Genomic DNA, 288,358 nt, shown 5'->3' with positions numbered 1-288,358 from the left:
TAACAATACTCCAGTTATATCACGGCGTGTCAGCTTAATGTGGGAGGAAAGCCCGAAGTGATGCAGGTCTCAGACGTTTACCACTTTGGTGAAACCCACGAGCACGGGTATGGTGCTGACAAACCTAGAAACATAATCGGGGCGTACCGGGATTCGAACCAACAATCATAGGTTTCTGGCGTGCCCAAGGGACACAACTCTGCACAGTGAATCGCGGCGCCTTAGACGACTGGGTCACCACCCGTGCCCCCGGCAAAACTGATGTCTGATGCTATTCCATAGTTTGAACTGTACCATAGGTTACCGCGTTTTTTTCCCAATTGACTTGCCTTTGCACGTGTTTGTGACGGGTACCACAGGTGGGATGGACATCAATACACCTGATATCACTATATGATTGTGCTTCACAAAGACATGCTTAATATACAGTTGGAATCTGACAGTGGACTCTGCTTTTGGCAGAGATGTCATACTATTATAGACATGATTTTTATCGCCTTTCTTTAGTGAAAGGTGAAAATATGACGTCAATACGCAGAAAAAAATCCAAATATAAAAACAATCGATTGGAATTGATTTTTTTAAGACACAAGCGTATTCTATTTTATAAAAAAAAACATCCTGAGAGGTATTTGATGTTGCCGACACTGAACTGTAGTTTCTAAAGAAAACATATAGTTTCCGACATTCTTCTTGATTGTACGCGTAGCAATACATCTGATCCAATCGTACCTTCATCGCTTATCTATAGGAAACATTTACGTTCTTCAGCCAGAATCCGGAGAACTTTGGTTTGCAGGTAGAATTTACCCTTCGGTTCAGCACCCGATCAGTTCATATTACCATAGTTTATCTGTCATGCTATGTTTTTCTTTGATGCACATAATAGCTCTGAGTGTTACAATCCCATGTCGACACAACAGTTATTGCCTTGGGAATAGCAGACTCAAAACTGATAAAGATTCGCATCATGATTGTAACGACCCGAGGGCCAGTATGACGTGCCAGTCTGTACTGTAACACACGGTGCTTCACTGTATTATCATGCAGTATGAGTGGTATTCATGTTTGATTAAATATTTCAACAAATAAGTATTACATTACCAAACATATTGATTGGGCAAGCTGTAGACAAAGAACTCATTGACTGCTCATGAATAAGTTACATTAAAGAAAGGTTTACTGGATGCTGTGTATAGGTCGTATCAAATGTTCAATAATATTGTTGTAATCCGATGTCGTTGTTCGTGTCATGTGATATTGCGGTGTTCAACTTTGTGATGTGACCCCGAGATTCCGGGGAAGGATTGGTTACCACAGTCGGTCCTATTCCATATGTACCATGTCGCATGTGAAAAAATAAGGCGGGACCAGAAGGAGCAGTGATTGATCGATGTCATGATTCTAGTCGCCTCTTGTGACGACCATAGGTTGGTGGGAGCTGATTTTCACCCGGAATCCGCACAGATGGGGTTGTAAGGCTCAGTGACTGATTCCGCGTTATTGTGCCCCAGTGGTTGGGTGTCATTGTGCCCGAATGGTTGGGTGTCATTGTGCCAAAGTCGCTTGGTGTCATTGTGCCCATGGCTAGGTGTCATTGTGCCCCAGTGGCTGGGTGTCATTGTGCCGAAGTGACTGGGTGTCATTGTGCCCCAGTGGCTGGGTGACATTGTGCCCCACTGGCTTGGTGTCATTGTGCCCCAGTGGCTCGGTGTCATTATGCCCAAATGGCTGAGTGTCATTGTGCATTGTGCCCCAATGGGTGTGTGTCATTGTGTCCCAATGGGTGGGTGTCATTGTGCCCAAGTGCCTGGTGTCATTGTGCCCCAGTAGCTGGGTGTCATTGTACCCCAGTGCCTGGTGTTATTGTGCCCCAGTGGCTTGGTGTCATTGTGCCCAAGTGGCTGGGTGTCATTGTGTATTGTGCCCCAATGGGTGTGTGTCATTGCGCCCAGTGGCTAGGTGTCATTATGCCCAAGTGGCTGGTGTCATTGTGCATTGTGCCCCAATGGGTGTGTGTCATTGTGCCCCAGTGGCTAGGTGTCATTATGCCCCAGTGGCTAGGTGTCATTCTGCCCCAGTGGCTGGTGTCATTGTGCATTGTGCCCCAATGGGTGTGTGTCATTGCGCCCCAGTGGCTAGGTGTCATTATGCCCCAGTGGCTGGTGTCATTGTGCATTGTGCCCCAATGGGTGTGTGTCATTGTGCCCCAGTGGCTAGGTGTCATTATGCCCCAGTGGCTAGGTGTCATTATGCCCCAGTGGCTGGTGTCATTGTGTCTAAGTCGCTTGGCGTCATTATGCATTGTGCCCCAATGGTGTGTGTGTGTTTGCCCCAGTGGCTGGGTGTCATTGTGCATTGTGCCCCAATGGTGTGTCATTGTGCCCGAGTGGCTTGTTGTCATTGTGCATTGTGCCCCAATGGTGTGCGTGTTTTTGCCCCAGTGGCTGGGTGTCATTGTGCATTGTGCCCAAGTGGCTGGGTGTCATTGTGCCCGAGTGGCTTGGTGTCATTGTGCATTGTGCCCCAATGGTGTGTGTCATTGTGCCCCAGTGGCTGGGTGTCATTGTGCCGCGGTAAGGTATAGTTTACAACACACGGACCTGGTGTGCAATCGCTGAATGGTCCGACATGATGAAAATATAAGTGGACGTATTTGAAAGCAAGTGGTTTAGGAAGCGAATCGCGTTGCTGTTTTCGTGGTATTATAAAGCATGTACTCGTATATCATGGTCAAGGGCGAATCCAGCATTTTTAAAAGGGAGGGGTCCAGGGTCCAAATATCAAAATCCTCCCCCCCCCCCCCCCCCCCCCCCCCCCCAGTTATCTGATTTTAAAATTCTCCCTGAACGTCTCTCTAACATCAAGTCTCAGGAATCAGTCGCTGAAGATAATTCTTCTCTGACACACACCAAGGATCTGTCGCTAAACAAAGGTTTACGACAACACTTTGAACAGACCGTAGCTCTGTGTAGCGACAGGTCAAAATGAAAATCGTTTTTTATATATGAAGCAGCACAGAGTTACATCACAAGAAAACGTAGCTGTATAAAAACATATATTGACCCATGTATACTACGAGGGAATGACATATTATCCATGATGTTAGTAAATATGTCATTATTAATTCCACGGGGTTTCCATGTCGCCGTGAAAGAAGACTAACTCGTTGCCCTACGGGACGGATTTCGCGGGTTCGAATCCCCCTGGTTTTCGTGAAGAGGGTCAATGTAAGTTAAAGGGAAAAATAGAAGTTCCGTCGTGGTCAACTGGTGTTCAGTTACTTCAAAGCACGATCAAAGAGAAATGCGCCATAGTTTTAATAACAACAACATCACTAGCAAGCGGCCTGTTATGTGCTATTGTCTCCAAATTGCATGAATCGTTGTGAGTGAGTGAGTGAGTGAGTTGGGTTTAACGCCGCCTCTAACAGTACTCCAGTTATATCGCGGCGTGTCAGCTTAATGTGGGAGGAAAGCTCGAAGTGATGCAGGTCTCAGACGTTTACCACTTCGGTGAAACCCACAAGCACGGGTATGGTGCTGACAAACCTAGAAACATAATCGAGGCGAACCGGGATTCGAACCAACAATCATAGGTTTCTGGCGTGTGCAGGGACGCAACTCTGTACAGCGAATCGCGGCGCCTTAGACGACTGGGCCACCCGTGCCCCCCATGAATCGTTGTGTATTTTATCAATTATTATTTCAGATTTGATGAAGAACAGACCATACTACGAAAGCCTTATGTGGCCATTTTGGTACCATAATTGGATATTTGTTTTACATTTCTCGTTATTTCAATTATTTTCACGAAATTTCGAGTTTTTTCTCGTTACTTTGATTATTTTCTCGTTATTTCAAGTTTATTTAAGAAACTCGAAATTTAGATTTTTTTCTCGTTATTTCAATTATTTTCTCGAAATTTAGATTTCTATGTCTTTCCCGTTATTTCGAGTTTATTCTCGTTGCTTCGATTATTTTCTCGTTACTTTGATTATTTTCTCGTTACTTTGATTATTTTCTCGTTATTTCAATTATTTTCTCGAAATTTAGATTTTCGTTTTTTCTCTCGTTACTTCGGGAATTGAAATTGTTTCTTGACGTAACGAGAAAATAATTGAAATAACGAGAAATTTCGATCTGATAAAATAAATATAATTATGGAACCCTAATGGCATCATTAGGCTTTCGTGCCATACAGCTGTGGTAGTGTTGAGTACAGCGTAATACAATATCCCGCCACGCACTCACAACTGAGAAAAATTAGGTCAGTCGACCACGCAAAGCTGTGTTTTTACTGCGAACCCCAAGTAGTATTTCCCAGGAAACGCCCTGAATCCTCAAAAACACAAACACTTGATGGAGAATAGTGTGATAACTGTTCAATAGCACGACTGTGTATTACCGAGGTCGTCTCTATCGTCTGTCTGTTTACCTAATAATTCATGTTGGGGGATAAAGCGAATTTACTTAATATTACATCAAATAACAGACTGAGTATAACTGCATTTAAATGATGTCAACTTCAACGCTTAGCCAACCTTCCTTGTTTTATTCATTTCTAAATTTGTCCTCCTCTCATTAAATAAAGCGACAAAACCCTTTCCATATCCAATAGAAATAGTCGATTGTACGATTCCGACTCTGTCATGAGCATGTGTTTAGGAATCACTATCAAATAGTGATGATACCAGGAGTTCTCGAGGTGTGCTTATCCTGCCCAACCGGTGGCACTCATCACAAACACATGCAAAGTCAAGTCAATTGTCCACCTGAAAACATATGGTACAGGTCAAAATAGGGAATTGCATTGGACATCATTTTTGTCACTGATACGTCAAATTTGGAATAGGCCTCCACATGTCTACCATAAAATATTTTGAAAGCTTTCTGAGGCCTTGACTGTTGTAACCTTGATAAAACAACTTCTGTGTAAGAGTCATATGACGCTCTTAGAAATCTTGGTAGAAAGAGCAAGCTCGATTGTATCTCAAAAGTTGTGAAATGTAAACACCAAAGGCTGGAGCTGCTGAAATATTGCTCAACATAAAGGGAAAGTTGATTATTGGAAAGCTGAAGTCATCCCCCTTGTCATACAGTCTTGTGGAGAGGGTTTGTCAACATTGCCTTATTATTTCCAAGGTATTGTGTTCCCTAAGTAACTTAGAAAAAACGTCTTTAAACAAACAATGATATCCCCATCCTTCGTTACATTGATAACTGCTACAGTGATGCAGTCTTCACATAGGCAGTGACATCCTCATTACTATATTCTGTGATTAACTGAAACTAAACACTTTAGTTAGTCTACAAAAGTATTGGCAATATCACTTGGGGAGGGTACACCTGGATGTCTACAGTAGTACTATTTCAGTCGCTATGCGTTCTCAGGGGGCACGGGTGACCCAGTCGTCTAAGGCGCCGCGATTCGCTGTGCAGAGATGCGTCCCTTGGGCACGCCAGAAACCTATGATTGTGGGTTCGAATCCCGGTTCGCCCCGATTATATTTCTAGGTTTGTCAGCACCATGCCCGTGCTCGTGGGTTTCACCGAAGTGGTAAACGTCTGAGACCTGCATCACTTCGGGCTTTCCTCCCACATTAAGCTGACACGCCGTGATATAACTGGAATGCTGTTAAAAGCGACGTTAAACCCAACTCACTCACTCACTCATGCGTTCTCCATCGTGCTTCATTAAGATTCACCAAAAGCAAGAGCTGATTATATTAGGCAGGAATTAAAACATGATTTCTCTGTAATTACCATTAAACGTTTTATAATGACCTATCATATGTGATGTATAATAAGTACGCACATGTATTTCAGTAGATGTGTAGACCTGCACCTATCCAATGCAGCAAGACCCGTGAAGATTCCGGGATAGAATAGGTCTTCAGCAACCCATGCTTGCGTAAAAGGTGACTATGCTTGTCGTAAAAGTCGACTAACGGGATCGGGTGGTCAGGCTCGCTGACTTGGTTGATACATGTCATCGATCCCAATTGCGTTGATCGATGCTCATGATGTCACTGACTGGATTGTCAGGTCCAGACTCGATTATGTCCAGACCGCCGTCATATAGCTGGAATGTTGCTGAGTGCGGCGTTAAACAACAAACAAGCAACCAACTAGTCTGTCTTACAGACCCTGATACAAATATATATCAAATACAGCCCATGCAAGTCTATAATGTTTGGCAAGTCTAGATCACTGCAGTATCAGTATCTGAAAATGAAGAGAGTCACTGGGCTCCTTTTTATTATATTTTTATTAAGATAACTGAACAACTGTTTTTTTATGTACGATATGTTCATTTCAGAGACTAGATTTTAGTCTAGCAACCAACCAATGCATCAATATCGTATGTGTATTAGTTCCGTCCTTCTCGCAACCATGTTTGTTGGTGTGGGGCTGTTTCCGCTGTCCAAGTTACAACTAACAATGCACGCTAGATTCTTCACGACCATGATCGTCTACTATAGAACAAAGAAGTGACTGAGTGAATATGAATTCGTGTTAATTACAGCGGAAATACCTTTGAGGTATTGCTACTGATGTGTATGTCACATGAAATGACCGAGGATGCAATATATTTGGAACAATACTCACATTTTATGAACTGTAACGGTGAGTGAGTGAGTCTATTTTTATGCCGCTTTTAACAAGATTCGCTTCGGGGGACACCAAGGAGAGGCTTCTCGCATGGTTAGAATAAGTGAGTCACGAAGCCATATCTTCAAGCGGATGGGCGAACGTTTTAACAATTTGGCTACCAAACGGGCACCTGTGAAGATCCGGGACAGAATAGGCCTTCAGCAACTCATGCTTGCCGTAAAAGGCGACTATGCTTGTCGTAAGAGGCGACTAACAGGATCGGATGATCAGGCTCGCTGACTTGGTTGATTCATGTCATCGGTACCAATTGCGTGATCGATGCTCATGATGTGAATCACTGGATTCTCTGGTCCAGACTCGACGCGTAGACCTACAACTATCTAATGCATCAAGACCCGTGAAGATTCCGGGGTAGAATAGGTCATCGGTACCAATTGCGTGATCGATGCTCATGATGTCAATCACTGGTTTCTCTTGTCCAGACTCGACGCGTAGACCTACACCTATCTAATGCATCAAGACCCGTGAAGATTCCGGGGTAGAATAGGTCATCGGTACCAATTGCGTGATCGATGCTCATGATGTCAATCACTGGTTTCTCTTGTCCAGACTCGACGCGTAGACCTACACCTATCTAATGCATCAAGACCCGTGAAGATTCCGGGGTAGAATAGGTCATCGGTACCAATTGCGTGATCGATGCTCATGATGTCAATCACTGGTTTCTCTGCTCCAGACTCGACGCGTAGACCTACACCTATCTAATGCATCAAGACCCGTGAAGATTCCGGAACTCGACATCTAACTCTTCCGATCTTGTAGCTAACTTTGTTGATTCCAATCTTTGTCATGAAAACTCCCCCCATGTTGTACGGTTGCATTGGCAGACGACCATGGAATACAAAACCTGGAAAGAAGGAGTGAGTGAATATTGCTCAATGCCACAGTCAGCAATATGCCAGTCATGTCACGGCGGTCAGTAAATACTCCGACCTAAATAAGGAACAGAGCAGTTGGGTGCACATGCAATTGTGCCAAGTCACTGAGACTGACCACCCGATGTCCTTTAGCCGACCCCTGCAACAAGGCATAGAGACTTGGGACCTTTACTTCCCAGGACAACTCGTGAAGATCCTTGTTAGAATAGGTCTTCAGCAACCCATGCTTGTCGTAAGAGGGGCGGTCGGGTAGCCTAGTGGTTAAAGCGTTCGCTCGTCACGCCGAAGACCCGGGTTCGATTCCCGACATGGGTACAATATGTGAACCGCATTTCTGGTGCCCCCGCCGTGATATTGCTGGAATATTGCTGGGGCGGTCGGGTAGCCTAGTGGTTAAAGTGTTCGCTCATCACGCCGAAGACCCGGGTTCGATTCCAGACATGGGTAGAATGTGTGAAGCCCATTTCTTGTGTCCCCCGCCGTGATATTGCTGGAATATTGCTAAAAGCGGCGTAAAACCATACTCACTCACTCACTCACTGGAATATTGCTAAAAGCGGCGTAAAAACACTCACTCAATTGTCGTAAGAGGCGTCTAACGGGATCGGGGGTAAGGCTCGCTGACTTGGTTTGATGCATGTCCTCGTATCTCAATTGCGTGGATCGATGCTCATGATGTCAATGACTGGATTGTCTGGTCCAGATTCGATTATTTACAGACCGCCGTCATATAACTGGATTATTGCAGAGTGTGGCGTTAAACAACAAACAAACAAACAAACTTCCCAGGAATACCCACGCGATTACGCTTAATAATAGCACATCCATAAACACGATCAAAATATTTGGATATTATTTCCAGTTCAACTTGCAATCAGTTTCAGTCTTCAGTCAACAATTCCGTGCCTAATAAAAGAAAATATTGTCTTAACAGTAGTTTGTTTTAGTAATGTATATATAATAATAATAATATTATCCTTAATATAATTATCAAATTTATTGTTTATCATATTTATTGTCTCAACGGTTTTATGAATCAAGTGATGATATATAAAATTTGAAACCGTCCGTGGTCTCGTCGCAGAAAGCGATCGTAGCGCTACGACTACCGTAGGTCTATGTTAAAGGAATGAACTTAATAACTCATCACTCTAATTTCACTTTTTTTGAACGAAGCATGTTAGAAAGTACCTAGTTGTCCCGAATTTGGATATTTTCAAAGCGAAGTGAACTTAGAGAGGCGGCCATATTTTGATTGAAAATAGGTCCACGGTGCACTTTAGCTTAATTTCAGTCGTAAATTATACGTTGCTAGTATATGTGTATGAATTACACATAACTAACGAGGAGAGAGCGTCACGGATGCATTTATGTTTGTTTGCAAGCCTCTTGTAACTGACCTTCGCGATGACCTTGGATTGACGTCCGCTCTTAGTTGTAGTAGTATGCGACTATCTACAAGAGCCGCAACTCAAACGTTTTCCGGTTTGATATCTTCTTTCATTTCCGCCGTCCTTTATCATTTGATCGATATTAATATCAATATCTTCCTGGTTTAAAAATAAGTTCATGATGTACTTACGTAACGAGTGAATGGCCATTCCGACTGGCTATGTATGCTACGTCCTGGGTAGCAGTGGTCAGTGTCATGCAATTGTAATAAAATACATAACTCAATCACATTTAATTGAACATACCCTTGGAACATAAACGCGCAGAGACGCGTTAACTTTAACTGTCAGACAACACAATCACCCATATAACTTTAAGCGTAAGCTATGTTGAGTTATATGTCTTAATAATGGATAAGGGGGCATGGGTGGCCCAGTCGTCTAAGGCGCCGCGATTCGCTGTGCAGAGATGCGTCCCCTGGGCACGCCAGAAACCTATGATTGTGGGTTCGAATCCCGGTTCGCCCCAATTATGTTTCTAGTTTTGTCAGCACCATACCCGTGCTCGTGGGTTTCACCGAAGTGGTAAACGTCTGAGCCCTGCATCACTTCGAGCTTTCCTCCCACATTAAGCTGACACGCCGTGATATAACTGGAATACTGTTAAAAGCGACGTTAAACCCGACTCACTCACTCACTCAATGGATAAGTAAGTAAGTCTGGTTTAACGTCGTTTTGAGCAGTATTTCCGTTTGATCAAGGCGTCTGGGCGTGGCATGAGAAGAAAGCCTAACGTGATTCATGACTTGCCGTGTACCAAGCTGATCAAACCCACGAGAGGGGCGGTCGGGTAGCCTAGTGGTTAAAGCGTTCGCTCGTCACGCCGAAGACCCTGGTTCGATTCCCGACATGGGTACAATGTGTGAAGCCCATTTCTGGTGTCCCCCGCCGTGATATTGCTGGAATATTGCTAAAAGCGGCGTAAAACCATATTCACTCACTCACTCAAACCCACGAGCACGGGGTGGCGCTGGCAAACCTGGAAACATCATCGTGGCTAATGTGGGTTGTGAGTCAAATATCACATGGTTCTGACAGTTCTAAGGGACGAAACTCTGCAAAGCGTATTGGAGCGACGCAGACGACTGGGTCACAAGTGCCTCTTGTGTCGTACTTTGAACTGAGTGAGTGAGTATGGTTTTACGCCGCTTTTAGCAATATTCCAGCAATATCACGGCGGGGGACAGCAGAAATGGGCTTCACACATTGTACCCATGTCGGGAATCGATCCCGGGTCGTCGGCGTCACGGGCGAACGCTTTAACCGTCAGGCTACCCGACCGCCCCCCGTACTTTGTAAGTCTAAAACACTTGTTGTGTGTTGTGTCAGGCGAGCCCGTGTTGTGTTACGTTGTTGTGTTCAAGTTGGGTGTGAGCTCGTGGGAAATATTTCGTAAAGGACACGGCGTAATTTCAGAATGTTCATGTCCGGGTTATCAGCATCCACGTGTGTAATCGCCTGTCGCCACACCAGTAACAGGACCGGTTGTTGATGCAGAAACAAAGACTTTCATCCTTGTAGTAGACATGCTGTACCGGTTGTGCCCATCCGATATAACGACTATCTCATTTCCCTCAGAATGCCACTATTCTCAGTGTGACAATCAGTATGTTTTTATAACATTTTGTGGTTTTATCTAAAACTCGCAACATTCATGTAAACGAATGGAGAGTCATCCTATCAACTGCACCCTGGTTGTGTGTTCAGATGTGTGGTATCAAACGTCGATGTGAGTGAGTTAGTGAGTTTGGTTTTACGCCGCTTTTAACAGTATTCCAGTTATATCACGGCGTGTCAGCTTAATGTGGGTGGAAGGCCCGAAGTGATGCAGGTCTCAGACGTTTACCACTTCGGTGAAACCCACGAGCACAGGTAGTGCTGACAAACCTAGAAACATAATCGTGGCGAACCGGGATTCGAACCCACAATCATAGGTTTCTGGTGTGCCCAAGCGACGCAACTCTGCACAGCGAATCGCGGCGCCTTAGACGACTGGGCCACCCGTGCCCCCCGTTGAAATGAATATGTCGTCCACGCAAAACATGGTCACTATGGTACACATATGCAGGCAATGCTAGGAGGTTACAGTGGTGCATACATGCAGGCGATGATAGGATGTAACACGGTTAGGGACGTACTCTGCATTTTGTTATTTGTAATTAGAGAGCGTTGTATGTTTATGTGTAGTGACTGTCAGTGGCAGTTATGTGTACATTCGTCACCCCTCGGCCCTTTCCGTAACCTGAAAGAAGACTATTCGGCTTGTCCCGGAATAACACGAGTTGGTCACGAATGTTATGTGTAGTGATTGTCAGTGGCAGTAAATAACTGAAACGCACATAAACTATCGAGCGCTGAAGGGCCCAATCCGCACCGGAATTACTTCCCTTGTTATTTGTTGACAAACATGACATACTTGATCGTTCGAGCAGTTTCGTGATGTGACAGTTTCTAGAATGCAAGAATGCATGAATATAGGTCGTAAACTTTGTCCACACAAGATCTTTCTTCAGGTGTAATGAAAACTTTAAAGAATACGTACATTTATGTATGTAAGGGCGATAAAGTTTACGACCTACCGTATTTCCTCTATTTCCTTGGGCACGGGCTTCTATTTATTTCGGACAAGCCTTTGACCCGGCGTCAATTAGAGGACCGGCGTCTATTTGAGGCCCGGCTTCTATTAATACCCCCTTTTCACTATGACCACGAATGTCCCGGATCGTTAAGGGATCATTTATTGTATCAATTAATCGACCCGGCGTCTACTAGAGGCACGGCTTCTATTTTTTGCTCTGAACAATTGACCCGGCTTCTATAAAAGGGCCGGCGTCTATTAGAGGGCCGGCGTCTATTCGAGTCCCTGCGTCTAATAGAGGAAATACGGTAACTTACGTCTTATCTCGCAATCCTAAAACACTGAATTATTGCCAGCTTCGAACACTATTCAAGAAGAAGCACGGCGCACGTGCTACTTTCAAGACATTTGACAGTGACTTACTTCTGGACATTCGTGAGTGCACTAACATTCAATAAGGCTTGTGACTTACTGCTTCCGACCCGTGAAGATCCGGGGTAGAATAGGTCTTCAGCAACCCATGCTTGCCGAAAAGGCGACTGTGTTTGTCGTAAGAGGCGACTAACGGGATCGGTTGGTCAAGCTGGCAGACTTGGTTGATGCATGTCATCGTATCCCAATTGCGTGGATCGATGTTTCTTATTTTGTCAGTAACTGGATTGTCTGGTCCAGGCTCTATTATTTACAGACCACCGTCATATAGCTGGAATAAACAACAAACAAATAAATACTATGACAGTCGTTGAGCTACGGTCGCTTTGTGAAACGGGGCGCGGCTCTGTGCTGTTTGAGAAGTGCATAACGTTATGTGATAGACCAGGCGTAATTACACAAACGTCTGGGGGGCCCAGTCGTCTAAGGCGCCGCGATTCACTGTGCAGAGTTGCGTCCCTTGGGCACGTCAGCAACCTATGATTGTGGGTTCGAATCCCGGTTCGCCCCGATTATGTTTCTAGGTTTGTCAGCACCATGCCCGTGCTCGTGGGTTTCACCGAAGTGGTAAACGTGAGACCTGCATCACTTCGGGCTTTCCTCCCACATTAAGCTGACACGCCGCGATATAACTGGAATACTGTTAAAAGCGGCGTAAAACCCAACTCACTCACTCACTCACTACACACGCGTCTGATTACCGGTCATGACAATAGGAGTTTGTTATGGGAGCGAACTACATGTTATCAGTGACTAACTTGTGGTATGTGATCTGATCTGAATTGTGCAACGGCTTATGATTAGATATGCGAACACGTTGTGACAAGCAGATAACAGCGCCATTACACAGTGATCAACAACACATAAACCAGGTCAAGCGCCCTTAACAAATGTCGCTTAATCTACAATAACCGGATCTACACGAGAAAAAGTTACAATTCTCAAAAAGTGTCCACGTCTATTGGAGGTCTTTCTTTGCTCTATTTCAGCGCTTTGTCGCAGATACAAACTGACCAACACTGAAAGAGCACGCGGCAGTTGTGCAGAATATAGACAGTGCTGTTTTAATGATTTACTTCTACAATATTAATCACTCCAATGCGAGTTTGTGGCATGTAATTGTTAAATATTAAGAAATAATGGTGAGATCTCTGTAGTGACACCTGAGATTTGTTTTACGACTCATTTCAGATTACACCAATGGAAAGTGAGTGAGTGAGTTAAGATTTATAGTCACGTCGGCAGTATTTCAGCCATATCGTGACTAAATCAAATTGTACAGGAATAATATATGAATTATAAAATCTGTCGACAAAGGACAGTAAAATCACTGGACTATCACAGATATAGATTTAAAAATAGCATGTTACCATAAAAAAATGTGCCTATTCTCAACAATACATTATAAAATTGAGCTAGAGATCACCAGCAACCAAAGTTAGGTCACCATACCAGGGGCCATGGGGACTTACGGTACATCTGCTGCCTGCATGGTACCCCAGCAGGATTTACACCATCCCTCTGACTACTGGTGATTGCTAGACATTTGAAGCCAAAGTATTTAAAAAACAACAACTATTCTACGATTAAAACCTAGGAAAATGAAACATACTTTGAAGGGAGTGGGACTTATGCACTCTCTCTGGGGGACAATTAATTTACGATACTTCAACCCCCTTTGAAGGTACAGCCACTAACAATCACAGTTATAGAATCATTCTACCAAATTAAAATCACATGCTTTTTACAATACATATAATCAAAAATTATCTATTAACTCAATTTCTTTTAAAAATCCAAGAATTAAATGAGAATTTACATTAAAAAGATCTTTCATAGATGAAACCTGGAAATAATTATCCCTTGTGATGGTGAAATCAATACAGTCACGCAGGACATGCCGGGGACCAATGGAAAGAATGAACATTTTCACACAGTTAACTAAAACATAACTGCCTAAATGTGATTTTAAAACAGAACAATGAAAATAGAAGCATATTTATGGATTAAAATACCATGTTTTACAACAGTATGTGTAACGAAAGGCCAAAGTGCAGTTTTTTTCAAATAAGCAGAACTCGACATTGACGTGTTTGTACTCATATGTCCTTCTCACTTCCTAACATTGTGATTGATGGGCATGCATATCATTGAGGGGGGATTGTTTTTTTACCAAACGGATGGAGGCTGAGATATTTTTAACTCAAATACGAGCTGTGTTTTTTAACTGAGCATGTGCATAATTCACTCACTGCTCATCGTGCTTGTTAAAGTGGCTTGGCTAACTTGATATAAACAGGTTATGATTAAAATGTATATTGCTGAGTAAACAAAATGAAACGCGCAGATGTTTTAAGGTAACACACAACGCCAACGTCAGAGGAAAACCAATCCCGAGGATCCTCAAACACAGACACCGCTGCGCGCAAAAGGCAAATAGCGGTGAAAATTGTATGAATGGATCACTTAACATCAGTGATGAGACCGGGTGTTCATGAAAAGTGCCAATATGAAGCACATTTTCCTGTGAGCTAACACCGGCCGCGCAACAAATCTCCTTGAACTTTTCTGCTTTAAAATAGAACGGGATGATCCCTTCCTGTTTAACATACATACTACAGGGATGCTGCAAGGATGTAGATAGCTTCAGAACTTCCGCCTCCGCTTCAGTTACCAACTTTGAGGATGGACTATATTAAATATAGACAGCTGATTAAACCCTGTGTTGAATCCGACATGACAGGTACACGCTACTTCACCCTTGTCGTAACACTTGACAATAACGGGGATCGGGTATTCAGGTGGTGATGCTAGCAAATGTTAACTTGCCGGGCTTACCTTCTATTATTTAAAGACCGACGTGAATTTGAAACACAACAAACAGGTGAGGTGAAATGGGGTTAAACGTCGCGCCCAAGATATAAAGCGACGTGCATGCACGTGTGTGTGTGCTTCTACTGGTCCGGACTGATGCCGATTTATGGTGTTAGCCCATTGAGATGCCATGCCGCAGTTTAACATGAATACCCCACTCAGACACAGAATACTGACTCCGAGCCGATCAGTCTTTTGGTACGACGCAGCCGTGAATCCAACCCCGGACCTTCCGCTCTCCGGTCGGACGCTCTTCCACTAGACCACGGAGGCGGTCGAAACACAACCAACAAAGACAGTGAATATGGCAAAATAATTTCCACATCACAAAACTATGATTCCTGTACAGTGGCACATAAAAATCAGTGCAGAAAGAACATCTTAAAAAGTGAAGACAATAACACCACATACGAATCATTATAAGAACGTACGTTTGCAGAAACGTCCAGGTCAATGTTTGCTTGCTTGTTTGTTGTTTAACGCCGCACTCAGCAATATTCCAGCTATATGAAGGCTGTCTGTAAATAATCGAGAGTCTTGTCCAGGTCATTGAGGTAACGTGTGTGACGTTAACATTCGCTGCAAGGTCCAGGTCATTGAGGTAACGTGTGTGACGTTAACATTCCCCGCAATGCCCAGGTCAATGAGGTAACGTGTGTGACGTTAACATTCCCCGCAATGTCCAAGTCAATGAGGTAACGTGTGTGACGTTTACATTCGCTGCAAGGTCCAGGTCAATGAGGTAACGTGTGTGACGTTAACATTCGCTGCAAGGTCCAGGTCAATGAGGTAAAGTGTGTGACGTTAACATTCCCCGCAATGTCCAGGTCAATGAGGTAACGTGTGTGACGTTAACATTCCCCGCAATGTCCAGTTCAATGAGAAAACGTGTGTGACGTTAACATTCCGCGCAATGTCCAGGTCAATGAGGTAACGTGTGTGACGTTAACATTCCGCGCAATGTCCAGGTCAATGAGGTAACGTGTATGGCGTTAACATTCACCGCAATGTCCAGGTCAATGAGGTAACATGTGTGACGTTAACATTCACCGCAATGTCCAGGTCAATGAGAAAACGTGTGTGACGTTAACATTCCGCGCAATGTCCAGGTCAATGAGGTAACGTGTATGGCGTTAACATTCACCGCAATGTCCAGGTCAATGAGGTAACGTGTGTGACGTTAACATTCGCTGCAATGTCCAAGTCAATGAGGTAACGTGTGTGACGTTAACATTCACCGCAATGTCCAGGTCAATGAGAAAACGTGTTTGACGTTAACATTCCCCGCAATGTCCAGGTCAATGAGGTAACGTGTATGGCGTTAACATTCACCGCAATGTCCAGGTCAATGAGGTAACGTGTATGACGTTAACATTCGCTGCAATGTCCAAGTCAATGAGGTAACTTGTGTGACGTTAACATTCACCGCAATGTCCAGGTCAATGAGGTAACGTGTATGGCGTTAACATTCACCGCAATGTCCAGGTCAATGAGAAAACGTGTATGGCGTTAACATGCCCCGCAATGTCCAGGTCAATGAGGTAACGTGTGTGACGTTAACATTCCCCGCAATGTCCAGGTCAATGAGGTAACGTGTGTGACGTTAACATTCCCCGCAATGTCCAGGTCAATGAGGAAACGTGTATGACGTTAACATTCCCCGCAATGTCCAGGTCAATGAGGTAACGTGTGTGACGTTAACATTCCCCGCAATGTCCAGGTCAATGAGGTAACGTGTATGACGTTAACATTCCCCGCAATGTCCAGGTCAATGAGGTAACGTGTGTGACGTTAACATTCCCCGCAATGTCCAGGTCAATGAGGTAACGTGTGTGACGTTAACATTCCCCGCAATGTCCAGGTCAATGAGGTAACGTTTGTGACGTTAACATTTCCCGCAATGTCCAGGTCAATGAGGTAACGTGTATGACGTTAACATTCCGCGCAATGTCCAGGTCAATGAGAAAACGTGTGTGACGTTAACATTCACCGCAATGTCCATGTTAATGAGGTAACGTGTGTGACGTTAACATTCCGCGCAATGTCCAGGTCAATGAGAAAACGTATATGGCGTTAACATTCCGCGCAATGTCCAGGTCAATGAGGTAACGTGTATGGCGTTAACATTCACCGCAATGTCCAGGTCAATGAGAAAACGTGTATGGCGTTAACATTCACCGCAATGTCCAGGTCAATGAGAAAACGTGTGTGACGTTAACATTCACCGCAGTGTCCAGGTCAACGAGGTCCGTAACCGCCACTGCTTTGTTCATGTTGTCTGGTTTAAAGGTCGTAGAACACTTACATATTATCCATTAAATCATCTAACATGATGTCCTAAAAGAGAAATGCTTTGGGAAACACTTTAGTCAATCGAGTAAATTGTTTCCTCTGGCAAGTTAGTCAAATAGGCAGGGGTCTTCATGACCATTGTGAACGTGACTTGATCTCGTACATGCAGAGTGTTTCTTGGACTGGTGATTTTTGGCTGTTTGAGATGTGCACGTTGGGAGCGAGCGTTATTTGTCTTGAAAGAAAAAACGTGGACCCAGCATGGCGCGCAACCGTCACAACTGTTGACGTCAGTGGATTGTATCGGTAGTGCTCTCCAGTGAAAATCCCATGGACAATATGCAGTGGCGTTCTGGCGGTCATAGTGTTCCCGCCCTATATCACTACAGACCCACCCCCAAAATCTGCCATGTTGCTTTACGTCACACCAAGACGCCTCCAGATACAGCCACGTCTATCCACAAAGCCAGAGTGAATCTGCCCTCATCTGAAAACATTACACGAAACCATTGACGATTCATCTAATTTCTACGCTCTAAACACCATTGGACCGCCTCCGTGGTCTTGTGGTAGAGCGTCCGCCCGGAGAGCGGAAGGTCCAGGGTTCGATCCCGGGCCGCGTCATACAAAAAGACGTTAAAAGATTGTACTTGTTGTTACCCTGTCTGGCGCTCGGCATTAAGGGGCTAAAACAAGGACAGGTCGGCTCGGAGTCAGTATACTGTGTCTGAGTGGGGTATTTATGTTAAACTGCGGCATGGTATCTCAGTGAGCTAGCACTATAAATCGGCATCAGTCCGGACTAGTACAAGCAGCCACACACACACATACACGTGCATGCACGTCGCTATATAAGTGCAATAATCTTGGACGCGACGTTAAACCCAATTTCACCTCACCTCACCTAAACACCATTGACGTCTGGCTAGAATGGGTCGATTAGTCGTGGTACAACACGTTGTCGCGGGGCATGCAGCTGCATGCAGACGATGACTAACTGTATGGTCAATAACGTGAATTCCGGTAGCATGGCTCAAATGATCAACGATTTGACTGGATTTTTGGGGTTCGATTTCTGAAACCCTAGTTTCTGACTTGTTTCCTTGAGCCCTGTGCAGGGACGATTATTAACATTTTGTGTCAGCAGAAACCTGTTCTATAGTCTGCAAATCACAGACTGAGACACATTGAACATGTCGGGTATCTCTCGCTGATCTCAGCAATATTTAGGGTCGGTGGGGTAGCCTACTTGTTAAAGTGTTCGCTCTTCGAATCGATGACCCGGGTTCGATTCCCTACATGGTTCAATACGTGAAGTCCATTTCTGGTGTCCCCTGCCGTGATATTGCTGTAAAATTGGTAAATGCGGTGTGAAATCATACTCACTTACTCTTCAAGTCTGAAGCATGACGGGAACTCTTAGGCGTTCATCATGTTGGAAGCTACACATTCCCAGTTTGATCACAAATACTGTATTGAAGCAAGAGTAGACAGCTTATGTGTTGCTGTGGATTTTGAAACTCACCATTACTCATGGCTCACAGCGATTTGACGACCTTCCTCTGAAGTGTCCAAAACAGGAATGACCATCTATCCACGTGCATTGAGGGACTGCATGGTCCACGTGCACGGAGGGACTGCATGGTCCACGTGAACGGAGGAACTGCATGTTCCACGTGCATGGCGGGACTGCATGGTCCACGTGCACGGAGGGACTGCATGGTCCACGTGAACGGAGGAACTGCATGGTCCACGTGAACGGAGGGACTGCATGGTCCACGTGCACGGAGGGACTGCATGGTCCACGTGAACGGAGGGACACCATGGTCCACGTGCATGGAGGGGCTGCATGGTCCACGTGCAATGTTTCGGGTGTCTTGGGACGTAAGATTTTGGTTCCAAAACCGTCTCTCTGGCAGTCATTTGTCACAGCGGATGTTTCTTCTGACGACCGACAATAACACTTATATGATCCCCTTCCTTTTGGATAGTATATCAGAGACATATAAGTGTCGCATACTAAAAGCAGAACAGTGTATCGATGTGTATTAACGACATATAAGAGCCCGATAGTAAAAGCAGAGCCGTTTGTAGCTGTATATTAACGACATATAAGGGCCGCATTCTAAAAGCAGAACAGTGTATCGATGTGTATTAACGACATATAAGAGCCCGATAGTAAAAGCAGAGCCGTTTGTAGCTGTATATTAACGACATATAAGGGCCGGATAGTAAAAGCAGAACAGTGTATCGATGTGTATTAACGACATATAAGAGCCCGATAGTAAAAGCAGAGCCGTTTGTAGATGTGTATTAACGACATAAAAGTGCCGCATACTAAAAGCAGAACTGTGTATCGATGTGTATTAGCGGCATATGAGAGCCCGATAGTAAAAGCAGAGCCGTTTGTAGCTGTGTATTAACGGCATATAAGGGCCGGATAATAAAAGCAGAGCAGTTTGTAGTAAGGTATTAACGACAGTGGATAGAGCAGTAAAATCCACGGATTAAAGGAAATCCGGATTAACGAGCCATGGCCATGGTGTTTTGCTCCTTTGTGTATTAATTTATACCTGGCCCACAGTACTCGCACACCAAAATATGATTGAGATGCTCATATGGTTGAACACACATGAATGTACACACACGGATGCACACACATATGCGCATACTCATATATGCACACACATGGATGCACATATACGGATGCACACACACATGGATGCACATATACGGATGCACACACATGGATGCACATACATATATGCACCCACATGGATGCACCCACATATACATGTTTGCACACATATATGCACACACATGCATGCACACATGTGGATGCACACGCGATGACATGCATCAACCTGTTCAGTGAGTCTAAACACCTAATACCTTTAGTCGCCATTTACGACAAGCATGGGTTATCTGAAGGCCACTCCTAACCCGGATGTTCACGACGGGAGGCCGCGAATGGGTCTGATCGACACAATGTACCTATGTTTGAGCCGGATTTTCGACGAGTCAACGCTTTAATCACCAGCTATACAGACAGTTTATACAACAACCACAAACTATTCAAGTCTTGTCACGCATCTGAGAAAAGCTTCATTCTCACAAAGCAAGGACAGTGTTTGACTTCTTGTGAGTAAGTGAGTTGGGGTTAACACCGCTTTTCACAGTATTCCATTTATATCACGGCGTGTCAGCTTAATGTGGGAGGAAAGCCCTAAGCTATGCAGGTCTCAGACGTTTACCACTTCGGTGAAACCCACGAGCACGGGTATGGTGCTGACAAACCTTGAAATCGGGGTGAACCGTGATTCGAACCCACAATCATAGGTTCCTGGCGTGTCCAGGGGACGCAACTCTGCACAGCGAATCGCGGCGCCTTAGACGACTGGGCCACCCGTGCCCCCCTTTGACTTCTAGCATGAACATTACAACGACATTGACCTTTAGTCTACATATGATATCGGTAGTATCCGTCTCGAGACCGCCTGCTGGTATCACTGTGTATTTATATATATACTACTCAAAAGAAGTTAAGGATCACCTGATTCTTTCATATTACAATAGTTAATCTCTCATGCCATGACAGATTAACATTACCAATATGAAAGAATCGGGTGATCCTTAACTTCTTTTGAGTAGTATATGTCGTTTCCGTTACATTTGGACTCAGTTCCTGAAAGGGTGATAAGGATTTCGGGTTCTTTTGCAGCCCCAGCAAGTGTTATTCATATTCTGCTAATCATCAGTCTCCATTTGTCTGTCTGCAAGTTCAGTCCACTCTATATACACATATACAATGCAGCATTGAAGCAACATGGGTTTAAATTCGCGTCAGCGTTTGTAGCTTTGCTCATGCGCCTTTCCTCATACACTGTAAACTGAAGTGAGTGAGTGAGTGAGTATGGTTTTACGCCGCTTTTAGCAATATTCCAGCAATATCACGGCGGGGGACACCAGAAATGGGCTTCACACATTGTACCCATGTCGGGAATCGAACCCGGGTCTTCTGCGTGACGAGCGAACGCTTTAACCACTAGGCTACCCGACCGCCCCCTGTAAACTAAACACTCCACATGTTGGGTTTTTACTTGACTGTTGGCCATTTCATATATCAGAGTAACATGATCACATCTAGTTATGTGACAGGAGCGCCCTTCTCGTTACATTCAGGAAGTAATGTTCGAGTTCTATGTTTAGAGGCGGATACGAGTCCGTCTTGAAAACTTACAAGAAACGGGACTGTCCTTTGTATGTACGTGGGCTTTTAACCACTGACATATGATACTTGCGAACTCTAATAATGAACTATTAATTGAAACACAGATGTACAGGAGATTTGTCATTACAAATACTTTTCAGCGTGAGGTGAGGTGAAATTGGGTTTAACGTCGCGTCTAAGATTATTGCACTTATATAGCGACGTGCATGCACGTGTGTGTGTGTGTGGCTGCTTGTACTAGTCCGGACTGATGCCGATTCATAGTGCTAGCCCACTGAGATACCACGCCGCAGTTTAACATGAATACCCCACTCAGACACAGTATACTGACTCCGAGCCGACAGTCCTTGTTTTAGCCCCTTAATGCCGAGCGCCAGACAGGGTAACAACAAGTACCATCTTTTAACGTCTTTTGGTATGACGCAGCCGGGGATAGAACCCCGGACCTTCCGCTCTCAGGGCGGACGCTCTACCACTAGACCACGGAGGCGGTCACTTTTCAACGTATACATAAAGAATGGTTGATATATTTCCACAGAATGTTTGTCTTCTTCACATATGTCTTGCTTTGCTCTGATTTTCCATGTTTACATTCACAATCCCCGAGACAACTTCTTCACCTTAACGGTGCATTTCGTCAAAACCTGTACAAACCTCTCTCGACTGGCTTGTTCACCAGTAACTTGTAGGCGATACGGTACTCGCGGTGTTATGTTGTTTGTTTGTTTGTTGTTAAACGCCGCACTCAGCAATATTCCAGCTATACGACAGCGGTCTGTAAATAATCAAGTCTGGACCAGACAATCCAGTGATTGACAACATAAGCATCGATCAAAGCATTTGGGACACGATGACGTGCATCAACCAAGTCAACGAGCCTGACCACCCGATCCCGTTAGTCGCCTCTTTCGGCAAGCATAGTCGCCTTTTATGGCAAGCGTGGATTGCTGAAGACCTATCCTGCTCCGGATCTTCACGGGTCTGAATAAAAGTAAACAATCGTCATGTTTCAACGTGATGCCAAGTGCCTGGAAAGTGGCGAATATTTGGTAAATCTTCGATGAATAAGCTTTTAGAAGATTTAACTAAATCTATGTTCCTGAAAAGTATGTACACGGGAGACATTTGCTGTAAAACATAGATATGATGACTTGTACAGTTGTACTAACTTATCAAATTTAATCCTTGGCTCGGTGTTTGGAAATAAGTGCAATCAAGTATTTGTTGTGTTTTCTAAAACCTTTGCATCACCCAATAATATATTTTTAAACAGGTTTACTGGCATTAAAAGCAACGCGACCTAAAGTACAAAACTTTTTACATCATAATTTGAGTTACCACATGAAGATATACAGACTAAAAATTAACAAAATTACTTATTAAGCGGAACCGTTCTTAAAGATGTGTTAAGAAATTGGTAAATGGCAAAAATACATTCATATCTGACGAAGTACATAGGCTTTTAAGTGAATGACTGCATATTTGTGTTATTTGTAATATAGTCGCCATAGCAAATTATTGTCAGAATATAGGATTAAAATGAAATTCCTTTTTTATAACCATGACGAATCATCTTGAAACAACGCGTTAAATCTTGTGTTTTATGCACGCTCCATTCTGACAGATTGTTCCGAAAATCTAGTCAGGCATTGGTTACCTCCCCTTAACGGCTTGTTCACCAGTCACATGTTCGCGAGATAGGAAATGACCTATATTTTATATATCTACGATGAATAAGCTTTTAGAAAAATAAATAAGTAAATTTATATTTCTGAAAAGTACACAGGAGCAAGAAGCGTAAAAAATACAGTCAGTTTTGCTCTAATTTCGCACATTTATCTCAATATGACCGTTCAGTTATTTCTGTTTACATTTCCTTCCATGTCGTTCGATAACAGAGATAATATGCAACAACTTTACTTACTTGTGTTTTATTATTTTGATGAAAAACAACCGGAGATACGTTTTGGTACTGATCCGAGGTCCACTGACAGGCGGTCACAGATTTTGTGTGTTTTGTTTGTTTGTTTGTTGTTTTACGCCGCACTCAGCAATAATCCAGCTACATGACGGCGGTCTGTAAATAATCCAGAGTCTTGTCTAAGTCAACGAGGATAGGTGTATGGCGTTAACAAAAATTCTTATTGTTGGAAGGTGTTTAATAATAGTTTTTGTTAGATTTTTTGTTGTTATACGCCGCACAGAGCAATATACCAACTATATGACGGTAGTTTGTAAATAGTCGAGTCTGGACCAGACAGTCCAGTGATTGATATCATGAGCATCGATCCACGCAATTGGGATCCGATGACATGCATCAACCAAGTCAGCGAGCCTGACCACCCGATCCCGTTAGTCGCCTCTTACGACAAGCATAGTCGCCTTTACCTAAAATACGGCAAGCATGGGTTGGTGAAGACCTATTCCAACCCGGATCTTCACGGGTCGCAGTCACAGGTACACATAAGGACAAGAATCATTTTCTGTTAGTCTGACAGGTTATAACAAGTTACGGGTGGATTACTTCGTGTTAATATCCGACCAAACAAATACTTATTATTATGTCTACAACTGGTTGTAAATTAACTACACGTCTAGTTATCCATATCAATCAAGCGATGTCACATCGAAGTACCTTATTGTCAGAACAATACGACCAGTGTACATCACGTCCATAGTAATACAAATGTAACCATGGGCATATGAAAATACACCGATTTGAAGTGATCCTCTCTCATCTTGTAACTGGTTCGCTTGACTGGGCACTTCTCTCGCGTACCCGTTACGCCCTCTACTAATACTTTGCGCCAGTGCGGTTATAACATGCTATGAAACAGTAAACGTTCCCTTAAGTTGTACCGATTTGAAGTGATCATCTCTCATCTTGTAACTGGCTCGCTTGACTGGGCACTTCTCTCGCGTACCCGTTACGCCCTCTACTAATACTTTGCGCCAGTGCGGTTATAACATGCTATGAAACAGTAAACGTTCCTATTAGTCTTAACTATAACGACCCTGATCTCAGTCAAGTATAATATGTGTTCCCGGAAACCCAAGCAAGAGTGATTAAGCGTCAAAGCCATATCTAAAACATTCAACGTGTGTCTCAACGATACCGCAATACTCGTAGTATGAACATCTTGAACCATATACCGTACTCGACGTTATAAGCGCCCCTCTAATAAGCGTCCACGGCAATATTTACTAATATATTGGCTAGTGAACAATCCCAAGTAGCACCCCATCCGATTGATCAATGTACACTAGACTTATGTATTCGGATATATACGCACACGAGTGTTATAACACCCTTCATTATGGGCAATTAAATTCTAGAAAAATATATCTGTCGTATATAAACATTATCTTTAAACTCTGGGTTTTTATCACCCAAATAATATTCTAATAAGAGCCCCCTATTTCTAATTTTGAGAGCACCCTGTGCGCTTATTCCGTCGGATACGGTACTCCATCCGCACAAATACAATGAGACCATTTCCAGAGGATGTCTCTGATTTCTTTGAATGCATTCGTTTATGCATATATCTGTTATATTCTTCTACGTTCAGGTGTGTATTACAGACATTATCTGCAATCTGCACTTATTTTATAGGACGTATCTATCCTCACTGCCAGTCCTGACACTGTCCTCCTCCTTGTCCTGCACACTGTCTACCAAGAGCCGACAGAGAAGAGAGATCCTTGACAGTCCTGACACTGTCCGCCGCCTTGTCCTGCACACTGTCAACCAGGAACCGACAGAGGAGAGAGATCTTGACGGTCCTGACACTGTCCTCCGCCTTGTCATGCACACTGTGTCTACCAGGAGCCGACATAGGAGAGGGGTCCTTGACGGTCCTGACACTGTCCTCCGCCTTGTCCTGCAAACTGTCTTTACCAGGAATCGACAGAGAAGAGGGATCCTTGACAGTCCTGACACTGTCCTCCGCCTTGTCCTGCACACTGTCTACTTAGGAGCCAACAGAGGAGAGAGATCCTTGACAGTCCTGACACTGTCCTCCGCCTTGTCCTGCACACTGTCTACTTAGGAGCCGACAGAGGAGAGAGATCCTTGACAGTCCTGACACTGTCCTCCGCCTTGTCCTGCACACTGTCTACTTAGGAGCCGACAGAGGAGAGAGATCCTTGACGGTCCTGACACTGTCCTCCGCCTTGTCCTACACACTGTGTCTACCAGGAGCCGACAGAGAAGAGAGATCTTGACGGTCCTGACACTGTCCTCCGCCTTGTCATGCACACTGTGTCTACCAGGAGCCGACATAGGAGAGGGGTCCTTGACGGTCCTGACACTGTCCTCCGCCTTGTCCTGCAAACTGTCTTTACCAGGAATCGACAGAGAAGAGGGATCCTTGACAGTCCTGACACTGTCCTCCGCCTTGTCCTGCACACTGTCTACTTAGGAGCCAACAGAGGAGAGAGATCCTTGACAGTCCTGACACTGTCCTCCGCCTTGTCCTGCACACTGTCTACTTAGGAGCCGACAGAGGAGAGAGATCCTTGACAGTCCTGACACTGTCCTCCGCCTTGTCCTGCACACTGTCTACTTAGGAGCCGACAGAGGAGAGAGATCCTTGACGGTCCTGACACTGTCCTCCGCCTTGTCCTACACACTGTGTCTACCAGGAGCCGACAGAGAAGAGAGATCCTTGACGGTCCTGACACTGTCCTCCGCCTTGTCCTGCACACTGTCTACCAGGAGCCGACATAGGAGAGAGATCCTTGACGGCCTTGACACTGTCCTCCGCCTTGTCCTGCACACTGTCTACCAGGAGCCGACAGAGAAGAGAGATCCTTGACGGTCCTGACACTGTCCTCCGCCTTGTCCTACACACTGTCTACTTAGGAGCCGACATAGGAGAGAGATCCTTGACGGTCCTGACACTGTCCTCCGCCTTGTCCTACACACTGTCTACCAGGAGCCGACATAGGAGAGAGATCCTTGACGGTCCTGACACTGTCCTCCGCCTTGTCCTACACACTGTCTACCAGGAGCCGACATAGGAGAGAGATCCTTGACACTCCTGACACTGTCCTCCGCCTTGTCCTACACAGTGTCTGCCAGGAGCCGACATAGGAGAGAGATCCTTGACAGTCCTAACACTGTCCTCCGCCTTGTCCTACACACTGTCTGCCAGGAGCCGACATAGGAGAGAGATCCCTGACAGTCCTGACACTGTCTTCGCACCTTTACCGACACCCTGTCTTCCATGACCTCGTTCCATGTCACGAAGATGACCGTTACTCCCACACTGTAACTCCCATACTTTAACATGGGTTTACGATAGTAGATCACTTTGTGGAACGGGACCCGAGAAAATAAGAGGGGAGAGGGTCCTTGACGGACGTGACACTGTTCTCCACTTTATCGCATGCACTGTCTATTAGGATCTAACAAACGTAGCAGGAACAGCGGTAGCCCTACGTACCTGACCGCTGTGAGTTCACGTTGCGAGATTTAATGTGTGTCACAGTTACCGGGAGAGAACTCGTGCAGACTTCCTTGCATCAAACTATGTCTATTTTCGTGTTTTGTGATGTACGAGATATTCATCTGTCTGTATTTGCTAAGTAATTGCTTTTCTCTTAACACTAACGGGGTTGAAGAGCAACATCAATAGGTAATAAAATGTGCTCAGTTATCCTTTTCTGTACTATTGAGTCGTAAGGAACATGTATGGATCCCATGTTGGAAGATGTAGCGACATGACAATATCAAGAGATTTTGTATCCATGTGCTGACAATTTTCATCAAGAATTGAAGCAATGGTTTGTCATGTCTTGGCAAGGGATTTTGGACGACAGTAACCCATGCTATCACTTTTTACGCGTGTTAACATAAAAGGTCAGAGTGATCTCCAGCCATACTGCATACCATATTATCTGTAACCTGATGTAATAAACACGAACAGGCTTGGAAAGAACAAGTTATGAGCTGGAGAGTCGTTATGTGACATTTAATGTTATCTGCATTTTATCTCCATGTATATGTATCCTCAGAGCATATCTGTCTTTACACCTAGCTGCTTGGAAATGGAGAGATTAAAACAACAAAAAACAGTTCAAAGTCTCGAAGAGTCCATTGTACGATTCCAACTGTTTAATGAGCATGTGCTTATGTCAAATTGTGACGACCTGAGATTTGCAAAGGCAAGTCAATTGTTCACCGGAACGAAACATAGAAGTCAAAATTGGGAATTGCATGAGACACCATATTTGTCGTTGATGCATTAAATTTGGAAATGTCCACACATGTCTACCATTAAGGTTTTGAAAGGTTTTCTGAGGTTTCACGGCTTGACCCTGATCATACAACTTAGAGCAAGAGTAGCATGGCGCTCTTTGAAATCTTCGTTGAAAGAGCATGGTCGTGCTGCTAACGTTGTGAAATGTAACACCAAGGTCTGGAGATGCTGGATTAATGATCGACATAATGTTGACTATTGTAAAGTTCAAGTTATCCCTCTTTAAATATATACACAAAGAAAAACGTAAAGCACACCCCTATTTCTGAACCATGACAAATGGCAAAAAATCATGGCATGGGATGACTGACCACAGGAGCTGGGCGATACCAATGTCATCGGATAGAACAAACATTTGACAACAAATAAAGAAGATATTGGTGAGTTGTGATTGATATTTATTGACTAAAACATCATGGTAACACAAGTACTGTTTTTGACCTTAAAATACCTATTAAAAAAGTATGGAGCTGCAGGATTAAGTAAACGAGTTCCGTTTGATATTTTATGTGAAAATGTTCTTTAAAGTCTCTACTTGACATGAGACGTGAAACAGATCAGTAGCGGGTATACCCACCACGTGCCTGGATGACGCATTCCACCCTACGTCTCATGCCTCCAGTCAGACGTCATGTGTCAACAACAACCACTCCTGTTGCAATGCTGCTTCCAATTGGCGTAAATCTTGTACAAGAGGATCTCGTGCCTGTATGCAACGCCCCAGAATATCTCAAACATGTTCAAGGGGGTTCAAATCTGCAATATTGCATTGGCCCTCATGTAATCCACGACTGCATGCGAACGATGAGGCCTGGCATTGTCATCCATGTACTGAGGTCGAGTAGCAAGAGGGTGGTTGTCAAAATGAGGAACGACGACTGGCCTCAAAACTTCCCGGATGTACTGAGCCCATGTTAAGTTGCCCCTTATCGTGAACAAATCCAACTGCAATCATGAGAGATACACCCCCAAACCATTACCGAGCCCCCGCCGTATGTAACAGTCGGTTTAATGTTCCTGGGGGTGTAGGCCGTGTTCCGGTGCCTCTAAACTCTCGTTCATCCATCAATGACGTGGAGCAGAAAGCGACTTTCGTCTGACCATTGGATCCGTCTCCAAGTTCTCGGATTCCAGTTCTGTCGCGCAATACACCATGCTAAACGAGCAGCTTTGTGGTGATCTCTCAACAAGGGACGCTTTATGACTCGTCTAGCCCTCAGTCCTGCTGCTTTCAGCCGGTTCCTGACGGATCTGGTGCTGAAACGGCGACATGATACCCCAAAATCCGACCAATGGCATCACAAGACATTCATGCGTAATGCATGCCGATTATTTGCCATCTTGTGGCGTTTGATAATCGCCTTCGTGCCATGGCCACACCTAACTGTTTAAAACCGAGCTTAAGAAAGCAATTTTAACGTCTGGATATACTGCTTTTAGAGATACTCGAGGGTAGCATGCTGCACGGGCATACCATGCATATCACGTGAGCTTTTGTCACGCATGACTGATTACATCATCTCGAGAAAACATAATTCTTCCCGTAATTTTATCTTTCATGACTGTTACAAATATTGGGACTAAACAATAATGAAATATATTAGGGTGTGCTTAACTTTTTTCTTTGTGTATACAGTTTTGTAGTTTAGTCGCTCAAGATCGCTATTCATAGATCTAAATATAAAACATATGAGGCGGTTTCCCTTGTATCTTTTATTTCTAGTTCATGCAGATAAATCAGTGGAAGAGACCTGGCTATTTGAACTTAGCTAATCGATATCAGATCATCGATATACCTGAAGCTTAAATTGAACTTAATAGCAGAAATTTCGATTCATGTGCATCAAGAAACAGACCCACAAGAAGGTTGGTTGGTTGGTTTGTTGGTAAACGCCGCACTCAGCAATATTACAGCTATATGGCGGCGGTCTGTAAATAATCGAGTCTGGACCAGACAATCCAGTGATTAATATCATGAGAATCGATCCACGCAATTGGGATCAATGACATGCATCAACCAAGTCAGCGAGCCTGACCACCCGATCCCGTTAGTCGCCTTTTACGACAAGCATAGTCACCTTTTACGGCAAGCATGGGTTGCTGAAGACCTATTCTACCCCGGAATCTTCACGGGTCCCCATAAGGAGGGGAGCACAATTAGTGCCTATGGGGATGCCAACTTCTTGTCTCAATGTCTTACCCCCAAAGTTTACATAGATGTTATCAATGAGTGTGTATGGTATTGCGCCACTTTTAGTAATATTCAAGCAACATCACGGCGGAAGACACCGGAAATGGGTTTTACACACTGGACCCATGTGGGAAATAGAACCCGGGCTTTCGGCGTGACGACCATACGCTTCAACCACAAGGCTACCCCACCGCCTTCATTGTCAACGACAAAAGACAAGCATTTCACATCGGTGAGCTTCAGATGCCATTTCATTCATGATCTTTGGTAATAAAGATGTAACTGTATCTTTAGTCTCAACGTAATATAATACTCCCATAATATTGAGCGTCAAGTGCTTCATCAAATCGGCACAGGTTAGGTTTCTCAAGGGAAGGCTCACTGAACGAGCTCTGCATCGAGTTTATATGCGGTGTCTTGAGAGGGTCAGCAACCCTTCGGGGTCCTTCGCTTTAAAGAGGTCGGCTGGCCTGAAAAGTGAAACAGAAGGCTTTCTGTTTGCTGTTCAGGACCAGTCGCTTCCCACTTGAAACCGTCACTATGTGATTATACATCAAAATGTAAATTTAATTAGACTGTCCAACATATTATCAGTGGATGCCCAGCTTTGGTACAAACACAGTACTATATATCTAAAGCGACATGTTGGAGTGGCTCGCTCAATTTATTACCGTCTTCGCCATGCTTGTGGTTTTGACACAGAGGTCCATTCATGGTACGACCCGGAATATGTAGAGGGCGTCATGGAAAATGATAAATACAAAATTCTTTGGAATAGGCCCGTGTACAGCCTCAGGCGTAACCATGTCAACAAACATCATCTTGTACTTTTTGATAAATCCAATGAAATCATTAAATTATATATTATTGAATTTTCTGTCCCTTTTGACACCAATGTGATTGACAAGATTCAGGACAAATATGGCAAGTATGCAGACCTCGCTTTCAAAATGTCACACTTGTTTTTTGACCGAGGACAGGGCAAATGCCTTTGTGTAAGTTAAAGCGCAGCGGAAATGGCATCATTTTAAATTCTTTGTACTCAACAATGTTCAGAGGTGGAAAGCATTATCTGAATACCCTATTGCAAGGACATTGCTGTCTGTTGTTATTAACACGGAAGTGACACTGGGAACTGTAGATGAAGATGTTATAGTGCAGTTATGAAATATGTAAGGTCAATGAGGAATCTGATCTTTCATACAAGTCGATCTATGTTGCCAGTTATATGATCACGACTATGTGAAGTAACCGTTATTTCTATTTTAAGCTCAATATGCAGTAACATGAATACCTTGGATTAACATTATGTAGACGTGTTCCATTTTGGATGTGATTCTTTAAAGCCAGTACTTACCTGTACTGGTGACAACAGCGTTCCCTCTGTTTGATAAAGAATATCTTACAGGATAGTTTCAAAGGAAATGTGTGTGACTCTGATACAATCTTTCCCTCTCTGCATGGTCAAATTTGGATTTGATGTGTCTGACTATGCATGAAGCACCATATTACCAGAGGCTCACCATGACACTTGTGTAGCACGCTCTTGCATGAATGAAAAGTTGAATGAATGAAAATAATTAAATCTCTTTTAATTTCCGAATGAAATCACAAAAAACATTAATTGTCTCGCATTTTATTGAGAAAATAGTTCCAAATTGTTATTTCAAATATGTTAATTTTTAATACGACACGATAGATGGGGGCGGGCGGTGCACATGTTTTGTAGTCACATATTATACATTACTATAACACATTAGGCAATGAATTTCGAAATGCAGTTGCAAAGTCAGGCCTCAAATGGTAAAATATGCCCCAGTTTAAGGAAATTATTGGTTTAAAATGACTGCGATGCAAGATGCCACTAAGATAAGACAAGCCAAGGGAAAATAAAGATTCATATTTCAAAAGCAAACGTTTAACTCGGGTTTACCTTACACAACTATAATCCTGTAAACACCATCTTGCTGAAAAAACTTTGACAGAATTCACAATATGCTAACTTTCCAGGTTATCCAATGAGACCTTACTCAAAACTACTCACTTACAAAATATTTTGCAAATATAAATCATGATATTAGATATTTCAACAGGTGCTGTCAAGCTTTCATTTACTCTTCTCTTAAAGCACAATCACCGTATGTGTAATATGCGCAACTGTAAAATGAAAATGCAACATAAATAAAAAGTTGGCAAAAATGATCCAGACATCATTAAGTTTAAAAAGCCTATCAACCAGCATCATTAATAATAAACGCATCAAAATTGTTAACGGAGTTAAGCGATGAAAGTCTTGTGTACGATATGTGTAGACATATACAGTTATCAAGATGACAACAATACACAAATTAGTATATGTCATTCATCATCAACGAAACAATATGCAACAGGACATAGCAGTAGACAGCCTTATATAACAATAACATATCAAATACTATAAAAACATAAGCAGCAACGTAAATACAAAATTAAGGTCAGAGAAATTACAAAATTCAAATGAATCATGGTAAGAAAGAAGCGGACAGAAAAGTGAGTAGACGAAAACATATACACGAAAAGAGAACACGGCATGATAAAAAACTTTGAGAAACATAAGGCAAATGCTTGATAATAATAATATATTATACATAGATACAGTTATGAATCATGCAAACTGCGTGCAATGGTGAAAGAAAATAGCTTGTTTTTGATGTTGCCTGGTAACAATTACAGCATCAAGTTGGCAATATGAGGTTACATTTTGATCAACGGTTATATTTAACAGTCAACCCCACGAAATATAATGGGACATTGTTAAAACAAGGTAATAACATTTGAACATATACCTATTATGTATATAACTATATGCGTCAAAACCCTTTCCATAATCATAAGACTAATAATAGTGCTAGCCCACCGAGATACCATGCAGTTTAACCTAAATACCTCACTCTGACACAGTATACTGACTTCGAGCCGACCAGTCCTTGTTGAATTCCCTTAATGCCGAATGCCAGGCAGTGTAACAACAAGTACCGTCTTTTAATGTCTTATGGTATGACGCGACGGGGGATCGAACATCTAACCTTCAGCTCTCTGAGCTTACGTGCTATCCACTAGACCACGAAAACGGTTTAACAATCTAGGAAAGCTGTTCGCTTCAAAACAATTGCGAACACAACTATAAAAGTAATTATCTATGCATGTAAGTGTTTGATGAATGTTGACCATGTATATTATCTCACAGTCAGCAATCATCCAGCTTTGGCAAGGCAGCGTGAGGATATTTGAGTTTTCACCAGGCAAATCAGTGCCTAAAACTTCCAAAATGAATCGGGATCAAGCTCACCAAAGTGAAATTATCGTTAAGACAAGTCGTTAAGAAGACAATGGTATCAGAACACAGCTCCAAAATCGCATGCATGGATAGGGATCCTCGGATTTATTTCAGCCTGGCTTTGGTTGTGCCTTGTGCAAATGAATCATTTAACTTCAAGTCATACTTTGTTTTGTGCTGATGTTGCTATCTTTGCAATTTTACTTTAGGCATGACATGTTTCATAAAGTCAAAGGTTTCATATTCTGCACAGGTATCATATCAATGTACATGAGGTTATGGTTGGTGCGGGCGTTCCACCTGCATTAACCCTGGGTGTTCAGATGCACCGAACGGTTCTTCATAGACGTGGTCTGGTGTGAGGCTGAGGTCTTCGTATATGCCCGTCGATGTCGTGGTGTTCTGGTAAATTTGGGGTGTTGAGTCCACGTCCTCGCCTTCCTCTTGTCTGCCAAGATTGACGCATTCAAGATCATCCGCAGTGGTCTCCCCTTGTCTGACTCTACGCCTCCTACAATCAAATATGAGCAAACGGTCTAATACAACATGGGTCTTGTCTTGAAGGACTGTGACCACCTAGGTCCTGATTTACGTGACAACATACAACGAAGGCATATCTTAGCATCGCTACATTGCACGGTCTCTACGTCGACATACACGTCCAGGTGTCTGATTATGTAAACCAACCATATCAGAATACAATTTTCTTCAAATTTCTTAGAATGGCAGTGAACAAGTAAATTAAAAGCAACAAAGCCTTTACATATTCATATTCCACACACAAGAAGATCTGTTTGAAAGTCTCACCCGAATGTCATGTTATATAATATCAAATCTTTCAACACAAGTTGATAAAACCCCGAGGCTTCCCCACGTTTCTACGAAGACACGAGGTTAAGAAGCAATGTATCACCCAAAACAGTTTGTAAATAGCGTGAGTGTCTTGAGCTTACAGAGTTCAGTGAGCATGTGATTTGATTGTGGCGTCAAGGTACCCGATGAACTCTCAATGGTCTGCAAAGCATTCTTATGCCATTTCATTGTAGCATATTTGCTAGGATTTTTCCTTGGGCATAAAGTCAGATCTCCTCTGAGCAATATGACCCGTGGAAGACATGTTTTGATGATTAAAGTCCCTTTGTATTGTGAAATGGCTAAAAGGGTCCAATATGTTGGCACTTGGTGTGTAATGTTTCACATGTCGTTACATTATATTGCTGTTTTCTGTACAGGTGTAGACGTAAGTGTTAATACGTGGCCGTTTGTTTACGACGTGGTTGCACTTTGATCCTGTATGTGTGATGGCGGTTGCGCATGGTATCAACAATTCTCAAAACAGATAAAGTTCAATAAACCCACCAATCTAACCTTTTCTAGACAAACATTTAGTCTATGAAAACTTATATTACACAATATCCTTCTTGACTCTATAAAATATAAAAATTCCCAATGCTGATTTCATATAGAATATTCATATGGAATAGAGCTAGCTAGATCTGACTAGACTTGCTTTTGTATGCGTTTCTAGATTATTTTTTTTCATAAAATAAATATATTCCACAGTCATGGTGCAGGACTAAATATTTTCATGAACAATTACCTAAACAAATAGGATTTTTTAAACATTTTTTGTGTGTTCTTTAACGACGCCTTCGGCAATATTCCAGCTATATATGACGGTGCTCTGTAAATAATCGAGTCTGGACCAGAAAATCCAGTGATTGACATCATGATCATCGATCTATGCAATTAGGATACGATGACATGAATCAACCAAGTCAGCGAGCCTGACTACCCGATCCCGTTAGTCGCCTTTAACGACAAGCATGGTCGCCTTTAACGACAAGCATGGGTTGCTGAAGACTTATTCTAACCCGGATCTTCACGGGTAACATATATGAACATTATTTGATCAATGATCTTGATGCATGTTGGAATACATATTCATCTATCCGATATCTACGATAAACGCCTAAGTGTTGTAAACAAATCAAAACGTCAGCACCAGAGAATAATCATTCATGGTTATGTGTTGAGGCAGATTCCATTTGGCCTAAGAGGGCAAAATACTGATGAAAAATATTTGAATAGATCACTTAAAATCAGTCATGACACCAGGTGTTCGACATTTATGTTGATGTGTTCAGATTATACCAATGCTAAAACGCCTGTTATGTAAACAAGACTCAATCATGTATTGTCATCAGGGGATGATATATCCCCCGATCTGGTGCAATTCGGTAAAGGAGGAGGGCACGGATGGCCCAGTCGTCTAAGGCACCGCGATTCGCTGTAACACGTCCCATTTTAATTCTGGAAACCCAAAAGTCCAGAAACTCTACGCTCTTTGCCCAGTCTCGGTTAAAGGTATTTACAAAGTTAAACATGCCGTTTTCATGGGAACATACCGAGGAAGAAAAAATGAAAAAAAAATTGTTTAAAAACTCAATATTTAGACTATGTCGCCCATGGGCCTGCCCATGGGCGAAGTCTGGCCCATGGGTAGGCCCATGGGCAGGCCCATGGGCGAGAATATGTTCCTTTACTTAAAACTCATGTTTTTGTTTCGCAAATACATTTAATGTATTCATTCAAGTATCATGACACAAAATTTAACTCATTTTAACTTAATTCAACGATGTTATAGCGATATTGAAATATTTCGCCCATGGGCGAGAAAAAGGTTTGGCCCATGGGCGAGAATATGTTCCTGTACTTAAAACTCATGATTTTGTTTCGCAAATACATTAAATGTATTCATTGAAGTATCATGACACAAAATGTAATGAAAAAATGAAAAGTAAAATGTTCCAAAACTCAATATTTAGACTATGTCGCCCATGGGCCTGCCCATGGGCGAAGTCTGGCCCATGGGTAGGCCCATGGGCGAGAATATGTTCCTTTACTCAAAACTCATGTTTTTGTTTCGCAAATACATTAAATGTATTTATTTAAGTATCATGACACAAAATTTAACTCATTTTAACTTAATTCAACGATTTTATAGCGATATTGAAATATTTCGCCCATGGGCGAGAAAAGGGTTTGGCCCATGGGCGAGAATATTTTCCTTTACTTAAAACTTATGTTTTTGTTTCGCAAATACATGCAGGTGTTCTTACTATTTTCATGGCACATAATGTAACCCAATTTTACTCAATTCAGCTATTTTACAGATTTATTGAAATATTTCGCCCATGGGCGAGAAAAGGTTTTGCCTTCGAAATCCTTGATTATTATATCATGCCAGAGTTCTGAAATTCAGTGACAATGTTGCTGAACAGTAGAATCTGATGGACGTATTGTGCAGAACCTGTTTGACACTATGGGTTCCAGGACCACTAACACTCTGAGCTGAAAAAGTTTGGTTCAACCGCACCCAACATCTTTAATGAACCCGGCCTTATCTCTCAAAACGTTTTGGCAGTTTATCATACGAATTCATGTGCGTGTACAACATTAAATTTTAGTTAGTTTCTATTTCATTTCCCATTTTATGACCCGTTGATACATCACACTGTGCAATTACGTGACAGGTACGCGTGCGCGTATTTTAAAGGAAAGAAACTATTCGTCTTTTATTGCAAAACGTTTGGCTGAATATCTTACATTCTAACGAAATCTCGAAATAATTATTTAATTACAAGCAGTGTCGAACTGACCAGTAGGAATTATGTTTCAATGCGATTGAGGAAAACGTGAGTGAATATTGTGACACTAAAGCAACTTTTAACTGCATTGTCACTTTTGGTATGAAAATGGTAATAGTTAAGAAAAACGTAACAGCCTTCTTATGATAATTCTCATATTCTCATTAGAACGTTGTGTCTAATTACAGTGTCGGCCTTATTTACAGGTGATTCTACAATACTTGTTGTCGGTCAATTACAATCTGCCACACCACGCGTGAATAAACAGTTATGCAGGTGTTGCTGTGGGCAAATACCTAGCCTGTACATGTATATTTTTGTGGATACATATATTACATATTTTCGTTGATATGTGGATATATTAAGCACCAAGACACAAAAAGTTTATGAAAGATGAATTTGTGCCTTGATATATATATTCAACGCGAACGAATCTTGTATTTTCTCCGCGATCCTGATGTGTATCATCGTTTAATTGGTCATTCATTAAAAGTATGTTGTGAGGCGATATCAAAGGAGACGCTCAATATACACAGTGTCGTCCGTTTCGCGTGAACTACCACCCTACCCTTGCAGTAAGAGTTATGTAATCGGTTCACAAATATATTTGGTGCGATGTCAGTGTGGAAGGAGTTTGAATTACGTCCGCCAGTGGCCACAGAGAGTATAGTACCAATCAACAAGGCCAATGCCGTACTAATAACCTAGTGACTCACGTAACAACGGCTGTCAATATGTCTGCTACATCTACCATACCATCATCCCTGTCACAACTGGCGTATTAACGGCTTATTCAAAATATTAATTGTAGAAATGTCGTTACCAGACTAACGTACGTCGTATTCAGTCCTCAACTGGATGTTACATTCCTTATATCAGTCAACAGCCCTGTTTGTGAAAATATTTACTAGACATAAGATTTAAAGACTAATAAAATCAATTGTAAGACCGCATAGACCATAAAACCGAATAAAATATGTCTTGGTATCATCTCTTGTGTATTAGATGATGGCAATGACCGGAAATGTTATAACGTTAGATTAAGAAGGAGAAACATTAAAGTGTTTTACAATACTTGGAAACATGAGCAATAAGATGTAGCAACATAAACATGCATGGAATAGGGAAAAAGGATGAAAACAAATTGAAAAGGATTTTAATACAAAATTATCGAACTAAATAACTTGCCTGAACAGAAGGGGTACCCAAACTTGTTTGACAGTTATTCGTGTGTTGTAGACTGTCGAATGGGACTCATGTGTGTACGTAGGGTACGCATATCTATTGCAAGTTTTAGTACTCATACACTTTCTCTTTTTGTGTTTTGTTTGTTTGTTAGTTGTATAACGCCACACTTAGCAATATTCCAGCTGTATGACGGCGATCTGTAAATAATCGAGTCTGGACCAGACAATCCAGTGATTGACATCATGTGCATCGATCCACGCAATTGGGATACGATGACATGCATCAACCAAGTCAGCGAGCCTGACCACCCGATCCCGGTAGTCGCTTCTTACGACAAGCGCTGTCGCCCTTTTACGCCAAGAATGGTTTGTTGAAGATCTTCACGGGTCTATTGAATGCAGGGATTTGTGTAAAGTCATTCAGACAGCATACAATGCCAACTAAAAAATTATACTCAGTGTCTCCGCAAAGTAATATAGTACGGTACTTAGAGTACATGTAAGATTATACTCAGATTAGGGAGATGTTTAATCCATATAACGTGTTATTATTCTACCTAACAATGTATTTAATGAAATGAATGCAAAACAAACTCAACGGCTAAAAGGTTTCATTGAAAAAAATACCCCTAGTCTTGACTAATAAAACAACTGCAACCCGACACAGATTAAACGCAACTTACAAACACAATCATAATCTGGTTAGTCTGTATCACTCAACGAGACCGCTTACTCTGCCCACAGTATGACAGTATTGGGCAGTTCAGTAATTAGGAGCCAAAACCAGGCAGGTACGCTGGTCACACTTGACTGGTCTGACTGATGATTAGGTCGTCTGACAATTGGGAGTGAACCATAGCAAGAAGTATCTGCGAAACTATTTGCTCCTTTTATGGGACCGATTAGTTTTAAGACCATGGGCCTCGGCACAAGCGTGGTGTTGGAAGACAAGTTATACATGTTCATCCGATATGGTGACGGTTTTTCGCTATTCATATTCTAAATACATTCATAATACCACAATATTTTAGTACTCCTTGAAACTTTACAATCACTTCAATATGTACAATAGATTGAACGAGAACACTTGATATATTGCAGATTATTAAATCATTGTCTCTATTATCAGCCGCTACGTTTGTATCGTTTGCATTGTACAAAGAAATATTTTATCTGTCCTTTTGCAGATTTAGCCTCAGAATGTGCTCATTCGGATTAGGGACGAAAATAATTGCTTATCATGAGTATATATGATACAGTTAAAAGTTACTTGTACACTGTAGACGTATTCACTTTAAAGTCGCATACGACCTTCGCGAGCGAGTTGAATGATCCAGGTTAATTGGAACGAAGTCTAGAAAGGGTTATAAAGTTTTGTATTTGGTAATGTGTAGGTTTGTTAAATATAATTTTTTTCATTCCTTTTATTTCAATATGTAAAAACATAACTATGCGCTTAAAAACAGAGCTGACTTGATGGGAGATAGCCACCTCAGATTGTCTGTTGGACACGGTTTAACCTTACTGTGTCCTCACCCTGGTTGTTGTTACCGTTGTTATAAGGGATTAAGAGCTACGGCTCATTGCATTTTTGGTTACAGTCTGTATCACTAAAGTGGACATGTGCAGGTGAACTCTGTTCAATTAGTATATGAAATGCCCCAAAATGTGAACTCCAGACAATAATAACCTGAGGGTAAATCCACGTGCGTCTGCCTTTCCCCTCGTTCACCTTCGAAATCCTTGATTATTATATCATGCCAGAGTTCTGAAATTCAGTGACAATGTTGTTGAACAGTAGAATCTGATGGACGTTTTGTGCAGAACCTGTTTGACACTATGGGTTCCAGGACCACTAACACTCTGAGCTGAAAAAGTTTGGTCCTAACCGCACCCAACATCTACAAGTTTGTAAGCTTGTAGACATCATTAAGAAGTAATGAACAGTCCCATGCTCAGACCTTTCTCAAAATTCAGACCGGTGGCAGGCTGCCAACAAAGAGAAGAAAATATCGCAACCCCGACACGAGTGTGCTCAGTCAAACAATGAACTTACGACCGGCAGAAAACAACTCCAGTTGAGTATGCCGATGCTGTATCTCAGCCGTGTTGGCCTGAAAATTTAAACATGCTAATTAAATCCAAAATCGTATAATTATTTTTAATAGAAACCGTATCTTAATTTGTTCTTGCACTGCATCATATCGTGTATTTTATCTGTATATGTGTAATGTGTATATGTATAAATGACTACACTTATACCGCATATTCTGCAACAGACTATAACTAATCACCTTATTATTGTCTCTCCATTTACCATGGCTGACTGCACTAATACCCTTTTAACAGTGGACACCGATATCAGTATACATGTAGGCTTTTTGTTCAAAAAGGAATATGCAGGAAATTATATGTAACAATTAACTGTGTACTAATTACATGTTTGAATGTTATCAGTTTTATGTTCTGAGATACAGTGATGTAAGCATCTTCTAAAATCTTCTAAAAATATAATAAAACTCTCTGCCGTAATTTTTGGTGGAAATCATTCGATCAAGTAAAAATGACTGCGTGACAATACGAATCAACTATTTATACCCGATAAAAGAAACTGCCGTATTTTAGGAACAGTGCTATAACAAGACATTTGAAATTTCTAACAAGCAGATACATTAGAGACAGTGACTAGACTACAGGTACGCAATCCGTATCAATCAAAGGTGTAAAAAACTGAAAATCATATCTGTCGGAGACCTACCAAATTACCAAGTTTTATCATTACTATATTTATAACAATGCAAATACTTTAGTGATACATTTTTTAGAGGATAGGGCATACACACAAGTATATTGCTTCCGTGTGTGAATGCAGGTTGTACTTGGTATCTCAGTTCTCAGTTTCATACCGGTTGTATAACTGAATTTGTATATGGAACCATGCGTACAGCATGACAATTACTTGCTATTCGTCAGTTTACAACACACATAACACGGTCAAACAATTTTAGGCAACTTTAGTACAATAATGTTTTATTAAAATCTATTTCAATTTGTTTTCACCATTTTCCCTATTGACAGTCGTTGTTACGTTCGTCACTAGGTAATTAGTACGGATTGACCTTGTTTACTGTTTCTATACTTTGAGGATTTCAGTGGCAAGTGGCGGACGTAATTCAAACTCCTTCCGCACTGACACCGCATCAAATATATTTGTGTACCGATTACATAACTCTAATGGACAGGGTGGGGTGGTAGTTCACCGGACGACACTGTGTATATTGGGCGGCTCCTTTGATATCTCCTCCAATCATACGTTTATTGAATGACCAATTAAACGATGATACATTTCAGGATCGCGGAGAAAATACAAGATTCGTTCGCGTTGAATAAACGATGATACACATCTCGATGAATATATCAAGGCACTAATTCATCTTTCATAAACATTTTTTTGTCTTTGTGCTTAATATATCCAAATATCAACGAACATTTGTAAAACATGTATCCTAAAAAAAATAAACATTTTCAGGCTAGGTATTTGCCCACAGCAACACCTGCATAACTGTTTATTCACGCGTGGTGTGGTAGATCGTAATTGACCGAGAGCAGGTATTGTAGAATCATCTGTAAATAAGGCCGACACTGTAATTAGATACAACGTACTAATGAGAATTATCATAAGAAGGCTGTTGTTTTTTCTGAACTGTTACCATTTTCATACCAAAAGTGACAATGCAGTTAAAAGTTGCTTTAGTGTCACAATATTCACTCACGTTTTCCTCAATCGCATTGAAACATAATTCCCACTGGTCAGTTCGAAACCGCATGTAATTAAATAATTATTTCGAGATTTCGTTATAATTTAAGATATTCAGCCAAACGTTATGCAATAAAAGACGAATAGTTTTTTTCATTAAAATACGCGCACACGTACCTGTATATTGCATACCTAGTGTCACGTAATTGCCCAGTGTGATGTATCAACGGGACATAAAATGGGAAATGAAATAGAAACTAACTAAAATTTAATGTTGTGGAAAATAACTCCAATGAATTGGAGTACACGCACATGAATTCGTATGATAAACTGTCAAAACGTTTTGAGAGGTAAGGCCGGGTTCATTAAAGATCGCTACAATATGTAAAACAGGTGAAATTTGTAGAACTAAAGGAAACATCCAACCAAATGCCCTTTTTAAATAGTAATGTAATGATATAATATAAAGTATATTTCACATGATACAATATACTTTGCAAACAGTTAGTTGATGCTTGAAAGGGACTGACGAAAACATGGGCGAAATATTTTAATAACGCCGTAAAATAGTTGAATTAAGTAAAAAATAGTTACATTTTGTGTCACGATACTTGAATAAATACATTGAACGTATTTGCGAAACAAAAACATGAGTTTTGAGTAAAGGAACATGTTCTCGCCCATGGGCCTGCCCATGGGCCAAACCTTTTTCTCGCCCATGGGCGAAATATTTCAATATCGCTATAAAATAGTTGAATTAAGTTAAAATGAGTTAAATTTTGTGTCATGATACTTCAATAAATACATTTAATGTATTTGCGAAACAAAATCATGAGTTTTAAGTAAAGGAACATATTCTCGCCCATGGGCCAAACCTTTTTCTCGCCCATGGGCGAAATATTTCAATATCGCTATAAAATCGTTGAATTAAGTTAAAATGAGTTAAATTTTGTGTCATGATACTTGAATGAATACATTAAATGTATTTGCGAAACAAAAACATGAGTTTTAAGTAAAGGAACATATTCTCGCCCATGGGCCTGCCCATGGGCCTACCCATGGGCCAGACTTCGCCCATGGGCAGGCCCATGGGCGACATAGTCTAAATATTGAGTTTTTAAACAATTTTCTTTTCATTTTTTCTTCCTCGGTATGTTCCCATGAAAACGGCATGTTTAATTTTGTAAATACCTTTAACCGAGACTGGGCAAAGACCGTAGAGTTTCTGGTCTTTTGGGTTTCCAGAATTAAAATGGGACGTGTTCTGTGCAGAGTTGGGCACGCCAAAAACCTATGAATGTGGGTTCGAATCCCGGTTCGCCCTGACTATGTTTCTAGGTTTTGTCAGCACCATACATATATACCCGTGCTAGTGGGTTTCACCGAAGTGGTAAACGACCTGCATCACTTCGGGCTTTCCTCCCACATTAAGCTGACACGCCGCGATATAACGGGAATACTGTTAAAGGCGGCGTTAAACCCAACTCACTCACTCACTCACTCGGAAAAGGAGCTTGGCTACTTATACACCATTTTTTAGTTCATTGCTGTTTGATACCTTCAGTTCAGTTCAGTATTTTTCAATTTCCCAAATAATCAAAAGGCACCAGTTAACTATAGACTGATCTGTGGAGCAAGTTTCATCAAGAAATATTCAATGGTTTTGGAGTTCTTCACCGGAAACGAGCACATCATTTTCAGTAAAGTCACGAAAACAACAAGAAATGCACAATAAAATACAATCCCCAAATCATCAAAAGGCATCAGTTTATCACTAAACTGATCTGTATAGAAAGTTTCATCGAGAAATATTCAACGGTTTGGAAGTTCCGCTCCGGAAACGAAAAACAGATACGGAGAGACAAACATGCTGATCGTTTTATCCCCCCGTTGTTCAAAACACGAGGGACAACAAATGCTGACTCTTCTTAAAGATCAATGTCCGTCAAACCTAAGTTTGCAGTGACGATGACAACTGAGATTTATTTCATGTTTTGTTTCATATTTTGTAAAACATATCCATATGTAATTTGAAAGATCACATTTGCGTTTTGGGTTTTCTATTTCAGAAGCCAAATAAACATATAAAATATTATAAGCATTTAGTTTTAAATTAATTTTTGTTAATTGGTGAATGAGTGAAATCAATACTTTGATAACATCACTACTTGATGGTACCCACAAGGATAGTCAATATATCATATTACCTGAGGATGTACATTGTTACAGCAACATTTCCTGCGATGATGATGATTATTATTGCCACACAGGATCCCACCACAGGAATTATAAGTTTGGAGTCAGTATTTCTGATACCTGAAAAAGAGTGACATATAGTCAAACAACATTGATTCAGAAACAGTTCCCAGTTTCCATAAAATATAGTCATTTTAATAGTTTTACAAATGATTATTATTCATGTTTTAGGCAAGAAAAGGTTCAATTATTAGAAATGGCAAACATTGGAGCGGAAAATGGGAATAGTTGTGACAAACATTTTTTTAGGTGGAATTAAGAACTTCCAAGTATCAAAGCTATTCTGTCCACATATCTATCACCGAAGTGCCCAACTAACATGGAAGCGATACATGCTATTTAGTCGGCTTTTATAACCATGAAATAATCTAATACAAGAGCTGGGGGTAGCCTAGTGGTTAAAGAGTTCGCCCGTCACACCGAAGACACGGGTTCGATCCCCCACATGGGTACAATGTGTGAAGCCCATTTTTGGTGTCCCCCCTGCCGTGATATTGCTGGAATATTGCTAAAAGCGGCGTAAAACAATACTCACTCACTCACTCAAATACTCACTCACTCACTCACTCATGAGCCATCATCAATAACAATAACTGAATGTCGGCAGGTGCTGCACTTGTTGCTGTACAACCTTCTGTTTAAGCAGAACGTGTTGCTTGTATTTTAGCACTCGGGACACTGGGAATACGAGTAGTAATGCCACTGACATTTCTACTTATTGCAAACAGGACAATCACTAAAGGCGCCAGAATGTGTACATGTAAGTTAAGGCGACTATGCTTGTCGAAAGAGGCGACTAACGGGATCGGGTAGTCAGGCTCGCTGCCTTGGTTGATGCATGTCATCGGTCCCAACTGCGTGGATCGATGCCCATGATGTCAATCACTGGATTCTCTGATTATGACTCGATTATTTACAGACCGCCGTCTTATAGCTGTAATATTGCAGAATGCGGCGTTAAACAACAAACAAACAACAACATGTAAGTTAACCACCTGTCAAGTGTTTTTTACATCCCGGACACAGGACCCGTGAGTGGAGATGCAGTTCTCATCTCCCCCTTCACACGAACCACACGGACCACTTTTAATGATCTATGAAATTACGATTTCATTGTTTATTAGGTAATCTTTTGTAACATGTTAGACAGGATTACTCGTACCAGCTGGACAAACGGCCCCTTGTTATTTCTATTCTTATAGTTTTCATGTGCAATAATGATTAGGGCTTCACGGTCCTGCCCTGGACAATCAGAGTACACACAACTGGTGACAAAAGCTGACTCACCTCCACAACGCCTACCTCTCCAGTTGAACTCACAAGCAAGGTGACAGGAGCCGTTGTTGGGACTGCAGTTCATGCATGGACACGAATGTGACTTTTCAGTTCCATAAACTAATGCTGGATGTTATAGTGTAGTAGTGCCGTTATGTAAACTGACAGCCCCTCGCTGTTCTGCCTGCCTGACTACAGGATATCACAGCATGTAGTGCCGTTATGTAAACTGACAGCCCCTCGCTGTTCTGCCTGCCTGACTACAGGGTATCACAGCATGTAGTGCCGTTATGTAAACTCACATTGCTGACAGTCACTCCCTGTTCTGCCTGCCTGACTACAGGGTATCACAACATGTAGTGCCGTTATGTAAACTCACATTGCTGACATCCCCTCCCTGTTCTGCCTACCTGACTACAGGGTATCACAACATGTAGTGCCGTTATGTAAACTCACATTGCTTACATCCCCTCCCTGTTCTGCCTGCCTGACTACAGGGTATCACAACATGTAGTGCCGTTATGTAAACTCACATTGCTTACATCCCCTCCCTGTTCTGCCTGCCTGACTACAGGGTATCACAACATGTAGTGCCGTTATGTAAACTCACATCGCTGACAGCCCCTCCCTGTTCTGCCTCCCTGACTACAGGGTATCACAACATGTAGTGCCGTTATGTAAACTCACATTGCTGACATCCCTCCCTCTTCTGCCTGTCTGACTACAGGGTATCACAACATGTAGTGCCGTTATGTAAACTCACATTGCTGACATCCCTCCCTCTTCTGCCTGTCTGACTACAGGGTATCACAACATGTAGTGCCGTTATGTAAACTCACATTGCTGACAGTCCCTCCCTGTTCTGCCTGCCTGACTACAGGGTATCACAGCATGTAGTGCCGTTATGTAAACTCACATTGGTGACATCCCCTCCCTGTTCTGCCTGCCTGACTACAGGGTATCACAACATGTAGTGCCGTTATGTAAACTCACATTGCTGACAGTCACTCCCTGTTCTGCCTGCCTGACTACAGGGTATCACAACATGTAGTGCCGTTATGTAAACTCACATTGCTGACAGCCCCTCCCTGTTCTGCCTGCCTGACTACAGGGTATCACAACATGTAGTGCCGTTATGTAAACTCACATTGCTGACATCCCCTCCCTGTTCTGCCTGTCTGACTACAGGGTATCACAACATGTAGTGCCGTTATGTAAACTCACATTGCTGACAGTCCCTCCCTGTTCTGCCTGCCTGACTACAGGGTATCACAACATGTAGTGCCGTTATGTAAACTCACATTGCTGACATCCCTCCCTCTTCTGCCTGTCTGACTACAGGGTATCACAACATGTAGTGCCGTTATGTAAACTCACATTGCTGACATCCCCTCCCTGTTCTGCCTGTCTGACTACAGGGTATCACAACATGTAGTGCCGTTATGTAAACTCACATTGCTGACATCCCCTCCCTGTTCTGCCTGTCTGACTACAGGGTATCACAACATGTAGTGCCGTTATGTAAACTCACATCGCTGACAGCCCCTACCTGTTCTGCCTGCCTCACAGCCGCTCCTGCACTCCCCCGTGGTCTTGTCACAGATCTCCGTCACATTCAGGCAGAGACAGGACTGGGTACAGTTGACTCCGAAGTGACCATCTCTGCACTCTGGAATAACGTAATGTATTGTTACGTTTTAGCATTCTTAGGTCAACTTTATGCTTTATACATATATGACTCCCAAATGAGTTCGAAACAACCGGTAATCCAGTTCGACAGATCCAAGTATAAATGATGATAAATATTTTAGAAATTCGCTGGGATCGGAAGGTGAGCTATTGAGGCAAACGAGAATTCGGCACATCCTAGTTGGACACAACGAAGTTCGACTTATTTGAATAGTTTTAGGTGTGGCTAATTTGAGTGGCGGTGGAGACTGTTGTGAGTGTGTTTGCGTTTATCAGTAGCATCAAAGGAATGGGCTGCTGATAACAAAATATCAAGTGCTGTCAGATTTGAACAGCGGTTGACAGAAGCGAGTGGAACTTTCCAGATGGTTTTGTACGGGGAATTGGGATTTATCCAGACCTCCTTGCGTGAACATGACAGGCTTTATCGTTCGAGAAGTTTCTGCATGGGACAGTATTTGGAGGCTGGTCGTACATATACAAGAGCAGCGAGAAGCGATTCGAGGCCTTTTCGACCTGACATTTTTCAATATGCTTGACAAGTACGATTTTGATACCTATTCGCTTCTTACATATAAACCACAGGTTCTCTGCTTCTCACTGTTCTGAAAAATTTCACGGTTTCGGGAAGCTTCTTCAGATAAATAAATTCAATTATCATTATAGATTTGTAGTTGCAAATGCAAATTGTTTTTTTTTATCTAACATTGACAAAAAATAAGTGTGTGTCCTAAAATATTTGTCACCTTGTCATATATAAAGACAATAGTTATTTTCTTGTAATGAGCTACATGGCCAAGGAGGCAAGTCAAAGTTTCACACAAACCTTTACACAATGTTCCACTCAAGGAGTCCTGCCAGACGTGTTTTGTCGGTGGTATAAATGCCATTGTACGATTCCGACAATACCATGAGCGCGTGGTTATTAATCACTACCAAATACTGATACAAATTGGTGTAAAGGTGTAAAGGTGTATGATACAAAAAAGGTAAACGTATCCTGACCAAAACTACAAAACCAAACTACAAAACGTTGTGGGTTCCTGTGCATTTGACAATAAGTATTCAGCTAGTCACTCGTGCTGCCGTGTACTTCCACCGTCACATCTCTGCTCTGTCCACCCTCCCTGACTACAGGTCAATTAACTACGTCGAATCTCTGCTCTGTCCACCTCCCTGACTACAGGTCACTCACCTACGTCACATGTCTGCCTTGTCTACCCTCCCTGGCTACAGGTCACTCACCTACGTCACATCTCTGCCCCATCCACTCTCCCTGGCTACAGGTCAATTACCTACGTCACATCTCTTCCCCGTCCACTCTCCCTGGCTACAGGTCACTCACCTACGTCACATCTCTGCCCCGTCTACCCTCCCTGGCTACGGGTTACTTACCTACGTCACATCTCTGCCCCGTCTACCCTCCCTGGCTACAGGTTACTTACCTACGTCACATCTCTGCCCCGTCCACCCTCCCTGACTACAGGTCAATTACCTACGTCGAATCTCAGCCCCGTCCACTCTCCCTGGCTACAGGTCACTCACCTACGTCACATCTCTGCCTCGTCCACTCTCCCTGACTACAGGTCACTCACCTATGTCACATCTCTGCCTTCTCCACCCGCCCTGACTTCAGGTCACTCACCTATCTCACATCTCTGCCTTGTCCACCCGCCCTGACTACAGGTTACTAACCTACGTCACATCTCTGCCCCGTCCACTCTCCCTGACTACAGGTCACTTACCTACGTCACATCTCTGCCCCGTCCACTCTCCCTGACTACAGGTTACTCACCTACGTCACATCTCAGCCCCGTCCACCCTCCCTGACTACAGGTTACTAACCTACGTCACATCTCTGCCCCGTCCACTCTCCCTGACTACAGGTTACTTACCTACGTCACATCGCTGCCCCGTCCACCCTCCCTGGCTACAGATCACTCACCTACGTCACATCTCTGCCCCGTCTACCCTCCCTGGCTACGGGTTACTTACCTACGTCACATCTCAGCCCCGTCTACCCTCCCTGGCTACAGGTTACTTACCTACGTCACATCTCTGCCCCGTCCACCCTCCCTGACTACAGGTCAATTACCTACGTCGAATCTCTGCTCTGTCCACCTCCCTGACTATAGGTCACTCACCTACGTCACATCTCAGCCCCGTCCACTCTCCCTGGCTACAGGTTACTTACCTACGTCACATCGCTGCCCCGTCCACCCTCCCTGGCTACAGATCACTCACCTACGTCACATCTCTGCCCCGTCTACCCTCCCTGGCTACAGGTTACTTACCTACGTCACATCTCTGCCCCGTCCACCCTCCCTGACTACAGGTCAATTACCTACGTCGAATCTCTGCTCTGTCCACCTCCCTGACTATAGGTCACTCACCTACGTCACATATCAGCCCCGTCCACTCTACCTGGCTACAGGTCACTCACCTACGTCACATCTCTGCCTCGTCCACTCTCCCTGACTACAGGTCACTCACCTATGTCACATCTCTGCCTTCTCCACCCGCCCTGACTTCAGGTCACTCACCTATCTCACATCTCTGCCTTGTCCACCCGCCCTGACTACAGGTTACTAACCTACGTCACATCTCTGCCCCGTCCACTCTCCCTGACTACAGGTCACTCACCTATGTCACATCGCTGCCCCGTCCACCCTCCCTGACTACAGGTTACTAACCTACGTCACATCTCTGCCCCGTCCACTCTCCCTGACTACAGGTCACTTACCTACGTTACATCGCTGCCCCGTCCACCCTCCCTGACTACAGGTTACTAACCTACGTCACATCTCTGCCCCGTCCACTCTCCCTGACTACAAGTTACTTACCTACGTCACATCGCTCCCCTGTCCACCCTCCCTGACTACAGGTTACTAACCTACGTCACATCGCTGCCCCGTCCACTCTCCCTGACTACAGGTCACTTACCTACGTCACATCTCTGCCCCGTCCACCCTCCCTGACTACAGGTCACTTACCTACGTCACATCGCTGCCCCGTCCACTCTCCCTGACTACAGGTCACTTACCTACGTCACATCTCTACCTCGTCCACCCTCCCTGACTGACTACAGGTCACTCACCTACGTCACATCTCTGCCCCGTCCACCCTCCCTGACTGACTACAGGTCACTCACCTAGGTCACATCTCTGCCCCGTCCACCCTCCCTGACTGACTACAGGTCACTCACCTACGTCACATGTCTGCCTTGTCTACCCTCCCTGGCTACAGGTCACTCACCTACGTCACATCTCTGCCCCGTCCACTCTCCCTGGCTACAGGTCAATTACCTACGTCACATCTCTTCCCCGTCCACTCTCCCTGGCTACAGGTCACTCACCTACGTCACATCTCTGCCCCGTCTACCCTCCCTGGCTACGGGTTACTTACCTACGTCACATCTCTGCCCCGTCTACCCTCCCTGGCTACAGGTTACTTACCTACGTCACATCTCTGCCCCGTCCACCCTCCCTGACTACAGGTCAATTACCTACGTCGAATCTCTGCTCTGTCCACCTCCCTGACTATAGGTCACTCACCTATGTCACATCTCAGCCCCGTCCACTCTCCCTGGCTACAGGTCACTCACCTACGTCACATCTCTGCCTCGTCCACTCTCCCTGACTACAGGTCACTCACCTATGTCACATCTCTGCCTTCTCCACCCGCCCTGACTTCAGGTCACTCACCTATCTCACATCTCTGCCTTGTCCACCCGCCCTGACTACAGGTTACTAACCTACGTCACATCTCTGCCCCGTCCACTCTCCCTGACTACAGGTCACTTACCTACGTCACATCTCTGGCCCGTCCACTCTCCCTGACTACAGGTCACTCACCTATGTCACATCGCTGCCCCGTCCACCCTCCCTGACTACAGGTTACTAACCTACGTCACATCTCTGCCCCGTCCACTCTCCCTGACTACAGGTCACTTACCTACGTCACATCGCTGCCCCGTCCACCCTCCCTGACTACAGGTTACTAACCTACGTCACATCTCTGCCCCGTCCACTCTCCCTGACTACAGGTTACTTACCTACGTCACATCGCTCCCCTGTCCACCCTCCCTGACTACAGGTTACTAACCTACGTCACATCGCTGCCCCGTCCACTCTCCCTGACTACAGGTCACTTACCTACGTCACATCTCTGCCCCGTCCACCCTCCCTGACTACAGGTCACTTACCTACGTCACATCGCTGCCCCGTCCACTCTCCCTGACTACAGGTCACTTACCTACGTCACATCTCTACCTCGTCCACCCTCCCTGACTGACTACAGGTCACTCACCTACGTCACATCTCTGCCCCGTCCACCCTCCCTGACTGACTACAGGTCACTCACCTACGTCACATCTCTGCCCCGTCCACCCTCCCTGACTGACTACAGGTCACTCACCTACGTCACATGTCTGCCCCGTCCACCCTCCCTGACTACAGGGCACATACATACGTCACATCTCTACCTCGTCCACCCTCCCTGGCTACAGGTCACTCACCTTCGTCACATGTCTGCCCCATCCACCCATCACTGCAACCCTCCTGATCACATGTTCCGGTAACAGGGCTGCACTTCCCTGCACACTGACCACAAGTCTCAGAACACCCGTCACCATATCTGTCTCCGTCACATTCTGTCAACAACAGTGAAGCTGTTGAGGGACTCAAAAATGAAAAAGGTAACACTCATCTTAGTTGTAACTAACATACAATATCCTGCCATTCAACTTTCACCCTGTAGTAGAATGCTTATTTGGGTTGGAATACAAAATTTAATTCGATTCGACAAAAACAAACAGTTCCATGTACAAAGTACTGATACAGCATTGGAAGGTCACATTACAGGCCACACAACGGTACACGGGTCACAGTGGACTGTAAGCACAATAAGGTACAGAAACATGTGTAAAAATAATTAAAATGCAAAATGTACCTTGATTTGTTTGAAGCAAGTGGGTGTAATGTGAAAGTCAAACAACCTGGTTACCTTGGTCACATGTCATCCCTTGCCATCCTGGTTCACATCCATCCGGGCAGTCGCCTGACGTTTTGCTGCAGATGGCGTTACTACGACACCGTCCACATCTATAGCTGCACTGAGCCCCATAGAAACGGTCCTTACACTCTGCGTGGTAAACACAGTTCGTTTACATTGTTACACAGTACGCACAGACGAAAAAGACTATATCTCCAAAATTGAGCAAATAGTCTTTTTTCTAAGGCGACGCGTTGTATTCTATTAGGGTCACGTTTTTGTTCAGAAATTCTTTCAGGGTTGGTTCTAAAAAAACTAAAACTAAATCATTAACCTATATTTTTTTTAATGGTTCGAATTTGTTTTACTGCCTGTCACATGAGTGTCACAGTTGGAATTCCTGTAAGACATTTATTCAGTTTGTCAGAATATGTATTGTTTGCTCTGGTTTGTAGTTGTGTACTAATTTATTTTGTTCGTATTCGTATAGACACAAGGATGGATCGGACATGAATGAAGTCTTACACATTTTAAGTGATTTTGTTTCATTTTCCATGCGGCAATTTGTGCAGTGAACTGTTAATTAGTAAACCGAAAATATAGAATGTGCATCCATGGTATCGGACTCTTAAACGTAATTTTGTTTTGTTTGTTGTTTAACGCCGCTCTGGGTAGTATTCAAGCTATGATGTCTGGACCAGACAATGTAATTTCACTGTATAACATTCACCCTAGAGTAAGCTCGGAACTTTTGATGACCAATTTGTGGCACCATTGACAAATACAATTGCAAATCAAAGAGGTAGACAGAACGTTGCTTTTATTTCTTACGAGTGAGTGAATGAGTATGGTTTTACGCCGCTTTTAGCAATATTCCAGCAATATCACGGCGGGGGACACCAGAAATGGGCTTCACACATTGTACCCATGTCGGGAATCGAACCCTGGTCTTCGGCGTGACGAGCAAACGCTTTAACCACTAGGCTACCCGACCGCCCCTATTTCTTACGAGGGGGCAGAGATGGCCCACAGCTGGCGACGCAATTCACTGTGCAGAGTTCGTCCCTTTCGCACGCCAGAAACCTATGATTGTGGGATCTAGGCTTTTCAGCACTATACCCGTGCTCATGGGTGTCACCAAAGTGGTAAACCTGCATAAGTCCAGACTTTCCTCCCACATTAAGCTGACACGCTGTGAAACAACCGAATACTGTACAAAGCGGCGTTAACCCAACTCACTCACTCATATCGTGCGAGATGTAGTAGGTAAAATACCTGTGTTTTGTTCTTGTGGACACATTTCAGAACATGTGGTAATTTGGTCATGCGTGTCGTCCAATGTGATTCCCAGCAATCTTTTATCGTGGAATGCATAGTATGTTACACTTAGTGGCAGTACATTGTATATATTGTGTATTGTACAACACTAGGTGTCACTAATGATTAGGGCTTCACGGTCCTGTCCTGGGCAATCAGAGTACACACATCTTGTGACAGTAAAAGGCGACTATGCTTGTCGTAAGAGGCGACTAACGGGATCGGGTGGTCAGGCTCGCTGACTTGGTCGATGCATGTCATCGATCCCAACTGCGTGGATCGATGCTCATGATATCAATCACTGGATTGTCTGCTCCAGATCCGATATTTTACAGACCGCCGTCATATAGCTGGAATATTGCTGAATACGGCGTAAAACAACAAACCAACCAACCATCTTGTGACAAAAGTTGACTCACCTCCACAACGCCTTCCTCTCCAGTTGCCCTCACAACCAAGGTGACAGGAGCCGTTGTAGGGACTGCAGTTCTTGTGACCACCTGCACACTGACCACACCGCCCTTCACACCTCAGGCCGTAACTGCCGGACTCGCATACTTGAAACAAAACATATCTATCTGAATACAACAAGGGAAATGGTGAACACCGAAATGGACGTGGATCTAAGATGCCTTCCTGCACACTGACCACACCGCCCTTCACACTTCAGGCCGTAACTGCCGGTCTCGCATACTTGAAACAAAACAGATCTATCTGTATACAGTACGGAAATTTGTAAACACTAACATGGACACGAATATATCACTACGGTTCCATAAACTTATGCTGGATGCTATAGCTATTTCTTTTCAAAGTTCGAGGATATCAAGTACATTTTATGCATTTAAAATAATGACCAATATGGCAAACGAGGCCTGTACATTTGCACTGACATTCAGATGTAGATGCATTTGGGCAATGTTTGTCGGCAATTATCGCACAACATCCTTCAGTGATATCAATATGTAGTGCCGTTATGTAAACTCACATTGCTGACAGCCCCTCCCTCTTCTGCCTGCCTGTCAACGGGATATCACAACATGTAGTGCCGTTATGTAAACTCACATTGCTGACATCCCCTCCCTGTTCTGCCTACCTGACTACAGGATATCACAACATGTAGTGCCGTTATGTAAACTCACATTGGTGACATCCCCTCCCTGTTCTGCCTGCCTGACTACAGGGCATCATGACATGTAGTGCCGTTATGAAAACTCACGTTGCTGACATCCCCTCCCTGTTCTGCCTGCCTGACTACAGGATATCACAACATGTAGTGCCGTTATGTAAACTGACATTGCTGACATCCCCTCCCTGTTCTGTCTGCCTGACTACAGGATATCACAACATGTAGTGCCGTTGTGTAAACTCACATTGCTGACATCCCCTCCCTGTTCTGCCTGTCTGACTACAGGATATCACAACATGAAGTGCCGTTATGTAAACTCACATTGCTGACAGTCCCTCCCTGTTCTACCTGCCTGACTACAGGGTATCACAACATGTAGTGCCGTTATGTAAACTCACGTTGCTAACATCCCCTCCCTGTTCTGCCTACCTGACTACAGGATATCACAACCTGTATTGCTGTTATGTAAACTGACATTGCTGACATCCCCTCCCTGTTCTGCCTGCCTGACTACAGGGTATCACAATTTGTAGTGCCGTTATGTAAACTCACATTGCTGACATCCCCTCCCTGTTCTGCCTGCCTGACTACAGGATATCACAACATGTAGTGCCGTTATGTAAACTCACATTGTTGACATCCCCTCCCTGTTCTGCCTGCCTGACTACAGGGTATCACAACATGTAGTGCCGTTATGTAAACTCACGTTGCTGACATCCCCTCCCTGTTCTGCCTGCCTGACTACAGGATATCACAACATGTAGTGCCGTTATGTAAACTCACATTGCTGATAGTCTCTCCCTGTTCTTCCTGCCTGACTACAGGGTATCACAACATGTAGTGCCGTTATGTAAACTCACATTGCTGACATCCCCTCCCTGTTCTGCCTCCCTGACTACAGGGTATCACAACATGTAGTGCCGTTATGTAAACTCACATTGCTGACATCCCCTCCCTGTTCTGCCTGCCTGACTACAGGGTATCACGACATGTAGTGCCGTTATGTAAACTCACATCGCTGACAGCCCCTCCCTGTTCTGCCTGCCTCACATCCGCTCCTGCACTCCCCCGTGGTCTTGTCACAGATCTCCGTCACATTCAGGCAGCGACAGGACTGGGTACAGTTGACTCCGAAGTGACCATCTTTGCACTCTGGAATAACGTAATGTATCGTTACGTTTTATGCATATCATTACCATTTCAACATGAAATATTAAAAATCGTTCAGCAATAAAATAAATAATATCTTGTGAAGGTCGACAAAACACCAGATTATTATGTTGTGAACAAGACATTCAACTGTGTTGATATAAAGGTACAGTATGTTTAGTTTCTAAGTGTTCTAGTTTAACCAGCTGACTTTGTCTTCAACGCACATCATACCTAAATGTAGTACTCATACAGTGGAGGGTGGTAAAAATATAGTTTTGACATTTGACATTTTTTTCATACCAAATATATTTCAGACACAAACGTTTTGATTAAAGTCAACACCTCATGTATATTTATTCTGAAACATGTTGTTCCGTTATCTCCTGATAAAATATATCCGTTTCCCAGGCGACTTGGCGCTGTCTAAGAAGGCTTGCACAAGCGATTTACATCAGTTGAAACACTAAGTATATAGATTTGTAAACTTGATTTTTCTAGCAAATGACTTGCATTAAAAGTGAAGCTAACCTTTAATTTGCATACCATCCAAAAATATGGCAGCGCCTGAATTCTCGTATACTTACGTTTACAGAGTGGGGGAATAAATCCTGGATCACACTTGGCACACTCTCCTCCTATCTTGTCACATGGCACTCCACCCCGACATCTCCCACACCTGGATGTACAGTTGAAGCCGTAGGTCCCGTCCTGACACGCTGTGAAATTACACCCTATGTTACCGACTATTACAGGTGTAAAGGTAGGTGTTAATCAACGGGTAGCCATGTTACATCAGCATCACCGTGGATGGAGGACCGACTATTACAGGTGTAAAGGTAGGTGTTAATCAACGTGTAGTCATGTTACATCAGCATCACCGTGGATGGAGGACCGACTATTACAGGTGTAAAGGTAGGTGTTCATCAACGGGTAGCATCACTGTGGATGGACGGCCGACTATTACAGGTGTAAAGGTAGGTGTTCATCAACGGGTAGCCATGTTACATCAGCATCACCGTGGATGGAGGACCAACTATTACAGCCCTTTTACTGTTCCTTTAGTAATAGATCTTTGACATTATCGTTTGGAGTTGACGAGAAATATGAAAATTATTTGTGCAAATTTTGATCAGTTTCTCAATGAAATACAATGCGATTTTTTTTTTTATATCACCACTTACAATACCAATACAATACAACTAATCCTGACTTATGTTACACACGTGAATGTTCTCTACAAATAGATACCGAAGATGTATTTAGTACAACAACTAGATTCAGCAGTATGCAAGGTGTTACAACAATACTCGGCAGTCGATATTAGGAATACATTTGACCAGATCAGAAGGATACATACTTTTATTTCATGTGTTGAAACTGGCGAAACCAATGTTTCACTTTTCCACTTGAATCAGATTTCATAAGCACCGAGTATTTGTTCCTGAATTTTAGTGCACACCTTAGATTTGGTATTGTTTGACTGACTAAAGTAAGTTTGTGCAACGACCTTTGAATTGTAGATTCCGATAAATTAAAACATACTTGACTTGAGTGAAAATAATCAATTATCAACAATATATACATATGTTACTGTCAGACGCATCCAATCTGAATAAGGGGTGATAGGTTGTCGACCTTGTGTATTGAACCAGTAGGTATATCAGGAATGAACCAAGCCTTTCATTAAGATTGAGAGATTACAACAACCGTTGACTGTTTATTGTGATAATCTAACAAATCTATAATGATTTATGATGATATCATTAAAGCAGGATGATGAAAATTAAATGCATCACACGCTTGTTAATTTGGAAATAAACATACTGAGCTTCCAATGTAGCGCTATGTTATCTGTAGGTTTGACGATTGTCGATTTGAATTAAGGAAACATTATAGATGTAGATCTTCAATTGGTTTTATTACATTAACATAATTTACTCACTTGTATGTAAGGCATTGGACATGTAACACAGTTAAGCACACATGTTGTGGATATCAGTAAAGGAAACAAGTCTTACCGCATTTCAATATTATGACGTCACACCGCTCATTGTGACCCAATATATATAAAGTCACAGTCAGACAAAAAGAGTCGTCTTTTTTAAAACTCTCTACTATTCTTAAAACACTAACCATGCACTCATGGTTTACTTCCATCGTATTTTCTGCTCATTCCGTATTGCCACACATGCTTTGAAGCTTGTAGTGACTGCAACCTACACATCATAAGCATAATTATGATAAATGGGTTTGACATCTGGAGGTGATCACCCCGACTGCTCTACTCACGTGTTTGACAGTCCAGTCCTGTCCATCCATCTTCACACCCAGAGTCACACTGACCTGTCTTCTTGTCACACGCTTCAGAAGGATCCTTACATTTACACTCTCTGTCACATCGGCCACCAAACCAGTAGTCACTGCACTCTGGAACAACAACAGTCAACCATACACGAAAGTACGTGAGGCCTTGTATTGGGTTTGTTCCAAATATGGCAAACTAACCCAACTACAAAAGTGTTGCGGATTCTTGTGCATTTGACAATAATTATTCAGCTATTCACTCGTGCTGCCATCTACTTCGCATATCGTGTGATCGTTCCTGTTATTTGTAACCAAAAGTGTTCACACTGAAATCAGAGAATGATTACATGTTTGAGCAACATTGTTTCTTGCACCTTGTCTCTTACAAGCATTTGTGTTTTCTTTAATGAGGCGAGTGGCCAAGCAGCCCAACCAGTCTTGATACAAACCTTTACACAATGTTCCACTCCAGTTGTCCTGGCAGACATGTGTACAGCGCCCATCTACTTTGTTACAGTTCTGATCCCCTCCATCACAATGTCCACACGTCTCCATGCATCCCTGGCCATAGCGTCCCGGGGAACAAGCTGTAACGACATTGTAGGGCCTTGGCATCACAATGAAATGGTTTTGGGTCACTGTATTCCAATGTTACTGGAGAAGTAAATCGCCTAAAATGTGCGCCATGGTAAAATTGACATCCCTTCCCGAAGATGTCCTATTGGGGACATGTTAGGGGACTTAGTGGGCCCGTCCATAGTCCATATCCCATATCGTCGGAGGTAATATGTGACGACCTGTGCACGATGTAGTCTGGCATTGTCATCTTGCAGTTAACAATTTCTGCAGATAATTATTACGAACGGAACAACGACAGGATGCACAATTCCGTCAACATATAACTTGTCAGTCAAATGTTCATTGGCGATAGCCAAATCAGTTCGCCTGTCTTGTGTGACACCGCCTCACACCATGACACTACCTCCCCCATACTGATCATTGTAAAAAAATGTTGCACTGGCATACCGTTCGCCGCTACGTCGCAATGAATCGGAGGCAGAACCTTCATTCGTCTGTTAACATGTTGTTTCGCCATTGGCGCACAACCTGTCCTTGGTGTGACCTAGCCGATGGTAAGCTGGTTGGATGACACTCCACAGGACGCCTTGCTTTCAGGTGGGATGCATAGGGTTACAACTCGGGTCATCTAATTGTCAGAGCGTCACTATGCCTGGGTTGTCTAACCATGAATAGTTCTCCATGCCTCAGTGTAATCCGTGTTGTCACAGACCCATATAATCTGTTTGGGAGGGACTATCAATGGACATAGGGGTGTTTGGGTAGGGACAACTTGAGATGAAGATTGATAAAGCGGTGTATTTATTCAAATTTCTGGTAACGGAATCAGATTAATTGAATGTTGTTTTTTTAATTAAATAATGTAAATAAAATAACATAGTTTGACAATATAGAGATTAATAGCAGATTTTAGGAAAGAAATGTCGTTATCTAGAGCTCATTTTAACTGAAATACTGCAAACCACAGGTCGTTAGATCGGTAGGGGGGGGGGGTTGTGTGTGTTAGTGTGTGGGGGGGGGGGGGGGGGGGTCCCGCCCGGGATTCGAACCCACACTGTCCGAGTGAGGCACCTAATCCCCCCAAATGAACGTGAACCTGTACTTAACTCAAAAAGTGTTATCCCAAATGTAACATTTGTTACATTTGACCACTTTCTAAATTGCATTGTGCATTCATAGCTTTCGGTCATAGGAGCCGTGCCAAGTTAGACTTGTCAGAGGGATACACAAGTACGTGATCTAGACTACCATTTGTCGGACTTTCATTTTTGTGGAAGCCTCGGTAGCTCAGTGGGTTAGATCGCTGACTTTGTGTGCTGGCGATTAGGTGCCTCACTCTGGCAAGTGTGGGCTCGAACCCCGGACGGGAGTCAACTTAAAAAAAAATACGAGAATCTGTACTTTACTAAGAACGTGTTATCCCAATGTAACATTTGTTACATTTCCCCACTTTTTAAATGACATTGTGTATTCATACCTCAGACATGTTCATACACTAACATCTGAAACTACAGCCAGCCCAGAAGCGTTCGTCGAAAAAACAAATACATTTTTGGAAATAATTGAAAAACCCCTGATAATTCCAACTTCAAATCTATCTCACCTTCCATCTATCTGCATTTCGAGTTCCGTGCCCGGCCATATGTTTGATATGCCATGTTTTTTAATACTGTTGTCAGGTGAGTGATTGTTAGGGTGAGATATACTACTCAAAGTTTGCTGAGGGTGAAGTTTTGATGACATAAAAAAATACCCCAAAAATAAAGATTGAAATATCGCGGGACACAATGATTGGGTTACCTCCATAGGACCTCAATTTCTTGATGAACAACCAGAGACAGGCAGTCATGGTGCACGTGGTGCTTGAAAACCAAACCTGATTTATATGTATTGTGACGACAACATTTGCTACTGAGGATTGCAAAAACTGAAAGCACTTATGCTCCCTCAGCATCAACGAAGTCGTTTGAAGACCGAAGAAGTAGGCATAGGCACGCTTGAAACGTGCACAGCAGGGCATGGAATCGATATCAGACGTTTGAATCAGATACCCAGCAACATGCAGGTGGTCGACAGTGATTCCCCACACAGCGGGAAGACGGGTTTTCCTGCAGCAATACGCTATCATCACACTCAGGAACGACCTGCGGAACGCCAGTGGCGGTAACGTTTCTACCAAGACAGTAGTATATCATACATTTACATACCGCACTTATGCAGGTACTAGTATCTGTTGAAATACAGTTTATTTATACCACGACCAGTGGATGTGCATGCATTCCAGTTATCATTGGAGTATAAAACACAAGCTGCCTACGAATGCTAGAGGGTCTTTATATAGACCTCACATATCGGGTACCCATTCCCTGTTGGTCGAACAGAGGCACATTTGAACTAAATCACATACAAGGGGTGACACCACAAGTTTGACTGTTGTGTTTCGGGTGTATGAACGTATTCGTGTGTCCACCATCTGGCCATCTACAATGGGATGAGTGGGTTTTTTTAGTGCACAGGGTGAATGAACTGTACCCTAGGAGTAGCGGAGTAGTGACCAAAGACCTGAGGCTGAATAGCAGCCCGGTAACTAGCGGTATACGATATCAGCACCAGGTTCTTGCTAGCCTGGCACTTTTGACCGCTTGCCCTCTTCGCTCCAGTACCTTATCGTCCCCGTGAAGCTGCAGTCTGACCCGACAACACAGGCAGGCACGTGTGGATTGGGCTGAAGATCACGTCAATTGAATCAGTGATCCATTCATATAATGTTAATATAATATCATATAATGTAAGTTTGCTTGTGTCTTAACGACTGTTATGGACGTTTGTAGATGAAATATTCAGAAACTCTAATTTTGTAAAACCAAAGATTCGTTCGAGGGATTTGATATAAGATCTTTCCATAATTTGTCACATCCATCTAAATATGTAGATTTTCAAAACGTGCTCTCCATAGGAGGTTTTCGAGAATTATTGTGGCTTGTGTCTACCTACACGGATATCCTCGTTTACTTTCTGATATCCAATCAAGCCGTTTTTCTATTGAAAATTGTTAAAAGTGTTGAATAATGGTAATATGTAACCCTTTTAGGAAACAAATAGACATAACTTCCTCCAGTGCAAGACTGGTATATAGTTTCATTCATTGGACTCTGACCCGATGTGTACTTACGTTCCTGACAGTCCGCCCCAGTGTGCCCGTCAGCACAGCCACTCTCACAGTGTCCAGTGTCTTTGTCACACACCTCAGATGTGTTCTTACACAAACACCAGGAACTACAGCCAGGCCCGAAACTCCCGTCAGCACACTCTGCAAAGACGTAAAAACATATTAGTATTTTGTTGTCACTGAATAGTAAACATTTTCAGTATTATCACATTACAATGATTACCGAAGAAGTAAACTTCAACTTCCACACACATGGGTCATCATTATAAAATATTTATTTCGCATGTGTTTTTTCATATAAATCATTCATGTTCTTTGCTTACCATATATTTCCACTTCACAGAGATTGAGAATGTATTTCGAGTCGGCCAGTGTTGGCAGCTGAACAGTGACACGTTGTCCACGTGTAGGGGTGTCACAGCTGATGCTGACAGGGGAGCGGGGAAGGTGGGACTGGTCCTGTTGATAGCAGGGATGATCGTCTACGCGTACCAAGAAACCTGTCATTCGTTCTAGAAACAAACAATTAAAAATGTACATCAATGCTTCAACACGAGAATATAACGTGGTAATCGGCTGGTTGAATCGACAATCAACTGTTTCATGTGGACATACATCAACATAACATCAATTAGATCACTGATGGTAAATGAACATCTCAGAAAATGTGATGACACCAGCTAGTCGCGGAAAGGGAAGGAATGTCCTGACCTACCAGTTGCACCCGTCACACACAATTTGCTTAAAATGTAAGTATTTGCAGCATGACGCCGTACAGATGTAAGACCTGGGAAGGTGGGACTGGTTCGGTTGAAAGCAGAGATGACCAAAGCCGTACAAAGAAACCTCTCCTTCGTTCTGGAAAGGCTAGGTGAAAAAGGTCATATTATTCCGTTCAAGATTATTCAACTCATAAACCGACGTGCATGCGTGTGTGTGTGTATGTGGTGTGTGTGGTGTGTGTGGTGTGTATCACAATGGAAGCGAATGTTTACAGAAAAGTACTTTCTTCTCAGTCATTGTCATTAAACATTCTTAAATACAAATTATTTGTACAATCATAGGTTATTAATTGCACTGAGATTTCCTTAGAAATAGAGAATTCCTTAGTAAGCAGAATTTGAAAAGTCAGAGGTGTTAAATCACAACAACCTCTTCCGAATAAAACAATCGACTTGACGGCCCTATCACCGCGGTGAAATAGGTCATATTATTCCATTCAAGATTATTCAACTCATAAACCGACGTGCATGCGTGTGTGTGTGTATGTGGTGTGTGTGGTGTGTGTACGCCTGTAGCAGTCCGGATTATGCCGGTTTCATGTAGCCTTCTGAGATACCATGCAGCAGTTTAACATGATACACTCAGACACAGTATATCTGACTCCGCCCAGTCCTTGTTATATCAGCTTAATACCGAGCGCCAGGCAGGGTAACAAGTACCAACATTTAACGTCTTTTGGTATGACGCTGTCAGGGTCGAACCCCGGATCTACCGTTCCCCGGGAGACGCTCTATCCACTATGCCACGGAGGAAACAAAGCATTATGTGCATCAAGACGTCAACACGAGGGTATAATATGACATTTTATCCCCAGACAGTTTGTGGACAAGTATGCTACTAAGATCAACGGTCTTGAAGGGCGGAATGGATTCTGATTGCATGGATATTGCTTGTCTACATTCATTTTCAACTGATAATAGAGTTTTTAATTATCCATGAAATCCATTTATGGACTAACTGGCCATATGATACTTCACAATGAAGCTGAAACTTGACATCTTTCCGCTAATGAGGACACCAGGAATTTTTAATCTTGTTCGATTCTTATTTCAATTGTCAGCTATTTCAGTAATACATTTTACCTCCATTTGAGCTGTAGCAGAATATATACAGCAGTGTTTTGAGCATCGATCCACCCAATTGGGATATCAACCGAGTCAGCGAGCCTGACCACCCGATCCCGTTAGTCGCCTCTTACGACAAGCACGGGTCCCATATAATACTGCTAATATATTCTACCCACATCCCTCCCCTCAACAGAATTATGTGTGGATTTAAAAAATTCTAACCTTGAGGGAGGCACGGTCGCCGCGATTCGCTGTGCGTAGGTTCGATTCCTGGTTCTCCCCGATCATGTTTCCAGGTTTGTCAGCACCACTCCCGTGCTCGTGGGTTTCATCAAAGTGGCAAACGTCTAAGACGTATATGACTTCGGGATTTCCTCCCACATTAAGCTGACACGCCTTGACATAACTCGAATACTACTCAAAGCGGCGTTTAACTCCACTCATTCACCCACTCACTCACTCACTCACTTTATCATCATCATTATCTTCAACTGTAACTACCTTGTTTGTGGTTTCCTGGTTACTGTATAATGTGTTAAGTATACTTGCGTCTATTTGAGAAGAATATTGTCAGATTGGTGATGAGGTGTGTCTCTCCCAGGTCCACTGTCCACCAGGCGGATGTCCAGCCTGTCGCGGTGTGTATGCAGGTCCCTGACCAGTAGCTGCTGCTGGTCACACCGTCCACAGCCAGGGAGGAAGTCTTGTTCCCACACACGTCTTTCCTGGCGGCTGTACTCGCCCACTGACAGTCATTGATAGTGCTGCTTTGTTGTGTTGGTTTGTTCAGAGCTATGTTCCCTGGTAATAAACATATTATGTGTGTTTTAGTGATTTCATGGGGATTCGTTTCTCAGTAAAGCATTATTCTACCAAGAATTTGGAAATTACTTGAATTCTGATGGGCCAGGTAGATGTATTACATCACAACAACAACCGCAGTCGATTTGACAGTAGTATCACATTGGAAGCGAAAAGTACAGAAAAGTACTTTCTTCACAGTCATTGTCATTAAACATTCTTAAATACAAATTATTTGTACAATCATAGGTTATTAATTGCACTGAGATTTCCTTAAAAATAGAGAATTCCTTAGTAAGCAGAATTTGAAAAGTCAGAGGTGTTAAATCACAACAACCTCTTCCGATTAAAACAATCGACATGACGGCCCTATCACCGCGGGGGGCTATCATTGATATCATATATATATATATATATACATGGAAATATATCAAGTAGTATCGCCCTTTAATACGATGTTTATGTATTATGTAGATTGCCTTTCCCAGTTCATCCACGGGGACCAGTCTCCCCCCCCCCCCCCCCCCCATCATCACATCAACACACACACACGCCTCGGTCAGTTCTGCCCCTCAGTTAAGCTACAACCTAGGCTAGTCCTGTCTCCTCCTGGGCCAGGTCTTATACACTGTGGTGATACCTCCCTAGGTCTTCGACCATGCATATGTAGCGACATTGGCAAAGAACTGTTAGGAGCCTGGTTTCTCCAGGAAAAACATATTTCATACATTTCTCATATTTTCGGAAACTTCATATTCATCTTCAATCATTTTTAGATATTGTTCCACAATACTGAAAAAGGTTTCTATACTTATTTATGGAAAATGCTTGTGTTTATGTTAATTGGTGACTGACAACTGTCAAGTGTCTTTGGTACCCATGATATTCATGAAGTTTTTCGTGTATTCATTCTCTGTACTTTTCAATAATGATTCAATTGACATGGAAATGGAAATATGACGTAATTCAAGTGGAGGAGGGGCTTACTTAATGTGCAGTGTGATGAAGGAATACTGAGGCCAATTAATTCCTCCGTTTAGGTAATGAAATAATCATATTCTCAACAAGTCAAATGCAATTGAAGAATACCAGTCTTTATGCTGAGTTTCCTCCTTGTAACTGACTGAATTTCAGGTCGCTATTTTTCAAAATAGATCTATGGAAAATGCAACTGTTGTCATGAAAAGTGTTTCCTTCCAGCTCATGTCATTGCAATTGAAATATGATTTAACACTTACAATAATTCAACATTTACACATGCATCATTGTTCTGCGCATACTGGTGTAATCTGTAAATGTTGAATCGCTCTGCAACTTTAAATTTGTTTACATCAAATTTGAATTAACAATGTAATAATTATTTATTTATTCTTTTGCCATTTTCTTTCCTAATTCATGACATGATAATCCGCATTTTGTATTTTATTTGTTATAGGTTTATGAAAAGTCACTGGGACATATGGACAATTGAAATATAGCCTCATGGGTAATTAATTCAAAAAGTACATTCATTTCTGTTCTTTTTTAAACAATTATTTAAAACATGTCACATTTGGTCTGGTTGGTCTTAAAATTCTCGATATTTTGTTAGTTGTCCAGCTGTATGTTTATGTAACCCCTTAAATGCGACGTTTGTTAGAAAGTTCACCACGAAGATAAAAAAGGAGACAATTTTCAGACAAGTCTGTGGGTGCATTTCTATCATTTTCAACAATTATTTATAACATGTCATTTATGGTCTACCGGTTATTACACGTCTCGATGTGTTGTTAGTTGTTCATTTATAATCTTATTTAAACCCTGAAATGCATAACATTTGTAAGAAAGTGTGCAGTTGTACCGCAATAATGAGAGGGACACAGTGCCTACGGGCCGGTTCATCACAAGTACAATCCGGCTTGACCTTGTTTCGGCCTGAATAGACCACTGCGCTCATTTACTGTGGAAATACATTGTTTATCAAATTCAATACATAAGGGAAGAAATCAAAAACATGGTTTAAGATGAAAAACAGGAAATGAATATGATTTTATCGAAACCAAAAGATGGTCTCAGGAAGTGGTCTTGAACCTCCGATTATTCACTCTCCCACATCAATTTATATAACTTCAAGATACTTTCCTAATCTGCGTTCAACCAAATTAAGTCACTCACCAATTGCATGGCTTGTTTACTACGGATGACGTTTTCAGCAACTGACTGTTTCATGTTTCGTCCCCTCACATGCTGCTACTTTCATGTAATTATGCGCCGCACAATGTACACAAAACATGTTTAAAATTGTTTCTCAGTCACTTCCGCTATTTGAGCAAACCGCATTAAATTAAAAGACCTAAAACTTTTATAAACACTGAAATCTGAAATGATGTTATTTCCTACATTATAGAATGTGCTGCAGGTTAAACGTGTATGAAGTTTGTATCGTTGAGGTTTCTTACGTCCTGGCACATCTCCAGAAACGTTCGTCAGTGATCATAGTGTTCAACACGTATCTGACAAGTTGGGCCTTACAAGCCCTGCAAACTCTGTGGGCAATATTTCTGAACGAACGTGTCAATCATCATGACTTACATATGGCAGGAACTGAATCCGTCTACAGACATGGTGTTCTACTCACGGATCTGACACGTGGGGCCTGACCAGCTCTGGAGACAGCCGTCAGTGCACCGGAAGTTGACGTCACATCCGCTTGTACAGTGACACTCCTGTGAGGCTGCTGCTGAAAGATGACATTGTGTTACTTCCGGAGTTCACACACACTTGACACACTCTTCAACCAATTAGACATTCCAGACGTTGTTACAATGTAATGCACCAGTGTTTTGAGAAAATCAACAGTATTTATATGCACATGGACATGTTGAAAGCACATGATAGAATGTGACCAGTCTCCATATATCGAATCAGCACCTGTCGTCCTGGAGAGTTGAGTATATCATTACTGAAAGCCCCTGATTCGCTGACGTTCTGAATGGCACACAATGAACCTATTCCTATGTGGAATGCAGTATATCATTATTGAAGACCCCTGATTCACTGACGTCCTGTAGGGCACACAATGAACCTATTCCTGTGTGGGAAGCAGTATATCATTCCCGAGGACCCCTTATTGCTGACCTTCTGTGTGGCACAAAATGAGCCTATCCTGTTTGGGATGCAGTATGTCATTAATGAGGACCCCTGATTCGCTGACGTTCCGTTTGGACCACATTGATCCTCTTCCTGTGTGGGGATGCCGTTTTTCATTATTGAAGACCCCTGATTCACTGAACGTCCTATAGGGCACACAATGCGCTTGTTCCTGTGTGGGATCCAGTATATCATACCTGAAGACCTGAAGATACGCTGACCTTCTCTATGGCATGCAATGAGCCTATTCCTATTTGGGAGCAGTATATCAGAGCGGAAGGCCCTTGATTCGCCGACCTCTTGTATGGCACATAATGAGCATATTCCTATGTGGGGATGTACTTAATCATTACTGAAGATCCCTGATTCGCTCACATGCTGTATGGCACAGAATGGGCCTATTCCTGTGTGGGATGCAGTATATCAGAGCTGAAGGCCCCGGATTTGCCCATCTTCTGTATGACACACAATAAGCCTATGCCTGTGTTGGATGCAGTATATCATTACTGGAGATCCCTGATTCGCTGACCTTCTGTTTGGCACTCAATGAGCCGATTCCTATGTGGGAAGCAGCATATCATTACTGAAGACCCCTAATTCGCTGACCTCTTGTATGGTACATAATAAGCGTATTCCTGTGTGGGATGCAGCATATCCTTACTGAAGATCCCTGATTCGTTGACCTTCTGCATGGCACTCAATGAGCCTATTCTTGTGTGGGATGCAGTATATCATTACTGAAGACCCCTGATTCGCTGACCTGTTGTTTGGCACTCAATGAGCCTATTCCTATGTCGAAATGTACTTGATTATAACTGAAGGCCCCTTATTCTCTGTACTTGTGTATGGCACACAATGAGCCGATTCATGTGTGGGATGCAGTATACCAGAGCTGAAGACCGCTTATTCGCTGACCTACTGTATGGCACACATTTAGCCTATTGTTCTGTGGGTTGCAGTACATCATTATTGAAGACCCATTTTTCGCTGACGTTCTACATGGCACACATTGAGTCTATTCCTATGTGGGATGAAATAAATCATTACTGAGGACCCCTGATTCGCTGACCTTCTGTATAGCACTCAATGAGCCTGTTCCTATGTGGGATGCAGTATATCATTTCTGAAATCCCCGATTGGCTGACCTTCTGTAGGGCACACAATGTCTCTACTTGTGTGTTGGGATGCAGTTTATAATTACTGAAGTCCCCTGATTCGCTGACGCCGGGTCAGGCGCTGGGGTGGGAGATTTAACTCTTTATAGGAAACCAGGGTGCGAGTGTGGTGGATTATGTTATTGCCTTGTCCGAGTTGTTTGATATGTGCCATAGCTTTGGCATACCGTCTCGAGCCGAGTCATCACACCTTCCTGTCACGACTAGTTTACGTACGCTTCTAGTAAGTGACCCTAAGCCACGCAATACACGTAACAATGCTTCCTTCAAATGTGTGTGGGTTGAAGAGAAGGCTGAACAGTTTAGAATAAAACTTATTTCTGGGACTGCGCATGATTTACTGGAGAAGGCTGTAGATGTAGCATTTGTTAACGTTGAAGAAAGTATTGGGTATATTACTGAAGCTGTTATTATTGCTGCATCTGATATGAAGAAAATGAAATATGACCAACAATAGTTTGATAGCGAATGCCAGCTACTTAAAAAGGAACGATGTAGATGTTCAAATAACTTTAAAAAGAATAAGGACAGAGGATCACTAACCGACTATAATAGAGAAAGAAATCAGTAGAACGATGTTTGTTAAAAAAAAAGAAGACTATTTCGACCAAAAACAGAAACTGTTGGAATCAAGCATAGATAATTCTAAAACATTTTGGTCATCACTTAAAGCCATTAAACCAAATAGATATTGCAAAAATGACATTGATATTCAAGCCTGGTATGAGCATTTCAAGGAACTGATTTCAGTTCCATTTAGCCATGACGATAACAATTTATTTGACATGGATATTCTTGAATGTCCAATATCTAAAGAGGAAATTATTGGCAGCATATCCAACCTTAAAGATACTAAGGCATCTGGAAATGACAATGTGATAGCAGAGTTTTTTAAACATTCCTCAGATATTTTAATACCATATTTGGAACTTATTTTTAATATCCTTTTAGAGAGATTATATTATCCAGATAATTGGACAGTTGGCATTATTGTTCCTCTTCACAAACAGGGCGCAACCAGCGATGTTAATAATTATAGAGGCATAACTCTCCTAAGTACATTCAGTAAAATATTTACTTCAATTATTATTAAGAGACTTGTTTTCTGGGCGGATTCTTATGATAAAATTTAGAAGAGGATACACCACCACTGACAATGCTTTTATCCTATATTCTATAATACAGAGATATCTATCAGTGAAACGAGGGAAGCTATATGCTGTATTCGTAGATTTTGCAAAGGCTTTTGACTCTGTGAAAAGGGATAACTTGTGGTCACTCTTTCAAAGACATGGGCTAAGTAGCAAAATTGCAAAGTTATTGTGCTCTCTATATACAAATGTGAAGGTGTGTGTCCGGAACAATGGCGCTATATCGGATAATTTTGTAAGTAGCATTGGTGTCCGACAAGGGTGTATATTAAGTCCCTTCTTATTTTCCTTTTTTATAAATAAATTAGCGTATCAAATCCAAAATAATTGCACTGATGGAATACAACCACACCCCGAAACTATTAAGTTATTTCTGCTTCTTTTCGCTGACGATATAGTTATGTTCTCGAGCACAATACCTGGCTTGCAAAAGCAAATACATGTATTAGAGAGTTATTGTCACGGGTCAAAACTTACTGTAAATATGGATAAAATCAAAGTTGTAGTTTTTAAAAATGGTGATAACATATCAAGAAAAGAAAAATGGCTTTACAGAGGGAAGCCTGTAGAAGTTGTTCCATTTTATGAATACTTAGGCGTGTGTTTTGCAAGTAGATTAACTTGGTCAAGGAATGCACATTGCAAGCCAAGACATTTTTTGTAGGCATATTAGAAAGTCTAAGAGTTCTGGACAATATTACATATGATGTTTATTTTAAAATATTTGATACAAAAAATAAGCCCAAATTCTATTGTATGCATCAGAAATTTGGGGCCTAGAACATTTGGATGTTATTGAAAAAATACATTTATATGCATGTAATAGGTTCTAGGGTTAAAATCTAGCACAGAAAACGCAAAGGTATATGGTGAATGTGGACGGTTTCCTATGTATATCAATAGTTATTTAAAGGTTATTAAATACTGGGTCAAGCTATTAAATATGCCATCTTCAAGATACCCCAGAAAATGTTATAATATGATGCTTCTCTACTACAGCCATGGGAAACAAAATTGGGCATCCAAAGTTAAAAACATGCTATACTATGGAATACTGTAAGGGACATTCTCGCGATCTCGCATTCTCGCGATCTCGACCTTTGGAAACGAGGTAAATATGCCCAAAACACGAGAATGCGAGATTGCGAGAACGCGAGATTTGGCCAAAATCTCACGTTCTCGCGATCTCGCATTCTCGTGTTTTTGGTACATAGCACTTTTTGTCAAAAGTCGACAACGCGAGAAAGCGACATTTGGACATGATCCAAAATCTCGCAATCTCGCAATCTCGACTTGTCAAATTAGGCCACAAAATAACGAAATCGCGAGAACGCGAGAATGCGACATTTCATTTTCTCGCGATCTCGCGTTCTCGTGTTCTCGCGTTTTAGACGCTGTCCGTGCGCATGCGTAATATCATAAGGTCAAGCGCATGCGCACGTTAGTAGTCCTTTGGTCATGCTTCTTTCATGCTCTTCTTTCTCCAAGTAGCATTTAGCAAACTTATCACTTGAGCTTGAAAGTCTGAGTCATCTCCCATTGTTACAGTTTCCTATGTACTTTATAATAAAACCCTCAACATGCTCAATATAATTTAACAAAAGAAATTGTGTACATGAATGTCCAATGATAGTGAAAACATTAATGTGTCCGAAAGCTGGAAACAAAACTATCACCGTCAGTGAGTGAGAGTAATATTGCTTAAAGCCGCATCATCAGTACTACAGTTACAGAAATAATCACAGGCCAGTGAGGTTCTCCATGAGGCAATTTTATACACGACTAGCATATTCATGAAAGGCAAAATTCTCATAGACCAATTTGAAATACAAAATTAATTATCATATTTTCATCCGCTCCAACCTGACTACAAAACATCCCTCTTTACATTATTTTATAGTTAAAATGGATAAAATTATCATTAAACAGCCCGCCTGTTATCATAAATGAGCGGGCCACTGTTAAAGAAATAAACGACGAGTGGGGGTACAATACAACACTGCAGGGAGATAAACCATGAGGGGCGAGTTTTTTATTGTACAATAAACAACAACCACGAGTCGTTTAATGATTATATAAGATATCAACATTATGTACAGCCTCTTTAAGGATGTTGATAAAATGTACGAGGTTTAAAAATATTTACCCCTATTTAAGGTGGGTATTTCCCGCATATGCTCACACAATCCTCAGGTCGATTACACGTACCTTTTCTCCCAAAACCGATTCTCATATTGTAACCGGGAATTGTGATGGAAATTACAATTTCAAACAGGCTACGGGTGTGAGTGTTTATTGCCAGAGTAGATAATGACATCCTTTAATGTACAAAACAATAACATTATAAAAAACAATAGTGCATAGGTTTCATACACATACATATTCACCCCTTCATTCATTTCATATAAACATACGTCTATATTCTGTACATGAACATGAACTTAATAATCAATGAAATACAAAATCATTATCTTAACCCTAAAATAAACAAAAATTCATCAAGGGCGATAACTCGATCCGGACATCACTCATAAGATACAATATAAACCTGGTCCATGTTGTAAAATACACTTAACATTATAAATACAATTACCACTTTCTTGAAACTGCTGTATTTATTCAGTAACTCACCATATATTTGGCACGATACACTATTTACAATTCATATTTCGAGACACGACAAACATGTAAATTACCCGTACCATGTGGGTGACACTGGGATGTTTATCGTCTTCATGCAGCCGTCTAATCGAAGGAAACGCCTCAACATCTATGGAGAGCAACGTGACGGTCACTTCCCTCTCACAATTAATGTCGTCAAACTCACTGCGTTGTAATGTTACAAGATCACATTGGAATAATCAGAAATGAGGTCATGATTAATCGTATGATACACCCCGCTTCGTTCTACAATGATCTTAGCGATTAAACGCGTAGTCATTTATAGAGTAAGTGAGAGAGTTGGGTTTAACACCGCTTTTAACAGTATTCCAGTTATATCACAGCGTGTCAGCTTAATATGAGAGGAAAGCCCGAAGTGATGCAGGTCTCAGACGTTTTCCTCTTCGATGAAGCCCACGAGAACGGGTATGGTGAAACAAGAAACATAATCAGGGCGAACCGGGATTCGAACCCACAATCATAGGTTTCGGGCGTGCCCAACTGACGCAACTCTGCAGAGAATCGCGGCGCCTTAGACGACTGGCCCACCCTAACGAGGGTTGATATATTTGATGTCAGACCGCCGTCATATAGCTGGAATATTGCTGAGTGCGGCGTTAACAACAAACAAACAAACAAACAAACAAAATCTTTCTGAAAAGTACCATTAGGTATCCATGTTGGTTATTTGACTGTTAGTTGTCAGACAATATTTGTCAAATTCAGTCAGTTCACAGGCAAGAAACGGAGCGTGTTCTTGACTTTATTATGTTACCAGTCTACATATATATTACTGTATATTCAAAAGACTTGGAAAAATTTGCATTCTGACATTGTCAAGAGTCACGTGATTTTGAGCAGCCATTTTGAAATAAACTGCATTAATTTGCAAAGCAGAAATTTCTATGAACGTTGTGGTTCACCTCGTCGTTTTGATTTCAAAAGACACGAGCGTGAGATTATATTCATCATCCAACATCATTCTTCCAACTTTTTTAGTTTGTAGACAGTAATAAGCAGTGTCTTAAAGATGTTTGATACAATGGTTCGTGCGCATCTCAGTTCACGCCGTTGCACGCGAGGTTACCATGACGAATTACCTTTAAGTTACAAAATAGTTACATATAACTGTATAGGCAATTAGCACAAAAACACGAGAACGCGAGATCGCGACACTTGACAATTGTCGCAATCTCGCGTTCTCGTGTTTTTGTGCTAATTGCCTATACAGTTATATGTAACTATTTTCAAAAACACGAGAACGCGAGAACGCGAGATCGCGACACTTGACCAATGTCGCAATCTCGCGTTCTCGCGTTCTCGTGTTTTTGTGCTAATTGCCTATACAGTTATATGTAACTATTTTCAAAAACACGAGAACGCGAGAACGCGAGATCGCGACACTTGACCAATGTCGCAATCTCGCGTTCTCGTGTTTTTGTGCTAATTGCCTATACAGTTATATGTAACTATTTTCATAAACACGAGAACGCGAGAACGCGAGATTGCGACATTGGTCAAGTGTCGCGTTCTCGCGTTCTCGTGTTTTTGTACTAATTGCCTATACAGTTATATGTAACTATTTTCAAAAACACGAGAACGCGAGAACGCGAGATCGCGACACTTGACCAATGTCGCAATCTCGCGTTCTCGCGTTCTCGTGTTTTTGTGCTAATTGCCTATACAGTTATATGTAACTATTTTCAAAAACACGAGAACGCGAGAACGCGAGATTGCGCCATTGGTCAAGTGTCGCGATCTCGCGTTCTCGTGTTTTTGGGCTGATTGCCTATACAGTTATATGTAACTATTTTCAAAAACACGAGAACGCGAGAACGCGAGATTGCGACATTGGTCAAGTGTCGCGATCTCGCGTTCTCGTGTTTTTGTGCTGATTGCCTATACAGTCATCTTGTGTCTCAGTCGTCTGAGTTGTCGCAATTCGTTATGTAGAGTTGCGTCCCTTGGATGTGCCAGAAACCTACAATGGTAAGTTTCCCCCCATTTTAAAGGGGCACTGATCTTCAGCAAGATCACTGGTCCGAGACTGGTTGTTGCCTTTGTTATTGTTTTTCCCCCGTAAGTATCCGGATGATATAGCAGATATCAAGACTAGTTCGCGACCTGTGCTGCGCCATTCGTAAGCGCATGTATCGCTTTTATTGATAGTATTTCATTGTGGGTATATTGTTTAGCCAAAATGTATAAAGTTTCACGAAGGCAATTTTTGCAACGCCTAAATATTCAGTTATTTTACAAATTGACTGAAAATCGGTTATTGTTATTACGAATTCCAAACATTTTTATCTTTTAATTTCATCACCCAGTGACTGAAAATGATAGGATTAAAAAGAAACGAAACCAAAGTACGTTTCTATAGTTTTGGCTTCTAATACTAGCGGGGCGGTCGGGTAGCCTTGTGGTTATTGCTTGAATAGTGCTAAAAGCGGGGTAGAATCAAACACACTCACTCACTCTAATTCTAGGATAAATAGTCTATTTTTAAGCCCTTTTGAACCTCTTAAAAATTGTTAATCAATCTGGACTTGGATTCAGTCAATTTGTATATTACTGAAATATTTAGACATTTTATAAATTGCCTGAGTGAATCACATTTTACACATTGAGTGTAACATACATGTATACACGCCTACAGGTACAAGAGGAACAAAAATGATTCTATCCAATGCAACAGCAAATGAATGAAAACAAAATGCAAATATCATAATTACGACCCACCGAAGTTTTATGTATACATTTGGGCAGCTTCCTTGTTCGAGGAATGTATCCGTGAATATTCACATATAGGAACAATATCCCATACGTCTGCAACTGTACAAATAAACTTATTCAATGTCACATGGCTCCGTTACATTCAAATATTTTAAAATATATACATATAGCCTTTCTGGATATTATAACCCGTGTTCGTTTCTCAACTGATCACTAAGTTTGTTTCTGATGTTTCACAAAGGTGTCAAGTCTCATCGGTCAGCTAAGATAGCACGTGTGACAATTATGTTCATGATGTCCATGGTGCTTTAAAAATATCCATGGAGTTAGAAAGCAATGAACAATCAATAAACGTATTATCGGCTAATCCTTTGAACCAAGTATGTTGTTTTTACATCGGCACTTCACGCCATGATATGAGTGTATTCCGTCTGCTTAAGTAAACCTACACATGTAAAAACTTACAAATCCACTGTGCAAGATAACAGTGATTAATCAATGAAAGTATTTTCTGTGGAACTTTTGATGGCGAGGAATGATACGTTTACAAAAAAGTAAATGAACTGATCACTCCTCTTGCTGGGCTGCGACGTGAATATTACATAACATACATTTCACCTCACTTCAAACCTGGATTCAGATGAAATAATTACCCCAGCCACAGGACATGCCAAATGGGAACCGTTGTCAGGTAATCTGAGTAGTGATACCACTAACTATACCTGTAATAGGTTCATAACTGAGCTTCTAGTGAATGGCAACAAAGACACAGGTGTAGGGTTATGCCAGAAAACGTGGATGACAACAAGAGATAGCAATCGTATTATCCGCGCAATCCAAAATCTGAAAATGCTTTCACTGCTAGGATACCATTTGTTTTAACTATAAAAATAAACTGACGGCCAAAAGAAACGTTACCAACGATATTTCTAGGATAAAATATGACCAACACAAATTGAAGCAGCAATAACAATTGTATTGTAGAAATTCATCATTCAGAACAGTAAAATGCGAATTTACTAATTCAACAACAAAGTCCTTGACCTCCAACAGGGACATTTCTTGACAAGGGGTCATTCGTCCAGTATTCGATCAACAACATTGGTTACAACTTTAAGGTGACGACGGCCCAGACTGTTCAATACGGGATATGACCTCCATGAGCGGCAATGCCTCTTCGAATGCGGCGTCGAACTGAGTAGACAAGCGTCCTCACATCGACTGCAGGTATCCGATTCCATTCCTCACGGAGGGCAACGATCAACGCTTGTCTCGTGAAGGGAGGATGTTGACGTTTCCGAAGACGACAGCCCAGCTGGTCCCAGAGATGTTCTGTGGGTGACAGATCTGGTGATCGAGCTGGCCACGGCAGGACAGTCACGTTGTTGGCGTTGAGGAAGTCTCTAGTAATACGGGCTTAATGGGGTGTGGCGTTATCTTGTTGGAACACCGTCCGTTGTTGACGCTGGATGAGGAAGAACCACTGGCCGTAAGATATTGTCAATGTAGCGTTGTGCTGTCAGATTGCCTTCGATGATGACAAGTTCCGTCTTCTCGTCCCCGCAAATGCCGCCCCAGACCATCACACTTCCGCCCCCGTAAGGTTCCACCTCCTGGACACAACAAGGAGCCGTACGTTCACCACGTCGTCGATAATCTCGCGTCCGCCCATCAGGTTTGAAGAGTTGGAACTTGCTCTCGTCACTAAACAGCACTCGCCGCCATTCCCTTTGTTGCCATCGCTGAGTTTGCCTGCACCACGTCAATCTGGCACGTCGATGTTGACGGGTCAAGGTCATGAAAGGGCGATAAGCCCGGAGACCATAATGTCGTAGTCGTCTGGTCACTGTTTGTCTGCTGACCGGATGTCCTAAGCTGTTGGCAGCTGATGACGTCACAGTGAGAAATCTGTTCCTCAGATGAAGTGCCCGTAAAAAGCGGTCAGCCTGCGGGGTCGTGACCTTTGGTCTGCCACTCCGTGTTCTGTCTGCGGTTCTGCCAGTCTATCGGAGACGTGCGACCAGTCTGGTAATGGTCATCTTGGAGCAGTTCATGTTAATGGCAACCGCTCTCTGTGTCGCTCCCATCTGCAGCATACCTATGGCTCTCTCCCTCTGGACAGCGGCCAGTCTTGGCATGTTCGTTGGTGTTAATCATCGCAACCATTGATAGGGAACAGATCCGTGCGTTATTTATACCCGGAAATTGCACGATAATTTGGGAAAGAATGTTTCGAAAAATTGCTGTAAAAACACCAATATTTCCCTAAATCCGCAAAGCAGGTGCAAAGAACGACAGAGAACATGAAGGCTGTATTGGTGAAATGTGTTCTTTACTGTTTTTGAAGAGGTTGGCATCTTTGTTTCAAAGTGGCAAATCAGTTAATGTTGGTAACGTTTCTTTTGGCCCTCAGCTTATAACCATCTGGGGTATTTCCAAATAACGACATCCGATGAGCTTCCATCGTTCTTTTTGTCCGTTTGTTTAGGCTGAAGAAATTAATTAACATGCGCCCTTTGTCTGAGATTCAGAGATTACAGATAACCAATCAGTGTTCTTGAACACGGTAGTCCAGTCTCTTGTCACGCTCAGTTGCGTCAGCGAGCAAATCGGCAGATAGTGAGCCCAAGCTGGCAGTGTTAGACAGCCGAGAAGAAGATTAGTGCCCCTTTAAACCGACAAGCCGGGATATAACTGAAATGTAAATACTGTGCAAAGCAGTGTTAAACCAAACTCACTCACTTATTCAGAGCCATGCCGGTCCCCAAGGATTGATATTGGGGGTACTTTTCCAGTATAAGCATGCCTGTCATTTGGATGTTAAGGCCGCAATAAATTAATAGTTACAGTTTGATTGATTTTTTAAAATCATGGGAGACAGGAGGCATTTTATTTTTTACGTTTTATTTTGTTCTTATAGACCTACTTTAGGCATTTGTGTACAATTGCTGTCGACGGATGCGATTCACATGCATCATGTGTGTTCATGAGGGCTACGTGTACGGAGTATTTCATCAGGTAAAGAAAGTAGGAACACTCATATTAACGATACTTCTATTTCTAGGAATTTAAGGGCATTAGAATAATGTAAGACAGGATGTTTTGTGGTCAGGCGGGAGCGGATGAAAATCTATTAATTAAAGTAGCGAATATGGTATCGTATAAAATAACCAACAACAACATCGGACAATATCATTTTATCCGAATCCTACAAATTGGTCTGTGAGAATTTTATTGTAATGAATATTCTAGCCGTGTATAAAATTGCCTCATTGAGAAACTCACTGGCTTGTGATTATATCTGTAACTGACAGTGTAGCCGCGAATAGCTGAAATACTGCTGATGCGGCTTTAAGCAATATTACTCTCACTCACTGACGGTGATAGTTTTGTTTCCAGCTTTCGTACACATTAATGTTTTCACCATCATTGGACATTCATATACACAATTTCTTTTGTTAAATTATGTTTAGCATGTTGAGGGTTTTATTATAAAGTACATAGGAAACTGTAACAACGGGAGATGACTCAGACTTTGTGTATGTAAATTACAAAGCATTTTCAAGCTTAAGTCATAAGTTTGCTAAATGCTACTTGGAGAATGAACAGCATGAAAGAAGCATGACCAAAGGACTACTAACGTGTGCATGCGCTTGACCTTATGATATTACGCATGCGCACGGACAGCGTCTAAAACGCGAGATCGCGTTCTGGCGATTTCGTTATTTTGTGGCCTAATTTGACAAGTCGAGATTGCGAGATTGCGACATTTTGCATCAAGTCCAAATGTCGCATTCTCGCGTTGTCGACTTTTGACAAAAAGTGCTATGTACCAAAAACACGAGAATGCGAGATCGCGAGAACGCGAGATTTTGGCCAAATCTCGCGTTCTCGCGATCTCGCATTCTCGTGTTTGGGGCATATTTACCTCGTTTCCAAAGGTCGAGATCGCGAGAATGCGAGATCGCGAGAATGTCCCTTACAGTATTCCATAGTATCGCACAACATGAATCTATTCTTATGTTGGATATAGTATACCACAACTAAAGATCTCAGATACGTCGACCTCTTGTATGGCACACAATGAGCCTATGCCTGTGTGGGATGCAGTATATCATTACCGAAGACCCCTGATTGACCGACCTTCTGTATGGCACACAATGAGCCTATTCCTGTGTGGGATGCAGTATTTTATGAAATAATCCATCATCGTTTAAGTGGGTGACTTTGTGAAGTGGTTGATGCTATACGCCTTATATTGTATAGTCTGTTAACAATGAATATCCTGGTTTAATCATAGGTCAGTCTTTATAAATTCTCACCACATTCATATTTAAAGAACAATGAAATATCCATAAGATAAATATGTAAATAATCCCTTTTCAAAATTAAAAAAGAACGGGCCTTCTCTCTGAGAGTGTCTGTGTGTATATACAATGACATACATTGACCGTAGTTATACAGTGCTAACGGGACAGAAGCATTTATTATACAAAATATGGTATACTTGACTTATATACATGTTTCAAGTCAAAATCACGTACCCGGTTGAACCAAGTACACGAATGTAACAAACCCTTAATATGATGGAAGACTGCAGTACTATAAGCATGGCATCACATGACGGACAGACACATGCTGTGATTATCAAAACATGAAATTACAGGGAATATCTTACCTTGCTGGGAAAGGCTTATGTGAAGGAAATATAACAGTAAAAGACGATAGATGTGTGGAGCGACTGCCGTCGCCATGTTTCCTAACAACACACACAGGGAAGTAAACTGACACAGAGAGAGGGATGATGCCTGCAGTGTAGTCATAAAATAGTACACGGAAGACTTAAAGCTGTATATGACAACAAGTGAGGGATAGACTATTTGTGCACTGCCAGTTTTGCCATTTAAAATACAATAGTTAATAGTTAATATTATTAAACCCTATTTATTGCCGATATCGTACTAGGATTACTCGTACTCGTTCACATTACATTGTTTGTTTGTTTGTTGTTTGACAGCCGCATTATTACGGCTATATGGCGGCTTTCAGTAAATAATTGAGTCTAGAATAGACAATCAAGTGATTGACATCATGACCATCGATCCACGCAATTGGGATACGATGACATGCATCAACCAAGTCAGCGAGGCTGGCCACCCGATCCCATTAATCGCCTCTTACGACAAGCATAGTTTCATTACAAAATGATATTCATACAAGGTATGTGTGTTGATCAAAGAACATATTTCTCTCATCTTGTAAACAAGACATGCATGGAAATGTGAACCTTATCAGCTTACCACATTTCGTGAATATGTTCGAATCCCGGTTCGCCCCGATTATGTTTCTAGGTTTGTCAGCACCAAACCCATGCTCGTGGGTTCCTCCAACGTAGTAAACGTAGTACAAGGAAACAAATTTGCATGTGTCTATCGTTGAGGTGTACATTTACAATACCGTGAAATTTCACATCATGCATGACCAGCACGTGAATATGTTCGAATCCCGGTTCGCCCCGATTATGTTTCTAGGTTTGTAAGCGCCAAACCCGTGCTTTTGGGTTTCACCAAAGAAGTAAACATCCATAGTAGTACATATATATATTCCGACAAAATACAAGGGAACAAATTTGCATGTGTCTATCGTTGAGGTGTACATTTACAATACCGTGGCATTGCATATGAAGTTAAGATCTAAAAAAATGTTACATCCTGCATGACCAGCACGTGATGCACGTGGTGCACGTGCACACAGGAGCCAAAACGTGTGCAGCTATAAGGGAACTCACAATCACTGATGCAATTGAGCTAAACACACGGCGCGTGCGAACTGTCGGATGTATTTTGGTGTTAAGTTTGTGGTTAACACTTGTCTATGACCTAATACTTGGTATTCATATTTCATGAACCCCTACTTTTTCACAGATTATGTTTCAGTTCGAAACATTCCAGCTTATCCTCTGTGTTGTGTGAAAATACTTAACGTCAATTAAGGAACATCGTTCACTGAACATCGTTTATTTAAGTTAACCAACAGCTGGTTTAATATATTATGCTATCACACTGACCGTGACTTTTTGTTAACCAGGACAGTTAATGTGTATAGAGAGTGAGAGTGGTCTCCCTTTGTCCGCGTGGAATATGTAGCGTCTAATGGAGCAAGAACATTGTCGATTATGTATAACAGGATTGCATGCAGTTTGAAAATAATTTAGTCCATGAATGAATATTCCACTGTGAATGATAGAAAGAAGGAAAGAAAGAAAACGATCAAGTGTATTCTTCTGTGTGCTTAAGACAATTTATATAAGGTAGGTTGGTTGATTTCCACAATATTCCTTCCCAAATAATCGATTGTGCTCTCAGGGCGCATTGCATAAACAACGTTGTAGTTGCGGAGATCATGGGTGTGTCATAGTAAAGGATTTCCTTCTCACATCCTGCGAAAGGATGTTTGTTCAAGATTTTTGATGGAATCTATCTGTTTTTGACATGTGGCCATACCGATACAATGGCTGTACTTTTTCTCCTGGTAAGATAGTTTAAACGAGCTTATGTAACACCTCCTACATACAATGTCTGACCTGTCTGTACAGATGGGTCCATGAGAGCCTGCTGAATATTTCTAGGTACAATGTAATCTCAAATTTTAGAGTAGGTAAAAAACTAGTCTCATGCTAGGTACCTATTGAACAAAATAGGTTCATTTAATATCTGCATTGTGGGATTAGAGGCTATATTTGTACCAACTGTTGCACGAGTCATACATTAGGTATATACCTCAGTGACCAACAAAGATGTCTAGTTATGGTAATGGTAATCATGACAGCCATTTTCCAAAACGGCCGACGTTTAGCAAAATGACCATTCTACAAACAGCATAGTACGTACCTAGTATGGCCAATGATTGCTTTAAGAAGTTTCAGTCACACATAAAACTGAGCATATATAGTGTGTTAGTGTCTTATATTAGTTCTTTGGTGTAAATCCAGTTAGGTACCAATATCGGTCGGCCATGATAGAAACTTTACAAAATGGCCGTCTTTCCCAAGCTGGTTTTTATTACCGCAATAGTACTGCATGGACAGTCATATCTCAATGTTTTTATGACTTTCTTTGCATATTACAATATGTTTTAAGCATATGTTTGAACATATCACAAGGTCGTTAGCAATCCTAACTATTAAGCTTAGCTTTGCGCTAGGGGTCACAGTTCAATTTTTATTAAACATATTTGGAATGGGGGAACTTTTGATATCTTGATTTCATGTATCTACACTTGTACTGTATTCAATACACATAACTGAAATGCATAGAAATAAGGAAGTGTTTACCATTTATATATGATATTTTATTATCAATATCCCAAGTTGCAAGTATATCCAAATGTTAAGCAAACTTTAATCAAAAAGTATAATTTCTCGACTATGTTTGTTTTGTTTGTTTGTTTGTTTGTCGTTTAACGCCGCACTCAGCAATATTCCAGCTATATGACGGCGGTCTGTTAATAATCGAGTCTGGACCAGACAATCCAGAGATAGATATCATGAGCATCGATCCGCGCAATTGGGATCGATGACATGCATCAACCAAGTCAGCAAGCCTGACCACCCGATCCCGTTAGTCGCCTTTTACGACAAGCATAGCCACCTTTTACGGCAAGTATGGGTTGCTGAAAACCTATTCTACCCCGGATCTTCACGGGTCTTCTCGACCGTGGGACAAGTACCGTCAAACAGGTGGGCTTGCAATGAGACATGGGTGTGGCAGGCCTAAACAGACCACACCCACTCAAGATCCTCTCATTACATTAATTACCATATGCAACAGATTCAAATATGCTTCTGTTATCATCAGAGAATTCCGTACAGAAACATATATATACGGTTAAAAGCCGGTTCTATGCATCTCGCCTTAAAGCAATACATAATGTGAAGGATCTGATCCGCGTGTGTGGCGGCAAAGATTGGGGTGTGCTGGGCAACACCTGGGACGGTATGTGCATCAATGTCATTACGCCATGTTTACAGACGAATCAAGGTTTTGCCTCCGATTGCCAGATGGCGGAAAACGTTGTATCGGCGCGCGGTATGCCAGGGCAACAATTTTTGACAGTGAATTGGTAGGGAGGTGTTCGCATCATGGTGTGGGGCGGTATCACACATGACAGACGAACTTATTTGGTGATGGTGAATTCAAATTTGACTGGTCAGCGATATGTTCACGACATTTTTCGTCCTAGCGATGTTCCATTCGCTTGAATTATCGGCAGAAAGTGTGAATTGCAATATGACAATGCCAGACCACATCGTGTCCAGGTCGTCACCGATTATCTCCGACGAGAAAGCATACAGACATAGGATTGGCCCGAAAAGTCCTTGGCATGTCCCTGATAGAGCATATGTTGGAGGCTCTCGGGCGGGGAGTACCCCTGAGACCAATCCGACGACATGGGCCAGATTTAGGTAGCTCTGAGGGCGGAATGGCGTGCAATAGCAAGAGCAACCATGTACATGTTGATCAACAGTACTTCTATCAAGGTTTCATGAATGTATCGCCCAACATGGTGGACACGCCAGATGTTGGTCTTCTTTCAATCATCAATCATTTTTTACAGACCGCCGTAATATAGCTGGAGTATTGCTGATTGCGGCGTTAAAAAACAAACAAACAAAACAAACAAACCTAGCTTATCCGGACACGTGCGTTTTTTAAGACAACACATGCCCTAGAATACTATTTGTTTGATGTCCTTTTTTAAAGATTTAGAATAACTTTAAGAAATAAGATGCAGCTCTCATAGACATATGATTGAAGAAGGCAGACAATATAGCCAGAGAATTGAGAATGTGTGAGCAATGTGATTTCAATGGGATTGAAGATGGGTTTCATTTTCTATTAGTTAGTCTAAAATACGACTATCAAGGAAGTAAATAATATATAGAACTGCCTTTTTATGTACATCACACTCAACACAAATTTATATCGATCGTGCCAACAGCTGATAATCATTATAGAACGTCAGATTTATCACGACGGCCTGTGATTACCTGCCCTGGCAAACCAGGGGTAAATACCATGAGTCATGACCTACACCCTTGTGGATGACGTCAATCGACAATGGCACACATTGACACGACACGGTCCCCGTCGGCCTTTACGACAAGATTGTGAAACTGAAGACCTGTATGGCACCGGATTCTCTTATAAACCTGGACTCGCTTTATTGTCCCAGATTCACTTTATTGTCCCAGATTCTCTTTATTGTCCCAGATTCTCTTTATTACCCCTGACACTCTTTATTGCCTCATGTTCGCTTTATTGCCCCATATTCACTTTATTGTCCCAGATTCACTTTATTGCCCCATATTCACTTTATTGTCCCAGACTCTCTTTATTGTCCCAGACTCTCTTTATTGTCCCAGATTCTCTTTATTACCCCTGACACTCTTTATTGCCTCATGTTCGCTTTATTGCCCCATATTCACTTTATTGTCCCAGATTCACTTTATTGCCCCATATTCACTTTATTGTCCCAGACTCTCTTTATTGTCCCAGATTCACTTTATTACCCCAGATTCACTTTATTGCCCAGATTCACTTTATTGCCCCAGATTCTCTTTATTGCCCCAGATTCACTTTATTGCCCCGATTCACTTTATTGCCCCAGATTCACTTTATTGTCCCAGACTCTCTTTATTGTCCCAGACTCTCTTTATTGTCCCAGATTCTCTTTATTACCCCAGATTCACTTTATTGCCAAGATTCACTTTATTGCCCCAGATTCACTTTATTGCCCAGATTCACTTTATTGTCCCAGATTCTCTTTATTGCCCCAGATTCACTTTATTGCCCCAGATTCACTTTATTGCCCCAGATTCACTTTATTGTCCCAGACTCTCTTTATTGTCCCACATTCACTTTATTACCCCAGATTCACTTTATTGCCCCAGATTCACTTTATTGTCCCAGATTCACTTTATTGCCCCAGATTCACTTTATTGTCCCAGATTCACTTTATTGCCCCAAATTCACTTTATTGCCCCAGATTCACTTTATTGTCCCAGACTCTCTTTATTACCCAGATTCACTTTATTGCCCCAGATTCACTTTATTGTCCCGGATTCACTTTATTACCCCTGACACACTTTATTGCCTCATGTTCGCTTTATTGCCCCAGATTCTCTTTATTGTCCCAGATTCTCTTTATTACCCCTGACACTCTTTATTGCCTCATGTTCGCTTTATTGCCCCATATTCACCTTATTGTCCCAGATTCACTTTATTGCCCCATATTCACTTTATTGTCCCAGACTCTCTTTATTGTCCCAGATTCACTTTATTACCCCAGATTCACTTTATTGCCCAGATTCACTTTATTGCCCCAGATTCTCTTTATTGCCCCAGATTCACTTTATTGCCCCAGATTCACTTTATTGCCCCAGATTCACTTTATTGTCCCAGACTCTCTTTATTTTCCCAGACTCTCTTTATTGTCCCAGATTCTCTTTATTACCCCAGATTCACTTTATTGCCCAGATTCACTTTATTGCGCCAGATTCACTTTATTGCCCAGATTCACTTTATTGCCCCAGATTCTCTTTATTGCCCCAGATTCACTTTATTGCCCCAGATTCACTTTATTGCCCCAGATTCACTTTATTGTCCCAGACTCTCTTTATTGTCCCAGATTCACTTTATTACCCAGATTCACTTTATTGCCCCAGATTCACTTTATTGTCCCAGATTCACTTTATTGCCCCAGATTCACTTTATTGCCCCAGATTCACTTTATTACCCAGATTCACTTTATTGCCCAGATTCACTTTATTGTCCCAGATTCACTTTATTGCCCCAGATTCACTTTATTACCCAGATTCACTTTATTGCCCCAGATTCACTTTATTACCCCAGATTCACTTTATTGCCCCAGATTCACTTTATTGCCCAGATTCACTTTATTGCCCCAGATTCTCTTTATTGCCCCAGATTCACTTTATTGCCCCAGATTCACTTTATTGTCCCAGACTCTCTTTATTGCCCAGATTCACTTTATTGCCCCAGATTCTCTTTATTGCCCCATATTCACTTTATTGCCCCAGATTCACTTTATTGCCCCAGATTCACTTTATTGTCCCAGACTCTCTTTATTACCCAGATTCACTTTATTGCGCCAGATTCACTTTATTGCCCCAGATTCACTTTATTGCCCAGATTCACTTTATTGTCCCAGACTCTCTTTATTGTCCCAGATTCACTTCATTGCCCAGATTCACTTTATTGCCGCAGATTCACTTTATTGCCCCAGATTCTCTTTATTGCCCCAGATTCACTTTATTGCCCCAGATTCACTTTATTGCCCCAGATTCACTTTATTGCCCAGATTCACTTTATTTTCCCAGACTCTCTTTATTGCCCAGATTCACTTTATTGCCCCAGATTCTCTTTATTGCCCCATATTCACTTTATTGCCCCAGATTCACTTTATTGCCCCAGATTCACTTTATTGTCCCAGACTCTCTTTATTACCTAGATTCACTTTATTGCGCCAGATTCACTTTATTGCCCCAGATTCACTTTATTGCCCAGATTCACTTTATTGTCCCAGACTCTCTTTATTGGCCCAGATTCACTTCATTGCCCAGATTCACTTTATTGCCCCAGATTCACTTTATTGCCCCAGATTCTCTTTATTGCCCCAGATTCACTTTATTGCCCCAGATTCACCTTATTGTCCCAGACTCTCTTTATTGCCCAGATTCACTTTATTGCCCCAGATTCTCTTTATTGCAACAGATTCACTTTATTGCCCCAGATTCACTTTATTGCCCCAGATTCACTTTATTGTCCCAGACTCTCTTTATTACCCAGATTCACTTTATTGCCCCAGATTCACTTTATTGCCCCAGATTCACTTTATTGCCCAGATTCACTTTATTGTCCCAGACTCTCTTTATTGTCCCAGATTCACTTCATTGCCCAGATTCACTTTATTACCCCAGATTCACTTTATTGCCCCAGATTCTCTTTATTGCCCCAGATTCTCTTTATTGCCCCAGATTCACTTTATTGCCCCAGATTCACTTTATTGCCCCAGATTCACTTTATTGCCCCAGATTCACTTTATTGTCCCAGACTCTCTTTATTGCCCCAGATTCACTTGGACCCACAATGGGACTCCCTGCATCCCTGGGGACAACACCTCACCCAGAAGGACCAGCCTCAAAGCCATTTAAAGAATACTCAGTGGGAAATCCTCCCAGACTGAGAACCATTCGCCTGAGATGACTGTCAACCGGCTGAGATCGAATAATTGATAATGCCTTCCAGTACAAGAGCTGATCAAGTGTGAGGACTGGAGTTACACACATAGCGCGTAGCCTGAGATGACGCAAGCTTCAGTGTCGAGTGGATCTAGGTTGGATCACTAGGATCTTTTTAGAAACATAGTATGGCTATTTTGATTAAAAAACACAAGCATCTGTCATGGATTGAACCTCATAAAATGGGGAAGATTTATTTATAATTGGAGGCCATAATGGATTATGCAAATAAGCATATTTCCCAAACTGTGATTGCTTGTGACTTTTAGTATGTTGTATGGGATCTTATAGAAATGCCTGGTGGTGAAATAAATTATGTTGCAATTGGTTCCAAGTTGAGTGAAAGAATGGCCTACTTGAGCGAATATCACATCAGCCAAAATAAATCCAAACAAGTTAAAGAAGACAAAGATAATTGCAAAGATACTATGGTTCTTAACTTAGACCAGGACATCCTGTAACTTCAGCACAACAGTGTAACCAGGACGTGTATTAATGGGCAGTATCCGCCCGTTGGTTCACTACGCCAGTGTCAAGTCGTATCTCCACAGGCCGAGTTTATTCTAACAGTAACGACACATTTATTATGATTTTGTCATGACTTTCCCACTACACATTAGCGACTCAAGTCCAATGGCTGAAGGTGCATTGGTCACAATGAATGATGTGTAATCAGATGAAAAGACATCTATTTTTTCTTATGAATATACTGCTGCCGTTTTGTGTATGTACCGTATGGTATGTGGCAAGTGTATGTGTTTCTCTCTGTCTCTGTCTCTCTGTCTCTGTCTCTCTCGCTATCAATCTCTGACTCTCTCGCTATCTCTCTCTGTCTCTCTCTCTCTCTCTCTCTCTCTCTCTCTCTCTCTCTCTCTCTCTGCATTCGCTGTATTCGCAAAATATTGCACGCCAGACAGATGCCCATTCGCAATATCCAAATCAATTCGCGTTCATTTCACATCTGTCAGACAGCTTAAAACAACAACTTTAATGGTTGAGTGCACATCAGGTGTGTCATTTATTCCCTTAAATACGAATAGGCTAGTGTTCTCGTCAACACCTGTCTGACAACTGGTTCAAAAGAAAACAAAGTTTATACAAATCTGTGTTTATTCTTGATTTATTTTTGCTTTATACTTTGGAATATATTGCACCGTTAAAGGAGTTTTACATTAAATACATGAAGAAATAATACTTCCACATCAATGTCAATGTACCGTCAGTCATTCAAGACAGTTGGCATGTGACCTGTTGCATCAAGGAATTGCATTGGGGTTTTCACTCCCTGACGCAGTTGTTCCTCCAGGCAAAGGAGGAGCCGCTCTCTTTCAGTGCTTGTTCTCTTGATTCTGGAGGCGCTGTCCCGAGGTTAAACGGGATAAGCTTGGCTCTGTCTGTTTCTTCAATATTCTTTATGACTTCAATCAGACGATAGATGTTAGGGTGTCGATGAGGAGGAGACTTGTTCAGCCGGTAGTGGAACCCTTCCAGATTGTTGTTCGCCCTTTGGCCTTGAGTATCATGTTGGTTCCACTTTGGTATCCGGAATCTGGCATCATCGTCGACCCAGATTACTACCATGTCGTCGTTGAACTGCACAGTTCATGGCACGTCAGGGGTGGAATTCATGGCTTCCAGCCACAAATCTTAGACCATGCCTGATGGGAGAAGGACCAAACCAGCTGCTCTCCGGATCGACTTCTTCACTTGCGGGTCTTCTCGGTATAGAACCTCCAATCCTAGGTCTTGGGTCTTCCTCCAGGTAGCTTGAGGGAAATGGAAGTTGCATCCCTTGACCTTAGCCTGAGAGAATTCTATCTGAACGGCTCGAATGGCAAACTGGTAATGATAACAAGGCTTTTTAAACTCACTTGTAACAACAAGCAGTAAGCATAATCTCAAAAACTTCAGTAGAAACTAGTATGTTTACAGTTTCACCAAACAAGCAGGAAGCACCATCTCACAAACTTCAGTGAAAACAAACATATTTACAGTAAAACCAAACAACCAGAAAGCACCATCTCACAAACTTTAATGGAAACAAACATATTTACAGTTTAACCAAACAAGCAGGAAGCACAATCTCAAAACCGTCAGTGAAAACAAACATATTAACAGTTAAACCAATAAGCAGGAAGCGCCACCTCGAAAACTTCTGTAAAAACAAACATATTTACAGTTTATACAAATCTTATAAAACTTCAAAGAGATTGCCAGTGTCGGGGTCATGTCATTATATAAGTAAAGGGGGGGGGGGGGGGGGGGTCTGACAACGGGGTCTCTGACAAAAGGGAGGACCCCCAGTTATCCTGTCATGCGTGATACCGCCCAAAACCATGACAGTACCTCTCCGACATCGATCATGGTAAACAATTGTTACCTCTACCGCTACGTTGGCATACCGCTCGCCGCTACGTCGCCAACAACGTTTTCTGCCATCCGCGGCAAAACCTTGATTCATTTGTAAACGTGGGTTACGCCATAGGCGTACAGTCAGTTCCTGATGTTGCCACTCCACTCAATCTTTTCCGCCTCTGGTAAACTGTTAGGGCCACGCCTTTCAAAGGTCGCATTGCTTTCATGCGGACGGCATAGCGCCGGGGTTTTTTAACTGTAGATGTTGAGATTCGACTTCCTGTTATTGTGTCGAATTCTCTAATGATAACAGTGGCAGATTTTAATCTTTTGCGTAGTGCAGCTAATGTTATGAGACAGTCTGTCTAGGTGTCGTTTTGTAGGCCTGCCACGCTCAGATCTCTTTGCACCCCCAACCCGTTTGACGGTACTTTATGGAGAATGACACTTTTTGATTTGCCAAGCATTTTGGCATCTTGTGAAATTGACGTCGCAACCCCAACTTCCAACCCTCTGTCGCACAATTCACCATTATATCTGTTCGTTGTGGTACTGTTCCGGAGGCATTTTAAACGTGTGCTTAGCTCAGTTGCATCAGTGATTGTGAGTTCCATTATAGGTGCACACACTTTGGGTCCAGTGTGCACGTGCATCGCGTGCTGGTCATGCATGATGTAACATTCATATGCAATGCCACGGTATTGTAAATGTACACCTCAACGATAGACACATGCAAATTTGTTCCCTTGTATTTTGTCGGAATATATATCTGTACTACTACGGATGTTTACTTCTTTGGTGAAACCCAAAAGCACGGGTTTGGCGCTTACAAACCTAGAAACATAATCGGGGCGAACCGGGATTCGAACATATTCACGTGCTGGTCATGCATGGTGTGAAATATCATTAGATCTTGAGTTCATATGCAATGCCAATTGTAAATGAACACCTCAACGATAGATTCATGCAAATAGTTTGTTCACTTGTATTTTGTCGGTAGTATATATATATATATATATATATATATATATATATAAAGCACAGTAAAGTTCTAACACTCAGGCACAATATAATAATAATTAAATAAGTGGAGTAAGATTGGACACAGTTTTAATTGGCTAGCGCTTTCAACTCATGCCACGTACGAGTCTCATCAGGCCATAACTGAATAACGGACATGAAGTTTACTGCTATGGATGTATACTACGTTGGAGGAACCCACGAGCACTGGCTGAGTGCTTACAAACCTAGAAACATGATCGGGGCGAACCGGGATTTGAACATGTCCATGTAGTGTGGTAACCTGATAGGGTTCACATTTCCGTGCATGTCAAGTTTACAAGATGAGAAAAAACATGTTCTTTGATCAACACAAATACCTTGTATGAATATCATTTTGTACTAAAAGGCGACTGTGCTTGTCGTAAGAGGCGACTAAAGGGATCGGGTGGTCAGACTCGCTGTCTTGGTTGATGCGTTTTATCGTATCCCAATTGCGTGGATCGATGCTCATGATGTCAATCACTGGATTGTCTGGTCCAGACACGGTTATTTACTGACAGCCAACACATAGCCGTAATGATTCTGAGTGCGGCGTTAAACAACAAACAAACAAACATGTCTGTACGAGTACGAGTAATCTGAGTGCGATATGGGCAAAATATAGGGTTTAATAATATTAACTATTAACTATTGTATTTTACATGGCAAAACTGGCAGTGCACAAATAGTCTATCCCTCACTTGTTGTCAGATACAGCTTTAAGTCTTCCGTGTACTATTTTATGACTACACTGCATGCATCATCCCTCTCTCTGTGTCAGTTTACTTCCCTGTGTGTGTTGTTAGGAAACATGGCGACGGCAGTCGATCCACACATCTATCGTCTTTTACTGTTATATTTCCTTCACATAAGCCTTTCTCAGCAAGGTAAGATATTCCCTGTAATTTCATGTTTTGATAATCACAGCATGTGTCCGTCCGTCATGTGATGCCATGCTTGTAGTACTGCAGTCTTCCATCATATTAAGGGTCTGTTACACTCGTGTACTGGGTTAATGCGGTACGAATATACGTCACATATACCATACTTTGTAGAATAAATGCTTCTATCACGTCAGTACTGTATAACTACGGTCATATTTACGGGATGTATGTCATTGTATATATACACAGACACTCTCAGAGAGAAGGCCCAGTATTTTAATTTTGAATAAGAATTATTTACATATTCATTGCTTGGATATTTCATGAATCTAAATATGAATGTGGTGCGAATTTATCAAGACTTACCCTATGATTAAACCAGGATATACATTTTTAACAGACTATACAATATAAGGCGTAAGACATTAACCACTTCACAAAGTCACCCACTTAAACGATGATGAATTATTTCATAATATACAGCATCCCACATATCAATAGGCTCATTGTGTGCCATATATAAAATCAGCGAATCAGGGGCCTTCAGTAATGATATACACAACTCCCTTGGGAACATATACCGACAGTTGCCAATTCCATTTTGGAGACTGGTCCATTTGCATATAAATACTGTTGATTTTCTCAAAACTCTTGCGCATTTCATTTTAACAACGTCTGTAATGTATAATTTGTTGAAGAGTGAGTCAAGTGTGCGTTAAACCCAGATGTAACACGATGTCATATTTCAGCATCAGCATCACGAGAGTGTCACTGTACAAGCGGATGTGACGTCAACTTCTGGTGCACTGGCGGCTGTCTCCAGGGCTGGTCAGGCCCCACGTGTCAGATCCGTGAGTAGAACACCAAGTCTGTAGGTGGATTCCGTACCTGCCATGTTTCAGTTACATGATGATTGACACGTTCGTTCAAAAATATTGCTAATAGAGCTCCAACTGTTCAAATCTCACTCACTAATGTGGGAAGTAAAATAAATGTCTTCCGCTTATGTCTAATTATATGACATTTTGATGTTGTTAAAAGACAAAATTTTATATTAATATTACGTCACGGAGGACGACAGGTGTCAAAATATCACATATATTGTAAACCTAACAAATAGTGTTAATATCAGTTTACGTTTATGGAGCTTTTAACCGTACAAAAGCAAGGCGTACACATTGTGGAAAGCCGTGTACCGATTTGGCGCAAACCCTGCACCCGGACTTTATTGTTTAGAACTCAATAAACGCAAAAACATATTGTAGTCAATTCTTTTAAATTAAATAAAAAATAATAATTTCACAGTTTGCCATTTTAAACTTTAGACAACAATATGTAATCAGTGATGCTGTTCATCACAATAATGGGCATCCTCCCAAAATAACTACAGTCAAAACAACAAAGTTAATGGTCCAGTAGACAGCTTATCCCCTGTCTGTTCCCTTTATCCCGGAGTAGACTAGTCCCACAAAATACAGTTACCAAACACTGAATGATGAAAATAGAATGATTTCTAATGAGTCAGAAGACAACAACTTAACATTTCCAAAATGGTTTATAAGTTTCTAGTAAAATTGTATGATAGTAACGAACTGGTAGTGAAGTGTGACATTACATGTTGTGGCTGCCAACGATCTTGAAAGACAACAGTGGTAAGATGGGAAAGTGACGTTTCTGGATCAGTAATGTCTCAAACATTCGACGAGCCACACTACCATGAGTCTTCTAGTGGCGATTTGAGGAATCTGCCCTACACCTCTTGAAGCTCCTGGTCAAGTTCAGTCAATGTGGTCGACGGCTTTTGATGCTGACGCACACGTCTCTCTATTATGTCGAAGAGGTGTTCAAAGGGGGATAGGTCTAAGCTCATTGCTTGTCATGGCATTCTACATATGGTTGTTGCGCACGCCTTGCAATCGGGACAACAAAGGGTGTCAGAATGTTGTCCCCATAGTAATGTCCAGTGACCCTTCCTTGCACATTATGGAGGGGGGTTCGCTCAGTCACAGTGATGCGAACCCACACCATAACCGATCCACCGCCAAATCTGTCAAGAGGTCTCAGGTTGACATTGGCTTCACGTTTATTTCGACGTCGCCAGACACGACCACGCCTATCAAGGAAGTGCAAAGTGACTCGTCTGAAATCATGACACGTGGCCAGCGACGACTACTTCAGTTTCGACCTTGTGTACACCATTGAAGTCTGTTGGATATATAACGATTCGTAAGGGGCGGCAAATACTGTTTTCCTCAAAACTCTTGCGCATTTCATTTTAACAACGTCTGAAATGTCTAACTTGTATATATAACGATTGGTAAGGGGCGGCATGTGCCCGTCGAGCATAGAGATGAGGAGCATGTTGACGATTCCTAACCGTCTAACCCTTAAGTCATACTAAATAAGCCTGATAAAAGTTTGTTGAAATTTGATTCGCAGTTTGAGCTCGATTTCGTAGGGCCTTGTTTCGGATCAATCGATCCTGTACTCTTGTCGTTGACCTGGAACACCCTAAACGGGGTCGATCGTCAACATTTTGAGTTTGCTGGCATCTGTTCCATAGTCTGCTAATCACAGACTGTGAAACATTGAACGTCCTGACCACTACACGCTTACTTCTGCCAGTTTCCAACATGCCAATATCCCATAGATACTGCGCACGTTGCTTACGCCCCATCGGTTGTTCATACACAAACGATGAATGAAATCAAGAAAATCACAACTGTAAGATGAGCAGGATCAATACGAATGATGTTGAAGCAATGAAGCAATGTAAAGTGAGTTTTTAAAATCCATGGAGGGCGTAACTCTTTGTAGTAGCTTTATGGTGGCTGAATTTCATCACAATTTCGGATGAGTTCAGGTACTATTATCCTAGGGATTATTTCCAAGCTAGGGCTTCATCTCGGGTGTTTTTCTCTTGCCAAATTGTTTCATCCAAGGGTTCAATGTTTGTCCCCTGAACGAAAATACTGCCTGTTTTCTTCTCAGTTTCAATGTGAATTCTCCTGTTTCCTCTTGTACTGCTTCTTGTGAAGTACCAGTTGCTGTACCTGTGGCTAGTATAAGGGCTTTGTTATGTATTCTGTCGAGACGGCTCAAGACAGTGTTTGCTGCAGATGTCCCTCAACCATAGCCTATTTGTGATCTGATGAGTGATTTGTAGAGGTCCAACTGAAATTGCCCGCAATACGTTCATGTTTTCATGACATCTGTTTTCAACATATTCTAAATGTTTGCTTCAAGTGAGTTGTTGATCTAAGATCATGCCTAGAAATTTTGCCAACTTTTCGAATTTGATTGGTTTGCCTTTCATTGAGTGACAGGGTATCATTGCATCTCTCCCCGTGTTTGAATAGAAATCACTTATTTTCTTTTCACTTAAAAGGGTAAACCCCCATTTTTTGCACCATTATCTACTCTCAACTCAATCCAGGGCTGGCTGGAGGTTTTTCGGATTTGTGAAATACCTCTGTATTTACCCATATTGCTCCATCATCAGCGAATTTAGAAGTTTGGGTAGGAGAATTGACATAAAAAAATAGATGATTGATCCATCATGCCATACCATGTCGAAGGCTTTTTTTGTGAAGTCCACAAATACTGTGGTTAGGTATTGTCTGTTTAATTGGTGTTTTTATTTCGTTGTCCAGTCTTAAAATATGGTATAGACGTGATTGTCCCTCCCTGAAGCCGCTTTGATCTGGTTTGATGTGGTTGCCAGTTTCAATGGGGATGCATGAGCCTTTTTGTAACCATGGATTTCATATGGATTCTTTTGCACATGTGTCAAGTGAGTGCGATAGGTCGATAAGAATTTAGTAGGTCATCGTCTTTCCCTTGCTTACTGAAGTGGAATAACTGCAGCATGTGTCCATGCCATTGGGGTTGCTCCTTTATACGATCTAGTGCTTAACAACGCAGTGAGTAAGTTATTGGTTTGATCAGGTAGGTTTTCAATATCTCGATACTTGTTGTGTCATTTTCTATGTTGTATTGCATCATCACCGTCAATAATATACTGAACTGCAAAAGAAACGTCACCATGGATAGATATGTGAGAAACCTTATTTGTCAAAACACTGAAAACATACTTTGAGACATATCAAAAAGATGAAACTTGGCAAAACTGATCATCAAGGTTGAAAGTAAAGTGTCAAATGTTCTTAAAGTGAAACTAGTCTCTGAGAAAATGGCATCACAAGTCAGTATCTCGTGAGTCCGCCATGTGCATTCATGACTGCCGTACAGCATCGACACATGGAATGGAAGAGGTGGTTGATGAAGGCCATAGCCACTTGAGCCCACACTCTGAGGAACGCCTGATGCAGTTCAGCTGCAGTTGTTGACCGTGGTCGGACGCCATTCAGCCGTCCAAAGGTGCTCAGTGGGATTTAAATCGGGACTTAGGACAGACCACTGCATGGTTCTGTTGCCATTCTTCTGGAGGAAGTCCTTTGATGCTCTCGTAGTGTGGGCACGGGCGTTATCATGCTGAAACTTGGTTGCGGCGATGTGCCAAATGAGGTGTGGCGTGTGGCCTCAAGACTTGATCAATGTACCGCGCTGCTGTGACACCATTGCCTCTCCCTGGACAGATGTTCTGGAAGTCCCCAGGGGCGACCCTCTGTGCAAGACCAGTTCCATCCCACACCATGACCATGCTCGGACCACCGCACGAATTTCTCTCAACAACTCAAGCATCCAAATAACGTTCCCCACGGCGTCGCCAGATTTCTCTCTCTCTCTCTCTCTTTCTCTCTCTCTCTCTCTCTCTCTCTCTCTCTCTCTCTCTCTCTCTCTCTCTCTCTCTCTCTCTCTCTCCGCAGCCGTAGCAAAGCGATCTCGAAGATGCTTGGTGGTCTGGTACCGTTGCTGGAGCCTGTATATGGTCCTTACGTGGACTTGAAATGCAATGGCTACTTCCCAGGCGGTTTGTCCAGCTTGCAATCTTCCAAGGGCTTGGAGTCTGATTTCTTGTCAATCTTGGCATGTGGTAGCAATTCAATAACGAATTAATGTTATTCGATCTGGGTGGATATTTATAGGGCAAGAAATGGGGGAACGAATGTGCATTTCAATTTGCACGGAACTCACTTGCATCGGGTTACCATGGCCGCGGCTGTGATGCGTTTTGGCGATTGGTTTTATTTATTTTATTCTGCTTTGGGTTTTTTTAATCATCAAATTTCATCAGACTGTTTAAGAATTTTATTTTTTCATTTAGAGATTTGCAGACAGACTACCATGACTCTTTCCATGACTCCTGGACTATCTCACTTCACTGCATTTATTCACAAAGACCGCCAACGGTGGTGCACGAGATATATAGAATGTACAACATATTGATATCAAGGTGATTGGTACTTATATACACATAGTTTTTTCTAATAACCTCAGACGGATGGACAAGAAATTTTGACAGGTTTTTCTGGGTTTCCAATAGAATTTTCGATTGACGCAGATGCCAGGCAATCAAAAACAATACAGACCGCCGTCATATAGCTGGAATATTGTTGAGTGCGTCGTTTAAAAAAAAAAAAAAACGAACATAAAATGGCACTTTCAATGATCTATCTCTGTGGACCGTTATTTCTGTCAATCATATTGATTCAGCTTATCATACAGTAGTGATGTATTTGATATCATTTATTGTTTATGTATGAACCACCGATGTGGTGATTGCAAACCGCGGAGCCACTATGGACTATTGGCATGTTGGAAACTGGTAGAAGTAAGCGTGCAATACGTTCACTGTTTCACAGTCTGTGATTAGCAGACGACGGAACAGATGTCAGCAAACTCAAAATGTTGACATTTAACCCCTTTCAGGGCGGAGATCAACGACAAGAGTACAGGATCGATTGATCCGAAGCCAGGCTCTATGAAATTAATCTCAAAAGGTGAATCAAATTACTACAAACATTCATCGGGCTACTTTAGTACGAGTTACGGGTCAGACGATTGGAAGTCTTCTACATGCAGCTCATCTCCATACACGATGGCAACGTGTTGTGCCAACCCTTTATTATCGTCACATTGCCAACAGATGTCAGTGTAAACCATATTCACAATGTCTTAACTCATATGGTGTGGGATGGCATCACTATGACTGATCGAACCCACACAATATTGTTCAAGGGACAACACATTGACACCCTTTGTTATCCCATGTGGGTCGACGATTTGTCTTTCAGGACGACAACGCCCGTGCTCGCCGTGCACGAATCATAAATGCTCACCTACAGCAGCACAACATCCATAGAATGCCATGGCAAGCAATGAGCTTAGACCTTTCCCCCACTGAACACTCCTGGAACATGATGCGTCAACGTCGAAGGCCGCCAACCATGTAAGCTGAACTTGGTCAGGCGCTGCAAGAGGAGCGGGCCAGAGTCCTTCAAATCGCCTTTGGGAGACTAATATGCAGTATGCCTCGTCGTTGGAATGAATGTTTGACAAATCTTGGTGGTGTAACCCACTTCTGATAAAAAAAACGTGAACTATAAAACTTCTCGCCTTTCTCCTATCGTTCTTCAAGATCATTGTGATGATAACATCTACTTCATACTTCATTACCTGTTGTAATGTGCTCCAAATTCGTTCATTTTAAATATACAGCTTTTAAAAAAACCTAATGTCTCTAGTAATCATATGGGCAAAACACGGATTGATAGAGTTTGCCCATCGGTTTTCGATTCAAACTTAAATGAATATGAAAAAAACACAGTCAATCCTGAAATATCAAGGATATGTTTCTCAGGTAAAACAAGTTATGGTGAATATGTGTCAAATAGTGGCTTAATTGTTTTTACTCACACATAATTCTTGTCTTTCTCAAACTGAATTTTGGACAATAAAGCAACTGTTGTTTTTGGCTGCATTTACTGCTGAACCACATTTATCACAAACAAAAAAGGATGAACCTCCTAAATGTATCCCTCATGATAAAAGGTTCAGCATATTTGGTTGACATGGTGCATTTTGAAATCGTAAACTTTCTTATTATAAACAAGAAAATATGAAACATGAATGTGGGATTCTTCAAAGTGGTAGTGAGGATATTGAGAAGCAGCATTGGTTTAGTTCCAGGTTTTGTGCGGGTTGTTGATCTGAATTAAGGAAACGCCAATACCAGGCTTAACACAAAGTTGGATGCTGTTCCATGTGGTCAAACAATGTTTTCAACATCATGATGCTTTACTCACATATAAAACAGACATTGAAAGTGTGTAGTAACCCAACGTGAAGTGGGCGCTCCTGTAGACAAAAGAGCAAACCTCGCGAGATTTGGTTCTACGTACACCGCGCTTCACTATTATGACGTGATGCAGACCTGACACAAAAATCACAGGGACGCCCCTAATCCTGTGGCGTTTGTTTTGTTGGTTTGTTCATCTTGGATGCGCACGCAATACTCAGCATGCCCCCCTTTGCGCATCCAAGATAGCGGGACTTCCGGTAGGGGAGATCACTCCTGCTGGCTTGCCTACCAGTGTTCTGTCCTATACTACTGACGTGACGCAGACCTGTGGGTTAGAATTGGACGTTAGAGGCGACTTAATGTATGAGGCTGGCAGCCTCCCTGGTCAGCCCTACGGCGTGGATAGTTGCTTACATTCTAATTGTGACGTAGAAAATGTGACCTCATAATCGGCTTGTGAAATAGAAGAGCTCAATGTGGCATGCTCTCTGTGGTGGCAAGGACACGAATAACACTTTCTCAGTCTATTTCTATCCTGTTTTCTGCACATAAGGTATTATCTCGCATATTGTGAATGTCATGGTGATGCAGATCTGCAATTTATAACCTATAATTGTACAAATAATTTTATTTTAAAATGTTAATGACAATGACTGAGAAGAAAGTACTTTCCTGGAAACATTCGCTTCCAATGTTGATACTACTGAAAAATCGCCTGCGATTGGTGTTGTGATATAATACCTGCCCCATCAGAATTCAAGTAATTTCCAAATTCTTGGTAGAATAATGCTTTACTGAAAAATTAATCTCAACGAAATCAATAAAACACACAATATGTTTATTACCAGGGAATATAGCTCTGAACAAATCAACAGAACAAAGCAGCACTATCAATGACTGTAAGTGGGCGAAAACAGCCGCCTGGAAACACGTGTGTGGGGACAAGACTTCCTCCCTGGCTGTGGACGGTGTGACCAGCAGCAGCTACTGGTCAGGGACCTGCACACACACCGCGACAGGCAAGACATTCGCCTGGTGGACCGTGGACCTGGGAGAGACACACCTCATCACCAATCTGACAATATTCTTCTCAAATAGACGCAAGTATACTTAACACATTCTACAGTAATGAATCACGACTTACCCCTCTAGGAATGGTTCATCTATTGGATAATATACAACCAACATTAAAACCGAAATAAATGAACACTCTGTAGATAGGAGTTTAGTTTTCTGTTCGGTAGCATGCTGTCAGTGAATCCATAACTATCTCAATTTTCGTGGATCGTTCATATCCATATATTCATATCCATATCCAGACCTGCATGGCAATAGTCATGCTATCGGCCAATGTTTACTTAGCAAAGGGGTTTTCAGTTTTGTGATTCACCCTTCAAAGCAACATCTCTAGCCTACACCACATATTGTAGTATCATCATACACTGGTGAGACACCTTAATCCTTCATTTACCATCAGTAGTCTATTTGACGTTTAATGCACGTGCCTCCACATGAAACAGTTAATTGTCGATTCAACCAGCCGATTACCACGTTATACTCTCGTGTTGACGCATTGATGTACATCTCTAATTGTTTGTTTCTAGAACGAATGACAGGTTTCTTGGTACGCGTAGACGATCATCCCTGCTATCAACAGGACCAGTCCCACCTTCCCATCTCCCCTGTCAGCATCAGCTGTGACACCCCTACATCTGGACAAAGTGTCACTGTTCGTCTGCCAACACTGAACGGCTCGGAATACATTCTCAATCTCTGTGAAGTGGAAATATATGGTTAGCAAAGAAAATAAATGATTTATATGAAAAAACACATGCGACATAAATATTTTATAATGATGACCCATGTGAGTGGAAGTTGAAGTTTACTTCTTCGGTAATCATTGTAATGTGATAATACTGAAAATGTTAACTATTCAGTGACAACAAAATACTAATATGTTTTTATGTCTTTGCAGAGTGTGCTGACGGAGTTTTCGGGCCTGGCTGTAGTTCCTGGTGTTTGTGTAAGAACACATCTGAGGTGTGTGACAAAGACACTGGACACTGTGAGAGTGGCTGTGCTGACGGGCACACTGGGGCGGACTGTCAGGAACGTAAGTACACATCGGGTCAGAGTCCAATGAATGAAACTATATACCAGTCTTGCACTGGAGAAAGTTAGGTCTATTTGATTCCTAAAAGGGTTACATATTACCATTATTCAACACTTTTAACAATGTTCCATAGAAAACTGCTGGATCGGATATTATAAATTACGTATCAGAAAGTAAACGAGGATATCCGTGTAGGTAGACACAAATCAAAATGATTCCTGAAAAACACATAGGGTGAGCACGTTTTGCAAATCTACATATTTAGATAGATGTGGCAAATTATGGAAAGACATTATATCAAATCCCTCGAACGAATCTTTGGTTTTACAAAATTAGAAATCTGAATATTTCATCTACTAACGTCCATAACTATCGTTAAGACACAAGAAACCTTAGGATGTCACTTGATATCACTATTTGAGGTTTTTTTTTCGGAATATAGACATCGACCTTTACTAACGGTCAGTTAATCTTAACTTTTTCAATATTGTCTCAAACAAGTTGCCAGACACAATGAAAGAAACGTGAGAGAACATAGTTTACATAAATAACATCTTGTCTCCATACAATATTCCAACCCCCGCCCCCGGAATATGAATATCAATGGGTGGTCCCTAGTGACTCGCAGACTGAGACACTGCAGCGTGTCTACCGATTCTGTTGATACCAAAACGACATGTTAACTTTGAAACACCTCTGTCGTAGCAAAGATTCTGCTGCTTGCAAAGCCAAGAGAAACACGTCATTAATTTCCGGCACAGTGTGACTCCCTGTCTATAAAAATAGCACAAGAAAATAGTTATTCTTCAAACTGTTGAAAAAACAACAGATTATCTGCCACACAAAAATATATTGTTGAAAGGTACTTTTGGTTAAAGAATATTTAGACTCACAGTTGTAATTAAAAAATACTAGTATATGGTTTTGCAGCTGTAGCTGAAATGCTATCTCGTCTCCATACATTATATCAATCACCCGCCCCCAGAATATGAATATCAGTGGTTGGTCCCCAGTTACTCTCATATGAAATATACTACTCAACATTTGCTAAGAATCACAAATTTACAAGGCTGTCCGTCAAAGTGTGAATCTGTTGAATTACCCAAAGACAATATTGCATGTCCATTGTCAGGTAGCACACAATGCCGACAAACATGCCAACATGTGAGGAATAATTAGTCAGATCACCCATCAAAATGAGAGTATTCGACCAAAACTGAAACGTCAAAAAAATCAAAAAAACTAATTCATTGTCCAAACAAACTACTCTCAGTAACACGTATGTGATCCACGTGTTGCACAGTTTCATGCTCCCAATACGTGTCTGGATGGTTTAAAAAAAAAAACACTCTTCAGGAAGAGCATTGCCGAGTTACAGGGCACCGTTAGAGGGTGATGTGTAGCCCGTTCCACATGTGTTCGATAGGGGAGGGGTCTGGTGACCGGCCTGGACACTCCATGCAGACAGTGGTCTCCTGTTCTAGGTAGGCATCTGGCAACACCCCACACGATGAGGTCGTGCGTTATCGTCCATGAGGATGTAGTACGGTCCGATTGCACCAGCATACGGTCTCAAACGCACATCCAGAATGTTATCCATGTAGCGACCACCTGCCATTGTGCCCCGCTGTAGGACGTGGTGATAGGTTCTTTCAGCTCCACTGATCCCACCTAAATCCTGATTCAGCCCCATCCATACTGGCCATGTTTGGCTACGTTTGAATCCAGAAATCCTTCGTGTCTACGCAAAGCTCGGCACGAAGATCTGTGAAGTAAATGTGAAGTAGTTATACAGTGCTAATGGGACAGAAGCATGTATAGTACAAAATATGGTATACTTGACTTTTATACATGTTTCAAGTCAGAAACACGTTACCGGATAGGCCCATGCCAGTTCTGAGTTGGCCGTTGCTTGCCAAACGACACGGAGATAGCGCCGTCAGGTGCTAACCCGCAAGCTAAACTGGTCAACGAGGCAGTTGAAACTCGGTCCATGCTCGTCCTCCCCCGAAAGGACTGTTCGCCCGGTCCGCGCCTTTTGTCCGCACCCGCTTTCCGCCTGAGCCCGCAATGTTTCGGCCGATTTTATACATTGAGACTGTTCACATTCCATGATGCGCATTCCACATGTCCATTTGCATATAATACTGTTGATTTCCTCAAAACTCTTGCGCATTTCATTTTAACAACGTCTGAAATGTCTAATTTGTTGAAGAGTGTGTCAAGTGTGTTAAACCCAGATGTAACACGATGTCATATTTCAGCAGCATCTTCACGTGAGTGTCACTGTACAAGCGGATGTGACGTCAACTTCCGGTGCACTGACGGCTGTCTCCAGGGCTGGTCAGGCCCCACGTGTCAGATCCGTGAGTAGAACACCAAGTCTGTAGGTGGATTCCGTACCTGCCATGTTTAAGTTACATGATGATTGACACGTTCGTTCGGAAATATTGCTCATAGAGCTCCGCCTGTTCAAAGCTCACTCGCTAATGTGGGAGGTAAAAAAAATGCCTTCCACAAATGTCTTATTATATAACATTAGGTGTAGTTAAAATACAATGTATGCTCAAATGTTACAGCCAGCCTGAAACCATTTTTATTTAATATTACGTCATGTAGGATGACAGGTGGCAAAACATCCCATATATTGTAAACCAACCAAATACTGTTTTTATTTTGCGTTTATGGAGGTTTTAACGGTACAAAAACAAGGTGTGCACATTGTTTAAATCCGTGAACTGTTTTTGCACAAAGCCTGCACAAAGCCTGAACGAGTCAATTCTTTTAAATAGAATAAGTTATAAATAATAATTTCACAGTGATTTCAGATGAGACAGAAGACGTCTTTAATTTAATTGGGTTCAAATTCGAATCTTAAATAGCTTAAAATTTCCAAAATGTTATATAAGTTTCTAGTAAAATTGTATGATAGTAATGAACGAATTGAAAACACATTATGGGTAGTGAAGTGTGACAGTAGATGTTGTGACCGCCAACAATCTTGAAAGATGATAGGGGTAAGATGGGGGAATTGACGTTTTTGGATCAGTAATTTGTCAAACATTCATTACATTGGACGAGCCACACTACCTTCGAGTTTTCTAGTAGCGATTTGAGGAAGTCTACCCTAATCCTCTTGCAGCGCCTGGCCAGGTTCAGTCAATGTGGTCGACGGCCTTTGATGCTGATGCACACGTCTCTTTATTATTTCGTAGAGGTGTTCAAAGATCATTGCTTGTCATGACATTCTATGGATGTTGTGCTGATGGAGATGAGCATTGACAATTCGTGCACTGAGTGCATGGGCGTTGTCGTCCTGAAAGACAACACGTCGACCCGCACGCCTTGCAATCGGGGCATCAAAGGGAGTCAGAATGTTGTCCCGATAGTTCTGTCCAGTGACCCTTCCTTGCACATTATGGAGTGGGGTTCGCTCAGTCTTAGTAATGCCACCCCACACCATAACAGACCCATCGCCAAATCTGTCAAGAGGTCTCAGGTGGACATTGGCTTGACGTTTATTTCGACGTCGCCAGACACGACCACGCCTATCAAGGAAGTGCAAAGTGACTCATCTGAAATCATGACACGTGGCCAGCGACGACTACTTCAGTTTCGACCTTGTGTCGCCACTGAAGTCTGTTGGATATATAACGATTCGTAAGGGGCGGCAAATACTGTTTTCCTCAAAACTCTTGCGCATTTCATTTAACAACGTCTGAAATGTCTAATTTGTATATATAACGATTCGTAAGGGGCGGCATGTGCCCGTCGAGCATAGAGATGAGGTGCATGTTGACGATTCCTAACCTTCTGACCCTTAAGTCATACTAAATAAGCCTGATAAAAGTTTGTTGAAATTTGATTCGCAGTTTGAGCTCGATTTCGTAGGGCCTCGTTTCGGATCAATCGATCCTGTACTCTTGTCGTTGACCTGGAACACTCTAAACAGGGTCGACATTTTGAGTTTGCTGGCATCTGTTCCATAGTCTGCTAATCACAGACTGTGGAACATTGAACGTCCTGGCCACTACACGCTTACTTCTGCCAGTTTCCAACATGCCAATATCCCATAGATACTGCGCACGTTGCTTACGCCCCATCGGTTGTTCATACACAAACGATGAATGAAATCAAGTAAATCACAAATGTAAGATGAGCAGGATCAATACGAATGATGTTGAAGCAATGAATCAATGTGAAGGGAGTTTTTAAAGTCAATGGAGGGTGCAACTCTTTGTAGTGGCTTTCCGGTGGCTGAATGCTATTTACCGCCTCCGTGGTCTAGTGGTAGAGCGTCCGCCCGGAGAGCGGAAGATCCGGGGTTCGATCCCCGGCCGCGTCATACCAAAAGACGTTAAAAGATGTTACCTGTTGTTACCCTGTCTGGCGCTCAGCATTAAGAGGCTAAAACAAGGACTGGTCGGCTCGGAGTCAGTATACTACGGCATGGTATCTCAGTGTGCTAGCATTATATATCGGCATCAGTCCGGACTAGAACAAGCAGCCACACAAACACACACACGTACATGCACGTCGCTGTATAAGTGCAATAATCTTGGACGAGACGCCTCACCTCACCTCACCTCAGGTACTATTATCATAGGGATTATGTCCAAGCTAGGGCTTCATCTCGGGTGTTTTTGTCTTGCTAAATTGTTTCATCCAAGGGTTCAATGTTTGTCCCCTGAACGAAAATACTGCCTGTTGTCTTCTCAGTTTCAATGTGAATTCTCCTGTTTCTTCTTGTACTGCTTCTTGTGAAGTACCAGTTGCTGTACCTGTGGCTAGTATAAGGGCTTTGTTATGTATTCTGTCGAGACGGCTCAAGACAGTGTTTGCTGCAGATGTCTCACAATCACAGCCTATTTGTGATCTGATGAGTGATTTGTAGAGATCCAGCTGAAATTGCCCGCAATACGTTCATGTTTTCATGACATCTGTTTTCAACATATTCTGTATGTTTGCTTCAAGTGAGTTGTTGATCTAAGATCGTGCCTAGAAATTTTGCCAACTTTTCGAATTTGATTGGGTTGCCTTTCATTGAGTGACAGGGTATCATTGCATCTTTTCCCGTGTTTGAATAGAAATCCCTTATTTTCTCTTCACTTAAAAGGGTAAACCCCCATTTTTTGCACCATTATCTATTCGCAACTCAATCCAGGGCTGGCTGGAGGTTTTTCGGATTTGTGAAATACCTCTGTGTTTACCCATATTGCTCCATCATCAGCGAATTTAGAAGTTTGGGTAGGAGAATTGACATAAAAAAATAGATGATTGATCCATCATGCCATACCATGTCGAAGGCTTTTTTGTGAAGTCCACAAATACTGTGGCTAGATATTGTCTGTTTAATTGGTGTTTTTATTTCGTTGTCCAGTCTTAAAATATGGTATAGACGTGATTGTCCCTCCCTGAAGCCGCTTTGATCTGGTTTGATGTGGTTGCCAGTTTCAAGGGGATGCATGAGCCTTTTTGTAACCATGGATTCCATATGGATTCTTTTGCACATGTGTCAAGTGAGTGCGATAGGTCGATAAGAATTTAGTAGGTCATCGTCTTTCCCTTGCTTTCTGAAGTGGAATAACTGCAGCATGTGTCCATGCCATTGGGGTTGCTCCTTTATACGATCTAGTGCTTAACAACGCAGTGAGTAAGTTATTGGTTCGATCAGGTAGGTTTTCAATATCTCGATACTTGTTGTGTCATTTTCTATGTTGTATTGCATCACCACCGTCAATAATATACTAAACTGCAAACGAAACGTCACCATGGATAGATATGTGAGAAACCTTATTTGTCAAAACACTGAAAACATACTTTGAGACATATCAAAAAGATGAAACTTGGCAAAACTGATCATCAAGGTTGAAAGTAAAGTGTCAAATGTTCTTTAAGTGAAACTAGTCTCTGAGAAAATGGCATCACAATTCAGTATCTCGTGAGTCCGCCATGTGCATTCATGACTGCCGTACAACATCGACACATGGAATGGATGAGGCGGTTGATGAAGGCCATAGGCTCTTGAGCACACACTCTGAGGAACGCCTGACGCAGTTCAGCTGCAGTTGTCGACCTTGGTCGGACGTCATTCAGCCGTCCAAAGGTGCTCAGTGGGATTTTAATCGGGACTGAGGGCAGACCACTGCATGGTTCTGATGACATTCTGCTGGAGGAAGTCATTTGTTGCTCTCGTAGTGTGGGCACGGGCGTTATCATGCTGAAACTTGGTTGCGGCGATGTGCCAAATGAGGTGTGGCGTGTGGCCTCAAGACTTGATCAATGTACCGCGCTGCTGTGACACCATTGCCTCTCCCTGGACAGATGTTCTGGAAGTCCCCAGGGGCGACCCTCTGTGCAAGACCAGTTCCATCCCACACCATGACCATGATGCTCGGACCACCGCACGAGTCTCCAACACACCACCACAAGCATCCAAATAACGTTCCCCACGGCGTCGCCAGACTCTCTCTCTCTCTCTCTCTCTCTCTCTCTCTATCTTTCTCTGCCATCTGCTGTTGAGATACAGTAACGGCTCTCGTCTGAGAAGACGACTCTTCTCCACTGCTAGTTGCGCCAATGCTGGTGCTGTTTTGCCCACTGAAGACGGTCCTGGCGATGACGTGGTGTCAGAATGGGTCCTCGGTGTGGCCTGTGGCAGTGGAGGTGTCTGCTCTTCAATAGTCGATGCACAGTGTCCGGACTAATGTGTCGCTGATGTGTCCCCCTGGTCTGTCGAGCAGTGTCCGCAGCCGTAACAAAGCGATCTCGAAGATGCTGTCGCACAATCTGACAATCCTGACGTCGGGTTGTGACCCTTGGCCTTCTACTACGTGGTCGGTTATCTGTAGTGTTGGTGGTCTGGTACCGTTGCTGGAGCCTGTATATGGTCCTTACGTGGACTTGAAATGCAATGGCTACTTCCCAGGCGGTTTGTCCAGCTTGCAATCTTCCAAGGGCTTGGAGTCTGATTTCTTGTCAATCTTGGCATGTGGTAGCAATTCAATAACGAATGAATGTTATTCGATCTGGGTGGATATTTATAGGGCAAGAAATGGGGGAACGAATGTGGATTTCAATTTGCACGGAACTCACTTGCATCGGGCTACCATGGCCGCGGCTGTGATGCGTTTGGGCGATTGGTTTTATTTATTTTTTTCTGCTTTGGGATTTTTTAATCATCAAATTTCATCAGACTGTTTAAGAATTTTATTTTTTCATTTAGAGATTTGCAGACAGTCTACCATGACTCTTTCCATGACTCCTGGACTATCTCACTTCACTGCATTTATTCACAATGACCGCCAACGGTGGTGCACGAGATATATAGAATGTACAACATATTGATATAAACATTTCATCAAGTTGATTGGTACTTATATACACATAGTTTTTTCTAATAACCTCAGACGGATGGACAAGAAATTTCGACAGGTTTTTCTGGGTTTCCAATAGAATTTTCGATTGACGCAGATGCCAGGCAATCAAAAACAATACAGACCGCCGTCATATAGCTGGAATATTGTTGAGTGCGTCGGTCTCTGTGGACCGTTATTTCTGTCAATCATATTGATTCAGCTTATCATACAGTAGTGATGTATTTGATATCATTTATTGTTTATGTATGAACCACCGATGTGGTGATTGCAACGCGCGGAGCCCCTATGGACTATTGGCATGTTGGAAACTGGTAGAAGTAAGCGTGCAATACGTTCACTGTTTCACAGTCTGTGATTAGCAGACGACGGAACAGATGTCAGCAAACTCAAAATGTTGACATTTAACCCCTTTCAGGGCGGAGATCAACGACAAGAGTACAGGATCGATTGATCCGAAGCCAGGCCCTATGAAATTAATCTCAAAAGGTGAATCAAATTACTACAAACATTCATCGGGCTACTTTAGTACGAGTTACAGGTCAGACGATTGGAAGTCTTCTACATGCAGCTCATCTCCATACACGATGGCAACGTGTTGTGCCACCCCTTTATTATCGTCACATTGCCAACAGATGTCAGTGTAAACCATATTCACAATGTCTTAACTCATATGGTGTGGGATGGCATCACTATGACTGATCGAACCCACACAATATTGTTCAAGGGACAACACATTGACACCCTTTGTTATCCCATGTGGGTCGACGATTTGTCTTTCAGGACGACAACGCCCGTGCTCGCCGTGCACGAATCATAAATGCTCACCTACAGCAGCACAACATCCATAGAATGCCATGCCAAGCAATGAGCTTAGACCTTTCCCCCACTGAACACTCCTGGAACATGATGTGTCAACGTCGTAGGCAGCCAACCATGTAAGCTGAACTTGGTCAGGCGCTGCAAGAGGAGCGGGCCAGAGTCCTTCAAATCGCCTTTGGGAGACTAATATGCAGTATGCCTCGTCGTTGGAATGAATGTTTGACAAATCGTGGTGGTGTAACCCACTTCTGATGAAAAAAACGTGAACTATAAAACTTCTCGCCTTTCTCCTATCGTTCTTCAAGATCATTGTGATGATAACATCTACTTCATACCTCATTACCTGTTGTAATGTGCTCCAAATTCGTTCATTATAAATATACAGCTTTTAATAAAAACTAATGTCTCTAGTAATCATATGGGCAATACACGGATTGATACAGTTTGCCCATCGGTTTTCGATTCAAACTTAAATGAATATAAAAATCAATCCTGAAATATCAAGGATATGTTTCTCAGGTAAAACAAGTTATGGTGAATATGTGTCAAATAGTGGCTTAATTGTTTTTACTCACACATAATTCTTGTCTTTCTCAAACTGAATTTTGGATAATAAAGCAACTGTTGTTTTTGGCTGCATTTACTGCTGAACCACATTTATCACAAACAAATAAGAATGAACCTCCTAAATGTATCCCTCATGATAAAAGGTTCAGCATATTTGGTTGACATGGTGCATTTTGAAATCGTAAACTTTCTTATTATAAACAAGAAAATATGAAACATGAATGTGAGATTCTTCAAAGTGGTAGTGAGGATATTGAGAAGCAGCATTGGTTCAGTTCCAGGTTTTGTGCGGGTTGTCGATCTGAATTAAGGAAACGCCGATACCAGGCTAAACACAAAGTTGGATGCTATTCCATGTGGTCAAACAATGTTTTTAACATCATGATGCTTTACTCACATATAAAACAGACATTGAAAGTGTGTAGTAACCCAACGTGAAGTGGGCGCTCCTGTAGACAAAAGAGCAAACCTCGCAAGATTTGGTTCTACGTACACCGCGCTTCACTATTATGACGTGATGCAGACCTGACACAAAAATCACAGGGACGCCCCTAATCCTGTGGCGTTTGTTTTGTTGGTTTGTTCATCTTGGATGCGCACGCAATACTCAGCATGCCCCCTTTCCGCATCCAAGATGGCGGCACTTCCGGTAGGGGAGATCACTCCTGCTGGCTTGCCTACCAGTGTTCTGTCCTATACTACTGACGTGACGCAGACCTGTGGGTTAGAATTGGACGTTAGAGGCGACTTAATGTATGAGGCTGGCAGCCTACCTGGTCAGTCCTACGGCGTGGATCGTTGCTTACATTCTAATTGTGACGTAGAAAATGTGACCTCATAATCGGCTTGTGAAATAGAAGAGCTCAATGTGGCATGCTCTCTGTGGTGGCCAGGACACGAATAACACTTTCTCAGTCTATTTCTATCCTGTTTTCTGCACATAAGGTATTATCTCGCATATTGTGAATGTCATAGTGATGCAGATCTGCAATTTATAACCTATAAGTGTACAAATAATTTGTATTTTAAAATGTTAATGACAATGACTGAGAAGAAAGTACTTTCCTGGAAACATTCGCTTCCAATGTTGATACTACTGAAAAATCGCCTGCGATTGGTGTTGTGATATAATACCTGCCCCATCAGAATTCAAGTAATTTCCAAATTCTTGGTAGAATACTGCTTTACTGAAAAATTAATCTCAACGAAATCAATAAAACACACAATATGTTTATTACCAGGGAACATAGCTCTGAACAAATCAACAGAACAAAGCAGCACTGTCAATGACTGTCAGTGGGCGAGTACAGCCGCCCAGAAAGACGTGTGTGGGAACAAGACTTCCTCCCTGGCTGTGGATGGTGTGACCAACAGCAGCTACTGGTCAGGGACCTGCACACACACCGCGACAGGCCGGCCACCCGCCGAGTGGACAGTGGACCTGGGAGAGACACACCTCATCACCAATCTCACAATATTCTTCTCAAATAGACGCAAGTATTATTAACACATTCTACAGTAACGAATCACGACTTACCCCTCTAGGAATGGTTCATCTATTGGATAATATTCAACCAACATGAAAACCGAAATAAACGAACACTCTGTGGACAGCATGCTGTCAGTGAATCCACAACTACCTCAATTTTTGTGGATCATTCAAATCCATATATGCTGAATACTGAATCACACTGAATTACCACAGACCTGCATGGCAAAAGCCATGCTATCGGGCAGTGTTTACTTGGCAAAGGGGTTTTCAGGTTTGTGATTCGCCCTTCAAAGCAACATCTCTAGCCTATACCACATATTGTAGTATCATCATACACCGGTGAGACACCTTAATCCTTCATTTACCATCAGTGGTCTATTTGACGTTTAATGCACGTGTCTCCACATGAAACAGTTAATTGTCGATTCAACCAGCCGATTACCACGTTATACTCTCGTGTTGACGCATTGATGTACATCTCTAATTGTTTGTTTCTAGAACGAATGAGAGGTTTCTTTGTACGCGTAGACGATCATCCCTGCTATCAACAGGACAAGTCCCACCTTCCCCGCTCCCCTGTCAGCATCAGCTGTGACACCCCTACACGTGGACAACGTGTCACTGTTCGTCTGCCAACACTGAACGGCTCGAAATACATTCTCAATCTCTGTGAAGTGGAAATATATGGTAAGCAAAGAACATGAATGATTTATATGAAGGAACACATGCGAAATAAATATTTTATAATGATGACCCATGTGAGTGGAAGTTGAAGTTTACTTCTTCGGTAATCATTGTAATGTGATAAAACTGAATATGTTTACTATTCAGTGACAACAAAATACTTATTATATGTTTTTACGTCTTTGCAGAGTGTGCTGACGGGAGTTTCGGGCCTGGCTGTAGTTCCTGGTGTTTGTGTAAGAACACATCTGAGGTGTGCGACAAAGACACTGGACACTGTGAGAGTGGCTGTGCTGACGGGCACACTGGGGCGGACTGTCAGGAACGTAAGTACACATCGGGTCAGAGTCCAATGAATGTAACTATATACCAGTCTTGCACTGGAGAAAGTTAGGTCTATTTGATTCCTAAAAGGGTTATGTATTACCGTTATTCAACACTTTTAACAATGTTCCATAGAAAACTGCTGGATCGGATATGACAAATTACGTATCAGAAAGAAAACGAGGATATCCGTGTGGGTAGACACAAATCACAATAATTCTTGAAAAACACATAGGGTGAGCACGTTTTGCAAATCAACATATTTAGATGGATGTGGCAAATTATGGAAAGACCTTTTATCAAATCCCGGGAAAGAATCTTTGGTTTTACAAAATAAGAGTTTCTGAATATTTCAGCCACAAACATCCATAGCTGTCGTTAAGACACAAGAAACGTTACAATGTCACTTGTTATCACTATTTGAGGGTTGTTTTGGGAATAAAGACATCGACCTTTACTAGCTGTCAGTTCAATCTTAACTTTGTCTCAAACATGTTGCCTGACACAATGAAAGAAACGTGAGAGAACAAAGTTTACATAAATAACATCTTGTCTCCATACAATATTCCAACCCCCGCCCCCAGAATATGAATATCAATGGTTTGTCCCTAGTTACTCGAAGACTCAGACACTGTAGCGTGTCTACCGATTCTGTTGATACCAAAATGTTAACTTTGAAACACCTCTGTCGTAGCAAAGATTCTGCTGCTTGCAAAGCCAAAAGAAACACGTCATTAATTTCCGGCACAGTGTGACTCCCTGTCAATAAAAATAGCACAAGAAAATAGTTATTCTTTAAACTGTTGAAAAAAACCCAGATTATCTGCCACACAAAAATATATTGTTGAAAGGTATTTTTGGTTAAAGAATATTTAGACTCACAGTTGTAATTAAAAAATACTAGTATATGGTTTTGCAGCTGTAGCTGAAATGCTATCTCGTCTCCATACATTATATCAATCACCCGCCCCCAGAATATGAATATCAGTGGTTGGTCCCCAGTAACTCTCATATGAAATATACTACTCAACATTTGCCAAGAACCACAAATTTACAAGGCTGTCCGTCAAAGTGTGAATCTGTTGAATTACCCAAAGACAATATTGCATGTGGAATCAACAAAAGTCCATTGTCAAGTGGCACACAATGCCAACAAACATGCCAACATGTGACCAATAATTAGTCAGATCACCCATCAAAATGAGAGTATTCGACCAAAACTGAAACGTCAAAAAAATCACAAAAACTAATTCATTGTCCAAACAAACTACTCTCAGTAACACGTATGTGATCCACGTGTTGCACAGTTATATGCTCCCAATACGTGTCTGGATGGTTTAAAAAAAATCCACTCTTCAGGAAGAGCATTGCCGAGTTACAGGGCACCGTTAGAGGGTGATGTGTAGCCCGTTCCACATGTGTTCGATAGGGGAGGGGTCTGGTGACCGGCCTGGACACTCCATGCAGACAGTGGTCTCCTGTTCTTGGTAGGCATCTGGCAACACCCCACACGATGAGGTCGTGCGTTATCGTCCATGAGGATGTAGTACGGTCCGATTGCACCAGCATACGGTCTCACGCGCACATCCAGAATGTTATCCATGTAGCGACCACCTGCCATTGTGCCCCGCTGTAGGACGTGGTGATAGGTTCTTTAAGCTCCACTGATACTCACCTAAATCCTGATTCAGCCCCATCCATACTGGCCATGTTTGGCTACGTTTGAATCCAGAAATCCTTCGTGTCTACGCAAAGCTCGGCACGAAGATCTGTGAAGTAAATGTGAAGTAGTTATACAGTGCTAATGGGACAGAAGCATGTATAATACAAAATATGGTATACTTGACTTTTATACATGTTTTAAGTCAGAAACACGTTACCGGATAGGCCCATGCCAGTTCTGAGTTGGCCGTTGCTTGCCAAACGACACGAAGATAGCGCCGTCAGGTGCTAACCCGCAAGCTAAACTGGTCAACGAGGCAGTTGAAACTCGGTCCATGCTCGTCCTCCCCTGAAAGGACTGTTCGCCCGGTCCGCGCCTTTTGTCCGCACCCGCTTTCCGCCTGAGCCCGCAATGTTTCGGCCGATTTTATACATGGAGACTGGTCACATTCCATGATGCGCATTCCACATGTCCATTTGCATATAATACACGTTGATTTCCTCAAAACTCTTGCGCATTTCATTTTAACAACGTCTGAAATGGCTAAGTTGTTGAAGAGTGTGTCAAGTGTGTTAAACCCAGATGTAACACGATGTCATATTTCAGCAACATCTTCACGTGAGTGTCACTGTACAAGCGGGTGTGACGTCAACTTCCGGTGCACTGACGGCTGTCTCCAGGGCTGGTCAGGCCCCACGTGTCAGATCCGTGAGTAGAACTCCATGTCTGTAGACGGATTCTGTTCCTGCCATATGTAAGTCATGATTATTGACACGTTCGTTAGGAAATATTGCTCATAGAGCTCCACCTGTTCAAAGCTCACTCACTAATGTGGGAAGTAAAAAAATGCCTTCCACAAATGTCTTATTATATAACATTAGGTGTAGTTAAAATACAATGTATGCTCAAATGTTACAGCCAGCCTGAAACCATTTTTAATTAATATTACGTCATGTAGGATGACAGGTGGCAAAACATCCCACATATTGTAAACCAACCAAATATTGTTTTTATTTTGCGTTTATGGAGGTTTTAACGGTACAAAAACAAGGTGTGCACATTGTTTAAATCCGTAAACTGTTTTTGCACAAAGCCTGCACAAAGCCTGAACGAGTCAATTCTTTTAAATAAAATAAGTAATAAATAATAATTTCACAGTGATTTCAAATGAGACAGAAGACGTCTTAAATTTAATTGGGTTTAAATTCGTATTTTAAATAGCTTAAAATTTCCAAAATGTTTTATTAGTTTCTAGTAAAATTGTATGATAGTAACGGACGAATTGGAAACACATTATTGGTAGTGAAGTGTGACAGTAGATGTTGTGACCGCCAACGATCTTGAAAGACGATAGGGGTAAGATGGGGAATTGACGTATTTGGATCAGTAATTTGTCAAACATTCATTACTTTGGACGAGCCACACTATCAATGAGTTTTCTAGTAGCGATTTGAGGGAGTCTGCCCTAATCCTCTTATAGAGCCTGACCAAGTTCAGTCAATGTGGTCGACGATGCACACATGTCTTTATTATTTCGTAGAGGTGTTCAAAAGGGGAAAGGGTCTAAGATCATTGCTTGTCATGACATTCTATGGATGTTGTGCTGATGGAGATGAGCATTGACAATTCGTGCATTGAGTGCATGGGCGTCGTCGTCCTGAAAGACAAACCGTCGACCCGCACGCCTTGCAATCGGGGCATCAAAGGGTGTCAGTGTGATGTCCCGATAGTTCTGTCCAGTGACCCTTCCTTGCACATTATGGAGTGGGGTTCGCTCAGTCTTAGTTATGCCACCCCACGCCATAACAGCCCCATCGCCAAATCTGTCAAGAGGTCTCAGGTGGACATTGGCTTTACGTTCATTTCGACGTCGCCAGACACGACCACGCCTATCAAGGAAGTGGAAAGTGACTCATCTGAAATCAGTTTCGACCTTGTGTACAACATTGAAGTCTGTTGTATATATAACGATTCTTAATGTGCCCGTCGAGCATAGAGATGAGGTGCATGTGGACGATTCCTAACCGTCTGACCCTTAAGTCATACTAAATTAGCCTGATATGGTTCCATAGTCTGCTAATCACAGACTGTGAAACATTGAACGTCCTGACCACTACACGCTTACTTCTGCCAGTTTCCAACATGCCAATATCCCATAGATACTGCGCACGTTGCTTACGCCCCATCGGTTGTTCATACACAAACGATGAATGAAATCAAGAAAATCACAAATGTAAGATGAGCAGGATCAATACGAATGATGTTGAAGCAATGAATCAATGAAGGGAGTTTTTAAAGTCCATGGAGGGCGTAACTCTTTGTAGTGGCTTTATGGTGGCTGAATTTCATCACAATTTCGGATGAGTTCAGGTACTATTATCATAGGGGTTATTTCCAAGCTAGGGCTTCTTCTCGGGTGTTTTTGTCTTGCCAAATTGTTTCATCCAAGGGTTCTATGTTTGTCCCCTGAACGAAAATACTGCCTGTTCTCTTCTCAGTTTTAATGTGAATTCTCCTGTTTCTTCTTGTACTGCTTCTTGTGAAGTACCAGTTGCTGTACCTGTGGCTAGTATAAGGGCTTTGTTATGTATTCTGTCGAGACGGCTCGAGACAGTGTTTGCTGCAGATGTCCCTCAACCATAGCCTATTTGTGATCTGATGAGTGATTTGTAGAGGTCCAACTGAAATTGCCCGCAATACGTTCATGTTTTCATGACATCTGTTTTCATATTCTAAATGTTGGCTTCAAGTGATTTGTTGATCTAAGATCGTGCCAAGAAGTTTTGCCAACTTTTCGAATTTGATTGGTTTGCCTTTCATGGAGTGTAGTGCTTAACAGCGCAGTGAGTAAGTTCTTGGTTTGATCAGGTAGGTTTTCAATATCTCGATACTTGTTGTGTCATTTTCTATGTTGTATTGCATCGTCACCGTCAATAATATACTGAGCCGCAAAAGAAACGTCACCATGGATAGATATGTGAGAAACCTTATTTGTCAAAACACTGTAAACATACTTTGAGACATATCAAAAAGATGAAACTTGGCAAAACTGATCATTAAGGTTCAAAGTAAAGTGTCAAATGTTCTTAAAGTGAAACTAGTCTCTGAGAAAATGGCATCACAAGTCAGTATCTCGAGTGTCTGCCATGTGCATTCATGACTGCCGTACAACATCGACACATGGAATGGATGAGGCGGTTGATGAAGGCCATAGGCTCTTGAGCACACACTCTGAGGAACGCCTGACGCAGTTCAGCTGCAGTTGTCGACCTTGGTCGGACGTCATTCAGCCGTCCAAAGGTGCTCAGTGGGATTTTAATCGGGACTGAGGGCAGACCACTGCATGGTTCTGATGACATTCTGCTGGAGGAAGTCATTTGTTGCTCTCGTAGTGTGGGCACGGGCGTTATCATGCTGAAACTTGGTTGCGGCGATGTGCCAAATGAGGTGTGGCGTGTGGCCTCAAGACTTGATCAATGTACCGCGCTGCTGTGACACCATTGCCTCTCCCTGGACAGATGTTCTGGAAGTCCCCAGGGGCGACCCTCTGTGCAAGACCAGTTCCATCCCACACCATGACCATGATGCTCGGACCACCGCACGAGTCTCCAACACACCAACACAAGCATCCAAATAACGTTCCCCACGGCGTCGCCAGACTCTCTCTCTCTCTCTCTCTCTCTCTCTCTCTCTCTCTCTCTCTCTATCTATCTTTCTCTGCCATCTGCTGTTGAGATACAGTAACGGCTCTCGTCTGAGAAGACGACTCTTCTCCACTGCTAGTTGCGCCAATGCTGGTGCTGTTTTGCCCACTGAAGACGGTCCCGGCGATGACGTGGTGTCAGAATGGGTCCTCGGTGGGGCCTGTGACACTGGAGGTGTCTGCTCTTCAATAGTCGATGCACAGTGTCCGCACTAATATGTCGCTGGTGTGTCCCCGTGGTCTGTCGAGCAGTTTCTGCAGCAGTAACAAAGCGATCTCGAAGATGCTGTCGCACAATCTGACGAGCCCGACGTCGGGTGGTGACCCTTGGCCTTCTACTACGTGGTCGGTCATCTGTAGTGTTGGTGGTCTGGTACCGTTGCTGGAGCCTGTATATGGTCCTTACGTGGACTTGAAATGCAATGGCTACTTGCCAGGCGGTTTGTCCAGCTTGCAATCGTCCAGGGGCTTGGAGTCTGATTTCTTGTCAATCTTGGCATGTTATAGCAATTCAATAACGAACGAATGTTATCCGATCTGGGTGGATATTTATAGGCAAGAAATGGGGGAACGCATGTGCATTTCAATTTGCACGGAACTCACGTGCATCGGCTTACCATGGCCGCTGCTGTGATGCGTTTGGGCGATTGGTTTTATTTATTTTATTCTGCTTTGGGTTGTTTTAATCATCAAATTTCATCAGACTGTTTAAGAATTTTATTTTTTCATTTAGAGATTTGCAGACAGTCTACCATGACTCTTTCTTAGAATCATCTCCATCTGTTGCCTACTCCTGGACTATCTCACTTCACAGCATTTATATGGGGGCACGGGTGGCCCAGGCGTCTAAGGCGCCGCAATTCGCTGTGCAGAGTTGCGTCCCTTGGGCACGCCAGAAACCTATGATTGTGGGTTCGAATCCCGGTTTGCCCCGATTATGTTTTTAGGTTTGTCAGCACCATACCCGTGCTCGTGGGTTTCACTGAAGTGGTAAACGTCTGAGACCTGCATCACTTCGGGCTTTGCTCCCACATTAAGCTGACACGCCGTGATATGACTGGAATACTGTTAAAAGTGGCGCTAAACCCAACTCACTCACTCATTTACAGCATTTATTCACAAAGACCACCAATGGTGGTACACGAGATATATAGAATGTACAACATATTGATATAAACATTTCATCAAGTTGATTGGTACTTATATACACATAGTTTTTTTCTAATAACCTCAGACGGATGGACAAGAATTTGCGACAGGTTTTTCTGGGTTTCCAATAGAATTTTTTGTCAGCATATTTCTTATTTAAATAAATTTGGTCACTTTCTGTATAAGAGTTCATCTGGATTGCAGCAGTGCTTCAGATTTAAGCAAGTAGTGGAATTCGTCACCAACTGCAGGAGAGTCACAAAACTTACATAGTCTGTTTTCTCGTGGCACATTATTCCGCCGACCAGTCTCAACAGGTAGGTTATGGTTTATGGTTTTGAATCTAAGTAATAGCAAAGATATGTTACTAAGAAGGAGTAAATAATTTTCAAATTCTGATAGTTATTTAAAGTATTTATAATAAACTCCCTATGAACTCCTGTGAATGCTACATTGCCAGTTTTGAATGAACTGATCTAATAAAATCTTGTCAACCTTTGAGACCAACCACGGTGTTGAGGATTTTTTTTGTAAACATGTGGTTGCCAAACATTACTTAAGATCATTTTAAACAACTTCAGCTATGGATAAGAGGATGGATTTCTGATTGTGTATTTGTGTATATAATTGTACAGTATATGTGATAATTTTGGCATTTCAACTTCCTAGGTAAGCTTATGCCAAAATGTGATTACATGATTATACATTTGAATACTTAGGTTCACCATACACCATAAAATTTGGTGTTTCTTGTCTGTCATAACTTGGAAGGGCAAAGAGAATTCTCCTCACAGTGTCCCTAAAATGCGTTACCCATGCATCTCTTTGGTGACAGGTATTCAAAGGCAAATGGAGATGTGATTACCCCTGGTCATATGGAAATTCCAAGGGACAAATTGTTTGTCTCACCTTGTGACCACTGACCAACATGTGCATTTCCTTAGCACAACATCAATAAACACATTAGGTGGAGACTATATCCATGGACAGAGTACTCTAGGTCTGAAAGTATTGCGCATGTTTCTATTTTTTGCAAACAGGAATTGTGCGTTTTTTTGTATTCTTCGCTTGATGTGAGAAATACGTACGTAGTTTGGTGATATCATTAATGTATTCTAAAAAACTGAGATAAATATATCACTCTGTTAAATGTGTTCAAGATTTCGGCATATGTATTGGGTTAATTTCTTCTATAAGGAAAACAATGTGAACCTCGCTTTCGAAATGTCAAGTACCCAAGTACCAAGTTGTCCAAATCCCCATTGTTCTTGGCGCCTTAGGTTTGGTACCTCCAAATCTGTTGACTGACATTGGGAGAGTACCCGGATTTGCTGCCAGGAATTAAGCCCTTCTGACAATCTGGGTAACGCAAAAGGCCTGCCTATGACGTTGTTTCTTTGCACTTATGTTAATCTTGGCATGTTGTTGAACTGTCACTGTTTGATTGACGCAGATGCAGGTCAATCAAAAACCATACAGACCGCCGTCATATAGCTGGAATATTGCTGAGTGCGTCGTTAAACAATAAACAAAACGAACATAAAATGGCACTTTCAATGATCTATCTCTGTGGACCGTTATTTCTGTCAATCATATTGATTCGGCTTATCATACAGTCGTGATGTATTTGATATCATTTATTGTTTGTGTATGAACCACCGATGTGGTGATTGCAACGCGCGGAGCCACTATGGACTATTTGCATGTTCGAAACTGGTAGAAATAAGCGTGCAATACGTTCACTATTTCACAGTCTGTGATTAGCAGACGACGGAACAGATGTCAGCAAACTCAAAATGTTGACATTTAACCCCTTTCATGGCTGAGATCAACGACAAGAGTACAGGATCGATTGATCCTTTTACATTGTTTCATTCCTTCAACATCATTCGAACAACTGATGGGGCCTAAGCAACGTGCGCAGTATCTATGGGATATTGGCATGTTGGAAACTGGCAGAAGTAAGCGTGTAGTGGTCAGGACGTTCAATGTTTCACAGTCTGTGATTAGCAGACGACGGAACAGATGTCAGCAAACTCTCTGGGCGGAGATCAACGACAAGAGTACAGGATCGATTGATCGGTTTTGTGCGGGTTGTCGATCTGAATTAAGGAAACGCCGATACCAGGCTTAACACAAAGTTGGATGCTGTTCCATGTGGTCAAACAATTTTTTTAACATCATGATGCTTTACTCGCATATAAAACAGACATTGAAAGTGTGTAGTAACCCAACGTGAAGTGGGCGCTCCTGTAGACAAAAGAGCAAACCTCGCGAGATTTGGTTCTACGTACACCGCGCTTCACTATTATGACGTGATGCAGACCTGACACAAAAATCACAGGGACGCCCCTAATCCTGTGGCGTTTGTTTTGTTGGTTTGTTCATCTTGGATGCGCACGCATTACTCAGCATGCCCCCCTTTGCGCATCCAAGATGGCGGGACTTCCGGTAGGGGAGACCACTCTTGCTGGCTTGCCTACCAGTGTTCTGTCCTATACTACTGACGTGACGCAGACCTGTGGGTTAGAATTGGACGTAAGAAGCGACTTTATGTATGAGGCTGGCAGCCTCTCTGGTCAGTCCTACGGCGTCGATCGTTGCTTACATTCTAATTGTGACGCAGAAAATGTGACCTCATAATCGGCTTGTGAAATAGAAGAGCTCAATGTGGCATGCTCTCTGTGGTGCCCAGGAAACGAATAACACTTTCTCTGTCGATTTCTATCCTGTTTTCTGCACATAAGGTATTATTTCGCATATTGTGAATGTCATAGTGATGCAGATCTGCAATTTATAACCTATAATTGTACAAATAATTTACTGAAAAATTAATCTCAACGAAATCAATAAAACACACAATATGTTTATTATCAGGGAACATAGCACTGAACAAATCAACCCAACAGAGCAGCACTATCAATGACTGTCAGTGGGCGAGTACAGCCGCTCAGAAAGACGTGTGTGGGGACAAGGCTTCCTCCCTGGCTGTGGACGGTGTGACCAGCAGCAGCTACTGGTCAGGGACCTGCACACACACCGCGACAGGCTGGACATCCGCCTGGTGGACAGTGGACCTGGGAGAGACACACCTCATCACCAATCTCACAATATTCTTTTCAACTCCAAGCAAGTATTATTAACACATTCTACAGTAATGAATCACGACTTACCCCTCTAGGAATGGTCCATGTGTTTGATAATATACAACCAACATGAAAACCGAAATAAACGAACACTCCGTGGACAGCATGCTGTCAGTGAATCCATAACTACCTCAATTTTTGTGGATCATTCAAATCCATATATGCTGAATACTGAATCACACTGAATTACCACAGACCTGCGTGGCAACAGCCATGCTATCTGGCAGTGTTTACTTTGCAAAGGGGTTTTCGGGTTTGTGATTCGCCCTTCAAAGCAACATCTCTAGCCTACACCACATATAGTAGTATCATCATACACTGGTGAGACACCTTTATCCTTCATTTACCATCAGTGGTCTATTTGATGTTAAATGTACGTACTTCCACATGAAACAGTTATTTGTTGATTCAACCAGCCGATTACCGGGTTATATTCTCCTGTTGACGCATTGATGTACATCTCTAATTGTTTGTTTCTAGAACGAATGAGAGGTTTCTTGGTACGCGTAGACGATCATCCCTGCTATCAACAGGACCAGTCGTCCCTTCCCAGCTCCCCTGTCAGCATCAGCTGTGACACCCCTACATCTGGACAAAGTGTCACTGTTCGTCTGCCAACACTGAACGGCTCGGAATACATTCTCAATCTCTGTGAAGTGGAAATATATGGTTAGCAAAGAACATAAATGATTTATATGAAAAAACACATGCGAAATAAATATTTTATAATGATCACCCATGTGTGTGGAAGTTGATGTTTACTTCTTCGGTAATCATTGTAATGTGATAATACTGAAAATGTTTACTATTCAGTGACAACAAAATTCTAATATATTTTTACGTCTTTGCAGAGTGTGCTGACGGGAGTTTCGGGCCTGGCTGTAGTTCCTGGTGTTTGTGTAAGTACACATCTGAGGTGTGTGACAAAGCCACTGGACACTGTGAGAGTGGCTGTGCTGACGGGCACACTGGGGCGGACTGTCAGGAACGTAAGTACACATCGGGTCAGAGTCCAATGAATGAAACTATATACCAGTCTTGCACTGGAGAAAGTTAGGTCTATTTGATTCCTAAAAGGGTTACATATTACCATTATTACCATTGTCTGGTCCAGACATCATAGCTTGAATATTGCCAGAGCGGCGTTAAACAACAAACAAAACAAAATTACGTTTAAGAGTCCGATACCATGGATGCACATTCCATATTTTCGGTTTACTAATTACCAGTTCACTGCACAAATTGCCGCATGGAAAATGAAAAAAAATCACTTAAAATGTCTCTATTCATGTCCGATCCATCCTTGTGTCTATACGAATACGAACAAAATAAATTAGTAAACAACTACAAACCAGAGCAAACAATTCATATTCTGACAAACTGAATTAATTTTCTTACAGGAATTCCAACTGTGACACTCGTGTGACAGGCAGTAAAACAAATTCGAACCATTAAAAAAAATATAGGTTAATGATTTAGTTTTAGTTTTTTTAGAACCAACCCTGAAAGAATTTCTGAACAAAAACGTGACCCTAATAGAATACAACGCGTCGCCTTAGAAAAAAGACTATTTGCTCAATTTTGGAGACATAGACTAAGTCTTTTTTCGTCTGTGCGTACTGTGTAACAATGTAAACGAACTGTGTTTACCACGCAGAGTGTAAGGACCGTTTCTATGGGGCTCAGTGCAGCTCTAGATGTGGACGGTGTCGTAGTAACGCCATCTGCAGCAAAACGTCAGGCGACTGCCCGGATGGATGTGAACCAGGATGGCAAGGGAAGACATGTGACCAAGGTAACCCAGTTGTTTGACTTTCACATTACACCCACTTGCTTCAAACAAATGAAGGTACATTTTGCATTTAAATTATTTTTACACATGTTTCTGTACCTTATTGTGCTTACAGTCCACTGTGACCCTTGTAAAGTGTTTCGATTACACGTGTTACGGCCTGTAATGTGAGTGAGTGAGTGAGTTGGGTTTAACGCCGCTTTTAACAGTGTTCCAGTTATATAACGGCGTGTCAGCTTAATGTGGGAGGAAAGCCCCAAGTGATGCAGGTCTCAGACGTTTACCACTTCGTTGAAACCCACGAGCACGGGTATGGTGCTGACAAACCTAGAAACATAATCCGGGCAAACCGGGATTCGAACCCACAATCATAGGTTTCTGGTTTGCCCAAGGGACGCAACTCTCGCAGCGAATCGTGACGACTGGGCCACCCGTGCTCCCGCCTGTAATGTGGCCTTCCTATACTGTATCAGTACTTTGTACAGGGAACTGGGTATACCTACCCAAACAAGCATTCTACTACATGGTGAAAGTTTAATGGCAGGTTAATGTATGTTAGTTACAACTAACATGAGCGCAACCTCTTTTATATATGAGTCCCTCAACAGCTGCACTGTTGTTGACAGAATGTGACGAAGACAGATATGGTGACGGGTGTTCTGAGACTTGTGGTCAGTGTGCAGGGAAGTGCAGCCCTGTTAACGGAACATGTGATCAGGAGGGTTGCAGTGATGGGTGGATGGGGCAGAGGTGTGACGAAGGTGAGTGACCTGTAGCCAGGGAGGTGGACAGGGCAGAGATGTGACGTAGGTGAGTGACCTGTAGCCAGGGAGGGTGGTCGGGGCAGAGATGTGACGTAGGTGAGTGACCTGTAGTCAGGGAGGGTGGACGAGGCAGAGATGCGACGTAGTTGAGTGACCTGTAGTCAGGGAGGGTGGACGGGGCAGAGATGTGACGTAGGTGAGTGACCTGTAGCCAGGGAGGGTGGACGGGGCAGAGATGTGACGTAGGTGAGTAACCTGTAGTCAGGGAGAGTGGACGGGGCAGAGATGTGACGTAGGTGAGTGACCTGTGGTAAGGGAGGGTGGACAGAGCAGAGATGTGACGTAGGTGGGTGACCTGTAGCCAGTGAGGGAAGAGGGGGTAGAGATGTGACGTAGGTGAGTGACCTGTAGCCAGGGAGGGTGGACGGGGCAGAGATGTGACGTAGGTGAGTAACCTGTAGCAAGGGAGGGTGGACGGGGCAGAGATGTGACGTAGGTAAGTGACCTGTAGTCAGGGAGGTGGACAGGGCACAGATGTCACGTAGGTGAGTAACCTGTAGCCAGGGAGGGTGGACGGGCAGAGATGTGACGTAGGTGGGTAAACTGTAGTCAGGGAGGGTGGACGAGGCAGAAATGTGACGTAGGTGAGTGACCTGTAGCAAGGGAGGGTGGACGAGGCAGAAATGTGACGTAGGTGAGTGACCTGTAGCCAGGGAGGGTGGACGGGGAAGAGGTGTGACGTAGGTAAGTGTCCTGCAGCCAGGGGGAGTGGACAGGGTGGACATGTGACGTAAGTGAATGATTGTAGCTCGGGATGTTTGACAGGGCAGACATGTGACGAAGGTGGGTAACCTGTAGTCAGGGAGGGTGGACGAGGCAGATATGTGACATAGGTAAGTGACCTGTAGTCAGGGAGGGTGGACAGAGCGGAGATGTGATGTAGGTAAGTGACCTGTAGTGAGGGAGGGTGGACGAGGCAGAGATGTGACATAGGTAAGTGACCTGTAGTCAGTGAGGGTGGACGGTGCAGAGATGTGACATAGGTGAGTGACTTGTAGCCAGGGAGTGTGGACGGGGCAGAGATGTGACGTAGGTGAGTGACCTGTAGCCAGGGAGGGTGGACCGGTCAGAGATGTGACATAGGTGAGTAACCTGTAGTCAGGGAGGGCGGACGAGGCAGAGATGTGACATAGGTAAGTGACCTGTAGCCAGGGAGTGTGGACGGGGCAGAGATGTGACGTAGGTGAGTGACCTGTAGCCAGGGAGGGTGGACCGGTCAGAGATGTGACGTAGGTGAGTGACCTGTAGTCAGTGAGGGTGGACGAGGCAGAGATGTGACATAGGTGAGTGACCTGTAGTCAGGGAGGGTGGACGGGGCAGAGATGTGACGTAGGTGAGTAACCTCTATTCAGGGAGAGTGAACGGGGCAGAGATGTGATGTAGGTGAGTGACTTGTAGCCAGGGAGGGTGGACGGGGCAGAGATGTGACGTAGGTGGGTAACCTGTAGTAAAGGAGGATGGACAGAGCAGAGATGTGACGTAGGTGGGTGACCTGTATCCAGGGAAGGAAGAGGGGGTAGAGATGTGACGTAGGTGAGTGACCTGTAGCCAGAGAGTGTGGACGGGGCAGAGATGTGACGTAGATGAGTGACCTATATCCAGGGAGAGTGGACGGGGCAGAGATGTGACGTACGTGAGTGACCTGTAGTGAAGGAGGATGGACAGAGCAGAGATGTGACGTAGGTGGGTGACCTGTATCCAGGGAGGGAAGAGGGGGTAGAGATGTGACGTAGGTGAGTGACCTGTAGCCAGAGAGTGTGGACGGGGCAGAGATGTGACGTAGATGAGTGACCTATATCCAGGGAGGGTGGACGAGGCAGAGATGTGACATAGGTAAGTGACCTGTAGTCAGGGAGGTGGATTGGGCAGAGATGCGACGTAGGTGAGTGACCTGTAGTCAGGGAGAGTGGACAGAGCAGAGATGTGACGTAGGTGAGTGACCTGTAGCCAGGGAGGGTAGACGGGGCAGAGATGTGACGTAGGTGAGTGACCTGTAGTCAGGGAGGGTAGACGGGGCAGAGATGTGACGTAGGTGAGTAACCTGTAGTCAGGGAGAGTGGACGGGGCAGAGATGTGACATAGGTAAGCGACCTGTGGTCAGGGAGAGTGGACGGGTCAGAGATGTGACGTAGGTGAGTGACATGTTGTAAGAGAGGTTGACAGGGCAGAGATGTGACGTGGGTTAGTGACCTGTAGCCAGGGAGGTGGACAGGGCAGAGATGTGACGTAGGTGGGTAACCTGTAGTCAGGGAGGGTGGGCGAGGCAGAGATTTGACATAGGTAAGTGACCTGTAGTCAGGGAGGGTGGACAGAGCAGAGATGTGACGTAGGTAAGTGACCTGTAGCCGGGAGAGTGGACGGGGCAGAGATGTGATGTAGGTGAGTGACCTGTAGTCAGGGAGGTGGACGGGGCAGAGATGTGACGTAGGTGAGTGACCTGTAGTCAGGGAGGTGGACAGGGCAGTGATGTGACGTAGGTGAGTAACCTGTAGTCAGGGAGGATTCACGTCCATTTCGGTGTTCACCATTTCCCTTGCTGTATTCAGATAGATCTGTTTTGTTTCAAGTATGCGAGTCCGGCAGTTACGGCCTGAAGTGTGAAGGGCGGTGTGGTCACTTCACACTTAAGGCGGTCATCAAAAGTTTCGAGCTTACTCTAGGGTGAATGTTATACAGTGAAATTACATTGTCTGGTCCAGACATCATAGCTTGAATATTGCCCAGAGCGGCGTTAAACAACAAACAAAACAAAATTACGTTTAAGAGTCCGATACCATGGATGCACATTCCATATTTTCGGTTTACTAATTACCAGTTCACTGCACAAATTGCCGCATGGAAAATGAAACAAAATCACTTAAAATGTCTCTATTCATGTCCGATCCATCCTTGTGTCTATACGAATACGAACAAAATAAATTAGTAAACAACTACAAACCAGAGCAAACAATACATATTCTGACAAACTAAATAAATGTCTTACAGGAATTCCAACTGTGACACTCATGTGACAGGCAGTAAAACAAATTCGAACCATTAAAAAAAATATAGGTTAATGATTTAGTTTTAGTTTTTTTAGAACCAACTCTGAAAGAATTTCTGAACAAAAACGTGACCCTAATAGAATACAACGCGTCGCCTTAGAAAAAAGACTATTTGCTCAATTTTGGAGACATAGACTAAGTCTTTTTTCGTCTGTGCGTACTGTGTAACAATGTAAACGAACTGTGTTTACCACGCAGAGTGTAAGGACCGTTTCTATGGGGCTCAGTGCAGCTCTAGATGTGGACGGTGTCGTAGTAACGCCATCTGCAGCAAAACGTCAGGCGACTGCCCGGATGGATGTGAACCAGGATGGAAAGGGAAGACATGTGACCAAGGTAACCCAGTTGTTTGACTTTCACATTACACCCACTTGCTTCAAACAAATGAAGGTACATTTTGCATTTAAATTATTTTTACACATGTTTCTGTACCTTATTGTGCTTACAGTCCACTGTGACCCTTGTAAAGTGTTTCGATTACACGTGTTACGGCCTGTAATGTGAGTGAGTGAGTGAGTTGGGTTTAACGCCGCTTTTAACAGTGTTCCAGTTATATAACGGCGTGTCAGCTTAATGTGGGAGGAAAGCCCCAAGTGATGCAGGTCTCAGACGTTTACCACTTCGTTGAAACCCACGAGCACGGGTATGGTGCTGACAAACCTAGAAACATAATCCGGGCAAACCGGGATTCGAACCCACAATCATAGGTTTCTGGTTTGCCCAAGGGACGCAACTCTCGCAGCGAATCGTGACGACTGGGCCACCCGTGCTCCCGCCTGTAATGTGGCCTTCCTATACTGTATCAGTACTTTGTACAGGGAACTGGGTATACCTACCCAAACAAGCATTCTACTACATGGTGAAAGTTTAATGGCAGGTTAATGTATGTTAGTTACAACTAACATGGGCGCAACCTCTTTTATATATGAGTCCCTCAACAGCTGCACTGTTGTTGACAGAATGTGACGAAGACAGATATGGTGACGGGTGTTCTGAGACTTGTGGTCAGTGTGCAGGGAAGTGCAGCCCTGTTGACGGAACATGTGATCAGGAGGGTTGCAGTGATGGGTGGATGGGGCAGAGATGTGACGAAGGTGAGTGACCTGTAGCCAGGGAGGTGGACAGGGCAGAGATGTGACGTAGGTGAGTGACCTGTAGCCAGGGAGGTGGACAGGGCAGAGATGTGACGTAGGTGAGTGACCTGTAGCCAGGGAGGGTGGACGGGGCAGAGATGTGACGTAGGTGAGTAACCTGTAGTCAGGGAGGGTGGACGGGGCAGAGATGTGACGTAGGTGAGTGACCTGTAGCAAGGGAGAGTGGACGAGGCAGAGATGCGACGTAGTTGAGTGACCTGTAGTCAGGGAGGGTTGACGGGGCAGAGATGTGACGTAGGTGAGTAACCTGTAGTCAGGGAGGGTGGACGGGGCAGAGATGTGACGTAGGTGAGTGACCTGTAGTAAGGGAGGGTGGACAGAGCAGAGATGTGACGTAGGTGGGTGACCTGTAGCCAGTGAGGGAAGAGGGGGTAGAGATGTGACGTAGGTGAGTGACCTGTAGCAAGGGAGGGTGGACGGGGCAGAGATGTGACGTAGGTAAGTGACCTGTAGTCAGGGAGGTGGACAGGGCACAGATGTCACGTAGGTGAGTAACCTGTAGCCAGGGAGGGTGGACGGGCAGAGATGTGACGTAGGTGGGTAAACTGTAGTCAGGGAGGGTGGACGAGGCAGAAATGTGACGTAGGTGAGTGACCTGTAGCAAGGGAGGGTGGACGAGGCAGAAATGTGACATAGGTAAGTGACCTGTAGTCAGGGAGGGTGGACAGAGCAGAGATGTGACGTAGGTGAGTGACCTGTAGCCAAGGAGGGTGGACGGGGAAAAGGTGTGACGTAGGTAAGTGTCCTGCAGCCAGGGGGAGTGGACAGGGCGGACATGTGACGTAAGTGAATGATTGTAGCTCGGGATGTTTGACAGGGCAGACATGTGACGAAGGTGGGTAACCTGTAGTCAGGGAGGGTGGACGAGGCAGATATGTGACATAGGTAAGTGACCTGTAGTCAGGGAGGGTGGACAGAGCGGAGATGTGATGTAGGTAAGTGACCTGTAGTGAGGGAGGGTGGACGAGGCAGAGATGTGACATAGGTAAGTGACCTGTAGTCAGTGAGGGTGGACGGTGCAGAGATGTGACATAGGTGAGTGACTTGTAGCCAGTGAGTGTGGACGGGGCAGAGATGTGACGTAGGTGAGTGACCTGTAGCCAGGGAGGGTGGACCGGTCAGAGATGTGACATAGGTGAGTAACCTGTAGTCAGGGAGGGCGGACGAGGCAGAGATGTGACATAGGTAAGTGACCTGTAGCCAGGGAGTGTGGACGGGGCAGAGATGTGACGTAGGTGAGTGACCTGTAGCCAGGGAGGGTGGACGGGGCAGAGATGTGACGTAGGTGAGTGACCTGTAGTCAGTGAGGGTGGACGAGGCAGAGATGTGACATAGGTGAGTGACCTGTAGTCAGGGAGGGTGGACGGGGCAGAGATGTGACGTAGGTGAGTAACCTCTATTCAGGGAGAGTGAACGGGGCAGAGATGTGACGTAGGTGGGTAACCTGTAGTAAAGGAGGATGGACAGAGCAGAGATGTGACGTAGGTGGGTGATCTGTATCCAGGGAGGGAAGAGGGGGTAGAGATGTGACGTAGGTGAGTGACCTGTAGCCAGAGAGTGTGGACGGGGCAGAGATGTGACATAGGTAAGTGACCTGTAGTCAGGGAGGTGGATTGGGCAGAGATGCGACGTAGGTGAGTGACCTGTAGTCAGGGAGAGTGGACAGAGCAGAGATGTGACGTAGGTGAGTGACCTGTAGCCAGGGAGGGTGGACGGGGCAGAGATGTGACGTAGGTGAGTGACCTGTAGCCAGGGAGGGTGGACGGGGCAGAGATGTGACGTAGGTGAGTGACCTGTAGTCAGGGAGAGTGGACGGGGCAGAGATGTGACATAGGTAAGCGACCTGTGGTCAGGGAGAGTGGACGGGTCAGAGATGTGACGTAGGTGAGTGACATGTTGTAAGAGAGGTTGACAGGGCAGAGATGTGACGTGGGTAAGTGACCTGTAGCCAGGGAGGTGGAAAGGGCAGAGATGTGACGTAGGTGGGTAACCTGTAGTCAGGGAGGGTGGGCGAGGCAGAGATTTGACATAGGTAAGTGACCTGTAGTCAGGGAGGGTGGACAGAGCAGAGATGTGACGTAGGTAAGTGACCTGTAGCGGGGAGAGTGGACGGGGCAGAGATGTGATGTAGGTGAGTGACCTGTAGTCAGGGAGGTGGACGGGGCAGTGATGTGACGTAGGTGAGTAACCTGTAGTCAGGGAGGATTCACGTCCATTTCGGTGTTCACCATTTCCCTTGCTGTATTCAGATAGATCTGTTTTGTTTCAAATATGCGAGGCCGGCAGTTACGGCCTGAGATGTGAAGGGCGGTGTGGTCAGTGTGCAGGAAGACATCTCAGATTCACGTCCATTTCGGTGTTCACCATTTCCCTTGCTGTATTCAGATAGATCTGTTTTGTTTCAAGTATGCGAGTCCGGCAGTTACGGCCTGAAGTGTGAAGGGCGGTGTGGTCACTTCACACTTTAGGCGGTCATCAAAAGTTTCGAGCTTACTCTAGGGTGAATGTTATACAGTGAAATTACATTGTCTGGTCCAGACATCATAGCTTGAATATTGCCCAGAGCGGCGTTAAACAACAAACAAAACAAAATTACGTTTAAGAGTCCGATACCATGGATGCACATTCCATATTTTCGGTTTACTAATTACCAGTTCACTGCACAAATTGCCGCATGGAAAATGAAACAAAATCACTTAAAATGTCTCTATTCATGTCCGATCCATCCTTGTGTCTATACGAATACGAACAAAATAAATTAGTAAACAACTACAAACCAGAGCAAACAATACATATTCTGACAAACTAAATAAATGTCTTACAGGAATTCCAACTGTGACACTCATGTGACAGGCAGTAAAACAAATTCGAACCATTAAAAAAAATATAGGTTAATGATTTAGTTTTAGTTTTTTTAGAACCAACCCTGAAAGAATTTCTGAACAAAAACGTGACCCTAATAGAATACAACGCGTCGCCTTAGAAAAAAGACTATTTGCTCAATTTTGGAGACATAGACTAAGTCTCTTTTCGTCTGTGCGTACTGTGTAACAATGTAAACGAACTGTGTTTACCACGCAGAGTGTAAGGACCGTTTCTATGGGGCTCAGTGCAGCTCTAGATGTGGACGGTGTCGTAGTAACGCCATCTGCAGCAAAACGTCAGGCGACTGCCCGGATGGATGTGAACCAGGATGGCAAGGGAAGACATGTGACCAAGGTAACCCAGTTGTTTGACTTTCACATTACACCCACTTGCTTCAAACAAATCAAGGTACATTTTGCATTTAAATTATTTTTACACATGTTTCTGTACCTTATTGTGCTTACAGTCCACTGTGACCCTTGTAAAGTGTTTCGATTACACGTGTTACGGCCTGTAATGTGAGTGAGTGAGTTGTGTTTAACGCCGCTTTTAACAGTATTCCAGTTATATAACGGCGTGTCAGCTTAATGTGGGAGGAAAGCCCCAAGTGATGCAGGTCTCAGACGTTTACCACTTCGTTGAAACCCACGAGCACGGGTATGGTGCTGACAAACCTAGAAACATAATCCGGGCAAACCTTTTGGGAACATCTGGTGTGATTACTATTTGATAGTGATTCATGAAAACAGGCTCATGATACAGTCGAAATCGTACAAACGACTCTACTAATAGCAGAGATTTCTTGTGGTTATGGAGAGAGTTTTGACGCTTTTATTTAAAGGGGAAAAGGAAGTAGTACCATCCCCCCAACATGGATGGCTGTTAGACCCATTTCAGTTGAAGATACATCATGAAAGCGCGGTAGCCATCTACAGCGAATACCTAATCACTTTGATACCTGCTGCCTTGTTGGTTTTGGGTGTTCAAATGCAGCATGTGAGCTTGCAAAGTGTTGCACTTAATACTGTATAAGGGTGTGCTGCACATTCCTATTCAATTCAGGCGCGGTTACATTTACAGGCATCAGTTATGCCTGTTCGAGCAGTGACACACAATGAGGACAGATTTGAGATACATACAGGTAGACGACCAGACAGAAACTGGTATTCACATCGCCTCGCCTGCAGCGTCACGCCACAGCACTGTGCATGCAACACACACGTTGGCCACGTGCTTAGTGGGGGCAAACATTGTTTGTTGATGAATCTCGGTTTTGGGTTCAATTTAATGATACTCGAGTAAGAGAATTTCTTAGGCAAATGTAAATAAAAAGGGAAAACACATGCCATGGTCATGTGCGATGGGCATGTGTTTTAGATTCGCTATCAAATGGTGACAAGGTCTGGGAGGCAGTATCTTAGGGCGGACTGGCCGGAGCACACAAATACTATGGCACCAAACGAGCATACCTAAGACCAGTTCGGGCGACTGGTATGCAGAAGCCACGCCCTTCCTGTAGACCTGATGGACTTTGGGCAATTCCTTCTGGTAGTGGTAGGCACTGTTCAACGTATTGCATGTTGAATGATTCTGGACAAAGGATGAATATCCTGGACTGATCAGTTGGCGAAAGAATATCCCTTTTGAGAGTGCACAACGGGAACCGCAGTACAAGACGTGACACCTGTTTCCTTCTAGTCTAATAAATTCATTTGTTTTTTCAATTTATATATTTTAAACATTTTAACCCTGATTTTTTTCAGAATAAAATTCAAATCAGAATATGTAAATTAAAATCAGTGCTTCTTGTATGTAGCATGTCCAGACGGTACCTTTGGCCTAAACTGCGGACAACGCTGTGGTCAGTGTCTGGCTGGACATGTGTGTGACAAGGTGACAGGACAGTGTCCGGGTTCGAGGTGTGAGAGGGGATGGATGGGACTTCAATGTGGAACAGGTGGGATGGCCAGGTTATGGTCGTACACACACATAAAATTGTGATCAGAACAGATGAAGGTTCAGGCCTATCCGGCCATTTAATAAGATAAATCTATTGAATGTTCACTGCATTAAATGCTCCATTTCTTATTATTGTGTTCTGCTGTATATATTTTAACACAAACAGATTCTATCCATTCTACCCATCGCTGGTACAGTGAGGTTGCAGTCTTGATATTCCTGTTACCTTGATATATATGAAAGCTATAGTGAATGACTCTTTTAATCAGCCTGCAACGGCACTGGCTTCTACGGCTACAACTGCAACGAGACATGTGGGATGTGTCTCGGGGATGACTGCCACCACATCACAGGAGAGTGTCCACGTGGGTGCAGACCAAAGTATGAGGGTGCCACGTGTAACCTGAAAGGTATGTAACATGGTTTTGCTCTGGAATATGTTGGAGTCATCTGTCTTGCAACAGGTATCGTAGCTGTGGGTGGACTTGGTCGAATGTAGGTGATACATGACCTAAGATAGCTTGATCTGTCTGGGAAATGCAACTTAGCAGTGGGGAAAAAAGAGGTAGAAATCTTGCAAAGTGGGGATGGTTAGATTGGTTGGTTAGAATGTTGGGTAACGTGACATCAAAGTGTAAGGTAATTTGGTCTTATTTTGAAATATATGTAAGGGGTCTATGAAACAGAGGTCATCGGTCGTTCACGGAGAAGTAACTGCACATGATTGTTACGTCACTATCTTGAGCACAGCAGTAAAGCCGAGTTCCGTGTGTGGCAAGATTACATAAAAGAATCCCTTCATCAACCGAATTGTTTGAAAAAAACCATTGTGCCATAAGCTTGCACTAAAATCCCGTGTCAAATGATAGAACTTGCACTTGTCAAAAGTCATCGATATTAACTCTAACAAAGAAAGAATAACCTTTTTGTGGAATACTTTCCATCTACGAAATTTGCTTTTCTAAAGATTGTTACCACCTATATACTTTTGGAGGGTGTATATGTGAATTGTACCTTCTTTTGGGTGTGTCCGCCCCCCCCCCCCCCTCCCCTTCTGAAGTATGTGGAGTAATATGCCTCTCCTCGAGGAGGTGGCCTCCCCTCCCTCCTCTGGTGTATGTAGGGGAGGGAGATATTATGATATGTGGTGCTTGGGTTGTGATCGTTCTCCCCTCTGGGGCCATATCCCTTGCATGATGTGCGTTGGTCCCCTTGTAGTATGACGGGTTGAGATGCTTTTCCTGGAGCTGACTGACGAATATGTGTTCGTTTGCTGTGTGTCGACTAGGAGGTGTGTGGGGATATACCTAACTTTCGATTTGGAATGTGCTCCAAATACCAATGTTACCTTAATGTTATTTCAGAGCCAACTAACGTGGGCACCCAGGCCGGTATGGCTGTGTTCGTCGCTGTCCTTGTCGTGCTGGTGATCATCGCCGTGTACCTTCTGAAGAGGTACTGCATATACTTGTGTATATTACAAAATATATGACACAGTTTACAACATTATACAACATTATAAAAAGTTTACAACATTTCAAAACATGTTGCAAGATTCCAAAAAATACAGTTGACAACATTACAAAACATTACAAACATTACAAAACATTACAAAACATTACAAAACATTACACATAGTTTACAGCATTACAAAACATTAAACAAAGTTTAAAACATTACAAAACATTACAAACAGTTTTCAAAATTACGAAACATTACAGATTGCAAGATTCCAAAAATCAGTTTACAACTTTACAAACAATATAGTTGACAACATTACAAAACATTACAACCAGTTTAAAGCATTACAAAACATTACAAATAGTTTTTCAACATTACGAAACATTACACACAGTTTACAAACTTGCACAAAATTACTAACAGTTTACAAGGTTGCACAGCGTTGCAGAAACGTTTACAACTTTACAAACACAATACAGTTTGCATCACTACAATACATTACAGTTACAGTTTACAACATTGCCAAACATTACAGTTTACACATTTCAACATATTACAAACGGTTGACATTATTACCAAACATTACAGATCGCAACTTTGCATCACATTAAAATTTACAGCATTACAAAACATTACAGATTGCAGCATTACAAACAGTTTACAACAATACCCAAAAAATATAAACAATTTACAACATTAAAAAACATTACAAACAGTTTACAACAATGCAAAAAATACAAACAATTTACAACATTAAAAAATCATTACAAACAGTTAACAAACAATGCAAAAAAATACAAACAATTTACAACATTAAAAAATCATTACAAACAGTTTACAACAATGAAAAAAATACAAACAATTTACAACATTAAAAAATCATTACAAACAGTTTACAACATTTCCAAAGATTAAAAACAGTTTACACATTGACAAAGTAGACACTATTTATGGATAACACATTCTTTCTTTCATGTAAAGGCGACGTTTCTGTGTTGAGCCTTATACCGTTGTCAAGCAAGACTAAATAATGAACATGGTACAGAATATATATGGTAGAGGGAGGATTAACAACAATAACAACACTTGGATACAAGTAAGAGATTAACATGAATAAATTAAGTAACAACAGAAGGATAATTCTGTAACAACATGATGGACAGCGAACACGGTCATGATGGGGAGGCCAAAAAGACAGGGCTTAGTAAAGTCATGGAGGTTGTTGGAGAGGATTTGGACGTTTTTCCAGTTGATGTTGTTATTGGGACGGCTGCTGATACCCCACCAGAATCCTTCCTCCCTTAGGAAAATCTGCTGACTCCTTCATCTCAGGCTCCATTGACTTCTGCGGCGAACTCAAGAACATCACCGACCCAGATGAAATTCATTATTCAGCCTTGCTTGACAACGGTATAAGGATCTATACAAAACGTTGCCTTTATTGTAAATATTTTTTGTCCATAAATTTTGTCAACTTTGACATTAGTCAACTTCTAAGTAATGCCTATCAAACAATTCAGTTTACACATTACAAAACACTTCAGTTTACAACATTACAAACAGTTAACAGCATTGCAATAAAGTAGGTTACAACATTGCAAAACATTGCAAACAGTTTACCAAATTACAAAAAGTTGACAACATAATACATAAGAGTATTATACATAACAAATAAAAGTACAAACAGTTTGTAACATTTCAACACATTACAGTTTACAGCATTACAAAACACTTCGACTTACAGCAATACAAACAGTTTACAGCATTACAAAAAATACAAACAGTTTGTAACATTTCAACATATTACAACATTACAACAAATTTTAACAGTTATCATTATTACAAAACAGTACAGATTGCAACGTCACAACACATTACAGTTTACAGCATTACAAGACATTACAGACTGCAACGTCACAAAACATTACAGTTTACAGCATTACAAGACATTACAGACTGCAACGTCACAAAACATTACAGTTCACAGCATTACAAGACATTACAGACTGCAACGTCACTAAACATTACAGTTTACAGCATTACAAGACATTACAGACTGCAACGTCACAAAACATTACAGTTTACAGCATCACAAGATATTACAGACTGCAAAATTACAAACTGTTTACATCACAAAATATCTTTGAATGTCTATCAACGGTAATTCCATGCCTGTCAATAGTCTATTATATGCTTATTGGTACAAGTGGTAATTGGCATTGTTAGCGTCTGATGGTTCGGTAGTGTTCTTGAAAGGTAGTTACATGTGTAACTTTAAAATATATATACACGTACAGTTATATGTTCTATTTTACTTGGATAAAAAATACATTGAGATTCTAGTTGTTTACCGGTAATTCTAGCTTAAAGCTAGCTACATTGTTTTTAATGCACTTTGAACACATTACACAGACGGCAACAAAAGAGATCGAATGGTGAAGTCGCTGCAGCTTCGTCTGATGTCGTCATTAACCCAGCATTTCCTGGTACGTAATAATAAATTTGCAATAAAAGCGGCAAGACCATTTCTGTATTCATAAGAAATCTCAGGTAAAGGCAGATTCGATTGTACGATTCTGGCTATATCCTGAGCATGTGTTTCTGAATTACTTATCAAATAGCGACGATACTAGGTGTTCGCGAAAGGTGAGCGTATCCTGCCACACAGGTGGCATCCGTCACAAACGCATGCAATGACAAGTCAGTTGTTCACCTGAAAAAAAGACGCGAAACATATGGTACAGGTCAAAAAAGGGAATTGCAACGGACTCGATCTTCGTTACTGATGCGTCTAATTTGGAAATTTCCAAAAATTCGCTGTGCAGAGTTGCGTCCCTTGGGCACGCCAAAAACCCATGATTGTAGGTTCGAATCCCGGTTCGCCCCGATTATGTTTCACGGTTTGTCAGCACCATACCCGTGCTCGTGTGTTTCACCGAAGTGGTAAACGTCTGAGACCTGCATCACTTCGGGCTTTCCTCCCACATTAAGCTGACACGCCGTTATATAACTGGAATACTGTTAAAAGCGGCGTTAAACACAACTCACTCACTCCTATCAACATGATAATACAGACTACTGGAATGAAAACGTGCTCGCTAAATACAATGTTTATTCCTAATGCAGGATATTTACCGTCCCCAAACACACTCGCGTGATAACCTCTTTATCATATAATGTCATTCTTTAATTCTGTGTTTCAAAATCGCTTTCCCTCTCTCACAAACATTACCTAAACATTGAGAGTTTTCTTGGAATGCGGGCATTAATATTTATTACGTCACAGGGTAAGTGATGTGTCAGTCGGACAGTGACAGTAGCCAATATAGTTCCAACTGAAATCTGTTTCTTATACAGTGGCGAAGCAACATATACGCAAAACAACAATTGTTTTAATTGCCTTTCGCGGCAATCCATCGGTCTGTCCGCTAGAGTAACTGCCCTTTGTCAAAGGAAAGCTACTCTAACCCTAGTCTATGAGACGTCACGGCCACGGTCAGACGTTGTTCACAGTCGGTCTGTCCTGTCATTACGTTAAGAAGTGTAGTCAGATGTACACACAGCGACAAAACGAAACAAGATAACAATTCAAACATATTTCGGCCAAATCCAACTATTTTAATTTGTGGAGAAGGTTTCAAGCCGCAGAGGTCTACAAGCACAGATATGGCTACTGATCCCGCTTGGCTAGGCCTCGTGCCCTCGCAAAATTGTTTCGAAATTTATGTCTCCAAAGTTGCCCAAACTTTTATAATGCCTTAGCTACTTCACAGTTAGACACTGATATTCAGTATATTAGACTATTCTTTTGATAATGATAGCAATTATCCCTGTAGTTTATCCAGATTCCCGATGGTTAATTCTGACTCGATCGCCGAATGACGAGGGCGACGCCATGTTTGTTTATAAACAGTGAAAGTAGTCCCTACTTTGATATTTGATATTTGCATCTCTATCCTCACATGACCCCAACGGATATCGTTTTTATCCGTTGGCTTTATCCTGCCGAGAAACCTACCCATTATATGATAATACAGACTACTGGAATGAAAACGTGGTGGTGATTACTCGTGGTAACAGCACTGGTTCGTGACCATGGCAAACCCGGGTTCCATTCCCCCGATGGGTTCTATGAGTGAAGCTGTTTTTGGTGTCCCCCCCCCCCCCCCCCCCTCACCGTTTAAGGTCAGGGTTACTGTATTGATCAGCATGTGATCGGTGTCCCAGTATCGTTCAGTCATGACCCGGTAGCATCCATTTCACGCCTCATCAATCAAGCGGTGATGACTTTGTTGAAACTGACAATGGTCTGAACATACAATGCCATTTAGAAAGTGGTTTGTAACAAATGTTATATTTGTGTGTTCATAGCTTTCGGCCATGGGAGCCGTGCCAATTTACACATGGCAGAGGGGTACACAAACCACGTGATCTAGACTACCAGTTATCGGACTTTCATTTTTTGTGGAAGCCTCGGTGGCTGAGTGGGTTAGATCGCTGACTTTGTGTGCTGGCGATTAGGTGCTTCACTTTGGCAGTGTGGGTTCGAATCCCGGACGGGACTCAACCCAAAACAAGGACGTGAATCTGTACTTTACTCAGAAAGTGTTATCCCAAATATAACATTTGTTACGTTGCCAATGGTCTACCGGCTTTTAAACAGCTACTATCCTATTGGTCATGTACTGTTATCTTTAAGGTGAAGAAGGCGTGTTGGACGAGAATGATGATGACGGCATTTACGCCAATGTGGAAGTGACCACGGTCAAGGTAGCTAAGCTTCGAGAATACATCGCCAAGAGAGAGGACAAGTTTGTGTCGGAGTATGGGGTACGTTACTTCACGATATTGTGCCTCGGACGTCTTTGTTCTTATCGACTCGACCGCCTCCGTGGTCTTGTGGTAGAGCGTCCGCCTGAAGAGCGGAAGGTCGGGGGTTCGATCCCCGGACGCGTTATACCAAAAGACGTTAAAATATGGTACTTGTTGTTACCCTGTCTGGCGCTCGGCATTAAGGGGCTAAAACAAGGACTGGTCGGCTCGGAGTCAGTATACTGTGTCTGAGTGGGGTATTCATGTTAAACTGCGGCATGGTATCTCAGTGAGCTAGCACTATAAATCGGCATCAGTCCGGACTAGTACAAGCAGACACACACGTACACACACACACACACACACACACACACACACACACACACACACACACGTGCATGCACATCGCTTTATAAGTGCAATAATCTTGGACGCGACGTTAAACCCAATTTCACCTCACCTCTTATCGACTCGAACTACTTACGTCTATTTTCTTCTGATGTCTAGGGAATGCAATGCTGTACTTTTATGTTATCTTCTAATGCTTAATACCGGCGTTTATATTCCTCTTTTGATAAAGTCTGACGTTTACGTTGCTTCAAAATATACACTAGGGCAACAGAGGTGTGAACAGATATTAAAAAAGTATGTAACACGTTTTTGGCTGCACCTATGATAAATAATGAATTGATGGTTATAGAAGTACATGGATCAGTTCCTTACTGTAATGGCGGTATCTGTATGTGGCATCCGTCACGCGACAGTCATGTTTGTGCCTAAACTGAGAAATCTCAAACATTGATGAATATCAATGCATTTAGTACATACTCCGGTTACTGCATCACATGTACAGGTGACACCCGTGAAACATGTTCTATTGCACAGCTGTTTATGTTTCATATAATGTGATGCAACTTCCCAGGACGTATGTTTCACTTCCAGAGAGTGCCCCGGGGTCTTCTTCATCCTCACACCGCCGCCATCAGCCAGGAACACATGGCCAAGAACAGATTCAAAGCCATGTATCCTTGTACGAACTCTGGTTTAAATGCTATCAACTTTGAACAGTATATATTGCAAAGTATCACGGAAATGAATATTGACATTAAAAATACTAATCGAATAAACGCTATTTCATAGACCTGTGTGCTAAGTAATCCTTCCCAACCAGTCTGCTCCGTTGGATGTCACAGGCCGAGGCTTAAAAGTAATGTGAACACTAAAACAGGAATGCATAAAGTATTATCAAGTATATATTGCGTCATTGGTAAAATAACTGCATTTTTATTCATTCAACGCTTATTCTGAAAGAACGTCGTAGCATATCACGAGTATGAGGGCCTCTGAGGCGTAAAAGTTTAACTGGTCACACAGTTGGTCACATGATCTCTTACAGATGACCACTCCCGCGTTGTCCTGCAGAAGATCCCTGGGGACAAGAACTCCGACTACATCAACGCCAACTACATCAACGTATGTCTCCCTTTTTATTTATGCTTGCATACTTACATATTTCTGTCCGGCGTAATAAGGAATAACTGAGCTAGTGTGTGCTTTTGACATACAGCTGATAAGATCTGGATTTAAACAAGTGAGTGAGTTGGGTTTAACGCCGCTTTTAACAGTAATCTAGTTATATCACGGCGTGTCAGCTTAATGTGGGAGGAAAGCCCCAAGTGATGCAGGTATCAGACGTTTACCACTTCGGTGAAACCAACGAGCACGGGATTGGTGCTGACAAACCTAGAAACACGATCGGGGCGAACCGGGATTCGAACCCACAATCATAGGTTTCTGGCGTGCCCAAGGGACGCAACTCTGCACAGTGAATCGTGGCGCCTTAGACGACTGGGCCACCCGTGCCCCTGGATTTAAACAAGAACTATTGAGACTGAGGTATTAATCAATATACCTTTGATATGTGATAGGCATTTAGAAATGGGAAGAACGTGAAGACATGACACTTTTTATGAATAACAACTTCTCTATTCTCTCAAAGCAACTTTTAGGGATTCTACTTGCCTTTTCATCAGATGAATACCGAGTACATATATTGAGTTAATATGTTCACACGTTGTTTACCTTGTGTGTTATATCTTCCCATTGATCATAATAACCTGAACATGAAGAGTGATATTATAATAATAATAATAATGATAATAATAATAATAATAATAATAATTATAATAATAATAATAATGATAATAATATTAATGTTTCTCATTATGAGTGTCATTGAGGGGGTGGAAAGTAAAGGGCGATTCAATGATGCCTAATGTATGTATAATTGTACACAGACCTACAAGAGGAAGAAGGCTTTTATTGCAACTCAAGGTAAGGGTTAACCCCACCTGGCCTATTAACAATGGCTCTGTAGTATAATCATTATCCTATATATATTTCTCTGCTTTGTTCAACTATCGAGTTCATCTCATCAACTAGCCTCATAATCTGGAAAATATATTCTATCATCATAAAATTTATCTAAAAGCCAACCTAAACGCAAATCACGACGCCGGCCGGTTCTGTGACGTCATGGCATTTTCTTAGAACGTTTTCTCCATAATGGAACGATAAGAATATTTTGCTAGAAGTTGCTATACCATTATTGAAAATAACATTGTTATTGTGTTCGTAAGGTCCAACGCCGAAGACTGTGGGCGACTTCTGGAGGATGGTGTGGCAGGAGGAGACCAACATCGTCGTCATGCTCACCAGACTCAAGGAGGGGATAAAGGTGATGCTGCAGCTCAAACATCTAAATGTTGTCACTTTCTCCTCATCCGTAAATGTCATACACGATTAAATTAAATATTAAATATTTGTTCCGACAAAGAAGATTTATGTTTCTTTTAAGAATGTCGGTGTATGTGTTTCTGTTGCTGTGAATGTCGGTGTGTGTGTTTGTGTTGCTGTGAATGTCAGTGTATGTGTTTGTGTTGCTGTGTATGTCGGTGTATATGTGTGTGTTGCTGTGAATGTCGGTGTATGTGTTTGTGTTGCTGTGAATGTCGGTGTATATGTGTGTGTTGCTGTGAATGTCGGTGTATGTGTGTGTTGCTGTGAATATCAGTGTATGTGTTTGTGTTGCAGTGGATGTCAGTGTATATGTGTATGTGTTGCTGTGAATATTAGTGTATGTGTTTGTGTTGCAGTGGATGTCAGTGTATGTGTTTCTTGCTGTGAATATCTGTGTATATGTGTGTTGCTGTGAAAGATTTTGTATGTGTTTGTGTTGCAGTGGATGTCAGTGTATGTGTGTGTTGCTGTGAATATCTGTGTATATGTGTGTTGCTGTGAAAGATTTTGTATGTGTTTGTGTTGCAGTGGATGTCAGTGTATATGTTTATTGCTGTGAATATCTGTGTATATTTGTGTGTTGCAGGTGAAATGTGAGAAATACTGGCCGGAGAGGAACAATCCACTGCAGCTGGCAGACCTGACCATCACAAACGACGGGGTCGTTGAGAGACCGGACTACTGCATCAGACAGATGATCCTCCAGCACAAGAAGGTTCTCACCACCACAATATCTGATACATTACCCCTATAGATCGTGTCCCCTGTACCCCATGCTTGTCAATAGAGTCTACCAGGATGGTTACAACGTATGACCTGGCTGTGTATCATCTTATACCTTACCCCTATAGACCGTGTCCCCTGTACCCCAAGCTTGTCAATAGAGCCTACCAGGATGGTTAAAGTGTGTGACCTGGCAGTGTATTATCTTATACATTACCCATAACCCTGTAGACTAGGGGCTTGTTCCATAAAGCGATCTTAGTGACATGATTGTCGTAAGTCAGTGTTAAAGTATGGGATTTACCATCGTCTTAGCGCTAAGATCACTTTGTGGAACAGGGCCCCGATCCCCTGTACCCCATGCTTGTCAATAGAGCCTACCAGGATGGTTACAATGAGTGATCTGGCAGTGTATCATCTTATACATTACCCCTATAGATCGTGTCCCCTGTACCTCATGCTTGTCAATGGAGCCTACCAGGATGGTTACAGTGTGTGACCTTGCTGTGTATCATCTTATACATTACCCCTATAGATCGTGTCCCCTGTACCTCATGCTTGTCAATGGAGCCTACCAGGATGGTTACAGTGTGTGACCTGGCTGTCTATCATCTTATACATTACCCCTATAGACCGTGTCCCCTGTACCTCATGCTTGCCACGAGACCCTACCAGGATGGTTACAGTGTGTGACCTGGCTGTCTATCATCTTATACTTGACCCCTATAGACCGTGTCCCCTGTACCCCAAGCTTGTCAATAGAGCCTACCAGGATGGTTACAGTGTGTGACCTGGCAGTGTATCATCTTATACACTACCCATATAGACCCTGTCCCCTGTACCCCAAGCTTGTCAATAGAGCCTACCAGGATGGTTAAAGTGTGTGACCTGGCAGTGTATTATCTTATACATTACCCATAACCCTGTAGACTAGGGGCTTGTTCCATAAAGCGATCTTAGTGACATGATTGTCCTAAGTCAGTGTTAAAGTATGGGATTTACCATCGTCTTAGCGCTAAGATCACTTTGTGGAACAGGGCCCAGATCCCCTGTACCCCATGCTTGTCAATAGAGCCTACCAGGATGGTTACAATGAGTGATCTGGCTATGTATTGTCTTAACAAAAAGGGTTTTCGAGCACTGGTTTGTCTGGCCCAGATTATAATTACACTGAGACATTCAATCTTAACCCATCAAAAAAGGTTCCATACCCAACATGATTATGGACGGGAGCAGCCATTCAGCCGGACACAGCCATGAGGCTGTACTATTGCTTAAAGCGGCGAAAACATCATTAACACTCTTTCACACTGTAAATCTACAGTATGACATTAAGAAAACCAGAAAACAATTTTGAGGTATAAAGATATTATTTCTAGACACCATCACTAACAATAAACAATGAATTTTCTGAAGGAATTCCTAGGCAGATCTCTTTACAATAAGGAGATAAAACAAGCACTGGTCATCACGGAGTCACATAGTGTCTGAGTAGGTTTGTCCAGAAACCGGCATCAGTACTGCAATACGACGTGCAGCCCACCCAGATCTCCAACCATCACCACCACCACCACACACACACACACACACACACACCCCACCACACACCACACACCACACACACACACACACACACACACACACACACACACACACACACACACACACACACACACACACACACTACATGTACGTTTCTAAATAAATTCACTAATCTTAAAAGTCCATTACAATATATTTACCCATCCATCCCCAAGTGTATATTTATCATACTGAACTATTTAGAAAGACACTATGAATATGTTCTATGAATATGTATTCCGCAACAGCTGAACGAACGCCGTCGCGTGATGCAACTGCACTATGTCACGTGGCCGGACCATGACGTCCCATCAAGCCCTCAGCTCGTGCGGTTCTGGAAGGTGTTCCGGTCAATGACGGTTGACAGCCAGGCTCCCGTCGTCGTTCACTGCAGGTTGACAAATTAACCTAGAACTTCCTTTTATAGTAACCTATTCAAAACAAGAAGAATGATCAGTGTGTGTTGTAGGTTTTTGTGAAGAAAGCATCATTCTGAACAGGTAACAGGGACGATGTGAAAGCATGTTGGTTAAGTTTGCCAAGTCCAAGACATAGATTTAATTCCCAAAATGGTGCAGTAAGTGAAGCTGTGTCATCCCTTTGATCTTTTTACGCAAATTGTGTGAGTGGAGGGTACTTTCTGTAGAACAGGCCACGCTTACCCTATCGCGAACACCTGGTGCCATTTCAGTTTTTCAGTGATCCTTTCATATACTTTTACCACTACCGTATTCGACGTAATAAGCGCCCAGGACGCTCTCAAAAGTAGAAATAGGGGGCTCTAATTAGATTATTATTTTGAGTTGAAAGATCGTAAATTTTGTGGTTTATGCTGACAGCCTGAAATGTTTATATACGACAGATATATTTTTCCAGAATTCAGTTGCCCACAATTAAGGGTGCATATAACATACGAGTGCGTATTATACACAAATAAATATGTCTTGTGTACATTAATCAATTGGAAGGGGTGCAAATTGAGATTGTTCACTAACCAATATATTAGCAAATATCGCTTATTAGAGCAGGGCGCTTATTACGTCGAATACGGTATTTTACCTTTTAGGCCCAATGAATTCTGTTTCGGCAGATGCTCAAGACACGTCGATCCCTGGTGTTGACGTGTTATTTCCTATACATCATTGTGCGCCATGAATAAATCACATTAAAATTAAAATAACCATGGATTTTCAGAAAAGTGCATGATAATTACTAACACTTTGTCATAATTACCCTGATGCCCCTGAAATTGCACGTGCATAAAATCCCCTGAGTAAACAATTCGTGAAACATTGAACGTGGGACCGGGTCAGTTCAAACATTACAGTAAACCATCGATGTGTTGCAACTGTTAAAAGCAACTTTGATGACGAACACACTTCGTAACGTCATGCCAAGCCCTTCTGAAAATGGGTTGTTGTGAGCAATGGGAATGCTTGAAACCGAAAACGTTGTTGCTTGGCGCTTTTTGTGTTTAATGGAACAACATGCAGTCACTCTGGTGGTCGATACCAACAGACTTGGAACACCAGGGACCGACAACGTTCAGGACAAGCATGAGTAACGTCACGTCGGCAACGTCTGGTTGACATGTGAACATCGGGTTCGGACTGCAACTTTGACGGCCCACAGCATCCTTGGCTTGGTATCCCGTCCGATGAGTCCGACTTTTCCGTCCCTCCGATCTCACGTCCTGTAGATTCTTGGACGTCACATCGTATTTCAGGGGGACACTACACGCCCTCACGTGTGACGTGGGGTCACGGACTTCATTGAACAATAGAACATTCCCACACTCCTTTGGCCTGCTGTTCTCCATATCTGTCGCCAATCGGGCATGTGTGTGATGAAATGACACGTCGTTTAACAACTTCCAAACAAACTGGTGACGTTGGTCTAGCTACGACAGCCCTAGAACGACACCCAATACGCCTCCCTCCACCTTCCTGTATCGCCAACTAGGGAAAGTTTGTGTTACTGCTAATGGTGGTCATACCCGATACTGACCCTTCGCCACATTCCGCCTGAGATAACGTTTACAGAGGACGTTGTATTGTTCTGTGGCAAAATCGTTCTTTATATAATGCTGCTAAAAGCAGTGTACATTTTACTTACTCACTCTGTGGTAGTCACGTGAGGAACCCGTCACCAGTACATGTACACAGTCGCCCTGAGAAATGTGTTTATTTCCAGTGCTGGAGTTGGGCGGACAGGGACGTTCATTGGACTGGACGCGCTGATGGAGCGGGCTCTGCAGGAAGGAGTGGTGGACGTCCATGACTTCGTCCTCAAGATGAGAGCTGACCGGGTCAGCATGGTGCAGACAAAGGTCAGACAGAGAAACCGTTTGTCCGTTGTTATTGCTGATACTCAGTATTATTGTTAGACAGTCAAAGGGTTAATATTGTCCCGAGCCACATATAGATCAAATGTCAATGAGTGCAAGAAAAGTAACATTCGTGATGGATATGATTAACACTCTTAAAAACACACGTTCCTGAAATTCAATGTCAAGGCAGACGTTCCATGGATGTTTGATACATTCATTCTTTCACGTTGACGTACCTCGACATAACCAAACTTTCGGAGACTCAATTTCACGAAACACCTGTCGGCTCATTTATATTATGATACATACTATGGCAGGACATTTCTGAGCTTTTCTGTACAAAGTGTTACTTAATGGTTAGTCCCAGCCACCACCAGCACACGCTAGAGGATCAAATATATGTCTTAAGCCTCAGTGGTGAAAGAGCCTATATTTAACGGACATTGGTAGACATTAACCAAGAGCCTATATTCAACGGACATTGGTAGACATTAACCAAGAGCCTATATTCAACGGACATTGGTAGACATTAACCAAGAGCCTATATTCAGCGGACACTGGTTGACATTGACCAAGAGCCCATATTCCACGGCCATTGATAGACATTGACCAAGAGCCCATATTCAACGGACATTGGTAGACATTGACCAAGAATAAATATTTAACGGTCATTGGTAGACATTGACCAAGAGCATGTAGATATTCAACGCACATTGGTAGACACTGACCAAGAGCCTATATTAAGAGGACACTGGTTGACATTGACCAGGAGCCCATATTCAACGGTCATTGGTAGACACTGACCAAGAGCCTATATTAAGAGGACACTGGTTGACTTTGACCAAGAGCCCATATTCAACAGTCATTGGTAGACATTGACCAAGAGCATGTAGATATTCAACGGACATTGGTAGACATTGGTAGACACTGACCAAGAGCCTTTATTAAGAGGACACTGGTTGACATTGACACATTGACCAAGAGCCTAGACATTGACCAAGAACCTGTAGATATTCAACGGACATTGGTAGACACTGACCAAGAGCCTTTATTAAGAGGACACTGGTTGACATTGACACATTGACCAAGAGCCTAGACATTGACCAAGAGCATGTAGATATTCAACGGACATTGGTAGACATTGGTAGACACTGACCAAGAGCCTTTATTAAGAGGACACTGGTTGACATTGACACATTGACCAAGAGCCTAGACATTGACCAAGAACCTGTAGATATTCAACGGACATGGGCAGACACTGACCAAGAGCCTATATTAAGAGGACATTGGTTGACATTGACCAGGAGCCTATATTCAACGGTCATTGGTAGACACTGACCAAGAGCCTATATTAAGAGGACACTGGTTGACATTGCCCAAGAGCCCATATTTAACGGTCATTGGTAGACATTGACCAAGAGCCTATAGATATTCAACGGACATTGGTAGACACTGACCAAGAGCCTATATTAAGAGGACACTGGTTGACATTGCCCAAGAGCCCATATTCAACGGTCATTGGTAGACATTGACCAAGAGCCGATATTAAGAGGAAACTGGTTGGCATTGACAAAGAGCCTATATTCAACGGTCATTGGTAGACACTGACCAAGAACCTGTAGATATTCAACGGAATGGTTGACATTGACCAGGAGCCTATATTCAACGGAAATTGGTAGACACTGACCAAGAGCCTATATTAAGAGGACACTGGTTGACATTGACCAAGAGCCCATATTAAACGGACATTGGTAGACACTGACCAAGAGCCTGTAGATATTCAACGGACATTTGTAGACATTGACCAAGAGCCTATATGAAGAGGACACTGGTTGACATTGCCCAAGAGCCCATATTCAACGGTCATTGGTAGACATTGACCAAGAGCCTATAGATATTCAACGGACATTGGTAGACACTGACCAAGAGCCTATATTAAGAGGACACTGGTTGACATTGCCCAAGAGCCCATATTCAACGGTCATTGGTAGACATTGACCAAGAGCCCATAGATATTCAACGGACATTGGTAGACACTGACCAAGAGCCTATATTAAGAGGACACTGGTTGACATTGCCCAAGAGCCCATATTCAACGGTCATTGGTAGACATTGACCAAGAGCCTATAGATATTCAACGGACAATGGTAGACACTGACCAAGAGCCTATATTAAGAGGACACTGGTTGACATTGCCCAAGAGCCCATATTCAACGGTCATTGGTAGACATTGACCAAGAGCCTATAGATATTCAACGGACATTGGTAGACACTGACCAAGAGCCTATATTAAGAGGACACAGGTTGACATTGACCAAGAGCCTATATTCAACGGACATTGGTAGACATTGACCAAGAGCCTATAGATATTCAACGGACATTGGTAGACACTGACCAAGAGCCTATATATATTCAACGGACATTGGTAGACACTGACCAAGAGCCTATAGATATTCAACGGACATTGGTAGACACTGACCAAGAGCCTATAGATATTCAACGGACATTGGTAGACATTGACCAAGAATGTGACCGTACGTTCCGGGGCCGTGTGCCCAGAGTGCGGAATCGAGTTCCGCCCCGACCGTGTCTTCTTTACAAGCATACAGTTTTATACATAATGTTGTGGATAAAATATGCAAATAATGATATACCATTTCATTTGCATAAACATGCATTAGTTGACTTTAACTTGATTGACAGTTCTGTTCATTTAACATCTAACGAAGCAAAGACAGGACATGCATTATAGGTGGCATGTCGCTTTAGGCGTCAATTAGCAATCAATCCTGAATGTAGGACACCGTCACGAAGGACAGATCAATCTCATTAAAATCATATCTTAGTTCTCGATACCCCTAAACAAAGACCTGAGGACATCCCATTACGGGTCACGTCAGAATGACCTTTCATCTAACGAATCAGAGCGTCGCTTACCAGATCGGGAAGGTGACAGTCGGAATGTTTTCTAATCATGCAACCTCAACATTTTAACAGGGGGTATTCCAAACGACAGTTACCCTGCAGTTATAACTGATACCATAAATCTATTAGCCATTCCAGAATGTTCTTTTGTTCAGTTTTTAAATTTTGAATCGAGAATTTGTCAAAATGTTTTGAAGCATAGTCGCCATTTTGAAACTAGTGCCATAAAGCACCAGAAAGCTGCCTTTTGATTGGCTAATGTCGACTTCTTGTCAGTCATCCCTCTGGTCGGTCAACGTTCGCAAAAGGTGACCCGTCATTGGATGTCCTCAGATCTTTGTTTAGAGTAAGTAAGATCTGATTTTAATGAGATTTAGGACAGACAGGTCCACCTTTGACCCTTAACCCTACAATATTAGTTTTTTGTGCAATGTCAGTGCGCCAACTGTACAAGACAGGAATGTTTTCCTTTGATGATTTTAATGTTACCTTATATTTCTCAACATATAAACATCAAAGAAGCTGTATGACAATATCATTATATCATCTCAGTTTCCCTGAATACATCTTCATCAATGAGATATTCCCATCTCTCAAAGTCTACTTATTCCCCAGGAGCAGTACCTGTTTATCCACCAGGTGGTGCTGGAGGCGCTACACAGCGACATGACACAAATGACGCCCGCCATGTTTAACAGACGGTTCAGCACCGAGAACCTTGCTTCGGCATCAGAGGAAGCCATCTTGAAAAGAGAATGGGAGGTAAGGCATGGCCTTTGAAAAACACTGCCCTTCGCCGACATTGACAATATGTTCTACAGGGAGGGATTATGATTTACTTCTCTTCACTACAAGCCACTATCGGCACATTAACGAATTCAACATTTCGACTTCTTAGCTTCCAACAACCGTTTTCGATTAAATATTGTTTCTAACAACCCGTGAAGATCCGGGTTAGAATAGATCTTCAGCAACCCATGCCTACTGAAAATTTACTATGCTTACGTGCCTCCCTCAAGGTAAGAATTTTTTAAATCCACATCAAAAGTCTGTTAAGGGGAGGGGTGTGGGTAGAATATATTAGCAGTATTATATGGGACCCGTGAAGATCCGATTTAGAATAGGTCTTCAGCACCCCAGGCTTGTCGTAAGAGGCGACTAACGGGATCGGGTGGTCAGGCTCGCTGACTTGGTTGATGTATGCCATCGTATCCCGATTGCGTGGATCGATGCTCATGACATCAATCACTGGATTGTCTGGTTAGGACTCGATTGTTTACAGACCGCCGTCATCTAACTGGAATATTGCCGAGATCGGCGTTAAACAACAAACAAACACATAGTTTGTGACACTAGATTCATCGTGTGGCCTGCTCGCAGACCAAGGCAGTCAGTGTGTTGATTTAAATTGTTAGCCGATTTTGATGGGGTTTGTATGTCGAGAAGGTACCAGGATAATGTGAGTGAGTGAGTGAGTTGGGTTTAACGCCGCTTTTAACAGTATTCCAGCTATATCACGGCGTGTCAGCTTAATGTGGGAGGAAAGCCCGAAGTGATGCAGGTCTCAGACGTTTACCACTTCGATGAAACCCACGAGCATGGGTATGGTGCTGACAAACCTAGAAACATAATCGGGGCGAACCACCAGGATAATGAAATTTGTGGACGAATAATGATAATTTTTCGTTACGAAGAGAACTTATATACATTCTACTTCATCATGCTTATATTATTTCAGAAACTCCATGAACTGAATGAAGAATTAAGCGCCCCTGCAACCGAGGGGGCTCTTTTGTCAGAAAACACGCGGAAAAACCGAAGCCAGAACATTCTTCCAGGTACCATTTATCCTTCCATAGTATGTGTCAAACAGACATATGATGAAATATGATGAGAAATGTCTTACATAGTTCTATGTTTTACTTACGAGGGCAAACCTATCGGATTTCATAAAAATCATATGTGCCCTAGGGTCATATCACGTCACGTGTATTGTTTCCGTCATAATGACGGCATTGTTGACGTCATTCGAATCTTATTGTGACGTAAGGTCGGAGCGACGATGGGAAACGATGACATGCATCAACCCAGTCAGCGAGAATGACCCCCGACTCCCGTTAGTCGCCTCTTACGACAAGCATAGTCACATTTTACAGTAATCACAGGCTGCTGAAGATCTATTCTAACTCGGATTTTCACGTGTTGTCACAAACAATATGTTATCGAAAACAGATATTGTGAGTCGTACGCTAAATCCGTTAATGTGCCGATAGTGGCTTGTAGTGAAGGGAAGTTTGTGTAATCAGAACCATAGCTTTCATGAACTCTGAACAATTATCTCAGCTAATTGCAATTGCAGCAATTAATGTGATGTCACTTTGTGACAGCTGTCAGTGTTTCGATGAGTTCACTGTTGATAAGTACGTGTTTCAAAAAGTGTTAGTATGATAATTTCAATTTAACATACAATTTCACAATATAAGTGACAGCTACACCATACCCATCACTTCATTTCTACATTTGCAAAGATAGAATTCAAAGGGCATTGATCAATATGTATTATCTCATTCCCAAAGAACTTTCCACTACAAAGTCATGTCACCAGTACTACATCCATAAACCGCCTCCGTGGTCTAGTGGTAGAGCGTCCGCCCGGAGAGCGGAAGGTCCGGGGTTCGATCCCCGGCCGCGTCATACCAAAAGACGTTCAAAGATGGTACTTTAATTGTTGTTACCCTGTCTGGCGCTCGGCATTAAGGGGCTAAAACAAGGACTGGTCGGCTGGGAGTCAGTATACTGTGTCTGAGTGAGGTATTCATGTTAAACTGCGGCATGGTATCTCAGTGAGCTAGCACTATAAATCGGCATCAGTCCGGACTAGTACAAGCAGCCACACAAACACAAACACATACACGTACATGCACGTCGCTATATAAGTGCAATAGTCTTGGACGCGACGTTACACCCCATTTCACCTCACCTCACTACATCCATAAGAAGAATGAAAGTACTTCAGTGTGAAGACGTGGAGAAGACGTGGAGAAGCTTTTCAAGAAGAGAAAGTCACCAGATTATCGCCTAGTCTTCTATGCCACCAATCAGTAATCACAGACACAGCTCGGACAGTTGTGGCTTCAGTTCATCATTGTCCATATCAAGCCCAGACATCCCAAAAGCCTGGGCTCTGTTGGAAGACCAAATGGTGACATAAAAGCATTCTGAGGCTTAGATGACTGACAACAACACCCAGGACTGGACAATTGGGCTCAAATTTGTTCAGCAATAGAAAAAACTGTGGGCATCACGCTGGCATCAACCGAACCCCCTGCAAAGCCATGTTGGGAGACCAACAGAGGACCCGAAAGCTGGCTTAACATCTTCCAGCCTTCCACCTGAATTTCTTGAAAAGGTTCAGTCTGAAGACGTTCTTCTGGCACTTCATCAGTTACCACAACCAGCATTGGTTGTCACCAGTGAGCCACCTTCATCCACCGACGAACCATTACCTCCTGTCACCTGCCAACCATTACCAGGTCGGGATAATGTTGTTGTTCCCATTTCCCATGGTTGATAGGGGTAGAGGGGACCCAAGAATCATACTTGTAGTTATTGTAGATCGGGACGAGCATGACATGTGCAGAAGTACAGTGAAACCTGGGAATCTGAGCACAAAGTATTTGAGGAATCAGTTTGACCTCTGTCCACAGCGACTCTTGAATGACGTTAAACACAGAAAGTCCCATTACACTTCGTCAAGCTCTCAAGGCTACAGCTTCTGGCGGACAAGTGAATTCCACTGTGACTGCACCAAGAGCAAGAAACAGTGTCACCTAAACACGTGCAAGTGTTATAAAGTAAAGGAACTTTGTAATATCAGATGCAGACTCACTTGTCAAAATAGGAAATAGCCATGTTACTCTTTGGCCAGGGATGTCGGCTCCATTACTTTTAAGGAATGGAGAGTTACTCGGATATTCCCATCTCCATAGAATACACCTTCTCTCTACAGCTGCCCCGTGCAATCTACCAGGCAGGATAGTAAATTCGCTATTTACGAACCTATTGGCCTGTTACTCATTAAGTTAATAATTCACTAGACTTTCTTCTCAGTGAAGTTGTGGAGCAACACTAAGAGAGCCAATTGTATCTGTAGTACATCTCATATTATCTATATAGTAGTATTAAATGTATTCCACTTGACATGGATTTGACTTGTCAACTTAATTAAGGTGTGTAGCTTCATTGTAATACACAATTTCAATGGTGACTATACTATTTAATCTTCTGACTTCTAGTCACCCCGATATATGTCAAACTCATCTTTCTGTCAAATTATTAACAGCTTTCAAGGTCAAGGCCACTACTATGAGCACACGAAGAACTAAGGACCCCAAAAACTTTTAAATTAACGGGTGACCTCTTAGACGAGGTGTCCAGTCGTTTAGACTGATTCAGACAGTAGAATGCAAAAAGTAAATTATCAGACATAATGTATTGAACTGCCTTGTATTGCCTTAAACTTAGTATAACATATACTAAAATATAACAACATATGCTTACATTACTTCACTTATGCAGTTTTTAACGTTTTCTATAATAGACTGCATGTTAAAATCTATTTTATTAACTTGCAGTCTATTGAAGGCTTTTTTTATGATTCAATCGCTATATTTTGGATGCATTTAACATGTATTAACTGTTCAAATTATAAATGTGTAATGTGCTGATAGAAACATAGTAAAACACATGGTTTCACTACTGATAATTTTATAAAACATCAATCTGATCAGTAATATTTGTGTCATATCATATCCATGTGTTGAGGTGTTAGGTGTACAAGGGTAGCTGGTTGAGACCATCCCCGCCACTCGCGTTTTTTTATTTCGCTAAATAGAGGTGAGCTCCTGTGCCTCTGATACTCAATTTTACTCCCCATAATATTGTCTTGTTTTCAGTACCTGAGGACGGTGATTACATTATTTCATGTTGGCAAAACTACGAAATATGTTTCTGAAATTCCCCAATCTGTTACCGTTTAACTGTTCTTTCAGCTGATAAATGCCGGCCAATTCTAAGTCTGCCAGTTGCCGAAAGTAACGATTACATCAACGCAGTATTTGTCCCTGTAAGTACGATGCTATTGTTAAAGATTCAGTTGAAATCCTGGAGGGCAAAATGAATCTGTATGATTGAAGTTTGATATGATTAAGATGTCATTTTGTTACCCTACAACGTGACTTGATGTTTCCGTTCTTAAACAAGCGGGACAATGTCTCCCAATACGTCCTATACAAAAGTGTGTCTGTCTCCAAGACTTCAAACACGTCCTAAACCTTCCCAACTATATCGCAATGATCATTGCCTTCTCACTATAGCACTATACCAAAGCCTTCTTACTCTAATCCCATTCTCTGTATCACATACTTCAACGCCCCCTTACTCAAAAACGTATTTCAACGTCTCCTTACTCCAACTCTTATTTCAACGTCTCCTTAGTCCAACACTTGTTTCAGCGTCTCCTTTCTCATATTTTAACGTCTCCTCATACCAACTCGTATTTTAACGTATCCTTACTCCAATTCGTATTCCAACGTCCTCTTACTCCAACACGTATTAAACGTCTCCTTACTCCAACACGTATCAAACGTCCCCTTACTCCAACACGTATTGCAACATCTCTTTACTCCAACTCGTATTTCAACTTCTCCTTACTCCAACTCGTATTTCAAAGTCCTCTTACTCCAACAGGTATCTCAACGTCTCCTCACTCCAACACGTTTTTCAACGTCTCCTTACTCCAACTCGTATTTCAGCGTCTCCCTCCAACTCGTATTTCAACGTCCTCTTAATCCAACACGTATTACACGTCTCCTTACTCCAACTCGTATTTCAGCGTCTCCTTACTCCAACACGTATCTCAACGTCCCCTTACTCCAACACGTTTTTCAACATCTCTTTACTCCAACTCGTATTTCAACGTCCCCTTACTCCAACTCGTATTTCAACGTCTCCTTACACCAACACGTATTAAATGTCTCCTTACTCCAACTCGTATTTTAACGTCCCCCTTACTCCAACACGTATTTAAACGTCCCCTTACACCAATAATCATCTCAACGTCCCCTTATTCCAATATGTTTTTCAACGCCTCTTTACTCCAACACGTATTTCAACGTCCCCTCACTCCAACACGTATTTAAACCTCTTTTTATTCCAACACGTATTTCAACGTCTCCTTACTCCAACACGTATCTCAATGACTGTGTGTAGACGGAGACCCGTCAGAAAAGCCTCCTGGCCACACAGCTGCCTCTGCCCTGGACTGTGGTGGACTTCTGGAGGATGGTGTTGGACCACGATGTGCAGACCATCGTGTCTCTCGTCTCAGAGGAATGTTCATCTCAGGTAATTCAGTTGGAAGCCCGTGGTCGTGTCGGTGCCTGCTGACTGCTTTGGCCTTCACAACTGTGAAGCGAAAGAACATTACGTTCTCGTTTTTATTCTAATTTCTTTTTCGGGAATTCCGAAAAATGTAAATAAGATAACTTAATGAGATATTCTTGATAGTATTTAACTCCTAACTCATGCATGTTAACTCAGGTGTCCAGTTAGTAAGCACACTTCTACTCAATGTTAGTTGAGGCGGTTTTGACAGAATCGGGAGAAGAAGTGACACAGTTCAGTCGTTTTGGCAGAGACACGGGGAGGGGGTATTAATCTGTGTCTCGGTACTATCCCTTTTGGTAACATATCTACTTGTAGCCTTTCTGAACACATAGCATGACTGTTTTTGTATCCACTACCAGGTAGACGCAGCCTTATTTTGGCCTAAAACAGATGAGGTTTTGGAGTGTGGACCATTTCTTGTCACGAAGACGGATTCAAAGGACGAGGCTATAGTGTTGAAAGTCTGGTTAAAGGTACGCAATATATTTTCCTGGGCCTTATCGCTACTGTTGTAATGACGAGGTGGAACAAGACGCAGGGAAACCAATAGTACACACATATACATACAGCCACATTGACACAGCCACAGATACATTGTACATTGTAGATGTTATTCCCGGTGCCTTGGCATGGTACTCTCTTCATCTGCACTGCATGTCGAACAACCCGTTTCACAACTCAATGAAAGAATTGAACTTTATTTTCATATATGTTTTTGGTCCCCCAGAACGCTGATGAGAGCACCAAAAAGGATGTCACCTTGCTGTTTGTGACTGACTGGGCAGAGGGAGTGGACACGCCTACAAATACGTCACAGTTCCTGGGCTTCATCAACGACCTTGACGCCCGGAACACCTCCGACAACATCGCCGTCATGTGCATGTAGGTTAAGTCCGTCACCATCCATTTTATTTTTAACAATCCATCGAAAGTATTTTGAGTTAAATTTGCAAACATACTCTGCAAAAAACACACGCAATAGTAGTAAAATCGTGTTGCCGATATCCATGCAAACTTTTGTGTGGAAAAATGAGGTACTGCAGTAATTTGGTGAACGGACGGAAAAATCGAAGAAACACTACCACGTGAGAGCCTGGCGCCGAAACACACCAACATGACATGCACGTGCAACATCACTTGTTGGTCTATAAAAACGTTGGGTTTTCATTTTTTTCATGCCATCTCAATCTTTAACGTAGCACCAAGCATCGTAACAAGACGTGACGCATGGGAAAACACGTGACCTCACTACTAGAACACAGGACTGATTCAAACGGCTACGTCACTTACGTGAATGAACCACCACGGCGACCTCTACAACTACGGCGATTCCAGCCCAGGATATAAAGCCCGGACAGTGAGAAACCGTTTATGCGTCGAAGGTATTTGCCCTAGACGACCAGTTAGAGGGGCCATTTTGACGGACCTGCAGCGTCGGCGACGTCAGTGGTGTTAAGGTCACAGAGTATGGCCACAACTGCGATGGAGACAAGTTTGGTTTAGTAACGAGTCACGTTTTATGCTTCGCCGTGCGATTGGGGGACGACGTATTTACAGGCGGCACGGGGAACGTTATGCCCGAAACTGCATACAGGAAGTGGACAGATTTGGCGGTGGTAGTGTGATGATGTGGGCAGCAATCTCCTACACTGGTAGAACTGACTTCAAGGTTATTTCACGCCACAACGTTACAAGGATGATATTTTTCGGCTACACGTCCTTTCCATTATGCAAGACAACGCCTGACCTCACAGGGCAAGCCTATTTGTGGAATCACATCCTGGTCCTGCCATGACCTTCAAGGTCTCAAGATTTAAACTCAATTGAACATTTATGGGTGCACAGGTTCAACGACACCGAGCACGTCAGCAACAACCACAGAACCCCGACAGTTGGCACAAGCACTGCAGAGTGTGTGAACATTCCCCAGGCCACAGTTCGGGATTTGATTGCTTCCATGGGACGACGATGCCACTCACTTTTGGACTCTAATGGTTGCCCTACAAGATATTGAGAACAGATTACCTTCACCATGAAAATCTACTGATCAATGTGTGCCATATGGAACATGGGTCAATGAGAATGATGTGTGCAAGTATTGAACAATCGATCACAATCTGTTGATTATTTGATATATACGAAAAACATCGAAAATCACTTTTGCGTTTTAGGTTTTTTTTGCAGAGTATAATATAGTATGCCAAATGAATGTAGTTTGTTGTTAAGGCGTTGTTTGTGTGTGATGCTTCTGTAAGATTATCGGGTGTAGAAGAGAAGACAACACTGGCTATTGTTGTTGCCTCGTGTTCTAGGGATGGTGCCAGTAAGTGTGGACTGGTGTGTGCTGTGCTGAACATCATCCAACGACTGAAACAAGACCAGGAGATTGACGTGTTTCTGACAGTCAGATTGTTGCAGACAGTCAGACCCAGCTTCCTGATTTCCTATGTGAGTACATGATAATCAGAATATTGCAGACAGTCAGACCGAGCTTCCTGACTTCCTATGTACGTACGTGACAATTAGAATCTTTCAGACAGTCAGACCCAGTTTCCTGACTTCCTATGTGAATACGTGACAGTCGGATTGCTACAAACTGACAGACAGCTTCCTTACTTCCTATGTGAGTACGTGACAATCAGATTGCTGCAAACAGACAGACAGCTTCCTTACTTCCTATGTGAGTACGTGACAATCAGATTGCTGCAAACAGACAGACAGCTTCCTTACTTCCTATGTGAGTACGTGACAGTCAGATTGCTGCAAACAGACAGACAGCTTCCTTACTTCCTATGTGAGTACGTGACAGTCAGATTGCTGCAAACAGACAGACAGCTTCCTGACTTCCTATGTGAGTACGTGACAGTCAGATTGCTGCAAACGAAAGACAGCTTCCTGACTTCCTATGTGAGTACGTGACAGTCAGATTGCTGCAAACAGACAGACAGCTTCCTTACTTCCTATGTGAGTACGTGACAGTCAGATTGCTGCAAACAGACAGACAGCTTCCTTACTTTCTATGTGAGTACGTGACAGTCAGATTGCTACAAACAGACAGACAGCTTCCTTACTTCCTATATGAGTACGTGACAGTCAGATTGCTGCAAACAGACAGACAGCTTCCTGACTTCCTATGTGAGTACGTGACAGTCAGATTGCTACAAACTGACAGACAGCTTCCTTACTTCCTATGTGAGTACGTGACAATCAGATTGTTGCAAACAGACAGACAGCTTCCTTACTTCCTATTTGAGTACGTGACAGTCAGATTGCTGCAAACAGACAGACAGCTTCCTTACTTCCTATGTGAGTATGTGACAGTCAGATTGCTGCAAACAGACAGACAGCTTCCTTACTTCCTATGTGAGTACGTGACAGTCAGATTGCTGCAAACAGACAGACAGCTTCCTGACTTCCTATGTGAGTACGTGACAGTCAGATTGCTGCAAACAGACAGACAGCTTCCTTACTTCCTATGTGAGTACGTGACAATCAGATTGCTGCAAACAGACAGACAGCTTCCTTACTTCCTATGTGAGTACGTGACAGTCAGATTGCTGCAAACAGACAGACAGCTTCCTTACTTCCTATATGAGTACGTGACAGTCAGATTGCTGCAAACAGACAGACAGCTTCCTTACTTCCTATATGAGTACGTGACAGTCAGATTGCTGCAAACAGACAGACAGCTTCCTTACTTCCTATGTGAGTACGTGACAGTCAGATTGCTGCAAACAGACAGACAGCTTCCTGACTTCCTATGTGAGTACGTGACAGTCAGATTGCTGCAAACAGACAGACAGCTTCCTGACTTCCTATGTGAGTACGTGACAGTCAGATTGCTGCAAACAGACAGACAGCTTCCTTACTTCCTATGTGAGTATGTGACAATCAGATTGCTGCAAACAGACAGACAGCTTCCTTACTTCCTATGTGAGTACGTGACAGTCAGATTGCTGCAAACAGACAGACAGCTTCCTTACTTCCTATGTGAGTATGTGACAGTCAGATTGCTGCAAACAGAAGGACAGCTTCCTTACTTCCTATGTGAGTACGTGACAGTCAGATTGCTGCAAACAGACAGACAGCTTCCTGACGTCCTATGTGAGTACGTGACAGTCAGATTGCTGCAAACAGACAGACAGCTTCCTTACTTCCTATATGAGTACGTGACAGTCAGATTGCTGCAAACAGACAGACAGCTTCCTTACATCCTATGTGAGTACGTGACAGTCAGATTGCTGCAAACAGACAGACAGCTTCCTTACTTCCTATGTGAGTACGTGACAGTCAGATTGCTGCAAACAGACAGACAGCTTCCTTACTTCCCATGTGAGTACGTGACAGTCAGATTGCTGCAAACAGACAGACAGCTTCCTTACTTCCTATATGAGTACGTGACAGTCAGATTGCTGCAAACAGACAGACAGCTTCCTTACTTCCTATGTGAGTACGTGACAGTCAGATTGCTGCAAACAGACAGACAGCTTCCTTACTTCCTATGTGAGTACGTGACAGTCAGATTGCTGCAAACAGACAGACAGCTTCCTTACTTCCTATGTGAGTACGTGACAGTCAGATTGCTGCAAACAGACAGACAGCTTCCTGACTTCCTATGTGAGTACGTGACAGTCAGATTGCTGCAAACAGACAGACAGCTTCCTTACTTCCTATATGAGTACGTGACAGTCAGATTGCTGCAAACAGACAGACAGCTTCCTGACTTCCTATGTGAGTACGTGACAGTCAGATTGCTGCAAACAGACAGACAGCTTCCTTACTTCCTATGTGAGTACGTGACAGTCAGATTGCTGCAAACAGACAGACAGCTTCCTGACTTCCTATGTGAGTACGTGACAGTCAGATTGCTGCAAACAGACAGACAGCTTCCTTACTTCCTATGTGAGTATGTGACAGTCAGATTGCTGCAAACAGACAGACAGCTTCCTTACTTCCTATGTGAGTACGTGACAGTCAGATTGCTGCAAACAGACAGACAGCTTCCTTACTTCCTATGTGAGTACGTGACAGTCAGATTGCTGCAAACAGACAGACAGCTTCCTTACTTCCTATGTGAGTACGTGACAGTCAGATTGCTGCAAACAGACAGACAGCTTCCTTACTTCCTATGTGAGTACGTGACAGTCAGATTGCTGCAAACAGACAGACAGCTTCCTTACTTCCTATGTGAGTACGTGACAGTCAGATTGCTGCAAACAGACAGACAGCTTCCTTACTTCCTATGTGAGTACGTGACAGTCAGATTGCTGCAAACAGACAGACAGCTTCCTGACTTCCTATGTGAGTACGTGACAGTCAGATTGCTGCAAACAGACAGACAGCTTCCTGACTTCCTATGTGAGTACGTGACAGTCAGATTGCTGCAAACAGACAGACAGCTTCCTTACTTCCTATATGAGTACGTGACAGTCAGATTGCTGCAAACAGACAGACAGCTTCCTGACTTCCTATGTGAGTACGTGACAGTCAGATTGCTGCAAACAGACAGACAGCTTCCTGACTTCCTATGTGAGTACGTGACAGTCAGATTGCTGCAAACAGACAGACAGCTTCCTGACTTCCTATGTGAGTACGTGACAGTCAGATTGCTGCAAACAGACAGACAGCTTCCTTACTTCCTATGTGAGTACGTGACAGTCAGATTGCTGCAAACAGACAGACAGCTTCCTGACTTCCTATGTGAGTACGTGACAGTCAGATTGCTGCAAACAGACAGACAGCTTCCTTACTTCCTATGTGAGTACGTGACAGTCAGATTGCTGCAAACAGACAGACAGCTTCCTTACTTCCTATGTGAGTACGTGACAGTCAGATTGCTGCAAACAGACAGACAGCTTCCTGACTTCCTATGTGAGTACGTGACAGTCAGATTGCTGCAAACAGACAGACAGCTTCCTGACTTCCTATGTGAGTACGTGACAGTCAGATTGCTGCAAACAGACAGACAGCTTCCTTACTTCCTATATGAGTACGTGACAGTCAGATTGCTGCAAACAGACAGACAGCTTCCTGACTTCCTATGTGAGTACGTGACAGTCAGATTGCTGCAAACAGACAGACAGCTTCCTGACTTCCTATGTGAGTACGTGACAGTCAGATTGCTGCAAACAGACAGACAGCTTCCTGACTTCCTATGTGAGTACGTGACAGTCAGATTGCTGCAAACAGACAGACAGCTTCCTTACTTCCTATGTGAGTACGTGACAGTCAGATTGCTGCAAACAGACAGACAGCTTCCTGACTTCCTATGTGAGTACGTGACAGTCAGATTGCTGCAAACAGACAGACAGCTTCCTTACTTCCTATGTGAGTACGTGACAATCAGAATCTTTCAGACAGTCAGACCCAGCTTCCTGACTTCCTATGTGAGTACGTGACAGTCAGTCAGTCATGCAGGGAGAAAAATGTGTAGCTAATATAATATGTACATATCTCTACATGCAGGCACAGTACCAGTTCTGCTACAAGTTGGTAAAAGAATATCAGAAGACTTCCAACACAGTGTATGAGAACTTCCAGGGTTAGAGAGGGACACGTCAGCCTCGATTTCCTCAACGCTGGTCGAGCCACGTCAAGGAATTACCAAAAAATACATACAAATATATATTTTTTAGATGAAACATGTTTCTTGTACACATAGCATTGTCAGGGTTTGGAAGCATAAGAAATCACAAAGGTGGTTCAAAATTTTATCCAATCCGTTGTTCCATGTGTTTGATAGTTTGCTATAGTTTTACCCGTAGTCTTCATGTACTGTGTGTTTTTAATGTTACATGCTCAGGTGGTTCTACACCAACATCCGCGTAAATTATTTGCACCTCGTTCCACGATGTGCGTGCCCATTATAATTACATACAACTGCAATATGTAACGGTTTTCCCTTGCCATTCGCATGAACCTTATTGAAGCCATCTTACTGCATGGTTGCATATATATTTCTTTTGATTTATTTTTTTCTTCTCTTTTCTTATGATTATTATCATTATTATACAGATAAAAATAAATAAATGCAGCAAAGAGGGTTTGGGTGATCCTGGCACAATCAGGCTGGTTAGGCTCATCATCAGCTCAGGGCCCTTGCCCCCTCTACACGCAGCCCAGACAGCGAATGGGACTTCTCCCAGGAAGCGCTGCCTAGTCAAACTCACCGATACATTTTCGGAGAATGTGAAGACTCCCCAACACTGCAGCCTTCTGCATTACCAAATTTGTCAGACGGGTTGTATTCCTGGCAGCAATCCCGGGTACTCTCCCAATGTCAGTCAACAGATTGGGAGGTACCAAACCTAAGGCACCGAGAACAATGGAGAGTCTGACAACTTGGCACTTGGGATGCAAGCGTGACATTTCGAAACGGGGGTTCGCATGTTTTACTGAATCTTGTCAATCACATAAAGGACAGAAAGTTCAATGATATAAATGATTTCATTGGATTTATCAAAAAGCACAAAATCAGGTTTGTTGGCCTGGATAGCTCTCATGGGCCTATTCCAAAGAATTTTGTATATATCATTTTCCATGACGCCCTCCACATATTCTGGTCCCTACCTCTGTGTCAAAACATGTTTCACAAGAGAATCATCAAACAAATAAATGTGTTCAAAAGTGCACAATACAGTCCTATCATGAAGAGCCTCCACGTTAATCAAATCACGCCCTCCTATTATAATTGGTAATCGGTTGCGGGAAGAACGAGGGTTGTGGGATCTATAGTCTGGCATGATTCTTCGAGTAAGAGTGTCAATACCCTGATTTTTTTGTACAGTATACGACTTCTAAACAGTAGTCACATGTATTGCTTAAGTATTGCTATTTTTTTACATTTTCTGATTCGCCATTGTCATCGTTGTTTCGTGTATGTTTCGAAAAGTAGTTACTGAATAACTACTCTCCGAATTCACTTACTAACATATCTGGTACAGTAAAGTACGTTTATAACGAACACGCTTATAACGAACTGACGGATATAACGAACTGATTTTATTGTCCCGACTATTTGCTATAGTTATGCTGTATATATGCTTATAACGATCTACGGTTATAACAAACTGAAGGTAGTGGTCACTTCGAGTTCGTTATAACCGTAGTTTACTGTATTTGTGTTTTATTGACGATTATCATGAAGCCTACACTTGTTTTCTGTTTTAGAACATTAGAAGAACCGCACGCTGAAGTACTTTTTAACGCCTAGAACCGAACGCTGTCGTATTTTTTAACGCCATCGTGTTTCGCGTATGCCGGAAATGAAACTATACAAACATCCCTGAATTCCTTATGCATTTTTCTCATAACAGTCTATGTCAAAATAGAAGTAGTCAAACAAAAAGCGAAATATATTAAGTTGAAAACGAACAAGTGTGCTCTGAAAACCATACTCGTTTGAAGACGTAAACACAGCAAAATGAGTATTATTTTCTACAATATTGCGAGACACTTGCGCCTATCCGTTGCATGCATTACCTGAAATTATTGATAGGACGTACGAGGATATTATACCTGCATAGAATATTTGGTAAATTCAACAGAAATGGTTTATGGTTTCGTCCAACAAAACGCCATGACCGGCACAAAACCACACACAACGACCCATTCTCTAGGTTACTATGGAAAACGTTCTTACAATACCCAATGCGCAAAATATAATCTTGGACAATAGTTAGTAAACCAGCCTTATAGTTGAAAATAATATAACATCATGATAATTCTATATTCTACTTCCCCGTATAATTGCAAAGCTAAAATTAGATACAATGCCGGAAAAGCGCAATTCTCGCGCACCACTTCATAATCTGTCTGCACCAAAAGGAACCCGCATCCAGGGGATTATATAAATGCAAAATGATTCCAGTATTGATATATATTTGATATTAGTTCTGCTTCTTCTTAACGCAAATAAAAAGTGCCTCAAATGTTAAATTGTTTGTTCTACAAATGAAATTATCACATTTAAATAAGTGTATCTTCTGTGCCCTTGACAAAATTTGGACATACCGTATTCGACGTAATAAGCGCCCAGGCTGTCTCAAAATTAGAAATAGGGGGCTCTTATTCAAATATTATTTTTAGTTGAAAGATAAATTTCGTGGTTTATGCTGACAGCCTGAAATGTTTATGTGCGGCAGATATATTTTTTCCAGAATTTAATTGCCCATAATTAATGGTGCATATAACACAGGAGTGCGTATTATACGCGAATGAATACGTCTTGTTTACATTGATCAATCGGAAGGTGTGCTAATTGGGATTGTTCACGTGCCAATATATTAGCAAATATCGCCGTGGGCGCTTAATAGAGCGGGGCGCTTATTACGTCGAATACGGTAATAATAATGTGCACTTATAATGTAGCAGTTCATGCTCAAAGCGCTACATTATACCCCGGTCAGTGCAGCAGTGAGCAATTTTCATTCTCAGCTTCCTTGGGAGTATACAACCCAAAGCTGCATATAAGACGCTAGAAGGTTACCATCTCATCCTACCGGGTACCCACTCACTGCTGGGTGAACAACACATGTGGTACACGTGCTTCAGTGTGGGGCAGGCCCGAAGCCCTAGAAACTCTCAGGAGTCAAGCTGCTTAACGTGGTCACCCACCCAACTACTCTCCGAGACCGACGTTGCTTAACTTCACCTGATTTGTGACCTGTGCGCTGTGCAGAGGACCACGTGCCACCACGACATGATATTTAGTGGGTTGTTTTATTTAAGTCAAATAGTGAGTGAGTGAGTGAGTGAGTGAGTGAGTATGGTTTTCGGCCGCTTTTAGCAATATTCCAGCAATTTCACGACAGGGGACATCAGAAATGGGCTTCACACATTGTACCCATGTCGGGAATCGAACCCGGGTCTTCGGCGTGGCGATCGAACGCTTTAACCACTAGGCTACCCGACCGCCCCTTTATGTCAAATAGGACGGTAGAGCGTTATTAAATATGATTATTGCGGGTTAAATACCGATCATGTTCCCAATTTGTTTAATACATATTTGTTTGTTTGTTGTGTAACGCCAGAGCTATATGACGGCGGTCTGTAAATAATCGAGTCTGGACCAGACAATCCAGTGATTGATATCATGATTATCGATCCAGGCAGTTAGGATACGATGACATGCATCATCCAAGCGAGCATGACCATCCCAACCCGTTAGTCGCCTCCTACGAAAAGCATAGTTGCCTCCTACGACAAGCATGGGTTACTGAAGACCTATTCTACCCCGGATCTTCACGGGTCTGTTTTATAAACGTTATCATTTATGTGCTAACGATGTATCTTCACTGAGCGTTCGTCGTCATGAAAGCAGCCCGGATTAACGTACCGGACGTTAAAATCGTCGCCAAAAACATCAGATAATGTTCCTATATCGAACACATGTACAGTTCTAATATACAGTTCGATGTATTCATACGCAACGGGGGCGGTCGGGTAGCTTGGAGGTTAAAGAGTTTGCTCGTCACGCCAAAGGTGAGGTGAGGTGAGGTGAAATTGGGTTTAACGTCGCGTCCAAGATTATTGCACTTATATAGCGACGTGCATGCACGTGTATGTGTGTGTGTGGCTGCTTGTACTAGTCCGGACTGATGCCGATTTATAGTGCTAGCTCACTGAGATACCATGCCGCAGTTTAACATGAATACCCCACTCAGACACAGTATACTGACTCCGAGCCGACCAGTCCTTGTTTTAGCCCCTTAATGCCGAGCGCCAGACAGGGTAACAACAAGTACAATCTTTTAACGTCTTTTTGTATGACGCGGCCCGGGATCGAACCCTGGACCTTCCGCTCTCCGGGCGGACGCTCTACCACAAGACCACGGAGGCGGTCCGTCACGCCAAAGACCCTGGTTCGATTCCCGACATGGTTACGTCGTGTGAAGCCCATTTCTGGTGTCCCCCGCCGTGATATTGCTGGAATATTGCTAAAAGCAGCGTAAAACCATACTCACTCACTCACTCATACGCACGGTTTTAGTGTGAAATGGTTTGTTAATTAAGAAGTATCAAATGAAATTTGATACCTTATTTTAATTCTGTTTTGACCATTCAGGATTAAGGATTCTTCAGTGTGATGGTAGAATTCATCTTTACCGCCATCAGACAACTCGAAGTGAGAACAGGGTCAAGTTTGACCTGACGGGCAAACGACCAAGCATCCCAACATCCTGACGTCTTGGTATCCGTAACGGCTGGCCCGCCGACTCTTAACGATTGTTACCGACGGACGCCTGGTGATGCTGGTCGTATACGTTTATGAGTACCAGTTTGGTGAGTGAGTGAGTGAGTGAGTGAGTTATGGATTTACGCGGCTTTTAGCAATATTCTCTTGCAATATCTCGGCACAAGACACCAGAAATGGGCCTCACACAATATAACCATTTGATGAATCACGAATTGTTCTCTTACATATGTCAATGTAGTCTCAGGAAGACGTAATTTAAGTTATAACGTTGCTAAATTATGATGTCACTATTGACATCATAATGTAAATGTATATATGCTGTTTCAAAGAAGTCATTGAAGAAGAAAATGAAATTATTTCTGTTTTCCATTGCATATATTAATCTAATTAAAACGAGAGAGAGACAATATATACATATTAAACACACACACTGCTGCCTTCACAATGTACATTGAATATTTGATTAAAATGCTGGACACACGTGAATCCATTAAAATGCAGATTAAGTGAAAATGGTTGCAATTGCCTTGCTAACACAAAAACATTCAACAATATGGCATTCATTTACCTGAACATACCAGCAATGTTTTCATTAAAGTGTTTCTTAATTTCTTTGTAAAACGGATTCAGTGATTCATCCACCAAAGACTTCACATCTCATCACACAATGTGCCGATTTTATACCTGTCGAATCTGTTAAAAAAATATAAAAAATATTATTATCTTTTTCATTTTTCTTACATGATTCAGTTTAATTTTCATTCCAACTGACAACACTTTTCAGGGATTAAAAAAAACACATATTATTTCGACCTCGGGCCCTTTTGTTTCGGAACACAAATCCGTTAACCAAGTAATTAAAACATAAGACCCAACACACAGACATTCAGAATGGGCAAAGGATGGCACTGACATATACAATCAGATCTCTTTTGAAAACGTCTATGAACAGAACGCACGACATTTTCTATTTTGTTCGACAACATATTGTTCTAAACGCGCGGCTTATTTAAGACAACGAAATCTAGGAAGGCATTGCTAGTTATGGATGCAATGAGTATTTGAGTTATGAATGCAATTGTTCTGTATCAGTACTCCACACACGTCATGAAAAGGTTAAAGTTATTTAGCACTATGGCGCCTCGTCCTCTTGGACTGTGAGCGTCCACTGTGATGGAGAAGATGATGGTTCCAAAGTCGCCCGATGATTGTTCAAGTATCAATATCAAAATAAAATGGCAACTGAAAAGAATTCAAGATATTCTCAGTCTATTTAGCTGCCTTCTTCCCTTTGCCTCTTGCTTTTTTAGTGGGTGTTTTTGTCTTCTTGGTTGGTTTGGATTTTTTAGCGGGTGTTTTTGTCTTTTTAGTTGGTTTGGCCTTTTTAGCTGCCGCTTTAGTGGTTTTGGTTTTGGTCTTTGATTTCTTTACAGCAGCTGCTTTTGTCTCTTTCGATGCGCGTTTACCCTTAGAGGGGACAGCTTTCTTGGGTGTCGTCTTCTTGGGAGTGTTCCGAATCTTTTGGACACCGCTGATGAGAAAATTACTTCTTTCAATTGTTCTGAAGTTTTCAGCTGCTTTCGTGGGCTTGTTCCACGCATAGTCAAATATTGCGTTGATGCGATTGACTGTTTCAAGGAAGAAGACGTTATCGGGCGGGTACACAGCCCTCCTGACATAGATCTGTGCTCCCCGTGCGACATTGCTGCTCACCGCGTCGAATGCGCTTTTTTTCCTCAACAGGAATGAATCCCATACCTGTTTGTTTTTGAAACCCTTTGTAAATTTAAACAGCGTCGTGTAGATGCGCTTACGGTGGATCGGAGGTCGTACGCCGAGTTCGTAGATAGCCTGGACGTCGTGCTTACGCTGGAACAGGTCTGACCTCACGTATCCGTTAGCTCCTCTGAATACCCGTCTGTTGTCGCGGACGGACTCTGGAAGGGGATAATGGGGCTTGTGTTTGAGTGGGTAGATGGCGCGTTTCCAATCCGTCCAGCCCATGTTCATCACTAGATCATCTTTGTCGTCGTTGTCGTTGAAGCGACGGATGAATTTCTCATCATCTACAGTTTCACGCAGGAACTTCTGAAATATAATATTAAAGTTGAATTAGATATCACTCAATCACTCAGTCTGATTCTTTGGGAAGGCTGTGCTTGCGCTACAATGACAGTGTACCCAACCTACCAAAGGAACCAAGATGTCAATCACTTTAAGGGGGTACCGCCATGCTGGGTTTGAACTCCTGTGGCGATTCAGGGTCAGATCCCCATGTATCCTATGAATGTCAAGAGCTGCCTAAAAGAAGAGTAACCCCGTGGTCAGTCAGTTACTTTGCTGTTTGCTTTGGAACGTCGGTTGTTCGATCACCCGCCGCGTCGTACAAGCACACACACACACACACGCACGCACGCACACCGGCATTAAACAACATGCACTCACGTACTTCTGACTTCTGAAACAATATGTTTGGTCTTCATACCTCAGATTTCTTTGCCTTTGCCTTCGTCTTGGGCTTTTTCGTTTTCTTTGCTCCTCCCTTTTTCTTTTCCGTTTTTGCTTTAGGTTTGGTTTTCCCAGCGCCCTTGACCTTCTTGGCCGCGCCTTTAGCCTTCACCATCGCTTTTAGTTTCTTCAGGGCTGTGACCTTCGAGCTGCCTGTTTTGGCCCCAAGCAAGGTCTCTGTGGGGATTTTCATTAAGGACGGGGATAATGTCAGCGAAGGAGGATCAGATTCATCTCTCAGCGTCCCGAACAATCCCTCCAGATCCTTATTGATGGCCCCTCCCCCGTGGCGTCCCCGGACTTCATCCTCGTATGCCTGTAACACACAACAAGGAACTCTCTATGTCTAGGTGTCACGTTACACTGATCTATACTGCAGCATCACATACAGCCACCCACCCTCACATATCCACATCACAGCTAACCACCCTTACATACCTACATCACAGCTGTACATCCCTTACATACCCACATCACAGCTAACCACCCTCACATACCCACATCATAGCTGACCAGCTCTTACATACCCACATCACAGCTGACAGCTCTTACATACCCACATCACAGCTCCCCACCCTTACATACCCACATCACAGCTAACCACCCTTACATGCCCACATCACAGCTAACCACCCTTACATACCCACATCACAGCTCCCCACCCTTATATACCCACATCACAGCTAACCACCCTTACATACCCACATCACAGCTCACCACCCTTACATACCCGCATCACAGTTAACCCACCCTTACATACCCACTTCACAGCTAACCACCCTTACATACCCACATCACAGCTAACCACCCTTACATGCCCACATCACAGCTAACCAACCTTACATACCCACATCACAGCTAACCATCCTTACATACCCACATCACAGCTAACCATCCTTACATGCCCACATCACAGCTTACAACCCTTACATACCCACATCACAGTTAACCACCCCTAAAATACCCACATCACAGCTCACCACCCTTACATACCCACATCACAGCTCACCACCCTTACATACCCACATCACAGCTCACCACCCTTACATACCCACATCACAGCTCACCACCCTTACATACCCACATCACAGCTCACCACCCTTACATACCCACATCACAGTTAACCACCCCTAAAATACCCACATCACAGCTCACCACCCTTACATACCCACATCACAGCTCACCACCCTTACATACCCACATCACAGCTCACCACCCTTACATACCCACATCACAGCTCACCACCCTTACATACCCACATCACAGCTCACCACCCTTACATACCCACATCACAGCTAACCATCCTTACATGCCCACATCACAGCTAACAACCCTTACATACCCACATCACAGCTCACCACCCTTACATACCCACATCACAGTTAACCCACCCTTACATGCCCACATCACAGCTAACAACCCTTACATACCCACATCACAGTTAACCACCCCTAAAATACCCACATCACAGCTCACCACCCTTACATACCCACATCACAGCTCACCACCCTTACATACCCACATCACAGCTAACCACCCTTACATACCCACATCACAGCTAACCACCCTTACATACCCACATCACAGCTCACCACCCTTACATACCCACATCACAGCTCACCACCCTCACATACCCACATCACAGCTAACCACCCTTACATACCCACATCACAGTTAACCATCCTTACATACCCACATCACAGCTAACCACCCTTACATACCCACATCACAGCTAACCACCCTTACATACCCACATCACAGCTCACCACCCTCACATACCCACATCACAGTTAACCCACCCTTATAAAACCATATCACCATATCTAACCACCCTTGCATACACAGATCACCTGTGTAGCTGGAATAACGTGATGCGAAGTATCAATTCACTCACCCCGAGGAGGTCCGCTCCCCTCTCCCTGTAGCAGATAGCCATGATCATGTCGAAGATGTTAGAGAACTGATCCAGTAGCAAGTGGCGACCCAGAGTGATGCGGGCCATTTGTCCCCAAAATTCGTCTGCATCCGTGATTCCCCCAGTCTGCACGCCATAGATGCGGACTCCCTGCACGAGGGAACGTGATAATTTGTTAACCAACTGGTTTGTCCTGAATTAATGTATAATATGCAATAGGAAATTTAGAATATGGGTTACATTTCTTACCCAAAAGCACAAGTAACGAACTTCAAATTTAATAGGGAACACGATAACAGTTAGTATTCCCTTCATTGTGTGCGTGACGTGTATATCCCACATACCATATCTCTCAGAGCCCTGCACTCTGTCTTCCAGTCAATGTTCTCCTCATTCTGAGGATCATCCGCCTCGTGGGGGGTGGCGTCCCCGATCATCACCAGGGAACGCTGACTCCCTGGAGTCCAGGACAGAACGCTCTGACAGCGCCTCAACACCACTTCGTAGGCCTCGGGGAAGTCACCACCTCCGGTAGGCTTCACGTCTCTTATGAACTTGCAGATCTCGGGGGTGGAAGCGCCGAAGTCGATCCACTGAACAACGTAGTTGCTTGCGTCGCAGTAGTCGCCATGGGCGAAGATGGCGATACGAATGCCAGGGATATCTGCTTGGAGACGCTGAACCATGTCCTGGATTTGGCTTCGAACCTGCTCCAGACATCTGACAAAACACAACACCGTTTCAGCAAAGTCATTTGTACTATTTATGATAAAATGATAGAAGCAGGTCTGTGTCCGGTGAAGCCATTTTTCAGCTATACTTTTAATAAATACAATCCGTTGATTAGGGACAGATTATATCTGAAAATACATACACGTGTGTCTAGATAATCACTGGGCAGGTTATTCTTCAGGCACGCGTCAAACAGGATTATATTTAGGCAGTTCATAGATGGGATTATCTTTTTGGTAAAAGATCTTACGCCCAACAGAAGGAAAGTACATGGGAGGCCAGCTCTCACCTCATCATGGAGCCTGTCGTGTCAAATGAGAAGACGATCTCCATGAGTCCCCCAGGTGGAAGGGGGATGTCCACTACGACTGCACCGTCACCATCCTCGTCATCATCAGCAGCTGCAGCTGCAGCTTCTTCAGCGGCGGCACTGATGAGGCTGGCAGACTTCTCCTTCGTCAGCGATGGTTTGGACAGAGACTTACTGAGACTGAGAACCTTCTCCAAAGCGACTCCAGTCTCGGACCCCGCTTTCGACGACTTGGACTTGGACGACGACTTGCTGAGAGATGGGACGTCTCCCCCGCCGATGACGATGCTGCCTCCTCTGCTGATGCTCTTACAGATGAGGGGCGTCTTGGTACTGGTGGATGTCTTGGACAATTCCTTGCTTATTGCAGCAGGTGCTTCAGAGAAACTGGTGGTGCGACCGACAGTTGACCCTGAAGCAAGCCGGGTCAAGGTCGTAACTCTATCGTCACCTTCAACGATGGAGGCGGTTTTAGGCAGTGAAGGGGCAGTAACGACCTCGCCTACAACAACAGACCCTTTCTTTGACAAACTCTTCTTGCCAGAGAGAGGTGAAGCCGACTCGGGTTCTTTATCTTCGAGGGTAAGGGTGGGGGCCCTTCTCAATCCCGGGGGAGGGGACGCGTCTCCTGATCCTCCGGGGCTGGCGCTTTCTTTCGTCGTTTTTCTTTTAAGACTTGGCCATTTTGGTAGAGGCAGCGGTGGTCGGATGGTGGATTTCTCCCTGACAGGTTTCACTGTGGTGGACGTTCGCTGTTTGGTCAGTTTACTGACCGGTTCATAAGGCGAAGCCCGTGATGCCTTACGTTTAATCCCCGGCATGATGCTAGGTTACCTACAACACAGAGAGGCGGAATTACCTGATGCAGACTAACGAGTGTATTAAAATAACAAAAACCACGTTATTTTCTAGACCGTCCACGAAATCCCACCAAGATATCAATAATTCTTCACACAACTTATTGTTTACTCTAGATAATATATATGGCTTATTCTTCCGGCTATTGATATCGTACACAATTTAACCGTTTGTTAAAAGGGTATTTAAAAAGAATATAAAACTCCATTTAGAATGAGTTGTAAAGGCTAGTCTTATCGTCGAATTCTTTTGAAATTGTATGACTTCTCTTATTTTGGGGCATTTAATCCCACCATCTAAAGTATCACATACTATTTGTGATCTTTTCATTTTGTCCGGTTTATTTCACCACAAGAATTTGAAACATTTTGGTTGAAATTTATCAACTATTATTTGGGGTGGAATTGGAGTAGATGAGAATAGATTATTTAGTTTGGGTAAATAGGGTAAGAATAGAGTTCCGACAAAAATTGTTTGGTGTCTTATTGACAACATTATCTTCCCGAGGCAAGAGAGTTAACTGACTTTAAAAGTCCAGTTTCCACCCTTGCCGAACTGGGCTGGAATTATTGGGCTCGATCGTAGCGCCACCAGTGGTTATTACGAGTTATGTCCCTTCTCAGCCTCTCCTATAGACCAATCAGATTCCACCACTTGCGTCTGTTTCAAACAGAACGGTGGCGCCCAGTCAAGACGATCTGATCGTTCATCCAGATCCATGTTGTGATAAAACGGGTCTTACATCGCGAAGTCCATCAAATCACGCGGGCACCTTTATTAAAAACATGAAAAGGTTTGGAAAATATCTGTTGACAACGAGTTGGCGGTGCACGTGCTTTGCAAAAACTGCAATCGACCGAAATCTGCGCGACATTTTACGAACCGGATTTCGATTTCGTTGCGCGATTTTGATTGGACAATGCAAAGACTCGTTAGTCCAGTCAAAATGTAACTCCATAATCCCAGCCTAGTTCGGCAAGGGTGGAAACTGGACTTTTATAGTCAGTTAACTCTCTTGCCTCGGGAAGATGTGACAACATTGACATCAGGGTCTCACATTGCTTGAATCTGTTTTCGTAGTTAATATCCACCATATCATCCATATCAAGACAGACTTATGTGCCCAATAATTCAAAAGCTTCCTCTATCCAGCCTAATTTCCATTTCGAGCGGAGTTTCATTTTTTTTATCTTTTCTTTGACCCAATCCATGTTAACTTTGTCTTATCTATGTTTACTTTTAAACCTGAAAAGCACGCGAAGAATGTACATACAGAACACCGTACAGGCGTTGTTCAGAACCATCAAGTGAGCAGGATGTGTCGTCTGCATATTGTGCTAGGAGATGTTCAATGTCACCAGTTCTTATTCCCTTTATATGCTGGTTATTTCCTATAAGTATTGCTAGTATTCCTACACAAAGGATGAATATATAGGGTGATAAGGGATCTCCTTGGCAGCATCCTTCTTGATATGTCAAAGAATGAGAAACCAAAACCATTGTCAAGAACTCCTGATTGTATTCCATTGTAGAAAGTACGTATCCGTTGTTTAACTCTCCAGGAACTCGGTATTTCTTTTATGAAAATCCAATCGACAGTATCGATTGCTTTTTTCAAAATCGATATTTTCATATACATTGTATTTCTAAAACAAACTTGGCTTTCAAGATAAATACTATAATGCACAGATGCCAAGATATGATATGTTATGTCGGACTGTTCACTCAAAGACAATTCTTAGTTCTGTCAAAGTAACGAAATAAGTAAAACCAACCATGTCCTCACAATAGAACAATGATTATTTCGGGAAGCAAAGCATGAATGGCTGCTGTATGCATGACATGTATGCTGCTATTTGAATTACAATATCAAAAACCGCCTCCGTGGTCTAGTGGTAGAGCGTCCGCCCGGAGAGCGGAAGGTCCAGGGTTCAATCCCTGGCCGCGTCATACCAAAAGACGTTAAAAGATGGTACTTGTTGTTACCCTGTCTGGCGCTCGACATTAAGGGGTTAAAACAAGGACTGGTCGGCTCGGAGTCAGTATACTGTGTCTGAGTGGGGTATTCATGTTAAACTGCGGCATGGTATCTCAGTGGGCTAGCACTATAAATCGGCATCAGTCCGGACTAGTTCAAGCAGCCACACAAACACACACACGTACACGCAGGTCGCTATATAAGTGCAATAATCTTGGACGCGACGTTAAACCCTATTTCACCTCACCTCACCTCACCTCACCTCACAATATCAAAAATAGGCGGCCTGGACGCCTTAGGTGCCGCAATTGGCTGTGCAGAGTTGCGTCCCTTGTGCTTTCCTAGATTTGTCAGCACCATACCCGTGTTCCTTTCTTACATTCATGTGTTAAACGTCTACATTTTCACCAAGCATCACTTCGGTATCACTCATATTAAACTGACACGATGTGATATAACTGAAATACTGTTCAAAGCGGCGTTATTCCCAATTCACTTACCCACTGTTTGGACTCGAGTGTAATGTTTCTCGTAATGCATGACCGAACCTGCTTAGGTCCCTTTGATCGTCTAGTTTGTAACTACTTGAAACCGGTTCGTCTACTGAGTATGTGCTCGTATATAAATAGGTCGTCATTTGCCTCCTAACGATCACGCAACCGAGACAAACCGATGTCCTGCTTTGGGACCGCCTATTTGGTATTCAGGGGTGGTGGGTGGCGTAGTTGTTTCTACACTGGGTGTCTTTAAAAACAATATGTTGAGGGTACAAAACAAAGTGCGTCCTTTCAGTGATAACAAAAATAGTTTGTCTTGTATTACTGCCCGAGAGAACAGTGTGTGTGTGTGTGTGTGTGTGTGTGTGTGTGTGTGTGTGAGAGAGAGAGAGAGAGAGGGGGGGGGGGGGGGGGGGGGAGGGGGGGGAGACTGCCTAAACAACGGCCATCCGTCATGCCCGAGAAGTTCTCACCCTGGATACACACAGTGCTAGATATTGTGTGTGTGTGTGTGTGTGTGTGTGTGTGTGTGTGTGTGTGTGTGTGTGTGTGTGTGTGTGTGTGTGTGTGTGTGTCTGTGTGTGTGTGCGTCTGTGTGTGTGTGCGTCTGTGTGTGTGGCTAACATTCCAGACTCGCTACTGCATGTTCGTCATGTTCCGCTACGCCTTCCATCCTCTATCTGCGGATTAATATAAATCACCATATTCGTCGGATTATATGCAAAGTAGCTAAGACAGATTGTGTATTTCATAGGAAGTCACCGCTAATCCAACTGATCACATTTTTAATGATCAACAAAATTTCTTGGGTTTCTGGCAATGATTTATCGGTGTATTTTTCTTCGTTATAAACGTAGTTTACTGCATACCCATACCTGTACATCCCTGTTATGTCGGAATGAACAAAAACTGACAGCAAATACAAGGTGGATGTACACAGTGTTTTTGATGTGCTCTCTAACATATTGGGATTTACGACGATGTAGTGAGGTGAGGTGAGGTGAAATGGGGTTTAACGTCGCGTCCAAGATTATTGCACTTATATTGCACGTGTGTGTGTGTCTGTGTGTGTGTGTAGCTGCTTGTACTAGTCCGGACTGATGCCGATTTATAGAGCTAGCTTACTGAGATACCATGCCGCAGTTTAACATGAATACCCTACTCAGACACATGTGGTATACTGACTCCGACCCGACCAGTCCTTGTTTAAGCCCTTTAATGCCTTAATGAGCGCCAGACAGGGTAACAACAAGTACCATCTTTTAACGTCTTTCGGTATGAAGCGGCCGGGGATCGAACCCCGGACCTTCCGCTCTCCGGGCGGACGCTCTACCACTAGACCACGGAGGCGGTCCGATGAAGTGTGGGGAATGTGTAGTAGATCAATACATTACGGCCCGCATCCATCACTCCCTTCACGCCGGGATGTTCTATATGCGTGTATAGTTAGCGGACATCTCGACAAGACGCCGTCTTCGCTGCCTGGTTCCCCGCGTATGAAAGTATTAATCATTAACGAGCATATGCAGAAAAAGAAATATAATTGCCAGTGTTAATATCGAGGTGCATGTCGGAAACGCATTATCGTGAAATCGCCAACACACCCTGAACACATCAACATTTTAAAACGGAGGTCGTGTATCAGTTGGCAAGGTAACCGGCTCATTGGTATTTGAAGGTATTACATAACCCAAAACCACTGCACCCGCATGTTAAACTATACACATAAAAAAAAAATGAAAATCAAACAAACAAAAATAATATAGGTCAGGATGACATCGCTTCTGCTACGCCCTTCTATACAGAGAGGCAGTGCGTATTTATCAGTGAGCCACTGACTTACCTGTTTTAGCATACCGACTGTCAGCACATACAGCACTCACCTTGTTCTTTCCGTTAAACCTCTGCTCCCGTGTCCCGTATATGATGCACCTGTGGTTATATATACTATATATGTATTTTTCAAATTGCCAGTCAGCTTAGGTATGTCACAATAGAACACGTTCGCAAGTCTGGGCTTGATGGCATTGCTCAAAGGAGACGGTAAAGCCCCGTTATAGCGCGTGATCGCTGTCCATCGTATATAGTATCTGGTTGTTTTATCTACCGTGAGTTGGTTTTTTTGCGGTGTATGGAATTTTGATAGGAGATCTGTATGTTTTTTCATGACCGCAAATGAAATGAAGGGAGCATTAGTTGATGAATAAATTGCTTTAAAAGGAGACAATCTAGTAAATCGTCTCGAAATGTGAGCTGTTCGACCAAGGTCGTTTGTATAGCGCATGTGCAGTGCCTGTGACTGACATATTACGTCACTCTTTGAGCAGAAGATATTCTACATAATATATTATAGATGATATTATTTAAGAAATATACGACGATTTGGGATTGTTTATCGGACAGTTAAACACTGCGGGGAGAATAGACCATGACGGGCGTACGATAAACAACGACCACGAGTGTCTTATATGATTAGTGAATCTCACCCGAGTGTCTTTTAATTGATATCAAATATATCACAACACGAGTTGATAAAAGTGGGAAAACTCCGAGGCTTGTAGAGGGTTTTTTCCACTTTTATCAACGAGTGTTGATATATTTGATATAAAAAACACGAGGGTGAGATTTTATTTATCATCCATCATCATTCTTCCAACTTTTTCAGTTTGTAGAAAGTAATAAGCAGTGTCTTAAGTGTAAAAAGTACTGCTAACAGCTTCAGTAGCAGAGCCATAAGTGATGTCATTTGATTGTGACGTCATGGTAACCAATGACGTCACATTGGTCTGCAAAGCATTGTAAGGAGAACATTTAGGAGAGCTATGACGTCACACATACACACACACACACACACACACACACACACACACAAACACACACACATATATATATATATATATATATATATATATATATATATATATGATGACACGCTGAATAGAACCCGATCTCGGCAGTGTTGGACACGCCCATTTTACGAACAGGTGGGTGATGTAGGGTGAAATTGGGTCCAAGATTATTGCACTTGTATAGCGACGTGCATGTACGCGTGTGCGTGTGTGTGGCTGCTTGTACTAGTCCGGACTGATGCCGATTTATAGTGCTAGCTCACTGAGATACCATGCCGCAGTTTAACATGAATACCCTACTCAGACACAGTATACAGAACGCCAGAGCGGAAGGTCCGGGGTTCGATACCCGACCGCGTCATACCAAAAGACGTTAAAAGATGGTACTTGTTGTTACCCTGTCTGGCGCTCGGCATTAAGGGCTAAAACAAGGACTGGTCGGCTCGGAGTCAGTATACTGTGTCTGAGTAGGGTATTCATGTTAAACTGCGGCATGGTATCTCAGTGAGCTAGCACTATAAATCGGCATCAGTCCGGACTAGTACAAGCAGCCACACAAACACACACACGTACATGCACGTCGCTGTATAAGTGCAATAATCTTGGACGCGACGTTAAACCCCATTTCACCTCCCCTCATAGCAACCACACATAAAAAGGGCACACACACACACACACACACACACACACACACACACACACACTAGTGCATATAAGTGCATTATTTGGGGATATATTTTCAACAACAATAACACAGATTGTTTCGCGAATGTTATGCATTCATTATGTTTTATGTTAAAGGCAGATTGAGCCTGTTGTAGATTTCTTATTGTTCTTCTACTGCTTTTCACCAAGACGTTGTCTTTAGAATTACTCACGGCATTGTGATATATATACAAATTATCACAATGAATGCTCCCTAAAAGGTGACGTAATTGTAGGTCATCTTGACTGAAGCATTTTGATGGGTAAACTTATTATTTCAATATCTAAATAATGTCACGTACTAAAATGCCCAAATTGCAGCGTCATTTATGTACACACTGCTTCGGCAATATTCGTTTAAATCAGCTCCCATCGGAAATAGAAAACTCACGTGATTTGTCACATGACACAAAAGGCTAAAGATGGCGGCGTATGCAATGTGAGTATTTCATTAGTGACACAAAATTATCTTTAATAAACAGGAAGAGTTCATGAGATGTTGTCATTTGAACAGTCTACCGATTAACAACATCTGCGTGAACTGGAAAGTTAATTGTACATGTCTGTTTCATTAGGTGGTAATATTCACGAGCAATCTTACAAATACATCGTCATCTGGAAGTAATTGTTACAACGCCCCTTGAAGAGGAGAAAAAAATGATTTTCTTATTGAGTAAATATGTAATTTTCATTGTTAGGTATTTTTGTTTGTTTACATGTTTACTTTGAAAAGAATTTGAAAACAAATGAAACGTCAATGTTAACATACATACGTTTTCTGATGATATGTTGATAAACCAAAATATTGACATATCATCATTGATATCTTTAATGTCTTTACCTCTGTATCTTCCATTACAACAAACACATGTGTTAAAATATTTGGAGAATTAATACAGTGACATCATACTGTCAGAAATTAATTTATTTTGCTGAAATGTAGATTTCTTTATTTTTCTTTACCACTGATGGCTTTGGGCCTGTAATAATATGCTGTATGTTTGAAGTGAGTATGGGAAAATGTGGACTAGAAGATATATCCAGTACACATTAATTATCAAGCCTGATCATCATGTTAACTTTTTATCCTGAAATTGTATGTATTTTGTAAAATGTTATTTTTTTTATTTTCAGAAGAACACAGTGACATCTATGTGTTACATTTAATTGAGGAATATTGCGTGTATAGATGACGATCATGAATAGTAAGGGCTTTAATGTCCCGGGAATTCCACCCGACCTGCGGCGTGAAGAAACTGTAATGCAAATAGCAGATTCTCTGGACTATTTAGACAAAGTAGCAAATGACATCTTTAACAGGATTAACAGTCGTGTAGCAGACAACAAAGCAAGACTGCAAAAAGTGAATGACAGAGTGAACTTGGCACATGCCAGAGTAGAGAAATTGAAAGGCAGCAATAAGGCCACCAAGGTGTTTGCTTGTGCTAAGTACCCAGCTGGGGACGGGATTGAGGACTATAAATCGTTATTCAAAGACACGGCTGGTCTGAAGGAACCCAAACACAGTCACTACAGGTTACAAGCCAAACATCAAGTTGTAGATGATAGAGTTATTCGAGAGAAGCTCCTCTACTATAATGTTCACCTGGACTTAAAGCGGAAGAAGAAAATCGGGGAAGATAAGGAAGAGGGACTTGGGGGACTGCCCAAAGTCCTACCCTCCGTCAGCTCTCTGCTTCTCTTTAATACCTCAGAAAACCCGTAAGTGGGAGTGACGTTCCTGTGTTTGATTATTGATTATGCACAACTAATGTAACAATTGAACATTATTGTAGTTCAGTTGATTGAGGGAGATTTGATATCAAAGGTTAATTTTGGATGCTCAACTGTGATAAATCTATACCTTGTATGTTAATTATTAAATACAAACATATAAGTGATATGAAACAAAAAAAGATATTTTACTAAAAGCAAATAATATTTATATCCTGAAAAATTCTCAAACTATTATTTACACTTCGTCATGATATGAGCTTAGTCATAAATTACGCATGGCATGAGAAACCAAAGTAAGGCTAGTTTATGTCCATCATGGCAGGGAAATGTTTCTGACTACGGTTAACCTGTGTGGCTGCTGAAGTGTTTATGGTGTTAGAGTCTCTAGGCATAATCTTATGATAACACAAAATAGCATTTAACATGTGATAGTGATGTTGGGAGACCTCATTGCAGGCATGAAGTTTCCACGTTTCATGATGCCTGTTATTTCACTCCTAGGTACAAGAAGTATGTTATGCTAGACCCCCTAGGCGTGGTGACCAAGACGCGGGCAGCCATTGAGGAAGAGGAGGCGGGACTAGCAGATGCTCCCAGCACTATCGTACAGCGTGAGGAGCTTCAGAGACAGGCCGCAGAAAGCTTCTTCTACATCCCTGACATCGGCACTGTCCCAGAAATAGCTGTACCCGATTTCCTACCTAATCTCCTGGGTATGTTCCATTGATCATTTGATGATGATGATGATGATGATGATGATGATGTACTGTGATGAACTGCAGATGCTTGACTGGGTTTCGAGCAAATCTCACACAAATTATTTCCTGGAAATATTGGATTGCAGCTCATTAGGGGCTATCTGCCTGATTAATGAACAATTTCTTGAATTTCAAACTTCAGTTGTTAAAAAACTAATTCATTGTTTTAAAATTTGGTATGAAATTGTCAATAATCATGATTATTATAAAATATTCTTGAGGGACCCAAAACCTTTCATTTGTATTCCTTGATTAGGTATCAATAACATGGTGAGGATGAATATTACATTGTACAATTAATAAGTCTTGACAAGGTCAATATGTGACAACAAGAACTCAAGGACCCAACCCCCGAGGTGGTCTGTCCTGTCCTGGCAGGGACCCAACCCCTGAGGTGGTCTGTCCTGTACTGGCAGGGACCCAACCCCTGAGGTGGTCTGTCCTGTCCTGGCAGGGACCCAACCCCCGAGGTGGTCTGTCCTGTCCTGGCAGGGACCCAACCCCCGAGGTGGTCTGTCCTGTCCTGGCAGGGACCCAACCCCTGAGGTGGTCTGTCCTGTCCTGGCAGGGACCCTACCCCCGAGGTGGTCTGTCCTGTCCTGGCAGGGACCCAACCCCCGAGGTGGTCTGTCCTGTCCTGGCAGGGACCCAACCCCCGAGGTGGTCTGTCCTGTCCTGGCAGGGACCCAACCCCCGAGGTGGTCTGTCCTGTCCTGGCAGGGACCCAACCCCTGAGGTGGTCTGTCCTGTCCTGGCAGGGACCCTACCCCTGAGGTGGTCTGTCCTGTCCTGGCAGGGACCCAACCCCTGAGGTGGTCTGTCCTGTCCTGGCAGGGACCCAACCCCCGAGGTGGTCTGTCCTGTCCTGGCAGGGACCCAACCCCTGAGGTGGTCTGTCCTGTCCTGGCAGACCACTGAAGGGGTCGGGTCCTCCGGTCTTTGTTTTTGCATAGTGACATCATCAAGAGTAATCATTCGTTTTCTTATACCGAAATTCACTTTAAAGTTTATGAAGTCTTTAAACCACCCTCTGTTTCATGCGAACCATGAAATATCCATACCAGTTGCCATGTTCATGTTTTCTAGCAGATGAGTCAATATTCATCACATGACAAGTCAATAATGATCATTTGATGAGTCAACATTCAAGATCAAATGTCAGTCACATAATTTGGGGGTCTACATTGAAATGTATTGTTTTGTCACATGGTTCAGATGAACCAATGGAATTGCAAGATTCTTAATAGAGGTATAACAATACATTTTCATTGGTATCCTTTGCTCTCAGGTACAAGATGGTTTGAACATAGAGTGCTGTTATGGGGAATGGAATAATGAGTGTTTTATATTTCAGGTGTTGCTGATGATCTGTCATTCAGTGCAGACCAGGGTCCATCGATTGCTCCTTCTGTTCTGGCCTCCAACATTCCTGAATTGCCCTCCGTGGACCTACCTGAGGCTGTACCACCTGGGCCTGCAGCCCTTGGGGGTGATGCTCCTCCTCCACCCCCTGCACCACCAGGACCACCACCCCCAGGTCCACCTCCATCAGCACCACCACCCCCACCTCCACCACCCCCGCCTAGTGACGGTGGTGCTCCCCCTCCTCCTCCTCCTCCTCCACCTCCACCACCCCCAGCTCCTCCAAGTAATGACCTTAGCTCTGCTCCGGCCGAGATAGCAGCACCTTCTGATGGGCGAGCAAGTCTCTTGGATTCCATACGCAAGGCTGGAGGTGCAGGGAAGGCTAAACTGAAGAATGTGAAAGATAAGAAGAAAGAATCCAAGAAGAAGAAACAAGAGGAGAAGTCGACTGGCGGAGGGGGAGGGGGAGGCGGAGGCGGTGGAGACCTCATGTCAGATCTGTTTGCCAAACTGACCATGAGGCGTAAAGGCATCTCGGGGACAGTCAAGCCAGGCGCAGCTGGAGGGGGCGGAGGAGAGAAGGCAGAGTCTTCTTCTAATGGAGGAGGGGGAGGAGTGATGGACAAGATCTCCTCGATGATTCCTCCCCCACCCAAACCTGGGGATGGTGCTGCAGAAGCTGAAGACGACTGGGAGTAGAGCCATGTTTAATGTCAATCACTGGGAAGCCATACGCGATGAAATGATACAAGTACATACGTGCAAACAATGTGTATTACACAAAACTTTCTTCATTTCTTGGTTTTCTTCTTGCAATGAAGGCATAAAACTAATCATTTTATAAAACAAATAATTATTTAAAAATTTGTTTTTTAAATATGTTTCTTAAATTTCTTTACATAGTACTGTGAAACCATGTTATCGGCGTGGCACTGGTATCAGTAACATTATAAGTATTATGAATCATGCTGTGTAATATAATTTAATCTGTTATTATGTACAGATAATAATTCTTGTAAAGACACACTGAGGGTTTCACTGGTAAAGTTTATGATTTGCACTTGACGGATTAGAAAGAATCTGTATACCGTATTCGACGTAATAAGTGCCCCAGTCTTATAAGCGCCCATGGCGATATTTGCTAATATATTGCCTACTGAACAATCTCAATTAGCACCCCTTCCAATTGATCAATGTACACAACACTTATTTATTCGTGTATAATACGCACTCGTATGTTATATGCACCCTTAATTATGGGAAATTAAATTCTGGAAAAATATATCTGTCGTATATAAACATTTCAGGCTGTCAGCATAAACCACGAAATTTACGATCTTTCAAATCTGTATTTTTTCACCAAAATAATATTCTAATAAGAGTCCCCTTTTTCTAATTTTGAGAGTGCCCTGGGCGCTTATTACGTCGAATACGGTAGCTTGAATTTCTCAAATCAATAATTGTTGGACAATTGAAATACTTCCTGAAACTTCACTTCCTTTACCATGAAGATAAAGGTTGTAATTGACAGGTTAAGTTGACAGTCAAGTATTCAATAGTGATACCTGTCAGTGCAGCCCTGTATGAAATTAATATTGAGCCATGTTATTGTGGGATGACAAGATTGCTTCACCTCAGACTAATGCATATCTGTCAAAATGGCACAAATCGTTTGTCATCTGTGTAATGAATGTTCAGTGCTCAAACATTGAAACTGTTAATGTTAATTGTTACACACTGAAATTTTATCTTTTATGTCAGATTGTTATTTTGATATAGGGAAGGTAAAGAGTATCTACATATAAAGAGGACCTGTTAAGTGTGGGTTATAGTTACAGTTTGCCTTCATTACCGTACTTAACAGCTTTAAAACATTTCAGAATTGTTATGATGATCAACTTGTCTGTATTTTTCTCTGATGGAAAAATATCAAATACATTATATCTTGATGCAAAATCAGACTTCCAAGTTTTTATCCTTTAGATTTCTGTCTCTAGATTGCCCTGTACAAAGAGATGTATAGAGAATCTCAATCAAGTGTCTTTTGATGTTAAAATATATCAACACAAAGTAATAACTTAAATAAGAGTTAAAAACTCAGAGGCTTGACAAACTTTAAACTTTATCGACTGTTGATAAATTTTCATATGAAAAGATACAAGGGTGAGATTAAATTGATCGTCCCAAATCATTCTTCAAACTTTTCAAGTTTGTAAACAGTAAAAACCAGTCTCTTGAGCTTAAAAAGTACAACTAGCCAGCTTCAGTGGTAGAGAGATTAGCGAAGTCATTTGATTGTGACGTCATGGTAACCAATGACATCACAATGGCTTACTAAGCATTATGATGTGTATTCATTGCAGCAATATCTCCGAGCTGATAACATTTGATCAAACCGAGCTGATAACATTTGATCAAACCGAGCTGATAACATTTGATCAAACCGAGCTGATAACATTTGATCAAACCGAGCTGATAACATTTGATCAAACCAAGAAGTCACTCAGGTGACAATTGGCTAAAAAGAGCTTGATTTCAAATCTGTATCTATACACACTCAGAATCAGATCTTAGTGCTCGCTACTAATACACAAACTTTAGTGAGAACTAAAATCTGAATTTAATTAGATTGGTATCTATACATTAAAAATGTCGCAATTTATTAACTGCCAAAAAAAAGTCTGTTTAAGAATGGCCTGATTTCAGTACAAGTCATGGTCTTAGTTGGGAATGAGGAGATGATGATGATGATGATGATGATGATGATAGTGATAATGATATTTACTGTTATCCTGTAAGAGGCGACTAACGGGATCAGGTTGTCAGGGTCGTTGACTTGGTTCATGCATGTCATCGTATCCCAATTGCATGGATCGATGCTCATGTTGTCAATCACTGGATTGTCTGGTCCAGACTTGATTATTTACAGACCACTGTCATATAGCTGGAATATTGCTGAGTGTGGTGTTAAACAACAAACAAACAAACAAACATCAGTGATGCTGTGCTATCAATAGTATCTATGGGCATAATAGATGAAAGCATACCATGGGTCACGTACTTCATTTGTTATCCTCCTTCCACATTTAGCTGACATGCCGTGATATAACTGGAATACCATCCAAAACCAATCGTTCATTTGTTGTAAAAAATAACCTTGCAAGAGACGAGGGGATCCATTGAGAAAAAACAAATCCTTTCATATCAGACAATAATCAGAATTACCCCCCTTACTCCCTGACATGTTCTGCGTTTCCTGGGACTTGGCTTCATTGTAGGCTTAGTCACCATGTTGGTTAATGCAAGGATATCTATGTTGGTGCAAGTATTAAATTATACAACTATTAATGATTGCAATGGTTATACTTATTTTGAAAACAAAATCACCAATGGGTATTCCTAGTTAGAACAGGCAAGGGGGCAGTGGGGTAGCCTAGTGGTTAAAGTGTTTGTTCATTATTCCGAAGGCCTGGGTTCAATTCCATGGGTATAATGTGTGGAGCCCATTTATGGTGTCCATGTGATATTGCTGAAAGCAGCATAAAACCATATTCACTCACTCACTCGTAGGAGGTAGGAGGCGACAAAAAAGACCGGGTGGTCAGGCTCAGTGAGGAATATTGCTTCAAGTGAAAATCAACGAGTAGGGGTTTGAACCAGTGGACTGTACTCCCCAGCCCAACACGCACACTGTGTTATTGTGTGGTATCTGTGTTTCACGATAACTAGTAACCACTGGGTTGTTGATGTAGAAATTATTCCTTGTTCCAGTATCACCAGTGATTCTCGGCTGGGACATTAGCAAGGATCTGGTCAAAACACGCTGGTTTTGCTTGTGTGTGTCGTTTCCAGTAGTAATTGCAAATGCATGTTGTTGTTTTTAAGAAAATTGAAACAAAGTACAGTCAAGTCTCGTCAATCCGGCACTCGTTAATCCGACAATCGGCTTTATCCGACACAAATGATGGGAACCAATTTAATCAGTGCTATTTAGACCCTTTAATCCGACAGTCTTGCACTCCGACTCACCTAATTTGCAACGAATTGCTGAAATCACTCATTAATCAGTCTCATTTATCACACATTGATCAGCGTACTCCGTGGTCATCTGCCCGCGAGTACACAGACCCGTGTTTTGATGTAAGATGAATTGGCAAGTAGCTGCATATTTCACATGTTCGTATCGTTACCTATCGTGTAGTTGTCCAATTTTCGATCACGAATGTTGATAATACCTAATTTCGTGTATCCGACATACTCGTCAATCCAACATAATCATATGCAACCAACAATGTCGGATTAACGGGACTTGACTGTATTCATTATGACTGCAGTGACTGAAGAATACTGCAGGCACTTCATGACGGCACTAGCTAGCTGGTCATGTGTAAACACGCCATGCTGTTTATCATACTATATACTGCCAAGGACAATCACAAACATGGAGCCACTGGGTGTACAAGACCCTGAATGGCTTGGTACCCATTCAAATTAAGTTCTTTGAGGTCAGTCAGGGCTTGTCAAGTGTGTCAGGTGACATGCTAAGCAGCCAGTAGGTTGATGATCGGGGATACATTTGTTACATAAATGTGACCCGGTGGGAAGTTAGTACATGGAACATCTATACATTCTGTTGAATATTTGTAATTAATATTGTAGATGCAAATTATAAGACGGAATAAACTTTCTATACTGAACTACATACTTGTCCTGCTTTTTACTTCGACACTTCCATATGGTATTCTGTATGCCTGCAAGAAAAGTTTGTTTGGTTTGGTTGTTTTGTTGTTTAACGCCGAACTCTGCAGTATTCCAGTTATATGATGGCTGTCTGTAAATAATCGAGTCTGGACCAGACAATCCAGTGATTGACATCATGAGCAGCGATCCATGCAATTGAGACACGATGACATGTATGAACCAAGTCAGCGATCCTGACCACTCGATCCCGTTAGTCACCTCCCACGACAAGCATAATCGCCTTTTATCGCAAGTGGTTTGCTGTCTGGTATTGAGAAGTCCCCATACTCTTATTATTGAGAATATGGGTAACTCAATTCTTATTTACCAAAACACACTTCCTTCGTGGATACTCTCGGCGTCTTCTTGGTTAAAAACAACACATTCAAGAGTGAATATTTAATAGTTTATTCCGTCTTCATTCCATGTCCTTCTCAACATTGGTGTGCGCATTGGAAGAGGGTTTCATGACCAGACAACTATCACAAGGGACCATCAGAGGCAGACCTACTCCAGTGTCCCATCTTACGACTATGGAAGTCTGAGTAACTACAGGAGTCACGGTAGTCGTGCTACAATCACGTTGTGAAACGGACCAGAACATGCCATTTGTCACTTATAATGCTATGTTTTGTGGAGGTTGCATGAATATCTGATCTTCCTGAAGCTTCAAAATGCATCAATTCATCTATCAATTACATTCTTAACAATCAGCTATGTGAAATATCTGTCTGAAGTCACACTTATCATGCTTATAGCTGTCAAATATTCTCTAAATCGTAATTGGTTTTTTTCAAATCCAGCAAGTGCTTGTATATAGCCTTGATGTGAACTGGAAATTTAATTTTTTAAAAACTTCGATTTTAGGACTGAAGGCTATGTAGCTGTCTGAAACAAATTGTTTGGTGTTTGTTTCCTGGCAATATATCATTGATTATCATAATATGCATCACATCAGGACTTTACAGTTGTAGCCCCACTGGGGGTGCTTTATAATGGTTTGGTTGTCACCTTCAGTTCACTGATACTAGTGTACATATTCTGGACATAAATATTGCATTCAAAAATACATTCTCATCCAAATATTTTCTCCATACTTGCAAATTTACCCCAAAGACAGTTAAATGTACAATGTATTGTAAAAACTGTGTTGCTATTCCTCCAACAACAACTGATCACCTGGTCGCCAATTCTGGTACATTGCATATCCTGGAATACTGTGTATCAAGTCTGTGAGTATTAAACATTGTGAAAATCACCAATCTGTTATAAACCCGGTGATGTTTCAACTAAATGCTATTTGCTCTCCGAGACTCAAAATTATTATTATTTTTTTTTGTATTACTTAGGAAGTTAGGTCAACCTTTTTCTTTTGCGTGCTTTGCATAGCTTAGGTCACAATTATTCAGAAAAAAAATACTGAGCCATTTAAAAACTATTCATATCGATTTCAGTGAAAGCAACAGGTCTCAACCACTGCCAAGGGAAAGAACTCCTAATTTTGACGACAGTTGAACTGACTGTGTTAGAAATTGGCCCTAGTATTGTTGTCCTTGCCAAACTGCCCAATAGTTGAGATATCAACTATTAGTAGATATTTGCCCTTTATAAGGGTTTTGCTACTTGTTATCATCATAAGGACTAGTGGACTAAAACTTTTAGTTTCTACCGCCGACAGAGGTCTTAAAGTATCAGGTATCAGTTTGACAGGAATGAAAAGTTGCCTTTGTTGGGTTATCAATTTTCGATTTTTATCTAGTGACGTTTTACTCACCAAGACCTCCGACCTCAGACCTAAACATTAATGAATGCTCCAACAGCTTCAAAATATGTCCAGGGGCTTAATTGGGCCAATCCAGAAACAAACTTTCTAAAACACATAGATAGACCCTATCAAATCACTTTGAGCACACAATGTGTGTAGAGTTATGCACTATACAAGAGGACTAATATCATTATTATTTCAGTTCTCCCTTTGGTAAAACCAAAGTTTCCCTCTCGTGTGGCAGAAATCAACTTCAGCATGTATCAAAAATTCCATGGAAAGTATTAAGTAAAATCAGCCTGAATGGCAGAACCGGGTATATCTTATACATGATTCTCATTCAAATGGAAACTTCCTGTGGAAACTACACCAAGTCACTGGCACATTCCTTGTCTTGTGCAAACTACTGATCAACCAATGACTGGAGAGGGCTCTTAGACCATTAACATTATTAAATTAAATCTAAATTTCAAATGAAACACTTCACATTATTCCCATGCAGGGAATCCAACCCTGAGTATTCAGTGACAAGCAAACACTCGATCCGCTTAACTATCCCATTGTCCAAATTACAATATGTCCTGCTATTATCTCAATAATATCTTCGACATTTCATAGAATTTGATTTTCTTGAGAAAAAAGGGGGAAAAAATCATCTGAGGTAAACATGAACAGGAAACCTGACAAACAGATTGAACAAAAGATCTCCATCAACAAACTTCCCCTGGACATTCACACACTGTACAACTGCATAACTATAGAGCAATGTACATTCAAAGCACTTCCTCGGGCATAAATCTTTAACTTCCACAGCTCTTTGCAGAAACATCTTGAATTCATAGCCATGTGTCCTGTTTCATTACAAATGCCATACCGTAAACATATTCCCACCATTATCACATATGAAAAACAACAACATGTAAATACAGGCTAAAATAGTTTCTTGTCTTATTTGAATATCAGTGTGATGAGATTGTTTTTTTTCTAATGGTATGTAATCATGTCCATGAATATCTCTTAGAGTTATCTGCCCCTGTTTTGCGAGATTGAAAATGAGACTGGCAAAAGTGTTAAATATAATACAATTTCTTTCACCAGAACATCTCATATTTGTCTTTGTAAAGATATGAACTTGCAACAAAAACGACATCCTCAACTATCCAGGTTCTTTTTCTCCATCCTGTTACAATCAATACCCTGGACCCGTCACCAGCCCCATTGCTCTTGTCACTTACCTGACATAGAATTTCTCTCATGCATGAGTTTGAACTCAACAAGATGCCTCTTCTTAACGCCAGTTTTTTATAGACCTAAATTTAACATCTCTGCCTTGTCCGTGTGATGTATTTAAGTGAATCACAGCAGTGTCATAAGTGATCCAGTCTGGTTCAGTCTCAATACCATCATAGAGCTGGAACAGCACGGATTGATGCAAAAAACAAACAAGAAGAAATTTAGTGATACCTGGGATAGACAGGATCCTGAAAGAACAGTGTTATTGAATATACATGTATATTCTACCACTGTATTATTCAAACCAGCCTCATAAACGAAGGTAAGCAGCAAATCGGTCCAGGACAAATATCCTAACAGAATTGAGAAATGATACACTGAATGATGAAGGATTCAAAAACAAGCAACAAACATGCAACTTTGCAAATTCTGATTACAAATCGTAAACAGTACCACTCGTACAGAGTTCAGGTATATACAAACACCATATTGTATACAGGAAGCAGTTAATAGTCCTCATATTGGTTGGTATCTGGGCTGGAAACGCAAGATCATCATCCTCGTCATTAAATTATCACCCCTTCTCTCGAAACAATCTGTTTCCAGGAAACATCATCGACTGTCACATTTCCAAAGAGTTTCCACCGTCTCCACACCTTCAGGACCATGTCAGTAAAGGTAATACCAGTGGCAACAGTGCAGCAGTAGCTATGGCAACATCATTATCAGGAAAACATCTGAGATGACGACTTTGTTCTCTTACTCAAGTAAGCATGTATTTAATCCATTTGAAAGATTACCAATTTGACAAACTGGGAGCATTTGTTTCACTTATCATGTAAACAACGACCTAACCTGTATAACAATGTAATGGTTGTGGAGACTACGTTGGTCACTGTCCTGTGGCCTTTCGTTTTTCTGACCCATATTTTACCTAAAACACAAACTCCTGAATGAAGTTGTGTCGGATATCTTTGTTCATAAATGTCAATGTCAAGATCATTATCTGAGGAAATTCACAGTATCGTTGTGTTGTAACCTGTAACCACCTGTAACCAACTGTAACCACCTTGCAGGTGATGAATACTTCAAGTTTTGGGTCTAAGTCCATCTTTGTTGGCGATTGTGGTGACCGTGTCTTCATAACAACGGCCATGGCCACTGACAACAAGCTGCCTCCACAGTGGAGAGTTCGGACGACTCAATAATCGTCTCCCCTTGTTACGACTTCTTTACATGTGGGTCGGAGGATGATGGTGTGCTCAAATTGGGCTGTGTAGCAGCCTTTAATGTCACAGAGTGGGGGGTAGGGGTCAATTATCCCCACGTCACACAAGTTCTTCAGACCCATCAAGTACTTGGTCTGGTTGAGACGGTCCAACCAGCGCCGACAGAACGCCAGTGTTCCGAAGTTCTGGTTGATGACATTCAGCAGTTGCTTGGACTTTGTCAACCTGTGTGTCGAAAAATAAAGTAAGTGAGTGTTTGAGTGAGTGAGTGTTTGAGTGAGTGTTTGAGTGAGTGAGTGAGTGAGTGAGTGAGTGAGTGAGTGAGTGAGTGAGTGAGTGAGTTGTTTAACGACGTTCTCAGCAATATTCCAGCTACATGATGGCGGTCTGTAAATAATCAAGACTGGACCAGACAATCCAATGATTGACAACATGAGCATCAATCCACACAATTGGGATCAATGACATGCACCGATCACGTTAGTCGCCTCTTAGGACAAGCATAGTCGCCTTTTACGGTAAGCATGGGTTGCTGAAGACCTATTCTATCCCGGATCTCCATGGAGTGAGTGAGTGAGTGAGGTTAGGGAGTAAGGTGAGTGAGTGAGTGAATAAGTGAGATAAGGGAGTGAGTGAGAGTGAGTGAGTGAGTGAATAAGTGCGGTAAGGGAGTGAGTGAGTGAGTGAGGTAAGGGAGTGAGTGAGGTTAGGGAGTAAGGTGAGTGAGTGAATAAGTGAGGTCAGGGAGCGAATGAGTGCGGTGAGTGAGTGAGTGAGTGAGTGAGTGAGTGAGTGAGTGAACAAGTGATGTAAGGAAGTGAGTGGGTGAGGTTAGTGAGTGGGTGAGGTTAGTGAGTGAACAAGTGAGGTAAGGGAGTGAGTGAGTGCCTGAAAAAAGTATCCACCCCTCTGACAGGGTACGATGACATACAATATGCGAAGTGAGTGAGTGAGTGAGTGAGTTGGGTTGGGTTTAACGCCGCTTTTAACATTATTCCAGTTATATTATGGCATGTCAGCTTTATGTGGGAGGAAAGCCCGAAGTGATACAGGTCTCAGATGTTTACAACAGCGGTGAAACCCACGAGCAAGGGTATGGTGCCTACAAACCTAGAACCATAATTTGGGCGAACCAGGATTTGAACCCACAATCACAGGTTTCTGGCGTGCCCAAGGGACACAACTCTGCACAGCGAAACACCGAGCCTGAGACAACTGGGCCCCGATACGCAAAGTTACAGAGTCTGGTCAAAAGATCCCCATTTTTATCCTTCACTGCAATAACAGATACCAGTCTGACGCTGTGTTAGGGATTGTTCCTACTAGAGCCAAGTATGGCCTGCGACCTTTTGATACGATATGGACTCACGATACCACTGGTTTCACGATATGGACTCACGATACCACTGGTATCACGATATGGACTCACGATACCACTGGTATCACGATATGGTCTCACGATACCACTGGTTTCACGATATGGTCTCACGATACCCCTGGTATCACGATATGGACTCACGATACCACTGGTATCACGATATGGACTCACGATACCACTGGTTTCACGATATGGTCTCACGATACCCCTGGTATCACGATATGGACTCACGATACCCCTGGTATCACGATATGGACTCACGATACCCCTGGTTTCACGATATGGACTCACGATACCCCTGGTATCACGATATGGACTCACGATACCCCTGGTATCACGATATGGACTCACGATACCCCTGGTTTCACGATATGGACTCACGATACCCCTGGTATCACGATATGGACTCACGATACCCCTGGTATCACGATATGGACTCACGATACCCCTGGTATCACGATATGGACTCACGATACCACTGGTTTCACGATATGGACTCACGATACCACTGGTATCACGATATGGACTCACGATACCACTGGTATCACGATATGGACTCACGATACCACTGGTTTCACGATATGGACTCACGATACCACTGGTTTCACGATATGGTCTCACGATACCCCTGGTATCACGATATGGACTCACGATACCACTGGTATCACGATATGGACTCACGATACCCCTGGTATCACGATATGGACTCACGATACCCCTGGTATCACGATATGGACTCACGATACCACTGGTTTCACGATATGGACTCACGATACCACTGGTATCACGATATGGACTCACGATACCCCTGGTATCACGATATGGACTCACGATACCACTGGTTTCACGATATGGTCTCACGATACCCCTGGTATCACGATATGGACTCACGATACCACTGGTATCACGATATGGACTCACGATACCCCTGGTATCACGATATGGACTCACGATACCACTGGTTTCACGATATGGACTCACGATACCACTGGTATCACGATATGGACTCACGATACCCCTGGTTTCACGATATGGACTCACGATACCCCTGGTTTCACGATATGGACTCAACATATGTTAACAACAACAACAATGATCCCATCTATGACTTCTTAACCCTGTTTCTAACCTGAGTGGAATATGTCCAACTTCAAAGTTTTTCATGTAATGTGAAACCTCCATGTCATCATGGACCACGCCTTTTCCTGTGCTGCCAAATGTCTCGATGGCGTAGAACTCCCCCTCCTGGAAGACAATCATGTAACTCAGAGGCGAGATCAACACATTGTGCCACAGGGGACCAAACAGTTATTGATAAAACTACACAGGGCACAAAACAATTATCAACACGAAAACAGTGTTATCACTATCCCCTACCATGGAGCATTTTAAAATCTTGTATATTCATATTGTCATGAATAACATGTTAACAGTTAATGTTAACTGTACAAGAAGAGTCCTATAAAGCCTTAAGAACAGATATGTCATGAACAAATCTGATGTTACTTTTTTAACTGGGTCTTGATAAGTATCTCTTAGATAACAATCCTAACTTTCATTCTTATAACTTTAGCAGTTGCTAAGAAAACTTGTCCACATTTCATGCAGTATGCACTAAGTTGAAAAGCACAGGGAGCAAGGGCCATAACTCTGTTAAAAAGAATTTACGGCACAAATTTTCGAACTCAAGTCTTGATAAGTATCTCTTATAAAGCATGCGAACTTTCATTCATGTAACTTTAGCAGTTTCTGAGAAAAGTTGTCTCCATGTCACACAGTATGCGCTAAGTTGAAAAGCACAGGGAGCAAGGGCCATAACTCTGTATAAAAAGAATTTACGGCACAAATTTTCGAACTCAGTCGTGATAAGTATCTCTTATAAAGCATGCAAGCTTTTATTCATGTAACTTTAGCAGTTTCTGAGAAAAGTTGTCTCCATGTCACACAGTATGCGCTAAGTTGAAAAGCATTGGGAGCAAGGGCCATAACTCTGTATAAATTGAATTTACGGCACCTATTTTCGAACTCAGTCTTGATAAGTATCTCTCGTAAAGCATGCAAACTTTCATTCATGTAACTTTAGCAGTTTCTGAGAAAACTTGTCTCCATGTCACTCAGTATGCGCTAAGTTGAAAAGCATAGGGAGCAAAGGCCATCATGCAACAAAGGGTGTGGTGAGGGTACCTCCATCTTTGTGGCGTCCCCTCCCTTCACGATGGGCACCGTCTTCCCTGCATGGATCCTGTACTGGGACACTGAGTGACCGTTGAGATTCCGGATAGACTTCACTGAAACAGTCACAAATTGTCCTATTCATCAGCCATTGTGCTTCATAGTGATGGGAAACTCAGAAGGAAGCCATTCAACTGTTTACCCTATGCCCCTCTAGACTGGGGTGATGCATATGATGTCGATTACTTTCCACAACTGTGATCACAATTTTTTCTTTTTTGGTTGTTACATTAAGACTGACATACCTGGATATCTACTGACGTACCTGGATATCTTCTAGCATACCTGGATATCTACTGACGTACCTGGATATCTACTAGTACCTGGATATCTACTAGCATACCTGGATATCTACTAACGTACCTGGATATCTACTAACGTACCTGGATATCTACTAACGTACCTGGATATCTACTGACGTACCTGAATATTTACTAGCATACCTGGATATCTACTAACGTACCTGGATATCTACGAGCATACCTGGATATCTACTAGCATACCTGGATATCTACTAACATACCTGGATATCTACTAGCATACCTGGATATCTACTGACATACCTGGATATCTTCTAGCATACCTGGATATCTACTAACGTACCTGGATATCTACTAACATACCTGGATATCTACTGACGTACCTGAATATCTACTAGCGTACCTGGATATCTACTAACGTACCTGGATATCTACTAACGTACCTGGATATCTACTAGATATCTACTAACGTACCTTGATATCTACTAAAGTACCTGGATATCTACGAGCATACCTGGATATCTACTAGCATACCTGGATATCTACTAACATACCTGGATATCTACCAGCATACCTGGATATCTACTAACATACCTGGATATCTACTAACGTACCTGGATATCTACTAGCGTACCTGGATATCTACTAGCGTACCTGGATATCTACTAGCGTACCTGGATATCTACTAACCTACCTGGATCTACTTACTTACGTACCTGGGAGGCGACTAATGTGATCAGGTGGTCAGGCTCACTGACTTGGTTGATGCATGTCATCAATCCCAATTGCGTGGATCGATGCTTATGATATCAATCACTGGATTGTCTGGTCCAGACCGCCATCCTATGGCTGGAATGTTGCCGAGTGCAGCGTTAAACAACATACCCACCAAACCATCTTACGTACCTGGATATCTACTAATGTATCTGAACGGCGACCGATGTACCTGGACAGCGACAGAGGTACCAGGCCAGCAACTGACCTGTCTGGATAACAACTGAGGTACCTGATGACTGATGCACCCGCAGAGTGACTGACGAACCCAGATCTAGAGTGACATACCTAGATAACAAGCAACATACCTGGATATGTTTTGCCGTCCAGCTCCACCTCGTATGACTCCATGACTTCCTGTATTCGCTCACCAACATCACACAGACGCACATCAATGCCACATTCCTGAAAAAACAAATATTGTCATGATTGATTCAATACAAACTCTACATGAACAACTTACAGGATTTACTTCTCGCCTTCAATAGCAAGACAGCTACAACCAGCTATTCCATGCCAGTAATTTGCTTACCTCAATTCCATTTACCATTATTTCGAGTGCTCATTAGTAAATGTAACTGTTTGGACCATTATTTGTGTCTTCCATAATAATGTCTCCTAGGGTGACACCTACAATACACATCAGTGCAGAAGAAAAGAATATTTCATAGAAATGGGAGAATACACCACATTCCATCATTGCTCATAGTGAGATGTCATCAACACCATCCCTGACTCCCCCACCTCGTGACACCTCAATCCTCAGACACCCCTAACCCAACACCTTCACCCCATCCTCGGACACCTACACCCCTACCCTCACACCTTCACCCAATTCCCAGACACCCCCACCCTGAACCTTCACCCCATCCTCAGACAGCAACCCCATCCTCAGACACCACCCCTATCCTCAGACAACCACACCCCTACCCTAACACTTTTACCCAATACCCGGACACCCCCACCCTCAAACACCCCTACCCTAACACCTTCACCCAATGCCCGGACACCTCCAACCTCGGACACCCACACTCCTACCCTGACACCCACACTCCTACCCTGACACCCACACCCCTACCCTGGACACCTCCAACCTCAGACTTACACCCCTACCCTGACACCTTCACTCCATCCCTGGACACCCCCACCCTGACACCTTCCCCTGTCCCTGGATACCCCCAACATTAGACACCCCCACTCCAACCATGACATTTTCACCCTATCCCTGGACACCCACACCCTCACACTGACACCTTCACCCCATCCCCAGACACCTCCACTCTCACACTGTACAGAACTGTGCTGAACAAGAGTTAACTTCTTGAACATCTTCATCACTCACCCTAATACCCGTATTTGTTGCATCTTTCACAGCCTGAAGCAGTTTGTCGTACTTTTCATTAAACGTCAGCGTGAAAGCACAGTCCACCAGATGACCTGCATAAAAAACAATGAAAGGTTAGTTAAGAAAACTTATTTGGTGTCTTGTACATTTAAAATTTGTCATCATCTTCCCGAGGCAAGCTTGTCCACTAGCCTATATAAAAGTCTAGTTTCTACCCTTGCCACATAAAGCCCTATTTTCTTGTGCCCCTTGTAATAAAAAAGCGATATCTAATCAGATTGCTGTTCATATCTTGTATAGCTTCAGAAAGATGGCGACTACCTAGGCAACTAAGGCAACGACCTAGTCGATCAGATAACGAAAATATTCGCGATTTCTTCCCTGACACAAAAACAATCATTGGGGGGGTTTAAAAGATGAAAGAGACCTATTCGTGTCAACAAAGACAGGCAGCGGTTAATCACTTTCATACGAATATGTACCAGTCGCTGATGTTGATTTTGTGAAATGTTCTCTGATTGGACTATCGATATATGCAATAGTCCAATCATATTTAGCACAGGTAAGTGGCAAGGGTGGAGACAAGACTTTGATCTTAGGCAACTCGCCAAATCACCCCCCCGAACACACAACATGTCCGACCCATCTTTGGCAACCTGGCCAGCCACACCTCCTAATACACAACATGTCTGACCCAACCTTAACAACTCGGCCAGCCATGCCCCTTAATACACAACATGTCGGATTCATATTAGGCAACTTGACCAGCAACGCCCCCTAATACACAACATGTCTGACCCATCCTTGAAACTCGGCCAGCCATGCCCCCTAATAGACAACATGTCTGACCCATCCTTGAAACTCGGCCAGCCATGCCCCCTAATACACAACATGTCTGACCCATCCTTGAAACTCGGCCAGCCATGCCCCCTAATAAACAACATGTCCAATCCATATCAGGCAACTCGCCCAGCCACGTCCCCTAATACAGTACATGTCTGACTAATCCTTGAAACTCGGCCAGCCATGCCCCCTAATAAACAACATGCCCAACATATCAGGCAACTTGGCCAGCCATGTCCCCTTATACACAACATGTCAGACCCATCTTTGACAACTCGGCCAGCCACGTCCCCTTATACACATTATGCCCGACCCACCTTTGACAATTCAGCCGTCCATTCCCCTTGCATACAACACGTCCTTGACAGTTCAGCCAAGCCATGCTCCCAAGTGAACGTTATGTACCGTTAATGTGAGTTCCGAAGTCGATCTTGCAGACATCATCATACTGCAGGACCGTCTGGTCGCCAGCGTTGGGCGTGTAGTGGGCGGCGCAGTGGTTCAGGGAACATCCCGTGGGGAATGCCAACCCCGCCTCCAACCCATTCTCCTTGATCAGCTTCCTGGCAATACCTTCCAGGGTCTCACTGAAACAAACACAGACTCCTATCAAACTGTATGCCTAGAATGTCACACTGTATCCCCAGGCTGTGACGTCAGGTCACACTGTATCCCGAGGATGTGACGGCATGTCACACTGTATCCCGAGGATGTGACGGCATGTCACACTGTATCCCGAGGATGTGACGGCATGTCACACTGTATCCCGAGGATGTGACGCCATGTCACACTGTATCCCGAGGATGTGACGGCATGTCACACTGTATCCCAAGGATGTGACGCCATGTCACACTGTATCCCAAGGATGTGACGCCATGTCACACTGTATCCCGAGGATGTGATGCCATGTCACACTGTATCCCAAGGATGTGACGCCATGTCACACTGTATCCCGAAGATGTGACGGCATGTCACACTGTATCTTGAGGATGTGACGGCATGTCACACTGTATCCCGAGGATGTGACGGCATGTCACACTGTATCCCGAAGATGTGACGGCATGTCACACTGTATCCCGAGGATGTGACGGCATGTCACACTGTATCCTGAAGATGTGACGGCATGTCACACTGTATCCCGAGGATGTGACAGCATGTCACACTGTATCCCGAGGATGTGACGGCATGTCACACTGTATCCTGAGGATGTGACGGCATGTCACACTGTATCCCGAGGATGTGACGGCATGTCACACTGTATCCCGAGGATGTGACGGCATGTCACACTGTATCCCAAGGATGTGACGGCATGTCCTACTGTATCCCTGGGATGTGTCATTAAACAACAAACAAAATCTTCACATAACACCTAAAAAAAGATTGTCTGTGCTTGATTATTTACAGGAGTGCTGCATAAGAAACACACGTGCACACTGAACAGTTTTTGAAAAAAAGGAATTGCCAGACTGCCATCAGGACCCACAGACTTTAGAAGCTGCAGGCCCTGACTAAACTCTTTGGGGCCTCATTCAAAACAAGAGTGCTCTGAGAGCACAACATTCCAAGCATGAATTCTTTTAACGAGTCAAATGAAGCTCCTTAAAACAGAGGCAGTAACTATGTCAAAATAAGTCGAAATGATATGCGTATCATCAACACGTCAACATCTTGTGTGTAGAGTGTCAGGGATATTCTCTGGAAACTGTAGGAGTTGATTTCACAAGCTTAGTACCCTCTGTGGGACGGACGGACGGACAGACGGACGGACTGCGCCACGACATAATCCTCCTTCGGCCATTTCTGGCCCGGCAGGGGATAAAAACTGCAGCTTGTTCTGACAAATACATCAACTCGAAATCTACAGCAGGCCATAAGGACCCATACAAATTTGAAACTACGGACCCGACTTGAACACCGCACCCGATCTATTTTTTCGCCTCTTAAGACATAGGTTACAGCATAGGTTCACCTTTGTTGGGAACATATTCTAACCTTGAGTCACCACAGTGTGGTAGTAGTGGTTGGTACTTTCCCGATATCCATGCTTAAGAGTTGGGGTTGGTTTAACAACACTTTGAACAGTATTTGACCATGGCGTGTCAGCTTAATGTGTGAAGGAAGTCTGAGGCAATACAGTCCTAGATGTTTACTCCTCTGGTGAAACACCAGCACAGGACTGGTGCTGACAAACCTAGCATGATAAGCTGGGATTCATAATCATACCCACAATTATTTAACTGTCACACAAGGGATGCAGCTGTGAACAGGTGCCTTTGAAGACTGGGTCCCCCTGCCGCTAACACTGTAGAAACACTCACCAGATATCAAACATCTTCATCCCTGGTTTGATGAAGTCCCTCATGTACTGTCTGGTCTGAGAAGAAAAACATCACATATCAGCATGCTGTGTGAAACAAAGGAATCAATAGTATTGTGTGTGTTAAAATATGTGGCAAAGGCAAATGACTACAATTAAGATATTTCAGAGACACTACATGAACAGAAGGAAACAGTTGTTCTTGGTTGGGTTGGTATAGCTCGTCTAAATACACTCGATTAATATGGAAGTGCTCGCCCAAACACACCCGTTGCGCATGTTCTTTTTTTTGGTAAATCTCGTGCGTGTCATGCTGATGTGACAGACCACTACGTTGAACGGGGTAACATGTGGAAGTTGATGTTTATTCGTTGTGGGACAAAGACGTCCTTAGAGCTCAGGTCAGGAGATAGCCTTTGCTAATATTAGAATTAACTTCAATTATTCACTTTAGATGAATATATAGACACATTTGATTTTGGGGCGATTTGGTTAGTGTGGCAATGAAGGTTTGTGTTTCTGTCTTCTGTTTCTGTTTAATTAAAATGTCCGACATGATATGTTTGACTTGTTGTTTACTTAACGGGGAACAACGTGCCTCATTCCCACTACAAAATATATGAATGAACTTGAAGCTGTGATATTGAAGTTTATGTGCCTAAAAGCGGACACCCAACCCTTGGTTTGCTCTAGTACCTACAAGTTTGATATTACAAATAGTTGTCTGGTCACATTCTCATGAATGGACTTGGAAGTTTAGGTGCATAAAAGCGGACACCCAACCACTGGTTTGCTCTCGTGCAGCATGACTGACCTGTCTGTGAGCCTCAGCTGCCTGTCGCACTTCCTGGTACAGGGACGTATGTGCCTGGTCCAACGCTTTCTTCTCCTCACTGCTGAACCTATCCTTGGCTGTGCGACTGAAATACAAACAGTGAGAGTGATTGAGTAAGTTGGACATACAACATCTTTGAACAATATCTTAGCTTTAGTATTACCATGGAGCATCAGCTTGGTTGGCAAAGAGTGAACGAGTGAGAGAGGTGGTGGTGGTGGTGGTGGTGGTGGTGGTGAGTTGGGTTTAACCCTTGACTGGAACAGTATTCCAGTTATATCACTGCGTGTCAGCTTCATGTGGGATGAAAGCTGAAGGGATGCAGGTCTTGAACGTTTGCCACTTTAGTGAAACCTTGCCGAACTAGGCTAGAACTCCTGGGCTCGATCATAGTGCCACCAGTGGCTCCTACCAGTTATGTCCCTTCTAAGCCTCTCCTATGGATCACTTGCGTTTGCTTCAAACAAAATGGCCGCACCTAGTCAATACGATCTGCTTGATAATCAAGATCTGTATTGTGATAAAACGGGTCTTACATCGCAAAATACATCAAATCACTTGAGCACCTTGATTAAAAACATGAAAAGATTTTGAAAATATCTGTTGAACACGAGTTGGCGGTGCACATGCTTTGCAAATCCTGCAATCAACCGAAATCTGCACAACAGTTTACGAACCGGATTTCGATTTCATTTGGACTATGCATGGTCTCGTTAGTCCAGCCAAATTGTAACTCCATAATACCAGCCTAGTTCGGCAAGGGTGGAAACTGGACTTTTATAGTCAGTTAACTCACTTGCCTCGGGAAGATGTCTTTAGTGTGACCATGGTGTGACCAGCCACTACTTTAACCACTTGGCCATCCCACCACCCCATGAAGATGGGAGGCTCAAAAACATGACAATCACCCACATTCCTCAGATTCTCATGTTTTCCTTTATAATTTCTTCAAGCCTTCAGAAGCACAGGACTTAAATGTACATTATTTTGAAATCAGTTCAAAAGAAGCTTTAAACATGTTAAATATGTTGCATAACATTGATTCAAATTCATTTTTCCATTAACTGTAATATTGAAGCACCCAACCACCTGATCCCGTGAGTGAGTAAGTGAGTTTGGTTTAACGCCGCTTTTAACAGTATTCCAGTTATATCACGGCGTGTCAGCTTAATGTGGGAGGACGATCCCGTTTGTAAAATAGATGATTACAGACACATTCCTTCAGGAAACTTTTCAGCATTTATAACATTTGGTGTATTTGCATCTCTAGCCTCTGAAGTGTAAGAAACACTCCAATGTCCCCCACACTGACACTGACACTGAAGCACGTACTTGTCCTGAAGCACTGGGTACTCCATGATCTGTCCCTCTGGGTAGTTGTCCTCCGCAAACAGCTCACAGACAGGGATGGATGGTGGCACTGTCTGTTGTTTCGGCCCTGCATCAACACAGAAATGAGTGAGTGAATGACAGTGTAGCGGCCATAAAAGTGATGGGATTCGAAACCACGGACCTTCTGATCTCAGGTCAGACGCCTTGTCCACATGACCAAGGCGGCTAACCACGTTGGGAAGCTGACAAGGTGAGGACGTCATCTGTTGGTGCATCAGATGTGTGTCCCAGGGTAAATAACAGTGTCTTAACAAACATGAATCACCGGAGCAATTTTTACCGAGTTCGAACATAAACTTTTAAAGAGGGGACTTAAATCCTTTGTCTTTCTGCTTTGCCACCTTAACTAGGAATCCCCTAAATCTATACCGTATTCGACGTTATAAGCGCCCCGCTCTAATAAGCGCCCACTGCGATTTTTGCTAATATATTGGCTGGTGAACAATCCCAATTGGCACCCCTTCAAAGTACACAAGACTAATTTATTCGTGTATATGCACCCTTAATTACGGGGAATTAAATTCTAGAAAAATATATCTGTCGTGTATAATATGCACAGACTTTTCCTTTGTATCATTTCAGGATGTCAGTATAAAACACGAAATTTACGATCTTTCAACTCTGTTTTTTTTTCACCAAAATTATATACTAATAAGTGCCCCCTATTTCTAATTTTAAGAGCACCCTGGGCGCTTATTACGTGGAATACGGTAATTCCTAACATTAGTGTAATAACAAGGACCCTTTCATTTTCATCCTTATCTATATGTCAAAAGGACAGTTGAAATACAGTTACCATGGTTACAGACCTATACATCCTAGGTGATTTAGCCTGAACCATAGAATGAGATGTTCTATCTCCAGTGTACACTCCTACTCTAAACATCAAGTTCCAACACGTTGACCATGTAAACTCTCTGAGTACCCCTATCATACAGATTCGTATCAATAACTGACTGATTCAAAGTCTACGATCGCCATGTATTATTGTTAAGCTGAATACAATATCTGCTGACATATTTGTTAAACAATTCATTCTCCTTAACATACTTTAAACAAAAAAGTTACCCCCTGCAATCATGATAGGGTATTTCCAAATACAGAAAACAAAACAAATAATGACTATCTAAAAATGTCTCCTAATATTCATCTTCTCACCTTTCTTCTTCTTCTTTTTCTTCTTCTTCTTACCGGCGCCAGTTGCTTCACCTGCAACACAAATATTTTACAATCACAGTCTAACATTGGTACATGTTTTCCTTATACTTCACATGGACATATCGAATATGACCTCTGATAAGCCGAGGTATCAATTTTCATAGTTGGTTGGTTGGTTTGTTGTTTAACGCCGCACTCAGCAATATTCCAGCTATATGATGGCGGTCCGTAAATAATCGAGTCTGGACCAGACAATCCAGTGATTAATATCATGAGCATCGATCCACGCAATTGGGATCGATGACATGCATCAACCAAGTCAGCGAGCCTGACCACCCGATCCTGTTAGTCGCCTTTTACGACAAGCATAGTCACCTTTTACGGCAAGCATGGGTTGATGAAGGCCTATTCTACCCTGGAATCTTCACAGGTCTAATTTTCATAGATAAGTAGAGGTATTAACTTGGTCCTTGAACTTGTTGAAAACTGTATCAAAATGTAATCATCATTTATCACGTAGAAACATGATACCCCTGCATCACTTCTCAAACAAAAGACTGAAAATATTGTGAATGTTATTTATTTTGACAAATGACATAAAGACAGTTGCAGTCATTTTTTTATGTCAGCCATTTCCACCCACGATAACAGAGCCATATATAGTGTTCATACTAAAGCTTTATTCTTGTATTATTAAGTTTCATGGACCTCACACCATGAACCAACACAAAACATTGCACCAGACAGGTCCTGCTGCCACGTGCTTGGCTACAAAAAAAATTCTTCCTACATGTCCAAAGGGGCTATCTCTTCCCCAGTAATGATTCATGCCACTAAATGCAAACTGCATGATTGCAGTAACAGACTAAGAGATAATAACTATTGATGACAGGCTAAATGACTACTGCCATCTATATTGGGAAACTGGTGTATTGTCAACACAAACTGTATCAAATATGCAAATACTTAGATTACTTGCAGCAGGTGAATACACAGGTTGCAAGTGCATTTTCAAACTGTCTTTCAAAGTGTTTCTACCTTCTCCATCCTCTGGGTCATCATCTAAGCTTGCTTTTTCTATCTTCTCCGTAACATCTTTCACTTCATCTCCATCTTCTCCATCACCTGCTCCATCCCCTTCGCCTCCTGCAACAGCCATGTGTCATGTGAGCAATGTGGTCGAGGTAGATTATCATGATTATAGCGGGCTCTATTCCCTGACACTACATTGAGCAAAGGTTCTTTTACGCTGTAGTCAGCAATATTCCAGCCACGTGGCACCCTTACAAGTTCAGTATGTTACATAAAATTACAAGAAGCACCAAATCATTCTCATTTCATAAGTATGCATGTAAAATTTTCATTTTGTATTCTTCTATATATTGTTCATTATGTTCATAACAGTAAATGTAGTCCACATTGTCAATTTTTGATTGGACAAGCATCTCTTCCAGCTCTGTTTCTCTCTTAGCTTAAGTTAAGACCAGTGTCCCTGAGGATATCATACTATTAACTATTCATGTTTACTGTGTTGCTCTATTCAGATCATTTGTACATTAAAAAAAAGAATATTATAAACAAAATAAGTTCCCTCAACAATTGGTTGCCTCATACAATAGGAATACTCTAGTAGATTCATTAATACTTACTTCATACATGCAAGTATTAAATAAACAGGATCAAATAAAAAAAACAGCTCTTACATCATTTGTACATACATGTAGTGGACATTTGGTCCTACAAAATATTTACTGTTAGCAGTTAGTTTAAAGGTGACACCCTCCTTTTAGATACATTTAGAATTTACTTGTTCCAAATATATCCATATACTAGTATTTGTCTATATTTAGACACAAGCAATGCAAAGTGATATGCTTAAACCTGTGGGTTCATGGCAGTGACAGAAACTATTTTAGAACCATATCCTAGAACTCTACGACTGACACGAAATGCCACACCTGTCTTTTTCTTCTTCTTCCGCTTTTTCTTTTTCTTGGTTTGTTCCGATGACCCTCCTTCGTTGTCAGCATCATCTTCAACACCGTTCACAGGGGCATCTTCTTTCATAGTTGTTTCTTCCACAGCTTGAACGTCTTGTACATCGGCCATGCTTGTTGAGATGTACTAGTTTCGTACGAACTAATTTCATAAGTTATGGGCAACCTAAAGACTTTTCGCGAATGACATAAAGTGTTGTTATACAAGTAAATAAGTATATATGAAATAACAGTGACGGCATTAAACACTAATGTTATTAACATGCAATGAAGTAACTATGTCACGAACATATCACGAAATGTTGATGCCCCCCCCCCCCCCCCCCCCATAAAACCACTATAGGGTTTTCCTTCACTGGTTGATTCGTCCACACAGATCGGGATAATCCGTCCACACATATAGGGATGATCCGTCCACCCGTAGGAGAAAGACATTGTAATGCATTACAATCCGTTAAAGGGGGTTTGGCTCCAAAGGAGAACCATTTATTTCAAAATAACTCAAAATCGAGAATAGTCTATTATGAATGGCAATACGGTAAACGACAATGAATACCCTATACCCAACACTATCTGTTTATTATTTTTGTTCCCATCATTGGAAAAGGTTGATTAAGAAACTATCATGTTGTTATGTGTACAAGTTGACATCTTACACGGAGGGCGGCTCAACGGTAGGAGGAACAGCGCAAACACGTACTGCACGTGCTACAAAGTATACGTCGTTGTTGGCTGACAAGATTCACTCCCCAGCTGATGTAGTTTATTTTTATTAAGTGTATTATTTATTTCAATATGAAGCAAAAAGAGGAAAACAATTTTATGTCATTAATACATGCTAGAAACGAAACCCATGTAGGGTTAATGAATTGTTACAAAATACAAGCTATGGCATTTTTTGCATTCGTTTGGACACAGATACAAAAAGAATAGTAGTGAAAATAGGGTTATGTAATGTGAACGATCTGACATCCTTCGTCTCCGAAATCATTATCTTCGAACAATCAAGCCGGAACGAGAGGAAGGATAAGAGCCTGTTTTCCTAGAGGAAACGTGGGTAAATGACTCTCACACAGCCAGAGACCGCCTCCGTGGTCTTGTGGTAGAGCGTCCGCCCGGAGAGCGGAAGGTCCGGGGTTCGATCCCGGGCCGCGTCATACAAAAAGACGTTAAAAGATTGTACTTGTTGTTACCCTGTCTGGCGCTCGGCATTAAGGAGCTAAAACAAGGACTGGTCGGCTCGGAGTCAGTATACTGTGTCTGAGTGGGGTATTCATGTTAAACTGCGGCATGGTATCTCAGTGAGCTAGCACTATAAATCGGCATCAGTCCGGACTAGTACAAGCAGCCACACACACACATACACGTGCATGCACGTCGCTATATAAGTGCAATAATCTTGGACGCGACGTTAAACCCCATTTCACCTCACCTCACACAGCCAGCAGTCAGTGGGTACCAAGTGGGGACTGAAAGGAGTCTGGGCGAAAGCTACCAATGGGAAAAGGTGAAAGACATCGTTCTTCTTGCTGGCGGTGCTAGTCGGGGTTTTCTCCCAGGTTGTGACCTCGTCTTTCGAGCCAAGGCCAAGGACATCACAGAAATGAGTGAGAGAGTGAGTTGGGCGTAACGCCGCTTTTAACAGTATTCCAGTTATATCGCGGCGTGTCAGCTTAATGTTGGAGGAAAGCCCGAAGTGATGCAGGTCCCAGACGTTTACCGCTTCGGTGAAACCCACGAGCACGAGTATGGTGCTGACAAACCTAGAAACATAATCGGGGTAAACAGGGATTCGAACCAACAATCATAGGTTTCTGACGTGCCTAAGGGACGCAACTCTGCACAGTGAATCGCGGCGCCTTAGACGACTGGGCCACCCGTGCCCCTCACAGAAATGAACGCCAGGGTATTTCTGGAGTGGGTGAAACACAAACTGGTCCCTGCTTTGCCAACAAGTCCCTTTTTATCATGGACAATGCACCATATCACAGTATGCAGGATCTAGACAGCAAGGCCCCCACGTCTAATAGCCTTAGAGGAGATATGGTGACGTGGCTGCAACGGATGAATATGATCTTTCTTTCCAGGGCTACAAAACCACAACTCTATGAAATTATCAAATCTAACAAACCTGAGCCCGTGTACATGGTTGACAATCACAACAAAAAATTCTTGCAAGCTACGAGACCGCTGTTGGAAGCAAAGGTGTACACGCTGATTACATTACAATAATGGCGCTTTGCCAAACGACCAGTCTCGATTGACGAGTTAAATGTGAAATTAACAGTTTATAACGAAACATTTTCAAGAGAATAACTAATGGCAAGAAGTGATAGTAACTCCATAAATGATCATCGGTCATTAAGTTGCATTGTCAATGTAGAACTAACGTAAAAAGGAAGTCAACAGTTTGGGTACGGGCTAGACACTTACGATAACGGGAGACAATTTGTGAAGATGGTAGCTCTTTGAAGACAATAGTTCCGTCAAAGTGTTATGTTCACTGCAGCGAAATATCAAGTGTTTTGTTCACTGCATTGAAATATTAAATATTATGATCGCTGCAATGAAAATATCACTTTTCTCAACTTCTGAAAACTCTGTCATGAACACTGAAGTATATAATAAAATGAAGAAATCACCAAGAACAGTCCAAGGCGCGGGGTGGTATGAAACCCATTAGAGTGTGACATTTAAAAATAATTAATGGTTTACATAAAACGTTTGTGATTTGTTTTATAGAAAATAGAAAATGCACATTACGTCACTTTATTAAAATTAATACAAGAACACAATTATATAGATAAACCTTTATTATTTAATATCACTCCCCCGGACGCTCCCTGGCGTTGTGCGGACCTGTCCTTTGATATTCTGGTGGTTGGCCTCGGATTTTGTATGGAGACAAGCTGTTTTGTCAGCTACATCTACAATAAAAAACAAGTAATTGTTTACTCAAAAATATGAGCCCAAACACAGCTTGCAACAATGTATTTTTTGTGGCAGACAATTTTTTTCAACACTCAGAAGCACAATTATTCTTGTTTAAAAATTCTGGGAAAATGTATTTTTATCGATAAAATCCCTCACGTTAAACTCACTCACGATGACGGGTGATTGAATTCGTACACTTAAACATGTGTGTGGACTTGAATGCAGACACATGTTATAGGTGGCGCACCGAATTAGCCAATAATTATGTTCCTTTAGTATATCAATTGAGGCTAAGTGTCACCATTTTAAAACTGAATTGTCGAATTTAACACAAACCAGAACAAGTTCGTCTGAACGCTTCCGTTGAAAACTAGTTGTCTCGATTGTATTATCATTAAAACTCTCAATGCAAACTCTGAATAGCGACATGGTCAATATATAAATAATTGAAAAAGAAATAAGAATCGTGGAAGCTATGTTGGTAACTACTTATAAAATTCTAATCCAATACTTCATTGTTAATGTGAAATATTTCGTTACAGCCACAATCCTTCTAAAACGTCATGTTTTGAGAGTGTAAAGTTTAGCGCCATATTACGAAAAGTCAAAACAGCTGATTGACAAGTCGATATCTGCCCAGAAATGTCAATTTGCAGAGTCAATTTAAGATTTTCTTTATGCTAAAAGTTCCCTTCATTATCGTAGGTATTTTGGGTATGCATGCCAAGCGTGCCACTGATTGCGCGCCCTAATTACGCATAGAGAGAGCCGACTTACATCATAAGTTGAAATTGGGAGTCTAGCTGGGGGGGCTCTCAGGGAGACAATGATCCACTGGACTGTTTCCAGATAATTTCCTGTGTAGGCCTAGACGTAGAAATATATTTATGCCCGAGGCATGGACTCTGTAATTAAGACAACGATTAACTGCTTGTGTTTACATAAATTGGACAATCTGAGCAGACATAGACTACCTTGGACTGCCAGATTTGCCAGTCATCGATATCATCCCAAGGTGTGTCAGGTCGTTTGAGGATAACCCAAAACTTAGGCTAAAGGGTCTAATTATTAACAGTGATTGATACTCTCCAATGTAGATTGCAAGGTACTTGAACCATTGACCTGTGAAGGTTAACTGGTGGGATGTTGTAATAAGATATAGATCTATAAATAAAAACGTATTAGACATAACAACACATTCAAGTTATGCATTAAAATTCGTCAACACAATACTGTGTTGCAGTGTCTTAAAATAGACCTTTAACTGCCAATATAGATGATGTAGCTGTGAGGATGTGTGATGTTGGTGTAGGAAATGGTGCTGATGTTGGCAATCTGAAGACTGGTGTCACTCACCTGGGATAGTAGAAAGTAGAAAAATGTCATTAGCAAGATAAGATTGCTAAGGTTATAAGGCAGCAATTTTGATAATACAGGTAAGCTAAAAAACAATCAGTGAAAACCTTAACAAATCTTTAAAATGATAAATATATTTTAAGACTCTAGGTACACAGAAATTGAAAATTAATAACCATTTTGAAATAGGTAAAACATTTGCATATCAAATTTGCCATGTTGTCAAACAATATTCTTTGTTTTAGCTAAAAGACTTTTGCAATAAGTTGCCCATCTTCCGAAAGAGTTAACTGACTTAAAAAGTCCAGTTTCCACCCTTGCCGAACTAGGGGGCACGGGAGGCCCAGTCGTCAAAGGCGCTGCAATTCGCTATGCAGAGTTGCGTCCCTTGGGCATGCCAGAAACCTAAGATTGTGGGTTCGAATCCTGGCTCACCCCAATTATGTTTCTAGGTTTGTCAGCACCGTGCTCGTGGGTTTCACCTATCTCACTACCTGGGGGCACGGGTGGCCCAGTCATCTATGGTGCCACAATTTGCTCTGCAGCTTTGTTTCCCTTTGGCGCGCTAGAAACCTATAATTGTTGGTTCGAATCCTGGTTTGCCCCAATTATGTTTCTAGGTTTGTCAGCACAATACCCCTGCTCGTGGGTTTCACTAAAGTGGTAAACGTCTGGTACCTGCGCTTTCCTTCCACATTAAGCTGACACGCCGCGATATAACTGGAATACTGTTAAAAGCGGCATTAAACCAAACTCACTCATTCACTTGCCGATCTAGGCTGGAATTCCTGTGCTCAATTGTAGCGCCAACTGTGGCTTTAATGAGTTATGTCCCTTCCATGCCTCTCCTATGGACCAATCAGATTCCACCTCTCGTATCACTTGCATTTGCTTCAAACAAAATGGCGGCACCCAGTCAAGACGATCTGATCGATAATCAATATCTATATGGTGATAAAACGAGTCCCACATCATGAAGTGCATCAAATCATGTGAGCACCTTGATTGAAAACATGAAATGATTTAGAAAATATCTGTTGACACCGCGTTGGCGGTGCACATGTTTTGCAAATCCTGCAATCGACCAAAATGTACATGACAGTTTACGAACCAGATTTCGATTTCATTGCACGATTTTGATTGGACTATGCATAGACTCGCTGTTCCAGTCAAAACGTAACTCCATAATACCAGCCTAGTTTGGCAAGGTTGGAAACTGGACTTTTATACAATGTAGTTGGTTAACTCCCTTGCCTCAGGAAGATGTAAGTTGCCCTACACAATGTCCAACAAGTACAGGTGTAATAAAGAGGATACATGTATAAGAATTTCAGTTCTATTCTCTTTGTGTTTTCAAGTGAGGAGGGTATCTACTAAAATTGTGTACAAGCATCAGTAACTGTCAGTTGTATATTTCCCCCCGTGAAGATCCGAGTAGAATAGGTCTTCAGCAACCCATGCTTGCCGTAAAAGGCGACTATGCTTGTCGTAAAAGGCGATCGGGTGGTCAGGCTGGCTGACTTGGTTGATGCATGTCATCGACCCCAATTGCGTGGATCGATGCTCGTTAAACAACAAACCAACCAACAGCTGTATATTTCATGAATGTCTGTTGAGTTTCTTGTTTCACTTTTACCCTGTAAGGAGTCCATATCAGATCAGGTCCCTCTGTGGCCATGCTTGTCATTAGAACACTAAAATAAGCATTGAATTTTCACAATGAGTGAAGTGGCTGATTGTGTAATGCACTGGAGGCTTGCTCGTGCTATCAACCACTGGTTTGCATGATCCAGAGACTTGATCAAGGCGCCAGTAGTATAGCTGCCACACTGTAGTGCCAAGACTATGTACATCTTCATGTACATGACACTGGGGTGGGCTAGTGTGTCAGTTGCTTGTCAGATCTGAAGACATGTGTTTGATTCCTCACATAGATATGATGTTTTAAGTCCTTGCTTGATGTCCCATGCTGCCATGTCCAACTTGAATATTGGGTAAGACTTCCTACCGTATCCCCCCTAAAAAATATAGGTAACTAAAAGGATTGAGCGGCAATGCATACATATACAACTTTTGGAGGGGAGATACGGGCGGAAGTCTTTCCGAATATTGCTTCATGTGACATAACTACACTCACGCACCCATCTATGTTCCAGGTTACCAGTGCCGAAAGGTTAGCTATGGCAACTTCCAACACAGGTGCTAAGGCAAAGGTAATCAATTTTGACATTTTCTGGAACTTGTTCCCAAGTTAGTAGAAAACATGTTAATCTACATAGAAATAAGGATTGAAGTTCTGTTTGTGTCCTGCATTAGCTGTGCAAAGATACCAGTAGTCAGTGTTATCCAGAACAGTCTCAGCAGGTGAACAGGCTGAGAAAGGTACCGTATTCAGCATATTTGGTGCTCTGCTCCAAAAAGTGCCCCTTGACCCACTTCTAGACCACTAGGTAGGTAATCTTTATAAGCACCCCTGTTGAGACCAAACATTTACATGTCAGTCCATATTTTCATATGTATATTACCAATTTGTTTTACAGAAAACAGCAGTGCATTGGGGGTATATATATATATATATATATATATATTATATTATATTATATAAGGAGGGCACGGGTGGCCCAGTCGTCTGAGGCGCCGCAATTCGCTGTGCAGAGTTGCGTCCCTTGCACACGCCAGAAACCTATGATTGTGTGGTCGAATCCCGGTTCGCCCCGATTATGTTTCTAGGTTTGTCAGCACCATACCGTGTTCGTGGGTTTCACCGATGTGGTAAACGTCTGAGACCTGCATCACTTCGGGCTTTCCTCCAACATTAAGCTGACACGCCATGATATAACTGGAATACTGTTAAAAGCGGCGTTAAACCCAACTCACTCACTATATATATATAATTGCTCTGTAACTATCATCAAATGTGTTTCAGTTTCATGGACTTGATCGCTGTAAACAAATTTACTTGTATGTGGTTTTAATAAGGGGAGGGAATATGGTATATTGGAAAAGAAATAGATAAAAAAAGTATTTACTTCTAAACAAGTGGTGTTGGTGCAAATGGAGTTTAATACAACCTGTAAGATCGGTGCTCCATAACATCAGGGTACAGGTCCACAGTTGAGTGAGATGCTGCAGTTGATGTGCACAGTTGCCTCCCTTAGTGGTGCCAGGATTGACTGATAGTGAGTTTTAATCCCAGACTCTCCTGTTTATGGTCTTTTGTATGTCACATATTCAGCTCCAACCTCGGTGTTTTCATCTGTGACTGAAGCATTCATGCTTTGATCTTACAAGCCAGATCTCAGAGCTCCAGATACCTTTTTAAGCAATTGAGTTTTTACTTTAGGGTTTCTGTCTTAATTGGGTTGTTACATTTTTCATTGGGTAACCAATATTTTTTCACTCATCTATTCATCACTCTATTGAGGGGCACGGGTGGCCCAGTCGTCTGAGGCGCCGTGATTCGCAGTGCAGAGTTGCGTCCCTTTGGCATGCCAGAAACCTATGATTGTGGGTTCGAATCCTGGTTCGCCCCAATTATGTTTCTAGGTTTGTCAGTACTATACCCGTGCTCGTGGGTTTCACGGAAGTGGTAAACGTCTAAGACCTGCATTACTTTGGGCTTTCCTCCTACATTAAGCTGACATGCCGCGATATAACTGGAATACTGTTAAAAGCGGCGTTAAACCCAACTCACTCATTCACTCATCACTCTATTGGGTTTTTCACAAAATGAGTCAACATTTTAAGATTTGAAAAAAAATGAAATAATGTTTTAGATGTATTTAACTGTTCTAAATATATACGCTTGACTAGGAAAGTAAACTAGCTCGTGATTGTGTTTCGGAAATTAGCTCCTTTGTACGCATGCTGAAAAAGCTTCAATGGGTATTTACACATACTATTTTTATACATTTGAGTTTTTTGTTTAATGTACGCAAGTTTATTGAAAGTAATTGGGTTTTGAATAATTTATTTTTTTTGGAGGGGGGGTATTTTTTTGCAAATTTGCTTCTTATCTGTAGCTATGAGATGTTCTCCCACTCTTATCTTAAACTAATCCTATCTGACACTATGCATTTCTTCCTTCTTTCGATCTTTATTTTAGGAAATGTGCTTGGAGAAAGTTTCCAGCTCCTAAAAATGTGTCACCAAAACACATCCCAGCATCACCATGGTCACACCACCCAAACAAATGTGTCACATACTCTAGTCCTGTGCATGTGACCTTTCACGACTTGATCACCTGACTACCTATGCCACATCTTTCTCTTTCCCACCGCCACTCTGTGGAGATGTGTATCGAGTCGTAGAGAATCTTTTTTTTTTTTTTCTTTTTTTGCATGAGCTATCTCCTCATTCGTAATAACATCTGAGATACAGATTGAAGGAGAGGATGGGAACAGAACATGATAAATGCCTGGTCTGCAGGTGTACCTATTCCAATGCTGATCATCATGATCATTGCTGTAACCCGTGAAGATCCAGGATAGAATAGATCTTCAGCAACCCATGCTTGCCGTAAAAGGCGACCCGTGAAGATCCAGGGCAGAATAGGTCTTCAGCAACCCATGCTTGCCGTAAAAGGCGACCCGTGAAGATCCAGGATAGAATAGGTCTTCAGCAACCCATGCTTGCCGTAAAAGGCGACCCGTGAAGATCCAGGGCAGAATAGGTCTTCAGCAATCCATGCTTGTCATCAAAGGCGACCCGTGAAGATCCGGGGTAGAATAGGTCTTCAGCAACCAATGCTTGTCGTAAAAGGCAACCCGTGAAGATCCGAGGTAGAATAGGTCTTCAGCAACCCATGCTTGCCGTTATAGGCGACTATGCTTGTGGTAAGCATCTTCCCCAGGCAAGCGAAGACAAGTTTCCACCCTTGCCGAACTAGGCTGGTATTATTGAGTTACATTTTGGCTGGACTAAGTCTATGCATAGTCCAATCAAAATCGTGCAACGAAATCGAAATCCGGTTCGTAAACTGTCGTGCAGTTTTCGGTCGATTGCAGGTTTTGCAAAGCATATGAACCACCAACTCGTTGTCAACTGATATTTTACAAATCTTTTTATGTTTTTAATCAAGGTGCTTACTTGATTTGATGCGCTTTGCGATTTAAGAACCATTATATCACAATATAGATCTTGAGTTTTGATCAGATCGTCTTGACTGGGCGCCGCTATTTTGTTTGAAGCAAATGCAAGTGATACGATTGGTGGAATTTGAATGGTCCATAGGAGAGGCTTAGAAGGGACATAACTCATAATAACCACTGGTGGCGCTACGATCGAGCCCAGGAATTCCAGCCTAGTTCGGCAAGGGTGGGAACTGGACTTTTAAAGTCTGTTAACTCTCTTGCCTCGGGAAGATGGTTGTAAGAGGCGACTAATAAGGTCAGGTGGTCAGGGTCGCTGACTTGGTTGATGCACGTCATTGTCTCCCCATTGCGTGTATCGATGATCATGATGTGAATCACTGGATTGTCTGGTCTAGACTTGATTATTTACAGACCGCCATCATTTAGCGGGAATATTGCTGAGTGCGGCATTTAACAACAAACAACATCGACGACTGGCGTAAAGGGGTCACATCGCCTGTTAGGGTGTTTTTACCTTCTCACAAGTTCTTGTCTTACCGACAGTGTTATAGTTTAGGCAGTGTTATAGCTTAGTGTCTGAATCACTGTTTAGCACCAGCTTCTTCGTGTATGTCTCAAGATAAATGCAGTGTGAGATAGGATAATGTTTAAACATTTGTAAATTTTACATTAAATTGTATATTTCGTAGACTTATCTATCTCAAATGCTACATGCCCACTCAACCAATCCCCTCCCGTGGTGATGCTGGGATCTGTTTGGGTGAAATGTTTATAGAAGCTGGAAACTTGGTTCAAGCTCGTTTCCACATAAGGATTGAAAGAAGGAAGAAATGCATAGTGTGATATAGGATAAGTATATTAATAAACAGTTTAATGTAAACTTTACAATTTTCCTTTTCAAGTCGAGGAAGTATGTCTACACTACACTGAGAGATGTCCAGGCAAACACTGTGGTGGATGTGTATGGTGTGGTCAAGTTCCTCAAGCCACCCAAACAAACACGTGGAACGGGTGAGCACCGCACTAAGGATGATGCACTATAGTTAGGAAAGCGTACACTTGTCTTCTGATACTCTACGGACCGCCTCCGTGGTCTAGTGGTAGAGCGTCCGCCTGGAGAGGGGAAGGTCCGGGGTTCGATCCCCAGCCGCGTCATACCAAAAGACGTTAAAAGATGGTACTTGTTATCCTGTCTGGCGCTCGGCATTAAGGGGCTGGTCGGCTCGGAGTCAGTATACTGTGTCTGAGTGGGGTATTCATGTTAAACTGCAGTATGGTATCTCAGTGGGCTAGCACTATAAATCGGCATCAGTCCGGACTAGTACAAGCAGCCACACACACACACGTGCAATATAAGTGCAATAATCTTGGACGCGACGTTAACGTCGCGTCCAAGATTATTGCGCTTATATACCGAACAAAAACTGACAGCAAATACAAGGTGGATGTATACAGTGTTATTGATGTGCTCTCTAACATATTGGGATTTACGATGATGTAGTGAGGTGAGGTGAGGTGAGGTGAAATGGGGTTTAAACCCCATTTCACCTCACCTCTGATACTCTACATGATACTCTACTTCATAATGTTTAGGGGCGGTCGGGTAGCCTATTGGTTAAAGCATTCGCTCATCACGCCGAAGACCAGGGTTTGATTCCTGACATGGGTGCAATGTGTAAAGCCCATTTCTGGTTTCCCCCGCCGTGATATTGCTGGAATATTGCTACAAGTGGCGTAAAAACATTCTCACTCATACTGTTTATACATGGTATTCACTTACAGTGTCACCTGCAGATTAACATCAGGAACACAATCCTTAAATTAACTTGAAGTCACCTAGAGGCAGACAACAGAGTCTGACATTGTAGCAAACTAAATGCTTTGCTTTAAACCTGATACAAACTAATCCCTTCATGTTTCCAGACCTCATCATGATCTTAAGTCTCATAGATGAGACTTTGTTTGATCTAGACCAGAAGTTGAAGTGTGTACTGTTTCTCAAACCCAACAAGGTGCCTCAAGTGGAGGTCGGCAGTGTTGTTCGCCTTCATCGCCTCAAGGTAGGTGCCCACGTCGAGGTCGGCAGTGTTGTATGCCTTCATCGCCTCAAGGTAGGTGTCCATGTTGAGGTCGGCAGTGTCGTATACCTTCATGGCCTCAAGGTAGGTCTCTATGTGGAGGTCGGCAGTGTTGTACGCCTTCATGGCCTCAAGGTAGGTGCCCATGTGGAGGTCGGCAGTGTTGTACGCCTTCATGGCCTCAAGGTAGGTGCCCATGTGGAGGTCGGCAGTGTCGTACACATCATGGCCTCAAGGTAGGTGCCCATGTGGAGGTCGGCAGTGTTGTATGCCTTCATCGCCTCAAGGTAGGTGCCCATGTGGAGGTCGGCAGTGTTGTATGCCTTCATTGCCTCAAGGTAGGTGTCCATGTTGAGGTCGGCAGTGTCGTATACCTTCATGGCCTCAAGGTAGGTCTCCATGTGGAGGTCGGCAGTGTTGTATGCCTTCATGGCCTCAAGGTAGGTGCCCATGTGGAGGTCGGCAGTGTTGTACGCCTTCATGGCCTCAAGGTAGGTGTCCATGTGGAGGTCGGCAGTGTTGTACGCCTTCATGACCTCAAGGTAGGTGCCCATATGGAGGTCGGCATTGTTGTACGCCTTCATGACCTCAAGGTAGGTGCCCATGTGGAGGACGCCAGTGTTGTACACCTTCATGGCCTCAAGGTAGGTGCCCATGTGGAGGACGCCAGTGTTGTACACCTTCATGACCTCAAGGTTTGTGCCCATGTGGAGGTCAGCAGTGTTGTACGCCTTCATGCCTTCAAGGTTGGTGCCCATGTGGAGGACGTCAGTGTTGTACGCCTTCATGACCTCAAGGTTGGTGCCCATTTGGAGGACGGCAGTGTTGTACACCTTGAATATATCTGAGAAATACTTGCTTACAACATATGGAACTACACATCCATCATGTGTTTGTCTTAGATTGTTTGTATGTTTTTGTTCCAGATCGGAACCCACCAGGGGGAGCTGCAAGGTGGAACGTCAGCAGGGTTTTCCTGGCTCGTCTTCAACACACCTGAGTCCAAACCTCAGTCTTCCTCCCCGAACTTTACTTACTCCGAGGAAGATAAAAAAAAGGTAACCGTTAAAGCAGCATGGTGTGGTCTGATGGCGCAGGCAGTGATTGTTGTGCTGCCACTTGGTCTCTTTTAGTCATTACATTTTGATTGCCCAGCTAAAAGAACTGGTTGGCTCTGTTGCCCAGCAAAATCGGAGCTGTTTTGTTCTGTAGGCCAGCTCAAGGGGAGCTGTTTTCTTCTATTGTCCTGCTAAAGGGGAGCTGTTCGTTCTCTCGACCAGCAAAAGGGAAACTGTTTTCTTCTGTTGTCCTGCTAAAGGGGAGCTGTTTTCTTCTGTAGGCCTGCTAAAGGGGAGCTGTTTTCTTCTGTTGTCCTGCTAAAGGGGAGCTGTTTTCTTCTGTAGGCCTGCTAAAGGGGAGCTGTTTTCTTCTGTTGTCCTGCTAAAGGGGAGCTGTTTTCTTCTGTAGGCCTGCTAAAGGGGAGCTGTTTTCTTCTGTAGGCCTGCTAAAGGGGAGCTGTTTTCTTCTGTAGGCCTGCTAAAGGGGAGCTGTTTTCTTCTGTAGGCCTGCTAAAGGGGAGCTGTTTTCTTCTGTTGTCCTGCTAAAGGGGAGCTGTTTTCTTCTGTAGGCCTGCCAAAGGGGAGCTGTTTTCTTCTGTTGTCCTGCTAAAGGGGAGCTGGTCGTTCTCTCAATCAGCAAAAGAGAAACTGTTTTGTTCTGTTGCCCAGCTAAAGGGGAGCTGTTTGTTCTCTCGACCAGCAAAAGGGCAACTGTTTTGTTCTGTTGTCCTCCTAAAGGGGAGATGTTTTATTCTGTTGCCCAGTTAAAGGGGAGATGTTTTCTTCTGTTGCCCAGTTAAAGGGGAGCTGTTTTATTCTGTTGGCCAGCTAAAGGGGAAGTGTTTTGTTCTGTTGCCCAGGTAAAGGAACTGTTTGACTGGTCCAGCACTAGTGACACACCTGTGGTTGATGCAGCAGCTACACTTTCCGACATTGCCGTCAATGCCTACTTCAACCTCACCTGCCAGGTATGTGCAGTCCAAGGCGTGTTTTCAAAGACCTTAACTGCTGTTTGAATTAACCTTATTATTTATAGAAAAAAAAACCTGCTTCAGCTTAATGTCCTTGTCAGTACTTACATCAGTAAAACCTCCTGAGCTGACATTGATTTGCTTCTGCTTCCTGTGGGCCAATGGGCTGGCCGAATGATGCAGATGTTAATTGATCAAGTAGAAGACAGGGTTTGATTCCCTGCAAGAGGACAATGTGTACATTTTTTAATACTATCTCACACTATGTATTTCTTCTCTCTTCTTCGACCCTATGTTGAAACATGCTTGAACCATGTTTCCAGCTTCTAAAACAAAACACTTCACTCAAACACATCCCAGGATCCCTATGATTGCTGACCAACAACTGGATCAATTGTGAGTGAGTGAGTTGGGTTTTACACCGCTTTTAACAGTATTCCAGTTATATCACGGCGTGTCAGCTTAATGTGGGAGGAAAGCCCGAAGTGATGCAGGTCTCAGACTTTTACCACTTGGTGAAACCCACAAGCACGGGTATGGTGCTGACAAACCTAGAAACATAATCAGGGAAAACTGGGATTCAAAACCACAATCATAAGTTTCTTCTGGCGTGCCCAAGGGACGCAACTATGGGATCAATTATGTGCTCCTGTGCACAGTAACTTTATACGACTTTGATCATGTTTGTATCTCTGCCAACTCATTCTCTTTCTAATCGCCACCTTGTGTGGATGTGTTCTAACACCTAGAGAATATATTTGGTGGTTTTTTTTAGGGTGTTGTTTCTTGGTTGATGGAGTGTCATGACACTCCGATGCCGTGGATTGCTGCTCATAATATCAATCACTGGATTGTTTTATCCAGACTAGATTAATTACAGGCCGCGACATATAACGCCCTAGCTGTATCTTGCTGAGTGCAGACAACAAACGAACATCCAAGGTTGAGTTTATTCTGGCAGTTGCTTTTGTTTCAGGTGGTCTCCACTTGCGTCATTGAGGATGGCGTCTGCTTCTTGTTGAGGGTGTGGGATGGAACTAAACCTATCTAGTAGGTGTTTACATGACTGACATCTTTAGAACTTATTGCGTCAATTCCTTGGTGATTCCATAGGAGAGGTTTAGAAGGGACATAACTGGTAATAGCCACTGTTGGCACTACGATCGAGCCCAGTAATTCCAGCCTAGTTCGGCAAGGATGAAACTGGACTTTTAAAGTCAGTTAACTCTCTTTACCTTTGCAGAATCAAGTTTCCGGAAAAATAAACGCATATTTAAGCTAGCAAAAATTTAAACAAGGTTATTAACAGCAACCACGGTCAGATTACCGCTATTGACGCCTTGAAATGAACTTCATTTGACAGAGAATGGATACATATATCATAAATGCCATGCTTTGACTCGTTAAAAGTCATATTTGTTATAGTTTGACGATTCTATGTCAACACGAAGTTCTCGCGATCACGTGCGCGGGCGCCTCGATGGTGACTGGTCAAACTGGTTCCATATGAAAAATAATAACCGGTAATAGTGATCAGCTGCTCTATAATTATTTGAAATATATTAAGTAAAAGCTGCAACTAAAATAACAAGATATTGGAATATATTATTCCGGATAAAAAAAATAGTTTCAGATACAATTTTTGCCGATCCTTGCATTCAAATCCTGTAAAGTTATATCATTGGGTGTGTCTTGACCGAATCACCGGTAGATTCCAAGAAAACGTGTGTACAGCTGATTGCTGTTTCCGGCTTAGTTTACGTGAAAATACACAAGGTAATCTTAATCCCTGGATATAAAACAATGCCTAGCAGAACAAAAAATACAATTTAAACGGTAAATCAACATGTCTGGGGATTTTTTATCTCTAATTTCAAATTTGTACTGACCAAGTTTCTCATCACCCGTTGGTTTACCGGAATTCGCTAAAGGGGTACGGTGTAATTTTTTCTGCGCATAATATTCAAATTATTTTTTTTCTCCAAAATACTGAATCCACTAGAGGGGGGTGCGCACTATACTCAAGAAAATATGGTATGTTTATTCTGTTGACTGGCATTAAGGAAGTTCAAAGGCAATAAAATATTGAACCAATAACAGTTCACTGATTGGAATGGTCAGTGATGCCTAGTTTGACACAAGTGGGTAGAACTCTTGACCCCAGCAAAGATAACTCACCGGATGCCTATTGTGTTATTTCTATTCTTTAAATGACATTGTTATGTACTTGTTACAACTGCTGCTCACTTTGTGTATTTATTCAAGTTGGTATTTTCGCCATCCAAAGTGTGCAGTGAGGCCGTCTTATTGTTGATAGTCATTTTGGAGACATAAATGCGAAGTTTCATTAATGCGAACAAAGGCCACTCGCATTTTTCGCATTTAATTTACACTCGCGTTAATTTCAAGATTTCCAGTATACCTCAACAGAAGCTTAATGATCACTGCCATGGTATTGAGTGTAATTCATACATTGGGACGCCCTGCTGCTTGCACTTCGGGCATGGGTCATGATGCACGACATATGCACTCATGCTCTTACCAAAATACTTCCGTAGTCAAGTAAACAATATTATGCAATGCTTGAATGTCGAGAGTTTGTTCCTTTCACTCCTATGCAAGTGCACTTGCCGGATATTACACTCCTGCCATTAAGTTTCCGTTAACTGTAAACTTGTTTGATGGTATCAGATAGACAAATATTCGTGAGGTCAGCTGTCAAGTTTTGTGGCATTCAGTAAAGATTGGGATGGAGCTGCCCTTGTTATTCCAGCGGGGGGAGGTCGGGTAGCCAAGTGGTTAAAGCGTTCGCTCGTCACGCCGAAGACCCAGGTTGGATTTCACGACATAGGTACAATGTGTGAAGCCCATTTCTGGTGTCCCCCGCCATGATATTGCTGGAATATTGCTAAAAGTGGCGTAAAACCATACTCACTCACTCACTGTTATTCCAAGGACGCAATTACTTTTCTTGTTGTTAGACTTGCTTATTGCAACACTTTTTAGAAGTTACCTTTTGAAAATCGATACAGTAGATACAATTGAAGAGTCGTCAAATTGAGTATTATATGTCTGTCTTTCCGCTAGGCATCAATTCCTTCTTGATTCTTGACTCCCCCACTCTGTATGGCGTTCTTCACTGACTTACATTCCAGCCCAGTCCGAGAGCTGGACACTGATGGAAGTGAGTGTGATGTGGCCTCAGATCCGCGTCTGCTGCAGAGAGCAGACGGATATCTGTACGATGTCTCAGTGTTTGACGACCACTTCTGTACTGCCAGCAGAGCACAGGTAAGATTTGGACGAGTTTGTAAATGTCGCACAGAAATAAGCATGAGAACTGGCATGGGGTGTGTTAGTGATTGTGTAATGATATCTTCTAGCTTGTGATATCATTTGAAATGGCGTCTATTGGATCATGTCATGATACTATGAAGTATATATATCTTCTGTACAGCGTGAAGGTCCTAACATTTAGCATGCAGTGTTTCTGCGACTGATGATATCTTGCAAAAAGTGTATCGGAACGAGTGGAGTGATATCTTATATGGAGTGTTATTGTCTATCATGGAGTTTCCGTGATCCTCTGTTGATGATTTCTAGCAATGATTTCTGCCAAAGAATGTATTGGAGCTTGTGAATGTGATATCTAGCATGGACTGTAACGGATCATGTGATATCATCTGGCAAGGACTGTAACGGATCATGTGATATTTAATTATCTAGCATGGACTTAAACGGATCATGTGATATCATCTGGCATAAACAAATGGATTATGTGATATCATCTAGCATGGACTGTAATGGATCATGTGATATCATCTAGCATGAACAAATGGATTATGTGATATCATCTAGCATGGACTGAAACGGATCATGTGATATCATCCAGCATGAACAAATAGATTATGTGATGTCATCTAGCATGAACTGTAAAGGATCATGTGATATCATCTAGCATGAACTTAATGGATCATGTGATATCATCTAGCATGGACTGTAACGAATCATGTGATATCATCTAGCATGGACTGTAACGGATCATGTGATATCATCTAGCAAGGACTGTAATGGATCATATATCATCTAGCAAGGACTGTAATGGATCATGTGATATCATCTAGCATGGACTGTAATGGATCATGTGATATCATCTAGCAAGGACTGTAATGGATCATGTGATATCATTTAGCATACAGTGTTTTTGTGGCTGTCTGATGATGATATCTTGAGTGTATCGGAGCATGTGAAGGGGATATCTTCTAGCATGGAGTGTTTCTGATTAAGTTACTATGAAATCATCTGTGTACTGGTAAAGCTCCAAATTCTCCATGTAATGTTTTTATGTTTCCAGCCAGGCATGTTTATGAAGTTCTACAACCTGCATGCCATGGAGTATAAGAGTGGCGACAAGGGGGACAGCCTGTCTGCCCTCCCAACAGTTGAGCTTGTGTTACACCGCGGGACAATGTACGGCAGAGGTGTGTTATTTCTGGATGAACAGTCACGGGATGTGAAAACACTGCTAGATAAACTTGATAACATTGCTGGTACTAATCTGCCCTCGGCGAGTGGACTGGAGAAAGGGAGACAACTGGACTCCACATCCACACAAAAGGAAGTGGGGACAAATTCTGGCGATGGAGTCTCGCGGGGCCATGCGTCCTGGGTGGAAGTTGATGAGGGGATTGATGTGGAGCTGACGCAGAAAAGAACCAATACTGCTTGTTATTCCAGGGAACGTGGTGGAGCAAAGAGAACAAGAAATAGCATCAGATCAGATGACGGTGGAGAAGGTGAAAGTTACATGTCTGCCCTTCAACTGTCGTGTGATGTCTTGTCGGCTCAAGTGTGTGACGAGTCACGATGTATGCAGGAGACAGCAACCGGTAAGGGAGGGAACTTGTGCACACAAACTGAATCCTAAGAAAGTCCACAAGTTACGGATTGTCGTTCTAAGGGACTGGTCATTCATTAAAGGGGAGGCGGGGCAAGTGAGGTTGGCCTTAGGGTGGTATCATATATCCCCGACACCTGCTCTTCCTTCCTCCCTTCCTCCCCAGGGGGCACGGATGGGCCAGTTGTCTAAGGCTCCGCAATTCGCTGTGCAGAGTTGCGTGCCCTGGGCACGCCAGAAACCTATGATTGTTGGTTCGAATCCCGGTTCGCCCCGATTATGTTTCTAGGTTTGTCAGCACCATACCCGTGCTCGTGGGTTTCACCAAAGTGGTGAACGTCTGAGACCTGCATCTCTTCGGGCTTTCCTCCCACATTAAGCTGACACGCCGTGATATAACTGGAATACTGTTAAAAGCAGCGTTAAACACAACTCACTCACTCCTTCCTCCCCTCTATGATAAATGAGCTTTCCCTTCCCTTCCCTTCCCTTCCCTTCCCTTCCCTTCGGCCACCTCCCCTATAATAAATGTACATTCCCTAAGAAACAAATCGTATATGAACAGCACCATTTGAACAATTAAATGTTTTACATAAAGGATAAAGGCCCCTGATATATAATATTAGTTTTATCACTTTTTTCAAGTATTACTTAACCACGCTTCTCAACAGCTTCATCGTAACACTTAACAACTGCTGCTATGGGGGGATCACAGTGATTGTTTATCCATTTTGCCAGTGATACTAAACCACCCCCACGTGAAGCAGACCCGCATACAAGATGTGCTCGCCCACACAGTCCCTTTCAAGTTCCGCGTGAAGGCTCGGGTCGTGGACTGCCAGCCCACACCAACGGCAGCCACAGACCTGGTCAGCGCTTACTGCAACACTTGCCACTTCATGTGAGTTTTAGACCGACCATGTGAGTTTTAGACCGACCATGTGAGTTGCCAGTAGCACTGCATTCACTTCTGTTGACTGGTGAATCTCCAGAATGATGCTTAAAGGAGGATGTAATAGATATATCTGATGTCAAAGGTTTATTACAAACCACCCTCAATCTAAACAAGGCGCTCACTCTAGAAGCAATACTAAACGCACAAAATAAACTAGAAAACTTCAAGGCCTTAGGCGTATTCTTAATCAAAACGGAACTAATAAAACGCATCTAAAAACAAAATAATCTACCAAATCAAAATCACATAAACAAACAAACATCCACCATACCCAGCTCCCTTAGTTCTCCTCCCCAACCCCATCGGCATCTATTCCAAATCTCAAAATTCCCAAATTCTATATAAGCAACCCCTAAACCCCCTTCTTGGGTTGCACTCACCACTTTCGCGCCTTTCGGAAACACATTAAATGGCCTGGCCGGGCCCGTGTGCGAAATACGCATCAGTCGGAAAGTGCACGTTAAATTTCCAAAGTTAGTAAGTAAGGTTCAGACTGCTCCAGATAATTTTAGGCCCATTGTGCATTTACTCGTGTTTTTAAATGTTTCTTGCAGAATGGGTATAATTATCTGCCGACATACTGGTACTTGAAATTTTATAACCTTGGTTTCTACAGATTACAGCGTAACATTTGCTCTTTAAAGATATTCCATCACAGCAGGTGGGGAGACAAAACATATAACTGAAATGATGAAATATACACTGGACACTAAAGCTAAGATTACTTTAAATAGTTAAAACGAAATCACAGGGGAGAATAATTTATGTTATGTACATATAGAGCATTTGCACATGGGTCCTGAAATCAGTTTGTTATATACTGTAAGTCTTGAAATTAAAGCGAATATGAATTAAATGGTCTTTGCTCGCATTCGTGAAACTTAGCATTTTTGTCTCCAAAATGATTATCAACAATAAGACAGCCTCACTGCACACTTTGGATAGCGGAAGTACCAACTGAATATAAACAGAAACACGGTTTATTGATCAGCAGATGTAACAAGTATATAACCATGTTGTTCAAAGAATAGGAATTACACAATGGGTATCCAATAAGTTATCACTGCTGGGGTCGGGGGCACGGGTGGCCCAGTCATCTGAGGGGCCGCGACTCGCTGTGCAGAGTTGCGTCCCTTGGGCACACCAGAAACCTATGATTGTGGGTTCGAATCCCTCCCCGATTATGTTTCTAGGTTTGTCAGCACCATACCCATGCTCGTGGGTTTCACGGAAGTGGTAAATGTCTGAGACCTGCATCACTTCGGGCTTTCCTCCCACATTAAGCTGACACGCCACGATATAACTGGAATACTGTTAAAAGCGGCGTTAAACCCAATTCACTCACTCACTCACTCACTGCTGGGGTCAAGAATTCTGCCCACTTGTGTCAAACTAGGCATCATTGACAACTCCAGCGGTCCTGACAGATGCCACCCACGCAACACTTCGTCAAAGGCCGACTTGACGCAATGCGCACCAATAGGCTTCATCACACTCCCCAGATCTACAGCCTTTCTCTTGTCATCTACCTTCAAGTTCGTTGACACCTTCTCCGCATACCAATCCGTGAACTGTTGTTGGTTCAATTATCTTATTGCCTTTGAACTTCCTTGATGACAGTCAACAGAATAAACAGACAATATATATCCCATTACAGATAAGATTCACATAGAGCAAGTTTCACAGGGTTAAATTGTCACTGCTAATTGTGTTGACACACCGCTGATAGAGCATAACCAATTGTCAGTGCCTCTCACTGAGTGAGATGTTCAATTCGCTCTACACATCTTTATTAGTGGTAATTGGGGCACGGGTGGCCCAGTCGTCTAAGGCGCCGCGATTCACAGGAACTCGATGATAGCGTGTATAGCAATATATATTCATATAGAAAAAAAATCACAACCCTCTATATACATATTGAGGGGTGTGATTGTTTTCTCTATACAAATATATCATGTTACACACACTATCATCGAGTTCCTGTGCCGCGATTCTCTGTGCAAATTTGTGTCCCTTGGGCACGCCAGAAACATATGATTGTGGGTTCAAATCCCTGTTTGCCCCGATTATGTTTCTAGGTTTGTCAGCACTATACCTGGGTTTCACTGAAGTGGTAAACGTCTGAGACCTGCATCACTTCGGGCTTTCCTCACACATTAAGCTGACACGCCGATGTAACTGGAATACTGTTAAAAGCGGCGTTAAACACAACTCACGCACTCACTGTTAGTGGTAATTAGCTTATCAGGGCTCAAATATCAGTTAGCTGTAAACGTTTATTCGCTGTAGAGAGTTTGTCATGTACATATATTCTGTATAAGATATGTGAGATGAATCAAGATTTTGTAACAGTTCATTGTACTGTTTGTTCGCTCTATCCATGGTCGTTCTATCTGTGTGGTACTGTTTTGGGTTCTTGACATTATTCATACAAAAATGATGTGAGCAGCTCAGAGTTAATTGGATAATGATGATTTGTTGTTTATATTTTACGACAACACACGTCTTATCTGGAGCTCTGTTCAGAAACACAATGATTCTGATTTCTTCCATCTTCCCGAGGCAAGAGGGTTAACTGACTATTAAAGTCCAGTTTCCACCCTTGCCAAAATAGGCTGGTATTATGAAGTTACATTTTGGCTGGACTAATGAGTCTATGCATCGTCCAATCAAAACCACGCAACGAAATCGAAATCCAGTTCGTAAACTGTTGTGCAGATTTCGGTCGATTGCAGGATTTGCAAAGCATGTGCAGCGCCAACTCGTTGTCAACAAACATTTTCAAAACCTTTTCATGTTTTTAATCAAGGTGCTCGCGTGATTTGATGCACTTCGCGATGTAAGACCCATTTTATCACAATTTAGATCTTGATTATCGATCAGATCGTATTGACTGGGTGCCGCCATGTTGTTTGAAACAAATGCAAGTGATGGAATCTGATTGGTCCATAGGAGGGGCTAAGAAGGGACATAACTCGTAATAACCAGTGGTGGCGCTACGATCGAGCCCAGGGATTCCAACCTAGTTCGGCAAGGGTGGAAACTGGACTTTTAAAGTCAGTTAACTCTCTTCCCTAGGAAGATGGATTTCTCATTGTTTGATGGTATGTTCTCTATCTATGATAGCTGTCAGTGAAAAGTCAGACTGGTGGTTTCTGTCAACACAGGTGCAGCGTGACCGAGTATGAGGCGGAACTGAGGGACAGGATAGGTATTGGAGACAACGGCTGCAGTGATGGCGGCCAGGACAGGTCAGTGGGTCACACAGCGTGTCTTGACATGGCTGCTCAGACAGTGTTCCCGGTGGCTTTTGAAACTCCCAGTCCTAATGGACTGGCAACTCTAAAAATTACCGATTTCCCCCCTATTTTTGTCACTCAACTTTCAACAAATACAAAAATATATGAAAAATATCCAGTATTAACTATTTAGCATCGTGTTCAATGCAATGACTTCATCTCTAAAGTAACTTAGTTAGATCTACTTGTTATTCACACAAAGTTCAGTCACAATTTTCTCTTTGTTTTTAAATATTTCAAGACTAAGTCTCTACAAATATATATTTAACCTCGAAGCACAGCCAAATGTTTTTTCCTTGCACTGAAAATAGATAATGGGAAACCCTGATGGTAACAGGCAAGCTGACTTCATTCTAAAAATATACTTATATGAATATTGCCTGTGTTTTGTCCATCAACAAAGGTACTTTATTTGCTGGTCCACGGGGACTGGCAGTCACATGATTTACCGGTCCAAAGCTTGCTTCACTGGTTAAAAACTGGTAATTACCGGTAAACGGAAACACAGGTCAGACAAGAAGTAGCTCTGCTATGACTCCTTGTATTTGGGGGCCATTGATAATTCCGCTGCCTGTATGATATCCACACTTTGTGCTGGTACTCGTATCCTGATGTCATGTGCCAATACAAGTATCTATAGGCATGATGGGGGATGTGTACAATCATGAATTTATGAATACTTTGGTGTCATGTACCAGGTACTGTCCTGATAACATCCCTTATCTTAACCCTGAGAGCGGAAGGTCCGAGGTTCGATCCCCAGCCGCCTCATACCAAAAGACGTTAAAAGATGGTACTGGTTGTTACCTTGCGCTCGGCATAAAGGGGCTAAAACAAGGATTGGTTGACTCGGAGTCAGTATACTGTGTCTGAGTGGGGTAATCATGTTAAACTACAGCATGGTATCTCAGTGAGCTAGCACTATAAATCGGCATCAGTCCGGACTAGTTCAAGCAGAGAGAGGCACACGCACACGCACACCACACCACAAGTGCATGCACGTCACTATGTAAGTGCAATAATCTTGGACATGACGTTAAACCCAATTTCACCTCACCTCACCTTATCTTAACATTCCTTTGATGATGGAGCGCGGCTCTTTAGCAGGACAAGTGTTGATCTTTCATTCTTTGCATACTGTCCCTAAGAGGCAGAATGGAGATTCTGGGTTAAAACTGATCCCCACCATCCAAGATCGGCACAAGAGGTGACCAAATGGATCAGGTGGTCAGGCTTGGTGACTTGGCTGATAAAGTGTCATTGTCCCCCGACGGCATGGATCATTGCTCACAATATTAATCAGTTGATTGTCATATAGCTGGAATGGCGGATATACTATAATTATGAAAAGATACAAACAAATATAGATAGGAAACTATAATAGGTATCATTAGAGCCCTCTCCAATATTTGGGATGTAAAGGTGGGATTCATTTTCGGTACCTCATGGTTACCGTTATGCGTCAGCGAGTGAGTTGTGTGTTACGCACCTTTGGACAGTTTTTGGTGTGGGAGGAAAGTCCAATATAGCGCAAGTCTGAGATGTTTACCACTTTGCTGAAACCAACAAGCCTGAGTATGATGTTGACAACTCAAGAAACATAATCAGGGTGAAGCTTTTTGTAGAGGGGGCGGTCGGGTAGCCTAGTGGTTAAAGCGTTCGCTCGTCACGCCGAAGACCCGAGTTCGATTCCCGACATGGGTACAATGTGTGAAGCCCATTTCTGGTGTCCCCCGCCGTGATATTGCTGGAATATTGCTAAAAGTGGGGTAAAACCATACTCACTCACTCACTTGTTGTAGAGCAGTCTAAGAAGGGTACTTGGTGGTCTGTCTCCGTGTCTTAGCTGATTGTATGTCACTGTATCCATATGGCAATGATTTGCGTAGCTCTGTATATTTACAGGCTGCTGTGAAGAAGCTGGAATATTGCTGACGACAGTAAAACAACACACATTTTGTAGCTCCTCACTAGTTTAGCAGATGCTCTTTGAGGTCATTGAGCGTAATTTAGCAGAGGCTCTCTGAGGTCGTTGGGCGTAGTTAAGCAGATGCTCTGAGGTCGCTGAGCGTAGTTTAGCAGATGTTTCTGAGGTCGTTTAGCAGATGCTCTCTGAGGTCGTTGAGCGTAGTTTGGCAGATGCTCTCTGAGGTCGTTCATCGTAGTTTAGCAGATGCTCTCTGAGGTCGTTGATCGTAGTTTAGCAGATGCTCTCTGAGGTCGTTGATCGTAGTTTAGCAGATGCTCTCTGAGGTCGTTGATCGTAGTTTAGCAGATGCTCTCTGAGGTCGTTGAGCGTAGTTTGGCAGATGCTCTCTGAGGTCGTTCATCGTAGTTTAGCAGATGCTCTCTGAGGTCGTTGATCGTAGTTTAGCAGATGCTCTCTGAGGTCGTTGAGCGTAGTTTAGCAGATGCTCTCTGAGGTCGTTGAGCATAGTTTAGCAGATGATTCATCATTGTTTCTCTTCAGGTCGTTGAGTGATCTGTTGCTGAATTTGGAGACCGATGATGCCAGGATGTGTCCTCGATGTACTGATAAGTCAGGTAACTGTGGCAACACTTCTCTGATAGTAATATCAGAATGATTCTCTGAACCCAGCTAACAATTTCACACTGTTACAACGTTGTGTCACCGTTGTGTTTACTATGTTACAATATCCCAGCAACTTTATTCTGTGGACTCACATTATGTTGTCACAACGATGTAGGCCAACGTTGTGATACGTCATTTTCACGTCGTCACAACATTGTATTTTAAGCTTTGGGAACATTGTAAAATTGTCGGAACGTTGTATTTTACGTTGTGGTAATGTTGTAATGTATATTGCTCATGTTATGATATTACGTCCCTACAAGGTTAATCTGTGGACTACCATGGATGTTGTCACAACATGATAAGGCACTGATATTCTGGGAAGGATCGGGGCCTGTGATTTTATCCAAAAAATATATTGTTGCCGAAAATTCTTGACAAAATTAATTATGCTTCAGACTGGTGGAAAAAAAAGAAATTGCCTGCAACAAAAATAAAAAATATATATCTGGTTTTGTAGTGACCGAAAATATGTCTAATTTCCGTAAAAAATCCTAAGTCCCACCCTCACCCCTTGAATAGTAAAAGGTCGGTCAATCATCAACACTATATAGTATATCTCTAATAAAGAACTTCAAGACACAGTTGTGTTGACATTTTAATATTTTTAGATAATTGATAATTTATACACTTTTCGAAATTATTAATTTCAGAATCTTCTTTCTTTGGTTTTGCCTTTATCCTCTTCCCTGAAATACCAAAAAGTCCCGAGCAGGTATTTGAAATATATATGAAGAGAAAATTCAATAAGAGATAAGTTTTATCAATATTCTAACAATAATGTATAATCAGCAAGTGCTTGATGGAAACATATTTTAACAGTCATTTCGGATTCAGGTAGCTGAATACTTGATGTGGAAACTAAAATTTCAAGATGCATGTTGAATACAAACCCTGGTACAAGATAGAACACAATTTATTTATACCAATACATTCTTAGCTTTCATTTCAAGCCACAAAACCACCAACATGTATATAGACAATGGGTTTACGGTACTTATGTTAACATAATTCACAGCCCTGGGTTTATTTGGTGTTTTTCTCATTGATCGAACATTCCTGTTTTTATCTATTGGAATGTTCGTCTTATTTTCACCCTGTTCCACAATAGAATAAAGTCAAAACTAGAACTTTATTCAATAAGAATATATTTATAGTTTATCCAAAAGGATAGATATACTGTATAATTGCCTAACATTTAGGACAAACTTGTGTAAATTTAATATCCATATCTACAACGTTGGATTGGAAATATCTCGGCCTACAGATTTTAAGTAACAAAATTATTGAGTGAGTACTTTTATAAGAAACACCTGATGTAAGTTAGTTCCAATGTCATACTCCGGTCTGAAAAGAATGGGTTCTTGGCCAGACAAACCAGTGATTGATATTATGAGCCACATCCCACAACCTCGGTCAGAGTACAATGACCCACAACCAACCTTCATTTTGTCTCCCCTTAACTGTTAGTACAAACATGGATTATTGGGGACCTATTCTTAACCGGAACCCAAACGGGAATAGATATATAAAACAGTAACAGGCCTTGTAACTAACTACGATTTACATCTTCATCGCTGCGCTGTTTATAGCTCCAGTACGATTTCGTAGCGAGCATTGTAACCAGACTCGTTTTCAATCACCATTTGTTTTTCACTCATTGTCAAAAGGTTTCATTGAACCAAGTATCATATGACATTTATTCGGTACTACATTTATTGAACATAATATAGTTAAATATTGTTAAATATTATTCTGTATAGTACATGGCAAAATATGGTGATCGAAAACTGAACGAATATGGTTGCGATCAATGTCATTGTATTTTTCATTGGTGCACATTGACTACACCTATCTCACCTTAATAATCAACAAAGGATGACCAATTCACTGACAATATATTGTGAAAATATTTGACTGTCAACTAGCTTATCACCACATCACTGAGGACCCGGTTACAGCGAACGACGAGAGACTCGTTTTACTGTTTCTCGTTTTCATTGGCAGGGAGTCGGACATATATATCCGAAAAAGATGAATTGATTCTTTTTGGGAAATTTCAAAAATACACATTATAAGCTCCTCGCTATAATATGACTTTAGACAACTCCAATAACCAGATGATCCACATTTAGGATATTTCAGACCGAGATAATTATTAGTCTTCAGCAAGCATGTTTCTGTCTCTTCCCCAAAATTAAATTTAATAACATCATTTAGCGCTTTAGACTAGGGCAATAACTAGCAGTCTACAGATAGTCGACCTGAAAAACTTTCATTGTTTTGATTCCCTCTCTTCACTGTACAACAGAAATCTACTCAATTCTTCCCAAGGACTGAAATGAGCAAAATTACTCATAGTTTCACAAAAATCAAAGTCATTAGATTAGTACATGTACAGTAAACTTTAAATAATGAGTGATGTCAGAAATGACACGGAAGAAATTGCGATAACTGTCAGTGGTCAGTAAGCGATGCACACGTTATATATTTGCTGTATGGTACAATCAAAAACCGATAATAATATGACGGCCACAAAACGCCCCCCGACTGAATTCTGGTCAAACAGATACTGTTTGCCCTTGATAATTACCCTTTGTATCCAACATAATAATAATAATATGGGAAAATAAACTAGGCCTCCTTCACCACTAAATACATTATGGTCTGTGTCGTAATATCAATATCAACACTGACACTCGGTGAAAGTTCAAAGTTCATTGAAACACCGCTAGTTCTGAGTAACAGGGGGCGGTCGGGTAGCCTAGTGGTTAAAGCGTTCGCTTGTCACGCCCAAGACCCGGGTTCGATTCCCGGCATTGGTACAATGTGTGAAGCCGATTTCTGGTGTCCCCCGCCGTGAAATTGCTGGAATATTGCTAAAAGCAGCGTAAAATCAAACTCACTCACTCACTTAGTAACAGGATACATTAATCATGTGCCTATCTGCATGTACAGAAACATAACACATAGCGGAGACTGCTTTTGAAAAATTAACTTACCTCATCCGAATTCACAGATCAATTATCCAGTTCCAGCTGGTGCACAATCACTTGGTTGTAATATGTCCAGAGTGAGCTTGAGCTAAGATGGCAGATGAGAACATATCTGCCACGATAATGTGACAAGGCTTTACTTTTCAGCAGTCGCTGTCACACAGGCCTAATTGTTTGACTGTACTATTTCTTGTAACACGATATGAGTAAAACGCTACTAAGAAAACACGGAGCTTTTTCTTACTCATGTAAGCTTTATTTTCATTAGACTTCATAAATAGATGTATATGTTTAAAAAAATAAAAAATTATAAATGGTAGATCTGCATTTATTATTTTAAAAAATGTTTTGTTATGTTCAATGCACAACGTTTTCATAACATATATTTGCAACGTTTTGGAATAACTTTACAATGTAGCGTAATAGTAGTTGTCTTAGAGAGACGCAATTACGTTCTGGAGATTTAAGTATTAAGGGATAAAAATCCAAATGCCGAATATATAGGAAAGTAATGCATTACTGCCTTGGTGTTCTGACGAAATCAAGTTTTGATGAAGCAATTCTATTTCCATATGACTCAAGAAGCAAACTGTATAGCGTTTCACCAATGTTTCCGAAACGTAGTTACAAAACAGTGTGTCATGTCTAATGCACAACGTTTTCACAACGTAAATGTGCCAAGTTTTAACTTTGTGTAAAAACATTACACAGTAATGTAATAACAACGTTGTGAAAACATTATAACAAGATAATACCAATCCACAACATTACCACAACGTTGTGAAAGCATAGTGTGTTAGCTGGGAAGCGCCTGGAAACACTGGCAACAATACTGTTAATATATGAAACTTTCTACCCATGGTTGTCACAGAGCCATCCTGATTCTGTATCGACTGACCTTGATGTTATGGATCGTCGCTCACGTTGCCAGCTACCCATAACGATCCAGCTAGAATAGGTCTTCAGCAACCCATGCTTGTCGTAAAAGGCGACTATGCTTGTCGTAAGAGGCAACTAACAGGATCGGGTGGTCAGGCTTGCTGACTTGGCTGATGCATGTCATCGATCCGATCAATTGGGATCGATGCATGATGTCAATCACTGGATTTTCTAGTCCAGACTCGATTATTTACAGACCACTGTCATATAGCTGGAATATTGCTGAGTGCGGCGTTAAACAACAAACAAACAACCTGAGCAAGATAAATACATTTTGTGCTGTTTGCGATAGATGTTGAATGATTTTGTTGATTTCTCAGATGATATTGTGGGTGACCTTGAACTGACGTATGTGCTGCGCCTACTGTTGCATGATGGAAGTGGATGGCTGGTGGCTAATCTGTGGCGAGGAGAGGCAGTAAGTGAAGAAGAATCTTGTCTTGCAGACAGATCGGAGGGCAATATAACTGTCATTTAAGTCAAATTCTTCTTCCAAAACAAACCATTGCTTCCAATCATTGAGTATTTTGTCTGTTACAAAAGGATTAGTGAAGGTGAGCTTCTGTACCTGAGGTTCTTGTTTCATCTCAGTATTGTTATACAGGTACACTATCATGGAAAGAGGGGCGGTCGGGTAGCCTAGTGGTCAAAGCGTTCGCTCATCACACTGAAGACCCGGGTTTGATTCCCGACATGGGTACAATGTGTGAAGCCCATTCCTGGTGTCCCCCACCATGATATTGCTTGAATATTGCTAAAAGCGGCGTAAAACCATACTCACTCACTCACTATCATGGAAAGGTCAGATATTGACATTTGTTCTATTCCAGACAAAGTTCTTGAAAGACATTCCACCAGAAGAAGCATTGAGCCACCCAGCAATTTTCACGGAGGTCAAGGACGCTTTGAACCAGATTTGTCCAGCAGATGTCAACATTGGTGACAAGCCTTGGGTTGAATGTTGTATTGCTGCCTACACTGGCACCACCAGTGTCAACTACCACATCTTTGACACAGTGGTGGTATAAAAGGACAAGGTCAATTATCTCCAAGAGGTCAAGGTCATGTCAGTTCAATCATGTACATGTGGTTGAAATGGCTGTGGCATGTCACTATGCATTACACAGTGTAACCAAGCTGAAATAGTCCACAAGACGTCAAGGTTATTCTAGTTGAACCCTACACCTGAGTGGTCAGAATTTTGACTCAACACCTTATGGTTTCTTGTACAGCTCTATACAATACACAGTTTCAGCAAGCAGTATCAGACTAGACATCAAGGTCAATGTGTCTGGGCTCAAAAGATGTCCTTGTTTCCAATATGATTTTTTAAGTGTTATTAAAAAATTGTAACACTATTTAAGATTAGTGTTTTCATTGTATTTTGTTTGTTTTCCTCTTGAAGGTGATGCAACTCAATTATTACGTATTATTTTGGTAACAGGAATTTATCTGGAACTAATTTGAGACCAATATTTGGTCTCAAGTCTACAGCAAATGCTGGTAAAATTCCCAAATTGGAATTTAGAAATTTCCCAATTGATGCTGTTATTATTACTAATGGTGTGGCTTTGTAGAGGTGACTTGTTTTTCACTGAAAACACAAATATATTAAGAAAGAGAGAGGTTTTAATGCTTTATTTAACATCATTGCATTGAATGCAGTGTTAAGATTAAAACTTAGAATTTAAGAAAAATCATGATTTTCTTCCCAATTGGATGCCAAGGATCATATTACATCCATACACTTGTACACTTTTGGAAATGTCTATTATGAATTTACAACATCAACAATTACTAAAATATTTCTATATTTGCCTAGAGTGAAATGCTGAGAAGTTGGTGGCTCTTGGGCCAATCTTGTGGAACATTTTCTTGATACTTCTACTTGAGTATACCCTCTTGGTATCTTTGGTGTCATCTGTCGGAGACCCACAGGTATATGACATGGTTCTTGTTGATACTCCATTGTGGGTGGGGAGCCAAGAGGGTGAAACACAATCACTACCACCATAGAACCCCAAATGAAAAAACGATCTCATGAATCACATGATTGCATTGATAATGAGAATGTTACATTTGAAAACTGGCCCAGATTCCTGGTTATCTCTGCTTTGGATGGCACTCCTCTGAAGCTTAATCCGTTTGCCGTTGAAAAGGCTATACAAGGCATAGCAGGAGGTGTTGAAGATGCCAAAAGACTACGCAGTGGATGTCTGTTGATAAAATGGAGGTGACACAAGCAAAATGTTAGTCTTCTTTCAATTAAGACCCTTGCAGATGTTCCTGTTTATGGTTTCCCCGCACAGGTTCCTGAACAACAGCAAGGGTATAGTGAGAGATAGAGGTAGTTTCCTTGCTGATATGAGGATGAAATTTTGGAAGAACCCAAAACCCAAATGTCATATCTGCAAAATGCTTTTCTTCCAAGAGGAATGGTAAGGTCCTTAAGACCAATACATACCTCTTCACTTTCGTCCTTCCAAAAATCCCAAATTCAATCAGAGCAGGATATTGTAACATCACTGTTGATATGTACATCCCTAATCTACTGCGATGCTACAAGTGTCCGCAGTATGGTCATGGCTCAAGCACATGTGACAAACAACCTGTTTGTCATAGATGTGGTGGCAACTGTGTGGATAGTGTTGATTGTGACAAGGATCCTCTGTGTTAACTGTGGCAGTAACCATTTGTCCTCTTCCAATGAATGTCCTACATTCAAGGGGGCACGGGTGGCCAAGTCGTCTGAGGCGCCGCGATTCGCTGTGCAGAGTTGCGTCCCTTGGGCACGCCAGAAACCTATGATTGTGGGTTCGAATCCCGGTTTGCCCTGATTATGTTTCTAGGTTTGTCAGCACCATACCCGTGCGTTTCACCGAAGTGATAAACGCCTGAGACCTGCATCACTTCGGGCTTTCCTCCCACATCAAGCTGACACGCCGCGATATAACTGGAATACTGTTAAAAGCGGCGTTAAACCCAACTCACTCACTCACTCACTCACTCACTCACTCCTACATTCAAACGTGAGTCGAAAATTGTTAAAATGAAACATGAAAGAAACATCTCATTTCAAGATGCGAAGAAGATTGTTTTAGATAAAGAATAGTCTCCTCGCAGTTCTTACTCCGCAGCCGTTTCAAGACCAATTTCAAAACCTGTTCCACAACGTGTTCAACAAGCTGTTTCATGCCAAGCCTTTTGATGTCAGACTGGCGACACCTGGACCAAAACAGAATCTCCTACAGTAATGTCTCTATCTGCGGATTCAACAACCGTTTTAAAAAACCGCCCTTTCACAAACTTCTCTCGACCAATCACAATCTCAGTCGCCTCCAACACTGCAATCTGAAACAAATGTCGTAGATGCCAATCTGTTTAATGAATTCGAATGGTCAGTCAACAATGACTTTGTGGAAGTGACCATTTTCCCACTGAAATTTCAACCGTAAATCCAACTGATGCCCCACCATCATCAAGATGGAATTTTACAAAGGCCAAGGTTTTTATTTCACACATTATGCACAGAAAGATTAAAGCCCGAATTATTTCTAAATGTTAATGATCCTATTCAAGTTTTTTTTTGATGAATTAAATATAGTTGCTGATGAATGTATCCCGAAGTCTTCCACGGTTCCACATATCCGTAAACCATGGTTTAACATGGACTGCAAACAAGCTAGGAAGAAGGCAGAAAAATATTTTCCCGGTCCATAACTTGAATCAATTTAACATTTCAAATGCCAAGGCTCATCGCACGTTTAAAAAATAAAGGAAAAGGGTCCAAATCTTTGATGGGTTCTCCATCTGAAGGAGGGTGACACTCTTCTAACATAAATCTGATATTGCTAATAAATTAGGTGACGCAGTTGCTAGTGCCACCAACATTAGATCAAGGACTAGATCATACAGAATACCAGATAACTGCACAGCCGAATCGAAGGCCATATCAACAGCATTGGAATACATTAGTGAACAATCAAAGCAATTTATTTTATTTTCAGACTCTTTCCTGTCTTCAGGCAATTACAAATCAATCTACCAAACATCCACTTTTGAATTATATAATGGACTTGCAACTGGCCAATACGTCATCGTTTTTTCCTGGTTACCAAGCCATGTTGGCATCATAGGTAACACAATGGCTCATGCTGCAGCTAAAACAGCACTAAACAAATTTGTGACACAATTTCTTATTCCATACACGGATTACAAGCTTGTATATCCGAGATCTGATGCAAAACAAGTGGGACACCCATGTAGGTATGAATAAATAACATGAAATTAAACCAAATATCGGTTATACCTACTTTGGTTGTCAGTCCAGGTTTTACGACGGTGTCGTATGGGCCATTCTCGTTACACCAATGAATATTTGTTGAAAGGTGAGGATCCTCCGTTCTGCATCCCTTATGATGGAAGAATCACGGTCAAGCATGTCCTACTTGACTGTTGATATTTCCATAAATATTTCAACGTTTCATTTGTGAAGGATCCATTTAATACTATTAGTTCTCATTTAAATATTGGCTTTTTAAAAATAGTATTGCATAATGAATTTTGTTAATTTGTTTTGTATAAAATAAATGGCTTTGAACATTGGTAGAATAAATTTATATCTGTGATTGTTCGTGGCTGTAAGGGTTAAAAGTAGTGTAAAATTATTGTCCACCTGAGAGGTATCGCAAGTCAATATCATTCAAGGATGATACCTACTCTAGTTTAAATCGTAGAATATGTGTTTTTTTAATTCGGCTAAATTTGTCAATTGCCAACACCTGAAGGGAGGGTCTAAATCCGGCTGGGGTCCATGCAGGAAGCTGAAGTACTGTAATTCCCCATGGCCCCTAGTATGGTGATCTACCTTCAGTTGCTGGCGATCTATAGCTCGTTTTTTATAAGGTAATGTTTTGTATAGTAATATCCATTTTATGATTCCATTCTAGTATTAAATATGTTTCTGTGATAAGTCTAGTTATTTTACTGTCCTTCGTTGGCAGTCACGATATGGCTGAAATATTGCCGATGTGACTTAAAATGTTCACTCACTCACTCATCATTTGAGCATGGATGAATTGTTGTCACATTGAAGAATGTACCAGTAAATAAAAGCTTGTTTTTTTGTCAGTATTGACAAGTCCTTGCTATTAGCTGTCCAGAGTTACGTCCCTTAGGCGGGCCAGAAACCTGTGATGATAGGTTCAAATCATGGTTTGCCCTGTTTGTTTCTTGGTTTGCCAGCACCGTACCTGTGCTGTCGGATTTATCAAACACGTGAATGTCTGACATGCATTTCTTCAGGCTTCAATGACACTCAAGCCTGTCCACTCGATCCCGTTACTCGCCTCTTGGGTTGCTGAAGACCTATTCTAACACGGATCTTAACGGGTATCACTGGTGTAGTCACTGGTGAAGTCCGTAACACGGTACGTTTCAAACTGAAAATATTTTAGAAACGTCTTAGTAAACACAATGACCGTCTTCTGGAACTTTACTGTGATAAATGAGCGAGCGAGTGAGTGAGTTGTGTGTAACGTCACCTTGAACAATATTCCATTTACAACTGGGTGTGTCAGCTTAATGTGGGAGGAAGGCCTGAAGTGATGCAGGTCTTAGACGTTTGCTACTTTGGTGAAACCCACGAGCAGGTAATCATTGGTTGGTTTGTTGTTTAACGCCGCACTCAGCAATATTCCAGCTATATGACGGCCGTCTGTAAATAATCGAGTCTGGACCAGACAATCCAGTGATTGATATCATGAGCATCGATCCACGCAATTGGGATTGATGACATGCATCAACCAAATCAGCGAGGCTGACCACCCGATCCCGTTAGTCGCCTTTTACGGCAAGCATGGGTTGCTGAAGACCTATTCTACCCCGGATCTTCACGGGCAGAGCAGGTAATCAAGGCGAACTGGGATTCGAACCCACGATCATAGGTTTCTGGCGTGCCTTAGACGACAGTACAGGGTATTTTAACTTAATATCTTTTGTCGATAGACAAGTCATCTGTTCCTAGGCAATTGGATTGTATAACTATTAGCAATTTCTAGAACCATTTTCCCAAAAGACAAATTTAATTTATAGAGATTTGGTTGACTCCCTTCAAAAATTAGTATCTTTGTTTTCGCATTACTTAAGTTAAGTTTACACGTTAATCCTAAAAAGTATCGAGTATTTTGCAGTACATAGGGTGTTTGCTCGAAAAGAACAGCATCGTCGTCAAGAAGAATGATAAACTGTATCCAAAATATAATATTATAGTTACCAGCACAATTAATCTCAATGTTAACCCCTCGGCAGCCTTCAGATATTAGGTAGGGTTCAATGTCATTTAGGAATATTTAAATAACGGAGGCGACAAGTTCTCTCCCTGTCTGACACATGTCTGGCGACATATTGTTTGCTTGTACCAGTGATTATATGTAACCATACATATTTTTCACTAAAGTCAGGAATTTACTTACAATATCACCGAAGTCCCAACCTCCAAATAGTGTCGAAAAGCTTGGTAAAGCCAATAAATGAACCACACAATTTCAGTTTCGACAATTTTAAAATATGCATTAGTGAATTTGGGAGGAAAATGTTATTTACCGCCATAAACCCTTTTTCGAAAACCCGCCTAAGCTGGGAATAAGATACCAATCATAAGATTCAAGAACAACGTGTCACGTGATTGCTCTCGTGCTGACATTCTTAAATTATTTAAGTAACGACAATTGATTTTTATAGTCTGAACCATATAACAATTAACATATATGAATACGTGATCCCAGTGCTGATTACTGGGTTGTATTCCAAAGACAAAGGAACACTTCACGTTCAGGCTCAAACTTACGGGAGACAGGTTGGCTTAGTGGTTAGTGCTATACAGACTATAGTTCTAATCACACATGGGAACGATTTGTGAAGTCAACCGGTTTCTAGAGACCGTGACACTGAAAGCGACGTGCGAGAAATACCCGATCGTGTTTGAGATGTTCCCTGATCACTGAACCGTACTTACTCAACAAGGGAGATCGTCGTTTGAAATGCCATTAGTGTAAATGACGTTCATCGAGGTTCATAGGACATACTACGGCAGATACAGACAGCATGTCTTGGCCAATGTGATGTACTTGCAGGAGACCTTTTAACTCAGGTAGGTAGGTGTTCTTTATAACCCTTACAGACTGATACACATATTTGGGCTCACTCGGTCTGTGTATTTTCCCACGGTGGAGTTCACAGTCACACCTCGTGTGTTGAGATCATACGATGTCGTGTCGGGCGATCGCTTCCTTACATATCAATATCATGTTAATGCTTCGGTCGTTTCAGGAAAGTCTGTCAAGAATAACAGATAGGTTATGTGCTGATAGTCTATAATACATAACGTCACTACACGATGTCACTGATAACGACAATCGTGGTATTTCATATTTACAAGTAAAATTACCCCAGATCAAATTGTTTATTTACCAGAAGTGAATGTATCGTCATCGTGATATCCTGTTACGTGTGAAAAGCGTTCGGAGAAAGAAAAAAAAAACAATTTTTAAAATTTTAGTTAAGGAATGAGCTCGTTTCCTGTCCCGTCTGGTCTCGTGGAAACACGAGAGTAATGAGCTCCCTCACCAACAGGTCCGGTTATTGTGGGTATCTACTCGTCCGTGTCAAAACAGTTGGACCGCTCACAACTTGGAAAAAAACACCTCGAAGCTATGATGTTCGATGTTTCACCTGTGACTAATAACCAGATAATAAACTTATAACCAGAAAGGAGACGGACGTCGCATGGTGACAATATTTGAGGACATATTGTCCTGCAATCGATACGTCTGTTAAGATAAGCAATACCGGGTACGTCTAGTACATCGCGGGGAGGGGGCGGGGGTCGTTTCAAATGTGCTTCATTCTATATGAAGAAAAAAGCCGGACAGGACAGCTTGTATTGAAATATTTCGATGTAGTCCGATTTTAACAACCATCTGCATTTTGTGAAGATGCATTGCTGCTTGGAGATTAAGACGATTAAACTATTCAGGGATTTTCTATAAGGGGACGTATAAGGGTGTAAAATGACTCGTAGTCGGAAGAAACCATTGTCCATAGGGCATTGTGCTGGAACAGAAAGCAACACTCTTATGACGTAAGGTCCGCAGCTCCTTAGGACCAGAGGACAATGGCGCCAAGTTCTGATCGCCCCAGGACATCTCAGCCCCAGTAGTCTAAGGCGCAGCGATTTGCTGTGCAGAAACCTATGCAGAAACCTTATGATTGTGGGTTCGAATTCCGGTTTGCCCCGATTACGTTTGTATATTTGTCAGCACCATACCCGTGCTCGTGGGTTTCACCGAAGTGGTAAACGTCTGAGACCTGCATCACTTCGGGCTTTCCTCCCACGTTAAGCTGACACGCCGTGATATAACTCGAATACTGTTAAAAGCAGCGTTAAACCCAACTCACTCACTCACTCACTCACTCACTCACTCAAGACTAGCATGGGAACCCCAGGAAGAGGGGCTCTCATGACAATATTTGTGTGAGAGTCGGCTGTTAACAATGCCGTCTTTGTATTAATCTATCGTACGGTGGTACTTTATTACACAGTGGTTTTTGTTTGGTAATATGATCTCCGTTGAAAGTCTTCAAGATTAGCCATCCCCAGTCCTCTCTGCATAAAGCGGCATTCATACTTGCGTTAGTAGCTGTGGTTATCCTTAGGGATATTAACGTAGCCAAAATAATACTAACGTGTCGAAATATGTCAAAAAAAAGCTTGACTACGTCGGACAACGTTTCTATATCAAAGTGTTACCAGGAAAATGTCAGTCAAATTACAGACAAGTACGTTGTACTAGAGTGAACAACATTGAAGTACGGAAAGGATGCTACGCATCATCTACGTTTTCCTACGTTAAGCTACGTTAGACTACAGTGGCTAGTACACTCAGGTAAGTTTAACTACATTTAAAAGCGTTACATTACGTTAAACTAGGGTAAACAACGCCCATTAAGCGCAAAAAGTACAGGGTATATAAAGAGTGGCTTTCATCATTCTTTCACTTTTGAATTCCTGACAAAGCACATATATTTCATTCCTTTCGTCATTTTGGTCTTAGTTAGGGTTAGCTTAACTAAAGTCTAGCTATGAGGAAAACAAGAAACAGGAGAGGTCAAACCCCAGCTTCTGACATTGCTGAGGTTACTGAGGTTCATGAGAATCCTGAGGTTCCTGATGTTTCTGGGGTTGCTGATCCGATCCATGAAGACTTGCAGGATATTGATAAAGTTGATGCCACTCCCCCAGATCCAGAAAGCTCTCAGAGTTGCAATGTCCAGGAAGAGGCAGCTGGCGCAAGTACAGGCACAAGCGAGGACTAAAGCAAATGCACATGTACAGCAACAACAGTCCCAACCTCATCCACATCTGCTGTCACAGACACAAACACAGCATCAGCAGCCCAAACCATCCCTCCAGTCACATCATCCACCAGTGGGGACTACCAGATGGCTTCAAATATTGCGGTTTCACAGCAGCAACATTGCCCAACGGGATAGATGCTACCCTGGCAGCATGTTTATCAACCGCAGCAGCCGCAGCAGGGACAGTCAGAGCGGTCTTCAAGTGCACCTTCTTCGCACTCTCTACAGGACTTCCTTTAATTCTAGAGTGGAGGTTTTGAGGAATGGATTGACCTTTGTTCCTGTTTGGCAACCACTGTCACCACTGCCTGGAGGATGAAGACTGTTGATGCTTCCCTGTATTTTTATTTTGTATGTTTGTTTGTATTTTAAACATAAAGTTGAAATAAAAAATACAAATGTGATGTTGTTGATATGATATGATATGAAAACAACCAAATTATTAACTAAGAGAGTTATGCTAACAAACCAAAAAAACCTGCTTGTTCCTATTGAAAGGCCATTTGAAACAAATTCTGTAAATAAGGTCCTATTTTCAAATATAGATAGAATCTAAATTGAAAATAGATGTTGGAAGACCCTCATTTCAATTAAAGGTAAAGCTTATGTATAGTTAAAGCTGCTTTACTGTATTTAATCGGTCAAATCTTAACCTTTAAAGGTTTTCAAATATTTTGATAGAGACATCTTTGCTTAGTATTCACGCAAAATCTGAGATCATTTTGTCGAAATTTAAGGGGTGAAAAGGAGGGTCAGAACTATTGGGTCGTACTCTACATACCTTATAGCACGTGCAAAAAGGGTGTGTGGTCATAATAAAAATGACTATTTGTTTCCATTAAAAACTCGAACATGACAATTTAACTACTAAATGAGGTAAATAGTTTCATTTCATGAAGAAAACGCAGATGATGATTTTAGTCTGAAACCAAACAGTAATGCAGCTTTAACGTGCAATATAGTTAATAAAGTTTTATTTTGACTACATGCAGCTCCCTTGGTTCATGAGTTGGCATAATCAAATGTAACATTCTGATAAAGATATAATTTCAAAGAAATTGTTCTGTCTAAATCACCTTTATCTTGTTAAGTTATAATATGCCTTTATTTAACATGAGAGTTTCTTTCAAAATCATTAATTCCAAGTACCATATTTTGAAAAGAAAGGTGTGAAATTACTTTGTAAATTTTATATTTTTCTAACATCATTATTGTTTGTTCTTGTTTAGGCTTGAATATAACAAAACTACAAGGACACAAACAAATACAAATGCACAGGTCTGATATTTTAATGAAAGCTGGTACAAGGGCATTAACTTAATAGAGTAAAACATGGTTCTTCACATTGCCCTTAAATTGGACGTTCAACAACAATTCAGTATTGGCGAAGATGTTTATCCTGCCATGGAACCGACCCTGCGGGTGAGCAAAGGTAATGTTTCAGGTAAATCCGCTGCTTCTTGGCTGCTACTGTGTCGGGCTTACCCCAATAAGTGTGATTCATGTCCTCCAAGTTGGCTGTGTCCCGCCAGGCACCAGGTACCAAGTTGTGGTTCGCATCTTCCTTGTCCAGGATCATGACATCATTGGAGGGGTTCCTTTCTCTCAGGCAGTTGTGCAGCACCACACACGTTCTCACTATCAAAGATGCAGTATCTACCTGAACCCGGAGAGTGCTAAGCAGACACCTGTATCTGTTTGCGAGTATCCCAAAGGCTTTCTCAACCACACGATGGGCTCTCGAAGAGCGATAATTGAATACTAGCTCATCGTGTGCCAGTCCCCGGCGAGAGAATGGTTTCATTAGCCAACTCTGCATGGCAAAGGCATCATCTGCAATGATGTAATAAGGTATATCAACATCATCAAATGGTAAAGGCTCTGCATCTGCTATACCCAAGATTCCCTGTTGTATTGGTTGGTGGAGGGCACAGTGGTTCCATATTTGGCTATCGAAACTACACCCAACATCACCAACCTGAATCCATCGGAATTTGTCATCTGCATCAACCAGGCCCGGTAATACAATGGAGCAGAACCCCTCGTAGTTATAAAACGTAGAGCCTGAATTGGAGGGCTTTTGTATGGCGATATGCTTGCCACCAAGAGCACCCAAGACATGTGGAAATTGCCATCTTCCTTGAAATCTCTCTGCCACTTGTAACCAATCTTGGGGTTCGATAGGAGTCTTCATAACCTCGGCTTCCATGACATCCAAAATAGCCCTACACACGGAAACAATAATCCCTGAGATGGTGTTGTGGGCAAGTCTGACATTAAACATCAGTGAGTGGTATGAGTCTCCAGTAGCCAAGAACCTTAATGTCACAGCCAGCTGGAGTCCAGGAGACACAGGATCGCGCCATCGGGTCCTATTCTTGGTGAGACGGTCCTCTACCCTTGCTAACAGTTCACTCACTCTGTACTCGTCGACTGCCTCCATGGTCTAGTGGATAGGTCGTCTGTGTAGGGAGCGGGAGGTCGGTGGTTCGATCCCCGGCTGCTTCACATGTAAGAAGTTAACAATTGTACTTGTTGTTACCCTGCCTGGCGTTCGACTTTAAGGTGATAAAACAAGGACTGGTCGGCTGGGAGTCAGCATTCTGTGTCTGAGTATGGTACCCATGTTAAACTGCGGCGTGGTTTCACAGTGGTCTCGCATGATAAAACCGGCATTAGTTCGGGAGTGGAGTAGTACTGGTGTAACAAGCTACACAGTGCATAAAAGTGAAATAATCTTGAACGCGACGTTAAACCGCTTTTCACCTCACCTACCATACTGTTCTATAGCTTAAGAACAACCAATTGATTTTCAGACGTTGGGGACGGGATTTTGGTTGGAGAATTGGGCTTGATTTTCGAAACGATCGTAGCCCGAAAATTAGCCTTCGTCTTTTTGAAGCGTCAATTTGAATCACCCAGTTTAACCAAATGAAATGCAAATGTTTGAACCTAAAGCAGATTATTTGTTTGAATAATATCTATGGCAAAGTATGCCACCATCTTGGATATAGGTAAAATAAACTTACGACAGGTATGGGGCTATCTTAGTTTTACGACAATCTTAGGGCTACGATAGTTTCGCAAATCTAGGCCCTGCGACATATTTAAGATAGTTTCGAAAATCTATCACATCTTAAACTTAAGATATCTTAGAACGTAAGTTCTTAAGATTTATCCAAGCTAAGATCGTTTCGAAAATCTAGACCCAGCATTTTTGTTTTATCTTAAGGAGCTTTATTATGTTTTCCATCATAGAGTTTTTAATAAATTTTAATTGAATACAAATTGTATTTTTTGGAAATCAAATGGTAGCTCCCTTAGGGTCCGTGCTCTGTGTTGTATTTTGTCAATGGCCAGTTTTCCCACAGCTGCCTATCTCTACTTGCAGAAACATCATGGACTGCCTCGTCTGCAGCAATTACATATTTGAGACCGTTGCCGTAGCAACCGTTTGAGCGATCAACACGTGCAGGATGTACACGATAAGTGACCAACCAGCGGTAAGCGCCAAACCACGTGGTCGCAATGCCTACGTCACAGATTCATCATCGATGTCATCCTCAGTGTATGACAAGGTATGGTCATCATATATTGAGGTGTAATTGTCATATTTCAACCCAGAATGATAAATCCACAGTTCGTGACATTTAAGTACAAGGACGAGGATTCGGAACAAAGATACAGTATCTATAATTTACATATATCATATTTCACACCGGGAGATAAAAATGCTTTTGCCGTCTCAAAATGAGAAAGAACATTTATGAGGGGATAAAAACAGAAATTTATTATCCTCCCAAACAATTTTAATTAGAAAACAATAAAACAACTTTTTACAAATTCTTTTTGGCCGACTGTTTTTCAATTAGGTGAAATGAAAAGAGGATTTATCACCGCTGTTCGTAAGAAATGGCGAATGTTACGTAAAAAAATCCAATCCAACAAAAAAACAATAAATTATCTTTTGGTATCTTCGTTGCTAATGTTTGTTTTGGATTCATTTGTACCAGTACTAATCTGGCTGTTGAATTTGTTTGTTTCCGAAAACTTTGACCACCTACATTGAATTTTAGTCCAGGAAATTTGTAAAACAACTACTAAAAAATGAAAGGCCTAATATTTAATAAATAAAGAAGGTTGTGCTGAATTTTGTGAAATGTAAAGAGACATATCACTTTTATAGTGTCAAATAAGTATATTTTGATGAAGTAAACAAACATACATTGTACATCCAAAATAATATTGATGTAGAAATATATAAACCAATAAACCAATAAATATCCAAACGCCCTGAAATGACATTAAAAAAAACCCACCCCCATATCCTTTCAGGAGACCCCAAAGACGAAGTCAGGGGCGTCCTCCGAGACTATGGAGCCTCGGGTCGTGTATGGCGTTGACGAGAACGAGGAGCGGGGCAACTGGAGCGGGCGGATGGACTTCGTGCTGTCCATGCTGGGATACGCCGTGGGGCTGGGGAACATCTGGCGCTTCCCCTACCTGTGTTACAGGAACGGAGGGGGTGCCTTCCTCATCCCCTTCATCCTCATGCTGGCTATAGTCGGCATGCCGTTGTTCTTCATGGAGGTGTGTCTTGGGCAGTTCACCAGCTGCGGGCCCACCACCTGCTGGAACTTCGCGCCTCTGTTTCAAGGTAGGTGGGACGTTGATTAACGCACGTGGCAAGACGTACCGTATTCGACGTAAAATGCGCCCAGGGCCCTCTCAAAATTAGAAATAGGGTGTCTTAATAGAATATAATTTTGGTGAGATTAAAACGAGGTTGAAAGATTGTAAATTTTGTGGTTTATGCCGACAGCCTGAAATGATATAAAAGAAGAATGTGTGTGTATTATACACGATAGATATATTTTCGAGAATTGAATTGTCCATAATTAAGGGTGCATATAACAAACGAGTGCGAATAAATAAGTCTTGTGTACATTGATCAATCGGAAAGGGTGCTAACTGGGATTGTTCACTAGCCAATATATTAGCAAATAACGCCGTGGGCCCTTATTAGAGCGGGGCGCTTATTACGTCGAATACGGTACTTGATGATTGGGGTGGGCATGATAAGTCGGATTTCGAGATTTCCCCTTGTAGTTTTGGGAAAGAAATATAACAGGTTAGACTAGCTTCTAGTCTCTAGAATGAACATGCCTTACAGAAAAAACAGTTGTTGAATTAACTTAATAAAAATATAATAAAAAGGAGCCCAGAGACTCTCTTCGTCCTGATACTGCAGTGATCTAGACTTGCCAAACATTATAGCCTTGCATTGGCTGTAGTGGATATATTTGAATCAGAGTCTGTATGACAGACTTAAAGATGTCGGTGCCCAGAAATACACTCAATACCCTATAGACAGTCACCTTGTTTTCCACACAGACAACAAGCACCCGCTGATGAAAAACCTTCACACCCTCCAAAATGTTGACTGGTGCCAACTGACCAAATTTTTGAGTATTTCCAAAGCAAACTGACCAGAATTCCTATCTCCTCCATTGAAAATTACATTGAATCTTGATTGATTTCAATGGAGACCGGCCCGAATGTCCGGCTGGAGATATTATTTCCAACTGGTTGGGAAGAAAATTTGAATCTTGTCAAGGCAGAAATATGATACCCAGAGATGCTCAGTTGCTACCATCCGTTTAAGATACAGGGAGTCTGTCTGAATGGCATACATTGAGTTTGAAATAATGTGGTAACAGATACATGTACATTTAACAATGGCAAGTACATCCCAGCATAATATACTCAATATTTCCGCGTTTTGGCCAATGTTGGCAGGTGAAAAAAACTAGTGCCATAATCTACAAATATTTTCTTTATGTACAATGTAGGCCGAAGAAAAGCCTAGCGTCATAAAAAAATGCACATATCTTCAGTCGGCTGGGGAAAAGAAAAGCGGTTTATAATCTACCAATATTCCATGCATACAGTGAGTGATTGAGGTTTTACGCCGCTTTTAGCAATATTCCTGCAATATCACGGCGGGGGACTCCAGAAATGGGCTTCACACATTGTACGCATATCGGGAATCGAACCCGGGTCTTCGGCGTGACGAGCGAACGCTTTAACCACAAGACTGCCCGACCGCCACCATGTTTGTTGGTTTGTTGTTTAACGCCGCACTAGGCAATATTCCAGCTATATGACGGCGGTCTGTAAATAATCGAGTCTGGACCAGACAATCCAGTGATTAATATCATGAGCACCGATCCACGCAATTGGGATTGATGACATGATGATGTATCAACTAAGTCAGCGAGCCTGACCAACCGATCCCGTTAGTCGCCTTTTACGACAAGCATAGTCACCCGCCCCCATACATGTACACAGTGAGGGTGAGGTAAGACATATCACACAGAAAGCGTCCATGTAGACAATATGAGTGAAATAATCTTTTTCTTCCTCCCAGGTGTGGGGTTCGGCATGCTGATCTGTTCCGGCCTCGTGTGCATCTACTACAACGTCATACTCACCTACGCCTTCTTCTATCTGTTTGCTTCATTTACGAGTAGTCTCCCTTGGACAACCTGCGCGAACGACTGGAACACTGACGGTAAGGTGTACACATGTTACATTCAATGTGTATATGACTGACATTTTCAAAATGCCAATATATTACAATCATTTTACAGTTATCTTTTCGTCAGATTGACCAAAAGTTTGATATAAGTGCAAAATGGCTTTATAAACATCACAGTAGATTAATTATGCTAGATTTAGATCCCAAATACTTTTAAAAATATACATTGACGATCGGTTTCTTTTAATTCATATCGGTGTGGTCGGGTAGCCTAGTGGTTAAAGCGTTCGCTCGTCACGCCGAAGACACGGGTTCGATTCCCGACATGGGTACAATGTGTGAATGATATTGCTGGAATATTGCTAAAAGCGGCGTAAAACCATACTCAATCACCCCAATTTCAATTCTATCATTTTCAGTCACTGGGTAAAAAAATATATCATAAAATATTTTTCGTGGGCTTCGCCAAAATGGTAACGTCAAAGGCTTTCCTTCCACACGAAGCGAACTGATGTGACTGAAATTAAAGCCAACTCACTCACTCACTCACTCACTCAGCAATATTCTAGCTATATCTTGACGACCTGTATATAACTGAGGCCAGACAAACCAGTCGCTGATATCATGAGCAACGTCCCACGCCGTCGGGGTACGATGACACGCAATCAACCTAGACAACCCGATCCAATCCGGCCCGTGGCGCGTCATGCGCAGTTGGGGCCTATATTTACCCGGCTTCCAATCAGATGGCTATAGATGTAATAAGGATGATATAAATATTACAGACTGCAGCCTGAACCATCCCCTGACGACCTGCGCGGAAGGGGGGACCCGATACAGCAACGGCACTTGCTACACCGACGGCGAATACAGCGGCGTGTGGAACAACTCCTTGTTCAGCGAGGCCGGCCTCAAGAGGACCTCGCCGTCCGAACAGTACTGGAAGTAAGGCTACAGGGAGATGTTTTACTCACATCATAAGCAACTTCTTGCACGAAACCTTAGAATTTCCAGTACTATTTTTGTCAATGATTTGTTTGTTTGTTTGTTTGTTATTTAACGCTGCACTCGGCAATATTCCAGTTATACGACAGCGGTCTGTAAATAATCGAGTCTGGACCAGACAATCCAGTCATTGACGATGGCATGCATCAACCAAGTCAGCGAGCCTGACCACCCGATCCCGTTAGTCGCCCCTTACCACAAGCAAAGTCGCCCTTTACGGCAAGCATGGGTTGCGGAAGACCTATTCTACCTTTTATCGTTTGTCAATGAATGAATGAATGAATGAATGAATGAATGAATGAATGAATGTAATACATATCTTTTAAAGTTCTTTAATTTTGTAAATGAATAAATAAATTTCTTTTGCTTTTCTTTAAATTTATAAATATTTAAATAAATAACAAGAAGAAATTTTCATCTGTGCTATTGTTTTTCATATCCTCATGAGGGGCGGTTGGGTAGTCTAGTGGTTAAAGCGTTTGCTCGTAAGGCCGAAGACCCGGGTTCGATACATGGCTACACTGTGTGAAGCCCATTTTCCGGTGTCCCCCGCCATGACATCGCTGTACTGTTGCTAAAGGCGGCGTAAAACCATACTCACTAATTCTTATCCTAATGAACTTCAATAATGCCTGTCAGTCATTTAATCGCATATACCCTTGAATACCGTGCAATAGTTTGACTACAGTCCTTCATGCATTTCCTGATTAAGCAATTTCTGATTTGTCAAATCAATTAATAATAAAGTTCCTGAGGTCCAATGTGTTGAGCTTTTTGCTGAAAACAGACCATGTACCTTGAGGCTCTTGGTCAAATACAACCACGATATATGAACTGTGTTTATGTGACGCCATTGTTTGCAGCAACTACGTGTTGGGTTTAAGCAGCGGTGTTGATGAGCTGGGCAGTCCCCGCTGGGCGTTGACCTTGACCTTGCTACTTGCTTGGATCGTTGTCTTTCTCTGTCTCAACAAGGGTATCAAGACCACAGGCAAGGTAGGTAACTCTTTATACGATAGTGACCATACGTGATCGTACTGTCACAGGAGATACTTATTTGAAAATGTATATTGCAATATTCTATATGATCAGTGTCGTCCTGTATGTATTTGGTGGTAAAGCCGATGTGTTGTGGCCAGGTGGTGTACTTCACGGCGCTCTTCCCCTATGTCGTCCTCGTTATCCTGTTCTTCCGCGGGGTGACGCTGGACAACGCGTGGGAGGGTATCTACTTCTACATCGTGCCCCGCTGGGAGAGGCTGGCAGACGGCAAGGTGAGTCGGGGAAACGGGTGTTCAGGGGAGAGGGTGTTCAGGGGAGAGGTTGTTCAGGGGAGGGGGCGTTCAGGGGAGAGGGTGTTCAGGGGAGAGGGTGTTCAGGGGAGAGGGCGTTCAGGGGAGGGGGCGTTCAGGGGAGGGGGCGTTCAGGAGAGAGGGTGTTCAGGGGAGGGGGTGTTCAGGGGAGGGGACGTTCAGGGGAGGGGACGTTCAGGGGAGGGGGTGTTCAGGGGAGGGGGTGTTCAGGGGAGAAGATGTTCAGGGGAGGGGGTGTTCAGGGGAGGGGACGTTCAGGGGAAGGGTGTTGAGGGGAGGGGGTGTTGAGGGGAGGGGGTGTTCAGGGGAGAGGGTGTTCAGGGGAGGGGGCGTTCAGGAGAGAAGGGGGAGGGGGTGTTTAGGGGAGGGGGTGTTCAGGGGAGAGGGTGTTCAGGGGAGGGGGTGTTCAGGGGAGGGGTGTTCAGGGGAGAGGGGGTTCAGGGGAGAAGGGGGCGGGGTTGTTCTGGGGAGGGGATGTTCAGGGGAGGGGGCGTTCAGGAGAGAGGGGGTTCAGGGGAGGGGGTGTTCAGGGGAGGGGGTGTTCAGGGGAGGAGGCGTTCAGGGGAGGGGGTGTTCAGGAGAGAAGGGGGAGGGGGTGTTTAGGGGAGGGGGTGTTCAGGGGAGAGGGTGTTCAGGGGAGGGGGTGTTCAGGGGAGGGGTGTTCAGGGGAGAGGGGGTTCAGGGGAGAAGGGGGCGGGGTTGTTCTGGGGAGGGGATGTTCAGGGGAGGGGGCGTTCAGGAGAGAGGGGGTTCAGGGGAGGGGGTGTTCAGGGGAGGGGGTGTTCAGGGGAGGAGGCGTTCAGGGGAGGGGGTGTTCAGGGGAGAGGGTGTTCAGGGGAGGGGGCGTTCAGGGTATGGGGCGTTCAGGGGAGGAGGCGTTCAGGGGAGAGGATGTTCAGGGGAAGGGGTGTTCAGGGGAGAAGGGGAGGGGGTGTTCAGGGGAGAGGGTGTTCAGGGGAGGGGGCGTTCAGGGTAGGGGGCGTTCAGGGGAGGGGGTGTTCAGGGGAGAGGATGTTCAGGGGAAGGGGTGTTCAGGGGAGAAGGGGAGGGGGTGTTCAGGGGAGAAGGGGGAGGGGCTGTTCGGGGGAGGGGTGTTCAGGGGAGAAGGGGGAGGGGCTGTTCGGGGGAGGGGTGTTCAGGGGAGAAGGGGGAAGGGGTGTTCAGGGGAGAGGGTGTTCAGGGGAGAAGGGGGAGGGGGAGAAGGTGTTCAGGTTAAAAGGTGTTCAGGGAAGAAGCTGTTCAGGGGAGAGGGTGTTTGGGAGAGGGGGGGAGAAGGTGTTCAGGTTAGAAGGTGTTCAGGGAAGAAGCTGTTCAGGGGAGAGGGGGGAGAGGGTGTTTGGGAGAGGGGGGAGAAGGTGTTCAGGTTAGAAGGTGTTCAGGGGAGAGGGTGTTCAGGGTGTTATGAAAAAATGGCTCACATATTCCTTACTCCACACACAGCCAATCTACGACAGTACAGAAGTTCTATATTGAATGTCTGCATCTGATGCATTTTTCTATGATTATACCTGCAGGTATGGCGAGATGCGGCCGTGCAGATTTTCTACTCCATGGGCCCCGGCTGGGGAGGTCTCATTGCACTGTCCAGCTACAACAGGTTCCATAACAATGCTCTCACGTGGGTGGACTTCGCTACATCGATCTATTTTCTAATCGCTGAATCTAAAAATATAAAATTCACAAGTACTTGCATATCCTTCTTTACTGTTTATTTTAAGTACAAAGATCAGTAAAACTGATATGACCATGCATAATTAACAACTGCTGCATTAATTGCAATGAGTCGTAATGTCAGTCGTATCATGTTGCTGACCTGTGTGTATTTTCAGCGACTCTCTGATTGTGTCGCTGGGGGACAGTCTCACAAGTATATTCGGAGGTTTTGTGATATTTTCGTATCTCGGATACATGGCCGGGAAACTAAACGTCGACATAGAAAATGTCGTGAAAAGCGGTAAGTTTATGACCAACTGTTGAAAATAAGACATCTATCAATATATAATAGATATTTGAATTAGTATTGTTATCATCATGAATGCATATTACAGTGGGAGTGAGGTGGTTGCCACAGTATTTCAGTGATGTCAGCTTGATGTGGGAGGTAGGCCAAAGGTGTTGGAGATCTTAGACGTTTAGCACTCTGGTAAAGCCACGAGCACCGGTATGGTGCCTGCAAATCAACGATCATAATCGGGGCGTATCTGTATTCGAACCCACTGATCAGCTGATCCTGGCACAACTAAGTGGCGCAATCCCGAACACCGAATTTGCTTCACCATTAACCACTGAACTAGCCAAGGACGAACATAAACTGGTGTATCCGTGTTTGAGTGGGTTAAGACGATTTTTCCTATTTATTATCCTGCAATCTCGACCAAATGTCCAGTTTAAAGTTTATCCAGCCTTTTAATTGTAGTTTCACGTGAAAGTTATCACTTTTTATCCCCCCAGCATATAATGCTGTGGATGTAGTCATCATCTGGTCCGTCTGTCCGTTTGTCCGTCTCTATTTCGTTTCCGGAGCATAACTTGAAAACCGTGAAAGATATTACATCCAAATTCGTTATGTGTTAAACAGGGGGTGAAGTGGTGCTTTTTGCTATTTAGGATTTAAAAAAAAAAAAAAAATTGTATACAAGAAAAATGTAGCTGAAACGAAGGTTCGTGTCCTTTCCTGAGCAGAACTAAAAGAACTATTCACATTTTTCATCCAAACTTTGTACGTGTACTTTCAGATTTAAAAAAAATAAAATCCATAGCAACAAGGTTTACTTAAATCTCTAAAACTAATAGTTACTCTTGTTTTGAAACTGTACACACACAAAGAACAGGTAGTCAACTGATGCTTTTTGCTATTTAGGGATTTAAAAAAAATTATATTTTTCCGTTTCCATGGAAACCATTTTGGCTTTGATCATATTGGTGTGTATTTGACTTTGAAATGCAAAGTTTCAAATCCCAATTCAATGATATTCTTTTGATAGCTCAATAACTACCCTTGTATACGGACAGACAGACTAGATAGACTCATCAAGTTGGACTTACAGTAACAGTCAGATGATTTGTTGTTTCAAATGTGTAGGGGCCGGGGGATTTGTCACCTGATGACTCTTGTTATTAAAGGAAAACGTCTTGTGTAATATTTACGTTATATTCGGCACCATGGGGGCCTCTAAACCTGTCTGTTAAATACCATCAAGAGGTATAGTCACTCTGTCCTATACTATTAGTTTCCATGGGACCGCCTCCGTGGTCTAGTGGGAGAGCGTCCGCCCGACCGCGTCATACCAAAAGACGTTAAAAGATGGTACTTGTTGTTACCCTGTCTGGCGCTCGGCATTAAGGGGATAAAACAAGGACTGGTCGGCTCGGAGTCAGTGGGGTATTCATGTTAAACTGCGGCATGGTATCTCAGTGAGCTAGCACAAAAAATCGGCATCAGTCCGGACTAGTACAAGCAGCCACACAAACACACACGCGTACATGTGTACACGTCGCTATATAAGTGCAATAATCTTGGACGCGACGTTAAACCCCATTTCACCTCACCTCACCTAGTTTACATGGCATGACATGTTCAGCTGGGCAGCTACAAGTATTATCTTTGTTCTCCAGGGGCTGGCCTTGCATTCATAGTGTACCCGGAAGCGGTTGCGTCACTTCCGGCTCCACCTGCGTGGGCCATCTTGTTCTTCTGCATGCTTATTACCCTGGGACTAGACAGTCAGGCGAGTTGTGTCCTTCTATTAATTCTCTGCATGTTTACAACTATCATCTAGTCTTTGAAAGGCATTTAGAAGTGAAACACATAAGGAAGAGAATTTATGGAAAGCAAGTTCCAACCTAATTAATGTAAAGTGTTGACTTCCATTGTCTATTGCTAACCACCTTTCAGCGGCAATTATATGGTGGCTTCCCTTGTAAAGTTTCCACCTTTGTTATCTGATTACTTTGTTGTTCTTACATGTACATAAAGGCCGCCTCCGTGGTCTAGTGGTAGAGCGTCCGCCCGGAGAGCGGATGGTCCGGGGTTCGATCCCCGGTCGCGTCATACCAAAAGCCGTTAAAAGATGGTACCTGTTGTTACCCTGTCTGGCGCTCGGCATTAAGGGGCTAAAACAAGGACTGTTCGGCTCGGAGCTAGTATACTGTGTCTGAGTGGGGTATTCATGTTAAACTGCGGCATGGTATCTCAGTGAGCTAGGACTATAAATCGGCATCAGTCAAGACTAGTTCAAGCAGCCACACACACGCGCACACACGTGCATGCACGTCGCTATATAAGTGCAATAATCTTGGACGCGACGTTAAACCCAATTTCACCCCACCTTACATATATATGCTCTCTGCCTCATGGCATTCATTCACCTGATGGAGTAAACATATACTCCGAAACGTTGTGTTCCTCATAATAAAGAAGTTGACATACATAAGTTCTCTTCCTTAACCATTAACTACATATGACAAACCTCAAACCGAAGTCGTTTACGGCTTTGGACGAAAATGTAGCGTTCATAAACAAGTATTAAATGAATGTTTGGCTGGACTGACAATAGTACTGCCTTCAGCGTCAGTGACTAAACTAACGTTAAATGTTTTTAACACTTGGTTAACCGCCTCGCATAATGTTGTCTGTTTAGCCGATTGTGTAAAATGTCTTCCGCTTCAGACGCTCCACATGTAGTTCAACTCCGTGTCTGTGTTCTTCAGTTTGCTCAGGTGGAGACGGTTCTGACTGGGACACTGGATCTGTTCCCTCATCTGAGAGCCCGCAAGACGCTCGTCATCCTCTTCATCTGTATCTGTATGTTCCTCCTGGGACTTCCGCTTGTCGCGCCAGTAAGTGTTGTGTGACTTCCGATTGTGACGCCAGTAAGTGTTGTGTGACTTCCGCTTGTGACGCCAGTAAGTGTTGTATGACTTCCGCTTGTGACGCCAGTAAGTGTTGTGTGACTTCCGCTTGTGACTCATGTAAGTGTTGTGTGACTTCCGCTTGTGACTCCTGTAAGTGTTGTGTGACTTCCTCTAGTGACGCCAGTAAGTGTTGTGGGACTTCCGCTTGTTGCGCCAGTAAGTGTTGTATGACTTCCGCTTGTAACGCCAGTAAGTGTTGTGTGACTTCCGATGGTGACGCCAGTAAGTGTTGTGTGACTTCCGATTGTGACGCCAGTAAGTGTTGTGTGACTTCCGCTTGTCGCGCCAGTAAGTGTTGTGTGACTTCCGCTTGTAACGCCAGTAGGTGTTGTGTGACTTCCGATTGTCGCGCCAGTAAGTGTTGTGTGACTTCCGCTTGTGACGCCAGTAAGTGTTGTGTGACTTCCGCTTGTGACGCCAGTAAGTGTTGTATGACTTCCGCTTGTGACTCATGTAAGTGTTGTGTGTCTTCCGCTTGCGACTCATGTAAGTGTTGTGTGACTTCCTCTAGTGACGCCAGTAAGTGTTGTGGGACTTCCGCTTGTCGCGCCAGTAAGTGTTGTGTGACTTCCGCTTGTGACGCCAGTAAGTGTTGTATGACTTCCGCTTGTGACGCCAGTAAGTGTTGTATGACTTCCGCTTGCGACTCATGTAAGTGTTGTGTGACTTCCGCTTGTGACTCCTGTAAGTGTTGTGTGACTTCCTCTAGTGACGCCAGTAAGTGTTGTGGGACTTCCGCTTGTCGCGCCAGTAAGTGTTGTGTGACTTCCGCTTGTGACTCCTGTAAGTGTTGTGTGACTTCCTCTAGTGACGCCAGTAAGTGTTGTGGGACTTCCGTTTGTTGCGCCAGTAAGTGTTGTGTGACTTCCGCTTGTGACTCCTGTAAGTGTTGTGTGACTTCCGCTTGTGACGCCAATAAGTGTTGTGTGACTTCCGCTTGTGACTCCTGTAAGTGTTGTGTGACTTCCGCTTGTGACTCCTGTAAGTGTTGTGTGACTTCCGCTTGTGACTCCTGTAAGTGTTGTGTGACTTCCTCTAGTGACTCCTGTAAGTGTTGTGTGACTTCCGCTTGTGACGCAAGTAAGTGTTGTGTGACTTCCTCTAGTGACGCCAGTAAGTGTTGTGTGACTTCCGCTTGTTGCGCCAGTAAGTGTTGTGTGAATTCCACTTGCAACGACAATAAGTCTTTTGTAAGTTTCCCTTGTCACGCCAGTAAGTGTTTTTGGGGAGTGGTTTCATTGGTTAAGAGTTAGTTAAACACTTGTCGGCGTTATGTCAACTTTATTAAAACAGATCTTAGTTCTCGGGGCCGCCAAACACGGATCTGAGGACATGCCCTTACGGGTCACGTCAGACGACCTTCCATCTGACCAATCAGAGCGTCGCTTACCAGATCGGGAAACATTCGTGACCAACTCGTGTTATTCCGGGACAAGCCGAATTCCGAAAGGGGCGAGTGGTGACGAATGATCGGGAAAGTAACAGTCGGAATGTGTTTTCTAATCATGCAACCTCGAAAAGGTTATCACGGTTCCGTCAAAATCATAGTCTGTGTCGTTTCAATGGAGTAAACAATTGAAACGGAAGGGACTTTCCATAGCCCGTGGGAGGTCCTGCCATACAATCCCGGCCATCGATAAGACATTTTATTATGTACAATTTTCAAATTTTGAATCAGTATTTTTCAAAGCGTAGTCTGGAATGGTAGTCGTCAGTTTGAAACGCGTGCCGTAAAGCTAAAAAAACTACTTCCATAATGTCTAATGTCGACTTCTTGTTAGTCATTTCATTGGTAGGTCAAAGTTCGCGAAAGGTCGTTCTCCCTTGACCTATAGTGGTGTGTCGTCAGATCTTTGTGTTCATACATGACCTTCACCATCATGTCAGTTTGTGACCTTGACCTTTTTGTCTCCCAAGGGCGGGATGTACTGGCTGCAGCTGATGGATCACTACGCCGCATCCTGGTCACTGCTGGTGATATGCCTTACCGAGAACATCGCCGTCGTCTTCATCTACGGTTGGTTGAAGCATGTGTTCTTACCACGTTTGAAAACTTAATACACTTTCTCATAAAAGTAGGGGACACGGGTGGCCCAGTCGTTTAAGGCGCCGCGATTCGCTGTGCAGTGTTGTGTCCCTTGGGCACGCTAGAAGTCTATGATTGTGGATGGGAATCCCGGTTCGCCCTGATTATGTTTCTAGGTTTGTCAGCACCATACCCCTGCTCGTGGGTTTCACCGAAGTGGTAAACGTCTGAGACCTGCATCACTTCGGGCTTTCCTCCCACATTAAGCTGACACGCCGTGATATAACTGGAATACTGTTAAAAGCGGTGTTAAACCCAACTCACTCACTCATAATAGTACTGACGGTTATAGTTCAATGACAAATGGGTGCGATGGGGTTACCAGATGGTTAAAGCGCTTTCGTCACGTTGAGGGCCCAGGTTCGAATCCCATTTGTTGTGCCCACGTCCTTGATATTGCTGAATAATTCAGAAAGCATTTTTCTCACGCTATTCCAAAATAATGACGAAATGTTATATCTAGGATAGGATGCACATGTTACAAGTCACGACTTGCGCCAGTATTTTACAGGGGCACGCCATAGATCAGTCATGATGTTGTTTGCTTGTTTGTTGTTTAACGCCGCACTCAGCAATATTTCAGCTAAATGACGGCGGACTGTAAATAATCGAGTCTGGACCAGACAATCCAGTGATTAATATCACGAGCATCGATCCACACAATTAGGATCGATGACTCGCATCAACCAAGTCAGCGAGCCTGACCACCCGATCCCGTTAGTCGCCTCTTACGACAAGCATAGTCACCTTTTACGGCAAGCATGGGCTGCTGAAGACCTATTTTACCCCGGATCTTCACGGATCTAGTCATGATGTAAACAAACGAAAACACATGATAGGTTGATTGTAACGTAAGGTGTCCGAACAAATAGGATGGAGTGCGATGTTTCATCCGCCAAGTGATTCAGCTGTAATTATACTCTCTCAGGTATCAACCGGTTTTTCAAGGACCTGGAGGTCATGATGGGAAAGCCGCCCTCCATTTGGTGGAAGATCTGCTGGGTCGGTCTGAGCCCAGGCGCCATTGTGGTAAGCAGACGACATTTGTATCCTTATACAGTGTGTGGATTGTTCAGATAGTTTCTTACAATATTTGTTTGTTTCTTTGTTGTTTAACGCCGCACTCAACAAAATTCCAGCTATATGACGGCGGTCTGTAAATAATCCGAGTCTGGACCAGACAATCCAGTGATTGACATCTTGAGCATCGATCCACTCAATTAGGATACGATGACATGCATCAACCAAGTCAGCGATCCTGGCCACCCGATATTTAACCACAAGCACACTTGATGATTTAAGTGTGGATTTTGTTGTTGAATAGCATCATAGTGGGTGAAATATCCTTTTAATCTGAGACCGGCCTCCGTGGTCTAGTGGTAGAGCGTCCGCCCGGAGAGCGGAAGGTCCGAGGTTCGATCCCCGGCCGCGTCATACCAAAAGACGTTAAAAGATGGTACTTGTTGTTACCTGTCTTGCGCTCGGCATCAAGGGGCTAAAACAAGGACTGGTCTGGCTTGGAGTCAGTATACTGTGTCTGAGTGGGGTATTCATGTTAAACTGCGGCATGGTATCTCAGTGGGCTAGCACTATAAATCGGCATCACTCCGGACCAGTACAAGCAGCCACACATATATGTGCATGCACGTCGCTATGTAAGTGCAATAATCTTGGACGCGACGTTAAACCCAATTTCACCTCACCTTCACCTCACCTTTTAATCTGAATGTTCTCGACATCCCACGTATTAGTTAGCTCGGTCTTAAAAAACACTGGTATTTTAACCATAGGACCTATTGCGATACATAAACAGTAAAATAACTAGACCATCTGTGAATAATAACGCTTCACGGATTCTGTTTCAGTTCATTTTCCTGTTTTCCCTGATCGAGTACAGCCCGGCGAAGTACGACGCCTACACCTACCCGGCGTGGGCTGAGGCGCTGGGGTGGATGATGGCCCTGCTGTCCATCCTTATCATCCCGGTCGTGATGATCTACAAGATCAACAAGGAGGACGAGGCAGACTCCCTGCTAGAGGTACATGCACTGTCTACACTGCAACCTCGGGTATCCGGACGATGCAATATTCATCAATTATTAATATTAACGGGCCTTGATATTTCACATTACTGGAACATGTAAAACAATACCCACTCACTCACTAATTTCAGAAGCTGAAGTTGTTGGTCACACCGACACGTTCATGGGGTCCAGCTCTGGTCAAACATCGGCGACTGGTCAAATATGTTGAGGGTTTCGTCATCGATCCGATGGCGGAGAAGGCGGTGATTGGCTACGTGAATCCGGGCTTTGGGTCCAGCTCTCGGACCAACAGCATGTCAAGGGTAGGTGCCCCCACTTCTATTAGCACGTGTGTTGGATATCTGGAATCTGTCGACTTAGGGAACCTCTGCATAACATGCCAATTGTCCATCAAGGCTCACATAGAGGTCTTGAACCCATATGTTGTGCTAGTGTCAATGTCACAAATTATAAAAACAACAACTTTGATCCTGATAATCAACACGGCATGACATCATAGTTTACATGTGACGTCACTTGCTTGTCACGTCACAATTGACCTTGTTCGTACTTCGTGTAAATTACTAGACCAGACTTTTATTCTTTCTTTTTTTTGTGTGTTTACGGATTTCTAGTCCCAAAATGCGCGTCGCTGTGTCAAAAAAAAGTTAAACATAAAAAAGTCCCAATTCAAATCTATTTTTGGATTGCCCCCAAAAGCTGTAGTTTTTAAGATAAATTTTAGAGTTTTGATAATGGTATTTTTGATAAATTATTTATATTGTTAGCGACAGTAAATGAGGTATTTTTCACATTTTACTGTAGGTGGAATGGAGAAAACATACGGCACCGGGTCAATCTATCCAGCTTAGTGTCTACAAGTGTTTTCATATTTTAACTACTTTGTTATTTCAGATGAGCGCTGGAGCTTCTCTGGGAAACCTGTCGCGCAGCACAGCTCACTCCAATGTGTCACACGTATCACAAGTGTCATTCGAGTCTACCGTTTAACCTCACTTTACTACCTTAGGACACATATTAAACACTGGATGGGTAGGACGATGTCTTGGTATATCATCTGCACTAACGATTTGGTTACGCAAATACCATTGTTGATTACTAACATTCGGTTTCGTACAAAACGCAACTAAAAATTGATTCATCGAAAAGTGGTAAATTAGAATTAAATTATAACATAACCATCACAACGCTACGTTTTTTAAACATGATATTCGAGTTACCATGGCAACAGCACAAAGGATGTACGTGTTTTCGTGGGTATTGATGTGTGTCTATAGGTATCCATTTTAATCTTGTGCTGGTGTCAATGGTTTATGTGTTCAACATTCATATCGCTACATCCAGTTCAAAATGAACCAAAGTCTAACTACATGTTGTTTCGTATGTATGTAGTTTTTGTGTTTACAAACAACATAAATATTCAAGGTATCAAACGTGTTTCTAAACTTTGAGCTGCATACATGTCTTACGTTTTGTTTGGGGGCACGGGTGGTCTAGTCGTCTAAGGCGCCGCGATTCGCTGTGCAGAGTTGCGTCCCATGGGCACGCCAGAAACCTATGATTGTGGGTTCGAATATCGGTTCACCCCGATTATGTTTCTAGGTTTGTCAGCACCATAGCCGTGCTCGTGGGTTTCACCGAAGTGGTGAACGTCTGAGACCTGCCTCGGGTAGGTGAGGGTAGCCTAGTGGTTAAAGCGTTGGCTCGTCGAAGACCCGGGTTCGATTCCCGACATGGGTACAATGTGTTAAGCCCATTCATTAAGCCCAACTCCGGACAAGTGCATTGAACAGTTAATTTCACCATGGATAAACAATATTTTCTAAAATCCCACACCACTGCCTAAATGACTAAGGTCATTTACATTTTTCCCCGTTGTATATTTTGTTCTGCCATTAACCTATGTCGATTTTCATCAAAGAATAAACTCCATATTTTGGCTACCCGACCGTGTTTGTCTCTTCATTGTTCTGTATTGGTCGTCCTGCACGGTTACAAAGAAACCAGTACCCGCGCATACCCTGCCACTTAAACCTTACACTCTGGATTTAAGATTCACAGACCACGTAGCGCGATACCTAATGTGTACTTCATAAATTAACTGCTTGCAGTGGCGATTACATGTCATTGCTCCAGAGCACACCGAAACACGATGTTTCTGAAAGGAATAAATATTTAGTAATCAAACAATTAGTCAACCCCTGTGATTGAGGCCTTCAAAGGGTGTTTGCGTAGGTTCCAGCCTGGCCTGGAGTTGTGTGTTAGCTGTGCACTGTACGCGTGAGGCCACAAGGCAGATCAGTGTATGTTACAGGGGTAGGGCAAGTCACGGGTGCTCGTTAACTGTCTGAACAGTCACCGTATACGATGACGCTGATCGGGGGCTGTGTAGTCGGGGCGGTATATATGAGAATATCTGCGGGGCAACCAGAAGGTAAGTTGCAATAGTCGTTTAACTGAAGGTTTTGGTTGATTTAGCCTGTGTATATTCCATAAACGTATTAAAATGAAACAATGATTGTGATTTATATTTTCCAAATGAAAATTTCTCGTATCTCCGAATGTCATACTTAGAATGCCATCCTAGATAGCCTAGGATCCCGTGGCCAGTGTTTAAACAACTGAAAAGAACCTGTGGTGGCCGCGGTGGTTGTGTGGGGCGGGCACGTGACCATCTGTCAGGTATAACCTCGCGAATCAAACCTCTTTGCCATAGTTGATGACCAATACATTGGACCATCTCTGTGGTCTAGTGACTAGAGCGCCCACCCGGAGAGCGGAAGGTCGTTGTTTCGATCTGCGGCCGCGTCATACCAAAAGAGGTTTAAAGATGGCATTTGTTGTTACCCTGGCTGGCGCAAGGACTGGTCGACCCGGAGTCAGTCTACTGTGTCTGTGAGGGGTATCGATGTTAAACTTTGGCGTGGTATCTCAGTGGGCTTTTAATTCAAAACCGGAATTAGTCCTCACTAGTACAAGCAGCCACACATCGTGCATGCACGTCGCCATATAAGTGCAATAATCTTGAACGCGACGTTGAATCCCATTTCACATAAGCTCTCCAATACATTGTGTCTGGGTATTAGACAAGGGTAAATACCCTTCCCCTTATTATTATAAATGCCACCATGATTACATATAATTGACACCTATACAAGTACCAGTAATCAATGTATCCACATTTACCAGGAAAGGTGCCTCCAAGAGCAAATACCCCAATTTTGTAGAGCAATTCGCTATGCAGGCTTGCGCCCCTTGGTCTGCCAGCACAATACCCGTCCTCATGGGATAAGCATACGCTAATGTTCTCGAACGTCAAGCTGAAACGCCTTCCTGTAACTGAAATACTGTTCTTATTAGAGCGACTCACCCACACTTCTGTTTTGAACGATGTACGTATTGCTATGGGAGCTTTCGAATCTCTTCCTTTATGCAAGTCAAAAGTCAAAAGAACAATGACTTAAACATTTTTTGTAGTATCTGAATGACTTGGAAAATAGTCATGCAATATGACCCTGATAGAGGTCAAATCAGCTGTAGCCTATTCGTCTTTGCTTTTCCAGCTAGTGTACCCCAATGTTGTCGATTAAATATGTTGAAGTAGTCCCCATAATTAATTCAAATAACATGGACTACATCAATTTAATGCGTGCTAGATTATTTACAGACCGCCGTCATATAGCTGGAATATTGCTGAGTGCGGCATTAAACAACAAATAAACAAACAAACAAACAATAATGCGTGCTACATATAATAGTTTTTTATCACATCATTCTTCACAAGTTCAACTTTGAGATATCCTCTTAGCGTTCAGTACGTCATAGACACAGCCTGAGACTCATAGATTAAATTCTATGTGGTATCTACTACCTGTGTCTCTGCTGTCTGTGTGAGAGTTCCCGTGTCCGCGTCTATCAACCAGGGAAGTGTTCCCGCAGCACAGCGAGTACGTCTAACAAATCCCATCATTCCATGAAATATGTCACAAATGAAAGGGGAGAGGCACGGGTGACCAAGTCGTCTAAGGCGCCGTAATTCGCTGTACAAAGTTGCGTCCCTTGGGCACCACAGAAACCTATGATTGTGGTTTCGTTTCAGAAATTAAATGACAACACAAGATCAATTAGACTAACATCTAGTCTCTGAATTTTTACAGAATAAAAACAGTTGTTAAATTATATTTATAAAATATAATAAAAGGAAGCCCATGGACTTTCTTCATTTTCATATACTGCAGTAATCTTGACTTGCCAAACAAAATAGGTGAGGTGAGGTGAAATGGGGTTTAACGTCGCGTCCAAGATTATTGCACTTATATAGCGAAGTGCATGCACTTGTGTGTGTTTGTGTGGCTGCTTGTACTAGTCCGGACTGATGCCGATTTATAGTGCTAGCCCACCGAGATACCATGCCGCAGTTTAACATGAATACCCAACTCAGACACAGTATACTGACTCCAAGCCAGACCAGTCCTTGTTTTAGCCCCTTGATGCCGAGCGCAAGACAGGGTAACAAGTACCATCTTTTAACGTCTTATGGTATGACGCGGCTGGGGATCGAACCCCGGACCTTCCGCTCTCCGGGCGGAGCCAAACATAATAGACTTGCATGGGCTGTATTGGATATATTTGTTTCAGGGTCTGTGTGACGGACTTATGATCAATCAGTAATCACTGCACTATTTCGAAACACACAGTTTCAGATTTACACATCAAAACTGGCGCTACACTGAATGAAATAATTGACAGCATTAAGTAACAGGTCCTACAATTAATGACAGTACACTCACGAAGGTCCAAAGTTAAGTCACTGCCGAATGTCTTGAAACAGGCCTGTCTCGGTTCTTGAATCCGGAATAGTGTCGGAGTGAGTGAGTATGGTTTTACGCCGCGTTTAGCAATATTACGGCGGGGTACACCAGGAATGGGCTTCACACATTGTACCCATGTCGGGAATCGAACCCGTATCTTCGGCGTGACGAGCGAACGCTTTAACCACTAGGCTACCCGACAGCCCCGAATAGTGTTGGAAGCTGGTGGGAATCCGGTATGCTGTCCGCACTTGTCAAGAAGATGAGACGCACGTCAAGTGGTAAAGTGTCGCATGTTGCTCTTATATGGGTACAGTCGGCCTCCTAGAAACTGTCCCATCGCGAAACTTCTCGAACGGTCAAGCCTTTTATGTTCAAGGTGACACAAAGGTGGATAACTCTAAATTATTTGCTGCCGAGGTCTGCCGCTAAAATCTGGCCACAATAGCTGACGATATTTTACCAGTGCTTCCATTTTTTGCTGCCACTGACAATCACTACAAATAAACCAACACCAACCTCGACTGACACACAACAGTCTTGTATCTATATTTCGTGTTATTCTCTACAGCAACTTTAGCTAGTTAGTTCAGAGAAGAACAAGTGATCACTGAATGAAGAAAAATGCGTAGACATTGAAAACGAATGCGCAATATTGAAAATATGAAGAAAATGAAAACAACTGCCATTTAACAAGTGGTCAAATGTAACAAATGTTGTATTTGGGATAACACTTTCTGAATAAGTACATATTTTCGTACGTTTTGGGTTTGAGTCCTATCCTGGATTGGAAACCACACTGCCCGAGTGAGGCGCCTAATCGCCAGAATCAAAGTCAGCGATCAAACCAACTCAGCCACCGAGGCTTCCACAAAAATGAAAATCTGACAACAACCAGACTATTATTAGTATTGTATATATATATTATATGTATATTATATTGAATTTATTAATTTATTTATTATTAATTTTATTTATTTATTTCTCCTTATTTTTTAATTTATACTTTTATTTATTTATTATCTATTTACTTCTTTTTTTTGTATAGTATTATTATTATTTTTTTATAAATTATTATTTCACAATGGATACACTTTTATTTTAATGTGTCTCAAAAGCCTAATAAGGCTGGATGTACAAGCTTTTGTTTTGAACACTTATTATGAATATATCCTCCTCCCAGCATCATATGAGCGCGGGGTGAAATGGGGTTTAACGTTGCGTTCAAGATTATTGCACTTATATACAGACGTTCATGCGCGCGTGTGTACCTTGTACTAATCCGGAGCAATGCCGGGTTTAAAGTGCCGGTCTTATACTCCAAGCCGACCAGTCCTTGTTTTATTTCCCCCCTAGGTAACAAAAGTACAATCTTTCGGTATGACGCAACCAGAGGTTCGAACCACCGACATTCGGCACTCCGGGCAGCCGCTCTATCACTGTACCACGGAGGCGGTCTCAGCATCCTCAGGATTGTAAGAGGAGATCGAGTGAATCGAATGGTGATTTGATTGTCATTGTTTCCATTACGGTGGATCGATGCTCATGATTTCATTGCCTGGATTGTCTGGTCCAGACAAGATTATTAAAGTTTTACAGATCGCGGTCCTATAGTTGGAATATTGCTGAATGCGACGGTAAACAACAAACATAAACTTGCATTTATCTTTCACTTGTATGTGGTCACAAAATGCATTATTTGGAACAAAGTTGTCCCGACTATTTATGACTTGCACGGGATTTGCTTATCTGACTAGGATTACGTCTGTGCGTCTCCCTGAGTTGCGATTCCCTGTCCTGTTGTTTTAGTCTTGAGATTTCTTGTGTATATGAGCTCAGATGAGTGTATTTGCACGCCTAGTTTTATCAGCGACCACAAAAGCCGTAAATCCCCAAGCACTTTATAAGCTCCATCGTTATTACACTCAATTGAAACGATGATATACGAGTGCGAGGTTTGAAATTCTCATCGAACACAGGGGGCATTTCACCCTTCTCCACTCGGCCGCAACCTAGCTACCAACGGATTGCGCATGACAAAATGGCTGACATGCAGCACGTGCACTCAACAGTGGGCGTGCAACTTGGCTCCGTCTACTGATCTCAATATCATGCTTTTGTCAACTGTAGGATTTAAGAGATATGAACACGGTGGCACTTACATACCTTAGATTTGTCGAGCGCTGGAACAAAGAGTCCGATGTCTTAGTACAAATAAGTGATTTCATACCAGACTACGAAGGTCCTGTCAGAAAGCTGGAATTGGAGGTACTGTGTAGTGTTTCGTGGCGGAAAGGTAGCATGGATATCTGCTGTGAATGGTCGGGTAAGTTTGAATACTTTTTGTGGTTTTCTTCTGATACTTGTAACAGTAAATTATACCGGAACTATACACGACCTTATCTTGGATCTAGCGTGCCTCATACGTTATCAACATCCACACCTGTGGTCGATCTCTCTGTATCAGATATACCTCCTTGTCAGCAGTCTGTGTTAATATTGGCATAAAATGCGAAAGTCTACATGATATTCGTACGGAAGCCTTTTAGGGCCATTTGTTGTTTGTTTTTTTCGATACTATCTTGAAATTTCAACTTAGTATCTTGAAATTTCAACTTAGTATCTTGAAATTTCAACTTAGTATCTTGAAATTACTAAGTTGAAATTTCAAGATACTATCATGAAATTTCAACTTAATATCTTGACATTTCAACTTCTCTATCTTGAAATTTCAACTTTTGTATCTTGAAATTTCAACTTCTGTATCTTGAAATTTCAACTTAGTTTCTTGAAATTTCAACTTAGTATCTTGAAATTACTAAGTTGAAATTTCAAGATACTATCATGAAATTTCAACTTAATATCTTGACATTTCAACTTCTCTATCTTGAAATTTCAACTTTTGTATCTTGAAATTTCAACTTCTGTATCTTGAAATTTCAAGATAGTATCTTGAAATTTCAACTTAGTTTCTTGAAATTTCAACTAAGTATCCTGAAATTACAAGATAGTATCGAACAAATTTTAAAAAAAACAAATGGCCCTAAAAGGCTTCCGTATATTCGCGTATTAATTCACTTACTATTTACATAATCTTGCCACCTATGTATTGTATGTAAATATACCTAGAAGAAGTGGAAAAAGACCCGATACTTTCACATTACTATAGTTAATATGTCATGGCTGTTATAGTAATATGAAAGAATCGGGTCTATTTTAACTTTTTAAAATCTTTTGAATAGTATAAATAACACGTTCTGTTTTTGTCAAGCTTAACTGGCGGTTTTTTTTTTGTTGTTGAAAGGATCTAATGTCGTTAAAGAAGTATCAGGACATTAAGCTTGTTGATCAGGCATGTGATAATTGAATCTTCAGTCGCTGGCGTTGCTTAACTGAAAATTTTAAAAAATGTGTGGAAAGAACGAAAAGATGTCATTCGTAAGTCCAATTCTATCGATATTTTGGTCACACTGATAATATTATCACTGGTATATAATAGTGTGCATAATAACAGGAGCATTGTTGAATGTGGCTAGTGCGTGGTATATGGTTATATTTTCCCTAGTTCTTGGTATGTTGTATGATTAGTGTGTATATTGCTTTTCTCTAGTTCGCGATATATAGTTATTTTTGAACAATAGTGAGCGTATGATGCCATTGTTATTACATTGTATATAATCATTTGATATTTTGCCGGATTACTACTTATTACTACTTAAATAACCTCTGGCAGATCCCACGAGTCTTACTATACATGCATGCATAAGTGACTGTGGTTCGGTTGATAATTGTCTATCCACAAACATTCTGGTTATCATGACGAAAATTTAATTCATAACAAAACACTTCCTAGCCTGCTTGTGACGATTTAAGAAGTTCGGGGACATACAAAGAAAATAAGTTCTCTAAGTGAGTACCCACGCTGTTATGAATGCTGACAAGTCCTCTAAGCGCTTAATTAAAGAGAGGCTTTACCTGGGTGGGAGCACAAGACGCGTGTAAGCTGCGGGGTAAACATGTCTTCACAGCTGCGAGACGGAGTTATGTCAATGACAACATTTACCCTGCGGATCCAGGGGGATTTCCCCGTCCAGCCTTCCATCTACTCAGCATGGACAGAAATACATATGCGTTGTTACCTGCCCCGTTAAGCGGAGGACCAACCCCATGCCCCCTGCCGACTAAAGACTACGCGCCTTGCTGGAAAACATAAACACTACACGCCTTGCTGGTAGCGTAAACACTACACGCCTTGCTGGTAACTTAAACACTACACGCCTTGCTGGAAATATAAACACTACACGCCTTGCTGGTAACGTAAACACTACACGCCTTGCTGGTAACTTAAACACTACACGCCTTGCTGGTAACTTAAACACTACACGCCTTGCAGGAAAACATAAACACTACACGCCTTGCTGGTAATTTAAACACTACACGCCTTGCTAGTAACTTAAACGCTACACGCCTTGCTGGTAACTTAAACACTACACGCCTTGCTGGTAACTTAAACACTACACGCCTTGCTGGAAAACATAAACACTACACGCCTTGCTGGTAACTTAAACACTACACGCCTTGCTGGTAACTTAAACTCTACACGCCTTGCTGGTAACTTAAACACTACACGCCTTGCTGGTAACTTAAACACTACACGCCTTGCAGGAAAACATAAACACTACACGCCTTGCTGGAAAACATAAACACTACACGCCTTGCTGGAAAACATAAACACTACACGCCTTGCTGGAAAACATAAACACTACACGCCTTGCTGGTAACTTAAACTCTACACGCCTTGCTGGTAACTTAAACACTACACGCCTTGCTGGTAACTTAAACACTACACGCCTTGCTGGTAACTTAAACACTACACGCCTTGCTGGTAACTTAAACTCTACACGCCTTGCTGGTAACTTAAACACTACACGCCTTGCTGGAAAACATAAACACTACACGCCTTGCTGGAAAACATAAACACTACACGCCTTGCTGGAAAACATAAACACTACACGCCTTGCTGGTAACTTAAACTCTACACGCCTTGCTGGAAAACATAAACACTACACGCCTTGCTGGAAAACATAAACTCTACACGCCTTGCTGGTAACTTAAACACTACATGTCTTGCTGGTAACTTAAACACTACACGCCTTGCTGGAAAACATAAACACTACACGCCTTGCTGGAAAACATGAACACTACACGCCTTGCTGGTAACTTAAACACTACACGCCTTGCTGGTAACTTAAACACTACACGCCTTGCTGGTAATTTAAACACTACACGCCTTGCTGTGCACACGTGCATGTTATCTGGTAACTTAAGCCGTGATATTGCTGGAATATTGCTAAAGTATTGCTAGAATATTGGCGCAAAACCATACTCACTCACTCACTTACACGCCTTTAAAGAAAACTTAAACACTAGACACCTTGCTGTGCACACGTGCATGTTATCTGGTAACTTAAACGCTACACGCCTTGAAAGAAAACTCAAACACTACAAGTCTTGTTGTGCACACGTGCATGTTTTCTGGTAACTTAAGCCGTGATATTGCTGGAATATTGCTAAAAGCGGCGCAAAACCATACTCAATCACTCTCTCACTCACTCACTCACTCACTCACTCACTTAAACACTACACGCCTTGAAAGAAAACGTAAACACTAGACACCTTGCTGTGCACACGTGCATGTTACCTGGTAACTTAAACGCTACACGCCTTGAAAGAAAACTCAAACACTACAAGTCTTGTTGTGCACACGTGCATGTTATCTGGTAACTTAAGCCGTGATATTGCTGGAATATTGCTAAAAGTGGCGTCAAACCATACTCACTCACTCACTTACACGCCTTGAAAGAAAACTCAAACACCACAAGCCTTGCTGTGCACACGTGCATGTTATCTGGTAACTTAAACGCTACACGACTTGAAAGAAAACTTAAACACTACACATCTTGCTGTGCACACGTGCATGCTCTCTGGTAACTTAAACGCTACAGGACTTGTTGGGGAGGCGTGGACATCCTCTTGCAGTATCCATCTTCCCGAGGCAAGGGAGTTAACTGACTAAAAGTCCAGTTTCCAACCTTGCCGATATAGGCTGGAATTTCTAGATTCGATCGTGGCCAGTGGCTATTATAAGTTCTGTCCCTTCTATGTCCCTCCTACTGTCCAATCGGATTCAACATCCTATATATCACTTGCATTTGCTTCAAACAAAATGGCGGCGCCCAGTCAAGACGATCTGATCGATAATCAAGATCTATATTATAATTAAACCAAGCTAACTTCGTGAAGTGCTTTAAATCACGTGATCATCTTGATTAAAAACATAAAGAGATTCGGAAAATATCTTTTTCCGCCAGTTGGCGGCACCCATGCTTTGCACATCCTGCAATCGGCCGGACTCTGCACAGCAGATTTCGAATTGGATGTTAATTTCGTTGCGCGATTTTGATTGGACTATGCATAGACTCGTTAGTCCAGACAAAATATAACTCCATAATTTCAGCCTGGCAATTGTGGAAACTGGACTTTTATAGTCAGTTAACTCCCTAGCCTCGGGAAGATGGCAGTATCCGCCATGAAACTAGACCATGCCAGCTATTTGTTAAGGGCACACACCTTTCTTCTGTTAACAATATTTACTCGTCGTGAAATCATACATCCACAAACTAATGATAGTTCACTCTATCTAAGGACCATTGTAACTAATCTTTGGGAAATGTATGTGAATTATTTTGGTGTTTTCAAAATAGTCATCGAGGCACCCTAGAAGGCTGGAAGATCTAATGTATCACGTGACCCATGTACGTCACAATGGAAACACTTTACTGCATACACATCTTAACTGAAAGTATCTCGCAAAAATGTATAACGGCAACGCAAGGGAACAACCTGTTTCTATTATCCAACGAAACAGATCCCATGTCTGTTACGGGCAAATTAGCGTTGAAAAGCTATTTGAATGGATCACTAAAAATCTGTGCTTTTGTTATCTGCATGTATTTATATTGTATATCCATAGCTACATTTAATGTCAACTTAAAGGGCGGCTAGGCTCAGGCCAGTAGGCAGTCCCCGGATATTTGATTTAAGTCATAAATGATCTCAAGTTGTGTACACCAGTGTGGCAGTTTATATGTGAGTGAGTGAGTGAGTTGGGTTTAACGCCGCTTTTAACAGTATTCCAGTTATATCGCGGCGTGTCAGCTTCATGTGGGAGGAAAGCCCGAAGTGATGCAGGTCTCAGACGTGTACCACTTCGGTGAAACCCACGAGCACGGGTATGGTGCTGACAAACCTAGAAACATAATTGGGGCGAACCGGGATTCGAACCCACAATCAAGTTTATATGTACAATGGTACCCTTATTTCACACTTACCATACCGTGGTTTGACACAGGTCACTCAGAGCAACGGGGCGGTCGGGTAGCCTAGGGGTTAAAGCGTTCGCTCGTCAGGCCGAAGACCAGGGTTCGAATCCCGACATGGGTACAATGCGTGAAGCCCATTTCTGGTGTCCCCCGCCGTGATATTGCTGGAATATTGCTAAAAGCGGCGTAAAACCTCACTCACTCACTCACTCACTCAGAGCAACGTCTTGATCAAGACTTGAGTGAGTGAGTTAGTGAGTGGGGTGAGTGAGTGATTGAATGAGTGAGTGCGGTTTATCGCCGCTTTGAACAGTATTCCAGTTATATCACGTCGTGTCAGTTTCATGTTGGAAGAAAGCACGTGCAGATCTCAGACGTTTTCCAATTTGGTGAAACCCACGAGCACGGGTATGGTGCTGTCAAATCTAGAAACATAATCGGGTCGAACCGGGATTCGAACCCACAATCATAGGTTTCGGTCATGTCCAAGGGACGCAACTCTGCACAGCGAATCGCGGCGCCTGAGGCGACCGGGCGACTCCTGCCCCTAAAAAGCTGGAAATCGTCACTGGACTGTTGAATGTAATCCCCCTTTAATGTTGAATAACTAATGCACATGTGAGAGTCTTCAGGAGCATTTAGAAGTTGGATATAGTTGTGACAAGGAACCTTATGGATAACAACTTCTTTATGACATATATTCAGTGTTTAAGGGCTACTTGTCCTGTCATCTGTTGAAATGTAAGTGTAACATGTAAGTGTAACATGTAAGTGTAGCATGTAAGTGCAAAATGTAAGTGTAGCATGTAAGTGTAGCATGTAAGTGTAACATGTAAGTGTAACATGTAAGTATAGCATGTAAGTGTAGCATGTAAGTGTAACATGTAAGTGTAACATGTAAGTGTAGCATGTAAGTGTAGCATGTAAGTGTAACATGTAAGTGTAACATGTAAGTGTAACATGTAAGTGTAGCATGTAAGTATAGCATGTAAGTGTAGCATGTAAGTGTAACATGTAAGTGTAGCATGTAAGTGTAGCATGTAAGTGTAACATGTAAGTGTAGCATGTAAGTGTAGCATGTAAGTGTAACATGTAAGTGTAGCATGTAAGTGTAGCATGTAAGTGTAGCATGTAAGTGTAACATGTAAGTGTAGCATGTAAGTGTAGCATGTAAGTGTAGCATGTAAGTGTAACATGTAAGTGTAGCATGTAAGTGTAGCATGTAAGTGTAGCATGTAAGTGTAGCATGTAAGTGTAGCATGTAAGTGTAGCATGTATGTGTAGCATGTATGTGTAGCATGTATGTGTAGCATGTAAGTGTAGCATGTAAGTGTAACATGTAAGTGTAGCATGTAAGTGTAGCATGTAAGTGTAAGCACATGTCCAAAGGCACAATTACCGACACAAATCTTCTTCAGTTCATAAAACTTGACATAGGGTTGTGTAAATTACAAATATCTTTTAATTATTTATATCTTTAAATCATATTATGATATCATTAATTTAAGAGGTAAGTAATTCTTTTCAAGATATCATGAATATGCTTCATCATATTTTTAATTATTTCGTGATATCCTAAATTGTATTGCTGATCATATTGTGTGTTTGTTTGTTGTTTAACGCCGCTCTCAGCAATATTCCAGCTATATGACGGGGGTCTGTAAATAATCGAGTCTGGACCAGACAATACAGTAATTGACATCATGAGCATCGATCCTCGCAATTGGGATACGATGGCATGCATCAACCAAGTCAGCGAGCCTGACCACCCGATTCCGTTAGTCTCGTACGACAAGCATAGTCGCCTTTTACGACAAGCATGGGTTACTGAAGACCAATTCTACCCCGGATCTTCACCGGTCAGATATCTTTGTGAGCAGGCTCGGACTTTATATACTTATACTATCTGGCAATATTTAACCCACGACTGGCTGAGAGAAACAAATTTACTTAAGCCATTTAACGTTAACCATGAATACCGTCCTCTTTATTCTTAGTCTGTATTTACTTATAGAATTAGGAAGATTACCCGGGAGATCAAAGAATATTGAACGTTCAGTCGACGCACAGTCTAAGCAGAAACATAAATTGCTAAAATGTTAACACTGAGGGAACATGGACTGTCACAAGCAGAGGAGAACCTAGATTATAGGTGTTTTGTTCATAGAACGGGATTTCATTGTGAGATTAACTTTAACATTTATCCTACACATTAACTCAGTGTGGACGCGATCAAGGGTATATGCCGTGTTGTTATTTTGAGTTGTGTTTATTGTGATATTATTAAAAACGAGAGCTGAGATTTATACATAGTTATACACTCCCAGGAGACGTTTCACTGATAGAACGATTCGACACTGCCTAACTGGATGAACAATTCAGCCTACCAACATGCAAGGTAATCGACTAAATGCGTCAAAATTGTCGATAAACTATGTTTTTTAGGACGAGAATTTTTTATCCGATTTTCGTTGGTTTTTCAAGTGTGTTCGTTATATATAAGCAAAAAAATAGTTAAGTCTTTGAAAGGCATTTAGAGTGTGATACACATAAGGAAGATAATTTATGGATGTCAACTTCTTTATTACGAGGTGAGGTTTAACGTCGCGTCCAAGATTATTGCACTTAAATGCATGCACGTGTATGTGTGTGCTAGTCCGGACTAATGCCGATTTATAGTGCTAGCACACTGAGATTCCATGTCGCAGTTTAACATGAAAACCCCACTCAGACACAGTATACTGACTCCGAGCCGACCAGTCCTTGTTTTAGCCCCTTAATGCCGAGGGCCAGACAGGGTAACAACAAGTACCATCGATCGTTTAACGTCTTTTGGTATGACGCGGTCGGGGATCGAACCCCGGAGCTTCCGCTCTCCGGGTGGACGTTCTACCACTAGACCACGGAGGCGGTCTTCTTTATTATGAGGACCCCAACAATACTTCTTCCTCAGGCGAGTCATCTTTATGTGTATCACTTCTAAATGTCTTCACTTCTACTTAACTATATTTTGTTTTATATATAACGAACACACTAGAAAAACTTATTGAAATCGGAATGTACTTTTTGTGTAGTGACTTTACATAGATTCGACATTCAATTGACGTGGTTGTTAAACAATAAGGTAATACAAGAGAATCCGTGCACTGACTGCTCGCTCACGCTCAGGACAATACAAGAGTAAGTGTATGTATATTACTTACCTTAACCAGGTCACGGCATCAATAAAATAATTAAGCAGGGCTACCAATAGACGTGGTATTTATGGGCGACTGTGAAGGGGCTACTGTGAGTTGGGTCGGGCGGCCACAACGGGTATTGTCAGCTGAGGTCACAGTAGTATGATGGATTTATGCATATACAAGCGTTAAATATCTTAACAGGTAGGTTAGTAGAATATGTAACAGTATGTTCCTAATATACAGACATGTTTGACTAAACCCCTTGAACTTAGGTTTGTTGGTTTATTTTTAACTGGTGAATATGAGCATATTGTATACTGCCCAGGGAGCTGAGAAATCAGTATGCATGCAGACTGACCTGTTGACAGGGGTATAAATATGGTAGATGCTTTGTGATCATGCGTCTGTGTGGCGAATATATTTGGACAATCAATTTCTTACTGTGTTATTTTTATTTCTATGATTATCATGATTATTGATATTGTTTAAAGTTGGTTTTTTTTATAGCGAATTGCAAAACATGTTTTTAGTGGGACCCCGCTTCACGAACGGTACCTGTTAGAAATGTCTAATATGCACAAGAAATGAATTCTATGACAATGGCCCTGCAATCAGGACATGTGTTAATCCGGAAGGTTTTACTGAGAATTTTACCCCCAGGATTAACGGGATATCCCTGTAGTAACATTATGAGTGACTCGCTATATAACCGACCTACCGGTCCATGTTCCAAGGACTTCTCGTTCTATTAACATGAGCGGTTATTGTATGTCCTGCTCGCGTAGGCTATAATGTTCTTCATTGTACTTTAAAATTAATTCTCAAATATACATCTTAAGGCAAAATGTATTTAGCTTTCTTGGAAAAGAATTAATAAAATTTGTAAAATCAGGTATGATTGAGCATTGATCTATTTCACTGAACTTTATATTTGAAAGTACAAATTAGAATTATAAAGGACACTATGAATTACTTAATATGATTAAATCAGTTTCAATGTATCCTTAGCTTGACGCTAATATCTGGATATATACTACTGAATGCAATAGTAATGACTTTACATCTTGAAAAACTCCCCATGTCCATAAAGCTGCGATTTACATTAGTGTCATATTGATAGGGCAATTTTTGTGTTCAGCTATCCAGCGTTATAACAAGAACATTCGGGAGAGATCTACCCTGCCTAACATATTGCCGTCACATCAACGTCTTCGCCAGGAACTGCGTGCAGGTGCGTGATTTAGTGATGATCATCACCAGACGTTTGTTGCAGGTGCGTGGTTTAGTTGTGATCATAACCAGACGTTAGTTGCAGGTGCGTGGTTTAGTAGTGATCATCATCAGACGTGAGTTACAGGTGAGAGGTTTAATTGTGATCATCATTAGACGTTAGTTACAGGTGAGTGGTTTTGTGGTGATCACCATCAGACGTTAGTTACAGGTGAGAGGTTTAATTGTGATCATCATTAGACGTTAGTTACAGGTGAGTGGTTTTGTGGTGATCACCGTCAGACGTTAGTTGCTGGCGCGTGGTTTAGTTGTGATCATCACCAGACGTTAGTTACAGGTGAGTGGTTTTGTGGTGGTCATCATCAGACGTTAGTTGCAGGTGCGTGATTTCGTGGCGATCATAACCAGACGTTAGTTGCAGGTGCGTGGTTTAGTTGTGATCATAACCAGACGTTAGTTGCAGATGCGTGGTTTAGTTGTGATCATAACCAGACGTTAGTTGCAGGTGCGTGGTTTAGTAGTGATCATCATCAGACGTGAGTTACAGGTGAGAGGTTTAATTGTGATCATCATTAGACGTTAGTTACAGGTGAGTGGTTTTGTGGTGATCACCATCAGACGTTAGTTACAGGTGAGAGGTTTAATTGTGATCATCATTAGACGTTAGTTACAGTGAGTGGTTTTGTGGTGATCACCGTCAGACGTTAGTTGCTGGCGCGTGGTTTAGTTGTGATCATCACCAGACGTTAGTTACAGGTGAGTGGTTTTGTGGTGGTCATCATCAGACGTTAGTTGCAGGTGCGTGATTTCGTGGCGATCATAACCAGACGTTAGTTGCAGGTGCGTGGTTTAGTTGTGATCGTAACCAGACGTTAGTTGCAGGTGCGTGGTTTAGTTGTGATCATAACCAGACGTTAGTTGCAGGTGCGTGTTTTAGTAGTGATCATCACCAGACGTTTGTTGCCCTGGCGTGTTTTAGTAGTGATCCACATCAGACGTTAGTTACAGGTGCGTGGTTTAGTTGTGATCACAACCAGACGTTAGTTGCAGGTGCGTGGTTCAGTTGTGATCATAACCAGACGTTAGTTGCAGGTGCGTGTTTTAGTAGTGATCATCACCAGACGTTTGTTGACCTGGCGTGGTTTAGTAGTGATCCACATCAGACGTTAGTAACAGGTGAGTGGTTAAGTGGTGATCATCATCAGACGTTTGTTACCCTGGCATGTTTTAATGGTGCCCATCACCAGACGTTAGTTACAGGTGCGTGGTTTAGTTGTGATCATCACCAGACGTTAGTAACAGGTGAGTGGTTAAGTGGTGATCACCATCAGACGTTAGTTTCAGGTGAGTGGTTTAGTGGTGATCATCACCAGACGTTTGTTACCCTGACGTGTTTAGCAGTGATCCACATCAGACGTTAGTTACAGGTGAGTGGTTAAGTGGTGATCACCATCAGACGTTAGTTACAGGTGAGTGGTTAAGTGGTGATCACCATCAGACGTTAGTTGCAGGTGAGTGATTAAGTGGTGATCATCACCAGACGTTTGTTACCCTGACGTGTTTAGCAGTGATCCACATCAGACGTTAGTTGCAGGTGAGTGGTTTAGCGGTGATCATCACCAGACGTTTGTTACCCTGGAATGTTTTAATGGTGCCCATCACCAGACGTTAGTTGCAGGTGCGTGTTTGAGTGGTGACCATCACCAGACGTTAGTAACAGGTGAGTGGTTAAGTGGTGATCACCATCAGACGTTAGTTTCAGGTGAGTGGTTTAGTGGTGATCATCACCAGACGTTTGTTACCCTGACGTGTTTAGCAGTGATCCACATCAGACGTTAGTTACAGGTGAGTGGTTAAGTGGTGATCACCGTCAGACGTTAGTTGCTGGCGCGTGGTTTAGTTGTGATCATCACCAGACGTTAGTTACAGGTGAGTGGTTTTGTGGTGGTCATCATCAGACGTTAGTTGCAGGTGCGTGATTTCGTGGCGATCATAACCAGACGTTAGTTGCAGGTGCGTGGTTTAGTTGTGATCATAACCAGACGTTAGTTGCAGGTGCGTGGTTTAGTTGTGATCATAACCAGACGTTAGTTGCAGGTGCTTGTTTTAGTAGTGATCATCACCAGACGTTTGTTGCCCTGGCGTGTTTTAGTAGTGATCCACATCAGACGTTAGTTACAGGTGCGTGGTTTAGTTGTGATCACAACCAGACGTTAGTTACAGGTGCGTGGTTCAGTTGTGATCATAACCAGACGTTAGTTGCAGGTGCGTGTTTTAGTAGTGATCATCACCAGACGTTTGTTGCCCTGGCGTGTTTTAGTAGTGATCCACATCAGACGTAAGTAACAGGTGAGTGGTTAAGTTGTGATCACAACCAGACGTTAGTTACAGGTGAGTGGTTAAGTGGTGATCATCATCAGACGTTTGTTACCCTGGCATGTTTTAATGGTGCCCATCACCAGACGTTAGTTACAGGTGCGTGGTTTAGTTGTGATCATCACCAGACGTTAGTAACAGGTGAGTGGTTAAGTGGTGATCACCATCAGACGTTAGTTTCAGGTGAGTGGTTTAGTGGTGATCATCACCAGACGTTTGTTACCCTGACGTGTTTAGCAGTGATCCACATCAGACGTTAGTTACAGGTGAGTGGTTAAGTGGTGATCACCATCAGACGTTAGTTACAGGTGAGTGGTTAAGTGGTGATCACCATCAGACGTTAGTTGCAGGTGAGTGATTAAGTGGTGATCATCACCAGACGTTTGTTACCCTGACGTGTTTAGCAGTGATCCACATCAGACGTTAGTTGCAGGTGAGTGGTTTAGCGGTGATCATCACCAGACGTTTGTTACCCTGGAATGTTTTAATGGTGCCCATCACCAGACGTTAGTTGCAGGTGCGTGTTTGAGTGGTGACCATCACCAGACGTTAGTTGCAGGTGCGTGTTTTAGTGGTGCCCATCACTAGACGTTAGTTGCAGGTGCGTGTTTTAGTGGTGACCATCACCAGACGTTAGTTGCAGGTGCGTGTTTTAGTGGCGTACACCGTTACATTAATGTATGCATGTATGACATAGCAACATAATAAAATGAACTAAAACGTTTTTCGGTATATAAAGGCAAACCAGGGATCCTCGGTCGCATCTTGTTTTCGTCAGTATGTCATGTTGTTCACATTACGACCCTAAGTCCTGCTCACGTTACACCTGCAGGTAAGGAGGATGAGGGCAGACAGGTGAGCCGACAGCTTCAACACACAGTTGTGGGACTGGCCATGTCCAAGCAGCAGCTGTCTATCCCCCAGGCTCTACCCATGAGGAGGGGGTCATCCAACCAAAGCCTCTCAGGGTCTAGCATACTCAGTGCGTCAGACCGGAGGGGGTCTGGAGCAACGAGGAGGGGTTCCCGCGGGTCACTGAAAAGAAACTCACTGCCCCTTGGGTCGATGGGAGTGAGGCAGTGGATGAGAAGGCCGCATCCCCGGGACAGACTCACTGAGACAGAGGAGGCGGAGAGGGCCAGGGTAGGTGGGCGTGGGCGTGGGCGTGGGCGTGGGCGTGGGCGTGGTTAAATGTAGTGGTGGCATGACAGGAGACGAAGAGTCGGAAAAGACAGCCTTTGGGTTATTTATGAGGAACTGGGAGAATGAAGCGCTGGGTGAGGCACGTGATAAATACAGGGTGAGGCAACAGTAAAGGTGAATCAGGAAGTGAGGCACAGGGCGGTACACGGGGTGAGGCACAAGGTGAGACAGGGTTGGGCACTAGGCGAAGTACAAGGTAGAGACTGGCTGAGGCACTTGTTTATATATATTCAAGTTGCTTAATCAAAGCCAAATGATTCATCAAATCCAGATACATACGGAGAGCAGCAGTTAGAATGATTCTTACAACAGCCTTAAGTGATGGGCTCAATTCTGAAACCTTTTCTCGATTTAAACCTAGTTTAAAAACAGATAAATCTATAGTTGCACCACATTTTCCATAACTTGACATTATACATACAAAATTTAGACATGGGAATAATGAATTAAAAAAATGATTTAAAAGATTAAACGAAGTTCCAAGCTGCAGTACGTTTGAAAACATGACAATATTTTCATTGAAAACCTATTGTTTAAATCAGCTAGGAACGAACTGATACACGCACTATTGATAGTTGCAAAAGATACTTCTGATGTTAATACCGACTAAAAACCAGCTGACAATGCGACTTTATCTTATCACGTCCACGAAAACATTTTAGGAATGTACAGTCAAACATCTATGAAGAAAACGAAAAGGTTTGAGTGAGCAATGGTAAAGGACATACGTTTCTCTATTTCTGTATACAAAATTTATACGAGCATACATGTAATTCTATGGGATAGCCAATCCTTTTCATGGTAATAGAACATGTTTAAACTAAAAAAACTAAACGAAGTGCTGGGCGGTTTTTTTTGGTGAGGTGAGGTGAAATTGGGTTTAACGTCGCGTTCAAGATTATTGCACTTATATAGCGACGTGCATGCAAGTGTGTGTGTGGCTGCTTGTACTAGTCCGGACTGATGCCGATTTATAGTGCTAGTCCACTCAGATACCATGCCGCAGTTTAACATGGATACCCCACTCAGACACAGAATACTGACTCCGAGCCGACCAGTACTTGTTTTAGCCCCTTAATGTCGAGCGCCAGACAGGGTAACAACAAGTACCATCTTTTAACGTCTTTTGGTATGACGCGGCCGGTGATCGAACCCCGGACCTTCCGCTCTACGGGCGGGCGCTCTACCACTAGACCACGGAGTCCGTTTCTTTTGGCGAAGTATAGTTGATGAAAGAATGTTTCAAAACAAATATCTAAAACCTTTATATTAAAATACATTTAAAAATACGTTTCCAAGTCATGTGATCGTGGGTTCGATCCCTGGCCTCGTCATACCAAAATACGTTAAAAGGGTGAAAAGAACATGTTTAAACTAAAACACTAAACGAATTGCTCGACTTTTCTTTCGCCAAAGTATAGTTGATGAAAGAATGTTTCAAAACAAATATCAAAAACCTTTATATAAAAATACGTTCCCAAATAATGTGACGAACGTTCTCGGAGAGCAGAAGGTTATGGTTTCGATCCCTGACCGCTTCATACCGTAGTGGGAGTGGAGATTGCATAGAATTAGATAACTAATGTTCTCCATCTATCACTGCTTCAGAAGCTGCTGGGAAAATTCCGGATGTGGGCTCGCGTGGTTCGAACCTTCTGTCACCTGTTCAGTAGATGTAGTGTCCTTGAGAGGTAGGTACATTGCTATATCATTTCCATACGTATGCCCTTGCGTCGTGAACAATTCTCTTGTTATGAAATTAGGACATCTGACGTATAGGATGGTGACTGTATGCATCCTTCCCCTGCAGCAGCGACTCCAACAGCCCCTACTACGCCCAGCTGGACACCATCGAGAAGACCTCACTCGGCATTGACAAGAATCACTACATTTTCTTTGACCCTGCTGACTATAAGGCCAATACTCAGGTATGTACACATCACCAACACTTCCTTTCTCCCAGTACTCATTAATACACACGACTGTTTTGCGTGTGGTGGCGTGTGTCTATTTCCAGTCATCCTATGAAATGAGACCCTCTATAACTCGCGGAAGTCATATGACACTTACTCCACGCACGGACATGGTGCGAACCCTACCATTGCCTGCCATTGAAGCAATGTGTAGAGCAATATTCACAAGGCTGTTGCATATGTTGCAAACGAAGCGGAAAACATTGCAGATGTGAGCTGATCTCTTAGGTTAACATCTAGTCTCTAAAATATCTTACAAAAAGCAGTTGTTAAATTATCTTAATACAAATATGATAAAAAGAAGCCCAGGGACTCTCTTCATTTTCAGATAATGCTGTAATCTAGACATGCCCAGGACCCGTGAAGATCCGGGTTAGAATAGATCTTCAGCAACCCATGTTTGCCGTAAAAGGCAACCAACTGGATCGGGTGGTCAGGCTCGCTGACTTGGTTGATGCATGTCATCGATCCCAATTGCGTGGATCGATGCTCATAAAGTCAATCACTGGATTTTCTGGTCCAGACTCGATTATTTACAGACCGCCGTCATCTAGCTGGAATATTGCTGAGTGCGGCGTTAAACAACAAACAAACACTAATATAGACTTACATGGGCTTTTTATATATATTTGTTTCCGGGTCTGTATGACAGACTACTGATCTCTTGTTGGTTTGCCTTTCGCTGGAACCAGGCCGTCGTTTAAAGCGACCGTATATATCCACGGGCGTTTAAAGCGACCGTATATATTCACGGGCGTTTAAAGCGACCGTATATATTCACGGGCGTTGGAGAAACATAGTGTATACAATCCGTGAAGTTTTCACGATGATTTGTAGCACTTTGTCCGTGGAATAACAATTTTGCATTCTGGAAGTACCAGTCTAACTTGTCTCGTGTATCCAGTCGGTGGTCCTAAGACCTGAGACTGTCTTGGTGTCACTTCACAATGTGGATCGTGGTGTAGTGGATAGAGCGGATGCCGAACTCTGTCACCCATCCACCTACTCTCCGTGACCAACGCTGCCTATGTTTGCCTGAGTTGTGACCTGTGCGCTGGACACAGGACTACTACCATCACAAGGCCTGAAATACGTTGATTAGACCGTCACTGTAACCTTGCTTTTGTCAGATGCGGATGTCTAGGGATGGCCAGAGAATTCTGTCCAAGCCCCCAGACGACAGGACAGAGGATGAAATACACCATGTAGGTATACTCCAACTAGGATAAAGTTTGAAATTCGGTATCTTGAAAGCAATACTACTCCAGGGCCCACTTGCACAAAGCGATCTTAGCGCTAAGATGATCGTAACTCCCATTCTTTAACATAGGCTTACGATAGTCTTAGCGCTAAGATCACTTTGTGCAAGTGGGCCCAGGAGGCCTTACACGGATGTGTGAGGGCTGTAAAATGTTTACTTGTTACATCGAAGGCTTGGGTTCGTTTCCCCACATGGGTACAGTGAGAGAAGCCCTTTTACGGTGTCCCCCTCCGTGAGGCGGCGTAAAACCACACTCGCTCACTACTACAAGAATATGATGTTTGTTACTTAACGCCGCACTCAATAATATTCTATAATATGCCGGCGGCCTGTAATTAATCGGCCTGAACCGGGCAATCCGGTGATCGAAATTGTGAGACAACATCCACGCCGTCCAGGAAGGAGCAATATTCCAGCTACACGACGGCAGCTTGGAAATAATTGAGTCTAGGCCAGACATCGAGCGATCGATAGCGTAAGTAGACGCTACCAACACATTCGCCTGATGAAGGGGTGAGAAATAGCCCTGGAAGATACTGACAAACATTAAATAATTTGTTATCCATTAAAAAGGAATATCTTCGTGTTCAAATAACGTTCAAAAGTAAATTAATTGTGTTAATTCAGTTCAAATGAACTGAGCTCTTGCACCGCTCTGCGTACCCGTCGTCCAACAGCAGGTGTGGTATACACCCCCGTCTATTATAAAGTTCCTCCCACTGCAAGATGGTTCTTCTTACTCCTCAATACCCTCAGGTGATGATAGCTCTGCGGGGAATCGGTGCCATAGAAGACCTACCAATCAGAATGCAGAAACAGCTTGCAAGATACAGTACTTTCCAAG

At 42.6% G+C, this 288,358-nt stretch overlaps 8 protein-coding genes across 22 annotated transcripts in view; 5 read left to right on the top strand and 3 right to left on the bottom strand.

Moving 5' to 3' along the window:
- Positions 1 to 31,489: 31,489 nt before the first annotated feature.
- On the bottom strand, positions 31,490 to 79,947 carry LOC124116615 (multiple epidermal growth factor-like domains protein 10). Of its 4 annotated transcripts, none has more exons than XM_048401408.1 (15): positions 79,818 to 79,947; positions 66,908 to 67,006; positions 64,039 to 64,290; positions 61,963 to 62,151; positions 61,643 to 61,780; positions 58,341 to 58,478; positions 57,877 to 58,014; positions 56,172 to 56,303; positions 55,450 to 55,587; positions 53,726 to 53,863; positions 52,002 to 52,139; positions 51,514 to 51,648; positions 46,840 to 46,977; positions 43,985 to 44,093; positions 31,490 to 33,694 (listed from the first exon to the last, which is right to left on the bottom strand). In XM_048401408.1, exons 1-15 carry the CDS (start codon positions 79,891 to 79,893, stop codon positions 33,460 to 33,462), a joined length of 2,193 nt encoding a protein of 730 aa, XP_048257365.1. In that variant the 5' UTR covers positions 79,894 to 79,947; the 3' UTR covers positions 31,490 to 33,459. The 4 variants fall into 4 exon arrangements, with proteins under 4 accessions (XP_048257365.1, XP_048257364.1, XP_048257366.1 ...); XM_048401407.1 differs by having other exon boundaries at positions 66,908 to 67,009; positions 79,818 to 79,910; XM_048401409.1 differs by having other exon boundaries at positions 46,858 to 46,977; positions 66,908 to 67,009; positions 79,818 to 79,910.
- An 11,705-nt stretch (positions 79,948 to 91,652) lies between these two features.
- LOC124116616 lies at positions 91,653 to 163,771 on the top strand. 5 transcript variants are annotated; one of them, XM_048401396.1, is made up of 38 exons: positions 91,653 to 91,744; positions 92,491 to 92,592; positions 99,794 to 100,045; positions 100,550 to 100,738; positions 100,921 to 101,058; positions 103,326 to 103,424; positions 111,065 to 111,316; positions 111,814 to 112,002; positions 112,188 to 112,325; positions 114,593 to 114,694; positions 121,716 to 121,967; positions 122,465 to 122,653; positions 122,836 to 122,973; positions 123,642 to 123,779; positions 124,403 to 124,537; positions 127,843 to 127,980; positions 128,604 to 128,738; positions 131,880 to 132,017; positions 133,480 to 133,620; positions 133,892 to 134,032; positions 134,987 to 135,077; positions 137,496 to 137,569; positions 139,783 to 139,913; positions 140,838 to 140,925; positions 141,292 to 141,368; positions 142,193 to 142,229; positions 142,535 to 142,632; positions 143,281 to 143,409; positions 145,247 to 145,392; positions 147,192 to 147,327; positions 150,868 to 151,014; positions 151,991 to 152,090; positions 155,304 to 155,377; positions 156,523 to 156,657; positions 157,059 to 157,172; positions 157,427 to 157,581; positions 159,012 to 159,147; positions 163,165 to 163,771. In XM_048401396.1, the coding sequence occupies exons 1-38, from the start codon at positions 91,669 to 91,671 to the stop codon at positions 163,243 to 163,245; spliced, it is 5,031 nt and encodes a 1,676-aa protein (XP_048257353.1). In that variant the 5' UTR covers positions 91,653 to 91,668; the 3' UTR covers positions 163,246 to 163,771. The 5 variants fall into 5 exon arrangements, with proteins under 5 accessions (XP_048257353.1, XP_048257352.1, XP_048257354.1 ...); XM_048401395.1 differs by having other exon boundaries at positions 103,323 to 103,424; XM_048401397.1 differs by lacking the exons at positions 128,604 to 128,738; positions 131,880 to 132,017 and having other exon boundaries at positions 103,323 to 103,424.
- Positions 163,772 to 168,252: 4,481 nt separating this feature from the next.
- LOC124116601 lies at positions 168,253 to 178,773 on the bottom strand. Of its 3 annotated transcripts, none has more exons than XM_046477999.2 (6): positions 178,538 to 178,773; positions 173,341 to 174,195; positions 172,664 to 173,039; positions 172,299 to 172,469; positions 170,382 to 170,720; positions 168,253 to 169,984 (listed from the first exon to the last, which is right to left on the bottom strand). In XM_046477999.2, the coding sequence occupies exons 2-6, from the start codon at positions 174,180 to 174,182 to the stop codon at positions 169,166 to 169,168; spliced, it is 2,547 nt and encodes an 848-aa protein (XP_046333955.2). In that variant the 5' UTR covers positions 174,183 to 174,195; positions 178,538 to 178,773; the 3' UTR covers positions 168,253 to 169,165. The 3 variants fall into 3 exon arrangements, with proteins under 3 accessions (XP_046333955.2, XP_046333954.2, XP_046333956.2); XM_046477998.2 differs by having other exon boundaries at positions 178,578 to 178,772; XM_046478000.2 differs by lacking the exon at positions 178,538 to 178,773 and adding an exon at positions 176,698 to 176,779.
- A 1,775-nt stretch (positions 178,774 to 180,548) lies between these two features.
- On the top strand, positions 180,549 to 185,317 carry LOC124117367 (WASH complex subunit 1-like). Its single transcript, XM_046479193.2, has 4 exons — positions 180,549 to 180,687; positions 181,383 to 181,970; positions 182,487 to 182,698; positions 184,098 to 185,317. Exons 2-4 carry the CDS (start codon positions 181,438 to 181,440, stop codon positions 184,805 to 184,807), a joined length of 1,455 nt encoding a protein of 484 aa, XP_046335149.2. The 5' UTR covers positions 180,549 to 180,687; positions 181,383 to 181,437; the 3' UTR covers positions 184,808 to 185,317.
- A 3,925-nt stretch (positions 185,318 to 189,242) lies between these two features.
- On the bottom strand, positions 189,243 to 207,750 carry LOC124117368 (methionine aminopeptidase 2-like). Its single transcript, XM_046479194.2, has 12 exons — positions 207,568 to 207,750; positions 206,648 to 206,755; positions 205,610 to 205,660; positions 204,392 to 204,497; positions 203,039 to 203,144; positions 202,226 to 202,281; positions 200,313 to 200,494; positions 199,062 to 199,156; positions 198,028 to 198,124; positions 196,638 to 196,741; positions 195,583 to 195,698; positions 189,243 to 193,300 (listed from the first exon to the last, which is right to left on the bottom strand). The coding sequence occupies exons 1-12, from the start codon at positions 207,716 to 207,718 to the stop codon at positions 193,048 to 193,050; spliced, it is 1,425 nt and encodes a 474-aa protein (XP_046335150.1). The 5' UTR covers positions 207,719 to 207,750; the 3' UTR covers positions 189,243 to 193,047.
- Positions 207,751 to 211,139: 3,389 nt separating this feature from the next.
- On the top strand, positions 211,140 to 238,133 carry LOC124117369. 3 transcript variants are annotated; one of them, XM_048401392.1, is made up of 14 exons: positions 211,140 to 211,976; positions 214,053 to 214,109; positions 217,892 to 218,000; positions 218,913 to 219,049; positions 219,994 to 220,125; positions 220,986 to 221,093; positions 222,073 to 222,146; positions 224,252 to 224,387; positions 225,451 to 225,985; positions 226,732 to 226,894; positions 230,116 to 230,199; positions 232,718 to 232,791; positions 237,096 to 237,193; positions 237,606 to 238,133. In XM_048401392.1, exons 2-14 carry the CDS (start codon positions 214,077 to 214,079, stop codon positions 237,801 to 237,803), a joined length of 1,881 nt encoding a protein of 626 aa, XP_048257349.1. In that variant the 5' UTR covers positions 211,140 to 211,976; positions 214,053 to 214,076; the 3' UTR covers positions 237,804 to 238,133. The 3 variants fall into 3 exon arrangements, with proteins under 3 accessions (XP_048257349.1, XP_048257348.1, XP_048257350.1); XM_048401391.1 differs by having other exon boundaries at positions 211,141 to 211,241; XM_048401393.1 differs by lacking the exons at positions 211,140 to 211,976; positions 214,053 to 214,109; positions 217,892 to 218,000; positions 218,913 to 219,049 and adding an exon at positions 219,607 to 219,711.
- A 5,626-nt stretch (positions 238,134 to 243,759) lies between these two features.
- Positions 243,760 to 265,694, top strand: LOC124117370 (sodium-dependent proline transporter-like). Of its 2 annotated transcripts, none has more exons than XM_046479200.2 (16): positions 243,760 to 243,929; positions 249,584 to 249,770; positions 250,528 to 250,849; positions 252,623 to 252,766; positions 253,519 to 253,678; positions 254,602 to 254,734; positions 254,878 to 255,012; positions 256,566 to 256,669; positions 256,881 to 257,005; positions 258,667 to 258,779; positions 259,762 to 259,890; positions 261,883 to 261,982; positions 262,980 to 263,080; positions 263,917 to 264,090; positions 264,225 to 264,398; positions 264,991 to 265,694. In XM_046479200.2, the coding sequence occupies exons 2-16, from the start codon at positions 249,669 to 249,671 to the stop codon at positions 265,084 to 265,086; spliced, it is 2,112 nt and encodes a 703-aa protein (XP_046335156.2). In that variant the 5' UTR covers positions 243,760 to 243,929; positions 249,584 to 249,668; the 3' UTR covers positions 265,087 to 265,694. The 2 variants fall into 2 exon arrangements, with proteins under 2 accessions (XP_046335156.2, XP_046335155.2); XM_046479199.2 differs by having other exon boundaries at positions 243,761 to 243,925.
- A 5,264-nt stretch (positions 265,695 to 270,958) lies between these two features.
- The window catches only part of LOC124117385, a 29,231-nt gene continuing 11,831 nt past the window's right edge, over positions 270,959 to 288,358 (top strand). The window contains exons 1-8 of one of the 3 annotated variants that reach the window (XM_046479230.2): positions 270,961 to 271,233; positions 278,617 to 278,687; positions 280,610 to 280,702; positions 283,910 to 284,220; positions 285,889 to 285,971; positions 286,091 to 286,208; positions 287,384 to 287,458; positions 288,271 to 288,358. The exon at positions 288,271 to 288,358 is cut by the window's right edge and continues 1 nt beyond it. In XM_046479230.2, coding sequence (XP_046335186.2) covers positions 278,681 to 278,687; positions 280,610 to 280,702; positions 283,910 to 284,220; positions 285,889 to 285,971; positions 286,091 to 286,208; positions 287,384 to 287,458; positions 288,271 to 288,358 — 775 coding nt within the window. In that variant the 5' untranslated portion in view covers positions 270,961 to 271,233; positions 278,617 to 278,680. Of the gene's footprint in view, positions 271,234 to 278,616; positions 278,688 to 280,609; positions 280,703 to 283,909; positions 284,221 to 285,888; positions 285,972 to 286,090; positions 286,209 to 287,383; positions 287,459 to 288,270 lie in introns of all 3 variants that reach the window. The other 2 variants (XM_046479229.2, XM_046479228.2) reach the window with 2 other exon arrangements.

Source organism: Haliotis rufescens, unplaced genomic scaffold (genome assembly GCF_023055435.1).
Source record: "Haliotis rufescens isolate VD_foot unplaced genomic scaffold, xgHalRufe1.0.p SCAF_22, whole genome shotgun sequence".
NCBI lineage: Eukaryota > Metazoa > Mollusca > Gastropoda > Lepetellida > Haliotidae > Haliotis > Haliotis rufescens.
Note: the sequence above shows the minus strand (reverse complement) of the source record. Positions and strands in the feature narration are given on the sequence as shown.

Excerpts from the sequence above, each read along its gene's own strand:
- LOC124116615 (XM_048401407.1), bottom strand. The coding sequence starts at position 79,893 with ATGGCGACGGCAGTCGCTCCACACATCTATCGTCTTTTACTGTTATAT. Across the intron at positions 64,291-66,907 it reads AGGCCCCACGTGTCAGATCC|GGAACATAGCTCTGAACAAA; the intron begins GTGAGTAGAACA and ends GTTTATTACCAG. Across the intron at positions 61,781-61,962 it reads CTGTGAAGTGGAAATATATG|AGTGTGCTGACGGGAGTTTC; the intron begins GTAAGCAAAGAA and ends ACGTCTTTGCAG.
- LOC124116616 (XM_048401395.1), top strand. The coding sequence starts at position 91,669 with ATGGCGACGGCAGTCGATCCACACATCTATCGTCTTTTACTGTTATAT. Across the intron at positions 112,326-114,592 it reads TGGGGCGGACTGTCAGGAAC|CAACATCTTCACGTGAGTGT; the intron begins GTAAGTACACAT and ends GTCATATTTCAG. Across the intron at positions 157,582-159,011 it reads AACATCGCCGTCATGTGCAT|GGATGGTGCCAGTAAGTGTG; the intron begins GTAGGTTAAGTC and ends CTCGTGTTCTAG.
- LOC124116601 (XM_046477999.2), bottom strand. The coding sequence starts at position 174,182 with ATGCCGGGGATTAAACGTAAGGCATCACGGGCTTCGCCTTATGAACCG. Across the intron at positions 172,470-172,663 it reads GCAGGGCTCTGAGAGATATG|GGAGTCCGCATCTATGGCGT; the intron begins GTATGTGGGATA and ends TCCCTCGTGCAG. Across the intron at positions 170,721-172,298 it reads GGGGAGCGGACCTCCTCGGG|GCATACGAGGATGAAGTCCG; the intron begins GTGAGTGAATTG and ends TGTGTGTTACAG.
- LOC124117367 (XM_046479193.2), top strand. The coding sequence starts at position 181,438 with ATGACGATCATGAATAGTAAGGGCTTTAATGTCCCGGGAATTCCACCC. Across the intron at positions 181,971-182,486 it reads TTTAATACCTCAGAAAACCC|GTACAAGAAGTATGTTATGC; the intron begins GTAAGTGGGAGT and ends TTTCACTCCTAG. Across the intron at positions 182,699-184,097 it reads TTTCCTACCTAATCTCCTGG|GTGTTGCTGATGATCTGTCA; the intron begins GTATGTTCCATT and ends TTTATATTTCAG.
- LOC124117368 (XM_046479194.2), bottom strand. The coding sequence starts at position 207,718 with ATGGCCGATGTACAAGACGTTCAAGCTGTGGAAGAAACAACTATGAAA. Across the intron at positions 204,498-205,609 it reads GAAAAAGAAGAAGAAGAAAG|GGCCGAAACAACAGACAGTG; the intron begins GTGAGAAGATGA and ends GTGTTGATGCAG. Across the intron at positions 195,699-196,637 it reads GGGACGCCACAAAGATGGAG|GAGGGGGAGTTCTACGCCAT; the intron begins GTACCCTCACCA and ends ATTGTCTTCCAG.
- LOC124117369 (XM_048401391.1), top strand. The coding sequence starts at position 211,218 with ATGCTAAAAGTTCCCTTCATTATC. Across the intron at positions 219,050-219,993 it reads TTCGCCTTCATCGCCTCAAG|ATCGGAACCCACCAGGGGGA; the intron begins GTAGGTGCCCAC and ends TTTTTGTTCCAG. Across the intron at positions 230,200-232,717 it reads AGTGATGGCGGCCAGGACAG|GTCGTTGAGTGATCTGTTGC; the intron begins GTCAGTGGGTCA and ends GTTTCTCTTCAG.
- LOC124117370 (XM_046479200.2), top strand. The coding sequence starts at position 249,669 with ATGTACACGATAAGTGACCAACCAGCGGTAAGCGCCAAACCACGTGGT. Across the intron at positions 252,767-253,518 it reads GAACGACTGGAACACTGACG|ACTGCAGCCTGAACCATCCC; the intron begins GTAAGGTGTACA and ends TAAATATTACAG. Across the intron at positions 264,091-264,224 it reads AGGCAGACTCCCTGCTAGAG|AAGCTGAAGTTGTTGGTCAC; the intron begins GTACATGCACTG and ends CACTAATTTCAG.